Source organism: Labeo rohita, chromosome 18 (assembly GCF_022985175.1).
Source record: "Labeo rohita strain BAU-BD-2019 chromosome 18, IGBB_LRoh.1.0, whole genome shotgun sequence".
Classification (NCBI taxonomy): Eukaryota; Metazoa; Chordata; class Actinopteri; order Cypriniformes; family Cyprinidae; genus Labeo; species Labeo rohita.
Window position 1 is genome coordinate 3,503,016 of NC_066886.1, and position 288,358 is coordinate 3,791,373.

Here is a 288,358-nt window from a genome sequence, read left to right on the forward strand (position 1 = left end):
GAATTACACCTGGAAGTCTCCCATTCAAAATTACAAATGGCCGCGCCCGCTCTAACGTCCGTCAAAATAAGGTGAATAACATGGTAGATATGTATATCTATTTATATTTATGGACAGCACAGCTCGGAAACCTCTAAACGATTCACCACGCGAGCGAGTGTTGTCCAAATGATTCGTGAACTGATTCAAACCACTGTGCTAACACAACATAGAAAGGAACCGACTCAAAAGATTCTTTCATTCGCAAATCGGAATTCGACGAGTGAAGTGTCGCCTTTGTGATTACGTGACTGTTTTGATGTGGGAACGCTCTACATTTGTAGCAAGTGTTACCATTAAACGTGTAAGTTCAATATGTCTTTTGTTTTCAGTTAATGCACTTGTTTGGAAACACAGGTCATTCGTTCAGTGTTTTCAGTCCTTAAATGTGGTAAAGTGTCAAAACAGATTGACTAATGCATTGTACATTTTAACACAAAGCTTATAACAAGCTAAAGGCTTTCTAATAGCATTTCAAGATCAGTTTAAGTGCTACAGGAACATCAAATAATATATAATTTCAGTTCATTCTCTGAAAAAAAAACCATACTTGAAGTAGTGTTTCTTTAAGGGTTATTAGTTGCACATAAAAGTGCAGGGGAAAATTGTAGTTGTCTTTGGCACAAGAGAATAGCAGTGATGGGGCAGCTCTTAGAGTTGTGATTATGGCTAAATCAGGCCATCAACCTGAATGTTATTTTGTTTGTTTACTTTACATTTACCTTTCATGTTATTTGATGTATGCATCTTTCAAAACAGTCCAATTGGATTACCTAGCTTTTAGGCTTCGTAATTAAAACATATTTTTCTCTCACAGGCCAAAATAATGGAGGTGCCTCCTTGTAGTGCGTCTTAGCCTTTAGATTCAAGCACACACTGAAGGATTTGATGCACATGAGCTTGTTTTCATATTATGACTTCTCTTAATACTACAGTAATTTCTCCATCCTCAGCTTGCTATAGACTGATCTCATGTTGCTTTATTAATAGCCTTAATTTTAGAAATACACACTGTCCCTGTCGCCTGAACCCTGGGACCCTGATGCTTTGATTCGGAGCCAAGTTACAAGTTCAGTTGCACTGTGTTCTCATACAACCAGGCCTTGTCCCTGGAGCCGTCCATGGAGATAATTAGAGCGCTGCCTCAATGGCACTTGCTGCCTATTTAATATATTTGAAGAAATGTTTAATAAAATATTTAGCCCATTAATGACGGAAGTGTAAAACCATGCAAAATTTATTATTGATGTTTTAGCCAATGTAAGTTTCAAGATGCTCTTAAATAGCAGGACTAGATTATTTAATACTATCAAATGCTCACTTGTTCAATGTTTTTAGTTCCGTCAAGTTAATTAGACAAAAAAAAAAATATTTGTCGACATACACTATTCTATATTCCTAAGATATTTGTTGTCTTCTGAAACACTTTTGAGCTTGCTGGATTTCAGTCTCAATGTTAAAGAGATCTCATTTGTGTTTTTTCTTTCCTGTGAGTTGATTTAGTCACAATAATTTGATATTGTTATAACAACCGCAGTGTGTGTTCATGTTCATGTGTATAATCACAGGCATTTGAGTGTCTGTCTGGCTCTGCAGTTTTGGATTTTGAGGGCGATTTAAATGTTTTGTGTTCAAGCTTGTTGAACCTAAAGTAACAGGAACTCCTTCAGGACAGGATGAATGAATGACAGCATGGGGCCTGTAATGATGGCTGCTGGAGAAACGCTCCTGCTGGGAATGGTGGACTGGTGTGATTACTATTGAGCTTCCAGCCGTGACCCTAGAGACATGCTACGTTTGGGTGTCGATTTCAGCTCTATCTGGCCTACAGAGCATTTGCCTCATCCTGCTTCTGTCTTAGAGAGATTCTGCGGTGAGTCTGAACACTACTGTGCATTTTAACCACCACAGTCTTTTCAATACACCAGCAACAAGTATCATTTTTCTGTGCAAAAGATTCAGTCACATGACTTTTTGATGCACATTAGTAACCTTCCGTCATACTTTATGCACTTATTAATACCAAGTAAAACAACTTTAACCATCTAAAGTGAATATATACATTTTTACGGCATTTTCAAGCATTTTTCGATGCTTTTACTCTAAATTTGGCAAAACGATTTACAAAGTCCCAATCTGTACTTCCGCTGTCATTTACTATAATATCTAACAGAAGGCCTATATAGGCCATTCTACAGAATTGGTACAAACTGATGTCCAACAACCAAAAAACACATTTAAAAAGCATGTAAGTATTCAAATCTTAAATGTTTATTAAAGGAGAAGTTCACTTCTAGGACAAAAATTTAAAGATAATTTACTGACCCCCTTGTCATCCAAGATGTTCATGTCTTTCTGTCTTCAGACATGAAGAAATTGTTTCTTGAGGAAAACATTCCAGAATTTCTATCCATATATTGGACTTCAATGGTGCCCCCAAGTTTGAACTTCCAAAATGCAGTTTAGATGCAGCTTAAATGGCTCTAAATGACCCCAGCTGAGGATAAAGGGTCTTATATAGCCAAATGATAGGTCATTTTCGAAACAAATTGACAATTTATATACTTTTTTTTTAACCTTAAACTCTCGTCTAGTCTAGGTCTGCGTGAATGTTTTTTTTTTTTTTTTTTTTTTCCGGGTCAGTACAGTTAGGTTATGTCGAAAAACTCCCATCTTAGTACACAGACTACGCTTGCGCATCGCAGAGACGAGACAAGATTAGCATTTGAGGTTAAAAAGAATAATAAATTATGGATTTATTTAGAAAATTACAGTGCATTCAAACAGGGCTGCATTTCCCAAAAGTATCAAAAGAATGCATTAATGCTTTTAGGAATGGCTGCCCAGAACAATGCTTATCAGAGGACAGAAAAGACACATTTTATGTGTACAACAGCCTGTCACTGGCAGACCCTTATAAAATAAGCACTTTCAACTACAGGTTTTGTAGCTACCGCTACAGTAAACATATTTATCCATGTGTATTTTTTTTTTTTTTAAATAAATACAATTTAAGTTGCAATTAAGGCATATTAAATATTAAAATGCATTTCCAATATACACTTAAGGGTGTACCATTATATATTTTACTCTTAGTAATTTAATAAAAGCAAAAATTTAAAAGTTAAGTTTAGAAGTATCGTATCGGTATCGATGATACTGGCCTTAAAAGTATCGGTATCATATCAAAAACAAAATAAGTGGTATCGCCCATTCCTACTTTGAAGCTCCATTTAAACACATCATCTTTGAAATCAGTGTGATCAACTTTTTGCCTTTTACAAGAGAAATTGGATTCAAAATACAAAATACAACAAATCTCATAAATTACGTTTGAAATATTTTTAAAAATGGAATTTACTTCTGAAAAATTTTTAATAAAATGGCAAAAAAAAAAAAATTACAATCTAGATGTAATCAAAATCTTAATAGCTTAATATAGCCCTTCTAATTAAATTATTATTGTGTTTTGGTAATGACGAATTTGGGGAGAGGACAAATATTACTAACCTCACAATTACTAGAAATGTGTTCTTTGGATATTATATAATTTGCATACATACAACTTTTTTGGAAAAAGACACATTCTTTCCAACTCTGACTTTGGACCAGTTTTGTAGAATGGCCTGTATATGTTATTTCAAAAACATTTTATTTCATCATTTACTTTCATTAGAAAGGAGTAAGATGAATGTTCTGGTTAAAGATTCGGCATGACATGAGGATGAGTAAACGAGTTTCCGTGCTTGAACTATGTAAGATCCTTATTTTTTTAGTGATGAGTTCTTTGTAGGACTTCTGACTCATTTTTCTGAAATGAACCAAATCTGTCCCTTCCTGAGCACAATGTTCTTGAAGAAGGGACGACATACACTTAAACAATCTGTTATTTCACTGAATTGCCAAAAAAAGCTATGAGGGTTCAGTCGTAACTTTTGGAAGAATAAGTTGCGATACTGCGTCAGTGCAACATAAAATCAGTGCGTTTTATTTGCTTGAACACGGTGGGAATAGATGAGACTATTGTTTAAATAGCTGGGGACATATATATTTTTTTAAGAAATTTGTACTTTTAATTCAGCAAGGATGCATTAAATTGAACAAATGTGACAGTCAAGATGTATAATGTTACAAATAATAATAAAAAAAAACATTAATGATAATCAGAAATAACAGCAAATCAGCATATTAGAATGATTTCTGAACACTAAAAACTGGAAAAATGATGCTGACAAGTCAGCTTTTTTTATGAGATGAATAAATTACATTTAAAATATATTCAAATAGAAAAGAGCTATTTTAAATTCTAATAATATTTCACAATATTGCTGTTTTTATTGTATCATTAATCAAATAAATGCAGCCTTGGTGAGCAGACGAAACTTCTTTCAAAAACACGGAAGAAAATCTTACCGACCCCAAACTTTTTAACAGCAGTTTATGCCATGATGCCGAATGATTACCGTATTCATACGCCATGGAATGAACTTCAAAGAATGTCCAAATTACATTTTAATAATTTTTAAAATAATAATATGCTATGGTATTTACTTGCTTCTCCAATACTTCAAAGAACACAGTTGTACATGGTACTATTCCTAAGTGTGTGAAATCAAAGACCTCGAAGTTGTCTCCCCTCAGAAGTTTTCCAGAAAGTTCTCATTTTTCTCAAAGTTCTCCCTTTTTCTTTTCCCTCAATCTTGATGTATTGGCTGAATTTGTCCATTTTTTCCTTTTAGACAGGAACAAACTGGCGCTGTCTGGAATTACTGATGCTCCAGCCCCTGTGATGACAGCAAGCGATTGAAGAGAATATGGAACAGGAGACAGATAAATCATATGACACAGCGGCCATTTTAAATGACAAACATTCTGACCCCCAAGTGTCCTTTTGGTCAGTTTAATACTCACCCATTTCCCTCGGCTCATCGCTCACACACAAACGGATGTCATACTGCAGTACAGATCAACCTCCAGACTCTAGGCTTCCTAACATAAGCCAAAATACACAATAGTTGTCGTGATGTAAGCTTCACATTTAAGCATTATGCTTTACATTTAATGCATTCAAAGTATGCATTTTATCAGTTCTTGCTTTCCCTGGGAATTGAACCCATGACCTTGGTGTTGCCAGCACCAGCTCTACTGTTTAAGCAACAAGACTTAGTAGAATTTAAAAAGTCTTTCATGCTCACCAAAGCTGCATTTATTTAATCAAAAATGCAGTTAAAAAAGTGAAATATTGTTACACTTTAAAATAACTTATTTCTATTTAAATAAATGTTAAAATGATTTTTTTCTTGTAAGTCAAAGCTGAATTTTCAACATCATTACTCTCGTCTTCATTCTGATATGCTAATTTGATGCTCTAGAATAATTTCTTATTATTAGCATTTATCAGTGTTTCCATTGTTTCATATTTTTGTGGAAATACAGTTTTATACAGTTTTTTTCAGGATCTTTGATAAATAGAAAGAACATCAATTATTTGAAAAAGAAAAAGAAAAATTCTGTAGCATTACAAATGTCTTGACTGTCACATTTGATCAATTTAATGCACCCTTGCCTAAATTTCTGAAAAATATGTCATACTGACCCCAGCATTTTAAACAATAGTTTCATCCATTGCCACCGTATTTAAAAAAAATGAAATGCATTGATTTTATGTTGCACTGATGCAGTATTACAACTTTTTTTCCCCTAAAGCTATGACTGAACCCTCATCGTGTTTTTTGTTTTTTCTCAGCGACAGGACAATTTTGGTAATTCAGTGAATAATAACACTTAAGTGCTTAGGTGTATGTTGTCTCTTCTTTCTAGAACATTGTGCTCAGGAAGGGACAGATTTGGTTCAGTTCAGAAAAATGAGTCAGGCGTCCTACAAAGAGCTCATCACTAAATAAAAATAAGTAACCCACGTAGTTCAAGCACAGAAACTCATTTACTCATCCCCATGTCATACCGAATCTTTAACTAGAACATTCATCCAACTCCTTTACAATAAAAGTGAATGATGAAATAAAATGTTTTTGAAAATATATGGCTAGTTTGCTGCTCAAGAAACATTTCTTGTTATTATCAGTGTTGAAAACAGTTGCGCTGCTTGTTGTGGACACTGTGATATGCGACTCTGGACCACAAAACAAGTCATAAGTTGCATGGGTGTATTTGTAGCAATAGCCAAAAATACATTGTATGGGTCAAAATTATTGATTTTTCTTTTATGCCAAAAATCATTAGGATATTAAGTAAAGATGATGTTCCATGAAGATATTTTGTACATTTCCTACCATAAATAAATCAAAAATTAATTTTTAATTGGTAATATGCATTGCTAAGAACTTCATTTGGACAACTTTAAAGGCAATTTTCTCTAGATTTTTTTGCAACCTTAGATTTCAGATTTCCAAATAGTTGTTTCAAAGAAATTGACCCTTATGACTGGTTTTGTGGTCCAGGGTCACATACTTTTTTTCAGGATTTTGATGAACAGAAAGCTCAAAACAACATTTATCTGAATAGAAATCTTTAGTAACATAAATGCCTTTACTGTCACTTTTGATCAGTTTAATGCATCCTGCCTGAATAGAAGTATTAATTCTTTTAAAACCCAAAAAATGGCATATTTTTGTATTTGCAATCAGATTAAACTAAATTCTTGCATTCTGCGTGAATTGAACCCAAGCACAGATTTTACTGTTTTAGCTACAAGGTAGGGTTTAAAACTTGTTTAAAACCAACTGTTTGCCTCTCTATTGACTTCTTACAACTAGTTTTTGTGTTGTTCAACAAACGTTTCCATCAGAAGGATGAATAAAGCCTAAAAGCTACATTGTTGCAAAAAACATTGTTCACCGATGTCAGTTTTCCCCCTGAACGTTTGTTTTTGTTTTGCTGTGGCGTAATTACAGAGGTAGATGTTTTATACCCCGTTTTTGGTCTGTTTTTTCTCCTAGATTTCACTGTGTTTAAAGGAAGCTGTTTTTGGCAGTGTTACAGGGGCCCATCTTGAGCAGTTATGCCTGACTGCGGCTCTGCTGGAGACATCGGAGGGGTCTTTTCAGCTCTCGGAGCTGCCGGAGGATCAAGCAGGTGTGCGTGCGAGGCGTTTCATTATTTTTCCGAGCCTTCATCTGCGTTGCTCGCGTGTGTTATCATTGTTTATCTTCTGCATTGTTTGTGTGCACGCTTTCCAGCTTCTCATTAGCCAACTGTCGCAGGCGGTTCTGATGTCGGTCCAGTCGCCGCCGGTGTTCACGACGGGGTCGTGGCGGGCGATCCCGCGTCCTCGTTTGCATCGAATGGAACGTCGAAACTCTCCGTAGGGCAGGTGCTGCTTTCTCTCTCCGCCTCGTCTGCTGTTTCTCGCCTTTCTGTCCTCCCATCTGCCACATTAACGCACCAGGGTTTGTCACTCCCTGATATTTTTAAGACGGCAGTGAAAAGTGCAATAATGAGTTCATCTCTTTTTTTGGTTGCAATTTAATGATGACTCATTTCTTCACCAGGACTACAGCGGTCGTATTTAAACAAACCATTCGTGGTTTAAATAACCTTTCCAGCCAATCGCAGTTATTGCGACTGTATTTTGGATAGGCTACACACTTTCATTAACTTCCATTTGCACCCCAGACAGAGTTCCAGCAATTGGCTGATAAACTCGGGGGCATTCGTTTTAGACATGGCTACTCGGTCTAATTTGCAGCTCCCTGTCAACATAATTTCGCTGTGCCCTAATCTAACCTCTTTTGTCTTGGACGATTGCCTTCCATGCTGCAAATACTAGCACGAACTTGCTGAGGAAACCTTTTGTCCCTTCCTCTGTGACCCCGGACCCTCATTAGCATGATGGGCTCTGTCTTAGCTGCTGATTATAAAGTCATTTTACGGTCACATGACACTGCGACTGCAAAGAAAATGAGGGGATTTGTGGATTGTGTGAGACTTTAATAGCTGAAGGAATAGTTCATGATGTTCCAAAATCTGTATTTGAGGTATATTTTTTTTAAAGGAGAAGTTCACTTCCAGAACAAAAATGTACAGATAATTTACTCACCCCCTTGTCATCCAAGATGTTCATGTCTTTCTATCTTCAGTTGATAAGAAATTGTTTCTTGAGGAAAACATTTCAGAAATGTTCTCCGTATAGTGGACTTCAATGGTGCCCCCAAGTTTGAACTTCCAAAGTGCAGCTTTAAATGGCTCTAAATGATCCCAGCCAAATAAGAAGGGTCTTATCTAGCTAATTTTGAAGTTGGAGAAGAAAACGAGATGGGAGTTTTTCAACATACTCTAACTGTATTGACCATATTGACCCGGAAAAAAACACAGTTCACACAGACCTAGACAAGACAAGCATTTGAGGTTAAAAAGTAAATCAATTGTCGATTTGTTTTGAAAATGGCAGATCATTTTGCTAGATAAGACCCTTCTTCCTCGGCTGGGATTGTTTAGAACCATTTGAAGCTGCATTTAAACTACATTTTGGAAGTCCAAACTTGGGGGCACCATTGAAGTTCATTATATGGAGATAATTCCTGAAATGTTTTTAAAGAAACATAATTTTCTTATCAACTAAAGAAAGAAAGACATGAACATCTTTGATGACAAGGGGGTGAGTATATTATCTGTAAATTTTTGTTCTGGAAGTGAACTTCTCCTTTAAGGAAAATTCACTAAAGCTTCATTTATTTGATTAAAAATACATTAAAAAAAAAAAAAAAAAAAAAAAAAAAAAATTACTTTGTTTTCTGTATTAAAGGAGAAGTTCACTTCCAAAACAAAGGTTCACATATAATGTACTCACCCCCTTGTCATCCAAAATGTCCATGTCTTCCTTTCTTCAGTCGTAAAGAAATTGTTTTTTGAGTTGTATATATAATGGACTGATATGGTGCCCCGATTTTGAACTTCCAAAATGCAGTTTAAATGCGGCTTCAAATGATCCCAAATGGGGTTGTAAACGAGTCCAGTCGAGGAAGAAGGGTCTTATCTAGCAAAACGATCAGTTATTTTCATTTAAAAAAAATACGATTTCAATGCTTTTAAATCTCAATTGCTCGTCTTGCCTTTCTCTCCCTAAACTCTGTGTATTCTGGCTCAAGACAGTTAGGGTATGTTGAAAAACTCCAATTGTATTTTCTCCTTCAACTTCCAAAATTATTTCAAAATCATCCTACATCGCTGCAGAAGTACTGACCCCGTCTTTGCAAAGTGAACATGCAAAAAAGATCAAACACCCTTAACAAAAAATGTAAAACAGCGATATAGGATTATTTTGAAGTTGAGATGGGATGGGAGAACATGAGATGGGAGTTTTTCGACATACCGTAACTGGCATGAACCCGGAACAAAAACAGAGGTCGGGAAGAGCAGGACAAGATGAGCGTTTGACATTAAAAAGTATATAAATTGTATTATTTTTATTAAAATAACCGATCGTTACACTAGATAAGACCCTTCTTTCTCAGCTGGGATTGTTTACAACCGCATTTGGGATCGTTTGAAGCCACATTTAAACTGCATTTTGAAAGCTGAAAAATGACTGAAGAAGGAAAGACATGAACATCTTGGACTTCTCCTTTAATATATTTTAAAATGTAATTTATTCCTGTGACGCAAAGCTGAATTTTCAGCATCATTACTACAGTCTTCAATGTCACATGGTGCTTCAGAAATCATTCTATGCGTCATCCTTTTTTTCATAAGAACAGCATTTATAAGTGTTTTGTAACATTATAAATGTCTTCGCTGTCACTTTTGATCAATGCATTCTTTTTGAATAGAAGTATTAATTTCTTTCAAAAACATAAAATCTTACTGGCCTCAAACTTTTGAACCGTAGCGTATTTGCATTCAGAATAAATATTTTTCACAAAAGTATTCTCCTTTTGTGTTCAACAGAATAAATAACACCACATGGGTTTGATTGACTTGAGGGTGAACAAAAATGACAGAATCTTTATTTTCAGGTGAACTATTCCTTTAATTGGAATTTTTCTCTTTAGTGATCAATAAAGTACATCTTTCTTTTCATCTGTGGCTTTTCTGTCACAGCGATGAAAAGAATAGACGGATATTAGCTATATGTTTCTGCAGAGCAAAGCTTTCCGGTTCACTCTCTATGGGAGGTGAATGGCACACTTGTGTGGTATTGAAAGTTACGCAAGCAATAAGACTTTCAAAATGTTGGGAAAGGCTCAATTTTATGCAAATGAGAGGTGAAAAATGCTAGGTTGAGCCAGTCACTGTCTGTCTTAAATTATGCTGGAGATTTTATGGTGCATTCGGTTTTAAATCACATACATATTGAGGCTTTCATTATGCCTGGGTTAACAAAAGTATGGTAAATTGACATTGTATGCTTTGGGGATTCAGAACTGAAAAGATATGAACCATAGCAGACAACAGCAGTGTTTTGCAGATTCCAGATTGTTATTTAAAAGATTGAAGTGGCTTACTTGGTTACTAGTCATTTACCAGATGCTTTTCATGTGAGGCAGCTCACAGTTCACTAATTGTAGGGCCGGTCCCTCTGGGCCAACCTGAGGTTAAGTACTTTCCTCAAAGGCACTATGATTGTGATCTCAGCAACTTTGTAATTCTGGCTCACCTTACTGGAATTAAACAGACAACCTTTGTGTTAGCAGCTCAGATCGCTCACTATTAAGCTGCCACATATATTCATGGAGGCTGGAAATAAACACCTCCTGCATAATTGGCTTGCCCTTTTAATTCGCCACAGCGATTATTCAAAAATGTCTGACTTGAATTCAGGGTTTGTCATTTGGTGTGGTATAAATATTGCATGAAGAAAATATCTCAAGGTACTGTTCAAATTAAAGGTTACCGTGTGCTATGACGGGACGCACTATAGCTGGTTTTGTTTAGGATGGGATTAGAATTACAATGCAGAAAGTTTTTACACCTTGCATGACTTTGCATATTTTTCATAACTTTCGTGAATGTTGAAATCTTCTTTAAAGAAAAAAAAACAAAAAAACATCACATTGCTTTTTTTTAATGCCCAGCATGAATGCAAGGAAATGCCAGGAGATAAATAAATAAATAAATACAAATATTATTCTGTGCATGTCAATATAAAATAGCAAAACTCAGGTATTCTGTTTGAGAATCTGTACACAGCTGAACAAAAGTTTATGAACAAAAGCTGTGGCCTTGACTGCACTTATTGTGTTCCTCATATAGATCAGCAATAGAGCTCAATGGCTCCATTCTGGAAGTAAAAACGCCATTCAGAATGTCCAAAGCAAAATTGATTTTTAGCATATTGATTTTTAACACATAAACTTTCAAGACAGACCAGCCATAGCTCAGAGGTTGATAAATAGTGATATATGCTCATGCAGATGCTATAAGTCATTTCAACTTTAAGTTTTTATTTCATTTTTGTGCAACAGAGAAAATTTGCAGTGAGTTTTTACACTGCCAAGGCAAATGTCTGGCTGGTTAGCATGACTCACTTAGCCCTTGTTAGCTCACAATTTGTTGTGTTTGCTGAAAAATTAAAACCCTCAGACCATCCAAGTTAATGGATGAGTTTGTTTCCTCATCAGATTTGGAGAAACGCAGCATTGCATCACTTGCTCACCAATGGACCCAGTGAATGGGTGCCGTCAGAAAAAAAGCTGATAAAAACATTACAATAATCCACAAGTAATTCACATCACTTCAGTCCATTAGAATATTATAAAGTGATGCCGTCTTTTTTGGCCAAAACACTATAATAAAAGTCCATAATCTGTAATATTGCATTCTCCAGTGAAAAAGTCATGTCTGAATCAGTTCACAACAAATATGTAGGTGGATTTTGATGTGAGAGGACAACAGGAGATGGACTTTATCACTGGAGGAAGCACTATTATGCGTTATTATGGATTACCATTTTGTTTTTTTTTTGTATGTAAAGTTGAATGCTGTGATTGATGGACTGGAGTGGTGTGGATTGCTTGTGGATTATTGTGATGTTTTTATCAGCTGTTTGGACTCTCATTCTGACGGCACCCATTCACTGCATAGGGGTGAGCAAGTGATGCAGCGCTAAATTTCCCTTAATCTGTTCCCATGAAGAAACTAATTCATCTACATCTTGGATGGCCTGAGGGTATGTAAATTTCAAGCAAATTTAAACTTTTTGGTGAACTGTTCCTTTAAATTTGACCTTTTTCAAACTCGGGGCACCATTTAAGTCCATTATATGGAGAAAAATGCTGAAATGTTTTCCTAAAAAACATAATTTCTTTTTGACTGAAGAAAGAAAGACATGAACATCTTGGAGACAAGGGGGTGAGTACATTATCTGTAAATTTTTGTTCTGGAAGTGGACTTCTCCTTTAAGAGAAAGCACCTCCACAGTGCATTCTCAACATAAGAGAAAGACACAGTCATTTCTGCTTGCTGCAATAAATTGCTATTTTTCTGCACTAAAGTTAATTTTGCCAAGATATTTTCAGAGATGATAGACAAGATGTTATAGAATATTTCATGAAAACCTAATTTTCACAAAAAATTGACATTTAACCTGTTTTTCGAATTTCCTGAAAACGTACCAGCACAACATCAGACGGGTTTTCCCAGATCGCATCACAAATTTCCTGATAATTTACTCCACCCCGTGTCATCCAAGATGTTCTTTCTTTCTTCAGTCGAAAAGAAATTAGTTTTTTTTTAACCACAAATGCTCGTCTTGTACTAGCTCAACTTCATACGTAATCATGTTGAACGGTCGTGCACCGTTAGTTCTTCATCTGTGTACTCTGGTTCAAAAAGGTAGGGTAGGGCGAAAAACTCATTTACCCCTCCTACTTCAAAATCGTCTGACATTGTTTTTTTTTACCTTTTTTTTGTAAAAGGCGTTTGACTTTCTTTGCACGTTCGCCTTGTAAACACTGTGTTGGTACTAACGTGACTTTGTAATGTGTAATGTCAAACTAGTGCAAGACAAACATTTGTGGTTAAAGAGTATATAAATTTATTTTCTTTTTTTAGAAAATGACTCATTGTTTTGCTAGATAAGACCCTTATTCCTCCGCTGGGATCGTGTAGAGCCCTTTGAAGCTGCAATTTGGACCGTCAATACACTGATCCCCATTGAAGTCCACTATATGGAGAAAAATCCTGGAATGTTTTCCTCAAAAACCTTAATTTCTTTTCGACAGAAGAAAGGCAGACGTGAACATCTTGGATGACATGGGGTGAGTAAGTTATCAGGAAATTTTTATTCTGGAAGTGAACTAATCCTTTAAACGTGATTGTGAATTGGGACTTCAGTCGCTTGATTGAGAGCTGTGCAATCTGACCCTTTTCTGCCTTATACATTTTTTTTGTACTGTAATGCTGCAGAAAAAGTGAGCGCTCTCTGTTGAGCTTTATAAACTGTGCAGTCTGAACCCAATTTGGTCATTTGATCTTTTGCGACTAACTCTGAACGCATGGTCAGTCCTACTATCAAAGACTTGCGTTTTTAATTCCCGGGTCCCGTCAGAGAGCTTCCACCCACTCAGAAACACTGCTAATGTGTCAAATTAGCTTCTGTAGCATGAACTCTTTTGAAAACAGCACTTGGCTAGACTGACATTTCCAGTAAATATCATCCGGCTGACATTACAAATTCATGAAACTGCTTTTCAAATCTGCTACGGAATATAACTACACACTATCCAAATGCACTACTCTTGTTCTGATTTCATTTACCTGCTCTATTATTAATCTTAATTGCCCGACTGGCCTCTTAAGTATTTAGCACTCAACACCTGATTTGAATAATTTACAGAACACAAGTCATAACCGGAGAGCACCAGCTAAGATGTAGGTATGTAAAGACTTTTAACCTTTAACAGCGAGGGCCTGGAGAACAGATTGGTTATTACTTTTTCAGCTTGTACATACAAGGACGTTACAATAAATAAGGAAAGAAAAGGAAGAGTCAAATATGTATGGGAAAAATATGTATGGAAAATCCATTTGAAACCTTAAAATAATCCTCATGACAAAATCTTATATTAACTCTTGTTCAACTTTGGGGTTAGTAGGATTTTTATTTTTTTATTTTTAATTGATCTTATTCAGCAAGGATGCATTATGCATTTGTAATGTTACAAAAGATTTATATTTCAAATGTTTTATTTTAAACAACATATTAGAATGATTTCTGAAGGATCATGTGACACTGAGGACTGAAGTAATGATGCTAAAAATTTAGCTTTGCATCACAGAAATAAATTACATTTAGATATTATCAAAATATATAAATGTATTAATCAAAATATATTCAAATTCCTTAAAATGTCACAATTACTACTGTTTTTACTGTTTTTTTCCAAATAAATGCATCATTGGTGAGCAAAAGAATCATCTTTCAAAAACATCTAAAACCCTAAACTTGTGAATAATAGTACGTATTATTATAAAATGTATATGTGGAAAAAATGACATATTTTTTGCAAAGAGTGCTCCATTAACCAATGTATTATAATAAAATATAAAATATTTGTATACATTTTTAAAAAGAGTTTGTATAACAAATATTTGTATAAATTTTGTATATTTTTCAAAAAGTATTTAATTAATTTATTTATTTGTATGTTACTTGGAATATCTATATCTATATATATATATATATATATATATATGTATATCTGAATACACAGCTAATTCTTAAGTAAAATAGTAACTGACAGGTTTTTACTGATAGATTTTTTTATTATTATTTTAATTTTTTATTTAATTTATTTTAATTCATTTTAATTCCTTATTTACTTGCAAAAAATATATGAAATATTTTTTTAAAAAAATCTGAATACACAGCTAATTTTTAAGCAAAATAGCAATTGACAGGTTTTTTTGATTGATTTTTATTTTTTATTTTGTTTCAATTTATTTTATTTTATTTTATTTTATTTATTGTAATTCCTCATTTACTTGCAAAAATGCAGAAATTTTATTTTTAATTTCTTATTTACTTAATAAATAAGATAAATAAAATATTTTTAAAAAATCTGAATTCACAGCTAATTAATAAGCAAAATTATTAATTTTGCAGCATTCATTTTGCAGCTTGTTCAGGTTAGTAGGCAGTACATCTGTCAATGAAGTTATGAATTATCGTACACATATTAAGAGGTCTTTTATATTTTATTGTTTTATTTAATTGATGGTTTACTTGCAGAAATAAATAAATAATAATTGAAAAAAACAGAATACACAGCTAATTAAGCAAAACAGCATCAATTTTGTAGCTTGTTCAGGTTAGTAGACAGCACATCCGTCAATGCAGTTATGAGTTAGCGTACACATATTAAAAGGTCTTTTTTTTACTACAGTACATGACTTAAACCTGGAACTGAACATCACTCTCAGCATGAGTCCGGCTCACAGGAGGAGGAAATAAGATGTGACACCAATATAACTGACAAAACAGATGCACGCTCCATAATGCACCAGCAGGACACGGAAACTGCCGTTGCTTTTGTTTCCTAAGGCGTTAAGAAAAGCTTTAAATAACTCATTTGGACATATGGACGACATCACTGCTTTACTTGAGATGCTTTATGCATATTCCACATTGCATTACACAGGTGCAGCACAATACGAAATAAATAAAGAAAGCTTCCTCTTGTCACTTATTTTATTTTATTTTTTTTCCCTCTTGTTGTTGTTTCTTTATGTTAGCCAGGCCTGTGTCTCTGCCCACCTGTCTTCTGTGGGCACAGATTGGGGCAGCAGACGTCCATGCGGGTATTTAGATTTGTGCACAAAGCCTGGTGAACAGGAAGTTGGAGGGACTTGCATCAGGGCCCATCTGCTCTCTACAGCTGGCTGCATGACAGCTGGAAATTGATTCTAGTGAGATTGGTACCTGTGTCTCAGACTCAGCACTGCATACAGCCTGACCAGTGCATTAATGCAATTAATTTAGCCGGCAGTCTAAAAGCCAAAGATGGAGAGCGAGAAAGAGAGATGCCAATAAAGTCATGTCATCAACACTATCATACCATCAACAGTAATGCTGATACAGCTCTTTGAGTGGAGAGAGACACAAAGACTATACCTTTTGGCTTTTCTTTTTTTAATAACGTTCATGAATCTTGTTAAAAAAAAAATATATATATATATATATATATATATATATATAATGTATTTTATTGAATTGTATTGTGTTGTATTTTTATAGAATTTGTTCTTTTTTATTTTATTGCCTTTATTATATTTTATTTGACTTTATTGTATTTTATTATATTTTTTTTGTATGAATTTTTATTTTTTTAATGTGTTTTTTAATTATTATTATTATTATTATTATTATTATTATTTTATTTTGTTTTGTTTTATTTTATTTTATTTTGTCTGCCAGACTATAAAGTCCTATATTTTAATGTAGGTTAAAGACTTCTGTTGAAGGCCCTGTTCCTTTTTTTTCATGTTTAATTTATTTTTATATTATTTATATTTGTATTTTATTGTATTGTATTGTGTTGAATTTTTATTGAATTTTCTTTTTCATTTTACTGTCTTTTTTATTATATTTTATTTTACTTTATTGTATTTTATTGTATTTTTTGTATAAAATTTATTTTTTATTATTTTTTTTATTTATTTATTTATTTTTTTTTTTTTTTTGTTTTGTTTTGTCTTATTTTATTTTGTCTGCCAGACTATAAAGTCCTGTATTTTAATGTAGGTTAAAGACTCCTGTTGAAGGTCAGACCTGAGCCCCCTAATATACATACATATAATATATATACTAATAATAATATAATATATAATATATACATATAATAAAAAAAAAAAAATCAGTATATGCCATTTGCTATTTTATGCACTTAATAATAATCACATATTTTAAACATGTAATATTTTATTTTATGTGTCTGTGCATACATGTTTTTTAACAAGCTTGTAACCACATAAATTAGGGATGACTGAAATATATAATTTTTTCACCTTATTACTGTTTGTATCCCTGTTTAGAATCATATGTCGCATTTCCTTATCTGATTTCATGAAGTTCTGAGTTATTGTTTAGAAATTATAGGCTTTTGGATATACTTTTGGCATAAAATCGTGAGTTTTAATCTATGCTATAGGCCTAAAATACCTCAGCGATGCTGCAAATCAACTCCAATATTATGCTGGCGCTTTTTTAGTTGGCCAAACACCACGTTTTCTAGACCAAATCTACGAATTACTTTTCATTTGTTCACATTACTGTCTGCACTACTGTGCTTTCACGGCTCATGCACTGCACTGGCTAAACAAATGTGCCGTTTTGTCATGCCAATAAGGCAGAGTAAATGAAGTACACTTGAGAGAGACTAAAATGTATTCTCTCTTCCTGTTCCTCCCAGACATGAGCACATCCTCTCAGACTGAGCTGCTCTGATTCAAGCAGAGAGATGGTACAGGATTGATTAGACTCCAGAGAGAGAGAGAGAGAGAGAGAGAGAGCGAGCGAGGTTTGATGTGTGAGGATGTGAGTGAGGCTCTCAGCAGGCCGGGGACGAGCTGAGTGCTGACAGTCAGGAGTCTGCAGGCGGACGGATGCTGAATCAGCTCTCCTCACCTGACCACAGAGACACTGAGTCTGACACCGCCAGCCAACGGCCCATAAAGACGTGCAGTGTGTTCACAAACAACATTACAATAGGACTTTAGCTGAACAATGGGCTGCGGAAGAACCAAAAGAGGAACACCTGAGTACTCGGAAATGACAGCAATGATCGATCGTGAGAAATGCAACTTGATTTCACCCTTGAGCATTATAGATGCAATAAAAAAAGTCATTAGCATTGACAAAATAAATAATTCAATAAATGTAACTTACTGCACTCTAAAAAAACAACCCAACTTGGGTTATTTGCAACCCTGGGTGAATATTGGACAGAACACATGCTGTGTTATTTTGACCCAGCTGGTTGGGTTAAATATTTTTGCTAGGTTATTTTATTTAAGTCAACTGTTGTTTAAAAAATTATTATATTGCTGGCTTAAAATGGACTGGAACTTAAAGGAGAAGTCCACTTCCAGAACAAAAATTGACAGATAATGTACTCATCCCTTGTCATCCAAGATGTTCATGTCTTTTTTTCTTCAGCGTAAAGAAATTTTGTTTTTTGAGTTAAACATTTCAGCATTTTTCTCCATATAATGGACTGATATGGTGCCCCGATTTTGAACTTCCAAAATGCAGTTTAAATGTGGCTTCAAACGATCACAAATGCGGTTGTAAACGATCCCAGCCAAAGAAGAAGGGTCTTATCTAGTGAAACGATCGGTTATTTTCATTAAAAAAAAGCAATTTAAATACTTTTTATTCTCAAACACTCATCTTGTCTTGCTCTCCCTGAACTCTGTGTATTCTGGCTCAAGACAGTTAGGGTATGTTGAAAAAATCCACTCGTATTGTCTCCCTCAACTTCAAAAATAATTTCAAAATCATCCTACATCACTGCAGAAGTACTGACCCCGTCTTTGCAAAGTGAACATACAAAGAAGATCAAACACCCTTAAGAAAAAAGGTAAAACAGCGATATAAGACGACTTTAAAGTTGAGGGAGAACATGAGCTGGGATTTTTTTTTAGACATACCCTAACTGTCATTAACTGGAAAAAAAAAAAAAAACAGTTCAGGCAGAGCAAAACGAGACGAGCGTTTGACATTAAGAAGTATATAAATTGTATTATTATTATTTTTTTTTTTTTTAAATAACTGATCGTTACACTAGATAAGACCCTTCTTTCTCGGCTGGAATCGTTTACAACCACATTTGGGATCGTTTGAAAAACAAAAAAACATAATTTTTTTATGAAGAAAGACATGAACATCTTGGATGACAAGGGATGAGTACATTATCTGTCAATTTTTGTTCTGGAAGTGGACTTCTCCTTTAAGTCATTTCATTTAATTTTTGACTGTACTGAACCATAAAAATACAAAATGTTTGCAGATATTTATGAAAGTTCTCATTTTATCCAAAAAGCAATGGCAGTTATTTTACTTTGAAATGTGTCTTTGATGTTGGAATGTCTGTTTTTGTTTTAGTCTGTGACTCCGCCCACTAGTAGTTTGACTCCACGGGTTGCCAGTTGGCAGAAAATACAGCGTACTGCAGCCATGGAAGCCAGCAAACAAACTGTGTTAGAAATCACAGATCTACCAGACCTAAAAAGCTTCAGCATCCACATAAAAAACTCTATGACCAGAGGTAAATTAAAAGGATAGATCAACTTAGTGTAAAAATCGTCACTGTCTTCAATATGGCAACCCTTGTGAGTATCGCGTCTATTTCAGTCATGCAAGTACAGCTGCTGTCTCTTTGTAAGAGGAAACAAAAAAATATCCATAGCTGTTCACCAAGCTTCCGGTTATATTTCATATTTGAAATCACCCATTAAATATGACAACAACTGTGAACACAAAACTGAAAACTGGGCATTGAATACATGCGTTTTGAGTCGGACAAAACGCACAGTATGAACGTGTAAACAGGTGTAAATTTTGAAAACGCAAGATTTTGACGTGCCTTTATCATAACAAAACTGGGCATCGAATCACAGTCTTTTCACCTGTTTGGACACTTCAAACAGACATTTCTGTAGCAAGAAGGTGGGACTGTATAATGCGTGTTGCACTTTCTCCTATTCATAAATAATATGACTGCACCATCTTTAAAGTCTTTGGCAATACCAAATATTACACAGCCTTTTATTATCTGTTAATGCAAATTGGATCATACTTTGATGAAATAAAACCATTTAAAACACTTTGAAACATGGTTTATCAGCGAGGAGTAATTCTTTATTGAATAAATCTTTCCGCTTTACTGAAGCAAAAGATAAAAAGCTCCCCAATAGCCTAATGTTTTATCATTTAAGGCAAGACTAGAACCATTATTTTTCAGGTAGTGGTCAATTTTGAGATTTTGGGCTATTTGGCTTCTATATCATTTCTTCTTTCAGAATAGTGGAAAGAAAATGTCTTTTATTACACTTGATCTCATGCACTAAGGCAGAAATCTCCATCCAAAACATTTTATTCCTTAAAATATGATTGATTGGTTTTCTGGCAATTGATAGTATGATTTCTTAAATAATATTAAATAGAACTATTCAAAATCCTCTTTGTAAAAAACTTTAATATGTCAACGAAATGTAAAAATAATTTTAAACCTGCCTTTGTCCTTTGTCCTTTTTTCTTTCTGTTCTGGAAATGCATGCAAATTAGGACACATTTTAACCAGATAATGCCTCATTTGCATATTTAAACATGACATTTCAAACTCGCAATGCAAAACAATTGTCTTAATGTACTGATTAATCAACTGGGGAAAGTATGGTAATATCTATTAGTTAAAAGTTTAACCTTTCTCACCTGCCTAAAAGAGAGATAGACACAGAAAAAAAAACACTAATTTTGACAAGTCACCATCTTTAATTCCACAACCAGAAACGACCATGGACACAGTAAGCAGGGAAAAAAAAAAAAAAACAATGAATAACGAGGCTCGATAAACCCTCCTTTTATGTCGTTGTATTTGTTCACGGTCGTGAGATGCTTGTTAAAATCTTAACAGCATCATCAGGATCCAGGAGTCTGAAAGAAGAATGAGAGCCTAGAAGCAGAACGTGTGTAATCAGGGTTCTGGTGGCACGAGGGGCCCGAGGGGCCCGGACTCAATCAGGACTGAGCCTGATGGACTATCGAGAGGACACAGTGAGCAATCTCATCTTGTCATCTACTGAAGAGTGAAGACACCTTCTCTGGACTGCACAAGAACACACTGTAAACTCTCTGTAACATGCACACACACACTTATACACTAGAGATCATATACTTTTGTTGATTCAATTGCTATTTTTATATTTTTTTATAATTATAATTATTTTATTATTTTTATAATTGGAATCGGTTTGATTTGGACTGATTGTTTTCATATTTTTTAATGTACTAAAGAAATATACTAGGGCCGTCAAATGATGAATTGCGATTAATCGCATACAAAATAAAAGTTTGAGTTTGCCTAATATATGTGTGTGTACTGTGTGTAATTATTATGTATATGTTTAAGAAATATTTAGAAGTAAATATATTTATTATAATTTTTATATAATTTATATTTTATATAAATACAAATATTTTGCACATAAATAACATATTTTTTATATATTTCTAAAAATATATATATTAATTTGTGTGTATTTATATATACATAATAATTGCACACACATATATTAGGCAAACTCAAACCTTTATTTAGTATGCGATTAATCACGATTAATCGTTTGACAGCCCTAAAATATACATGTTTTTACTTACAACTTTACATGTAATAATATAGAAAAGCAAAACAACTTAATTAATAAATAAAAACAAACAAATAATTTAATTAATAAATAAAAAATAATAAGTAGTGCACTATAAATTGTCATTCTATTTTTTAATCTATTTTATTCTACGTTTTTTTTTTTTTTTTTTTTTTTTTTTTTTTTTTAATCATTGGCATTATCGGCCTGAATTATAAACTATATAAAATGTTTACCACACACAGAAAATAAAATAAAATCAAAATAGTGCACTGTATCACTGTATTAGGTTTTTAAGTGTAAAGGTTTTGAAGTGTCAGGTTCATGTCTTTTATTTTGAAATTTATTTTGGAGTATCACCTTGTCTTGTGAGATCTCATTTCATGGATTTTATTCATTGGATTCAATGAAAAATGCTTCCCTCTTGTCCACTATATGGAGGTAAGAAGTCAAGTCTGAATGCATTGTGTGCGTCACATCCTATCCACTAACTAATGCCCTTTCCCTGACGTCTTTAGGTGCATCTTGTTGTCAGGTGATCTTGTTGCAGTGTTTACTCTTGTGTATTTACATCGTGCATGTTTGCCTTTGTGTTTATCATGTACTTTCCAGCCCAGCGTTGTTGTTTAAAGTCACAGTGAAGTCGCTATCTAGAGTTCTTATAGTCAGGCCTCGACTATCTGCTCAAGTCCTGCTTTGTTTTGTATGTGATTGGAAGAGAAGCCAGAGGGAGACTGAGAAAATGACAGAGATAAATTGAATGTATAGAGGCGAAGGAATACTAAAAGAGATTCTGACAGAGAGCGATAGAGATTTGGGGAGCCACAGTTTCTTATCAGTAAAGGTCACTCGAGCAATTACTCGACATATTGATGAACGCACCCTATCAGAAGGCATGTGTTCTGCGGACTGAAGGTCTGTTGTTATTTTTCATGGGAATACATGCCTGGAAGTCTTGCTCTGTGTCTTTTTTTGAAGCATATGGCGAATTCAAGGTCTTTCAGGTGTTTACTGTAATAATTGGAGCTCGTTTTCATGGCCTACTTGTAAAGTGAATTCACTGGGGTCAGACAGAGGACGAACTCAAGCTGCAAGTATTGATCACGCTGGTGTTAAAATGTTAATCGGAGAAACAGCAATTACATATTGAAGGCCGATTATAGGGCAAAACTGCATGTAAACTTAATACTAGTGGTGCTGAAGTTCTGCCTGTAAAGACGATAGATAGACCTTTATTATATTAAATGAATAAATACTTTTTAACATTTTGCACTAGAAAAAGTGCATTGGACTTTTTTTTAATTTAATTTCTAACATTTTTTTTTATTATTATTTATTATTTTATTTATTTTATTTATTAATTTGATTTAAAAAAATTTTAAAAAACCATTTTAAAGTTACGTTTTTAGTCTAAACCAAACACTTGTTAGCTGGTTTCCTTGTTAGACCTTGCTACTAAATAAAAAAAAAAAGGCTTTGAGCATAAAAACAGTAAGCTTTAATTTGTTGTTGTTGTTCCAAAAAAATATTTAAAAGTTTTCTGTTTAATTTAATTCCATTTTTGTTTTGTTTTTTTCTGAGCAAAAAATAAATATCATACATTTTTCCCTAATTTACAGAAGACACTAAAATGTCATTCAGTGTAACAATCTTGTCAGGCATACTTACAACAAAAATCAATTTATGACATATTAAAAGACTAGGGCTGTCAAACGATTAATCGCGATTAATCGCATACAAAATAAAAGTTTGAGTTTGTCTAATATATGTGTGTGTACTGTGTGGAATTATTATGTTTATATAAATACACACAAACTAATGTGTATATTTAAGAGAAATATGTTTTTATGTACAAAATATTTTTATTTATAGATAATATAAATTATATAAAAATTATAATAAATACATATACTTGTAAATATTTCTTAAATATATACATGAATGTGTTTGTATTTATATATACATAATAATTACACACAGTACACACACATAAATTAGGCAAACTCAAACTTTTATTTTGTATGCGATTAATCATGATTAATCATTTGACAGCCCTATAAAAGACAAATTATTTTTAACCCGAAATACAAATTAGTGAAATTTCTGCATTTAGCACATTTGTCAGTATGATTTTTTTACTCATTTAAAACTCATTTAAAACACAATAAAAAAAAAAGGTATATATATTTTAATATGTACAGGTCAGAACAAGCATGTTGTTTGAATTTTTACATAAATATTGTGTTACGCTGAATTACAATGTTACATTATTTCAACCAAAATTTTGACATTTTATTCTCCTAAGTCTTATTTGAAACCTTAAAAGCAGACACTTTACTTACATTGAATGTGCTTTCTATGGACATAAAATCACGTTTGTAAATTTCTTTTGATGTGGACATCTTAACTTAAATATTTTATTATGATTTATTGGTTATTAAAGGTTATTAATTTTGCCTCTATCTACATTAAAGTTTAGGGTGTTTAATGTTTTAAAAAGAAGTCTCTTATACTCACCAAGGCTGCATTATTTGATAAAAAAAAAAATAAAAAAATACAGTAAAATCAGTATACATATTAGTAAATTTTATTATTAATTTAAAAAACTCTTTTCTTTTCGAATATATTTTAAAATTTAAGTTATTCCTGTGAACAAAGCTGAATTTTTAGCATCATTACTCCAGTTTTTAGTGTCACATGATCCTTCAGAAATCATTTTAATATGCTGCTCTAATATTTGCTGCTCAAGAAACATTTCATATTTTTATCCATGTTGAAAACAGTTGTGCTGCTTCTTATTTAATTTAAATTTATTTTATTTTATTTTATTTTATTTTATTTTATTTTTTTATTTTGTTTTGTTTTGTTTTGTTTTGTTTTGTTTTGTTTTGTTTTGATTTGTTTTGTTTTGTTTTATTTTATTCGGACTAGATTTTTTTGTAACAAGTCTTTTTTAATTAAATTAATGCAACTTTTCTGAATAAAAGTGTTTTTTTCTTTACGCTTTAACTTCTTACTGACCTCAAACTTTTGAATGGCAGTGTATGTACGTACACACATTTGTTGTGTAACAGTGTACTCTCTTTCTCTTTCTAGCTGTAAAACTTGTAAGAATCCGATCGTTCACCCTGAAAGTCTTTTAGAGTTCACTTCTGAACTTTCTCATTTAGCAGATCGATCAGTCGCTGAGGACTCAGTCCGGCAGTAATGAATACCCACTGCTTATTTCTCTTTCTCTCGCCGCTGATTTCAGCGTCCTGCTGAGAAACACTTGCCTAGCTGGAAAGATGAACACACACCCACACACACACACACGCGATTTACAAATATGCAGTTCAGTAGATTAATATTTTAGCATGCACTATGGTTTTACGTGGCCATCATTTGCTGCATACCCTGGTAAGAATCATGTATCTCAAATTGCCTTATTGTTATTTTTATTAAGTACACTTAGCATGTATGTTAATGTAGATGTCATCCAAATCATCAGATATAACTCCAGTTTGGATTTCATGCTATTTAAAACTTTAAAACTCGATTTTATTTTTGAAAGGCATGTCAATCAAGAGAGTCTTTAGGATCTTTTTTTTCCCCCTCATGGTTTCCCTGGCAACACAGAGTTTCTAACCGAGAGCTTGAGTTTTTTCCTCATTTCCTCACATCTTTTTTCTCAATGGTAATCTGTCAGGTGAAAGATGCAGATTTTCTGACAGGCAGATGCCCCGGGAGGAGGCCACAGGAATGAATGAGGGGAAATTGATTTGTTCAGACGGCCCGTGAGGCAGAGCGGGTAGAAGGATCTGTACTCGCTTACACTGATTGATTTCTAGGGAGATGACCAGGTCCTGTTCCCCTCCTCACCTGATGGCCCGAGTGAGAGGATAACAAAACGTCCCTCAATCTATTTCGCCCCCCTTCTGATAAATTGAATTGTTACGCATGAATAATCTTTCCGGTACATGGAGCCGAGTTACTCTCAGTGCATTAAAGACCAGAAGCCTTGCCACATTCTCCGTGAGTGATGGAATAAAAATCCCCATCTTCATTTTTATTTGCATGAGGCTTTACAAACATGAGCACATGATGCAATCTTCAATAAATCTGGAGAAAAATACAAATGAACATGTTAGAAAAATAGACAGCGTCATAAAGTTTGCAAATTCCTGATTTCTTTCAAGACAACGTGAAATTGATTTTTATGCATGAAAATACTTTCTTGTGTGTGCATATATATAAACGTCCCAGGCCGTATTGGGCGCGCTTCATCAGTGTGCATTATTCTAAAGAAAAATATGTTTGTTTTGATCATATTTCATCAAAATGTAGTACGTTTGGGCTCTGAAATTACTTTTCTTTCCTGCTGACATATCCAAGACCATGCAGCTGTGGAATAGTAATATGATAGTCTAACTTTTCAGGATCCAATCGAGTCGCGCCCTGCGTTGTTTCACTGCTGAGTTTCCTGATTAATTCGGAAATAAGGCACATCATGAAAGTTGAAGGTGAAATGTATCATTTTACACTGCCGTTGGTCGAACAAACAGATCCTGCCTTAATTCATCGCATCCTGTTTCATGTTGTTTGAAGTGACTGGTTTTTCATTTACTGACATTGAGTCTGCAGATAGATAGATAGATAGATAGATAGGTATATTATAGCACAGCCTTGTATCTTAGTGTATGCTAAATAAATAAAAGATGTATAGATGGATGGATGAATGGATAGATAATGAAATTTAAAAAATTTTCAGATCCACTGAATCAAGATACTCAATGAAATAAGTGTAGTGACGTGTTAAATATAGGGTAAATGTGAAAACATTTATTAGAATTGCATATAATTTAACAAATTAATGTGTTAATATAGTATGGCTATATGCAATGAAATAACATTCATGCTTAGCATTAACATAATATGTGACCCTGGACCACAAAACCAGTAATAAGGGTCCATTTTTTGAAACTGAGATTTATACATCATCTGAAACCTAGAATAAATAAGGTTGGATAGGACAATAATGGCTGAGATACAACTATTTGAAAATCTGGAATCTGAGGGTGCAAAAAAAGTTGGCCTTTAAAGTTGTCCAAATTAAGTTCTTAGCAATGCATATTACTAATCAAAAATTAAGTTTTGATATATTTATTGTAAGAAGGCCACAAAATATCTTAATGGAACATGATCTTTAGGTAATATCCTAGTGATTTTTAAATCATTAATAGAAAATAGAACATTTTGACCCATACAATGTATTTTTGTCTATTTCTACAAATATACCCATGATACTTAAGACCAGGGCCACATATATAGGGACTTAAACTGTTTACTTGAAAGATTTTTTGTTATACTGGTTGAAAGCCTCTTCAAATCCCGATAACAATTAATAATTAAATAAATAAAGTGGTCTAAATTTAAAAATATAAAAATATATCTTGTACGGACGGTTTAGGACAGAATGTCGGTCCGAATGCAATGATACACTGTTCTACCTGCCTGTCAACTAACGTATTTGCATACCTCTGTGCAGCCAGCCAATAGCGAGAGTTTAGGGCGGGGCTACTCTAGCAAGCTGAGCCAGAGAATGTTTAGCCGGTGAGCAAAAACAAATTCAGATTCTGTTACGGAAATGTTAGCCAAAATGGGAAGAACCTTGCCAAAAAATACGCAGAGGCAGACCTCAGGGCAAAACATAGTCTATAGTCTACATTGTTCGTTTTTACAAGAATGTTTTGACGCAATGTTTGGATTTCAGTCGGTGCGACAAACTTGTTAAAAGTGTTACCAATATGTTGGACTTTTTTATTGTAAGTAGCTTGCTTTTATCTGTTGCCTTCACTTTTATAGAGCTGTTAAAGCTGTGTTCATGATATTTGACGGAGGCACGACGCAAAAACGTTTGAAAATATGTTTTATTTCTGTAGTACCGCTAGCTGACACTAGTAGCGCTGTAACTGCCTATTCTAGCTTTTTAAGATAGATAGATAGGTAGATAGATAGATAGGCAGGCAAACTGTTTGTATGAGGTATTAGTTCATTATGGTTGTATGTTGATATATTATAACAGTATTGTGCTATTAAGAAACATACACATCAAAAGTAGGACAGTACTCTCTGGTGTCTATAAGTGCTAAAGTGCTCTAGAAGGAGATCTTGTTCTCAAGGTGATTAAACAGTTTCCATATAATCCACAATGTCAAATGCAGCTCTCAGGTGTGGGATTGTGGGAACTGAAAGACGATTCCTGCTTTCAGTATCATGAGCTCTGATGAGACTTCTAGTCATTCAAGATAAACACTTAAAGAGCTCTGTTTCTGAAGTTTTGCTTTTCTGTGTCGCATTTGCTATCACTCAAGGTAGAGTGAACATAAACCCATATCTTACTCTATTACTCTTATGGTGAAATGCTTTTATAACAAGGTTAAGTGCACTCTGTGAGTTCATTCGCTGTTAGAGTGGAGCTAAAGCTCGGCCTCACTCCGTTCACATGTCTCTGCAGCAGAGGGTGAGCCGCGGGTTGGCCCGTCGCTCTCTGCAATTTCATAGCGATACCACCGCCAAGCTCGCCTTTTGGATGGCACGGCCCATCGAAGACTTTGCCAAGTCATTTATTAAACATGGCAGGAGCCTATCACTGGCCCACTTTGCTTGCGCTCTCTTCCTGCCATGTGCGGAAAGCTCTGACGCCCCTTCTCCCCGGCTGGGTGAGCAGGCATCCTGTATTCTCAACAAATCCTCTTGCTTTTTCCAAACGCTAATACGCTGAGACTACAAAAGCAAACAAGTGACTTAAATAATTCATTGTGCTTTGCTAGATATACATAAGGGATAAGGTGCCGTCAGCCAGTCATTATTGCAGAATAAACCCAGACAGAGCGATCAGAACCAGACATGAAGCTGATTACACGACTACTTAGCAAATAAATAAATAAATGGATATAAAATATTGATTTAAGTTGAAATTTTTCCATTATATGAGAAGGAAGAGAGTGCACAGGCATTTCTAACTCTGTGTGTATTTACATTTGCGTATATTTATATATATATCAATAATTATTCATATATTAACACATTTAATTGTTTAATTGTTTTTACATTTATACATTTTAAGGATAATATAAGTACATTTATATTTGAGTATGAAAAAATTTAATTTAAATTTAAAAATATGTTAAAAACTACCTCTTCCTCTGAGGTTTTCCATTCATCCTTCCGCCCATCCATCTATCCACCTCCGAAGTTATTATCCTCCATCCATGTCCGAGTTTATCCTTGAGGTTTTCATCCATACATCCATCCGTCTATCTGCCCATAAATGTGCTCATCCATTTACCTATCTTTAAGGTTTTCCATCCTTCTGTCCATCCATCCATCCACCTTTGAGGTTTTCATCCATCCATCCTTGAGGTTCATCCACACATTCATACATCCACCAATCCACCTTTGAGGTTTCTATCCATCCATCCATTCATCCACCTGCCTGTCCATCCATCCATCTGCTCACCCATTTATCCATCCACCAACCTATCCATCCATCAGCCCATCCATCCTCGAGGTTTTTCATCCATCCACCCATTAATACATCCACCCATCCACCTTTGAGGTTTCCATCCATCCGTCCGTTCATCTATCTACCCATCCATCTTTAAGGTTTTCCACTCATCCATCTATCTTTGAGGTTTTCATTAATTTTCATTCACCCATTTATACATCCATCCACCTATTCATACATCCACCCATCGACCTCTGAGGTTGTCCATCCGTCCATCCATCCGCCTGTCCGCCCATCCATTTGCCCACCCATCCATCCACCTTTGAGGTTTTCATCCATCCATCCATACTTGAGGTTTTTCATCCATCCATCCACCCATTCAAACATCCATCTAGCCGCCCACCCACCCATCCTTTAAAGGTTTTCATCCATCTATCATACATCCACTCATACATCCACCCATCCATGTTTGAGGTTTCTTTCCATCCATCCGTCTGTCCGTCTGCCCATCTGTCTATCCATCTACCTTTAAAGGTTTTCATTTATACATCCATCCATCCATCCACCCATTCATCTACCCATCCACCATTTATATATCCATCCATTCACCTCTGAGGTTGTCTGTCCATCCGTCTGCCCATCCATTCGCCCACCCATCCACCTCAGAGGTTTCCAACCACCCATTCGCCCATGCTTCTTCCTATCCATCCGTCCACCCATCTGTCCATCCATCCATCTTTAAGGTTTTCCATCCATTCATCCACCAATCCACCTCTGACGTTTTCATTCAACTATCTTTCCATCCATCCTTGAAGTTTTTCATCCATCCACCCATTCATACATCCACCCATCCACCTCTGATGTTTTTTCATCCCTCCGTCCTCTTTACTCACCTCAGAGGTTTTCCGTAAAGACAGATAAAATGCAAGGAATGCAAAAGGCTGATTCAGAGTGTTTTCTGTTCTGTGTAATTACCTGAAGCAGTGTTAACTAATTACAGACACGTTCAGATGGAAAAACACAAATAAGAGATGTGTGCAAAGGCAGGTAAATGTAAATTGGTCAGATTGAGAATGCACAATGGCCTATAATTAGTTGTTATTGGGGTTGATAGGCAAATTTCGGATGAAAGAAACTGCAACGTCAGGCCCTCGACAGACGCAAATAAATGGCTGTAAATTCGAACGTTTTCAGCATAATGGGTAAAGCAGGAGCGAACAAGTAGAACTAATGCCTGGAGTTATAACTGAATCCACGTCTGTGAGGCGAGTGAATAGGTTTTTAATTTAAGATCACAGCAGTGCCACTTGAGAACTGAAGAACATTTCTCAAAGACGTCTCTTCAGGCAGAGCTGTGCTAATTGAATAGGACGAGATGTAAAAGTTTGTGGCAGTTCATGACAGGGTCACAATTTGGCAGTGAAGTAGCCTGCTCTTTTCATTGAGGTAAACATCCACAGAACGCCAAACTCACCGTGTCCTCAAGGATTCTGGGCTGTTTCAATCCTACGCTTGAGTCATGATGTTGTTTACCACAGATTTGTCCTTCAGTCGTACAGTATTGCACTTATAATGAAAGTCTACAAGGCAAGTTTTTTTGGATTAACACTGACATATATTGTTCAGTGAAAACAATAAATGTTTTTACTTGAGCTGTGAAGCGAAATTTTCCTTTTACAACTTCTGGTTGTGTGATACCAAAGTAATTTCTAAAGACCATTGTTTTTTTTGTGCTGACTCCAAGCTAAATTAACTGTTTTGTTTTTTTTTTTTTTTTTTTTTTTGAGAGAGAGAGAGAGAGAGAGAGAGAGAGAGAGAGAGATTGGATATAACTTTGCTCAGACAGGGTTGGAAAGTGATTCTATCTCTTTAAGAGGTTGTGGACCAGCCAGTGCTAGCAGATACCTTTCTTCTTGGTTTTACATGTACATTTTTCATGCAAATGAATATTTGTACAAATATTTGTAAGGCTTCCATTGTACTGTAAATATTTTCCTGAAGAATGAGTCTAAATTTTTGTCTTTGGTAAATGTTAACAAGTCCAAAATCTTAAAGATGACCTATTTTAATTTAGTGCAAAATTATAACTCAAACACAAGGAAGTTTAATAAAGCATTTTTCATGCATATTTAATACAGTTCAAGTGCTTAACAAAGCAAAATAAAAGACCAAGGGAAAAACATTAACAATTTAAAAAAAAATAATCCATAAATATTAATAAGGAGAGATGTTAGTGAAAGTTTAATTAATTTAATTAAGAATAAATTAAAAAATAAGTTTTTATTTACTTTTTTTATGATGTTGAAAGAAAAGCTGAAAAGAAAAGCAAATTCTTTTACAAAATAAGCATCTATTTTTCATGCATATTAGTGCTTTACAAAGCAAAATCAACAGACCAAAAAAAAAAAAAACTTGAGTCATTTAAAATTCTATCATAGATATAAATAAGAAAAGACAATATGTTAGTGAAAAAAAAGCAAGCATAACATACAAAAGAAGTTTTTGTGATTTTTGTTCACTTTTTTATGGTCGAAGGAAAGAAAACCCATTTATTAAGTGCAATAAAAACTTGAAATGCATTTTTTTTAAAAATACAAAATAAGCATATATTTTTTTCATGCATATTTTATACTATTCGGTGCTTTACAAAGCAAAATAAACAGACAAAAAAAGTCATTTAAAAATTCTATCATAAATATAAATATGGAAAGACAATGTTAGTAAAAGTTTAATTTAAAAAATAAATAAAAAGCAAGCTTATATAGGCTACAAAAGAAGTTTCATTGTGTGACTCTTTTTTTGTTTATTTTTTATGATCCAGGAAACAAAACAAATGCATAAAGTGCAATAAAAACTGCAAATTTCTTCCAAAATGGAGTCCAACTCTTCACGTAATGAAAAAGTTGTGGCCTTTAAATGAGAAATCCAATAAGCGACTCACTGACTCTTTCCAATCCGGTGATTTTTACTGTGGAAGGGTTCAATTTGTGAACTGATGCATAAGATAATCTTTGTTTCCTGTGAAAATTGCCTTTTTGTGATCCCAAAGTCTATCCTGTAATCTGCGGCTCTTACAGAAACAGTGATTCAGATACCGCAGCCTGTAAGTGACAGATGTGCTCTCACAGTTTATGAAGGATCTGATGGAATATGTGCGACTGTATTTGCCGGATACTCGAGTGGTTTTGGCTGATGGCTGAGAACTCTGGGGTTTAATACGTGTCTGACTCAAGGGTCATTTCACTCAGGGCGTCTTGACTGCCTATCTGTGAAAGAGGCGCTCTGGACTTCAAGGCATAAAAGCCCCTCGTAAAGGTCATCGCAGAGGCAGAGTCACGGGCCCATGAGGCAGCAGACGGCATGTAGTGGCATGCTTTTTTTTTTATATATATATAAAACTAATGCGTCGCTGCTGAGTTATATATAATGCTTTTCCAAACCTATATGCTATTTTGCTTTGCTTTTCTTTGCATACGCTTTGTTCTGTGGAGCAGAAAATTACATTTTATGGTGCTTTTGTATTTTTTGGAGCTTGATGGATGAACAAATAAATAAATGGACATGAAATATTGATTAGGTTTTTCTTATTTTCTTGTAGAAATAATTTTATAATATAGAAAGCTGCAGAGTTCTGTAACTAACTTGCCTTTTGTTATTAGTTTTTATTGTTTATTTTATGTTTATTATTTAATTTCATATTTTTTTATAATTTACTGCAGTACAAATAGTTTCATTTATTTATTTATTCACACAAACACACACACACACATATATATATATATATATATATATATATATATATAATGTTGTTGCATGGAAAAGCGCTGCACAAGGAACCTTGAACCTCTTTTTGTGTTCCACTGAAGAAAATAACATCACATGTGTTTGGAATTACATCATTTTGTGCACAAACACTCTAAAGAATAACAGACTGGCAGAAGATTTGTTAGTGAATCCTACCACAATATGTAGATGCAATGATTCATATATATATACTACAGGACACATAGATAGAAAAAGATTTATTTGACATTGTAAAACAAATTATTTTTGTATGTGGTGCTTTAGGGCATAATAGAGATGGAAATGACAGATTTGCTTCAAGTTGATGCGATACGGCCTTATTTTTTTCCACTACGTTTCGCAGTTAAAATAAAAAGTGGGTCAGCCTGCTATCGGAAATGAGAAACATTTGTCATTTACCTGTCAGAAAGGAAAAATCATGAATGCATACAGCACCGCACAAGTTCAGCTTTGCGCTTACACTTTTTGTTGATGCGAAGTTCATTCCCTACCAAATCGAGACGGCATGTCACAAATCGCAGTTGGCTTAATCTAATTAGGTGCTAAAATCAAAGCGGTCACCTTTATGTACACCTGTACTGGAGGGAATGCTGAGTGAATTAGCATTCACACTCATTCCGGGAAGGACGTGAGGCCTCAAAAGTGTCAGATCTTGCATTTTAATTCTAGCAAAAACAGCTCATCAGGAAATCCATTAAGAGAAGCCTCTCCATGTCAAGTCAGTCGGGTGTCATGCACTTTCCAGCCAGACAAAATAGCGCCGGATCGCTCTCCCAGCGGTTAATTCCAAAGCCTAACATCAGTAAAAAACACTCTTTTTGCTCCTCTATAATTACACAAATAGACTTGATTGCATTTGACCAACAACATTTCCCGCTGCTTACTGTTAATATAGGTTAAAAGCGTCTTTTAATGCATTATTGTTGCATTATAAATTTGTTTTCAAAAAAGACGGCCATTTAGACAGCAGCTTCTATTGTTAGAAGTGTATTCTATCTCTCTTGAAACTCACCCAAGCAAAGCCCAACAGTGAGCACCCACTTTTTCAGTGGCCTTGGTTACTGTAGTGTTTTTCCCATTTATTTTCTCCATTGGGATTTTTCTCTATAGGGAGTTTTGAGCCTTGAGTCAAACCAACCAGCTCTTAGAAACTTTTAAACTTTGATATGAAACAAAAACATGTAAGATAGGAGCAAACAAGTGCAAGATGGTGCATTTAAAGTTCTTTATAAACTGCAATAATTTAACAATACATTATGAAACTTTGTATGTATATTCTGAGTGGAAATCTGCTAAGGGGTAATAATGGAATATCAGATTTTAAGTGTTTTTTCACTATTATTTATCAGGATTCCAAATTAAAAATAATATTTAAAAAATATTATTATTATAATATTTTGTTATAAGAGATAAAAAAACAAAACAAAAAAAACAACTTGATTTTCAAAATTAAACATTTAATAATTCATTTAATAATTTTGTACTTTTCAGTCCTGAGTTAAATCTATTTTTTGGTCTGTTTCACCTGTTAAAAAAAAGAGTAAAAAAAAAAGCGTAAATTTTCTTTTTTTAAAAAAAAAAAAAAAAATTTCCAGCCATTGTTAATAAAATGTAAACAAAATTAATAGTAGCTATTAAGATGTATGTTGTTTTGAATTGGCCAAAAAAAAAAAAAAAAAGATAAATATGATTTTAAAAAATGGTTCAAATAAAATATTGTGTTATAAGAGACAATAAAAACAAACAAACAAAAAATGGATTTTCAAAACTACACATCTAATAATTAATTTAATAATTTTTTACTTTTCAGTCCTGAGTTAAGTTATTTTTTTGGGCCATTTTACCTGTAAAACAGACAAACGAAAACAAAAAAAAAAACCTCTGCTGTTTTTTCCAGCCCTTGTTAATAAAATTTAAATTAACAAAATTAAAAATTAATAGTAATTTAATAGTAATACTAGCTATTAAGATTGATGTGGTTTTGAATTGGCCAAAAAAGGTAAATATGATAAAACAAACAAACAAACAAACAAAAATACAAACAAACAAAAAAAAAAACAATGGGTTTAAATAAAATATTTTATTATAAGACAAAATAAAAACAAAAATTGAACTCAAATTTTAAAACTAAACATTTAATAATTTATTTACTAATTTTGTACTTTTCAATCCTGAATTAAATCTAAATTTTGGCCCATTTTACCCATTAAAAAAAATAAAAACTGCTTAATAGTTGACATGATTTTTTTTTTAAATAAAATATTTTGTTAGAAAACACACAAAAAAAATGAACTTGATTGTCAATCATTTAATAATTCATTTAATAATTTTGTACTTTTCAATCCTGAGTTAAATATTTATTTTTGGCCCATTTATATATATATATACATTTATATATACTATCACTATATATATATATATATATATATATATATATATATATATATATATATATATATATATTGTGTGTGTGTTTTCGTTTATTAATTTTTAACATTCAATCTTACAAACTGACATCATTTGCAATGCAAATTGGGCATTAATTTCTATGCCAATTTCTCTAATTGTTAGATTTTTTTGGAATATCAATTGGTAGTGAAGTTTGCCTACAAACATTTGTATTATTTGGTGTTTATTTTTAAATATGAAGTCAAATCAGTGACTTTTGGCTTCTGCTGAAGCACATACCATTGCTTAGCAATTTCAGAGCTTATGCAGGTCTACCTTGAAAGGTTCAGTTATTTTTAAAAACCTTTTTTCTCTTTAGAGAAAATGAATGGAATATTACCTCTGAAACCCAACTGTGCTCCATTTCTCTGTATTTGTTATGTAAACAAAAGACTATTAACCCAGGGAAAGAATTACTTTTCTTAGAATAATGAGGTGTAAGTCTACTTACTAATTTACTGAACCTTTGCTTTAAGTTACTTGTGCTATAAGAAGACCCTTTCAGTGTCAGTAAATTGTTAATGATAAGTGAGATGCTCTCCAAACAGATTATATATAGAACTGAAAAAAATGGATTCCAAGAAAGATACGTAATTCCTTCACTTAAAACCATGATTTAATTGAATATTGAAAATTAGAATCTTGTAAGTGATAATGAGTGGCGAAAAAGTTCATTTGATCTTTACTGAAAAGGCCTTTCCATTTTAAAATACATTTAAATAAATGCTTTTTTGAAATGTTTGAAAAGTATATTTCCTTCTGTAATCTGTCAAAATGTTTTCAAGATTTCACATCATAAAACCAGATTAAATCCATTTATTTCTCATAGCCAGTGGATTTAGAATCCATCACAGTTGTTTGTAATCCATCATTTAGATGTAGCTCTTTTCAGGCCACGTGTGTCTAATTCAGTTTGCAGTGACGGTGGGCTTTTATGAACAGAAGGGACGGAGCCAGTGTCTGGTCCGGCGTCCCCGGTGGCTCCCATCAGCAGATGTGTTTGTCATCACGCTGAAATGTAGCCTGATGTTACATAAACTTCCAGAAATCTGTCTGCTCTGTGAACTAACAGGTTGCCTTAACTAACCTGTTAAATTTCACATAATGCATGAAAATGTGCATGAAAAGATGAGAGAAGAGAGAAAAGAAGACCTGGAGGTCATATCATCTCTCTTTCCTACTCTCTCTCTTTTTTTTTTTTTTAAACCAGTGAAAAGTTTTATTTTTTTTTTTTTTTATGTTTGAAAGGCTGCATTTATTTGGTAAAAACACTGGGAGTAATATTGTGAAATATTTAGCAATTTTAAATATTTAACTTCTATTATAATATATTTTAAAATGTAATTTATTCTTGTGATGCAAAGCTGAATTTTCAGCATCATTACGCCAGTCTTCAGTGTCACATGATCCTTCAGAAATTATTCTAATATGCTGATTTGCTGCGAAAGAAACATTTCTGATTATTATCATAAACATATGAAGAGTTTATTTGCAAAAACAGATAACTCTCAAATCATGTTTTTTCATTGTGCATTCCAATTAATCTCAATCAAACTGCAGTTGAGTAATTTTAAGTAAAAGTAACAAAAACAAATACAGCTAAAACAATAAAACACAATAAAAAAGGCTAACATAATAAAAAAAAACATGATTTGTGAACATTAAAAAAATTGAGTTATCTGTTATTGCAAATAAACTTTTCAAATATTCATGTTATTATGCAAATATATGTTTTTTGCTGATTAATATTTTGTAGAAAACCATGATGCACTACCATTTAAAAAATAATAATAAAAAAAATAATAATAATAATAATAATAATTTATTATAATTATTGTTTTTTATTTATTATTATTTTGATCTATTTACTTAGTTATTATAAATAAAATTTAAAAAAAAAAAAAAATCTAAAAAATTTATAAATTTATATATTTTCTGAATTCTGAAAAAAATATCATGGTTTCCACAAAAATAATAAGCAGCAAAAACTATTTTCAACAAAATACTATTAATAAAAGGGTGCCAATAATACATTTGTGACCGTGGACCACAAAACCAGTCTCAAGTAGTACAGGTATACATTACATTATATGGGTCAAAATAATTAATTTTTCTTTTTATGCCAAAAATCATTAGGATATTAATTAAAGATCATGTTCCATGAAGATATTTTGTACGTTTACCACTGTAAATATATCAAAACTTAATTTCTGATTAGTAATATGCATTGTTAAGAACTTCATTTGGACAACTTTAAAGGCGATTTTCTCAATATTTAGATTTTTTTGCACCTCTCGATCAAATATTGTCCTGTCCTAACAAACCATACATCAATTGAAAGCTTATTTTTTAAGCTTTCAGATTATGTATAGATCTCTATTTTGAAAAATTGACCCTTTTGACTGGTTTTGTGTTCCTGGGTCACATTTTAGTATTTGAGCACAAAATCGGTGTATTAGAATGATGACTAAATGGAGACTTTTGTGAACAAAGATTTTTGCTATCATATTTTCTTCAGAGTAAAAGATTCTGTGCATCCTCTCTCAAGTATCAGAAGAGATCTCAATAACATCTCTTAAATTTGTTATAGATCTGATGAGAAGGAACTCAGACATTTCTCATTCAGTTCTCCAAGAATAAATGATCTGAGCTGCATGGCCCACATTTGGCCCATGTCCTAAATAACTTTAGGAGAAAATCTATAAATGCTACACTGTGAATTTCATGAAGTCTTCGAGAGAGCAGTCTCTGAGCAATGACATTTTCCTCTGGGCAGGAAATATTTCACGTCCATTATACGTCTGTAAGTACAGACATGTAGCCTTTGTTTGTCACAGGCTGTTTTAATACCTGAATCCACATACTAAAATGATACCTTAGCCCGAGTCTAATAAAAGCGGAGCCTCTTGCGCACCGCTAGCCTCTAATCACAAACATGTATTTTCCAGTTCCTCGATCAACCTGTTGCTCTTGGCAACTGCGTGCCGTCAGTGTCATTCAGACCCTGTTTATTTAGCATGTCAATCACACTGTAATTATGCGGAGGGGGAACCTCTTGTCAAGCGCTGCCTCGCGCATGCCGTCGCTGACAAAGAGAGTGTAATTAAAATCATTATCCGCTAATGACTTCTTTCATTCTTCTTCAAAACCAGGTTCCATTACCACATGCCTTCTCTCTCCGCATTTACAATGTGACATTTATACCATATAATTAGTGGTACTTCTGCGTTCGGCAGAGTTAAGAGATAATGCTTGCTGAATTTGAGCAAATGTGGAGGTGCTAGACTTCGTTCGGTGTTATTCGAAAGCAGGTATTTACCCTGAGACATAAAAAAATCCAAAAGTTCCACTTTAGACAATATCTTAAAAAAAATGCATGTGTTTTTTGTTGAGTATCATATTTGATCATCATGCTTTTATGGCTCACATAGTGAGAATGTTTGGAAATACAGCTCAATTTTATTTAGAGGCCCAAGATGAACAAAAATGCATTTTGGTGCTTTTGCTGATATTTATATGACGAAGAGGTGATGAAATTCTGATTGCAATGTAAATCAATGAGTATTATAACATTATAACATCCATTATCACTCTGTATCTCCCAATAATATGTGTTAGCAAGATGATACGAATGCTTAGTTTTATGATAAAAGCTCTTTAGTTTCAAGCAGTGCAGTATAATAATGGCTGAGAGATGAACAAGAAAATGTTCTCTAAAAGCCTTATGATCATATTTGATGTACTCTAGAGTGTTTTTTTTTTTTTTTTTTTTTAAAATGGTGGATGTATAATAAAATAAACCTAAGTTACTTCAGTAAATGTTCATCTTGAACTATTGCAATATAAAAGTTCTTCTCATGTTTAATGTATTAAAATCAGTAAATATTTAATAGCAAAAATGAAAACATGTGAACCACAGCCTGAAATGTACAATTTTGTATTAAGTGTAACAGCAGTGCATGTTGTTTTTATGGCGGTAAAAAAAAAGGCTTTTGAATGGATAATAAACTTCAGTGATTTCGTCTCACTGTCATATAAATTGTCATATAAATAATTATATTGCTATTTTCCTCACATGATTTTTTTATTTTAGTTTTTAATTTAATTTAATTTAATTTAATTTAATTTAATTTAATTTAATTTAATTTAATTTAATTTAATTTTTTTATTTTATTTTATTTTATTTTATTTTATTTATTTTATTTTATTTTATTTTAGACATAACATTGACAAGGATGATTTTTCAAAGTGGTCTTGACTGTATTTTGGCATGGATGAGACAATGAAACATAAGTTTTTCATAACTTGTACTAGAAAAAAATATTGTATTTACATATCTACAGTGCTGTTTAAACGTTTGGGATCAGTAAGATTTTTAATGTTTTAAAAGAAGTCAAAAATACAGAAAAAAACAATAATGTTGTAATATAATATTACAATTTAAAACACTGGTGTTCTATTTGAATATACATTAAATTTAATTTATTCCTGTGATCAAAGCCGAATTTTCATCAGCTATTACTCCAGTTTTTAGTGTCACATGATCCTTCAGAAATTATTCTAATATGTTAATTTATTATCGGTGTTTAAAAACACTGTGTTGTTTAATATTTTTTGGAACCTGTGATACTTTTTTCAGGATATTTTAATAAATAAAAAGTAAAAAAAACTAAATAAATAAATAAAAAATTCTTAAAATAGAAATCATTGTATACCTATGTATCAACATACACAACCATTCAAAAGTTTGAGGTCAGTACATTAAAACAAAAACAAAAAAAAAGATAAATAAATAATACTTTTATTTAACAAGGATGCGATAAATTGATATAAAGTGATATTAACTTATAATATTAGAAAAACATTTGCTATTTTGAATAAATGCTGTACTTTTTAACTTTTTATTCATCAAAGAATCCTGAAAAAGTATCACAGATTCCAAAAAAATATTAAGTAGCACAACTGTTTCCGACATTGATGATAAAAATAATAAATCAGCATATTAGAATGATTTCTGAAGGATCATGTGACACTGGACGAATGGCTGATATAAATTCAGCTTTGCATTAAAGGAATAAATTATATTTTAAAGAGTATTAAAATAGAAAACCATTATTTTAAATTGCAATAATATTTCATGATATTACAGTTATTTTTCTGTATTTTTTATCAAATAATTGCAGCCTTGGTGAGCCTAAGAGGCTTATTTAAAAAACATTAAAACTCTTACTGATCCCAGACATTTGAACGGCAGTGTATTTGTATTATTAATTGTTTTGGACAGCCAAAAGTATCTAATAGATAAATTGAGTAACTGACTCTCTAATGTAGAGCAAAACAGCTGATGCGATGTCAAAATGTTATCTGTTTTTAAAAGGAAAACTTTCTAGATCAACTAATTACGTTTTGCAGAGTATAAAGAACTCGCTTCATCAAAACAGTTTGCCATCAACGTGGTCATCAAAGCAAACATGTGTTCTTGCGCCCAGATTTTGAGGCGATAAACTCCAGTATGATGACTAGTGAGGGCTTTAATGTGAGTGGACAGGTGTGGGAAAGAGGGATTGTGGGATATCAAGGTGAGTGCAGGGGCTTATGGGATAATTGGACCTTTTGTTGATGGAGTATGGCAGGTGGCATGGCCATCTGCTGATGGCTGGTAGTGGTGTGGAGCAGGCAAGGGTGTCGAAACGTCCCAGCGGACGTGATGCTGAGAGTTCCTCTCCATCACTCACGGCTCAGTGCACAGCAGGTGAGAATCAGATGGTGTGGTGTGGTGAGGTGAAGGCAGGGAAACGCTCCATCACAGACCAGCTGATGAGCAGCTCTGATGGAACAACGCTCGAGATGCAGGGCCAAAGGAAATTATCAGGATCATTCCTGTGCTCCTTTTTTTTTTTTTTTAATAAAATGCTTTTATTCAGCATTAAGCAGCAAATCAGAGTATTAGAATGATTTCTGAAGGATCATGTGACTGAAGACTGGAGTAATGATGCTGAAAATGCAGTTTTGCATTGCAGGAATAAATTATATTTTTAAAATATATTAACATATAAGCAGTTATTTTATATTGTAATAATATTATTGTTTTTTTTTCTGTATTAGTGTGTTATTTGTTAATTTAAGAAATGTGAGAATTTCTTTTAGTTTTTAATAGTGGGAGAAAAAACATGCGCTCACAGAAATACTGAAAATCTTTACAATCCACCTGTTTGTTTATTTAACTGTGATAAGTAAACTATCATATGAGCTGCATTTTTAAATAATGCAAATTTAATAGTTTATACACCACTAGTCAGAAGTTTCTGAACAGTAAGATTTTTTATATTTTTTTTAAAGAAGTCTTTTCTGCTCACCATGCCTGCATTTATTTGATTCAAAGTACAGCAAAAACAGTACAATTTTGAAATATTTTTACTATTTAAAATAACTGCTTTCTATTTGAATATATATTAAAATGTAATTTATTTCTGTGATTTCAAAGCTGAATTTTTAGCATCGTTACTCCAGTCACATGATGATTCAGAAATCATTCTAATATTCTGATTTGCTGTAAAAAAAAAAACATTTATTTTTATGTTAAAAACAGCTGAGTAGAATTTTTTTTTCAGGTTTCTTTGATGAATAGAAATTTCAGAAGAACTGCATTTATCTGAAATAGAAATCTTTTGTAACATTATAAATGCCTTTATCGTCACTTTTGATCAATTTAAAAGCATCCTTGCTAAATTAATTTTTTATTAATTAAAAATAAAAAATAAAAAAAAATAAATGAAAAACAATTAATAAGCATTCATTTTTATCATTTCTTTTCCCAAAAACAAACCCAAAAAAATTATACTGACTCCAAGCTTTTGAATGGTATAGTTTATAATGTTACAAAAGCTTTTTATTTCAGATAAATGCTCATCTTTGGATCTTTCTATTCATCAAAGAATTCTGCAAAAAAATTACTCAACTCAGTTACGTAAATACTGATGATAATAATAAAAATGTTTCTTGGATCATCTGACTCTGAAGACTGGAGTAATGATGCTGAAAATTCAGCTTTGATCAGGAATAAATTACATTTTAAAATATATTCAAATAGCAGCTATATAAATGGTGAATTAAAATAATATTTCACAATATTACTGCTTTTGCTGTATTTTGGGTCAAATGAATGCACACTTGGTAAGCAGAAGAGAATTCCAAAAAAAAAAAAAAAACATTAAAAATCTTTTGACTGGTAGTGTACCATATATATGAGGACAAGCACATTTAATTAGCACATGTACATGTGTAAACATTATGGCCAGTCTCTGTGTTGTGCAAAACCGTGGTTAATATGTGCAGTGTAGTAGCACTATAAGACATTTCTCATATTTATCACCACATCAAACCACACACACACAGAGCTGGTCTAAATTTTGCTTCTCTGCAAGGCCTGTTTCATTGTATTGGTTCTCCTGAGGGAGAGCTGGTGGCTGCGGTGGAGCTTTGCTAAAAGCTGTGGAATAACAGAGCGCTGTGCACATGCTGCGAGGACAGAGGAAATGACTCGGGCCCCGGAGAGCTGTTTAAAGTTTTACGATCACCATGTGGTAAAAGTTCTCCAGTCCTAGCAGAGGCAGACGGCTGACTGAAGAGTGAGGAAGCATTCCCAAACCAAGCCATGCAGGACAGGTGCTTGGGCCAGACATGACTCACAACCTGATTTATTTTCTGATGAAAATGCAAGTGGTGCTTATAAAGTTGCTGCCAACTTTTTAGAATGGTGTGGGTGGTTGCCAGTGCATTGCTATGAGAGTTTCTGAGTGTTTCAAAGAGGTCCTATTGTGCTTTTTTACTTTTTTTTAGCTTTAGTTAATGTTGCTGTTCGAGTGTAAAAAAAAATCTGCAAAGTTACAAAGCTCAAAGTCCACTCCCAAGGGGATATATTCTCTTTAACAGAAAACACTTTTCAAGAACTACAGCAAATGGCTCTTCAGACGACAGCACAAGCACACTCTTTCTGGGCTCAATTAAAGGGCACCTATACTGCCCCTTTTTACAAGATGTAATATTGGTCTTGGGTGTCCCCGGACTGTGTCTGTGAAATTTCATCTTAAAATACCCCATAGATCATTTATTATAACATGTGGAAAAAGTCATTTTTGGGGCAGGTCTAACAAAAGAACCATTTGGTGTGTATCACTTTAAATGCAAAACATACAACCAAACACAACACACTGTGGGCTGAAGCTATGGCAATACAGGACTGTCAATCAGCCGCTGTGGGTGGGGCCTAAGCAATGTGATGTCACATTGCTTTGTGAATCAAAACCGCATTCCTAGTGAGACTAGGATTAAAAAAATAAGGAATGAGTGGATTTTTATCATTGTAAGGTGGTTGATCACACACTGCCAACACACAATTATGTCCACACACCATGTAAAAGTGGATTTTGCATAATAGGTGCCCTTGAAAAAATTCCTGCCCATGAAATAGACAAAAAAAGGGCGAGATCTGGTTGAGCTGCACTAGAGACCATATATTGTGTCCCAAAGTATGCACTATACAGTATGTACATTGTTCACAATGTTCTTTTGCACTATGTAGTATCCGTGTAGTGTATGAATTTTATAAGATTATTGTCATCCCTACGCTTCGTAATTAAAGCTGCAACTGTTGAGTGCATTGCTTACGATGTACTACGATGTACTTCGGGTACTGCGTATGTACTACATTTGAATTTGAACTTACTTTGCGACTGTTAAAAAACTGAATGAAATTCAAACACACTAAGTCTGCCATGTTGTTACTGTCACGTGACCTACTGGTGTCAGTTGTGTTGCTTCACTGCTAACCATAAATCCTCTCCCATGGCCATATTAGATAGTAAGGGGCTATTCACATTAGGGGTGAAAATCTTTCAGTACCTCACAATTCGATTCATATCGATTCTTAGGGTCAGGATTCGATTAAAAAATCAGTTCACGATTTTTAGATTTTTAATGACGATTCACTTTTTTTCATCAAATTTTTTTGTGCAAACTGGACATCAAACGCTACAGTATTTTGATACAAAAGCACACCAGTCTATAGTATAGGTAAGAAATCAGTGTTTCCTGTGAACCTAAATCAAAAATATTTTACACTTCTCAGTAGGGATGCTTCCAAATCCGAATACCGTGTTTGGAAAAGAAATTATGTGCTACAGAATCCCTAAAGAGGATAAATACGAGATAAGAGGGAAAACATATTTCAGTGCTTTCTCTCGCAATTATATTGTTGGGTAATTATACTGTATATAAATTGTGGGTATCAGGGAGCCGTTATTAATATGCTCGCTTTTTACTTTCACTTTCGAGATCTGCGACGGCACGTACTGTGTATAACTATGGAGCGGCAGTACTTGCCACATATTGTACAAGATTAGATGTTTGTCAGTGGAGCTCAGGATCTGCAAATCATTCGCCATCGTCCTATCAGTCATCTTTCCTTACTCTGTTTATATGGTAAGTGAAATGTTATGTATTGTAATGTAACAGGCTACTGCTAGCAAGCGGCTAACCTTGTCCCTTTAGTGGCTCTATAAAACACGTTGTTCGTTTTCAGGCACATCCCTAACTCCCATAATAACAAAATATTTAATACATATAATATTTTTCCAAACACTTGCCCTCTAAAAATGGGGCAGAATGTATTTGATTTTCCATTGCTGATGATGTTTTGTTCTGACAACATCATGTTGTTGTTGTTATTATTATTATTATTATTATATTAACTAGAAAATCAATTTTTGAAATTCGTGAACCGATGCAGATCACTAGAAGGCTGAATGCCGATTCATATGTGATTCTTTGTTTTTCCTCCACTCCAAATTCACGTTGCATCTAAAAACATGTGGAAAATGCTATCTGTCTCACATTTTTTTGTTTGTTTTTTATGTGGTTGCTTACTGGCCAGCTCAAGACCCAAAAGTAAAGTCTGTATAATGGTCTCTATATGGTTCAAGTCTCTTCTTTAGTGAATAAAACCGTCTTGTATATCATATCATTCAGCAATCTAAAGTCTTAACTTATAGTCTGCTTAATCATTTCTATCTGTTGACAGGTGAATTGTGTGAATATGTGAAGTTTAATACTTAGGGTTAGTGGTTTGTTGTCACTTGCCTTTCCACTAACAAGGCAGTGGAGAACAGATGCAGCTCCACAGTTGGCTGAGAATAACAAAACAACACACTGTCACAGCAGAACGACTGTTATGAGAAAGGAAGTGGAAAAAATATGGTGTGTCCTCAGCTTAAACTCGTCGTCAGGTTCAGTGAGCGCCGCGCTGTCACTAACAAAGAGTGAGATAGATGTGCCCAAATAAATACCCCAAACTCACATAGCAGGGAGAGGTAAAAAAGCGAAAGAGAGAAACTGCTTTTGAATTTCAACAGAATGGCTGCGAAGATTACCTGTCCTTTCTTGGCTATATCTTCTTTTTATTGTGTGCTGACAGTGAAGCTGCATTCAGACGCACGAAGTGTTTGCATGCTCAGCAGGGAATATCTGTAAGGGTATGTTGTCACTTGACTAAATTTGTTAATTCATATGTCCATTCATATATACTTGTATACATATTTTCAGCTCAAAAGTGTTTTCAGCAGTGGTGCATGAGTATAAAACCAGAATGTACACCAGATATATGATAATGAAATAATAACCAGAAAATAATAACTTTTATACTAAAAGTTATTATTACTAATTATTATTATTATTATTTTATTTTATTTTATTTTTTTTATTGTTGTTGTTGTTGTTGTATTCAAGTATATATGTAAGTATTAATTTGATGATAATAATAATTATAATAAAATTATAAAAATATTTTTGTCAAAAAATGTTTATTATTATTATTATTATTATTATTATTATTATTGAGTATTCATATATAAACAACTACTACTATTGTTATTATTGTTGTTTTTGTATTCAAGTATATATGGATTTAAAATTGTGAAATTTAAAATTTTACGTTTTTAACTGTTTTCATTTTTAAAATAATCATAATAAATGATGATAAACACTAAACAACAAGAATATGTTAATACTCCATTACTATTATTGGAGTATTAACATATAAACAACAACTATTTTTATTAATGTTGTTTTTAAATGAATACCATGTATATGTGGATGTAAAATTAATGATAATAATAATAATAATAATTGTTTTTGTTGTTATTATTATTTCTTCTTATATTAAAAAAAATATATATATATATATATATATATATATATATATATATATGGACATTAATATAAACAACAGTAGCTAATGTTGGAGCTGGTGTTGCTATTATTATTTTAATAAATTTAGAAGTCATAATAAAATTATTAGTACTATGGTCATTGTTTTTATTGTTTACTTTATAGTTTATATCTGTATTAAAATTAGTACTTCAATATATACTTGAATACAATAACAGCAACAACAACATTAATAATAATAATAACAGCAATAGTGATGATGATGATGATGATGATGATGATTAGTATTATTATTACCTTGTAATACCTCATATACCTTGTGGTTGGTAATATGAAAATGTGACTTAATTTACAGTACGACTCTACGAATTATTTTAACTCATGGTTGCACCTTCTGGTTTTACGCTGCTGAATAAACTCCTATGGTGTGTAAAGTAAATGAAACGGCCAAAACAAATGATCTTTTGTAGCACTGAAATGGCGTTAAATGTCCCTTGTCAAATGAACTGCCTTTTGTTTTTAACTTTACTGTTATAATTGAGTGATTAGATACAGCCTAAGCGTCTATGGAGATGTTTCTCTGGAGAACTGGGCAAAGATCGATGCAATGCTGGTTGGCATGAAGTCGTGACCTCTGCATGACCCTGTCACAGAGTAGATCAGACCCATTAATGCATATAAGACAGTTGTCCAATACAGTTGCTTGCAAACTTGACCTCTCCCCCGAGTGTTTATTCTGTAAATGAAATATACCATTTTGGTTCAGTACATCTTTTAGTAGGTGTTTCTCTGACATTTCTAAACCCTTCGCTCCTGGATTATTCAGCTCATTCAGTCTGTCAGCCAGCAGCTTTACCGGACGGACAGTGTTTTGATAACCAGACATAAGTGCGTGTTGCTGTGACAGTTGTTATTTCCAGCCGTGACATTTTGTTCTTGTAAAGAGTGAACAGGGGCAAATATAACTGCCATACAAAATGTATGAAAAGCGATTTAAAAACCGGTTTACCTTGAGGGATAAAGCCGAGTGAATTTTTTCACAAGCGCTCCTGAGGGAGATGACAGTCAGCGCGAGCAAACGGCAGCTAAATACAGACGCGCTTACTCTGTTTGAGTATGCTCAAATCTGTTTCGTTTAGTCTGGTTGCTCTGATTTTTTCCTCTGTCGCTCTCTAAGCAGTAGTTGACCTCTAATGGAGAAAGATCTTGTGCCGTCTGTGATAGTTTTATCATTAGAGAGGTACAAGTGGCCTACAATCAAAGACAGTTTAAGGAGAAAATGTGCCCTATAATAGTATACTGTATTTTTCAAAAATATTATTACAGTTTTAATAACTGTTTTCTATTTGAATATACTTTAAAATGCAATTTATTCCTGTAATGCAAAGCTGAAATTTCAGCCTCAAAAACCACAGGCTTGGCAACACTGATTTTAACATTTCTTTTGAGAGAAATTACCGTCATATCATATACACAGAAATGTAAAGTTATTCACGGCAACCCGTCAAAATAAATGTTCGGTTTAACTTAAAGACGTATTACTATTGTTTAGTATTGTTTATTATTATTAAGCAATAATCACATAATAATTTTTTCATGTTTTAAGTTTATTAGTAACTTTCTTTGCCAATTTTTTTTATTTCATTAAAAGATAAATTAAATTAATATTTTATGCCGTCATTTGATAACCAGAAAAATTTAAATACAAAATTTCTGAGGGGAGGAAAAAAAGCAATTCATAGGGCTATTGTAGAAATAAACTTTAATAAATTAAGTTGTTTTTATGCATTCACATAATTAGACATGCTTAAACAGAATTTGGTTACAATAAAACAGAATGTGAGAAAAACAAAACATTTTATAGGGCCCCTAAACATGTAATTGATGTTAAATTAAATGAATTTCATAATTTAAATTAAAGACACTTTATAATTGATCTAATTAATTGGATTTAGCTTTTCGATTAATAACATGTAGGGATGTCACAATACTCAATATAATATCAAACCGTTCGGTACGACATCCACGGTTCAATACGCGCTTGTGAATTGCATTTTTTCGGTTTTGCATTTAAATAATTTCCTTGTTTTATTTCTCTCGAAATTTGCTATGTGTGCCCGTGATTTCACATGCTGAGATGAGGAAATGCCTTCCATTTATATTTGCAAAAGCAACACTTGCAGAGCATCTTTCATTCTAATGAAATGCAATGATAAGCCTTTCTAAACCTGTTGTCCAACAAAAGAGCACATTATAACTTATGTTTACTTCACAGCATCAGTCGAGTGTTTGAAATAACTTCCTTTTGTGATCTGATGTGGATTCTTATCATAGAATGAGGCAGACAGTATATTGTATACTGTATGTCAATTAGCAGTGGCTTACAAATATACTTAATCACTATGAAAATACCCGAGATGGCTTGAAGAACACAGATAAACCATATATTATTGCAGATGAGTGTTTATTGTCCTTACATTTCATCATTCAAAACGTTTAACAGTATATCTTTTTTTTATTCAGTTACAGCAATAGCGATGCCTTTATCCATATTAGAGATTGCCTGGCTGGAACGTCGTCAGTGTTATCTCTTTGACGCATATGTGGATTTTCTGCACGAGGGCGCCCTCTGGCATCCAGTATGAATTAGCTAAGTGTTGCTAGCAAGCTTTACTATGTTTGTAGCATGCTGCATGTTAAGTTTGGGGCAGATTAGACACTGTATGCTTGAGTTACAGCAATTTCCTTCTTCTTTGTATTAATAGCATGCTTTAGCTCTTAGCTAAGTGGTGCTAGCATGTTTCTAGCATGTTGCTTGCCTATTTAACAATTGTTGAAACTTTTTAATATGTTGGTACGAGTCCATAACAGTATTAAACATGTCACTTCCTGTTCCCAGCAGGTGGCGCTATGACTATAACCGAATATGGACATGGACATGTGTTGGGGACATGACTGATATTAAACGTGTGAAGTTAGCATCACAAAGGCCTTATGATAACACTCAGCAAATTTGAAGAAAATTGGACTGTAGGAGGAGTTCGTTAAAGTATGAGGCCTGAAAATGGCAAAAACTGCACAAAAATCATACAGGAAATTCAATATAACGGACTTCCTGTTAGGTTTCGGATGTTGTGCCAGGAGACTTTTTTGTAGGTATTGGTGTCTTACATGTGTGTACCGAGTTTCGTACATGTACGTGAAATGTAGCTCGAGGCGCACTCTGTTGAAATTTTATAGGTGGCGCGATAGCATGTTGTCACATCCACTTCTAAAACCCATATCAGATGTAAATTTTCGCCAGGTCTGACGCGTGTGCAAAGTTTTGTGAGTTTTCAAGCATGTTTAGGCCCTCAAAAATGCAATTAACTTTGGAGAAGAAGACAAAGAAGAATAAACGGAGCAATTCCAATAGGGTCGCACTGCAGTGCTCAGGCCCTAAAAAACACACTGAGGTGGCAAGCTATCAGAACCGAACCAAAAACCATGGTTAAAAACCGAGGTACGTATCGAACCGTGGACTAACTGTATTGTTGCATCCCTAATAACATTTAATTTAACCATTAAAAAAATCCATAAAAAGTCAAATGGATTTCATAGGGCCCTAGGTTGAGTGAATGATACAATGACTCAAACATATAGTCCTTTGTTTCGTTCCTGAATGAATGATTTAAGTGAATGCTTCAAATGACTTACTCATACTGAAAGTCACTTGTCGTCACCTACTGGTGGAACGATGTAACTTGCGGAAAAACTCAAGTTATAAAATCCCACCACTAATAGATCAGTAGATTTTGAGCGATGTGTGTTTTTTTTTTTCAGCTGGAAAATTGAGCTGAAATCCACAATTCTGCTTCACATAGACATGGTAATGGTAAGCATTCAGTAACTTAGTAACATGTGAGTTAGCACAACTGATAGCACACACACACGTGATGTTGTAAAACCCTGTGTGTCCCCTAGTGTGCGAATCTCCAGAAAACCATTAAACTGTTGATGAAAGGCTGACCACATGGATGCTGACAGTGCTTTGGATGACTGTGTTCGCTCTGTGTCCTGGTGGGTTTAAATGGAAGCCCCTCGGTTACTGCACAAAGACATACAGTGCAGAGCTGTTGCTTTCAGTGTTTTTGAGGAAACACTTATTCACTGAAAGTGTTGGTAAAGCTGTTTATTTGAAGTTTGTCTCTTGTGGGCTTGTAAAGAAGCTTCAATAGGTTGGTTAGTACCTCTGAAGAGGTTTTGAAAATGTCATTTGTCTCAAAAGTAAAAGAAAAAGTCTATTTATTTAATTAAAACAGTTATAATTTTAATTATTTATAATCATGAAATATTTATTTATTATAATTTCTATATATAATTGATATAAATCAAAATTTATATAACTTTTTTTTTTTTCAGGATGCCGCAATACTCAATTCTTATTAATTCTTAATATAAGTCCAAAGAAAATAAGTTCTGGTATAAAACAAAGTTCTGTTCTTGATTTTCTTACTTTGAGTCTGTAAAGCGCTGGCATCTTGACCTGGTTTGACAGGCGTGGGGTGTGACGGCTCACACTAGTCACGATCCCTCTGGAAACAAAAGGAATATGCAATGATCTGCCATATGAACAGCACAGAAGGAAAGGGAGAGACGTGGAACTTATTTTGTATTCTTCTAGTGTTTCTCTCAACCATTTGCACATGTATCACTATTCCTTGATTTTCTGTTCTCCTGTGCTAGAGAGCTGCACCAGCATTAAAATGAATCATAAACTCAAAACCCAAAGTTAGACTTAAAAAAAAAAAAAAACTGACCTGAACCTCACTCCAAACTACACTAAATTCAATATTAATAATTAATAATAATTTTGGAATTGCAAAATAACTTTATATAATATATATATATATATATATTTATATTGTATATAACATTATTTAAAAATATTGCATTATTGTATTCACATTATTATAATTAATATTAACATAATTAATATAACTAATAGTTTATAATATAATATCAATATACTAATAATGTACATTTTTCTACTACAAATATTTAAAATGTAATTTTTTTTTCACTGCCAGCTGGCAGTTCATTTTATATTTTATACATTACAAATATGCAATTAATATTGTAATATACAACTTCTTATGTTTACTTTATTATTTTTTTTTTATAATTTAATAGTAAAATCAATTGGTATTAATAATGTGATTCATTTAATGTTGCTTTAATTATATTATACTTGTATTATTGTTGTTATAATTATTTATCATTTATTATTATTATTATTATTATTATTATTATTATTATTATTGTCAATATTTAAAAAAACGATAATAATAATAATAATAATAATAATAATGTTTGTTTTTTTTTAAATTTTGCAATTTTAAAAATAATGCACTTCACATTCAGACCACAAAACATTAGAAAAAGTAGTGGATTAAAATTACAATAATTTTTAAAATTAATTTAATAGTAAAATTTATGGATATTAATAATGTGAATTATTTAATGTTGCTTTAATTATATAATTTATTATTATTGTTATAAGTATTTATTATTATTATCAATGATGATGATGATGATGATGATGATAATAATAATAATAATAATAATAATAATAATAATTTTTATTTTATTTTGCAATTTCAAAAATAATGCACTTCAAAATCAGACCACAAAGCATTTAGAATTTATAGTGGATTAAAATTTCTATGTATATATTTTTTAATTTACAATGAAAGCAAAGAGCAACTAATTGCACTTTTATATAGATTTTTCCTCTCACTCTTTATATTTCCTTTGTAAAACATTACTATAAATATCTAAAAACATTTTTTGCACTGCCAACTGTTTTATTTTATACAATTAAAATATGCAATTAATATTATAATATACAATTTCTTATGTCTACTTTAATATTTGAATAATTTATTAGTAAAATAAATAAAATTTCAATTATATTATAATTGTATTATTATTAATATTATCAATAGTTAAATTGTATCAATAGTAATACAATTTTATTTTATTTAGCAATTTCAGAAATCATGGACTTCACATTCGGACCACAAAGCATTAGAAAAACTTATAGTGGATTAAACTTACAATTAAAATGTTTTTTTTTTTTTTTTTTTTTAAATTTACAGTGAAAGCAAACAATGTGCATTAATATAGTTTTTTCTCTCACTCTTTATTTTTCCTTGAGCACTAGGTTTTTATTTATTTAATTTAGTTTAGTTTAGTTTTTTGTGTGTATGCTGCAGGTGGTGACTGTTCTACCACATTCGTAAATAAAAAGGTAAATTGTAAAAATATAACAATAAATTGGAGATAGAAAAGAATCCTGCTCGACACTTACCGAGTTGTTTGTGGTGTGTGATTCCTTCACCCCGACAGTCCCACGGCGAACGGCACAGCCTCCCGCCACAGCATGCTGGGAGTCGTAATTATAATGTCTAAATTCAATGATCCCGCTCACCGTACCTTCTCCCCAATCCCATTTCCTGTATAATTTCAAGTTTGCTTTGTCAGTTTGCCAATAAGCGACATGTTGGGGCCGTTACCCCAGGTGCTTTTTTGAAAAGCTGTCGGCGGTGTTTTTCTTCGCTAGCTGTGTTCATTTCATTTTACACATCTGAAGCTGTCAGCCTCGGCGCATGGTTGGGACGGCGGCATCGGCTGGCTATTGTTTCTGGTGTTGTAAGTTTGAATTTATTCACTTTGGTGTGTGCCCGCACCGAGATGTGACATTTCACCGCTGTGTTTTTAGACAGTTCATCCCTCATTGCCAAGTCTGGAGCCTAGAAAGGCAAAAAATGTGTTGTGATCAGAATTCGGGCTTCCAGCTTAATTCAGATGCATTTGCTGAAGGGAAGAACGCAGCGCCTGCGGGGCAGAAAATGAATGGTGTTAAAGTTAAAGTGAGTTAGGTGTTAGGGTTTGCTTCTGTGTTAATGCAGCACCAGAGTTGCCAAAATCTTTTCCATTGTCGTGAAACTGGTATCTTTTATTAAACAGATAACACGGTTTGTGTGGCATCTAAATGATTTATGCAATACAGTGCTTGTCAAAACTTTGGAAACAATACGATTTTTAACTGTTTTTAATAAAGTCTCTTATGCTCACCATGCATTTATGTGCTCAAAAATACAGAAAAAACAGTATGTGTAATACTATTGCAATTTATCAGCATATTCAAATGATTTCTCAAGGATCATGTGACACTGAAGACTGGAGTAATGATGCTGAAAATTCAGCTTTTCATCACAGGAATAAATTACATTTTAACATATATTCAAATAGAAAACACTTATTTTAAATTGTAATAATATTTCACATTTTTACAGTTTTTACTGTATATGTGATCAAATCATTAAAAGTCATAATTATTTCCAAACATTTGATAAGTGCTGTACTATTGTTTAGATTTTTGAATGGCAAACAATGGAATTCCACAGAAGATTTTAAAAGTGTATTTTTGTTTAATTTATTAAATATGAATTACATACCGAACAAAGTTTGAATCTATTCTCTCATTTAAATAAATACACTACTATGCAAAAGTTTGGACATTAATACTTTCATTTAGCACTTTAAATTGATTAAAAGTAGAGTAAAGACATCTATAATGTCTAATTATACTTTTACAAACAATCCTGAATATAGAAGGATGATGTCAACATTAATAATAAGCAGAGATCTTTATAGAGTAGCAAATCATTGAATGATTTCTGAAGGATCAATGTGACACTAAAGACTGGAGTAATGATGCTGAAAATGTAGCTTTGACTCGCAGAAAAAAATTATATTTTAAAATATATTCAAATAGAAAACATTTATTTTAGATTGTAATAATATTTTACATTTTTTTATTTTTAATGTATTTTGATGAAATAAATGCAATATCTATCTATCTATCTATCTATCTATCTATATATGAAGAGTTCATTTGCAAGAATAGATAACTTAAAAAAAAAAAAAAAAAAAAAAATCATTTTTTGTTTTTTTTTGTTTTTTGTTTTTCATTTTTTTTTTTTTAAATTCTGCATTCAAAGTAATTTCAATCAAACTGCAGTTGGGTTGTTTTGGTTAAGAGGTTTTATGAAAATTAATAAAAACAGAGTTATTTGTTGTTTTTGCATATATATAACTAAACAATACAATAAAAACTTGCTTTATGAAGATTAATAAAAACAAATTCTTGCAAATGAACTCTTCATATATATATATATATGAATTTATAATTTTAACTTAATTTAATTGATTCATTCCATCATTTATTATTATTATTATTTATTTTTTCATTTTATGTCCTAAATTATTTTTTTTCATGAATCTTTTCAGAAATTCAGCACAACTCATTTACCTTTTGAAGTCATATGATAATTTTGTGTGAGGTACAGATCGAAACGTACAGTATTTGCTGAAAATCTTCCTGTCTGCTATTGATGTCATTTACACTCCTTTTTTCCATTTAAGTAAGACACGTTTTGTCATATTTGATTGAACTGAATGGGATTTGAAAGCTGCGGTGAAGGAGCAAATAATGGTTTAAGTATTAGCCATTTCTCACACAAAAGCTTCAGTAGACTTGGAATAAAGTGCACAAGCCAAATGGACTGCAGTTATCGTGTTTTTTGGAGTCTAACAGCCCCGATCCCTATTATGTGGACATTCGGCAGTATTTTTCCTTTTGTGCTTCGTCCAGCTATTTTTGAACACAAGAACATGTGTGAACGTCCAAATCAGCCTATTTGTACTCGACAGACGACTCTACAACTTGTCCATTATGATTTTCAGAGCGAGTAAATGATGTCTAGGTGTTCGTTTTTGGATGAACTTCCAGCTGAAATAGTGTCGTTTGAGATTAAATGGTTGCAGAAAGTTAATGCAATGATTTTCTCACCAAAAACATTTCAGTAGTGGCTGCTTTGCTTTGTTCAGATGTGCTCATGCACCGCACCGCACTCATACACACACAATTAGGCCTATATCAGACTGTGGTCTGTTGCTGAACGTGGTAATAACTGGATTTCGACCAAGTTCTGGATCAGGATATGACAAGTGTTCAACAGTTAATTAGACTGGAGAGCAGAGCTGGAGCTCGCTGCTCATTTTTTGGCCTCCTCCTTGACCCGTGTAATGTAATATCAACACTGTTCTTCGGGGCTTTCTCTCCGTGACCTAAAGCTCTCCAGACAGTGTGACTGACTCGTGATTCATCAGCTCTGTTCCAACACCTAGCCAAGGCATCGTAGGTTTGCTCCTAATGTGAAGGCCGATGCGAACAGCAGCTAAATTATGCTGTTTTTTAGAGATGCCTCATTTCAGCCCAAATCTGCAGCAACACCACCAGTATCCTTTGCGAATAAATCAGTCCCAGAATGCTGTGCATCAAGGTCAGTATGAAGTTTTCATAACAGGTATGGCAGAAATAGTAAGAGTTTGAGTTTTCTAGTATGCTAATCCAAATCTATCCAGCAACAGCAACATGGATTGTACATATATATATATATATATATATATATATATACACACACACACACACACACATATATATATATATATATATATATATTTTTTTTTTTTTTTTTCTTTCAGGAAATAGTAATTAAATGAAATATTTGTGTGTACAATGTATTTTTGTACTACTCATTCCTGAAAAGCTGACATGGGAACCATATTCCATTCAACCATTCAAACCATAAAAAATATGTATAAATAAATAAATATAAAAAATATATTAATTAATTAATTAAAAAAATAAGTTTAACAATATTTTGTGCCTATTTGATGCATAAATACACTAAATATAGATAAAAAAAGAAATTGTTTTGTAATGAAATATAAATAATTATCATTTATTTTATTGCAAATATAAATGTTATCATAAATGTACATTTATTACATTATTTTAATTAAAAATATGATTGGCTTGAATTAAACTATTATTATTTTTATTATTATTACTACTACTACTACAAATAAAAAAACTACAAAATGTGAGAAAAAAACAAACAAATAAATTAAAAAAGGACTATAAATATTTTTGCCTATTTAATGCATAAATACACTAAATATAATAATTTAAACATCATTATTAAATTGTTTTCTAATTAAATAGAAATAATTATAATTTATTTAATTACAAATATAAGTGTATATAAATATGTAAATATGTATATAAGTATGCAAATATAAGTATAATTATTAATTATAATTACAAATATTGGGTTAAATTAAACTGTTATTATTAGTATTAGTAGTAATAGTAGTATAATTACAAATAAAAAAACTACACAATGTAAAATGTAAAAACAAATAAATACATAAAATTAAATAAAAAAATTAAAAGTTTAATTATATAAATATTTTTTGCCTATTTGATGCATAAATACACTAAATATAGATTTTTGAACATCATTTTTAAATTTTGTAATTAAATAATTAATTAAATAATTATCATTGATTACAAATATAAATGTTATCATAAATATACATTTATTACATTATTATAATGAAAATATTATTGGATTAAATATTATTATTACTATTATGATTATTATTATTATTACAAATATACAAATAAAAACACGTACTATGACATCAGCTGTTAAGCCTGACATCAGAAATCATAAAACAAAATATAAACTGTACAAAATATGTAAAAAAAAAAAAAAAAAAAAAGAATGTAAATGTTTTTGCAAATTTGATGCATAAATACATGAAATGTAGATTTTTAAATATTTTTATTTACTTTGTATTATTAAATATAAATGATTATTACATTTATTTTTTTACCATTGGATTATAAGCATAAATTATTATAAATAAAATATGTATATAAACAATCCATTATTCTACCAAAGCAGCAAAGATTTCCCAGCAAAAATGCATGTGCATCGCGACACAGAGTTGGACATTTTGGAAATTATATTAAAAAGTCCTACTTCCTGGAGAGCGTGGATAATCCATGATAATCCATGATGTGGTCATTAGCATGATATTTTTACCAGCCATACGTCATTTGTGGTCAGATATTCAAAAGCTTTGAATTAGGTTGTTGACATGCTTACATTATAAGTGTAAGCATTTAATTCGTTATTTACGATGTTCCATTTCTACTTCAGCTTTAGTTTTCTAGGCAGTAGACAGCTAAAACTTGCTTTGGAACAGACCTTTACACCACATGCGGTGCACACTGATGCTTTGTTGTCTTTCTTTTCTAATCTCCTTTATCTATGCAGTTGGCAATGCTTCAGCTGTAAGTTTCTTCGTTAACCTCATTACCAGCAGTGTCCATCAATCATGTGTTTTGTTTGGCTAAAAGCTGTGAGCTGTTGCTGCTAAGATTTACCTCATGTGAAGCAGTCAATACCACTGCTCTCTGTCAAGTGTGCACTAGATGAAAGTGCAGCGAAAGAAACCGTGTACACGCATTGCCTCGAACAGATTGACGCACGCTCGTATCGATTGCAGTGTTGCAAAGATACCATGTTTTACCCAGGTTTTGCCTGCGTTCACCAGAGACTTCATGAAAGAACTTTTACCTTTTACTTCACATCACGTTTGCATGTGCTACATCAAAATCCACTCGTGCCGCTAGTAAATAACCTTGAATGTTTCAAAACCATTCGTATTAAATGTCTCTTCTCATTTCACTTTCAAATAAGTCTTTCCTTCAACTTCCGTCTCTTCGTTTTTCATCCCTGTCTATAAATAGAATTTTTTTTCATCCATTTGTTTCTGGTAAACTGCCTAGCGGTTAATTTTCAGCAGCGATTAGTTCCACTCAGGTTCAGGTCAAGCGCCGTCTAAAGTGGAGCACGGTTTCTCTGGGGTTCAAGAGTTGTGTGTGAGCCGCGATGGAAGCTTCATAACGAAATGCTATTGTCATGCTGCCTGTCTCTTATTTGGAGCGCAGAAAGTAAGTCAACAGAGTCAAACTAAAGGCGTCAGACTCACAAACGTGAGCGCTTTGTCTGTACTAAAATGGCTTTTAGGGCTGGTAGATCTGCACCTGTGTCCTTGATCTGCTTTTTGATCTTTGTAAGCATCAGAAAGTATATTCAAAATAAGCTTAGAGTTAGTGGTGTTCAGTCTTTATCATTTGCTGAGGTACGCTGAGGTATTACTAATTCAGCAAGATGTCATTTGTCTTTGTAGATCTTCATAACATAATGTTTACTTGCTTATATAGACAGAAATTATGTTTTCTGAGGAAAACATTTCAGGATTTTTCTCCATATAATGGACTTCTATGGTACCCCGATTTTAAACTTCCAAAATGCAGTTTAAATGTATTTAAATACAATTTAAATACTTTTTAACCTCATACGCTTGTCTTGGCTTGCACTCGTTGAACTTGTGTATTCTGGCTCAAGACAGTATAGGGTATGTCCAAAAACTCGCTTAACAGTTAAATGCAACCTTACTTAATGCAGCCTTAAATTTCTTTCTTTCAAAAGTGTACGCTGAATATTCTGTAGTGGATCGTTTAGATCAATATTATAAAAAAATAATATTTTATATCATATCATGTATCATGTATGAAATAAATACATAAATATTTTGTATTTTTATCTATTTTATATATATTTTTTAATTATTATACATACACAGTCAAAAGTTTCTAATATACAAAAAAGATTTCTAATATTTTTTAAATAAGGTAAGTACAGCAAAAACAGTAAAATTTTGAAATATTTTTACTATTTAAATGTAATTTATTCCTTTGATTTTAAAGCTTAATTTTTAGCATCATTACTCCAGTCACATGATCCTTCAGAAATCATTCTAATATTCTGATTTGCTGCTCAAAAACACATTATTATTATTGTTTAAAACAGCTGAGTTGATTTTTTTTCAGGATTCTTTGATGAATAGAAAGTTCAGAAGAACAGCATACATCTGAAATAGAAATCTTTTGTGACGTAATAAATATCTTTATCATCACTTTTGATGAATTTAAAGCATCGTTGCTAAATAAAAGCCTTCATTTTTATCATTTCTTTCTTTAAAAACAAAAAAAAGCTTATTCTGACTTATTCATGCTTTTGAATGGTATAGTGTATAATGTTACAAAAGCTTTTTATTTCAGATAAATGCTGATTTTTGGATCTTTCTATTTATCAAAGAATCCTGAAAAGAATGTACTCAGCTGTTTTAAATATTCATAATAATAATAATAATAATAATAATAATAATAATAAATGTTTCTTGAACAGCAAATCAGCATATTAGAATGATTTCTGAAGGATCATATGACACTGAAAACTGAAGTAATGATGCTGAAAATTCAGCTTTGACCACAGAAATAAATTACATTTTAAATATATTCAAATAGAAAACACTTATTTTAAGTGACAAAAAAATCTTTCACAATATACTGCTTTTGCTGTATTTTTGGTGAGCAGAAAAGTTCTTTAAAAAACATTAAAAATCTTACTGTTCAAAAACTTTGGACAGGTAGTGTATATCAAATTATGTTTGAGCTATGACTCTTGGTAATTTATGCATGAATGAAATGTGAAGATTAGCCACAGACCTTATTTTTCCTTTATATGTAATTTGTCGTGTCATGACAAATGCCTCGCCACTGCATCCAGGTTATTTTGAGCCTGTCATTTGAGCTGTAAATGTCAAGTGATTAATCAATTTAGAGCCGCAGGAAATGACATCATGACAGCAACTATTGACTGATGACATCAAAAGAGCGTGCTCCGTCTGGAGTTGTTTGCTAGTGCCTATCCTGAGCATTTCAGGCTTACAAAAAACGGTACAACATCTAGTCTAAGTCTAAATTCTGCCGTCAATGTAGAAAGATGGTTTTTTTGGTCTAGTTCTCAACTAGCAGGGCTAAGTGGGTCATGATAACCAGGTGAACTTTGACCCCTTGTTCAAAATGCTCAGCGTTTTCAGAAAATGTAAAACCACAATCATTTCGGAGGAGAAATAATAACAGGCCGGGTCGATATAATGCAGTAATCATAGCTCTGGGGATTCAGAAATCTCACAGGAGAGGAGAGGTCGAGAGGATCTCTGCTTTCGAATAAGCCAACATTAACCGTTCAGAAAAGCAAACGAAGGGGAGAAGAAAATAAAAACCTGCTTTGGTTTGAAGTTGCCTGACGAGTGCACAATCTTCTTAAACTAAGTCGGCACCTAGACGCGAACCGAAAAAGCGCGATGTCAGGGCCGCCGTAATAAACAGCGCTTTGAAATCAGCCGTGTCAAAGAGCGGAGCGATGGAGTCGCAGAACACACAGGAAAAGATCCCGGTGCGCTGACTTCTCCTTCATTTCCTTTTTAGTGTGGCGGCTCGGCCCTGGAGGAGTAATTACTTTAAGGAAGCTAATAAAGAATAGATTAGACTGCAACTTTGAAGAACTCATTTCAAATGGTGCGTAAGAGAGAATAGGCCGTCGAAAGGCGATATGCGCATGAGCCCGGGGAAAGAGACAAAGACGGACACAGAGAGAAAGAAGCATGTGCTGAATGGGTTCTGATTCGGAAACGCTGAAAAAGGTTAATTAGATTTGTTTTTTGTTTTTGATTTTTTTTTTTAATCCAGCTGAGATGTCTTTAAGCACTGTAAACAATGGATTCATCATCCAAATGGATTAGCTAGCTTCATGTGAGGAAGCCATTTGCCACTTTTTGCTAATTGATTTGACTCTCGTTTGTTCTGTGCTCTGCTATTCGAAGCAATCACTTAGTAAACAGAGATGGCGACCTCTAATAATTCTCATCTCAGGATAAAAAGAAACATTGGTTGTTTTTAATACGGTGCGAAGTAAACATTTCCTTTGATAGCATTTTGATTCGATTACAGTTTGTTGCTCAATTACCGTTCCTTACTTTGGTTATAATATAAGAAAATAATATAACATTTCTGGTGGTTTCTGTATAATACGACAACGTTTTTCATTTAAACAATAATATATCAAATAAATATAAATATTTAAAATGTAATAAATGCAATGCAGTTGTGAAACTTGAACATTGTTATTTAATTTGCTTATTTCCATATGATTCATCATTATGTTTAAAAGTGCAGATTGGTTTGACAATCAATCAAAAATAACTGCTGCTATATTAGATTGTTGTATAAATCATTTTGCTGAAGTATGGTCTGCTTTTATTGATATATTTTGTCAGCTAGATTTTATTCTAGCTGACTAGATTCTTAGTCCTTCTACACTTGGTGTATCTGCTGTATTTGTATGTAATTTAATATAATATAATATAATATAATATATATATATATATATATATATATATATATATATATATTTTTTTTTTTTTTTTTCTGCTTTTATTTATTTATTTATTTTTTATTTATAATTTTTTTTGTTATGTAAATGAAGTTACCTTCCTGAGTAACCTGGTCAAACTAAATGAATACCTTTTTTTTGTTTTTTGTAATTTAATTTAATATTTAATTTATTGTCTTGTTTTATTTTGGGGTGTCTAATATATTTCTTCGTCCTTTTACAATATAGTATATAATATAATATTATAATATAACCTTTTTATATTAATACTATATTTACTGTAGTTTCAAAAATATGGATTATATATATATATATATATATATATATATATAGATATATGCTGAAGTGTTGACCTCCTCAGACTATTTTGTTTTATTTTATTTTATTTTATTTATTTATTTATTTTATTTTGGTGTGTCTTATGAACTTCTACACTTGTTTTATCTGCAATGCAATAATATAACATTATGTACAACATTTTTAATTAAAACAAATAATAAATGAAATACATAAATATAGTATCTGATTATTATGAATAAAATACCTGGTGCAATGTAAAATTGAAAGTAAATTAAAAAAAAAAAATGCAAAAGCCACAAATGTAACTGGAACGTAACAGTTTATATTATAATGGAGATCTGTTGACAAAAACAATTCAGTATATGTGTATTATTAGCGTAATTATTTATTTGCTGCACTGAATTTTTATTCAATGCACATTTTTGTGTTGTATGCAAGGTTGTGCCACAGCAATTTGAGTAGAAAAGCAATTTACAGTGATGCACAAAAAAGAAATTACATCAAACAAACTGGCAAAACACTCAAATAGCAGATATTTTTAGAGACATATTGCAGGTTGGTATATATTTGGATTGCTAACTGGCATTTGGGTCAAGGACTCTGACAAATATCTGCTGTTTTCTCAAGGGTCAGCATTCACTTTTGTAGTCGAATGAAGTTGGGAATGAAGATTTTAAGCTTTAAAATGAGCTTTGAAGGTCATACCTGAACCTCAAAGGGTTAAAAGTATAGTTAAAAATATCAAATCTCTTTTACAAATGAGTGTTGCTAACGCAATGAAGCGTCAGATGCTGGTGTCTGTCTGAAAAAGCATGGATTCTGGATTAATCTTTGAGCATTCTGCCTCACCCTCTGGCAAAAAGTAAATAAATCATGCGAAATTACAGAAGCACTGTGCATTCGGAAGGAATTGAGTGGAATTGAGAGTGACGCCCTGGATTTTTAAAGCCCCTCGCCATGTCCTGCGGGTGCAGACGAGTCCCTCAAAGTCATACGAGCAGAATTCTCATTTTCCAAAATGTTTCTCTCTGGATCCGTCTCGCTTTGTGTTTTGTGCCGCTCACTCAAATTGCTGCACTGCTGCTGCTTTGTTCATCACATTCAAAGCTGCCAACACTCTGTCAACAGAGTGCCAAATAAAACTATGAAACAATCCACAATAGCTGAAACGGATCGGCAGGCCACCCACAACGGCTTTGTGTTCGCATTGCCTGAAGCCGTTTTACAGCTAATAAGTTTATGTATATTTAGAGAGACAGACTTTGACAAATGCTGACGTGCATTTCGATTAAGGTCCAAATTCTGAGCATCGCAGATGTGGTTATGAAGCAATGTTATATTGTTGTAAAGATCTGCTTCAAACTTTTCCCAAAACAAAATAAAATAAAATAAAAAAATACTGTTTTATTTATTTTTTAAACATGAACTTGGTGTCAGCATTCATCATCTGACATCTGAATATTTTTGTGCATGTCCACACAGTCATTGATTGTTTATTGATAGTCTGTAGCTTGTCTTCCAGCTCTGTTCAGTGCAGTTTTCTTCAGTCAGTTGACTTTGACATTGATTTTGTACTTCTGTGTTGACAACTATGTATGGATGAATGTCACTATCTTGGCCTTTACCTTCTTGGCAAGACAGTCAGGTTTTGGGCTGAAATATTGAAGTAGCTGACACTTGGTGGAATTCATTATGCCATAGATCTTAACAACAGCCTCTGGACTGCTAACAGCAAAACAGGCCAACGGCATCAACAATCCACCTCCATATTTTAAAGCACAAAATTAAGTACGACTGGCGAGAATCTGAGTGGTGTTTGCACTTTAAACTCAACAACATGATGCGAGAGTGTATAAGTATGCTATATCTATAGTTGTTTTATTTAATAAAAGTTCAACAGTTTGTTTAAACATTTTGTCATTTTTGTAAATAAGTCACTCTTCGCTGTGAGTTTGATTGACAAGCGATATGACCCATCATAATGCCAATCTGCCATTTTGTCTGGCAAACAGTCTAGACAGGAGAGTAGATTTACATCAGTGGACTTGTACTTGAAAAACATAGTGTGTATTGATATGCTTCTGTGGTTGAAACAAAAATATTGCGATCTTGATTAAAACACCCATGCAATCTAAATGACAATGATTCATCTTTATCTATTAAACCTTTAATTAAAGGGGTCATCGGATGCCCATTTTCCAGAAGTTGATATGATTCTTTATGGTCTTAATGAAAAGTCTATAATATACTTTGGTTAAAAATTCTCAGTGGTTTTGTAAAACAACACCCTTTTTACCTTGTCAAAATGAGCTCTGCAAAAATCATCCAATTCTGAGGGATTGTTCCTTTAAATGCAAATGAGCTGTGCTCGCCCCACCCCTCTCTTCTCTCTGTGGAGTGACGAGCCTGTTTACTTTAGCCGTATTTTGCCACGAAACTTGCTAACTAGCACGTTATTAGGAAAGGTGATTGCAGAAATTCATAAAAAAAACACTTATACTCACTTCTGCTGTAGGTGAAGCTGGATCACGAATAATTTGCGCGAACTTAGACGCATTTATGTAGATTGGGAGGCGCATTCCCTTCACAAACAAATGTAATCCACTGCATCTTCAGCGGCTCAAATGTCGGGAGTAAATGACGACCACTATGTTCATTATTACATCCAGAAACACAACACCTCAATCGCTCAATCAGAGATATTCTTGTCTAACTTACATCCCTGCTCCGGCATCGAAACAATGGAGGTGGGACTGTTACAGCTGATCTTAGGTAAGACACTCATGTCAATCAACTATCGTGGGAGCGGCCTCTGTAGGTGTGACGCCACAACGACAGGCATCTGAGAATGGCTCGATTTGAAAAAAGGGATATTATTTTTACAGATTAATTAAAAATCACTGCATGTATTTTATCATTATAGGGCAGATTTGTACATACACTGCCAACACACATTAATGTTCAAACAACATGAAAAAGTGAACTTTCCATCTGATGACCCCTTTAACCAAGGATGCTTTTAAATCCTGTATTACTGCCTTTTTTAAAAGGATTCATTAGAACAAATTAGCATTGATTTAACCCACGATTCCAAAAACTTTAAAAAGCCACAGCAGATAATGTGGTGATTATTTGATGTGTGGATGATTAGTCATGTCTAGTGTGAAGTTACTACATAGAGGCTTGGACACAGAGCAGAGCTTCAGCCGCGAGCAGAGGTGTGTGTGTGTGCGTGTGTGTGACACGGGTGTAGATGGATGGGAGAGGGGAGGATGAAATTATAAGGGTAAATGTCACACCTGCCTATCACGTCACTGCTGCTCCGTGTGACACGTCGGGTGGGCAGTGTGGCATTTACACTCCTGCGCACACTCACACACATGTATGAGCTGTTACACATGGATCACACACAGGCTTTATTTAAGATCACCTGGGAGCTATAATGACGTGTTATTGTCATGAGTGAGTTTAATTATCCTGCTAGGATAAGAGAAGGGCAACATGTAGCAGTCAGATGAAGGTGAATTAGAAAATGGTCATGAACTGCTTTGCACTTTTAAGGTGTTTTTTTTATTATTATTAATTTATATATGTATTCTATAATTTTCTTAATGCACCGCTTTTTATCAGGGTGGTCAGCAATCTTTAGATTAAAGCATAATGATGAATATAGAATAATTTACGTTATTGAGCTCCTACTGTAGTTGTGATGTCAATACCATAATGATGTTGACTCATTTATTCAGCTCAGTTTCAATAAATGGTCTGTTTTCAGTGGAGCTTTGCATCGTGAATGTGTTTTGTTGAACCGTGAACACATTATTTTTACCCCAAAATAGGAAGAAAAGAAGAAAATATGCCAATAAGTTGTTTTTTTGTTACATCATTTTGTTATGACATTTAATGCTGTTTATGTGGTATTGAAAGGCCATTTTCTGGCCTTTTTATTTTTATTTTAATTATTAATTTATGTATTTCTTTATTTATTTTTGAGGTAGATAAATAGGGATTTAGGTAGGTAGGCAATTTTTTAGGTTTTTCATATTTGTCAATGTGAAATCATGGGTGAAGCTGTTAATTGCATAATTAAGCCTGTTTGTTGGATAAGTAAGAGTTTTTGCACTGTTGCTATTTTAATGATAATTAAGCACATTACTTTTGTACTGTTGAGGGCTTTTGGCAATTCTTAATAAAGAATAAACAAATACTTTAGATGCAACTAGATAGTTTAGAAATATTATTATGTATGTATTTATTTACTTTTTTATTTTAGACACATTTTTGCTTACTAACATAGGCTTAACTTTTTATACACACAGTTTGGGATCAGTAAGATTTGTATTGTTTTTTTAAAGAAGTCAATTCTGCTCACCAAGGCTGTGCATATTTGATTAAAAATACAGTAATATTGTGAAATATTTTTTTGCAATTTAAAATAGTGATTTTCTATTTTAACATACTTTAAAATATTATTTATTCCTGTGATACAAAGCTGAATTTTTAGCACCGTTACTCAAATAGTCAATGTCAGAAGATTCAACAGATATCGATGTAATATGCTAATTTATAATCAGTTTTGGAAACTGTTGTGCTGCTTAATTTTTTATTTATTTATTTATTTTGGATTCTGTGATGCCTCTTTTAGGATTCAGAAAAAAGAACAGCATTTATTTAAAAAAGAATAACAATGTAACAATGTAAGTCTTTACTATCACTTTTTTAAAAATTTAACATCTTTGCTAAGTAAAAATATAAATTTACTTCAAAAAAAGAAAGAAAAAAAAAAATTACAGACCCCAAAATTTTGAACAGTGGTGTATATTGTTACATTTATATTGTAATATATTTTATTCCTTAAATAATCCTGGAAAAAAAATAAAAAATAAAATAAAATAATGTTTTTTAAATCTTATTTTTTAAGATTTTTAATGTTTTTAAAGCAGCTCATCAAGGCTGCATTTGATTGATATTTGATTAAAAATACAGAGAATAATATATATATATATATATATATATATGTATATATATATATATATAACATATAAAATTCAGTTTTGCATCACAGGAATACATTTTATTTTTAAATAAATGTAAATAGAAAACCATTGTTTTTAAATGTTTTTTCTCTGTATTTTTAATCAAATATCAATCAAATGCAGCCTTGATGAGCTGCTTTAAAAACATTAAAAATCTTACATATGTATTTCATTTTATCTTATCTTTGACATTGACATGCTCTTGACAGACCATGGATATTCAGCCGAATTTACAGTTGTGTGTGTGTGCATATTTATTTTTTTGCTGCAGATGAGATTGATATCTGTGTAATTTTCCCTCAGAATGTCAGAATGCAATCTATCCTGCTATTGTTGCTTTGCGATGTGCATTGACTGATTTAAAGCATCAGTCTAAATGCACCTTTTCTTTGCTAACTGACAGGACTTCAGAGCAGAGCTGTTGTGCACGAACTCATTTCACCAGTGACGCATGCTTCCTGTTTCATGTTTTATTAGTCTATTTATTCTTTGGACATGCATTTAAATTTGTCTGACGCATATATTTGTCACTTTTGTTTTCGTCAGTAAAGCCTTTGTTTTTTCTTATGCACTTCTACAGTCATCAATAACCCAGTTACTAATTAGGTGACATTGGTTATTTTAATATTTAGTAATATCAATTCGACTGCCTTCTCTATTGTCTTCTGCTTTATAGGTGAACCGAATTAGTTTCATAACTGATGAACACTGTCATTGAACTGAATTGAATCAACATTGTATTGACTTGATCTGTGTTTATTCGATGGAAAATACCGAAAAAAAACTGTAATATTGTGAAATATTATTGCAATTTAAAATAGTGATTTTCTATTTTAATAGAATTTAAAAAGAACAGTATTTATTTAAAATAGAATAATGACACTTTTGTCTTCTGTAGAGCTGCTTTATAGCTGAATCAAATTAGTTTCATAATTAATAAACATCGGCACAGTCATTGAACTGAACTGAATCAACGTTGTATTGATTTGAGCTGTTTATTTGATTAAAATACAGAAAAAAACTCTAATATTATGACATATTATTGCTGTTTAAAATTGTGATTTTCTATTTTAATATACTTTAAAATAGAATTTATTTTTGTGATGCAGTGCTGAATTTTCAGCAACATTTCTCCAGTTACATGATCCTTCAGAAATCATTCTGATATGCTGATTTATTATCAATGTTGGAAACACTTGTGCTGCTTAATATTTTTTTGGAACCTGTGACACTTTTTCAGGATTCTTTGATGAATAAAACATTAAAAAGAACAGCATTTATTTAAAATAAAATAATGACACTTTTGTTTTCTGTAGAGCTGCTTTATAGCTATTATTAATAAACATCAGCACAGTCATTGAACTGAACTGACTCAACCTTGAGTTGAATAATGACACTATAGTCTTTTCTAGAATTTAACTATTTTATAATTGAATGAATTTTGCACTATTATTGAACTAAAGTGAATCAAAACTGAACAGAATTGAGCTGAAAAATAACACTTGTTTTCTAACTAATAACTAATGAACTTTGCGACATTCATACTGTTATTGAATGAAATTAAATCAACATTGATCTAAACTGAGCTGAATAATGGCACTAATGTCTTTTTACAGCTGATATTTAATTAGTTTATAATTGAAGAGCTTTGCAGCATTAATATTGATGTTATTTTCTTGTTTATTACTGTGAAGCTGCTTTGAAACAATCTGTATGGTATAAAGTGCAGTTTAAGTACATGTAAGTTGATTAATTTCCTAGTCGTTTAGCTCTGGATGTTTGCACACTTATAAAAACTCTTAGCATTATTACTATTCTGAGGTTATGATTTGTGACTCATATCAACAGTATAACCCAAAATGCATGATTTTCTGATTTTTTTTCCTCTCACATTTCCTCTAAATCGTCTAGGGCTGAAATGATTCCTCGAGTAACTCAAAAAAAATTTGCCTTGAGGCTTCGTTTAGTCCATTTATTGTAACTACACACTGAACACTGTGTTTCCCCACGGACTATTATTACTGACGCACAAACCAATAAATGCTGGACATATTTATAACCGTAAATTAATGGTGGTTAATAATGATGTCCCTAAGTTAGCTATGTTATGTTAAAGACTAAGTGCCATTTATGTTGATTGTCTCATTCTCTGTCTGTGACACAGAAAGTTAGTGAATATCAAACGAAGAGTGCCTCAGCATAATTACTAATGTGATACTGATTTTATGCAACAGTTCATCAATAAACAAGAAGTTAATATTAAGAGACTTACATTTTAGACAGCATATTGCCTGTTTTCGCCAACAAATAACCATTCCAAACACAGACACAGCACTGTTTTGCGTCTTTGAGCAACACAGCGGTGTTTCATTCTTGAATATATATATATATATATATATATATATATATATATGTATGTATATAATTTTTATTCATTTATTATGATTGTATTATTTTGATTACATTATTTTTTATTAATTTATTATTATTTTTATTAAGTAATGTGAAATTTATTTTTGTATATATATATATATATATATATATATATATAATTATTATTTTTTTGTTGTTGTTGTTGTTTATATATTTGCATTTTGAAAGTAATGCATTAAATGGGTTTAGTTTTCATGGTTATTAATGTATCTATTTCAGCAATAAAAATGTTCATTTTTTTAAAAAAGGGATCAAATTAGTTGTTTATTTTAAGAAGCCCATCTTATTTTCTCTTGTATATTTAGTATTGCTCTTTAATAAAAAAAAAATATTTCTTATCCGATTACTCAATCAGTCGATAGAATAATCGGTAGAATACTCGATTAGTAAAATAATCGATAGCCACAGCCCTAAAATCGTCTCAATTTCTCAAACAGCGTTCAGTGTTGTTACTCAAAATCTCAATAAGAACATTAAATTCGTCCAAGTCGAACTTATCTATGCAATCCACATTAACTGTGCTGTTGTCTCATTTGTGTCTTTTCCTATTTCTCCTAAGGAAGTTCAGAAGAAGCACCTAAGGCAAAGTTGATACTTAAATGAATCATAGCAGAGAAGTTGATGAAGTCTCGCAGGCTATGACAGAGCAACCTTTACGCAATAAAAATTTCCTCTCGGGTAAATGCCAGCTGCTGGTATAGTAAATTCATGAGTGTTTCCCTTTGTTAATACCTATTATAGCTTTATGAAATGCTTTAATTTCATGCACTGAGGGGAATTCTGTTTACAATTCTTTCCTCTGACTCCTTGAACTACTGACAATAGCACATGTGTAACTGCTTTAACTTATTAACTAAATTGTTTACAGTATGCCTTTCAGCACTTGTGCTGGAGCTTTCAGTTTGAAAATGATTGTGTGTCATCAAGGCATAAAGTCACTAATCCTCTTAAATTTGTCTGCGAAGGATCCACAGTCAATTTCTCCACTTTTCTCGCAAATAGTCTCTGTCTTGAGTTTAGGAGGACGTGATGAGTAACAAACACCCCTGCTCCGCAGTCTACGCACTTTCTCTGGCGTGAAAAGATTAGTTAATTTCACTTCATAGAAAACAAATATAGAGCATTTATCATGCAAGAGTGCTGATGCGCTTTCACAGGCGTATTGCTTTCCTTAATGAGCTCCAGTCACTACGGTTCCTGCGTTTCCCCGGTGTGTTTCCTCCTGCGTTGGGCCTCGTACAGGCCTCCCGCAGATGAGTTTGGAAACGAGGACAGCTGGAAAATCAGCAGATGTGTCTGGAAATACCATCAGCATTGTTGCAAATCAAGACTAAACTCGATAGGCATGACCATAACTGTCTTTATTAAGGTGGTTTTTAATTTTTTTTGTAACAAATCTAGCCACCAATTAAGAGACACTCTCACAGATGAGACATTTAGACCGATCAGGATGTTATTTTCTGTTTTTACCTTTTAAGCTATAATTTATAATTACTCTAAACCTGACACATGTCATAACCCATCGACAAAATATTATATTGTAAGATATATATATATATATATTAGGGTTGGAGCCGAACCCGAATACGGTATTCGGAAAGGCACAAATAGCGTGCTTTTTACAAATACTTATTTCGAACAAATACTTAAAAAAAAAAATATTTGTATTCGGGAACAAGAAAAACTTTATATCAAAAAGCTGCGTTTCCTCATGAGACCGCAGTGCATGCCCACATGAGTGAGTGAGTGACAATCAGGAGTCGGAGGGGTTGGGGGCAGGGCTCGAAATTGCGACCGTATTGGTCGCATATGCTCCCAAAATTTAATCTGCGCGACCTCAAAATATATTCGGAAGCATTTGTGCGAGTGCAAGAAAGTATTGTGGTGCGACTTGTTTTTATTTCTTTACAAAACTTTCGCTAGCCTAATACTGCCCAGAATGCTGTGAGCTGATACAGTGACAGTTTCGCCGTTCTCTCCAACATTACATAACTAACTAAACTTGATCTTTACATTCTTAACTTTAATGCAGAATTTAGATATTAGTCGTCAATCACTCCCTGTCACTGACACTGCGCTCCGCTGAAACTCGGAACCGGAGCCGTTTTTTCTCTCTTAACCAACCTCTGTTCCAGATTTGCACAAACTACATTGCAATTAGGGGTGTGTGATATGACGATTTTTGATTGTGGAGAATTAAAATGTCTCCACAATCTGCTTTTGAAGAAATATACTATATTTTGTGCTACAGCGCACGTTCTGGCATACATTCACATCAAATGATAACTCCACTCACGCAGGGGCGTAATTTCCACTGGGGACACACTTTTCAAAATCCCGTTTGTGTCCCACCACTTTTAAATAGTTTTGTTAAATTAATGTCTTGTATTGTGGAATGGACGCTCAGCACCGCAGAGAGTTTAGCGCCATCGTTAAAACGAAACCGAAAGTAAAACGCGCGCGCGCATTCAAAAGCAATTTTAATACCCCACGTTTAGAGAGCGACTCCCCAGTTCACCTTAGCATAGCTTCCCGTCACTCATTAACTTAGTTGAAACTCCTCACATGGATTTGGGCAACCAAATAGAAAAGAGTGTGGCTGCTGCTGAGCCATCTCTTGGTCCTCCATCAGCCAAAAAAAGTGTGTAGAAGTGTAACGCAAAAAAAATGGATTTTTACGCCTATATATTTTGAATTTTACTCGAATACAAATACAAATACAAATACTTTTCCCCCTCAACAAATACAAATACAGATACAAATACCGGCTGCTTTGCACACCCCTAATATATATATATATATATATATATATATATATATATATATATATATATATATATGTATATATAAAAAACACACACACACACACACACACACACACACACACACATATATATATATATAAATATATATATATATATATATATATATATATATATATATATATATATATATATATATGTATGTGTGTATATTGCTATTAATGTATTTACATTAATATATTTTGCTCTCCCTGAGTTATGCACATATAAAAATTAAAAAGGAAAATAAAAGAAATAAAAAGTTTTTCAATTTTTCCCTTTTTTCCAATATTTTATTTTTTTCATATTTATTTATTAGATTTTAAAATATATTTAAATTAATATACATATATATATTATACATTTTATTTGCTTATATTTTCTCAAATATATTTGTCCATTTGTAATATATATCTTAATAATTCTGTTGTGTCCAAAATGTGTTTTGTGCACTTTGCATTTACCCAACATTGCTAAGTTGGTTAAAAGCATATATTTTTTCTGTGTGTGTGTGTGTGTGTGTGTTTAATTGTTTTTCCACCTTTTATAAATATTTTCTTTGTCCCCCTTTATTTATTTATTTATTTTAGTCGCAATAACATATTAGATTTCTATAGCTTTTTAAAATAAATTTTTATTAATAGATTTTTGATACATTTTTGTTGCATATATTTCCTCAAATACATTTTACACGTTTTTAATATGTCTGAATAAGTCTATATTGCCCATATTTGTTTAAAAATACATTTTGCATTTACCCAACTTTGGAAAGTATTTTTTAATATATATTTAGTATTTTTATATGAAGACTTAAAATTAATATATCTTTTTCTTAATATTTCAATATTCTATATTAATTCATTTTTATTTTTATGTATGTATATAAATGCAGCTTCAAAGGGCTCTAAATGATCCCAGCCGATCCCATTTTACCGACTTGGACCTTTAAGTCTCGTTCAGCAAAATGAGCGAATCTTTTTTTCGAGTCATTTCATTAATTTTAGCAAAAACAGCATCACGTGACAGCCCCATAAGATGAACAAATGACTCGAAAAACCCGAAGACTCGAAACAGGTGAACTAATTCCAGTACAGAATCTAATAGGATGTTGCGTATGTGCGACTGAACGAATTACTCCTCGAGACCACTCGTTCTTCACGAGTCACTTTAAAGATTCGTTCGAGAATGACCCATGGAAGTGCATCCCAGAGCCTGTGCTACGCGAGCTTTTGTGCTTAAAAAATAAGTATACAAATGTTTATTTTTCAAAAAAAAATGACCGATCGTTTCGCTAGGTAAGACCCTTCTTCCTTGGCTGGGGTCATTTAGAGCCCTTTGAAGCTGCATTTAAACTACGTTTTGGACGCTCAAATTCGGGGGCACAATTGAAGTTCATTACATGCAGAAAAATCCTGAAATGCTTTCCTCAAAAACCATATTTTCTTTACGACTGAAGACAGAAAGACATGAACATCTTGGATGACAAGGGGGTGAGTACATTATTTGTAAATTGTTGTTCTGGAAGTGGACTTCTCCTTTAATGCAAATTCATACTTTCATTAATTCTCTGCATGTGCACAGTGTCATTGTGCCAGATGACAGGAGATTTTCACAAGTACATGACATTGAAAGGTCTACTTCAAGTCAGTATCTCAATTGCACAGTTCTTCCAAGAAGAGCCGTCTGCAAACACAATTAAAACTGTTTAATTATCTACCTCGGTGCGGCTCGATTGAATTTGCATGAGCTGAATTGAGAACCGGGAGGATGTTTTCATATGGGGTCCCTTGTGCTGATGACCACAGGTTAGAGAAACAAAAAAAGAACAAAAGTGGACTTCAGTTTATTCGTATAGAGAAATTTTGGACTGAATTATGCAATACTAAAACACCTGCTACATAATTTCCTGTTCTCAGAGAAAGGCTCTTTGGCAGTGCATAAAAATTTCATGCCACATGCTGAGAGACATTACATTTTGATGTATTAAAAAGTAGCCTGTTGCTTATTCTTCAAGCTTTGTCCCATATGAACTTGAAGTTTCAATGAACAGCATGATTTTTTACTGTGGTCAGTTTATTAGATATTATTAGATATTAAATGAATAGCAACATTTCATAGCATGTTCTTTTAAATTAAATGTTCGGTTAATTTAAAATTGTTATATTAATAATGATAAAGTGGAAGAGGGACCTTGTGTCACTTTTTATATGTGACCTGGCAATGTTTGCATTAAAACTATCCAAACACACAAACCTCCATTGGCATATATTTGAAAAAACTGAAAGTTCTAAAAGAATGGCTTTATGTGTTACATTCATACAGCATTTAATGCTGTAGTGGAAAAATAAATAATATGTTCTTTTAAATAAATAAATAAAATTATTTTGGTAAGTAGTACAGTTTAAGCTGTTTACAGTTAGATTTTACAGCATTATGTAATATTGAATTTTGCATTTTGCAAGTTTAATTAATAATTTTTAATTGACTTTTTTTATTTATTTAAAAGCTTAATGCAACATAAATAAATTTAAGAAAAAAAAAATATTTTTACATTTATTTTTTGTTTCTTTTTTATTATTATTACTGTTGTTATTATTATTATTTACATTTTTATTCCAATATAAATATATATATATATTCTTACATTTATTTATTTTTTGTTACATAATATTGAATTTTTTTTATAATTTATAATTATTTAGTTGCCTTGTGGCATTATTTTCATGATGATTAAGCACAAGATACGCTGGAATGCACTTTTTTTTCTTTTTTTTTTTTTTGTTTACTTCATTTAAATGTTAAGTGCAATATAAATAAATATAGGAAAATCAATAGTTTTCAAATAAACATTTTTTATATTTATTTATTAATTATTATTATCATTATTATTATTAAAAATAATGAATATCACTTCTGTAAAGCACTAGGAATAAAAATACACCTAATTTGCACATAAATGTAGTGTTTCTAGATACACTTTAAATGTTACATTTATTACATTTATACAGCATTTAATTCAGCAGTGCAAAAATACATAATATATTATTTTAAATAACTAAAATTATTTTTAGTATTTCAGCATTATATAATATTGAATTTTGCATTTTAAAAGTTTATTATTAAAATTAGTCATTTTGAATTTGCATTTTTTAATTATTTAAATGCTTAATGCAATATAAATAAATATAAGGAAAAAAAAAGAAAAAACTATTTCTATATTTTTTACATTTTTTTTCTTTTATTATTATTATTACTATTGTTATCATTATTATTATTATTATTACATTTTTAATTTTTTATTTATTTATTTACATTTTTTTCCAATATATGGGGGAAAATATATATATATATATGATTGTCATGCACAGTGCTTCATATAGTTCTTTCCCTCATTATGTCTTGTATCTTTGTCTTTTTGTCTGATTTTCACTTTCACTGTTATTTTTTTGGATGTATATCAAAGATTGTAATGTTGCGATTCACCTCGTACCTGTTGTTTTGGTTCTTGGCTTATGACACTTTAAAAAAGACTTTTTAAAAATTCCCTATGGGTAAAATTTAATGCAAATATACTTTTTTATGGAAAAGTGGGCACTAATGCACTCTGTGAAGGGTCAGTTGGCCTATTAGTTCATATAGATGACACAGATTTCTTGCGTGTCCTGTCTTGTCTTCGCTCTGCGGCGTAATGGTTTCCCAATTATTCCAGTATATGTAACTAGAAGCAGCTGCACTACTTTGTCAGTTGTGTTCCAGGCAGTAAAAGTTGAGCGTGTGATAGACTGTCATAATGTCATGTAAATATGCGCTCGTTCGATCCTGTTTGCGCTCCAGGGTCAAACCCAATGATTTAGTCCATAAAGTGGCCCAGAGTCAGATTTACATGTTGATCTTCCAGTCGAGCAGCTCCAGTGACGGATGCAGTGATGTTGTGGAGAGCGGACGGCTCCCAGTGGAGTCCAATTACGCCAAACATCCTGCAGCGCCGCCCCCAGTGAGGCCAGTTTGAGTCTGATAACACAGTTGGCCTACTTGATTGCTTTGCTTGAGCATTTGGAGTCGGCTCGGGCCGATTCTGCCCCCTCAGCACATTACACTGTAGAAAAGTAGAAAAAGCGCCTGCGTTTGCTCTAGCAGCTGTACTCCCTGAAAGACCTGAGTCTGTTCTCAAAGTACGTCCTGATCTGGCCTTTCTGGACGGCGCAGCTGCTTCGTCTGTCCCGTTCAGGTCGGCCGTGTCCAGGTGCTCGCGATACTCGCACCGAGATGTTCTCGCTCCGAAATTATGCGTCTCAGAGGTTTACTGCCGTCCCAGATATCACTGGCTCCTTTTGTCTCGCAGATTTTTAGATGTTCTGCAACCCGGAGCTCCGTGTACTTCTGCTCTGTGTTCATGGCCGATACAGAGCATGACTATATTCACACGATAGCACTTGTCCTTGTGTTTTATTGGTTAAATAAAGCAATAAGCCACTCAAAGCTGTGCATTACTATAGTAAATGGTTGAGAGGCACAAAGCAAAGTGTAGATGTTCATGATGCTGTATTTTTTTTTTTTTTTTTTTATTTTATTTATTTGTTTTTTTTTGCTGAGAAGTATGGTATAAGCTTTATTTTAAAATTAAAATGTTTAATGTTTGTTCATGACTTCATGTAAATATAATTTTGTTAAAAAAAAAAAAAAAAAAAATACAAACCACAGTCAGTTGATTTTTACATGTTCAACTTAATGTTTATTGATTGAATTTTAACATGTAAAATTAAATAAAGTTATAATTATATAGTTATGGCATTATTTTCATGATATTTAAGCACAAGATATTCTTAAAATTATTTTTTTTTATTTATATTTTTAATACAATATAAATAAATATAGGAAAAAATGAATAAAGATATTTTTTTTTTTTATTATATTATTATTAAATTTTAAAAATGTGACTTTTTTATTATAATTAATCACAAGATACACTAAACTGGAATTTCTTTAGTCTACTTTTTTATTTATTTGTATGTTTAATGCAGTATAGATATAGGGGAAAAAAAAAAAAAATGTTTTTATTATTATTATTATTATTATTATTATTATTATTTTATATTAAAAGTAATTGTTTTCTTATTAAAAAAAAATAGTGTGGCTTATCATGATTTTTAAGCACAATTTTAATGATAATTCATTTTATTAAGATATACTGAATTGCAGTTTTTTAATTAGCATTTTTTAAAATCTATTTACATGTTTAATGCAATATAAATAAATATAGGGGAAATTAATAATTTCTGTATTTTTTTTCTTTTTCATTATTATTATTATTATTATTATTATTATTATTATTATTATTATTGTTATATAGTACATATTATTATTACTACTATTATTATTTTATTTTTATTATTAAAAATAATGTGGCATTAAGCACAGGATATACTGAATTGCAGTTTTTTAATTAGCATTTTTTTAAATCTATTTACATGTTTAATGCAATATAAATAAATATAGGGGAAATTAATAATTTCTGTATTTTTTTTTCTTTTTCATTATTATTATTATTATTATTATTATTATTATTATTATTATTATTATTATATAGTAAATATTATTATTACTACTATTATTATTTTATTTTTGTTATTAAAAATAATGTGGCATTAAGCACAGGATATACTGAAATGCAGTTTTTCTAATTAGCTTATTTATTTATTTATTTATATGTTAAATGCAATATAAATAAATATAGGGAAATATATGTATATATTTTGTTAGATTTTATTTGATCTTTTTCATTATTATTATTATTAATATTATTATTTTATAATAAAATACTATTATTATTTACATTTTTATTATAAAAAATTATGTGACATTATTTTCATGACAATAAAGAGCAAGATATACTGAAATGCAATTTTGTTTAGATTACAGTTTTTAAAATGCATATGTTTAATCCAATATAAACAATTATAGAGGAAAATTGATGAAGACATTCATATATATTTTATATTTCATTTTTATTGATTTTTTCATTATTATTATTGTTGTTTTTTTATTTTTTTTTTTTTTTTTTTTATTTTTTTTTTTTTGATCTTGGGGGGAAATATGCCCTGGACCTGTTCTTGACTGGTTTTGTGAGATTTATCCCTTTAGGTGTTTTTGATAACAGCGAGATGACATTGCAGGTTTGTAGATAGCATGTGTCTTATCTACCATTAACACATAACAGTTGTTTCCTGCTTCGAGGATCCATGTTTTGGTACGTGTGACATATTTCTCTCCCTCGCTCTCTTTCTTCCTCTTTATAGGAGTCAGTGGAGAGAATCTGCCATCTAGCCTGAAACACAAATCCTTCTTGTCTGTACATTAATCTGGAGTGTGTGTCTGTGCGCACTTACATCCTCACATACCTTGTCATATAAGAGACACAGGCCTCGTTTCATGTGGAATGGAGGTTTCTTTGTTGTGACAGGACCCTTTCTCAGTTTGTGCTTCTGTTTTGTATCACACACTTTATCCAGACCCACAAGGCTTTGCGGAAATCAATAGTGGAGTCCCACCGGTGCTGACCAGCCACCCAGAAAAAAAAAGCACATTCATACAGTGTGAATCACAGATAGCACACGGCCGCCTGTGAAACAGCTCAAAGTTGAGCAACCTCCTGCCTTCAATTCACAAACACACACAAAAACATAATCATACGTACAGACACAGTTTCCAAACACAAAACATGTCTGGGTCATGATTTTTCCCCAAAAATCTGAATAAAACTATAAAATTCAATCGCATATTTAGTGTGTGTTTTTTAAACAAAGAAATGCATTTTTAATTTATGCAATCAAAATTTTATTTATTATTAAAAAAAAAAAAAAATCTGGACCACATTTCTCCTCTAAAATCAGGAGAAAAAAAAAATAATAGTAATAATAATTACGAAAATTCAAAAAAATAAAAAATAAAATTGATTTACCCTCTTGATTTGACACTTTTTCTATTTTTTTCACACAATATATAAAATAAAATAAAATAAAATAAAATAAAATAAAATAAAATAAAATAAAATAAAATAAAATAAAATAAATCACAAACAGACCCAGAATCTTTTGGTAACAACAAAAATAATTTTTATTTAATATTAAATTAAATAGATAGCACGACCATTGTAGTGTTTTTTTTGTTTGTTTGTTTTTTTTTGTTGTTGTTGTTTGTTTGTTTTTTTACTTTAAACCACAAAGTAACAAAATTTTCTCATTTATTTTTTTACTTAATTACTAAAAAAAATGTATTTATTTAAAAGTCTAATCAACTACACATAGAAATGGACAAAAACATTTTCCCCTAAAATCAGAAATAATAATAATAATAATAATAATAATAATAATAAATTATGAATAATAATTAATTATTAATAATAGCTTTAGTGTTTGTTTGTTTTTTTCTTTTTACTTTTTTTTTCTTTACTTTAAACAATGAAACAACAAAATTACTTTGTCATTTATGTTTCACTTATTAAATCAAAATATTTTTTTATTTAATTTGATCAATAAAAATACATGTAAACATTTCTCTCCTAAAATCTGAAAAAAAGAAAATAATAATAATAATAATATATAATGAAAATGTGAAAAAATAAAATTGATTTACATTTAGACATTTTTGTAATTGTTTGTGGTTTAAACAAAAAAAATATTTTGTTAGTATAGATATAATCATTTTTTACATTTATTTTTAATTATAAAATACATGTAAAAACATATCTGGGTCACATTTCTCTCATAAAAAATTAAATCAAATCAAATCAGACCCTTTATCAGACATAAAATAATGTACGCATTTTTAATTAATGTTTTATTTTATTTATTTAATTATTTTTAAATGCTAAATGTACAGTAGATGTTAAAATGACTTGACATATTTTATTTTTATCACAACCAATTTGTTATTGATTTTGTGTGTGTTTGTGAAATCCATTTTTTTCCCCTAAAATTCTGTTTATATTCTGTTTAAATGGATTTTAATTATCCAAAAAGTATGTCTAATTAATTGAAATTGTGAAACTTATACAAGTTAACAGCAGTTTATTAAAAGTTGAACAAAAATGACATTTAGGGCCCTGTGGTTTTATTTATTCTGTTTTGTTTTTCCCCAAATTCCTCTGTTTTATTTTTTCTTCATTCCATTTTAATGCTTTAATTAAGTCTGAATAATCAAAACGCATGTCTAATCAACTAAAAAGCTTATTTGCAACTTTAAATAGCTTGTTGTAAGACTTTTTGTGAAACAATCCCTGTCCTTCAGCCAACAACTCAACAAAACACACAAGACAATCAGAGCGTTTATTCCCGTGCCACTCCATTTCTTCTTCCTCCCAACATCCTAATAGTGATTCCAAATAGGAAAATGATGTTGTTTAAACTTGCTTCACTTGTTTAGGCGAGTGATATATCTCGTCGGCACTCGCAGACTGTGAAAATGAATGTGATTCCAAGGAAAATGAGTTACACAGTTGTTATTCCACATAGCTGTGAGTAGCCGACAGTCTTTAGTGTGGCTTGTTGCGTTGTTGATTGATTTCTTTAACCTTTTCAGAGGCTCGTTACAAGCGGCGTCTAATCGTATTCACCCTCGTAGACTTGGCTCACGATCGCAGTTCGGCATTCTAATCACATCTGCAGGCCATTGTTGATGACTCTCTTCAATCTGAGAATTACCACCAAGCATCGTTCATCATCATATCCTACAGTAGTTACGCTGGCTTTACAGCACATCAGTGGATGCTAGTTAGTAGCATTTTGAGGTTATTTTTTTAATGATTGATCGCATGCAGTTAACAAAACGTTAAATAAAAGAGAAAGATAACTTTTTAAAGGAAATAGTTGCAAAGTGTTGCATTTTGTTTTTCGGGTACTGCATTCTGGAAACTGTTTTTTTTTTTTTTTTTTTTTTTTTTAAACACTAAAAATACTTATGAAAATGTAAAAAACATGAAAATGTAGAAAAACATGGCTAAATTTCTCTCCTAAAATAAAAAAGACACTCAGACACTCTTAGTAATATTTTGGTTTAAATAAAAAAAGTATTACAGTATATATATATATATATATATATACATACATGAAAAAGGTGTCAGGCGTCATCTTCCTTCCATAAAATAAAAAATAAGATAATAAATATTTTATTTTATTAAAAAATAAATTTAATTCATTTCAGTTAATTTAAAATCACAAACATACCCTTTTAATAATCTTTTGGTATAAACAACAAAATAGTTTTTATTTAATATTTAATTAAATGGATAGCATGACCCTTTTAGTTGTTTTTTTTTTTTAATACTTTAAATAATGAAATAACAAAACTATTTTTTCATGTATTTTTAATTTATTCAATTAAAATGTTTTTCATTTGTTTATTTTTAACTTTTAAAAAAACATGTAAAAATAGGCAAAAAAAAAACATATCTAGACCAAATGTCTCCCCTAAAATGAGAAGAAATAATAATAATAATAATAATAATAATAATAATAATAATAATAATAATAATAATAAAATGAAAATTAAAAATTTATTATTTACACTCAGACACTTAAATGTAAAAAATACTATATATTACTATATATATATATATATATTATTTTTTCATTATTTTATTTATCCAGTCAAAATGTTTTTCATTTATTCATTTTTAACAATAAAAATACATTTAAAACTAGACATAAAATAAAATAAAATAAAATAAAATAAAATAAAATAAAATAAAATAAAATAAACATATCTAGACCACATATCACCCCTAAAATCAGGAATAATAACAATAATAATAACAATGAAAACTAAAAAAATAATTAATTAATTAATTATTTACACTTAGACACTTACATGTAAAACATACTACATCATTTTTTATATTTATTTTTAACAATTATAAAAATACATTTTCAAACATGTCTGGGTCACATTTCTCCCATTTAAAAAAAATAAATAAAATAAAATAAAATAAAATAAAAAATATGAAATAAAAAAATGTATAATCCATTTTAATAATCTTTTGGTATGAACAGCAAACTTTTTTTATTTAATATTTAAATAAATAGATAGCATGACTTTTTAGTGATTTTTGTTTTTTTTTTAATTTATTTAAACAAAGAAATAATTTAAGGATTTTTTTTATTAATATTGTATTTATTCAGTTGAAATATTTTCATTTATTTATTTTTAACAATAAAATACATTTAAAAATGGATAAAATAAAATAAAATAAAATAAAAAACATATCTGGACCACATATCACCCCTAAAATCAGGAATAATAATAATAATAATGATAATGAAAATTACTCAACTACATGCTGGAAAATGCGTATGCCACACTGTGCAGTTTTCTTCAAAGTAGTCTCTGTGCCATCATTACGCGCTAAAAGAGTCTTAAATTCTCATCCTTCTCCTCTGTCCTCCATCTGTTCATCCTGTCGCAGCTCTTTGGGCTTATTACTAGGTTACTGTAATTACCTCCCATCTTCCCCCCTGATGGGTAACTTAAGGCCTGCTGATGTTTGATGGAAGACTAATGGCAGGAAAGAGAAATGGAGGGAAGACAGATGAAAGTAAGACAGATTAGTATTTATGAAATTAGCTATAGATGAAATTAGAAACACTTAGATCAGAACCAGAGCAGAGTGAGATGAGGAGAGTCAGTCAATACGACTCAGTAATGTTAAAATAAGTTAATTATTTTTTTAAATATGCTTGGGTTGTAATTTAAATAAGTATTTTTATAAAATGATATGGTAGGCTTGTACATATGTTTCAGTCAAGCTTAGACACTTAGACACAAATTTATTCATTAGAAGTTGATTATTTATATGTCTGCAAGTGAAAAGTCAAAAGAAAGATTTAAAGTTGTAAATGAGGATGCAAACTTTGCAATTTTAATTTAATTATGTTAAATAAATTGATTTATTGATTTATATATTTTCATTATTTCATTTATTTTATTTATATATTATTTATTTTTTCATTCATTACTTCATTCATTGTTTGGTATTTTTAGTGTTTAATCAATTAATACCACCAAAAAATATATATATTTTAATGATAACTTGATTATTTATACAACTGCAAGCAAAAAATGGAAAGAGAGCATAAAAGTTGTTTTCAGTGGTTTTTGTTTAATTTTACTGTTATTTTAAATTTATTTATTTACTTATTATTATTCATTCATTCATTCATTTATACATTTACTTATTAATTTGGTATTTTTAAACATTTGAAATGTTGATATTACCCTACAGATGTCTGTAATTGAATTAAACATGATGGAATATTCCCAAGAAATTAAATTAAATTAAATTAAATTATATTAAATTATATTAAATTAAATTAAATTAAATTAAATTAAATTAAATTAAATTAAATTAAATTAATATATTTTTTTTTAATTTCTCTTTTTTTTTTAGAAGGTAGTGCAAAACCCAAGGCATGCATGAAATGAATGAATGAATAAATATACAAACTTTTACACCTATATAAAAAGTGATTTTTCAAAGATGTTCTACTTCAGAATTTATGTTTAATTCAAAGATTCACTTGAGGATTCTTTGTAATTTAAGAAATTTACTAGCAATTTCTGAGTCAAATTATTTCTACACTTAAGAAATAATTAGTGTAGTTGTGACATTCTGCTAAAAAAGGCACTAACTAAAATCATTTCCATTAAGAAATGATAATTAAATATTTTATCCACTATATTGAAGCACATACGGCATAGTTGGAATTATCTTCTGTTTTTTTTGGTTTTTGCCTCTGGTCATTTCTCATGGTGCTGTAAGGAGCTGCTGGATGTTTATCAGCCTCTTATCACTTCTTGAAAAAAAGTCTGGCCGCGGCTCCCAGAAACTGGAGCTTTGTAGCGCGTTCAATTTTACAACAAGTGTCCAAGCAATCCTCCTGAGTATCATGCACGCTCTGATAAAATGCCGGCCGATCGGTGTCTGGGTTCGCTCCGTGCTGCAGAAACAGGGCTGATAGGAGCTCTCTCACTCTGATAATTAGCGCTCGCGCTCGTCCTCTCTACCACATTAGAGACGTGCCCCTGAGAGCAGCTAGTCCTTGTCACTCTCTCAGGGCTTAGTGATGATAATTATCACTTGTCCCAGGCAGGGCAGCTCTTGTTAATGTAGCTGTGGTCTTCACTGGTGCAGTGCTAACTAGGCCTGGTCTGCTCAGCCACCCAGCAAAATATAATTAGGCCGAATTCTCCTCCGAGTCGGAGACTTTCCTGCTCTGTTGGTATGCGTTTGGCTCATTTTATCCCCATCTTCCCTATTCCTTTACAGCTTGTCGGTCCATCCGTTGCTCTGTATCAGGCGACAAGATATTCTAAGATAATTAAAAGTCATAGGAATGAAAATCCCAACTGAAATAGAAAATGATCCGGTTTACTTTATTACTGCATGTTTCTGATCTTATTATGAATGGTTTATTACTATTCCAAAGGGAACTTACTCTTCCTTTGTTTTGTCCCAGCTGACATCACTATTAAATATATGCAATAATGCATTGTTTTAGTTCTGATATTTGATGTCCTCTTTCCATAATCCAAACCTTTAAGTTTGTTATTCATTAAATGTTTAACTTGTAAATTAGATTATGCAGGTAAAACAACAGTTTAGATTGACTTTTATAGCTCAAATGTTTCTCCCAGAAAGCAATATTTTTTGTTTTGTTTGTTTTCATCACCCGTAATGAACCTTTGAGAAACATTTGAGATTTGTTGATTAATACAGTCACTTTAGCGAAATTCCATTGCCAAAAAAGGTCCATTAGTCTTTCAGTAGTGTAGCGATGAATGAAGCAGGTCTCACACACACATAATTTTCAAACCAAGTAGTTTTCTGTTAGTCACTGCGGTCAATTCAAGCAGCCAACTTGATCTCAATGCAAAATATGCTTGGAGAAGTCTTTTGTGTTCAAGGGAAATTCCCAATTGTGCAGATTCCTATTGAGATTACTCTAATCGACTGTGAAAATTGGCTGAACAATGATAAATGTGATGAGTGGGTTTTCTCATTAGCCTTCCACCTCATTTCTGCTCATGAACTGGTTTAAATATCTATGTCAGACTCTTATTGGTTGATGTTTTTGATTGGCATATGAGGCAGCCAATTATTGGCTCAGACAGTGAGGTTCTCAAGTAAAGACTGGTACATCTTTGTTCGTCTCAATTTATAAGCACAACCTCATCAGTCCTGAAGCTACATACTCAGTGTGATCTTTGTCTGGTCAAGATGCTCTCTCATTTTCTTTTCTGTTTAAGATTTTGTTTAATTAGCAATGTCAGACTCTTATTGGTTGATGTTTTTGATTGGTGTACAAGGCAGCCAGTCGTTGGCTCAGACAGTGAGGTTCTCAAATAACGACTGTTACATCTTTGTTCGTCTCCATTTACAAGCAGATCGCCATCAGTCCTGAGGCTACAGACTCAATGTGAGTTTTGTCTAGTTGAGACACTCTTATTTTCAAATCAAGTAGTTTTTAGTGGTCATCATGGCAAATTCCCAGTGGCGTGGATTCTTATTGAAATTCCTCTACCTTTGACCACAAAAATTGGCAGAACAATTGTAAATGTGATTGCAATTTTTCAGTAAAGTCATGATCAGTGCTTCTCATTAGCCTTCCACCTTTTTCTGCTCATGAACTGGTTTAAATATCTATGTCAGACTCTTATTGGTTGATGTTTCTGACTGGCATATGAGGCAGCCAATCATTGCCTCAGACAGGTGGGATTCTCAAGTAACGATTGTTACATCTTTGTTCATCTCCATTTACAATCAGTCCTTAGGCTACAGACTCAAAATAATGTTTGTCTTGTTGAGATGCTCTCACGTTTTCAAACCAAGTAGATTTCTGTTGGTCAACACAGCAAAATCAAGTGGCCAACTTGAACCTGATGCAAAAAAATAGGCGCGGGGAAATCTTTCGCCCTCAGTCTTGGAGTTTCCTGTTGATAGGACTCTATTTCACCCATGAAATTTGTTAAATGTGATCAGATCTTTACAGTAATGCCATGAGCCGGTCTTCTCATTAGCCTTCTACCTTTTTCTGCTCAAAATCTGGTTTAAATAGCTATATCAGACTCTTATTCGTTGACGTACTTGATTGTCATACAAGGCAGCCAATCATAGCTTTCTGTTGATCAACACAGCAAATTCAAGTGACTTGACCCTGATCCAAAATACAGTTAAGGGTCAAAAGTTTACACCTTGCAGAATCTGCAAAATGTTAATTATTTTACCAAAATAAGAGGGATCATACAAAATGCATGCTATTGTTTATTTAGTACTGACCTGAATAAGTCATTTCACATAAAATACATTCACATATAGTCCACAAGAGAAAAAGATAGTTGAATTTATAAAAATGACCCTGTTCAAAAGTTTACATACTCTTGGTTCTTATTGCTGTGTTGTTACCTGAATGATCCACAGCTGTGTTTTGTTTAGTGATAGTTGTTCATGAGTCCCTTTTTCGTCCTTAAAAGTTAAACTGCCTGCTGTTCTTCAGAAAAATCCTTCAGGTCCCACAAATTCTTTGGTTTTTCAGCATTTTTTTAATGTATTTGATCCATTTCCAATAACTGTATGATTTTGAGATCCATCTTTTTACACTGAGGACAACTGAGGGACTCATATGCAACATTACAGAAGATTCAAACACTCACTAATGCTCCAGAAGGAAACACAATGCATTATGAGCCGCGGAGTGAAAACTTTTTGAATTTGAAGATCAGGTTAAATTGGACTTATATTGTCTTCTGTAAGAAACATGTAACTATCTTCTATAGCTTCTGAAGGGCAGTACTGAATGAAAAAGAATATGATATTTAGGCAAAATAAGAAAAATGTACACATCTTCATTCTGTTCAAAAGTTTTCACCCCCGCCTTTAAATGCATTGTTTTTTCTTCTGGAGCATCACAGAGCATTTGAACCTTCTGTAATAGTTGCATATGAGTCCCTCAGTTGTGCTTAGTGTGAAAAGATGGATCTCAAAATCATACAGTCATTGTTGGAAAGGGTTCAAATACACAAAAATGCTGAAAAACCAAAGAATTTGTGGGACCTGAAAGAATTTTCTGATGAACAGCAGGCAGTTTAACTGTTAAGGATAAACAAGGGGCTCGTGAATAACTATCACTGAACAAAAAACAGCTGTGGATTATTCAGGTAACATCACAGTATCAAGTGTATGTAAACTTTTGAACAGGGTAATTTTTATAAATTCAACTAATGTTTTCTCTTGTGGACTATATGAAATATCGTATTCAAGTCAGTACTAAATAAAAAATAACATGCATTTTGTATGATCCCTCTTACTTTGATAAAATAATTCTGACACTGTACGTGTGGGGAAATCTTTTGCCCTTAGTCTTAGAAATTCCTGTCGATATGACTCTGTTTCAACTATGAAAATTGATAAATGTGATCTCACCTTTACAGTAATGTCATAAGCAGGTCTTCTCATTAGCTTTCCACCTTTTTCTGCTCATGACCTGATTTATTAAACAATATCAGATTCTTGTTGGTTGACTTTTTTGATTGGCGTACAAGCGGGCCAATCGTTGGCTCAGACGGTGAGTTTTTCAAGTAGCTACCATTACATCTTTTTTGTAACTCGTCAGTCCTGAGGCTACAGACTCAATGTGATGTTTGTCTGGTCGAGATGCTCTCTCATCCACGTAGGGAGTGGGACCCCCATAGTAAAGTCTGTTGCTGTAGGCTGTTTGCATTGCTTTACGCAAGACTGGGTAATGCCATATTGTCATAATGCTCAGTGCTTCCCAGCACGCACAAACCCACCACGCGTGCATCGTCGTACGTGTCCCCACATCTGCAAGCGCGGTTTTATAACCCTCGACCCTGCAGAGACGTCTCAATCACCTCCGCATGTGTCCCGCTTCATTCATAACAGCTGGAGAGAGGTAAATTAGTACCGTGAGCTGTTTGATTTGGCATTCGAGAGATTAGGCTCGGAGGACGCGCGGATCCCCTCCGCTGGGGTGTGATTCACTGTGGCAGGTATTTGCATGGCGATGATGCTCATCATTTATCCCTGTTGGGTGATGGGTAATACATCTCACTGGCATCCCGTTGGCACTCTCCAGCTCCTACCGCGGTCATCTGTTTGGCCTCTACTCAAACGCTTATGTGTGTGTGGTGTTTCAAGGTGGTCCCACCAGGCATGTTCATCACCTTGAGGAGAGCAGAGGCGTATCTGCCCAGCGTTCGGTGCCAGTTGTTCTCTGGTGGGTTTCCAAGAACCCACAGCCAGGCTAATTCTGCTCGAGTGTCTCTCCAAGTCCTGGACGCAAAGCGAGCTGGACCGTCCTTGAATCACAGAGACACAAAAGCAATGAAACAAGATCCTCATGCATGCAACTCAAACCTGGATACAGAGCATTGGGTTGAGGTCAAGAAGCTTGGTTTAATTAAAATTATTTGGTTTTTCAATCACGGTGAGCGTATGTTGCTGTTTAGCATTAATGTTTACCTATTAAAACTTGTTTTTTATTTGTATTCATGATTTTCTCCTCCTTTTGTGAAATCACTGTAAGGGATGGTGCAAGTTTTTCGTAATTTAGAGGAGACGAGCAGCAATGAGACATGCATTATGCCATAATAGGCATATAATTTTTTCATGATCAAAGGTTTTTATTGCTTTTCACACACAGGAACTTTCACTTAGAATGAACCAGAGTAGGGGACATCAGGCATTTAATTGCATGCATTCATATAAAATTTACTTTGATTTTTATTCATCAAAGCATCCTGGAAAAAAAAAAAAACGTATTACAGTTTCCATGAAAATATTAGGCAGCAAAACTGTTTTCAAGAAATGTTTCTTGAGCAGCAAATCAGCATATTAGAATGCTTTCTGAAGGATCATGTGACACTGAAGACTGGAGTAATGGTGCTGAAAATTCAGCTTTGATTCACAGAAATAAATTACATTTCAAAATATTTTAAAAGTTCTTTTAAATTCTAATAATATTTAATAATTTTTCTGTTTTTACGGCAAATAAATACAGCCTTTGTGAGCAAAAGAAACGTCTTTCAAAAGCAAATCCTACCAAGCCTGAACTTGCAAATATTGTGCATTTAATATTTAGTATTTTAGGAAAGCTATAAATCTTTTATGATTTCATGCACATTTTGTCATGCATCAAGTTTTTCTTTGTTGATGCAAAACTATTAAATGAGTTTACACTGAATTAACTTCAGATGAAGATCAGAAATGCTGTGTATATATGAATTTTTTTATTTATTTATTTTTTTTTTTACATATATATATACCCTTGGCTCATATGAACCAAGAGTTGCATGGACCACTTTTTTAAACATGTTTTCATTTTTTTGAATCTTGAAAGTTTCACCATTAATTGTAAATGCATATACAAGCACAACCAGTACATTATTAACATTTCTCTTGCACTATTTATAAATTGTTCAAATGCTAGAAGCCACTGTCTGACTGTCATTACATAAAATGATCTAGTTATTGTTGTCTAATTTGTCTAATTTGTTCTCTGGCATTATGCAATGTTAATCAAGTGGGTTTTTAATTAGGTTTATTCATATCAAATCATTTGCAAGACATCTTGCTTGAAAGTTTAATAAAATATAGTAATGTTATTTTAATTTTATTTAATATATACAAAATATTCTATTTAAACAATACATTTGAATAATTTGTAAATAATAAAATAAAGAATATAATACATCTGAAAATTATTTTTGTATATGATTATATATAAATCTTTATTATAAATCAGTTTTTGATATGAAATATATTGCAAAACTTATATTTTTTGTTTTAAATATCATTATTACATGCATATTTCATGCAAATTTGTGTAAAATGTTTTGCTGAAGTTTACACTGAACTAACTTGACTAAGATCAGAAAAATAGGCCTGGAATAGGACTAAAATAGTCTAATTATACATCATCAGTAGAGTTCACTTCCACAAGTTTAACTGAATTGCTTTCACAGATTGTGAACAACATGATTCACATCCCGGGTGTCAAAAAAGACCTTTTGAACCAAACTCTGACTACAAATGGACAATGAAGCTTTAGTCTAAAGCCCTGAGAGAGGTCAAAATGTCCGTCTAATTTGGTGTGCGGATGTTCATTGTTCTTATTTAACTTTCCTTTTCTTAATCAGGTGGTCATTCAATTTAATCTTGCTCAAGCTGGGTCAAAATGTCCTGTTGCTTTTAATTTTCAGCTCTCAGTTTTTTAAGTTTTCAAGCCTTCTCTAAGAACTTTGGCAGACAATCAATACCTCCATGGGAACCAAAGCAGCCCTCAAAATCAAACAGGTGATTGAATTTCGCAGCAATGTACTCTCTACCCATGAATTAATTGGCACAATCGACTTTTAAGATAAGACGCCATTTAGTTCAAATAATACCTAATGTGCTTCTGTAGCTCAGCTGATGAACATAACATTGAAGCAACGCCAAAGTCACCTACAAATACCAAAGTAAATGTGCTGTCAGTCGCTTTGGATCTGTTCAATGCATTCAAAGCATCCTGACAAAAAGGATGCTTTAAATGATTCTCGAGCAGCAAATTAGCATATTGGAAAGATTTTGGAAAAATCATGTGACACTGAAGACTGGAGTAATGATGCTGAAAATTCAGCTTTGATCACAGGAATAAATTACTTTCTAATATATATTTAAACAGAAAACAGGCCTGTTAAATTATAATAATATTTAGCAATTTTTCTGTCTTTTTAATCAAATAAATGCAGACTTGGTGAGCATAAGATACCCTAAAAATTCAAATATTTGTGCATTTAAAATGTACTATTTTTATGCAATGTTAATCAAGACTTGTTGTTTTTTTTAAATTAAATAAATTATGATTCGTATTTTTAATTTATTTATTTAAATATTTTTAGGACTATTTGTATCAAATCATCTCGAAGCCATCTTGCTTTAAAATTCATTATTTTTTAATTTTAATAAAATGCAACAATGCTTATTTAATTAAAAAATGAATGCTTTGAATGTTTCTTGAGCAGCAAAGCAGTATATTAGAATGATTTCTGAAGGATCATGTGACACTGAAGACTGGAGTAATGATGCTGAAAATTCAGCTTTGCATCACAGGAATAAATTACTTTCTAATATATATTCAAATAGAAAACAGTCCTGTTAAATTGTAGTAATATTTAGCAATTTTTCTGTATTTTTAGTCAAATAAATGCAGACTTGGTGAGCATAAGATACCATTTAGTGCATTTAAGATGTACTATTTTTTATGTTTTTTATTATTATTAAATAAATTATGATGATGATGATGATTATTACTATTAAATTAATTATTTAAATAGATTTAGAACTATTTGTATCAAATAATTTGGAAGCCATCTTGCTTTAAAGTTTATTATTTTAGTACATTTTTATTATTTTAATAAAATGTAACAATGCTCTTTTAATTAAAAAAAAAAAAAAACTGGATGCTTTGAATGTTTCTTGAGTAGCAAATCAGCATGAAATCATGAGAATTTCTAAAGGATCATGTGACACTGAAGACTGGAGTAATGATGCTGAAAATTCAGCTTTGCATCACAAGAGTAAATTACTTTTTAAAATGTATTCAAATAGAAAAGTGTTCTGTTAAACTGTAATAATATTTGACCATCTTAATAAAAAAAATGTAATCTTGATGGGCATAAGAGACTCTAAACATTCAAATACTTCTGTATTTAAGATGTACTATTTAACAAAACAGTTTTTCATGCATATTGTTTTGTGTAAAGTTTTATCAGCACCAAAGTCATCTACCGATACTGATGTAAACGCACCGCTATGCATTTATGTCAATATAATGTGATTTAAGTCTGGAGATTAAGGCTAGCAACTTCTGAGATGAGACTTTGTGAACATGTTCACCTCTGCTGAAAGACAAACAAATGACAATATATGATGTAAAAGCTAAAGCTGTCATGTATTCTTGGAAAAGTTCTCAGATTTGAGATCTGTCTGCGGTTCTATTTCTGAAATCATGACAGCAGCCCCTTAACCCGCCTCCCCTCTGAGACGCTGGCCATTAATGTGTAATGCGTGTGAGTTAGTTTGAAGCATGTCACTATAGACATCAAAGTGATGAATTCTGCTACTCATTAGCCAGTCCAAGCTAACACGGTATCAGTACTTGTCTTAAAGTGTGTCCGGTGCTGTGAGTGAGTGGATATAGTGAGATGCTTAGCATGAACCAGTGGCCTTATTTTATAGAAAATAATAAAAAATGCATTTCTGGTATGACAGTGAACAAACTGAATTACCCTATTGCTGTATATGTATATGTTTTATATATACTCTTGGCTCATATGGAGTTGCATGGACCACTTTAATAATGTGTTTTCATCTTTTTTGAGGCTTGAACGCTTTGGTTTACCATTAATTGTAAATGCATAGACAAGAACAACCAGTACTTTATTAAAATTTATCCTTTAGTGTTCCACAGAGGAAAAATTCTCAGTTTATAAATGTTTTAAATGCTGTCTGACTGACTTTCTGACTGTTATTACAAAACGCAATCTAATGTGTTGTTATCTAATTTGTTCTCTGGTATTATGCAATGTTAATCAAGAGTTTTGTGATCAAGAGTGATTATTATTATTTTTAAATAAATTATTTAAATTGATTTAGGACTATTTATATTAAATCCATTTGGAAGCCAATTTGCTTTAAAGTTTATTATTTTAAATGTAATTTAACTTTTGTTATTTTAATAAAATGCAATGATGTTTTATTTATTTATTTATTTATTTATATGTATATTGAAAGTAAAAAATGTAATATAATATAAAAATAAAATGTAATGTATGTTTTTTAACTATATATATATATATATATATATATATATATATTATTTTATATTATATTTGTAATTATTTTATTACATTTAATTATATTATGATATTATATTTATATTTAATATTATATTAATATTATTTTTTATTTTAATAAATAGACTTATGACTGTTTGTTTTAAATCATTTGCAAGCCATCTTGCTTTAAAGTGTATTATTTTCACTTTTATTATTTTAATAAAATGTACTAATGTGTTTTGAATTATAAAATAATTTTTAAAATAAATTATCTAAATAGATTTAGGTCTATTTGCATCAAAAAATTTGGTAGCCATGTTTGCATCTTGCTAAAGTTTCTTATTGTAATAAAAAAAAAAAAAAAAAAAATATATATATATATATATATATATATATATATATATATTATAATTTCTATATTATATATAATTTTAATATAAATTATTTTATATTATATTTTTAATTATTTTATTATATTTCATTATTTTATGATATTATCCATCTTGCTTTAAAGTGTATTATTTTCACTTTTATTATTTTAATAAAATGTAATAATGTTTTTTGAATTATATATATAATTTTAAAATAATGTATTATTTAAATAAATTATCTAAATTGGTTTATGTCTGTTTGTTTCAAATAATTTGGAATTCATGTTGATTGCCTCTTGCTGAAGTTTGTTGTTTTCACTTTTATTATTTTTATTAAACAATAATGTTTTTTAATGATCTCTCTCTCTCTCTCTCTTTCTCTTATTATATTATATTTTTTAATAAATTATTAAAATGGATTTGTATCTATTCATATCAAATCATTTGCAAGCCATCTTACTTTAAAGTTTTTAAACAACACATTTTTAATATTTTTAATAATAAAAAATTAATACATTTATGTTATTTTAATTATTGTTCAATATATATGATTATATACCAATCATTATTTTAAATCAGTGTTTGAAATGACGTGTAGATCAATCCTTATATTTCTTGTTTGAAATAACATTCAGAAATATTTTACCATTGCAGCGTCAGGCTTACTTTCTCCTGTTTTTTATTTTAAGTTTTGGGAATTTTGTTTATTTTGAGCAACCAGGCGTTGAGCTTCAGGCCAGCCGGGGCTTGAAAACAGTGTGAAATTAGGCATGACCGAACTGGTTATTTCCTTCATTTCTTTAGTACTGTATCTGCCAAAGCCTTGATGGACAGCTCGCGCTCATAAACCAATAATGTCTGGTGGGTACCAGCATTTGAGCCGTGTGATTCAGCTCAGGTAAGCAGAGGAAGCTCTGCAGTTGTGTACTTTTTTCATTAACTTTGATATATATCTGTCTATCATACACACACACAGACACACACTGTTTTGAGAGTTTTATTGTTTAGGTTTGCCCGTGACCTGGGGGAAACTGAAAGAGTAGCTTCCTGTCACTCAAAAAATAAGCAACAAGTAATAAAGCAACCAAAAAAAGTAAAGAGAGTGCTTCACACCGCTGGCAAGTCCATCCTCCATTGGATGAATGACCTTCTGTCCCTGTACATCACCTAGGTCATCACTCACAAGCAAACAGCTCTCTGCCATTGGCTGAAGTACAAACTCGTATAGGTGTCCAAGAATGAAGACAAAGTGCTCTTAATGAAAGTGTGCAGGAATGGGATTTATTTATCAGTGGTGTTGTAGCCTAGCGGTTAAAGATCAGGCCTGGTAACTGAAAGACTGACACCTCAAAGCAACCAAAAGTTATCTATGAACTACCAATTACTGACCCGTGTGGAGCAGGTCACTACTGAGAGACCGTTCATGTGACTTAAAGAGATACTTCACCCAAAAATGAAAAGTCTGTAAGACCTTCGTTCAGCTTTGGAGCACAAAATGATGAAATTCGAGGGCTTTCTGACCACACGCATGCGTGGTACTCTCGTGAACGCACGGCGAAGACTGGCAGAAGACAAAACTCGTTAAGTAAAGTCAATATTTTTATTTTCTTTGCTCAAAAAAAGTATTGAAGCCTTAATCTCACATGGACTTTTTTAACAATAAAATACAATTAAGTTGAATTACTAAAATGACTAAAAATTTTTATAAAAATAAATTAAAGCTAAATAGATATATTTCAACAAATAATTTTAAAAAATAATAAAAATTACAAAAAATGTAAAATATAAAATATATAACTTTTGGATACGTTGAATTGCTAAAATAAATCAAATGTGAATTAAAAAAATTAAAGCCAAATAGATAAATAAAATATACAAAAAAAATAAACAATAAAAATGACAAAAAATGTAAATAGATATATTACAAAAAAAAAAAAAAAAAAAAAAAAAAAAAATCAAAAATTTGAAATAAGTTTGTTGAATCGCTAAAATAACTAAAAATAATTAATTAATCATTTATGCACTAAATACAAATAAAAAAGTAAATTAGAAATAACTGAAATAAGTTTAAGATGAATCACTAAAATAACTCGAATGTAAATAAAAGTAAATTAAAGCCAAATAGCTTTAAAAAAAATGTAAATGGATATATTTCCAAAAAAATGTAAATTAAAAAATAATAAAAAAATAACAAAAATAAATCTAAATTTGTAAATTTGAAATAACCTAAATAAGTTTAAGTTGAATCATTTAAAAATAAATTAAAGCTGAATAGATTAACAAAAAATAATTTAAAAATAATAAAAATGACAAACATGTAAATATATATATATTTCCAAAAAAAGATACAAAAAAATGTAAATTTAAAATAAGTTTAAGTTGAATCACTAAAATAACTAAAAATATATTAAAACTAAATAGAAATATTTCCAAAAAGTATTTAAAAAATAAAAATAAAAATTACAAAAAATCTACATTTATGTATTTGAAATAACTAAAATAAGTTTAAGTTAAATCACTAAAATAACTCACATTTAAATACAATTATTTAAAGCTAAATAGATTAAAAGAAAACAATTTAAAAATAATAAAAATGACAAACATGTAAAAATATATATTTCCAAAAGAAATTTAAATTTAAAATAAGTTTAAGTTGAATCACTAAAATAACTAAAAATACATTAAAACTAAATAGAAATATTTCCAAAAAGTATATAAAAAAAAAAATAATAATTACGAAAAAAAAAAAAAAAAAAAAAAAACATTTGTATATTTACATATAACTAAAATAAGTTTAAGTTGAATCACTAAAATAACTCAAATTTAAATAAAATTATTTAAAGCTAAATAGATTTTTTTAAATTATTTAAATAAAATTAAAAAATGACAAACATGTAAATGGATATATTTCCAAAAAAAAAAAAAAAAAAGAGAATTTAAAATAAGTTTAAGTTGAATGACTAAAATAACTAAAAATAACTAAAAATTAAATAAAATTAAATTAAAGCTAAACAGATATATTTCCAAAAATAATACAAATGACAGCACATAACAAAATCACATTCTTAAAAAGTACTTAAAAATTAATTGCTTAAAAACGTTACATTTAAGGCAGCAACTAAGTTTTTAAATGAAAATAGGCAGAAATTTTTGACAGTGTATATAAATAATACTAAAATAACACTGTCAACGTCAAACCTGGTATGACACATCTTTTGGTGTTGCATTTGGATTGAATACAATTTAAGAGCTGTGGTGAAAGGCAAACTTGTCAAGTGAATAAGCTGACATTATTTTGACATTTTCCTTGCAGAAAGCTACCGTAAGGCTTTAGAAGACTCAGCATATAGTGCTGTATGGGCATATGGGCCTTTACATTTTTTAAACTTAACCATCTCCATTACAAAAATGAGCACTATGTATATTCTACAGTATATTCTCTCTTCACCTGAAGCAATAAAATCATACAGACTTTGAATGAAAAGATGCCATGTTCTCAATTTGTGCATCATTAAAGCTGCATAATGAAGTTTATTAGCTGCTGTCAGGTGGCAAATAAAGACTTTATTGTAATTAACAAAAGGGGTTTGTTAGAAAACAAGCCAGTTCATTGAAATCCTTGGGTCAGAGGTTGTTGTAGGGACTCCACAAAGAAGTTTCTCGTCATGTAGTTGTGAAAGTGGCACGTGAGTCAGTCTCGCATGTTCCTCTTTAAGGTCCAGGTCGAGGTCATTGTGAAAACTTTTATTGCAGTTGAGGTTGATTAGCTCTGACAGACTTTTTCCATGACTAGTCCTTTACTGCTATTTCTCAGCCACGTAGGTTTATTTTGGTGCCGTTCATGACCCTGTAGTGTCAAACACGTGGGCGCTGAATCCGTGCTGAGGATAGATGCTCAAGCTAAAGTCTGAAGGCTTTCCTCGTCCATTGTGTCTCTTTTCTGTGCTCAATGTGTATTTGAGCTATAGAATATGTTGTATTATATCCCCAGAAGGAAGCAAATATATCTATCAGACTTTCTTTTATAGACGCGTCATGCACAGAATTGCATTAAAATCACAGTCACACAGTGCGAGTGTTGATTTTATTTTGATTCTCAGCTGCATATCTAGGACATGGTCCATAAATGAGGATCCGGATGCATGTTCCAGCATGTTCCCTGCTGCGCACGACCTCATCTCATACATATTTTGCCACACATCTGGAACTGTGCACAGGGGTTAGGGGGTGGAAGATATTGAAATGCAAAATGCAAGTTGGTATCTTTGTGAGAGCGGATGAGATCAGAGTCAAATGAGGGCACGAGAGCGAATGAGGTATATTGATTATGACGGACTGTCACATGTCTGTTGAATCCATCATGGAGGCTCTTACTGAGTTAGACAATGAATTTTATACTGTTAGAGACAAACATGCACTTTTAACTTTGAGGGAAATTAAATTAAGGGGTCATCGGATGCCCATTTTCCACAAGTTGATTTGATTCTTAAGTCTATAATGTACTTTGGATAAAAATTCTCAATGGTTGTGTAAAACAACACCCTTTTTACCTTGTCAAAATGAGCTCTGCAAAAATCATTCCATTCTGATGGATTGTTCCTTTAAATGCAAATGAGCACTGCTCGCCCCGCCCCTCTCTTCTCTCTGTGGAGTGACGAGCATGCTTACTTTAGCCGTTTTTAGCGCATTTCGCTGCAAAACTTGCTAATTAGCACGTTATTAGGAAAGGTGATTGCAGAGATTCATAAAAAAAACCCCTTATACTCACTTCTGCTGTAAGTGAAGCTGGATCACATGATTTGTGCAAACATAGACGCATTTATGTAGATCCGGAGGCGCATTCCCTTCACAAACAAACGTAATCCACTGCATCTTCAACGGCTCAGATGTCGGGAGTAAATGACAACCACTATGTTCATAGTGCTCAATCTGAGATATTTTTGTCTAGTTACATCCCTGCTCCAGCATCGAAACAATGGAGGTCGGACTGTTACAGCTGATTTAGGGCGGGTCTGAGGTAAGACGCTCATGTCAATCAACTATCGTGGCAGCGGCCTCCGTTCGTGTTTAAAAAAGGGATATTATTTTAACGGATTAATTAAAAAACACTGCATGGATTTTTATCATTATAGGGTAGATGTGTACATACACTGCCAACACACATTAATATTTAAAAAAACATGTAAAAGTGAGCTTTGCATCCGATGACCCCTTTAAAAAATAAATAAATAAATAAATTACACTTTAAAAGTCACTAGTTTGTCCAAAACATACATAAACATAATATTACAAATCTAAATCACTATTTGTTCTGTGCTGGAAATTACATTTTGAGCATTTCTGCAATGATGACTCCTTTGTCCAAAGCTATTCTAAAATAAGACAAAGTAAATGTAATATTTTCATTTTTTTCCCCATACTTGGCTTCACTTCTAATCAAGCTGTCAAAATATTCTGTTCAGAAGTGATATTGTTGGTTGTGGTGGTAATTAAATGTTACATTTTAATTAAACTATATTTTGACTGAAAAAAATATTTATTTATTTGATTGATTTTTTTTTTCTACAGTAAATATCACAATGATTTATAATGATTTAATTCTTAATTTTAGCCATCATATTAAAAAATAAAAATAAATAAATTATACAAAAATACAATTACAATTAAAGACATATATTGAGAAAAGGGTATTTTATAATTAAACAAAATTTATATATTTTTTTTTTGATGCTACAAGTTTAAGTAAAGGATTAATTGACTTCCAGAATAAACATTTCATGGTAATTTACTCAACCCATGTCGTCCAAGATGTCTGTCTTTCTTCAGTAAAAAAAAAAAAAAAAAAAAAAAAAAAAGGTTTTTGAGGAAAACATTCAAGGATTTTTTTCCATATATTACACTTCAATGGGAGCCAATGGTTTGAAGGTCCAAATTACAGTTTCAGTGCAGCTTCAAAGGACTCTACCTGGTTTGTGGTTAAGAAGTATATAAATTTTAGAAAATGACCATTCGTTTCACTAGATAAGACCCTTATTCCTCGACTGGGATCATGTAGAGCCCTTTGTAGCTGCGCTGAAACTGTAATTTGGACCTTCAACCCATTGGCCATTATCAGCTTAATTTCTTTCCAAGTAAAAAAAGAAAGACATTAACATTTTAGATGACATGGGGGTAGTAAATTATCGGGAAATTATTCTTATTCTTTAACCAGGTAACCCATTGAATTTGTAGTCCCAAACAGGGCTGGAAGGCTGTGAACAAATGTCTTTCTGTTTCTCTAAACTTCTTTATTAACTCATCTTGTCCCTCCCTCGCTGTTATTGTGTTCATTATATAGGTCTGGTAAAGCGGAGCTGTAATTTCACAGCTGAGAGAACGAGGTTACAGAAGCTCCTGTCATTAGTTCAATACAATATGTGAAGCATGACTCTCTTCTACTGTGTGTTTTGGTCAGGACATTGAACAACAACAAGACTCAGAAGAGTAGTTTTCAGGTGTCTCATTCCAGGATCTGAATTTCCAGTTCACACTAAAACACTGAACAATCCTAGTAGATACAGGCCACAGTTCACCTTGTATCAACCAATGCATTTTTGGGTGCGTCCTGTAATGAGTAATCGCTCTGTTTCTTCTGAACTCAGTGTCCAATCATCATGAAACTTAGTATGCATGAGCAAAAAGACATTTAAAAGAGATGCACCAAATGTTGTTAAATTCCCTCAAAAGGGGGCGCTATAATTAAACTATCCTCAGCCGTTTGACTAAGAAAGTTAAAATTCACCTGTACTGAGGAAACCATGGGCATTTTGTCTATGTTATTATCAGTTTTGTCTCTTTGTTATGTTATAGCAGTCTGGAGGAATTGTTGATGCAGTGCATGCGCTTTGATCTGAGGGCCAATTTACAGCTGTCTGATTGAATGTCGCTTCCATGTTTCTCAGTGTATATGTTTTTATTTCAAACCGACAGGCAATCAAATCACTCTCGCCGTCGGGTTGTCCTTCCTTTACAAGCCTGAACAAAGCCCAACAGAAGGACGGACGGACGGCACATAAACACGCTCTGATTTTTGCGAGACAAGGTGAGCAAGTTCATTTATAAAAGAGCGAACACAAAACAAACCGTAAAGCACTCGTGAAAAAACAAAGGCCAGGCATGTCAATCAGGTATTTCTTACACAGCTCATGCAAGATTTATCTAAAACTACAAGATTTAGCCCGGTGAAGTGTGGATTCGTATCTTATTTTTTGTGGTGGTGATGTTGTTTTTCAATCTAGTTTACATAATGGTCTTGCTGGAGGAGAGAGAAAAAATCAGAAGACATGAATGGCAAAAACACTTTAGGGCAGAAATTGAGAATTTTCAGCTGATTTGCACACTCGGAAAAGCATTTGTATTCAGCTGGAAAAGACATCTTGACTCGTCATAAATATTAAACACTCTCAATTGGCGAATGCTGATAGATTCTCCCGCTCATCATTACCTGTATTGCATAAACCTCACTCAGGCAAACAATTTGAATTATAAGTATGATGAGGCCGAATAGACCATCTAATTGGACTACTTTGGAGCCAAATCCAGCTCTTAACGTGGGATTCCGAGAGTATCTGCATAAATTAAGGATAAGCTCTGGACACAGACCCTTATCTACTTAATTCTAAGGGATAACCTGAATTTATAATTCTTCCAACTCAGGGGCCAATACGTTGAGCGAGCGAAACCGTCGATGGCGGCGAGAGAGAGCGAGGGCCGCTGTGCAGAGCTGGTTTAATCTCACGGCTCCTTGGCCAGAGGTAGAGAGGTCAGCACGACTGGTGTTTTCCCTACGTAAGACAGGGAAATAGATGTGAACGTGCAAAGAGAGACGTAAACAGTTAGGACGGGTCGGTGCCGCTGAGCTGACATTGGGTTTTGCTTGAATAAATGCAGTTTGTTTCTTTATAACGGAATTTTATCCAGTGGGATTTAATCGGACGCCGTAAAGTACATTTAACTAATACACTATGAAGGCTGTGTAGTTTTCAAAGTGCTGGCAAAATATCACATCCATAGCTTTGATGTTACAAATTATGGGTCTCACCAAAAGCTATTTAACACTTGCTGCAAAGCGGCAACCCTGAGAGACAAATAAACAGCTGAAGGAGGAAAGAAAAAAAACTGTTTGGAAAAGACCTAGAGATTTGCTTTTGAATGATTCCTTATTTGTATTCATTTTTGTATAAATGAATGTGTGGAATTTTAAATGGTGTTCAGAGCTTTTTCCAGGTTGAAATCACCACTGATGTCCAATAAAATTGACTGTGTATTTGTTTTATGAGCATGCAAAAGCATTTTTTGTATGCATTTGTAAATTTCAGCAAGCATTTGTGAGAAAAACTGTTTAATCTATGTTGCGATAGGACTTATTAGTTTGTGAAACACTCATTTTTTGAGATGAGATAGATGAGATAAGCATTTTTTTGAGATACAGACAGGTATATTGATATATAAATGCATTGCACATGGTGAATTTCAATATTAGCATGTCTAAATTTAAAATCTCAATAGTACAGCTGTTAATTTACAGATTTCAGGTTGAAACCACCATTAAAAAATACATTCAAAATTCAAACATGCATTCACACAAATTTTTCTTTTTTCACATACACTTTCACTTAAATACTATACACTTTAAGTTAAAGAAATAAAACTGACTGTGTTTTTTTGTTTTGGGAGCTTACAAAGCATTTTGTTGCATGCATTTGTGAATTTCAGTGAGCATTTGTGAGAAACTGAAATCTCTTGTGATATGACCTATTCTTTTGTGAAACTCATTTTTTGAGATGCAGACAGATGTATAGATACATAAATGTGTTGCATGTGGTAGAGTTTAATTTTTGCATGTCTAATCGAAAATTTTAATTTTAATTTAGTTAAAGCTGTTAATTTATAAATTTTAGGGCTTTTTGGGTTGAAATCAATAATGATTTCCAATAAAACGAACTGTGAGTATTTGTTTTGTAAGCACGCAAAAGCATTTTGTTGCATGCATGTGTGAATTTCAGTGAGCATTTGTGAGAGAAAGTGTAATCTCTTGTGATATGACCTGTTAGTTTGTGAAACACTCATTTTTTGAGATTCAGACAGGTATATCGATACATATTTAAATCCGTTGCACACTGTGAAGTTTAATATTAGCACGTCTAATTAAAAATCTTAGTAAAGATGTTAATTTTTAGATGTCAGTTTGAAATCCCCAGTGAGAACAGCCTCAAAAATCATTAAGAATGCAAACATGCATTCACACAAAAGTTTTTCCTCTTTTTTCACATATATCTTCAGTGCAGAGTACAAATGCAAACAGCTTGGTGTTCATGTGTGCATTAAGTTAAAGACATAAAACTGTATTTGTTTTGTGAGAATACAAAAGCCTTTTTTTGCATGCATTTGTAAATTTCAGTGAGCATGCATGAGAGAAACTGAAATCTCTTGTGATATGACCTGTTAGTTTGTGAAACACTCATTCTTTGAGATGCAGACAGATATATAGATATAAATGTGTTGCATGTGATGGAGTTTAATTTTTGCATGTCTAATTGAAAACATTAATAGTACAGCTATTAATTTATGGATTTCACGTTGAAATCCCCAGTGAGAGCAGCTTTAAAAGTCATTGAGAATGCAAAAATGCATTTACACAAATGTTTTCCCCTTTTTTTCACATATTTTCAATGCAGAGTACAAATGCAAACAGCTTGGTGTTTATTTGTGCATTAAGTTAAAGAAATAAAATTGACTGTGTATTTGTTTTGTGAGCATACAAATAATTTTGTTCCATGCATTTGTGAGAGAAACTGAAATCTCTTATGATATGACCTGTTTGTGAAACACTCATTTTTGACATGCGTATAGATAAGTATAGATATATAAATGTGTTGCATATGGTGGAGTTTAATATTTTGATGTCTAACTGAAAATATCAAGAGTAAATCCGTTCATTTATAGATTTTTCATGTTGAAATCACCAGTGAGATTTCAACAACGTTGTTGTGGAAAACGTTCGCACATATATTTCCCTCTTTTTACACATGCAGGGTACAAATGCAAACAGCTCTGCGTTTATTTGTGCATTAAATTACAGAAATAAAATGGACTGTGTGTATTTGTTTTGTGGGCATGCAAAACGGTGTATAATATATTTCAGCATTTTGCCGCATGCATTTGTGAGGGAAACTGTTCAATCCATTAAAGCAAAATAAAGGCCACTACAGCACAGTCGTTTTATTCTCTCCCCTCGCCGCAGTGTGCCTTAACTACTTTTTTGTGCATTTTCTAAAACAGTGGTAAGAACTGACCTTTGTTAAAATGAGAGGTTTCATAACACTTTAAGAGAGAGAATTAACCATCGCCCATAAAAATGGTGCCGTGACCCGAACGGCACATCTCATCTGCGTTGCGTGAAAACAGACGCACAGAAAAAGCACATTAAGAGCGATATAAAGGCCTGTAATAGGAAAAGAAAGCGAGTAGAGCCACATAAGACTGTTAAAACATTAACAACCCCCTGGAATCAAAGTCACCTTAGTAAAAGTGTTCTAGTCTGCCTGGGCTACATCAGGGGAATGCATAAACACGCAGGAGGACGGAGAGAGACGGAGAGAGACTGAGTATTTATTACGAAAATAAATCATTTTAACACTTAGGCCACCCACTGCCTGAGACTGTGGGTAATGAGTCCTGAGCCGTGAGTGAGAAAGAGCGAGCGATCCAGCGGCTAATTCCCTATTTAAAGCCGAGGCTTGCAGCCGTGTGAAGTGGAGCTCTAATGAAGGTGGATTGTGAAGGGGGTTTGTTTCGGTTCAGACCAGAGTGAAAAATGCCGCTTGTTTGCATGACCGGCGAGAGCGCCGAGTCTGTTTCGCTGTCGCATCTGAATGAGAGATGTGTTTGGGTGAATCTCACGTAACCTGTTAACAACACGTCCAGTCCTTGTTGTATTTTCTCTGTATGTTTCACTGTGAAATCAGAAGACAAAATAGGAAATTATGTTGTTATGAAAGTTATTTAAATGACAGTTCAAGTAGAATGTGAATATTTGTTTTTTTTATTTCAACCCAGTAATAATAAATGAACAAACAAACAATGTGAAATGAATGAGTAAAAGAAAACATGAATTTATACACCATTCTAGTATTTGTTTTACATTTATTGTTGTTTAAATGTGTTGCATTTTTTAATGTTAATTTATGGCATTAAGAATATTTGTACAGTCGTTTTTATTATATGAAAGTATGCAAATCATCACACCTGAGAATAATGAGAACATTCAATGCACAGAAATAATAGTAATACTGGAATGAAATGTGCTTGAAAGTAAAATAACAGTTATATAATAATAATATAATTTCTACACAAGATCAAATAAATAAATAAATAAATATTATTTACATAATTGTTTTTACGTTTTTTTATTTACATTGTCTAAAAACATTTTCATTTTTTATTATATGAAAGTGTGCACATTGCCACTAAAAGTAATGAGAAGAAAGTAAAACATACATAGTAATAAGAATTTTGTATAGAAATGGAAATTTTCAATTTCAATGCATAAGCAATAAATAAATAAATAAACAGTTGTACTACCTTTTATTTCTGGAATTTGGGCAGAAAAAAAAACTGTTTTATTTACATAATTTTATTTATATAATTTATTTACACATTTTTTTACACAAGCTCAAATAAATAAGTATTTGCACATCATACCAGTATTTACATCATTTTATTTACATAATTTATTTATATTCTGTATTTACATCATTTAAAAGAACATGTAAATTGTTTTATTATATGAAAGTTTGCAAATTGCCACTACATCCAGTGCATTACAGTAATAAGAATTTTGTATGGAAATGGAAATTTTCAATTTCAATGCATAAATAAATAATAAATAAATAAATAAATGTAATTGTTGTACTATCTTTCATTTACGCATTTTGGACAGGAAAAAAAAACTTTTTTTTTTTTTTTTTTTTTTACATAATTGTTTTTACACTTTTTTTATTTACATTGTCTAAAAACATTTTCATTTTTTTATTATGTGAAAGTATGCAAATTGCCACTAAAAGTAATGAGAATAAAGTAAAACATCCAATGCATCACAGTAATAAGAATTTTGTATAGAAATGGAAATTTTCAATTTCAGTGCATAAGAACTAGTTGTACTACCTTTTATTTCTGGAATTTGGGCAGAAAAAAAACTATTTTATTTACATAATTTAAAAAATATATTTATTTTTTATTGTATTTATATTTTTTTATTTATACACAAGCTCTAATAAATAAATAAAAATTTGCACATCATACCAGTATTTACATCATTTTATTTACATAATTTATTTACATTCTGTAAAAAAAAAAAAAAAAAAAAAAAACATTAAATTGGATGCAAATAAATAAATAAATAATTGTACTATTTTTAATTTATGGCATTTTGGGCAGATAAAAAACTTTTTATTTACATAATTTCATTTGCACAATATATTTACACTTTTTATTTACATCATTTAAACACATTAACATTTTTATAATATGAAAGTATGCAAATTGCCACTAAAAGTAATGAAAATAAAGTAAAACATCCAATGCATTACAGTAATAAGGATTTTGGAGAGAACATAAGTGAAGTAATAAAACATAAAAATAATGTCACATTGCAAAAAAAAAAAAAAAAAAAAAAAAAAAAAACGTATTTTTTATAAAAACATACCTCAGTTTCTCCACTGAAAAAAAAAAAAAAAAATTGCTAGTAAATTTTATAAACAGTTACAAAGAATAGACAAAATTTTGATGTGGAAAAACCAAAACAGCATTTTTGTAAAGTGTACTCTAATTACTCCATTTTTTATTTTTATCTTTTACCATGTTACGCATAATACTATCAGTGTTCCTTCCCCTAAGTTTTGAATGAACTTTTTGTCACATTGTATCATGTTAGCATGCTTACTGCAGGTCATGTGCAGGTTACATTATGGAAATGGCATTGAAAATGATCGGACTACATTGCTTTTGTAGACTTACTGTATTTCTCTGCCCTTCAGACACTTGATAATATCATAGAAGAACTGAGGCTTTACTGGATTCTCAGAAGCGAGGTTAAAAGCCTCCGAAAGCCGCGACCCTGTTTCTCTGAGCACCCAGAACCGAGCGTGCGTTTCTGCTGAGCTCAGAGCCGCAGTTCTCTGGGAGAGTGGCGAACACATCAGGGAATAGTAGATGGCTTGTGTAGCTGACAGTTTTCTCGAAGGAAGCCTTTGAAGTCTCTCATTTGTATGTCAAAGAGCACAGCGCTCAATTGTTTCTAGTTTTGGGAATGCCTTCTCCTCCTCCTGACTTTAGAAATCGCTTCTGATTTCCAACATAAAATATTTAAAGGGTCGACAAGATTGACTTTTTTGTTCTTGCACGTTACCAGGCCCGCCGAACGTTTTCATCTTCACTGTCTTGTTAACGTCAACTTTTTACTTTCTGTAAAGTTTGTGTACCGTGCTTTGTATCTGAATCAGACTGTACTTTTAGAAGCGATATAGGTTTTTTTAAAAAAGAAACACATCTTACATTTACTGATTTTCAATATTAGGCACAGAAGTAAAAATGCCATTCATATTCTCCTTAGGGAAAATGATTTTTGATGGTAACTTAAAAGACAGACCTACTGTAAGCTCTGAGGTTCTTATTCGATGGTATATGCTTTTGATTAGTTTGCATTATTTGAACTTATGGTTTAATTAATCATGATTAACAGTGGAATCCTTGTGAAAAACTACATTACCCATGATGCTGTACAGAAAATTCCACCAATCAGAGAGTTGCAGTGAACAGAGCTCCGCCCATATATTTTGCAGTAAACTTAAAATGTATAGTGTACAAACAACAGCTTTAATAAGATAGTTTTCTATTTCTCCATCATTTTTAATTTGGTCATACTGTTTGCAATGGCTCATGGGATTGTAGTTCTTTCCCTCATCAAAGCTGTTTAGTACACAGTCAATTTTAAGTTTATAATTGTATGATACAAGTTGTAGCTGGTTAATGGCTTTTAATGCTTTAAAATAGTTTTTTAATACTTCGGGAGCAAGAGTCCCTGAAAATTGGAAGGACACTAATGCACTCTGTTGTTTATTTCCATTATTATTAACAACTCATATAACTATTTATTGAACATTTTTGATGAATGACACCATTGCAAGTGATTTAGGTTTTATTTTAGCTATTAAACCTTAAAAACTAGGAATCGTTTATAGATACGAGAAAGGCCGAGCCTCGAAGCCTGTTTCTAATGGTGACCACCTTTGAAGACCCTCACATTTGCATAATGACAATTTTGGATTGCTATTTATTTATTAATTTATTTCATATTTGCACATTTAAACCTTGTTAATGCATCCCATCATTTATGGCAGATTGAAACGTAACCCTAATTTGATTTCGGCTCAACTTCTCATGGTTCTCATCCCTGTCATATCTTTCCCCTCTTATTGTGCTACAAAGAGTAATTTTTATCACTGGGGGAAAAAAAAAAATAAAAAAAAGGTTGCCACTGTCGCCTGGCAACCCGAAAGCATTCTGATGCATCTGGAAGTGAAGACGGGTGGAAGTGATCGGACCTTCAATGCTCACACTCCAGAGGAATGAAATTTAGAATAGCGTTGTAGAGTTGGATTTTAAATTGGAATTACAGAAGAATTTCATTAGCCTGACACAATACATAAATTATCACATCATTAATTTGGAATAATTATGCCTCCGAATTCCCTGATGTTGGAGACTAATTTTATCCTCAACTAATTGGACATATTTCTCTAAGTTTAATTCTGTCAAAACGATTAACCATTAGCCATTGAGACATTGTCGTACTGATGTTTTGTAATATTAACATTTATAGAAATAAATATAGGCATAAAAAAATATTATATATTATATATAATTCATTATATAATAAATTAAGTAAAAAGAGCATTTTGCAATTTATTAAATGTATTAATACATTTAATATAATATAATATTTTTATTATATTTATTAAAGATTTATTTCATTTTTTTTTTAAAATGTATTTGAATTTAATTACAAATATTACATGAATCTGCTTATATTTCTATAAATTTTTCATGCATTGCATGTTGAGTGTTAAACATGCCAGTATAATAAGGGGTAATTCATAATCATATGATAAATGAAAAAAAAAAAAAAAAAAAAAAAAAAAACATTAATTATTACATTAAACACAACATTTACAGCATGGAAGCCTGTTTCTGCCACAGAATAAAAATAAATAAATAAAAAGTTAATAGCGACTTATTTTTTTTTTTTTATATCTCACAATTTTTTTTCAGGATTCTGAATTTACATCTTGCAAATCATTTTTTTCTGCCACAAAATTAAATAATAATAATAATAATAATTTTATAATAATTTTATAAGATAATGGCACCATTTTAACTCACATTCTAATTTTATTTCTTAGAACTCTGGGTTCTAAGGTTACTGCAACTTTGTAACCCACAGTTCTAACTTTATTCTATAGAACTTTAAGTTTAAATCTTGCAATTTATAATTTTCTTGCCACATAATAAAAATAAAAAAGATAATTGCAACTTTTTAACTCTCAATTCTAACTTCATTCCTTAGAACTCTGGGTTTAAATTTTGCCATTTATATTTTTCCCACCATGAAATAAAAATAACAAAAAGATAATTTGTCGCCTTAGAATGATAAGGTTCTATCTGTATTCTGAGCTCTTTTGAGATATTGAGCTTCAAAGTTTTTGCGTTTCATTGACGTCTGTAGATAGAACCATTTCTGTTTTCTAAAAAAAAGGCTCAAAATGTACACGGCTTACAAAAAAAAAAAACATCACATAATGTAAATAAGTTGTCACCAAATAAGAATATGTGAATAACTTAGTTTTGACAAAAATGTCAGATAGGACCTTATAATTCAAGGTGACAAATTGCAACTTTTTAACTCACAATTATAATTTTATTCCTTAGAACTCTGGGTTTAAATGTGGCAATTATTTTTTTTTCCCGCCATGGAATAAAAGTAGAAAAGATAATTGCAACTTTTTAACTCATACTGTAATTGTAACTTTCTTCCTTAGAAATCCGGGTTTAAACCTTGCAATTCATATTTTTCCCCCCACTGAATAAAATTAAAAGTAGATCATCGCAACTTTTTAGCTCACAATTCTATCTTTATTCCCTAGAACTCTGGGTTTAAACCTTGTAATTTGTATTTTTTCTACCATGGAATAAAAAAAAGATAATTGCAACTTTTTAACTCAAAATTCTGACTTTATTCCTTAGAACTCTGGGTTTAAATCTTGCAATTAATATTCTTCCCTCAATGGAATAAAAATAAATAAAAACATAATTGCAACTTTTGAACTCACAATTCTAACTTTATTCCTTAGAACTCCTGGTTTAAATCTCACAATTTATATTTTTCCCGCCACGGAATAAAAATAAAAAAGATAATTGCTTTTTAACTTTTTAACTCACTTTCTCACTTTCTGTTTATATTTCTGAATCCTGTTTGCAGCTTCAGTTGAAATTCAGGGTTTAAAATCAACATAAAATCGAAATTCTACTTAATTTCTTAATGTTCCTGAATGATTCATCAGTGCGTGTTATTCCAAACATCTTTGCTATTCAGTACATGCAATAACGTCTCCTTTCAGGATGCCGTTACCACCTGGCTCTATTCTGAATTCCCAATGGTCACTAATGAAGTCCCTCCCTCACTGAATAGCCTATTTCACTCCACTCCAGTGACGTATAGACATGTACATATGTTTTAGCATCTAATGCACAGCAGCTCTGGGAGATTCAGCAGCCGCCAACAGCAGGTGTCCAATTCAGCCACAATGACTGAAATAAGCAGCAGCGAAGAGCAGACAGGGAAGGAATGGAAGATGAGAAGCTATTCCATTCTCTCAAGTCTGCCATGGGTCTGAATGTCTTTTTCAATCAGCCCTCACGCCTCATAAAATATCAGCACCTCCAGGGAGTACTTCAGGGAAAAAAAGAGCGCCATAGACAGAGCTGAAAGGAAAGAGGAACAGAGACGTGGAAGTACGTCGACCTCTTTCAAGTTATTTTCCATGTTGTTGGAAAGGTGACTCACAATAAGTTGCATGCGATGGACTTCTAGCATCCGCTCGAGTTCATTTCAGGTGCAGGATGTTGAAATGGTGTGGAATTTTCGCAGCACTTGTGTCACTCAGTGTGATTTCAGTATCGTTAAGATACTGTAAAGGTCTTTTCACACCAAGGGCTATAACAATAAAGATAGAGTTTTAAAAATCAATAACATTTAGTTAAACTAAATGAAAATGATAATTGTGGTAGCTGAAATAAAAATAAATTTAAGATTTTTAAAATATTTTGTTATTTCACTTAACATTTCAAGTATTACATTTCTTTGTGGCTTTATAATCATTGTTCATGGTGTGAACAGGCCTTTATAGTTTGTATTAATATACACATAATATTTATATAATATTAAGATTTTTTTAATATATTTTATATTTTTTTTTCCTTCTTAAAATATATATATATATATATATATATATATATATATATATGTGTATATATATATATATTATTATTTAATTAATCTCCAACATTTAAAAATAAATAAATAGAATGACAAAAAGTTGAAGAATCAAATATTCACTACTATTCAAAAGCTTGGGGTCACAAAGTTATTTATTTATTCATTCGGAAAGGTATATTTCATAGATATGTCAGAAAGGAAGCATTAAATAGAACAAAAGTGACAACAAAGATACTTAAAATTTTACTTCTGTTTTAAATGATGTGCTATAATGTTCTTTTGAGCTTAATCCTGAATCCTGAAAAAAAAAAAGTTTTCACAAAAACATGAAATAGCACAACTTTTTGCAACATTTATAATAATCAGAAATGTTTCTTGAACAGCAAATCAGCATATTAGAATGATTTCTGAAGAATAACATGGCACTGAAGACTAGAGTAATGATGTTGAAAATTCAGCTTTGATCAAAGAAATGAATTGCATTTTAAATATATAATCAAATAGAAAACAGTTACTTTAAATCATAATAACATTTTAAAATATTACTCTTTCAAACATATAAGAAAACCTTACCAACCCCAACCTTCTGAACAGTAAATATCTGCACAAAAATTTCACACGGTTTCCCAAAACCCAAGTCCTTGCACACAACAAACACACGGTCCATGGGAATCAGCATGTGGAGCGTTTCTTTTTGTTGTGTTGTTGTTAATGTCATACATGGAGGCGTCTCTGCGGAGTTTGACCTCAACTTTTATCTCCGCACACGCAAAGGTCCCGGACTAGCCTTCCCGAGCCTCTTCAGATCCCCTATTAGCGATTCCCTTGTGTGGTGAAGAGCGGCCGACAGCATTCATATTTAATCGCTACAGATCAATTATTAAACTCTGGGATCTTATCCCCCTTCTCTGGTGTGAAACATCTAATAGGATGGGACATATCCCCTGACTCCTTCTCTCTCCTCCTCCTTTCTTTAACCTCCCCCGCCCAAACGCTCCTCCGTGGAGGAAATTGGATGTGGAGCGGCAGTGGCGCTCTGTAGGATTACTACCGCAGGGCTTCCTTTGTGTTTCGGGCCCTGGAGCGAGGAAACCTGACCTGTGAGTCTAAACAAGCCCATTTGCTCGGAATGAAAGTGTGGTTAGCGTGGAACGAAATCTCTTCCTGTACTCGTAGTGATGGAGGATAATAGTGAATAAGGAGACGCTCCCAAACTGAATGAGAAAACTGGAAAAGACCAAAAAAAATTGTGATGCTTGAAACATAAATAGAGTTCTTTAGCAGAGTGTGTATTATGTGCTCTGGAAAATGTTTATTTATTTATTTATTTTAGTATTTTATTTTTTAATGTTTAAATGTTGAGAGGTAAATATAAAAATATATATGTAAAAAAACATCAATATTTTTTCTCTCAGCAACAGCTTCTCTCCTAAGCTGACTGACTTTACATTCACGCTCTGTGCGTATGAACATTACATGCAAATTCAGTTATGCATAGGCATTGTAAACCTCACACATGGTTAACTAAGGTGAAGAATAACTTTCCTCAAGTTCTGGTGTACTGTGTTATAATTCACAAAACTTTTTGGATGCAATTCTATGCAAAGTTTTACACAGGATCTGCAAATCCCAGGACATTTCACAAGTAAATATTACTTCTTATTGTAGGTTCATCCATATGTGAGTGAGCGTGTTTAAATAACCAGTTACACCAAATTAGTAAACAGTTGTGAAAGGTTCCATGTTTAAAAAAGGTAATTACACCATGATTTGCAGAATTCTGATTAAATGTTAATTATTGTTTAGCAGAAGAAATACAGAGAAATACTTGCATGGGGCCTCACAAACAATTTATATTTTCCTTATTTCTCACCATTTCTTTGCCTTTGAACATTTTTAAACTCACAGCAGCTTTAATCTTTAATAGAGTGCCATTATCAGTGTTTACTTTTATTGCGTGTATGTACGTACACAATACAATGGTAGTTTCAGCACAAGCACTTCAAACCACATTTTTCTGGCGTAAATGAGTCTTTTCTGAGTCCCGCGGTTGATTTAAAGTGCTGGTTGTTTGTAATATCGTCACCTGCATACACACACATCTGTCTGTCGCTGTTTTCTATGTTGAAGTGGGATAATGGATCTTTTATGGGAAACGTGATGTATATGATGTATGTTATGTGCCGCTGGTATACTAATCTCATTTGGCATATGAATATGTGTTTCTGCGTAACAGAGAGAGTTCTGCGTAATTACATATGTTCCCCATGGCACGAATCTTCACGCACGACAGTGTCATCAGCAAACGTGATTGGAATTTCGCTTCAGGCACTTCCAGCCACGAAAAAAATCATATTATAACTCAAACTCCCAATGTTTACCATCCATTTCCACACTGGTTATTTAAAAGCAATAATTAGCTACTGATCCTCCAGTCTGTGTCCAGGTAAGTATTTGAATTTCAGCGAGTTTGTGCCGGGAATACAGATGCACTTAATGTGACAGGACTTCATTGATTCTGCAGGGCTTTAATAATGGCCGATCAACTGCGCTTTATACAGCTGCCGGTTCCTGGAATATCCTAGCTGGCATTATTATTATGAAATAATAATGATGACAGCAGAGCAGCATGGGGTATTTGGCCTTTAAAGGAACAGTTCAGCCAAAAAATAAAATTTGCTGAAAATTCACTCACCCTCATGCCATCCAAGATGTAGATGAGTTTGTTTCTTCATCAGATTTGGAGAAACGTAGCATTGCATCACTTGCTCACCAAAAGATCCATTGTGGTGAATGGGTGCCGTCAGAATGAGAGTCCAAACAGCTGATAAAAACATCAAAATAATCAACAAATAATCCAAATCACTCCAGTTCATCAATTAACATCTTGAGAAGAAAAAAGCAAATCCATCATTAAGGTGTTTTAACTTTAAACCATCACTTTTGGCCAAAATATGAGTGAAAAAGTCCATCCTCTGTTGTTCTTTCACATGCAAATCCACCCACGTATTTGTTCATAACTGTTTTGGATTGTCTTAGCTTGTAAACGGTGCTTGATCTGTGCATATTTCTCTCCTGATTCAGACAAAACTACTTTTTCATTGTAGAAAGTGTTATTATGGACTCGTGTTTCAGCTGGAAGCAATGGTTTGAGGTTAAAAATGTTATCATGATGGATTTGTTTCTTAGAAACATGCCGTTTTTCATTTCACAAGGGCTACAGTTACTTGTGGATTATTGTGATCAGCTGTTGGGACTCTTATTCTGACGGCACCCATTCACATCCTTTGGTGAGCAAGTGATGTAATGCTACATTTCTCCAAATCTGATGAAGAAATAAACTCATCTACATCTTGGATGGCCTGAGGGTAAATGTGCATTTCAGCTAAAGTTCACTTTTGGTTGATTATTCCTTTAAAACTATCCAGTTTGCATGATGTCTCACTGCCTTTATGCTACATCGGATGCATTTGAAGCTTGTATTGTTGTTCAAGCTGCCTGTCAGACCAGAAAATCTGATACTCAGGTGTGCTAAATAATAGTGCATGGAAACTTAAAGACTGAATGAAAGTTATTTCACTTGCAATAGGACTCTATTCACAAAAAACACAGGTGTTGTTAAAAGTCAATGGTGTACAGTTCCACAATTGTGCACAGCTTTGTTAAACTTAAATCTTCAACCCCGCCACACAAATCAGAGACAATGCAGCTCGAACAAAAACGAAAGAAGAAAAGAGCAGCTAATGACTTGAGAGTGTGTTTGAACAGAGATTGTTGTAAGACTGCTTGGTGTTAAATTACATTATTGCCAGGCGAACAGCCGTCCACTTATATTGCTACCATATCTTCCATTCTTACAGAGCTCTACAATAGAGCTGATTTCTGTTTGAAAGGTTATGATCTTATTTCTGGCTCCAGCGGAGGACAATTGTCTGTAAAATTGAGCTGGCGAAGAGAGTCGGCCAGTCGGTTTCTGTCAGTCTGTCAGTCGAAATAATAGTTTGATCGTCAAATGCTGAAACTCTCAGACTCCGCTGCAATTATGTTTTTATTCTTCTGATATTTTATGCATTACAACTTTTTATGTAAATAATAACTTTTATTATGAATTCCAAAAATGTATTTTCATAAGACCAGCAATTCCCTACATACTTCTAACCTCTCAGGATTACAAACAAACCTCTTAGCTTATTTTAATCATCTTGAAAATGTGCACGAAAACTGCAAATTTGCCAATTAGTCCGTACGGCAGACCAAATGATTTCCCTAATCAGCCTGTAAACAATGCTGTTCTGTAACACAGGGTTTACTAAAAACCTCTGAACATTCAGCTCATTCTGCATTTCCAGTAAGGTACATTTTGCACTTTGGCTTGTCTTGTGTCTTTAAGATATCCTCCACAACCTTTTACAGCGGCAGTGTATCAGACCTATAGCACTGCCCACAAAACACTTTATACACTTTAATATAGTGACTTTCTAGCATCTTGCAGAACTAAATTGCACTTATAGGACACTAGGATGATCTGTAATATTTAGTAATATTGTTGATTTAACCGCTCTGACACTATTGAGAGCAAAATCTGAACTGAATGTACCAACCATAGCAGCTTAGTTCATGAATATTAATTAGGTTATGTAACATTTTCTGAGAAAATTAGCTGAAAGTTTACTTGGTCCTGAAGTAAAGTCCTAAAGCTTTATATATATATATATATATATATATATATATATATGTATATGTACAATAAATTTTGCCAAATAAACATTGACTTAACTAAAATAAAATAAGAAAAAAAAAAAAAAAAAACTTTATTTTTATTATTTTGGCGGCTTCTTCTTCTGAGTTTCCTCTCAGAGCTTTCAAGCTACAATCACCAAACTTCAGACTGGTCTGATTTGGGTTGCTATATTATTATTAATCCAGACTATCTAAATCACCTAAAATCCCAAAGATTTTCATTGAGGGGGTGAAAACTAATGGTGTATTTACTGTAAGTTGTCTATTGCTATAGCGAAGTTTAACAACTCCCTACTGAAAAAAAAGAAAGAAGGTAAAACCAGCCTAGGCTGGTTGGCTGGTCTCCCAGGCTGCATTTAAAGTGGTTTTGGACATTTTTTTGGAGACCTGCTAAAAGACCAACCAAGCTTAAACAGCTGTTTTCAGCTTTTTTTTTTTTTTTTTTTTTTTTTTGATAAATTAACTGGTTTTAGGTAGTTTTTAGCTGCTAAATGGTCTGGATTTAAATATGCTAGTTTTAACTGTTCTTTTGTTTACCTGATTTTAACTGATTTTTAGTTGTTGTTGTTTTTTTGTTTTTTTCTTTTCTTTTATTGAACCAGCTGGGTTTAAGCTTTTTTTTTTTTTTTTATTTATTTATTTTTTTTTTTTTACTAAATCAGCTGGTTTTACTTGGTTTTGACTGGATTGTTTTCATTCATGTTAACAATGTGAAGTCATTAAAAACATGTTGCTAAAAACATGTTAGCAACATGCTAATCATGTTAGAAACTTGTTAATCATGCAAAAAATGCTAGCAACATGGTAACCATGTTAAGAACATGCTAGCAATATGCTCGAAATTTGTTAGCAAAATGGCAGTCATGCTAACCCTGGTGAAAAAAAACAGCATATGCTGGTAGGTATGTTTTGATGCTGGTTTAAGCTGGTCATGTTGCTGGTCAAGGACCAGCATAAACCACCATCAAAACATACCTACCAGCATATGCTGTTTTTTTTTCACCAGGGAAATATGCTAACAACATGATAATCAGGTTAGAAACATGTTAGCAACATGTTAGTCATGCTAAAAACATGTTAGCAACATGCTAATCATGTTAGAAACATGTTAATCGTGCACAAAAATGCTAGCAACATGGTAACCATGTTAAGAACGTGTTAGCAATATGCTAGAAAATTGTTAGCAACATGGCTGTCATGGTAAATATGCCAACAACATGATAATCGGGCTAGAAACATATTAGCAACATGTTAACAACATGGTAAACATGTTAACAACATGCTAGCAACATGCTAATTAAGCTAAAAACATGTTAGCAACATGCTAATCATGTTAGAAACTTGTTAATCATGCAAAAAATGCTAGCAACATGGTAACCATGTTAAGAACATGTTAGCAATATGCTAGAAAATTGTTAGCAACATGGTAGTCATGCTAAATATGCTAATAACATGATAATCAGGCTAGAGACATGTTAGCAACATATTAGCAACATGTTAACAACATGGTAAACATGTTAACAACATGCTAGCAACATGCTAATTAAGCTAAAAACATGTTAGCAACATGGTAAACATGTTAACAACATGCTAGCAACATGCTAATTAAGCTAAAAACATGTTAGCAACATGCTAATCACGTTAGAAACTTGTTAATCATGCAAAAATGCTAGCAACATGGTAACCATGTTAAGAACATGTTAGCAATATGCTAGAAAATTGTTAGCAACATGGTAGTCATGCTAAATATGCTAATAACATGATAATCAGGCTAGAAACATGTAAGCAACATGTTAACAACATGGTAAACATGTTAATAACATCCTAACAACGTGCTAATAATGCTAAAAACATGTTAGCAACATGGTAATAATGATAAAAGTTAGCAATATGCTCGCAAACATGCTAATCATGCTAAACACATGTTAGAAACATACCAGAAACATGTTAATCATGCTAAACACATGCTAACATGTAAGCAACATGATAATCATGCTATATGTGCTATATGTGTAGTCAAGTATATGTGCTATCTGGGATGTTAATAGAAACATGTTAGCAACATGTTAACAACGTGTTAAATGCTAAAACATGTTAGCAACATGTTAATCATGTTAGAAACATGTTAATCATGCAAAAAATGCTGGCAAGCACGTTAAGAACATGCTAGCAATATGCTAGAAAATTGTTAACAAAATGAGTCATGTTAAATATGCTAACAACATGACCTAATCAGGCTAGAAACATGTTAGCAACATGTTAATCATGCTAAAACATGCTAGCAACATGCTAATCATACTAAAAACATGTTACCAACATGCTAATCTCGTTATAAACATGTTAATCATGCAAAAAATGCTAGCAACATTGGAACATGTTAGTAATATGGTTGAAAATTGTTAGCAACATGGCTGTCATGGTAAACATGCTAACAACATGATAATCAGGCTAGAAACATGTTAGCAACATGCTAATCATGCTAAAAACATGTTAGCAACATGCTAATCATGTTAGAAACATGTTAATCATACATTCGGAAACTAATAAATGGCAATTAATAAAGACTACATGTTTAATACAAAAAAAAAAAAATACAAACTTTAAAATTAAAATCTTCAACCCCGCCACACAAATCAGAGACAATGCAGCTCGAACAAAAACGAAAGAAGAAAAGAGCAGCTAATGACTTGAGAGTGTGTTTGAACAGAGATTGTTGCAAGACTGCTTGGTGTTAAATTACATTATTGCCAGGCGAACAGCCGTCCACTTATATTGCTACCATATCTTCCATTCTTACAGAGGGTTTAAGCTTTTTTTTATTTATTTATTTATTTTTTTTTTTTACTAAATCAGCTGGTTTTACTTGGTTTTGACTGGATTGTTTTCATTCATGTTAACAATGTGAAGTCATTAAAAACATGTTGCTAAAAACATGTTAGCAACATGCTAATCACGTTAGAAACTTGTTAATCATGCAAAAAATGCTAGCAACATGGTAACCATGTTAAGAACATGCTAGCAATATGCTCGAAATTTGTTAGCAAAATGGCAGTCATGCTAACCCTGGTGAAAAAAAAACAGCATATGCTGGTAGGGATGTTTTGATGCTGGTTTAAGCTGGTCATGTTGCTGGTCAAGGACCAGCATAAACCACCATCAAAACATACCTACCAGCATATGCTGTTTTTTTTCACCAGGGAAATATGCTAACAACATGATAATCAGGTTAGAAACATGTTAGCAACATGTTAGTCATGCTAAAAACATGTTAGCAACATGCTAATCATGTTAGAAACATGTTAATCGTGCACAAAAATGCTAGCAACATGGTAACCATGTTAAGAACGTGTTAGCAATATGCTAGAAAATTGTTAGCAACATGGCTGTCATGGTAAATATGCCAACAACATGATAATCGGGCTAGAAACATATTAGCAACATGTTAACAACATGGTAAACATGTTAACAACATGCTAGCAACATGCTAATTAAGCTAAAAACATGTTAGCAACATGCTAATCATGTTAGAAACTTGTTAATCATGCAAAAAATGCTAGCAACATGGTAACCATGTTAAGAACATGTTAGCAATATGCTAGAAAATTGTTAGCAACATGGTAGTCATGCTAAATATGCTAATCACATGATAATCAGGCTAGAGACATGTTAGCAACATATTAGCAACATGTTAACAACATGGTAAACATGTTAACAACATGCTAGCAACATGCTAATTAAGCTAAAAACATGTTAGCAACATGGTAAACATGTTAACAACATGCTAGCAACATGCTAATTAAGCTAAAAACATGTTAGCAACATGCTAATCACGTTAGAAACTTGTTAATCATGCAAAAAATGCTAGCAACATGGTAACCATGTTAAGAACATGTTAGCAATATGCTAGAAAATTGTTAGCAACATGGTAGTCATGCTAAATATGCTAATAACATGATAATCAGGCTAGAAACATGTAAGCAACATGTTAACAACATGGTAAACATGTTAATAACATCCTAACAACGTGCTAATAATGCTAAAAACATGTTAGCAACATGGTAATAATGATAAAACATGTTAGCAATATGCTCGCAAACATGCTAATCATGCTAAACACATGTTAGAAACATACCAGAAACATGTTAATCATGCTAAACACATGCTAACATGTAAGCAACATGATAATCATGCTATATGTGCTATATGTGTAGTCAAGTATATGTGCTATCTGGGATGTTAATAGAAACATGTTAGCAACATGTTAACAACGTGTTAAATGCTAAAACATGTTAGCAACATGCTAATCATGTTAGAAACATGTTAATCATGCAAAAATGCTGGCAAGCACGTTAAGAACATGCTAGCAATATGCTAGAAAATTGTTAACAAAATGAGTCATGTTAAATATGCTAACAACATGACCTAATCAGGCTAGAAACATGTTAGCAACATGTTAATCATGCTAAAACATGCTAGCAACATGTTAATCATACTAAAAACATGTTACCAACATGCTAATCTCGTTATAAACATGTTAATCATGCAAAAAATGCTAGCAACATTGGAACATGTTAGTAATATGGTTGAAAATTGTTAGCAACATGGCTGTCATGGTAAACATGCTAACAACATGATAATCAGGCTAGAAACATGTTAGCAACATGCTAATCATGCTAAAAACATGTTAGCAACATGCTAATCATGTTAGAAACATGTTAATCATACATTCGGAAACTAATAAATGGCAATTAATAAAGACTACATGTTTAATACAAAAAAAAAAAATACAAACTTTAAAATTAAAGAACAGAAAATATAAAAATATTAATATTAGCTAAAACTAATAGTATATGATACTGAACGTTTTACCAGTGATACTAACACAGGCTGTCAGTCGATTTTAAATTAATAAGATCAATTACATGATACGCTGATTATAACACAGAACATAATTAACTGGATTAATTTATTGCATTTTTAAAAAAAAAAATGAAATCACACAAAGTTAATATGTTAAACTGACAGCTTTAATTATTTCACACTAAATTAAGTACGGGAGATGAATTGTCTAAAAGCGCCATTAATATGCTCCTGGACATTGGCCTGTATACCACTTGAAATGTAGGTTTTGGGCCTTCGAGCTAACATAAAAACCCTCAGTCCACATGACAGACCCTTTGAAATTTCATTCTGCTTAATGGGAGGGTCAGTTTAATGTCAGTGAACATATAAAGTGCTCAAATCATTAAAAGCAACTGACCTGTTTCATGTTTAAATGAACGATCCTCTCACGCGCGGCCCGTCGCACATCTGAATTTCAATTATCGTTTAACACGTCTCTTGATTACATGATTGATATGACAGCCATAAGGTGCAAAGTCATTTCAGGTCAGGCTGATGCTTAACCAGCGATTGCAGAATCTTTCAGGTTTTTTCTTCGTTGTGCAAGTCACATTTAGCCCTCTCACACAAAGCACATCATCTGTGGTGCCTCGGCACGTCTCGCGTTGATTTACGAGCACATCCCAGACCTCTTTAATGTCACAGTAATGTGTCTTTTCGCTTCACAGCTCCTTTATACTCAACACAGCCACTATCAACCCTTCATGACATTTCTGAGTCTCTAACTGACTGCCTGCTGCTCCTGACGCGCTTACGCTCACAAACACGCACGTCTGTACCAAATTATTGCTCGTATTTGATGAAGAGTGCAAAAGCGTTGATGACATTTACAAATGTCATACGGTGATATCTTTACAGTAACAAAAATAGATATGCCGCATCCACGTGATGCAAGTCTTCAAACAGACACTCTTTTAACCCTGGTTAACCGAGAGTTAATCTGTCAATGTATCCGTCGACCTAATGGCTCGAACTGTCTATTCCTCATAACCAAAAAATCGAATCATACACTCAGTCAAATGGAAATTACTGTAATGTACGAAGAAGACCTACGATTGAACTCTTTCATATGTAAATTTCACTGTAGTCATCATTCTTGCAGAATGCATTGCATTACACTCTCATGAGCATCTATCATAATCATCTGACATATTCATTTTCATTGAGCGCGTGCTCATGCGTGTGCATTTGTCTATGCATGTGTGCGTTCGGGATCAGTAGCATTTCCTTCTCACCGAAGCTTCTCATTAATGTTTATTTATGTACATTTTTTTTATATATCACAAAGTGTTGGCTAAAATATGGATATGTATTGCCACATGAGTGATATATTCTTCCTTCAAAATCTTCCACTTTCTTTGTCAAAGCAAATGGTGTCTTTTTTGAAGGAAGTAAATTAGCTCAATTATTTAACTGAGCTTTTGTTGTCTTGCCGTTTTATAGACTTTTTAATAATCATCATTGTAAGAGCCAAGTCCTTTCAGCATGTTCCTGGCCTTGGTAAAGTTAAGAAAAATCAAATAAAATCAAAAGACATTTATCATGAACCAGAGAATATAACAGCTGAGTCAGTGTTTCCTATAGAATTGTGTTTTTTACACTATGAAAATATTCATTCATTCAAACTTGCAGCTTAGTAAGTGCGTCAAATGTTGATTAAGTAACCTGTCTGATTGATTCAATTCAATGAATGATATGGCAAACTGAATAACACTGAGAACTTTCAAACAATTTATTAAAAGAATCGACTGATAAGTATAATTCACAATCACTGGTTACCCTTCATGTTTCTATTGACAAATATAAAACAAACCAGTCAAAAGTAATTTGCTCAGCTTACGACGTCTCGCTGTGTCTTTTTGATTCACTAAAGAACCGGTTCTAAGAGTCATTTGTTTGTAAATCGAGCTAAATTTGACTCTCTGAGGTTTTGATTCATTAAAAGAATTGGTTCTTTATGCCAGCTTGTGAATCCAGCCTCAAGGTTTACAATGTGTGATTTTGATTCACTAAAAAGAATCAGCTGTTAAGACTCATTTGTTCGTGAATCAGCTTACGAAGTCTCGCTGTGATTTTCTGATTCACTAAAGAACTGGTCTAAGAGTCATTTGTTTGTAAATCGAGCTAATCTTGACTCTCTGTGGTTTTGATTCACTAAAAAAAGAACTGGCTCTTTGTGCCAGCTCGTGAATCTGTCCACAGTGTTCACGATGAGTGATTTTGATTCACTTAAAAGAATCGGCTAAGACTCATTTGTTCACAAATAAGTTTACGGCATTGTCTTTTTGATTCACTAAAGAATCGGTTCTAAGAGTCATTTGTTTGTAAATCGAGCTAAAACTGGTCTCTCTGTGGTTTTGATTCACTAAAAAAGAACTGGCTCTTTGTGCCAGCTTGTGAATCCGGCCCCAATGTTCACGATGTGTGATTTTGATTCACTTAAAAGAATCAACTGAGAAGACTCATCAGCTTACGGCGGTCTCGCTGTGTCTTTTTGATTCACTAAAGAACCGGCTTGGAAATTGGGTTACATTGGTCTTTCTGTGGTTTTGATTCACTCTTTGAGTCATTGTGAATTGCGTGTGTTCTCATGGTATGTTTTGAAATCCTGATTTGGGACGGAGCGGAGTCTCGGTTTATGTTTTTGATTCACTATAAGGAAGCGGCTCGAAAGAGTCGTTTGTTTGTGAATCGCACGTCACTGGTCGTGGTGTATGTTAGCCAGCCAGGCCTGTGATTTTTTTCACTAGTAACCCGCGAGGACACATTCAATACAGACTGCAAACTTACATTCAAAAATATGGTAAAATATGTTTAATCTTCTGTGGGGAACACTGACTTCTGAACGGGTGAGTCACATTTGAAGTGGTTTTAAAATGGTAGCATTAGCTTAGGTTACTGTATACCGTGCGCTACCCACGGTCTGTAGATAAGCACCCTAAAAAATCTGCTGTGTTGTGCAACTTCTAAAGACCCAAAAGGCTTTGTTTTGCTTTCCCAAGGTGAGATATGCCAAGTAACAATTTATTTGTCTCTACAGGGAATATGTCCAAGTCAGAAAGCTTGCTTTACTTGGAGTCTATAGCAGGTACCTGTTTATGAGCACTATCTGCATTGTGAAAAATACAAGTGAATGTTAATTGCACAGTAGGCCTTCATTGTTATATTTTTGTCCCATCTGGAAGCTCTGAATGATGATTGGTCAGGACTTTGCAACAAATGACCGCTAATTGAAATGGTGATTCGCATGACAGTTTAGAAATTAACAGCACATCTGTTATTCAATCACCCATTGAGTGCTCTGAGCAGCAATTAGCAGTCGTAATATTAATTTTAGCATTCATAATCTTGTTTTTTATCTGCTGTAAAGATTGTCCTATGTCTAATCGATGATCTTCCTTAATAAATTGTACTGTTTTGGAAAGCAGCTGTTAAAAAATGCAGACACCAAGTTAAAAAATATAGATCTGAGTGCACATTGATAAGTGGCCATTGTGCTTCCCTACGTACGCGACGTCAGCAGGCATGATATTGAAAACCGATCTCACCGGCATGTGACTCATTTTTCCTCTCCAAAATTCAGCCTCACACGCTCTGCGTGTCATTATCAAACGTGGGCAAAAATACAAATGGCAGCGACAAAAGGAAACCAGAAGATTGCTAATAGCACAGCACCACCTTGGGGTAGATGGTGAATCAGAGCACAGATTTAGGCACCGGTTTCTAACTCCTTGTTCATATCTTGAAAGAACGCCAGCCTCCCATGAGCCTGACTGTTCTCCGGCGCCAGTCTGTTCTCCCGGCACTGCGCTTTTGTCTAGCCCACGAGGCTTGCGCGTCTCTTTCTGTGCATAAACCAGTATGTGTGGTATGAGAAGAGAGCAATCACTCATCCGTCCGGAGGGAAATGTGAAATGGTGCTTGGGTTTGCTCAATGCAGGCAGGTATTAAAGGCAGACCCGGAGCCCCGGTCCCCTGAGCGATGATCTGCTCGGTCCTTCGGTATCCCACAATGCCCATGGGCTTGATAAAGCCCCTGTCCAATGTCAGCGTGCGCAATCTCACTCACAGATGAGTGTTATCTCCCCAGGGTCCCGTCACGTAATCTGTGTGAGCTATAAATGTGTTTGTGTTTTTCAGCAAAAGGTCTTGAACTACATTCTGTAATTTCCAGCATAGCAGCGGAGATAGATTTGAGATTTAGAGGAGATTTAGTCTGTGCTTCCTTTTGCTATTTCTAAACACGCACAAAAAGAGGGCAAGGAGCAACTATTATTTACCTGAAAAAAGTTATAAGTACAGGCAGGCACCTGTATGACCGTCACATTTTAACAATATATAATAATAATAAATACATACGCACGACCAGTCAGAAGTTTAGAATAATTACGTCTCCTATGCTCACCAAGGCTGTATTTATTTGACCAAAAATACCATAAAAAACAGTAATATTGTGAAATATTATTGCAATTTAAAGTAACCATTATATATTTGAATATATTTTAAAATAACATTTATTTCTGCATCATTACTCCAGTTTTCAGTGTCACATGATCCTTCAGAAATCATTCTGATTTGATGCTATTTATGATCAATTATTGGTGTTCAGTTATTATTAATGGTTATAATTATTATCAACATTGATAACAGGGTTTTTTTTAATCAATTTAGTGCATGTTTGCTAAATAAAAGTATACATATCCAAACTTTTTAATGATAGTGTATCATGGTTTCCACAAAAATGTTAAGCAGTACAACTGTTTTCAATTCTGATAATAATTTCTTGGGCAAAAATATTTATGAGATGTGAAAAACACTTAATTATTCCAAAGTTTTGACTGGTATTAGTTGTAGCAGTGATAGTAAATTTAATGAACAAGTTATTTATACATTAAATAATTATGTCACAAATATTTGTAGCAGTAGCCATGGGTCAAAATTAAAGATTTCTATTTTATGCCAAAAATCATTAGGATATTAAGTAAAGATCATGTTCGATGAAGATATTTTGTAAATTTCCTACCATAAATATATCAAAACTTAATTTTTGATTAGTAATATGCATTGCTTAGAACTTAATTTGCACAACGTTAAAGGCGATTTTCTCAAAATTTACACTTTTTTGCAACCTTAGATTCCAGATTATAACAAATCATACATCAATGGAAAGCTTATTTATTATGATGTATAAATTGACTGGTTTTGTGGTCCAGGGTCATATATTTCTACCATCACACGCCCGGCCCTATAGAGTCTTTAATCTGAACTTTGTCTGTTTGTTTTGCTTTCCAAGGTGAGATTCAAAGGTGAGACTTTCTTGTTGTAGACCAGCCAACACTTTCAAACAACCTCCCTTGGGTGAGAAAGAAAAATGAGTCCCCAACAATGGGATTCCCATCAGCTACAGGCGAGTAATTTGAGGAAATGTCATTATCAGACAACATAGGATGGCGCCCAACAGCGTGTGTCCCTATAAAGTAGCGTTCTAGAATGCTGCCACCTTGGTAAACTGTTGGTGATAAGTGCAGTACAATCGTCGCTTGATACGGACCATGAGAGCTTGGCTCATAACTGATGGAGAAATCTCTATTAAACTTAACGAAGGGAGCCAAACATCTGGGCATCATGTTTTAATTGACAGTTTGGTGCACGCGTTGGATGCGGCAACAGATTGTCCAATTTTTTCCTTTATCGCCCTCTCACACATGTTCTTATTCTGTCATGGAGACAGCTACGTTAATCTTAAAGGACTTAAGAATAATCATTGCCTAAAATAGAAGCGATTGTTTACTTCAGGTGCTAGTCTGTTAGGTGAGACCGCACAGTCTTTGGCAGTGTGATGTAGTTGCTAGATTTTAAACTCAGAAAGTCATTATTAGCATAATAAATCATGTTATGTAATATAATATAGAACTGACTCATTCTATAATTTAGGGAATATTTTATACAGCTGAGGTCAAAAAGTTCACATACACCTTGCAGAATCTGCAAAATGCTAATTATTGTACCAAAATAAGAGGGATCTTATTGCATATTATTTTTTTTTTATTTAGTACTGACCTGAATAATATATTTAACATACTGTAAAAGACGTTTACATATAGATTTTTAGTTTAGTGATAGTTGTTCATGAGTCCCTTGTTTGTCCTGAGCAGTTAAACCCTTTCCAACAATGACTGTATGATTGTAAGATCCATCTTTTCACACTCAGGACAACTGAGGGACTCATATGCAACTATTACAGAAGGTTCAAATGCTCACTGATGCTCCAGAAGGAAAAAAAAAAAACATGCATCATTGAAGATCAGGGTAGATTTAACTTATTTTGTCTTCTGGGAAACAAGTATCTTCTGTAGCTTCTGAAGGGCAGTACTAAATAATAATAATAATAATAATAATAATAATAATAAAAGATATTTGGGTAAAATAAGAAAAATTTACACATCTTTATTTTGTTCAAAAGTTTTCACCCCCTGTTTCTTAATGCATCATGTTTCCTTCTGGAGCATCAGTAAGAGTTTGAATCTTCTGTAACAGTTGCATATGAGTCCCTCAGTTGTCCTCAGTGTGAAACGATGGATTTCAAAATCATGCAGTCATTTTTTGGAAAGGGTTCAAATACACAAAATTGCTGAAAAGCCAAAGAATTTGTGGAACCTGAAGGATTTTTCTGAAGAATAGCGTGAAGTTTAACTGTTGAGGACAAACAAGGGACTCATGAACAACTATCTCACACACACACACACACATGTTTGTTTTTGTGAATTGTGGGGACTTTCCATAGACTTCTATAGTTTTTATACTGACAAAACGGTATTGTCTATCCCCTAACCCAACCCTAAACCTACCCTTTACAGAAAACATGTTTGCATCGTTACACTTTCAGATAAACATCATTTACTATTTTTAATAAATTTTTAATGGTTCCCACAATGTCAAAAATTTCAGGTTTTACTATCCTTGTGGGGACATTTGGTCGCCACAATGAAGCAAGAACAAGTACACACACACACACACACACAAAACAGCTGTGGATCATTCAGGTAACAACACAGTATTAAGAATCAAGTGTATGTAAACTTTTGAACAGGGCCATTTTTATAAACTCATCTATTATTTTCTTTTGTGGTCTATTTGTAAACGTCTTTTATTTGAAATATCTTATTCAGGTCAGTGCTAAATACAAAATAACATGCATTTTGTATGATTCCTCTTATTTTGGTAAAACAATTCACATTTTGCAGATTCTGCAAGGTGTATGTAAACGTTTGACTTCAACTGTATCAGGAAAAAAGTATAAACATGCTTTCTTAATAAAACAACTACTGGTTGCAGTTGATATATTTTATCTGCTAGTTGCCAAGTTTAATAATTAAACATCATTTTGATATTACACGGAAAAAGATTAAGTTATGGACAAACTGTATGGGTTGACATATAACATAGTTGACAGTTTTACCATTTCGACTCATAATTTCCATGGCAGGGCTTGTTTGGCCAACCACTGTTGTTTTCTTGACCAGGTTAACCTCAAAGCTTAATATTTATTTGAATTAAAGTCATAAAATATTGCAAACCATAACAACATACCCAATGTAGCTGACAGGCAATTAATAAACTCTTTGATGAAAGTTCATTGGAGATCAAGTATAGAAAAAAAAATGAAGTGGACATTTTCCATAATGTGTTCAAAATGTTTGGCATTTTCTTATTTGAAAGAATATTAAAATTAAACTCACCCTCTTTCTAAGGTATTTAAGGTATTTAAATACATTTACTGTAGATAATCTTGACTTTAACATTTTTTATTCATTATTTTAAACTCAAGGCTGAAACTGTAGTTCAAGGGTTATAAAATCAATTTTAAGCAAACCTGAAAATAGAGTGTACAAATTATATTTGTGATTATTACAGCATGCATTCTGTTATTTGATATAAGAAAATTGTTAGAAAAAATATGATTATCATCATTGGACATAAAGTGTACCCTAAATTACAAAATCACCAAAGTATTCTGCTATTTTAACATTTTAAGATAGTTAAAATGTCCTATTATCATTGAGGAAAATTTCATCAGAAAATTGTGTGACAAAGGAGAACGAAAATATCCCGAGATGAATTAATGTTGACTCTTTCGCTTCATGTGAAGTTACTGTTGAGCATTACTAATTATAATTTCATTTTCCCCCATCTCTGCCCCATGTGGCATTCAGATTTATTTCGAAAGAGCATTTGCATCTCAGAGCACTGCTCATGCAAAATAATCTAAAAAACATCAAGCAAGCAGAGCCTTTGTGTGACTGAAAGACACATTTTCTCGTCGATTAATCTACAGACTTCATTGTGTCCAGACCACTGCGGTTCAAAGCTAAGCATTTTGATTCCAGGCACGAATAAACAGCAAAGTTAAGTAAAGTTATCCTTTTGATCCAAAACTAGAAGTGTTATGCTTTATCATTCACAGATGGGGATTAGAAGGCATTTGGTGTTTTTCCACGGGATTAGCACAAGCGTTTACTCGTAATGGCTGCTTCTGCTCTTGCATTTGCTGTGTTCGTTTACGCTAATATCCGAAGAGGCTGGTCCTGACTGAGGAAGGTCACTTTCAGCAGAGTTTGTGTCCCGCAGGTTCTTATAGGTTATACCTTGCAGCAATGTTTGCACAATCTGGCTAGGTATGGGAGTTTGTTGGTTTTCCATTTCTGCTGAAATTGTCAGAGCTGGGTGGAGAAATGGGGAAAGATTGCGTTCTTAATTTGTGTACAGTAAGGCCGTAAGGGTCAAAAAGTAAGTTTTGTTTCTTCTAAGTTCTTTGTGCAGACTAGAACAGCCTGTACTCCTTTCTAGCAGGTTTTGCTTGTACTTTCTTGTCTCTCTGGGAAGGTTACATTTGCTGAGTCTTAACATTGTCAGGATGTATTTCTTAGCGTTGGGTTGCTCTTGGTGTCAGCTGTTCTGTTCTTTGTATTCTCTCAGTTTGAAGCAATAGTTTTCTCCAAAATCAAAGCATTTAAAGGTAAAGCAGGCGATTTTGGACAGCAAGCTAGGTTTGAAAGCATAACATCCCACCATCCTTCCAAATCACTCTCCAAAGCCATACCTCCTTTAAAACACATGAACAGGCAGCCTATCATAGCCCTTGGAGATTTTATGGTCCTATGCCTTCCACAAACAATATAAATTAGTGATGACTGCTTTTGAAACACTGCTTCATGAAGCTTCAAAAGTGCTTCAGATCGCTTATCAACACGATTTTTGTAAAGGATGCTTTGTTATGTCATAACTGTTTTGAAACGTTTCGAAATTTCAGTGGTTTGCCATTGGGGGCAATCTCGGTGAACCCGTGAATCATGCCAGTTCATTAAGATCTCTTAGTGGCAAACCATTGAACCAGCGTCTATAGTTTTTACCTGATGTCAGATCAGTTTAATCAATGTAGACATTTTGAACGAGACATTTGTGTAATTAAAGGGATGAGTATAGTTAATAGTCTCTTATTGACCTGTTTATACCAGCTCTCCATAAACAAACAAAACAAGCCCTGCAAATGAATAATAATAATAATAAATAAATAAAAACCACACAGACTCTTCATATTTAATGGTATTTTATGATTTTAATTGCATTTGACATGTTATACTTTCAATAAAACATTTGCAATGCATTTGTAGATGTTTTTATAAAATGTTTTATGCATGTTTTGGTCTAAGTTTTTGTTGCATTTAAACACTTTTGACCAGCAGGCGTCACTAGCATGTGGTGTTTCGAGCGATTCGAAACAGCGAATCATTTTGCAGAGCAAAAAATTATTCTTTTTATTTATGCTAAATAGAGTGGCGTCAAGTGTTGCCGAACTAAATTGTGGATCTGTTGCGTCGCGCCACTGGTGTTGCTCGCAGCAGAAGTTGAAAACGTTTCAATTTTTCAAGCACCAATGCAGGCGTCAGCCAATTAGATCACCTTATCCAAATACCCTAATGAGACGCTAGCCAATCCCAATCATGCAACACCAGAAAAATAATGTGATTGGACAGTTGCGTCATCACCAAGCTTCAGACATGCCCTCTGTCAAGCATCAACGTTAAGGCGTCAGTGTTAACGCTTCTCATTTATTTTGAATGGGTGACGTCATTCGTTCCCAAACTGAATTGTGGATTTGTTGCAATGTGCCGGTGATGTTACTCACGTCAGAAGTTGAAAAATTTTCAACTTTTTCCAGCACTAACATTGGCGTCAGCCAATCAGATCGCCTTATGCAAAAACCCTAGTACAGACACTATAGCCATTCCCATTTATGCAACACCAGAAAAGTAATGTGATTGGACAGTTGCATCATCACCAAGCTTCAGACGCCCTTTGTCAAGTGTCGACATTACAGCTTCTGTGTTAATGCTTCTCATTTACTTCGAATGGGTGACACAGTGCGCTCCCGAACTGAATTGTAGATTTGTTGCGATGCGCCACTGGCGTTGCTCACGGCAGAAGTCAGAAAACGTTCAACTTTTGAAGCGCCAACATTGGCGTCAGCCAATCAGATCACCTTAGGCAAATAGCTTAGCACAGACGCTAGCCAATCGCTTTCATGCAACATCAAAAATGTAATGTGATTGGGTGTTGTCACTATAATGGTCGCATCAGCACCAAGCTTTAGATACACCCTCCATCAAGCGCAGACGCCGACCAAAGCATGTGATATGTATTTTAGAAATATTTTATGGTACAGAATAAATCTCCATCCACTTTGGAAAAGTTTAAAAAAGAGGTCAAATTTTAATCAGCCTTATTTTGTTCCAATTTTGTTCTTCTGTGGAAGATATTGTCGTAGAAGATAAATGTCTTAGTGTACAACAGAAGCCTATGCTAACCAAAATTAGCATTTTAGGTGAATTATCCCTTTAATATTATGCAAAATAAGAAGAAAGAAAATATTAGAGGGTTGGAACAGACATTAATTTGGAACTATTCCCATTTTGCGTTCTTGTTTGCCCACTTTTACTGTTGTTTCAATCCAGTCTCTTAATCATTTCCCTGTCTTTAGAATAATACTCAGTCTAATTGGGTTTCTATTCTGGTACTTCTCGAAAGATAACCGTGAATGCCCTGACATTTTACATTTTTATGCATTTGGCAGATGCTTTTATCCAATGCAACTTGCACTGCATTCAGAATATACATTTTATGAGTTAATACATTTGCTGTTTTAGCTACAGGATGCTGATATCCTAATGAGAAGGCTTTTGCATGTATTTTGGTTGGCTTTATCTAAGGCCAGTGCTTAAGCTTATGTGAATACAGACTTTAATAGACACTTCTTGGATTTTTTTTTTGTCATAATTCCATTTTTATGATGCTTTTTACTTCCTACTTACAGTATGAAGTGTATTTTTGCAAATCCTACTCCATTGGAGATTGTTTTGTGTACACTAGACCTCACATCTATAAACCACAATGTGCTGTGCAACAAATTCTGGGTTTTTCAGCCAGGTTTGCATTGGGAGGTCAATTTGATTCTCTTTATGAATTCAAGAAGACTCTTCTGTAACCTTGTTGAATTTTGCACTAGTGCTTATGTTTAAACTAAGCTTGATATGGTTTTCAGTATATATTCTACGGGTGTAATTTAAAACGCAATTCGCCGTCTTCACATCCAGGTTGTTATTTGCTGCTTTTTAAGGTTAACTCGGACGGCTCACATCTGATAGAAGATGTGCAGGAGGTCAAGATGCTGGAAATCAGCAATCTTCTTGAGAATCTAGTAGAGTCAGATCGACTGCTGAATAAGTGTTCTTCGCCAGTTCTCTCAGCCACCCTCCCTTTCCTCGTTCTCTTTTCAGTGCCAGGTAGCTCATGGCACCGCATGACGCTGTGTGAGCTCCATCTGTTTGGCGCATGGCTGGTGACAAACTGCGAGAGAGGAGGCCTAGTCAGTCGCTGTGGGTTGCACTGCGGTGGAACCAATCGGCACCTTCCCACACGGCCCAAAGAGAAAGCCCCCCGGGAAACCCTTCAACACGCCCAGCCCACAACCCAACACACAGTTTGTGCTCTGCAAAATGTAGAGCCAACTTTTACAACCCTGACTTCACCAACCAAAAAATGAGGGCAGCACAAAATGAAATCCTGAAGGACCAGAAAGATATATATTCAAGAAACAACTCAAAATTTGCTGATGCTGATTTCTACTCTTTGTTGCAGTCCTCGTTCGAAAGTAAATTTGGATAAAAGTGTCTGCTAAATGCATAAATATAAATAAATAATGACTTAAATTTTGGTCTATAACCAAATAAAGTTATAAATGGCTTGTGGAAATACACAAGTTCTGTGACTTTGTGGACTATTTATATGGTGCTTTTTATTTTATTTTATTTTATTTCTCCAAAACTCTGGAATGCACTACCTACTCATTAGATAAGCTCAGCCTTTTAATTTATTTAAATTGTATTCTAAGACAAATTCTGTGATTTTGTGGTCTGTTTATATAATGCTTTTATTTATTTATTTATTTATTTATTTATTTATTTATTTTTTTGTGGAGTATTTATGTGGGTTTTTTATTTTATTTTTTTTATTTTTTCCAAAACTCTGGAATGCACTACTTACGCATATTAGATAAGCTCAGTCTCTTAATTTATTTAAATTGTATCTCAAGACAAATTCTGTTTTTTTATTATTATTTTTATTATTATTATTAGCACTGATTTTTTTATTTATGTATTTATTTGTGGAGTATTTATGTGGGGTTTTTTATTTTATTTTATTTTATTTTTTCCAAAACTCTGAAATGCACTACTTACACATATTAGATAAGCTCAGTCCCTTAATTTATTTAAATTGTATCTCAAGACAAATTCTGTGGATTTGTGGTCTATTTATTCAATTTAATCTTATTTTATTTTATTATTTTATTTTAATTTAATTTTTTAAAATTATTATTAATTTCTCCAAAACTCTATAATGCACTATCTTCTCATATCAGATAAGCTCTTAATTTATTTATTTATTTTTTTTTTTTTTTTTCATTTAGATGCTTCTTTAAAGGTGCTATGTAAAATTATCAAAGTTATTATCTTTTTTCATGTCCTGTTTGAGTTTGCATGATCCCTATGACATACTGAATGAGTAATTGCCGCATTAAGATTCTTTAAAAGTTCCTTTTTGTTCGACAGAAAAAAAAATCAAACTTGAGTTTGAAAGGACACGAGGGTGAATAAATAGACATCATTTTCATTCTGTACGAACTGTTCCTTCAAACTCTGAATTAGATCCATTGTTGCAGTTCTGATCTTGTCATTTGTGCCTAGGCTTAGTCAGTTTCTGTATCTAATGACCAAAAACCCTTCACAACAGCTCAGTTACTAAGAGAAAGCCTACTGTCCTACTGTCACCTCTACTTTTGACAACAAAAGACGACATTAGCTCAATCTCTGTTGAGTTTTCCCTTCTCTTTGTGTCGTGTCTGACTGACTTAAAGCAGTTTAAGCTTAATAAGTAATTATGTTGTCAAAACAGGCCTTTTTTCTTGAACTGCACTGTTTCTGTCTACTTTTTTTCTTCTAAACTCATCATTTTGGCTATTAGCATAATTCTTATTACTCCAAACACGCACATATCCTTGCATTGTTCTCATTACAGAGCCGGAGCCCTTTTAATGTGTGAGATCACCGCTCTGATGTGTGGAGAAACAATTAGCTGTGATCCGCTCCAGTCTCCATTCAGTAATGGGCATGTGGATTTGATTGGCAGAGTAAAAGCAGGAATAATGTGTTCGGAGAGGAAATGAGTAAACATGAGAGGACGGTGACGGAGGGAAGACAAGGAGGTGTAGACCAAGTGTCTGGGCAAATGGAGTCAAGCTGCGATGACGCTTTTTATAAATGGTTTGCCATTAGAGTGTAACATCTTGATTACTGTTTTTTCCTTTCATCAGTTTTAGCTCAAAATGAAAGTTTAGTTGAGTTTATTTATACAAGCTGAAGCTCAGTGTTGGTCACTGAACCTTGCCGCTCAGGACAATGCTGCATCCACCAACTGTGATTTAAATTTCACGAACCATTTCTTATACAGCACGCTGACCTTTCACAACACCATTTATGACATTTACTTGATGTACAATCATAGATTTTATTGTACATTGTTCTCCGGTTCATCATCAGCAGCCTGTGTAGAAACTCTTTATTGCTAGTTCTGTATTCTGTGTGTGTGTGTGTGGTCTTTAGTGGTGCGCAGGAAAACGGCATTAATGCAACTCTACTTTGCACATCATGCTAATCAATGCTAAGTTGCTGATTTTTTTTTTTTTTATTGATTTTTTTTAAACACATCCAAGGTTGCTTCTGTCATTCTGTCGATCATTCTATCTATCGTTCTGTCTGTTGTTCTATCATCTGTCTGTCTGTCTGTCTGTCTATATATTGTTCTATCATTCTATCGATCATTCTGTCGATGACTATATCGTTTTATCTATCGTTCGGTCTCTTTTAGATCTATCTCATCTATCTATTTTAAATAGATCTATCGTTTTATCTATCATTCTGTCATTCTGTAATTCTATCATTCTAGCTCTTTTAGATCTATTTATCGTTGTCGTTCTATTGTTCTAATCTCTCTATCTACCTATCTGTCTGTCTGTCTATCTATCTATCTATCTATCTATCTATCTATCATTCTGTCGTTCTATCATTCTATTGATCTATTGTTCTATCGTTCTATCTATCGTTCTGTCATTCTGTCATTCATTCTGTCTATTTCATTCTATCGTTCTGTCTATTGTTCAATCTATCATTCTATCTATCGTTCTATCATTCTGTCGTTCTATTGTTCTATCGTTCTATCTATCGTTCTGTTGTTCTATCTATCTATCATTCTATCGTTCTGTCTGTTGTTCTTTCATTCTATCATTCTACCTATTGTTCTATCATTCTATCATTCTATCTATCGCTCTCTCATTCTATTGTTCTATCATTCTATCGTTCTATCTATCGCTTTATCTGACGTTCTGTCTATCGTTCTGTCATTCTGTCTATCCTATTGTTTGATCTATCTTTCATTTTATCATTCTACCTATTGTTCTATCATTCTATCTATCACTCTCTCATTCTATTGTTCTATCATTCTATCGTTCTATCTATCGCTCTATCTGACGTTCTATCTTTATCATTTCTGACTCTTTACTTATTTCACTGTTATTGTTTTTTTTTTGTTTTTTTTTAAGTATTCTGATTTTTATGTAGTCACATATGACTATGCTAAATTAATTTGATCCATTTAGATGTTTTACTTAAACAGCTTATTAAAATTTGAAGCACTTTAGAGAAAAAGTAGAAAAATCATTTACATTGAACCTTGCGACTGACTTACTGATTTTTGTTTTGTATTTCACTTATTATATTTATTTCATTTATTTATTATAGACTGTTTTGTTTATTTAATTTATTATGTATATTTATAATTTATTTGATTGATTACTTTTTTATTTGAACAGTCATTGCAAGGAAACAACTGCAAGAAAATAAAAAATCTATTGATACTTTATTTTTGTGCATGGTTCACTGTTTATGATGTTTTTAATTATATAATTATGCTTTACTTACATTCACAGAGAAAACTAACTTTCACAATCCATTCGGGGCTAAATTATGATTTCTTTTACCTTGACACTGAACATTCAGCAGTGTTTCAGAGTAGTGCAGAAAATACACTCAACATACTCAAAAATTTATACCGTTTGACAGATTTTTACCTCACCCACCCCAAATCCTAGGTAAGAAAACATGAGCAAAACATCATAGCCTTCAGCAACTGTGACTGTGAGTTATTGTAATGTGTGAAGAGGTAGATTAGTCCACTGTTTAACAAAACCATGGCAACAGCCTGCAAATAGCCCTCACGCTGATCCGTCGATTGACTTGCTAAGTTCAGCATGTGGTGGGAAAATGAAGTGTGTTACACACACCACCCTGCCAACCCGCTTCACCCCTGCCAGAACAATCTAAGAGCTCGGTTCCCCCGAGTTCATTTTCCTGGAGGCATTTTCGTCTCAGCGAGGTGGATGTCGGCAGGTGAAACAATCAGCGGTTGGTGGATGGACAGGATTTAAATGAGATGACAAAGCAATTCTTCACTTCCTTGCTGCAAGCTGTCTAAATAAGTGGAGTCGGAGTTGCTACCCATCTGAAAAATGACACATCTGAGAGGAGGGTCAAAAGTCAGTGTTATCTTAAAAAATGAGCATGTTATGTCTGTAATCGGATAAACATAAACATATTTTTAAGTGTAGCAGGATTGCAAGGGAAAAATATCTTGGAGCAAAGGTTAAGCTGTTATTTTTTTGATGAAACATAAATGCAAATATTGCTTAAATGTATATGTATATATTCTTTTTTTTACATATGTTGTGCATTATAAACATCTGCATTTGACAAATTTGAGATGCATGTTAATTCTGGGTGTAAATTTCAATCGGTCTTGACAGATCACTTGTGATCATATAACTGTAGACGAATGTAAACAGGGCAAATTAGACCAATAACTTATATTAATAAAAGTAACTAAGGTCATTGTTGATTTCTTGTAAACAACAGAGAAATACTGAACACCACTCCAAAGCACCAGCTGGGAAAGCCACCTGTTTCAAAACATGTTTTCTTTTTAAATCTGCATCCAGTTAGTTATTTTAGAACGTGTTATGCCTCAGTGAGTACTATGTTGAGAACTTTACAGCAACATAAATAATACAAAATGCTTAGAAAAGATCTCGCACAAGATTGGCAAAGGCTCACGCTTCTCACACCTTTTGTTTTTGGCAGGTTGGCACCTTGGTGATGCGTAGGACAACCAGTATGGCACAGTAATTGGCTGCGCGTCGTGACATCGACTCGGCTGCCGCCCAAAGAGAAAGCCAGAACACCCACATGATTTCTCGAATCAAACACAGAGCACTGTGGAGATCGGCTGAGGATTATTTCATTAAAGCCATAATCCCTTCCGAAGCGTCTAGGAGGTCAGTTCCGTGAGCGTGTCCACTGTTATCATTTTTGCATGCATTTCAGTGTCGGTTGTGTCCGCTGAAAACATTAGTATACCAATCCAGGCTCACTGAAAATACGTGGGGGGTGGGGGTAATTAAAGGAATAGTTCACCCTAAAATGCAAAAAACCTGTCATTAATTACTCACCCCCATGTTGTTCCAAACCTCTAAGACCTTCATTTCATCTTCAGAACACAAATTAAGATATGTTTGATGAAATCCGAAAGCGTTCTGATTCTCCGTAGTCAGCAACGCAACTGACACATTCAAGGCCCAGAAAATTAGTAAAGACATTTTTAAAATAGTCCATGTGACATTAGTGATTCAACCTTAATTTTAAAAAGCTGCGAAAATATTAACCTTTTTTCGGACGTGCCGTGATACGCATAACAACCAACATAATAAAATGCTACAGTCACGCTTAACTTTAACTTTTAAGTTTCAGAGAAAATTAAACATGCTATTTAGCACCAGACATGGGAGATTTCTCTTGAAAACTGCAGTGAAACATGCTACAAACAGTGTAATATTTCGCAACCACTGCATGCGTCGTAGTACTCTTGTAAACACTCAGCGTAGACTGAAAGGAAATTGTTGCATAAAATCGTTATTTTTGTTTTCTTTGTGCACAAAAACTATTTTTGGGTCCCTATTGGAATTGCTCCGTTTATTATTTACGTTTGTTGTTGTACATATCACGGCACATCCGGAAAAAGTTTCATGCTCTGTCCATTTGAAATGAACATACTATTTATGGCACACCCTACCCTAAAACTAATCAACAGTGTTAACTAAAGCAAACATGAGTTCAAAATGCATTACATGAAACAAAACATGCCATTTTAGCTTGCTTTTGCAAATGTTTAAGCCCTTTTATTATGATTCACACAAGTACCGGGTGCGCTACCAAGCAAGTTTACCACATCAGAAAACCATACATATGAAGCCAACTATGTGATGCAAACATCAAAATGCATTGGTTTACACATCATGCACTAAAGTAAAAGTGTTCTGAGATCATAATAAACACATGTGCAAGAAACCATGCAAAAGAAGTCCTTATTAATCAATAATTAGCTGCCTAATCATAATTTGTGTGAATTACAGTGAATTGTACGTATAGGTACATTTTTTTTAAGAAATGTGGGAAGAGTCTGGGTTCCGTTACTATATAATTGTCTTGCAAAATTGTCTTGCATTTTGTGAACTTAACATCATCAAGCTTTCAGGATATTGTGCTTTATATTATTATCTGACCCTGAGGTCTTTAGCAATACTGTGCCTTTAGTGAGTAATTACAATCTCGTATCCTGTCTAAACACAATCACAGGAACATATATGTATTTCATATAAGTTATTGATTCTGCAAGAATTGCTGTTTTATATTGGTTAGAAATACATACTCCTCCAGGGAAAAAATATACACTTTTTAGGGGTGAATGCACTGAAAATCAATTGCAGGACTTATTTGTACATGCTGCCTGCATTGTTTAAGTGCCCAATGCACTAAAATTAGGAAATGGAGCAAATTTATTTACAAATTCAGCACTGAAACTCTTCTTCATCTTACAGGTCATTACTGAGTTCTAGGTTGTGTTGCTATGTTGCGACTTTACTGGGACCGTAATGCATGAGTCAATCTGCATTTCAGCCTGTAGAATAGTCTCTTTAAAATGCCAAAAGTGCAGCGTACGTCTGGACGTGTGCCCGGTTATAATGCTGTCCTCTATCATTTGATCATCAGCAGAATTACTGCTGCCATGATCAATAGGAAATTTGCACAAACATCTCTTTTAAACAATTTTTGTTTACTGACTGATTTATGTAGGTGGAATTACTGCAATGCTAATTGGAAAAATACTGTGTGTGTTTTTCTAATAAGGCACAATTTACAATGGGACAGAAAAGTGGTAAGTAAATTGGATACTGGTTTTTTGCTGAAATGATGCATGCAAAAGTGCCTTGAAATGGTTTATGCATTTTTGCCTCTGTGTCAGATATTTGTTGAAAACTGATTTCTGACTTTATTGCATTGTTTTCAGCTTTGTTTATTGATCTTGTACTCTGTCGTGCAGATAAATGGTGATCAATGATTTGCAGTCTTGACATTCGCAGATGTATTACAGATGCTACATATCCTTAACATTTCAGCATCCAGTAAATATATAAATAATAAATAAATGTGTGATTATATCAATTATATGTAATATTTAGAATATTAGAATGATTTCAGAAGGATCATGTGACACTGGAGTAATGATGCTGAAAATTTTGATTTTTTTTTTTTTTTTTTTTTTTGATCACAAATAAATTACATTTAAATGTTTATTTTAAATTGTAATAATATTTCACAATATTACTGTTTTACTGTATTTTTAATCAAATAAATGCAGCCTTGTCGAGCATAAGAGACATCCTTAAAAAAATAAAATAAAATAAAAAATCATAATTATTACAAACTTAGTATCAATTTATATACATTTTTTTTTAATGAACAATGTAAAAAAAATTGAGTCAGCTTAAAATAATTTGTTAGCTGGCCTTAAAATTTTAAGTTTAGTCAACTTGAAATGTTAAGTTGTACTAAGTGACAACTTAGGAATTTGAATTGATTCAATGTAAAATTTTAAGGTAGCTGGGTAACAAGCCTAGTTTTTAAATTTAATAAAGCAATTTTTATGTTTAGTCAAATCAAATATCTAAGTTGTAACTTAGTACAACTTAACATCACAATGTTGACTAAAAAAAGTTTTTTTTGAGTTGACTGAACCTAAAATTTTAAGGCAGCAGGGTAACATATTACATCATATATATATACACTACCGTTCAAAAGTTTGGGGTCAGTAAGACTTGTAATAGTCTTTAAAGAAGTCTCTTATGCTCATCAATGCTGCATTTATTTGATTAAAAATATAGAAAAAAAAACAGTAATATTGCAAAATGTTTTTACAATATAAAATAATGTTTTTTTATTTTAACATACTTTAAAATAGAATTTATTCCTGTGATGAAATGCTGAATTTTTATCAGCTGTTACTCCCAGTCTTAAGTGTCACATGATCCTTCAGAAATCATTCTAATATGCAGATTTATTATTAGAATGATCAATGTTGGATAATATCAACAGTTGTGCTGCCAAATATTTTTTGGAACCTGTGATGTTTTTTTTTTTTTCAGGATTCTTTCATGAATAACAAGTTTAAAAAGTACAGTGTTTATTCAAAATATAAATATTTTATAACAATGTAAATTATTTATTATTAACTTTTAATAAACTTTTAATTATTGACTTAATACATCCTTGGTGAATAAAAGTATTAATTTATTAAAAAAAAAAAAAAAAAGAAACAATAAAAATGTACTGACCCCAAACTTTTGAACGGTAGTGTGTGTATGTGTATATATATATATATATATATATATTTTTTTTTTTTTTTTTTTTTTTTTTTTTTTTGCTGGTGTATGCCTCTTTATGTCTGCATAGTACATTACATGTACCTGATATTGTATCACATTGTGATTTATTTTGTGTCATAGAATAATGATATTATCCAATATAATTGCAGCAATACATACAAGTAGCATCAATAGAAACAGACAAGCTTTTGACTCTCATTTCTGTCATGCTGCAGTGTTATGAAAGCAATAAACCACTGGAAGCCATGTACTATGATTTTACGTGTTGAAACTAATAAAGTCCAGTTTGTCAAAGAGAAAAAAAAAACAATCTGACATGGTGCACAGGATGTAGGAAGAGTTTTTTTTTTTTTTTTTTTTTTGAGAGTAAATGATTGTGAGCTTTTTTCTTAAGGAGTTGATACCTGAAGGAAAGCTGGGCGGCAGCTGAAATCAGCACATCTGAGGTCATGTCATGGCAGCTAATGACTGAGACAGGTGGGATCAGCTCAACAGACTTCAGGATGACGCAAAAGCAGCTCACGGATTGATTCGGTTGAAAAATACAGATCGCAGATCGACAGCACAGACCGGATGTCACGGACTACATCTGCAGCCCTCTGTAGCCAAGTCTTACTGACAGAAGTTTGCATAAATGCTGTGATTTAGACTGGAAGTGAATGGAAACTATCCAACTATCCATAACTATCCATGTTCAATTAATTTTCCATAGGAGATTTCACTGGGTTTTATGGAATTAAAAATAGAGCAAGACATGCAAGGAACTCACACTTTGTTATGTGTACTTTGTGCTGTTGTCATTTTTTGTCACTTTTTATGTTTCTGTTTAGCTTTCATTTATTTGTAATTTATTATTTTTCAGTACTTCAGTAATTTTTGTCCTTAAACATATATATTTTTTTCAGTTAGTTATCAAGGCAAAATGTCACCTTGCTGACATTTATGGTTTTTATTTATTTTTATTTATTTATTTAGTTGAATTTTCCTCCCAATATTTTTTTAATTTATTTATTTTTGTTTTTTAGTACTTCAGTAATTTCAGTACTTAAACATTTGTTTTTAGATGCACAAAATCAGTTTAACAATTCACAAAATCTAACCAAATTAAATTAATTAAATATCAAACTAAATTATAGCACATTCATTTGTGGTCATTTTTGTTCAGGTACCCTAAAAATCAAAAGACAGAAATGCGATATAATTAATAGACATCACTTTTAAAATATATTTTGGCAGTACTTCATGTAATGCCTATTTATTTTATTTTATTTTTCAGTAATTTTAGTACTTAAACATTTTATTTCAGTTAGTTACAAAGGCAAAATGTTACATTTTTAGGGTTTTTAATAATTTTAATTTTTTAGTTAAAATTTCCTCCCAATATTTATTTTATTTTATTTCATTTATTTTATTTTTATGTTCAGTACTTCAGTAATTTTAGTACTTAAACATTTTATTTCAGTTAGTTACCAAGACAAAACACATTTTTAGGGTCACCTTTTTTGGGTATTTATTTATTTATTTATTTTTATTGTTGTTGAATTTTCATCCCAATGTTTATTTTATGTTATTCTTTAATTTGTTTTGTTTTATTTTTAGTCTTCTTTCAGTTAACAAAAGAATTGTAATAGTTTTAGTATTTAGCTTTTAGTCAACAAACACAACACTGGCTGAGTTTCCGAAAGTGTTAAATTGACATTGGATGCATACTTTTTCTAGCTGTGATCATCCATAAATATAATACCTTTATTGACTATACTAAAAACAATCATAGACCATACTGGGGAAACCAACACCCTTTGATATATTAGGTAGTACTGTTCAACTTTTATGCAAACAGGATCCGGTTTCATTCTTTTGTTGTTTTACTGTTTTGAAATGCAAGAGCATGTCCAAGGTAAACTTGCTTGTGTGAGGTGTCTGTTCATGCATTTATGTACTATATCAACTAAACTACATCTAGGATCCAACATAAAGGCTGGGATTGTGAGGATCCGTCAGCAGCTCAGGTTCAGACTCATGAGACGACCGCTGACACATCATGATTACACACCTGATTCTCCCATAAATCCAGTTTGATGTCTTTCCTGCACTGTGACTGCTCTTCCCATGTGTCCAAAACCTAAAAAATGAAGCCTACACCATGAAAATGTTTACGGTTTGGGGTTTAGAATGTCTTACATTCCGAATCGGAATGTTACAAAACTTGTAAAGTTTTGGTACTTGCTTTGTGAACATACACAAAAATGTTTTTAATTTAAATGAATTGTACAATAATTTAATGTATTCTTTTCTTTTTTATTGTTGTTGTTGTTTGGTTTGGTTTTTATTGTGTAATGCAAAACTAATAAAAATACTTAATATAAATATATTATAATATAAAAATACCCCCCACACACACGCACACACAAAAAAATGTAAATTAAATTAAATTAAAATCATGGACATGACTTGTACTGTTTGCAATCAAAAAAGGCATTACTGAAAGCTAATTTTTTGAGATGTCTTCCTTAAATTTGATAACTATTTAAGATTTATGATTTAGATTTTCTCAGTTTTACAGTAAAACATGTTTTGAAAAATATGTTTTTCATCATAGATATTCCATAAATACAATTTAGTACCATAAAATCTTGTAAAAAAAAAAAAAAATATTTTAAAAAGAAAATAACTAAATTAAATTAAACATTCATTTCATTGTAATAAACATAAAAATGTAGTCATTTTTGCTGAGTTACCCTGAAAATCAAAAGAAATGAGAAATAATGAATGAATTAATTTAGGATCAGTTATGCTGTATTTAAATTGTATTTATACAATTTATATATTTATATTATATCAATATTATATTTAAAATGTATTTTGGCAGTATTTTATGTAATGCTTGTTTATTTTGATTTGAAAATAAAAAAATAATAAATAAAAAAAATATATAATAATATATAATAAAACACTATTAAAAAAGTCCACATTCAGATGCACTGAGAGGTAAAATGCACTTAATTATCATTAAAATAATATCAGAAAAATGGAAAAAAAAACCTTAATGGTCCCAAACTAGGCTTTATTTTCTTTATCCAAATTATAATTGCTTATTTGATTTAATTAATTGCTTAATTGCCTGTTCTTTCCTTTTGAAACTGGAGTCAATATGACCTGGACATGTTTCTGTGAGATTCAGCCGTGTTTTTCTCTCTGCGGGTCATTGTCTCATCGCGTTCAGCTCTCTATACCAACAGATGGTCTCCTTAGGATCGAAAATGGATCTTCTCCAGCGGTTCTCTGTTTTCCATCCTGCTCGCATCAACAAGGTCAAAGCAAGCAAATCGTTTTCCCTCACTAATACATATCGGAGCATATTGTTTAAATGGCTAATAAAAATATCAAGAAAACACTTCAACATGCAATATAACTCAATTGCCCTCCAATGCTGTTTCTCAGCAATGTGAAGATTTTCTTGAATAAAGGAATAGGCAAATGCTGAAATTAAACTATTACTATATAATAAAATTGTTTACAAGAACTCAGCCATTCCACATCTTGATACATTTCCTAGCAGCCCTATTCTCTAATATATGCAATACAAATAAAAATCACAGCATTTCAATATCAGACACCATGCAGAGGCAAACCAATGTAAAATTATGACTATATGAACTAACATCTCTTCCGTCTTTTTCATTTACATCAGCTTTGGAAAGAATTTAGGACGAAATACCCATGAAAACTCAAGTTGATGCTGATGTTAAACTTTTAATGGTTGCTCAAAGCATTAACAGAGTTTAAATGCAAGAACGTAATTAATAAACAGAATATGCATGCAGTCAATAACTCAAATATCTGCATTTTACAATAGCACACAGCACGGGCAAGCAATGTCAAGGTTATTGATTTTGTTCCAAGTGCATGAACTTATAAAACGCGTGACCTGGTTGCAATGTACTGTGTTATTTTGGAAAGTGTCTGCCACATGCATAAATATAAATGCTTATCAAAAATATCCAAACAGTGCTCAAATCCTGCACATATACTGTACAGTTGAGGTCAAAAGTTTCATACACCTTGCAGAATCTGCAAAATGTAGTACTGACCTGAATAAGATATTTCACATAAAAGATGTTTACATGTAGTCCTTGAGAGAAAATAATAGTTGAATTTATAAAAATGACCCTGTTCAAAAGTTATTGATACTTAATACTGTGTTGTTACCTGAATGATCCACAGCTGCATTTTTTGTTTAGTGATAGTTGTTTATGAGTCCCTTGTTTGTCCTCCAGGTCCCCCAAATTGTTTGTTTTTTTCAGCATTTTGTGTATTTGAACCCTTTCCAGCAATGACTGTATGATTTTGAGATCCATCTTTTCACACTGAGGACAAATGAGGGACTCATATGCAACTATTACAGAAGGTTCAAACACTCGTTGATGCTTCAGAAGGAAACATGATGCATTAAGAGCTGGGGGTGAAAAGTTTTGAATTTGAAGATCAGGGTAAATTTCACTTTTTTTGTCTTCTGGGAAACATGTAAGTATCTTCTGTAGTCTCTGAAGGGCAGTACTAAATGAAAAAAATATGATATTTAGGGAAAATAAGAAAAATGTACACATCTTCATTGTGTTCAAAAGTTTTCACCCCCCGGCTCTTAATGCATCGTTTTTCGTTCTGAAGCATCAGTGAGTGTTTGAGCCTTCGGTAATAGTTGCATATGAGTCCCTCAGTTGTCCTCAGTGTAAAAAGGTGGATCTCAAAATCATACAGACATTCCTGGAAAGGGTTGGAATACACAGAAATGCTGAAAAACCAAAGAATTTGTGGGACCTGAAGGATTTTTCTGAAGAACAGCAGACAGTTTAACTGTTTAGGACAAACAAGGGATTCGTGAATAACTATCACTGAACAAAAAACAGCTGTGGATCATTTAGGTTACATCACAGTATTAAGAATGAAGTGTATGTAAACTTTTAAACAGGGTAATTTTTATAAATTCAGCCGTAATTTTCTCTTGTGGACTATATGTAAACATCTTTTATGTGAAATATCTTATTCAGGTCAGTACTAAATAAGAAATAACATAACGTTTTATATGATTGCTCTTATTTTGGTAAAATACTGAACATTTTGTGGATTCTGCAAGGTGTATGTGAACTTTTGACTTCAACTGCAGTTATGGACTTTTTCAGTTTTCATCTGTTGGACTAAGTACATCTGGCGAATGTTGATCATGAGGGACCCTGAGCGTATATAAAAGAATTTTAATGAAAATGTAATTGCATCATTTGCTCAGCAATGCATCCTCTGCAGTGAATGGGTGCCGTCAGAGTGAGAGTCCAAACAGCTGATAAAAACATCACAATAATCCACAAGTAATCCACACCACTCCAATCCATCAATTAACATCTTGTGAAGCGAAAGCTTCATGTTTTTAAGAAACAAATCCATTATTAAGACATTTCTTAACATCCATAATCTATAATATTGCTGCCTCCAGTGAAGAAGTTGCCTCATCGAAAACAGGAGAGAAATATCAAGCAGTGTTTAAAAGTGAAAACAATCCAAAACAGATCTAAACAAATATGTGGGTGGATTTTGATGTGAGAGGACAACAGGAGATGTACTGGAAGAAGCGTTATGAATTTCAGACTCTGATATTTTGGTTTTAAAGTAAAAAATGCCTTAATGGTGAATTTGTTTTCTGCAAAAACAGAGCTTTTCACTTTACAACATGTTAAATGGTGGACTGGAGTGGTGTAGATTAATTGTGGATTATTGTGGTGTTTTTATCAGCTGTTTGGACTCTCATTCTGACGGCACCCATTCACTGCAATGAATCTGTTGACGATCAAATGACGTAATGCTAGATTCCTCTAAATCTGTTCTGATGAAGAAACACACTCATTTACATCTTGGATAGCCTGAGGGTGTGTACACCTTGAGCAAATGTTCATTTTTAGGTGAACTATTCCTTTAAGGTGCCTTTAAACATCAAACCTTGAGTCTGTGGCCAGAATAGAAGATTTTCTAAAAATGACATTTCTCCGAAGTTCTGACAGGAATGATTTAGAAGACCAAACTGAATATTTAAGAGCTCAATAAAACCTTCATTCTGCGGTAACATGTCTGATTCATCAAAGTCTTTCAAGGGTTGAGTGACATTTGCCAGAGCTCCATTTAACATCATAAAGCGTTTTGCTTTAATGTCGCACTCATTTTCCTATCTCACATTTTTCTCTCTCTCTCACACACACACGCTTCCTGTCTCGACCTGTTTGATGCAATCTCAAATGCTTCAGTGTAATTTGCCCCTCAATTATTTCGTCCCTCTTTTTTTAGTGGAGGTTGTTAGTGCGTGTGTACAGTTAGAAAAAGACCCTGTCAAATAAATAAGTGAGATGCTTCGGATAGATGAGTCTAATCAGAAGACGTTATCCACAAATGCTAATGGCATACAGAGTTAATGAACAGTACTTTACTTAAGACCTGTAACTCGAGTCATTTTGCTGCATCAGAGGACCAATCTCATTTAACTTAAATTGGTTATTCCTTTAATCAGCGTTGAAGCCACTCGATATGTGTGTCCGTGTGGTGCTAATGTAGACTGGCGTTTCATCCGTCTTCATGCGTGGACGATTTATTAATCTCTGTTTGTTTATGTGGTAATATGTAACTCAGGATGCCGCAGCATGTTTGACCATACAGTTTTTTCTTACATGCATTATTTTTACTCTCTAACTGTTTAATAAATCATGTAACTCAAAATTTGCAAATACATTTTATGTGATTTTTTTTAAGGCTATTTCTGCCTGCTGGATGCTAAAATGGGCAAAAACATCAGACAGACTTGCACTGAAGGAGTAATATAAACCTTGCTTTATGAGTCTGGTTATGATGAATTATAAAAAGTTTGGGCTCAGGAAGGTTTTTAACATGTTTTCAAAAAAGTCTTTTATGTTCTCAGGGCTGAATGTATTTAGCAAAACTAATAATAGTGTGAAATATTTTTACAATTTAAAATAACTGTTTATATATATATATATATATAGATATATATATATATATATATATATATATATATAGATATGTCTTTAATGCAAAGCTGATTTTTTTGCCAAACACCTCAAAAGTTTACATCTGATATGGGTTTCAGAAGTGGGTGTGGCAAAGTGGCCCAGTAGCGCCACCTATAAAATTTCAACGAAGTGTCCCTCGAGCTGTGTTTCACATACATGTATGAAATTTGGTAGACACATGTAACACACCAGTGCGTACAAAAAAGTCCCTCGGTATGAAGTCCAAAACCCAACAGGAAGTTTGTTATTTTGAATTTTCTCTGCAAGTTTTGTGCTGTTTTTGCCATTTTCAGGCATTGTATTTAAACAAATTCCTCCTAGAGATTTAAACAGATCAGCACCAAATTTGGTCAGTCTAATCTAAAGCCCTTTGTGACATTAAATTGTGAAGATCTTGACTTTTCATTGAAGGGTGTTTCGGCACCCATTCAAAATTCACGTTTAATAAGAGTCCTGTCCTGAAAACATGCCCATCACCATATTCACTTATAGTCATACCTGCTGGAAACAGGAAGTGATGTGTTTTACCCTGCAGCAAACTCTTCCTAGAGATTTAATAACAACAACATTATATTTGGTCACTCTAATCTAACGGCCTTTGTGATGTTAAATTGCGAAGATCTAGAGTTTTCTTTAAAGGGCGTGTCCGTGGCGGCCTGACAAAGTTCAATGTTTTCGCCATGGAAAAAGTTGTTGTAACTCAGCCATGCAATGTCCAATCTGCCCCAAATATCACACATTCTATAATGATGCGTTCACACCAGACATGAATGAAGCATTAAGCGCGAGTGATTTACGTTAAGTCAATGCAAAGACGCGATAGACATCCTGCGGCGCAATTTGCACAAATTGAGCGTTTTGGGCACTTGACGCACGTAACGCATGATTCGCGTGAGTTGAAAAATCTGAACTTTGGCAAATATTCGCACTGCGTTAACTAATCAGGAGCTTTCTCTAGTAGTGATGTGATTACGGCGTAGCGAGCAGAGGACAAAATCATCGTCGCTGTATGTGGATACCCGAAGCTGTACAATACATCTTCATACTTTTATAGAAACAGGAATAAAAAGGATCTTGCTTGCAAGAAAGTGTGTGAGGAGGTCAGACAATCTGGTAAGTTGTAAAAAATGATCTTTACTCAATTTGAGCTATATGTATACATATTGAGACTACAATCAGAGTCTACGCTGTTTTTCAGCCTTCCATAGCACATAAAGCGCAGCTACCCTCTCAACAAAATCCATGTCAGCCATTTCGCAACGAGACTGGAGCCGCCTGGCAGAAGCGCCTCCCATGACGCTAATTTGCGTCTGTTGTGAAGTGAATTTCACGAGCGAATGAAGCAAGTAAACTCAAAATGTTCAAGCGTCCAACTACGCGCGATTAGCGCGATTTATTTGCGCAATTTGTGTCTGGTGTGGACGCACCTTAAGAGTCTTGGCCTGAACACATCTAAAGACCAATATTCCATTATAATCATAGCGCCACCTGCTGGCAACAATAAATGACTTGTTTTACACTAACTTAAACATGCAATGCCCTATCTGCACCAAACTTCACATTTAATAAGAGTCCTGGCCTGAGGACATCTAAAGGCCAATATTCAGGTATAACCATAGCGCCACCTGTTGGTGACAGGATATGTCACGCTTTACACTAACTCAAACATACCATGTTCAATCTGACACAGCGCCTGGCAGCAGGAAGTTTGGCACATATAATTGACATATTCCTCCTATATTTACCACTTTAAATGCACATTGCCCACCATTCACTGTTTTCCTAAAATCACCAGGTGGCAGTGAGCTCAGATGCTGCTTGAAAAAGCTGTTTATTAATATATTTCGGCTAATGTTGGTGACGGTAAAACAGTTAAAGTGCTGATAATACTGGAATGTAGCGCCGCTGGAAAAGGCTCTCAGCCAATCAGATTTGAGAACCAGAACAAAATGTTGCAAAAATGTATTTGTTCTAAGGGGTTGTTGAATGCTTGAATCTGATTGGCTGACAAATGTTCTAAGGTGTGCAGTTATTTTCAGGGAAATTCATGGCTAAAGTAGTTCCAGGCAAGTCTTGGCCGCATTACATGTCCATATCACTTTTGACTTCAAATGACTTCAGTTAAGTAAGTTCCTTACAGCTTGCAACAGCAAAATAACCAAATCCCACAATGACACTGACTAGTAAAACATAAAAATATTATTTCCATGTTTTTGCCACAAAGTTACATTTTATTATAACAATATATCAAATCAGAAATAAGTTAAATACACTTCTTTCAAAATGTGTTACTTTATGACTTTTCACAGTTATTTTAGAGGCCACCAAATCAGACAAGGCAGCATTAGAGGTTACCAAAATTTGTTACCCCCTCTATTTCAGACAGAATAGCTTAAATATTGTCCAAATTCACTGTGGTGATGTCTAGACACCCTTTATACCCTTGAAAGCATTTTGGTCTGATATGAACAGCTGCAGATGTACAGTACAGCAAGGTCACCAAATCCGACAAGACAAAACACTGCTTACTGAAATCCTGCCTGTAATGTGGGTGTTTATTAATATACTTTGGCTAATGTGATTCTAGCATTACCAGCTACCTATAAGAATGCAGTGCTCTTAGCTTTAACGTGTTTACTATGTTTAAATCCATTGTGCTGTAAATGCTGATTTCTCCCTCTAAATAAGTGCAGAAAATGCCTTAAAAAAGCAGGAAATTATCATTTAAATTCTGAACTGAGAAAATTTGGTGCTGGCTTTTTTTTTAGTCCAAATTAAAGCTAAGCAGGTGATGGGAATCTAATTTTAAACACATGCAAATGCTTTCACGTCTCTTCCGACACCTTCCTTTGTAACTACTCATCATGTCCTTCCGCATTTCACCTCACATGGACTGACCCCAGAGTTTTGGCAGTGTGTGTTGACAGAACGACTGTATGATAGCTGGGCTCTGGGCTGTCGTCCAGAGGTATTCTCTTATTAATTAAAGTGGCTGGTGGCCCTGCCTTCACCCCAACACACACACACACACTCTCACACACCTTCCACCCTGTGTGAACAACTGTACACCGCTGTTCCCACAGGCTACAGGACACTGACCTAAACGGGGTTGCGAGGGGTTGTTTTTTATGTGAAGCAGTAAATTCTGTCATCTGAAACAGGACGTATCACAAGCTGAATCTAATTTGATGAAATAGCTTGCTGAATGTGCACTAGATGATTTATGGCTCTGGAATAATGCAGTGTTCTATGCTTAAAAGGGAGCTAGCATACATTTTTGCTTTAGTAATGTCTTCCTGACGCCCACTTATTAAGATTTTTGCACCAAAAATTGTCAATTTAGTTTGATCATTTTAATTTTCAGGACAGGGATACAAGCCAGGCCGACAAACTTAATCCTGGAGCTTTTGTTATTCTTCCAAAAGGACATTCAGAGGCAAAGATACGAATGAGAATTTGGGGGAAGGGATTTGACAGTTCTGCTTCCAAATTTCAATTTCTAATTTGCTTTAATAAAAAAGTAATTGATTAATAAGACCAAAGGTTGCCTGTTTAATATAACCAAAATTAATTATACCTCAGGTAACACTATCTACATAAGAGTGGGTGGCAAATTCCCTAAGGACTGGCCAAGATAATGCTGTTCATGAGCGCTGAAAAACTTCAAGTCGGCTTGAGAAAGCCAGACCATAAAGTTTGAAAAAAGTTTTAAAAGTTTTAAAAAGTTTTAAAAGATTGGTGGTTTTCAGTCTGAGATAGACTGAAGTTTAAAGTACTTTTAAAGCTTAAAGCTTTAATGTTTTGAAGGCTAATCAGATAGACAGATAGACAGATAGATAGATAGATAGATAGATAGATAGATGATAGAGATTTTGTTAGATGATGGATAGATATGTTGTTAACATGTTGCTAGCATGTTTCTAGCATGATTAGCAAGTTACTAGAATTTTGCTAGCATGGATTCTAGCATGTTACTTGCCTGATTAGCATTTTGCTAGCATGTTTCTAGCATGATTAGCAAGTTGTTAGCATGTTTCTAGCATGATTAGCAAGTTGCTAACATGGCTCTAGCATGATTGGCAAGTTGTTAGCATTTTTCTAGCATGATTAGCATGTTTCTAGCATGATTAGCATGTTACTAGCATGATTAGCATGTTACTAGCATGTTGCTAGTCTGTTTTTAGCATGACTAGCATGTTGCTAGCATGTTTCTAACATGATTAGCAAGTTGTTAGGCATAGATAGATGGATAGATAGATATGTTGTTAACATGTTGCTAGCATGTTTCTGACATGTTTAGCAAGTTGCCAGCTTGTTTCTAGCATGATTAGCAAGTTGCTAGCATGATTCTAGCATGTTAAGCATGTTACTTGCCTGATTAGCATTTTGCTAGCATGTTTCTAGCATGATTAGGAAGTTGTTAACAGTTTTGTAGCATGATTAGCAAGTTGCTAACATGTTTCTAGCATGATTAGCAAGTAGTTAGCATTTTTTAGCATGATTAACAAGTTGCTAACATGGCTCTAGCATGATTAGCAAGTTGTTAGCATTTTTCTAGCATGATTAGCATGTTTCTAACATGATTCAAGTTGCTAGCATGATTCTCTTTGCTAGGCATAGATAGACAGATAGATAGATAGATAGATTTTGTTAAATGATGGATAGATACCATGTTGTTAACAAGTTGCTAGTGTGTGTCTAGCATGATTAACATGTTGCTAGCATGATTAGCATGTTTCTAGCATGATTAGCATGTTACTAGCATGTTGCTAGTCTGTTTTTAGCATGACTAGGATGTTGCTAGCATGGTTCTAACATGATTAGCAAGTTGTTAGGCATAGATGGATAGATAGATATGTTGTTAACATGTTGCCAGCATGTTTCTAGCATGATTAGCAAGTTACTAGAATGTAGCTAGCATGGATTCTAGCATGTTAAGCATGTTACTAGCCTGATTAGCATTTTGCTAGCATGTTTCTAGCATGATTAACAAGTTGCTAGCATGATTCTAGCATGTTAAGCATGTTACTTGCCTGATTAGCATTTTGCTAGCATGTTTCTAGCATGATTAGGAAGTTGTTAACAGTTTTGTAGCATGATTAGCAAGTTGCTAACATGTTTCTAGCATGATTAGCAAGTTGTTAGCATTTTTTAGCATGATTAGCATGTTTCTAACATGATTCAAGTTGCTAGCATGATTCTAGTTGCTAGGCATAGATAGATAGATAGATTTTGTTAAATGATGGATAGATACCATGTTGTTAACAAGTTGCTAGTATGTGTCTAGCATGATTAACATGTTGCTAGCATGATTCGCATGTTTCTAGCATGATTAGCATGTTACTAGCATGTTGCTAGTCTGTTTTTAGCATGACTAGCATGTTGCTAGGCATAGATAGATGGATAGATAGATTTTGTTATATGATGGATAGATAGATATGTTGCTAGCATTTTTCTAGCATGATTAGCAAGTTGCCAGCATGTTTCTAGCATGATTAGGATGTTACTAGCCTGATTAGCATTTTGCTAGCATGTTTCTAGCATTATTAGCAAGTTGCTAACATGTTTCTAGCATGATTAACAAGTTACTGGGATGTTGCTAGTCTGTTTCTAGCATGATTAGCAAGTTACTAGCATGTTGCTAGCTTGATTCTAGCATGATTAGGATGTTACTAGCCTGATTAGCATTTTGCTAGCATGTTTCTAGCATGATTAGCAAGTTGTTAACATTTTTCTAGGATGATTAGCAAATTGCTAGCATGTTTCTAGCATGATTAGCAAGTTACTAGCATGTTGCTAGCTTGATTCTAGCATGATTAGGATGTTACTAGCCTGATTAGCATTTTGCTAGCATGTTTCTAGCATTATTAGTAAGTTACTAACATGTTTCTAGCATGATTAACAAGTTACTGGGATGTTGCTAGTCTGTTTCTAGCATGATTAGCACGACTGACTTTCTCAAGCCAACTTAATTACAGTAGGTTTGGTCTTACACCATTGTCGCTCACTGAGACAAATGCTGTCAGTATAGATCCCACAACAGGTGGAGTGATACAAACGGTGAAACGGTTAGAGTGCTGATAATACTGAAATATATCACCGCTGGAAAAGGCTCTCAGTCAATCAGATTTGAGAACCAGTACAAACTGTTGCAAAAATGTATTTGTACTGTGGGGCTGTTGAATGCTTGAATCTGATTGGCTGACGAATGTTCTAAGGTGTGCAGTAATTTTCATTTTCATTCAGAATGTTCATTTTTGGGTGAACTATCCCTTTAACATACACGTTTTACTGTCAAATTTGATGTTTACTAAATGTTTGTGAATCCTTAGGAGAGTGTTTTGCAAGGTCTGTTTTATGTGCAAAAACATAGCCGAAATTTGCCCCACTGATGTATAAACTGCTCTCTTTTCCTCTGTATTTTAGGAAGCATTTTGGTCTGATATGAACAGTTGCAGATGTACAGTAGGGTTACCAAATCTGTCAAGGCAGCATTAGAGGTCAGCGAAATCTGTTACCCTCTTCTATTTCACAAAAAGTGGCTTTAATGTTACCCAGATTCACTCTGGTGATATCTGAACTTCATTCGTCTGTATTGTGTATGCAGAATCACCAAAGCTGACAAGGAATCATAACAGGTTACTAAATTTGGTGACCTCACTATATGTGTGCAACTGCAGCACTTTATATATTTATTCTCCATTATGGCATTTCCCCTAGATCGCTCTGTGTCAAATTGCTCATGTTCAGAGGATGCTGAATGACGTCCATGTGAGTCAGACAGGTTGCAAGTGCATCAAAACAGATGATTTATTCTATTAGCTAAAGAAAAATACACTACAAACATACAGTGATATGTGAAAGCACTGTATCCTCTCTCTCTATATGACTAACAACTGGATGCATGGCAAAAAAACAGATCTATCTGTCGTATATTTATTTCATCCTCAGAGGCAGGAAATTTCCTCTCTGAATTCCCATCTGGTATCTATAAAGAAAGCCGTCGGGCCGCATTGGGCTTGTATCTTTCAGGATCAGGCGAATGAGTTTTCTTGCCACGGGCTTCCACAGACAATTGTTGAAGTGTCTGAATAATCCATTTGCCCTAATATCAGATAAACTGAGGACAATCAGTCACTCCCTCAGATGCAATCTCCATAATACTTCAGCAGAAGGAGGGGCTGATTATTTGTGTTGCTTCTGATCATCGCTGACTCCAAAACCGGCGACCAACCTGGCATCCGTATTACAGATAGCAGCGATAACATAGACGGGATAAAAGGCTTTCTGTCACCGCCGTGCAAATAGTTGGAGACGATACGGCGCATCGCCTACTTCATCCAAAAAGCAATTACACCCACTTGTGCAGAACAGGTGGTTCAGAATACGGGGCTCTCGGGGTTGAAATATGAAACCGGTTATGAAAGTGAATTCATTTACATGCTGTATATGTTTAGTAATTATCACGTATCTGTTTAATAGTGTTTATTACAGTAAGTCAAGCATCTGTATTGCTGCTGTTTGTGTAACTCATTCCACGTTGTTTGTGTTACAGATGTTAATGACAGAGGTGTGTAATGTGTACTGTATAAGAATATTATCAAGCCTGTATTATCAAGCCTTATACAGGCTCTTTTGAGTAAGTAATCATTTAGCAAACACTCAGTTTATTTATCATACTGTACACCAAAGTTAAAGTCAAAGTTTGGGGTCAGTATGATTTTTTCTTTTTCTTTTATTTTTTATATATATATATATATATATATATAGATAGATAGATAGATAGATAGATAGATAGATATAATGTTAAAAATAAACTAATCTTTTTACATTTTTTATTTATTTTATTTTTTTATTAGTTTTAGTTAACTGTAATAACCTAGCTGTTATTATAGTTGTCGGCTTTGCTAATACAGATATAAATTACATTTTAAAATATATTTAAATAGAAATAAGTTATTTTAAGTCAAAATCTGTTAAGGGACAATTAAATGTTTTTCTTTTTTTAATTTTTGGCTTTAAGAAATGTTGGTTTGCAGCTTTAAAAATGAAAAATGAAGGGTTTTAATTTTAGTTTAAATTCACTTCGTTATTATAGTTGTTGGCTTTGCTAATACAAGAATAAATTACATTTTAAAATATATTCAAATCGACATCAGTTATTTTAGAAAAGATACATTTTTATTTCTTTTATTTTTTATTTCAGTTCATTTTTATTTTATCTCAAATAATGTTTTTTTTTTTTGTTTGTTTGTTTGTTTTTTGTTTTTTTCTTCTTCAGTTTTGGTTTTAATTAATTGTGGAATAAATTAGGAATAAATTACATTTTAAAATGTTTTCAAATTGAAATCAGTTATTTTAGAGTCAAAATCTGGGCAAGTAAATGTAACAAACTGTGTAAAAATCTATAATCTTTTATTGGAAAATATAACCAAAATATACCATAAACCTACAAAAATGCACATCCTTTTGTAGTAGTGAAAAATCACTATTTTTTTCCCCATATTTATGGTTTTGGATCAAATAAATGTAGCCTTGGTGAGCACGGACTCCTGTTGAAAACATTATAAAATCTTACTCACTCCAAACTTTTGGCCTGTAGTGTATCTCCATCTGTTTGCTTATTTTAATTGAGAAACACTCAGATAAGCTCAAATGGCTGTAGGCTTTTGTGTGTCTTATTTGACTTTGTCTTAATCAAAAGTGTTTTTTTTTTTTTTTTTTTTTTTTTTTGGCAAGAAGATTCCAAGAAAGAAGTCTTTAGATGTGATGTGCAGCCTGACACCTGTCAGATCCTCTTGAGCAAATTCAGGCCTGATAAAGAATCCAACCAAATGCAAAGCTTTGGAGGAGACTTCTGTACAGAGGTACTTAGCAAATCACTCGAGAGCTCCACGGACACGCTATAGAGCTAAAACTTTTCTCCCAAACACTGAAAATGTAAGGGTAAAGAGGCCGATCCCACTGAGCGTGTGGACTGGGTATTTTCCTTTTGATGTGAAGAACTGGGACAGCAATGCAGAAGCGGCCCAGATGTAGTGTGTGTGTGCATGCTTGAGAAAATGCAAGTTGGCATAACTGTGTTTGAGTACGAGCGAAAGCGGCTCGAGAGATTCCTTTATTTGGGTTGAGCTGAAGCATATCAAAAACGAATATCAAACCCCTTTTGCTCAAGTCAGGGGAGACAAAGACAGTCAGCGAAATTATCATTGGCACTTTAAATGAGTTTTCGGTCCAGTGTGTGAAACACAAAGACCCATGTGTTTTCTAACTAATGTTAAAGTTGGCATTGCTTTGTTTTAAGATACTGGAGGTATTTTTTGATTTCATGTTTGGTTCACACTCTACTCAACTTTTGTATATGAATGGAAATGCTTGTAATTATGCATTCTTGAATACATGCATTTTGAAATGTGCAAATGCACAAATCACATGCATATTATATGCAGCAGCAGTAATGAGTAGGATGCCGTTCTGCAAATCTAATAGTGTAATTTTATTATATTGTAATGTAAAATTTATCTATTATAATTTTGGTCACACTTTATTTTAAGGTCCAATTAACAATTTGCTATTAACAAACCATTAACTACAGCTTTTGTCTCGATAAATTAATACAATTGGATTAATATTTTACATTGTTTTATATTTTATGTTCATTTTATTTAATGTTTTAGTAATTTTGCTGTTTTTGTCATTTTTATTTTTATTAAATATATATAATTTAATATTTAATATATCATTTATAAAAAGCAACTATTTAATAGTGAGAATTGGTTTCTATACTAAAGTGTATTAATATTTGTTTTTTTCATTTTTAATTAATATTTTAATTAATATAATTTTACATTTTATACATGCATATTTTTATTTTTAAACTTAGTCTCTTAGTAATTTTGTTGTGTTTTTGTCATTGTGTTATTTTAGTATATATTATAGTATTATATTATTTTAGTATCTGTTATAGTTTTTATTAATCTTTTATTAATATTAATAATTTGATTATTATTTGACATTGTTTTATTTAAATATTTTCTGTTTTAATTTAGTTAATGTTTTAGTAATTTTTCTGTTTTTGTCATTTTTATTTTTTATTAAATATATATAATTTAATATTTAATTTATAATTTATAAAACACAACTATTTAATAGTGAGAATTGGTTCCTATAATAAAGTGTTACCATACTTTGTATTAATATTATTATTTTTTTTATTTTATATTTTCATTTTTAAACTTGTCTCTAATTTTGTTGTGTTTTTGTCATTTATTAATATTTTATTTTTTAAATTAATATTTAGTTTTATATAATTTTAGTTTATTTGATATTTTATTTTCATTTTTTGAACTAGTTTTTTTTAGTAATTTTGTTGTGTTTTTGTCATTTTGACTAATATATAATAATAATAATAATATTAATAATAATGAAAAATATGTAATTTATAATTTATTTAATTTGTATTTGTAGTTTATTATTACAGAATTTTAATGATAATTAAAATTAAATGATTAAATGACAATTAAATAATTAAATGATAATTCTAGCTGAAATGAAGTGGATTTTTTTTAGGTTATTTTTTTTCTAAGTAACAAAAGTTTAGCTAGTATTATTTTAGTATATATTTACAGTATTATATTATTTTAGCATATATTATATATTTTCTGTTTTAATTTCAGTGATTTAGTAATTTTGCTCTTTATGACATTATATATATATATATATATATATATATATTACAGTTTTATATATATAGTTTTGTTATATAAATAATTTTTAAAAATATATATAGTATATATTTTAGTAATTTTTTTTAAGGTTTTTTTTTTTGTATATTATTTCATTTAAAGTTTATTTATTTTATTTTTAAGACTTATTTAAGTCTGTAGCGATGCCAAATATCTGTAGTCTCTTCAGTGAAGTATTTGACGGTCCAGCGCAGGTGTTAATACACAAAAGCACTGTAATTTACATTTATTTAGCGTCTCGTACAGGCCGGCGTTTCAGTGTGTTCTGGGCTCAGAGCTGCTGGTGGGCTCTTTGTATCATGCAGCTGTGAGGAATGGCAGATGAAGCCGTCTCTCTGACAGTTTGGCAGGACCGTATGTAGAAGTGGTTGTTTTTCATTGTGTTCCTGTCAGAGTCCCGCCCTCCTACACAGAACCTATACATCACACTCCCACCATGAGCCACAGATCTCACGGCCGGCTGATGAACGCCTTCATGTGCCTCGCTTTAAAGCCAATACTGACGTACTGCTGAGGAACCTGACTAGCTGCACATCATCTGCTCTCAGTTTCCTACAACAAAGAACTTCAGCTTGAGCTGAACATTTATATACAATGTATTTCTGAAGTAGAAAACATCCACAGAGAAGGTTGTGATATTTAGTCAAACTAAATACAAGTATATGAAAGTCACGTTAACATTTTTTTCATTTATCACTAACTTTGCTGCTTTTCCCATGAGTTTTATGTATAGATGTCATTTTTTACCTTTATCCCAGAAATTCAGTCTTTAAGTGTAAACCAATAATAATCAACTTAAATACTTATTTTGCAAAAATAATTTAATTTAGAGAAATTTAAAATCATTTCCATCACAAGCAACAATTAAGAAAATTTAGTCAGCTTAGTCATATTGATGTCATATTTTGAGGAAAAATTGTCAGTTCATTTTTTACTACATTTATTATTGTACTTTTTATTAATCAATTTTTATGTTTAGTATTATTACATATTATTTCATATTTAATTTATTAATATTATTCTACACTTATCTGCATATTCTGCATTATAGTACATTTATTATTCATTCATCTTATTTATTACATTTATAACAGCTTTAACAAAAAAGTGTGTATATATATAAAATTAATAATACATTTTCACAATGAATCTACAAATTAATGTGCTTTTTATGGTTTTTGTTTTAGTGTTATCTCTGTTTGTATTGTAGTATTGTTTTTATTATTATTTTGAATTAGTTTTTATTTTTATATTTTCAATTTTTTTACATTTTTTTAAATTAACGTGTTATTATTATTTTTTATTTTTATATATATGTATATATATATATTATTCTTAAAAATATATAATATTTATTTTTTAATTATTTTTATTAATTCATTTAATGTTTCAATTTTCATTTGTAATTTTTCAAGATCAAGCAAAACTAAATAAAACAAAAAATGTATATATATTTGTATTTTTCAATATATATATATATATATATATATATATATATATATATATATATATATATATAATATTAAATAAATTATTATAATTATTTAATAATATTTTATATTTTATATATATATATATATATATATATATATGGACCAATCATATTATAAAGTAATAATACATTTCCGCATTAATTCTCCAAATTAAAGTAGAAAAAAGGAGAAAACATTAAGACTGTATATTTTAAATAATTGTTGTTGTTGTTGTTGTTTTGTTCGTTTTTTGTCAGTAAGTTTTGTGCAATCTTTTAACCATTTAATAGACTTTATTTTAAAATATTTAATATTTTAATGTAAGAGGTTATTTATGGATGGAAATTATAAATAATTAAACAAATAAATAAATAAATAAAATATTGCATACAAAAATGCAGGCTGTGCAATATTATGTAGCGATAAAAAATAAACTCAACTAGGGTAATGAAATCTGACAATTAGTATAAAAGCAATTAATTTAAATTTAGCAATTTAAATATTTATAGTATAAAAGCATATTAAACTATACAATCTAAATATTATTCTTAATCTAATAAATCTTAAATATTAATTAGTCATGTATTTATTTTTTACATATTCACTCATAAAAGTTTTTGTCCCCTTAGAAACATTTACAAATTTATACATTTTATTATATATATATATATATAAAATGAACATATAGAAAGTTTTAAATATGAAATTTAACATGTCTTGAGTAAATATGGAGACTACTGACTTACTATGAAAATCGACCTTCTTGACACACATTATATATGGGATGCGAACGCTGGAGTGTTATGGTTATGAATAGCATCTGACCCATGAATCCCTCTCTCTAGGCCACACTGTGTGAGACAGGAAGTCAGCTGTCATACAGCTAGCGGCGTGATGGATTGCTCTGTAGATTGTTCTTACCCTTTCTGAAGGCGTCTTTGAGATCCAAACGGCTCGGAGAGTCTTTTTAGAGGCCGAGCGTTGCGATGTGACCCCTCACTGTACATCTAATGCGACCAGTATTTTGACCTTGGAAATAGTGACATAAAAGCTGCGTTTGACAGAAAGACTGAGGCGTGCGCTCCAGCCTAAATGATCTGGGGCCACGAGGACGGCCTGTAAATTATTAATAAACTTTATCTCCCCCGAACTCCCTGGCGGAGGCTTATTGAAATGCGCTGACCGTAACAAAAGGAAACTAGCCAACTCAGGCTGTCAGCGACTTGAAGTTCAATATTAAGCAAAGTTTGATTAACTCTATAGGACGGTCAGAATATTAAAAAGGCGAAAAGATAAAATTGCAACGGAAGAACCTGTAGATTGTTGTTCGTGCACCACAACCGTGTGTCATTTTAATTCCTGTAGCTTCATTTGTAGAGCGTAAAGCACTAGAAATTAGCATGAAATTCTTGAAAATAGCCTGGAATGCTACGATTTGAGGCTTTAACCTCCTCAACGACAGAAGGTCTGGGTGGACAGGATCGTAACAAGGCCATCACGGCCTTTCTGAGATGGGATCGTTTCATAGGCTTATGCATTTTTGATCATGATCTAAGAGTAATTGGATTAACTAAAGTGTCATTTGTGTTGCAGTGAAGGTTGGACCCGGACAAATCCACTCGAGACCTCATTAGGCCTGTCTGTGCTCCTCTTTACTTTGTGTTCGACATGAAACGCATGAGTTCTTCAGCCTTCTGAGAACAAATGAATATGGAAATTGTTTTAAAAAAGGAGAAGGGAAAAGAAGGATTGAGTGAAGATTCATTTTAGCCTCTGTCATGGACCAACCTTCATCTGTGCATTTTATATTTGCTGAAGAAATATATATATATAGAGAGAGAGAGATGCAGGATTGTGCATATGTTGAGAAAAGAAACCAAAAGTAACATTTATAATTTAGATATTTATAGTATAAAAGCATAAAATCTAGTAAAAATAAATCTTAAATATGAATAAATCCATTGCTATTATAATATATATATATATATATATATATATGCTAATGCACCCCATAATATTTTTCATCCCTTAATTAAGTCATAATACATTTATTACAAATTTTATTAATATTATTAATTTAAAAACTTACATTTTTGTTAATTTTATTATTTATTTATTACCTTGCGTGTTTTTGTAATATTAAGATTTTTTAATTATAGATTATAAATTATTATAGAATTATATTATTTTCATAGAAATATATATATATGAACCAATATTATTTTTTATTTACGTATAAATAAATTAATTGCAGTATTTACTAAATTAATTATTATTTATTATACTATTTATTATAAAAAAATATTATAATATTATTTTATTAGTAACACATTTTCAATAATATTGTTATAGTTTTTCCATTTTATTTAAATTATTTGAAAAGTAAAAAAAAGTAAAATAAATTTTATTTATATATATATATATATATATATATATTAATATTCATATATATATATATTAATAATATTATAGATTTTAATCTATTTAATATAGAAAGATATATATTAATTATTTAATAGAAAGAGAAATAGATAGTAATACAAATACACATTTTCATTTTTTATTATTCATTTTTATTATTAATTAATTTTCTATATTAGTATTATTATAGTTTTTAATCAGTTTAATGTAGAGATATATTCATTATTTAGACAGAGAGAAATATTAATACAAATACACATTTTCATTGTTTATTTTTCATTTTTATTACTAATTAATTTTTAATATTAATAGTATTATACACACAAACATATATATATATATATATATATATATATATATACACAAGTATATATAAATGTATATATAAATCTATCTATCTATATAAATATATATATTTATATATATATACATACATACAAGCATGTAAATGGCTTTAGTTTAGTGATATGCTGTTTACCCTAATTTTTCCATTCCAATCTGAATTAGCTGAGAGATTGGGTCTGAGTTTGAGAGATGCGCATCCTTCCACCTGCACACACGCAAACACACAAACAGCGTCTCATTAGCATGTTCTTTGTTGCTCTTGACGTGTCAGTGAGTGTCTGAGCACCTGAAACGATCCATCAATCGCTGCTCTCCACTGATCTTGCTGTAAGACCCTGTCAGCCACAGATATAAAGCACTGAGCATGCTAACTAGCTCTGAATGGAATCACACGCATCCCACAATTTCTCAGCGAGCCGCTGCCTGACAGATACAATGCTCCAATCCTCCTTTTTGCCACCTGTCACTTTCCCTTCCATCGTTCCTAATCGTTGGACTGAACTGTGATTGGTTGCACCCAGGACGTAGAGTGATACAGGTGGATGGATTCTCAGATAGTTTGCAGGTCGTTCTAGTCTCACTCACACATGGATATTTGAAGAGAAGCTCAATGTGCTGTATGCCAACAGCTGGGTACACAACTTTTTTTATTTTTTGTTATATATAATACAACAATAATTGAGTTATTTGCCATTTCTTTGCAGTTGTATGTGAAATTTATTAGTAATTTCTGAGTGAGTTTCTACACCACATTTTCTGTGTATGTTTTTTTTTTTTTTTTTAACTTCATGACAAAATGAGTCATTTTATTCAGCAAGGACACAATACATTGTTCAGAAATGACAGTAGTTGTTAATTTATCATGTTACAAAATATGTTTATATTTAAATAATGCTGTTCTTTTGAATTTGCTATTTATCACAGAATTATGCAAAAAGTATTATGGTTTCCACAAAGCAGTTAACATATACAATAATATTTACTCTCACAGGAATAAAGTGACTTTTTCCTCAGAATTGCAACTTTTTTCTCAGAATTGCAACTTTTTTTTTTTCTTGGAATTGCAACTTTTTTTTAGAATTGTGACTTCTTCCTCAGAGTTGCAACTTCATTTCTCAGAATTGCGACTTTTTCTCAGAATTGCGACTTTCTCAGAATTACAATTTTTTTCGGAACTGTGACTTTTTCCTCAGAATTGCAACTTTTTTTTTTTCTTGGAATTGTGACTCAACTTTTTTTCAGAACTGTGACTTTTTCCTTAGAATTGAACTATAATCAGAATTGCAACCTTTTTTCCCCTCATAATTGTGACTTTATTACTTTGTCTTGCCATTCTGACTTTATAACACGCAATTGTAAGTTAAGTATTCTGAGATGTAAACTCACAATTCTGAGAAATCAGTTTTTTTGCCCTTCAGAACGGGACTTTCTAACTCGCAATTGCGAGTTTATATCTCACAATTCTAAGAAAAGTCATGATTTCATGAAAAAATTCAGAATGGCGAGATATAAACTCACATTTATGAGAAAAGTCCAAATTGCACCTTTTAACAAGTTTTTATCTTGCAATTCTGACTTTATAACTCACAACTGCGAGTTTATATTTTACAAACTCGCAATTCTGAATTGCGTGATACAATTCTGAGAGAAAAAGTCTGAATTGTGAGATAAGAAGTCACAATAACTTTTTGTCAGTGGCGGAAACGGGCTTCCATTGTTTCTGCCACAGAATTAAAAACAAATAAATACATAAAAATAAAAAAGTCTTACTCATCTCATAATTCATACTTTTTTTCTTGCAGTTCTGAGGAAAAACTTCAGAAATATGAGATATAAACTTGCAATTACAAGAATAAATAAAATATCAGAATTGTGAGATAAAATGTTGCAATTTACCCTATTTTTATTTTTTTATTCTGTAGCAGAAAAAGTACGATGCAAATTCAGAATTTTGAGATAAAAAGAAAAGCTTGTAGCTTACGATTTTGACTTTTTCCCTTATAATTATGAATTTATATCACAGTTATGAGTTAATTTCTTAAAGTTCTAATTTTCACATTTTACAGTTTTGAGGTCCACATCATGAGATATAAACTCAGAACTCATAGAAAATAAATGTAGTTTTATTTATATAATTATTTGTATAATAATTATTGTTGTTGTTATTAATGATGACTGTTGCATACAATACTACTAATTAGACTAAAGTGTGCATTAAACATATAAATGCATTAAGTTCTGCTCACAGCCCCATTGGTCATTTAGTGGTTTTGGATCCGTCATGCGGCTGTAGAGGCGTCTGGCTTTAACGTTCTGCAAAGACGAGCTCATGGAGAGTTGTGATGCCCATCACATCTTCCACTTTCTCCTCCATGTTCAGTGGCCGTCTCAAGGCACAGAAAAAGCTGAATAACAACGAATCGGCTGTGAAGAAAACATCGCTCTCAGCCATTCAACATCTTAATTGTGAATAATTCAATGCTCAATGGTTGTGTGGAGGGGTTTCGGCTTTTCTTAGGAGGTGAAAGCTGCAGGAAAACTGTGTGATCATTTTATTCATGTGATGAAATACACGCTCTTCAGCGAGACGAGAGGGAACGGGGAAGGACTGTCTGTAAATATCAAACTGGTGACACGCGTCATGTGCTGAGCTATTACTAAAGAAAGCAGAAGCATTACAATTCAAAAACTCTTCATGCATAATCCATTTTACGCCAGTAATATAACATATTTCAGAGTTTCGTATCTGATTGGATGGGTGTTTCCACATGAAGTTCATCTGAAACATTTGAAGGATTTTTGTGTTTGCCAAATCTCTCTCTGAGCAGCTGTGATTTTAAATAGATGCGTTTGGTTTCTGGGCACTGAAGCATCTTCAGCTGACAGTATGGAGAGGTCAAGTTCGCCTCTGGTCCAATTTTGTGAAATCGCTTTGACAGCACAGAGCTCTTTTGCTAAAAACAGCATTCGTTTGGTTGGAATTTTAATGTCATGCATTTTCAGCTTTGTCAAAGAACATTAACTACACATAAAGAAAACGACACGTCTGCTGGAGTCCACAGCGAACACCTGATGGCTTTTACTCTGTTGTGTTTTACAGCAGCTTGTAAAACACACACTGTAAATTTCTGTTGTTGGTCATAACATGATAAACTTGTAATTTGTGGTGTGTTATACTGGCACTTGTAAATACTACAGCTGCGTCTTTTGGACTACAGAGATGTGTTTGATGTGTTTTCTATATTAGATATCAGATCTTTGGATGTTTCACATTCCTTGTGGAAACTTATCAAGTGATTTTAAAGCATGTATAAACAATGTTCAAAAGTTTGGGGTTGGCAAGATATTTCTATCTTTGATATTTTTTTTAGAAGCCTCTTTTGCTCAACGAGGCTGCATTTATTTGATACAGTAAAAATTGTAATATTGTGAAATATTATTACAGTTTTAAACTATTTTCTATTTGAATACATGTTAAAATGTAATTTATTCTTATGATGCAAAGCTGAATTTTCAGCATCATTACTCCAGTCTTCAGTGTCACAAGATCCTTCAGAAATCACTTTAATATTATAATATTTGCTGCTCAAGAAACATTTCTTATCGTCAATTTTGAAAACAGTTGTACTGCTTAATATTTTTTGTGGAAAGTGTGATACTTTAAGGATTCTTTAAATAGAAATTCACAATTTTTTGTAACATTTTTTTCCCCTTTACCATCACTTTTGATCAATTTAGTGTGAAATCCCGTTTTTGCCACTGAATAAAAGTGTGAGAAAAAGTCTGAATTGCGAGAAAGTCAGAAAAGCAAGTTATAAACTTGCAACTGTGATTTAAAAAAAGTGTCAGATTTGTAAGAAAAAAGTCAGAATTGTGAGGGAAAATTGCAGTTGCAAGAAAAAAAATCTAAATTGCGAGTTTCGAGAAAAAGTAAGATTTAAGAAGAAAAGTCATAATTACAAGAAAGTCAGTCAGAACTGAGATGAAAAAAGAGAAAATTGCAGTCGTGAGGAAACAAAAAAAAAAGGACAGAACTGCGAGGAAAAAAGTCAGAATTGCGACTTTGTATATCGCAATTGTGATTTAAAAGTCAATTTAAGTTGTAAATTTATAACTCACAGTTCTGACTTTATAACTCGCAATTGCAAGTTTATATCACACAATTCATAGAAAAAAGTCAGAACTGCATGAAAAAAGGCAGTTGTGAGTCGCAATTCCGAGAAAAAAGTCAGAATTGTCATTTTATATAATCACAGTTATGATTTTATAACTTGTGAGTTTGTTTCACACAATTCTGAGGAAAACAAAAGTCATAATTGCAAACTGCAAGGAAAAAGTCAGAATTGCGAGATTACAAACTTGCAATTGCAAGAAAAAAAGTCAGAATTGCGAAATTATATCTCACAATTCTGACTTTATAACTCACAATTGCAAGTTTATATCACGATTCAGAGAAAAAGTCAGACTTGCAAGAAAAAAGTCAGAACTGCATGAAAAAATGTCAGCTGTGAGATACAAAGTCGCAATTCTGAGAAAAAAGTCAGAATTGTCAATTTATATATCACATCTGATTTTATAACTTGTGAGTTTGTATCACACAATTTTGAGCAAAAAAAAGTCAGAATTGCAAACTGCAAGGAAAAAGTCAGAATTGCGAATTTCACAGTTCTGACTTTATAACTCACAATTGCAAGTTTATATCACAATTCAGAGAAAAAGTCAGTTGCGAGATACAAACTTGCATTTGTGAGAAAAAAGTCAGTTTAAATTGCGAAATTATATCTCGCAGTTCTGACTGAAGAATTTTCAGAACTTTCATAATTGCAAGAAAAAAAAGTCAGTTGCAAGATACAAACTCGCAGTTGCAGGAAAAAATTCAGAATTGCAAATTTTGAGAAAAAAAGTCAAATGTGTAAGATACAAACTCGTAATTGCAAGAAAAAAGTGAGAATTGCAAATTTATATCTCAGTTCTGACTTCATAACTCAAAATTGCAAGTTTACATCACAATTCAGAGAAAAAAGTCAGAATTGCAAGAAAAAAGTCAGTTGCGAGATACAAACTTGCAGTTGAGAAAAAATTAAGAATTGCGAGAAAAAAATTCAGAATTGCGAATTTATATCTCACAGTTCTGACTTATAACTTGCAGTTGAGAGACTCACTTGTGAGATAAAAAGTCACAATAACTTTTTCCTTTTTTTAAATTAGTGCGGAAATGGGCTCCAATAATTTAGTGTATCTCTGCTGAATAAAAATACTAAAATAAATTAATCTTACTGACTTCAACCTATTGAACAGTAATGATTCTTCATCTTTTCACATCATTCGCAGTGCATTAGTATAAAAATGTTAAATACACACACACACACACAAGATAATTCATCTTTAGCAGGACAGTGAAGTCTCTGGACTAATGGGCTTATGTTCTGGAGTAGTGCATTCAATCGAACATCTGTATAATGACTTAAAAATTGCTGTTCACAAATGGTCTCCGTCCAAATTGATGAAGCAAGAGCAGTTTTGCCAAGAAGAATGGGACAAAATCCAGTTTGTGAAACACACTTAGGAAATCTCAGCTGTAATTGCTGCTGCTAACTATAATAAATGTTGCAGCTTTATATTGAATTTAGTCAAACTTTTTGCACCCTTTTACCTTTGTATGTCGTATACTTATAAGGAGGACTACTCATTTTAGGTGATGGTGTGAAGATGCTGAAGATAGATTGATTCACAGTATGCATTTATATTTGATATTAACTATCTTGTAGAGATGGATCAAATCAAACCCTGTCAAACTCATAGTCAATAATCTTTCAGATCTTAATTAAATCTCTTATATTAAAACTGCAGTGACCCATAAAGCAGTCCATTTAAATTAAAAGCTAAAACTGTTTTTTATCATCAGATGTCATAGAATTTCATGACATGCATAATTAAAAGACAGATTACATAAAAAGTTTGTAGAAATCTCTTGGTGCCCCTGACTTTAAACAGACATGACACACCTGGCCATAAAACCGATGCGCTTGTGAAATACAAACGATAAACTGTCTGTTTTAGGTTTTAAAGAAGAAACAAATGTGCTTTATGCAAATAGATGTGATGAATATGAATTGACTTTAATGTACGTCAGTTCTCCATACTTTTTAAAAGGAGCAACTGAAATATTTAGGGATTTTAAAGCTTGTTTGGCAAAACAGGAATGGAAAAAAATCATGCTTTGATAAATATATACACTGCTCAAAACTGTAAACGCAACACTTTTGTTTTTGCCCCCATTTTTCATGAGCTGAACTCAAAGATCTAAGACTTTTTTTTATGTACGCAAAAGGCCTATTTCTCTCAAATATTGTTCACAAATCTGTCTAAATCTGTGTTAGTGAGCACTTCTTCTTCGTCGAGATAATATCAAGATGCTGATTAGACAGCATGATTATTGCACAGGTGTGCCTTAGGCTGGCCACAATAAAAGGCCACCCTAAAATGTGCAGTTTTACTGTATTGGGGGGATCGGGGGGTCACAAAACCAGTCAGTATCTGGTGTGACCACCATTTGCCTTACGCAGTGCAACACATCTCCTTGGCATAGACTTGATCAGGTTGTTGATTGTGGCCTGTGGAATGTTGGTCCACTCCTCTTCAATGGACGTGCGAAGTTGCTGGATATTGGAAGGAACTGGAACACGCTGTCGTATACACCGATCCAGAGCGTCCCAAAAATTCTCAATGGGTGACATGTCCGGTGAGTATGCTGGCCATGCAAGAACTGGCATGTTTTCAGCTTCCAGGAATTGTGTAGATCCTTGCAACATGGGGGCATGCATTATCAGGCTGCAACATGAGGTGATGGTCATGCATGAATGGCACAACAATGGGCCTCAGGATCTCGTCACGGTATCTCTGTGCATTCAAAATGCCATCAATAAAATGCACCTGTGTTCGTTGTCCATAACATATGCCTGCCCATACCATAACCCCACCGCCACCATGGGCCACTCAATCCACAACGTTGACATCAGCAAACCGCTCACCCACACGACGCCATACATGCTGTATATATATAAAGGAAATTATGAGATACTAAGTCACAATTATGAGATAAAAAATTATATCAAAACATCTGAATTATGAGATTCTAAGTCATAATTAAGATAAAAAGTTGAAGATGAGATCAAATCTAAATTATGAGATACTATTGAAATTCTAAATTATGAGTCGAAAGTAGTCAATTGTGACAAAGTCTTTGTGTAATAATTATGATTTACCAAAGGATGATTTTCAGATTGTTTTTGTCAAAATGAGCTTAGTGGCATCAGATCTTTGAAAGATGTCAAATTTTTTGGTCAGAAAATGTTGTTTAATATCTGCTTTTGGCTCAATGAAGAACCTGTAACAATAATGGAACCGTTTTTCAATTCCATAAAATGTTGGACAAAAGGCTCTTTAGATTATTAAAATGTTCTTCACACTTACAAAAAAAATGGTTCTTTTAAGAACTGACCACTGAAAGGGTCTTTGGAGAAACTAAATGGTTCTTCTATGGCATCACTGAAACCCTCTTTGTTTTTTAAGAGTTTATTGGAGACGTTAATCTCCCCTGGCTAGACATTAAGGTCTTGACAACATGCTACTATCAGGGTGATGGTTTGAGAAGGGCAGAGTGGACAGCACAATGTTGGGCACTCGACACCTGTTCGTCACACCCTCCGTTAGCCCTCTCCATCTGTCACTTCTGGGTTCAGTGTTTTGTCACACAAGTTCCACAAGCTCCTCTGGAGGTGGCACACTGTGAAGTTTCCCAGTCCCAGGGCGCCCTGGAGCTGCGGAGGAGACTTGATCTCTGATCAGAGCCGAAGCCCGAGTCGCTCGCTAGCTCGCTTTTGTCACATCCTGTCAAGCCTCGGCAAGCTTTGTGTGAACTTCCTTCATGCGCCCGTGCGTGAAAAGAAAGGGGTCCTATTTTGGAATTTGACGATACTGTGCGTGTTAAAGAGCGAGGAAGAGCGAGCGTGGGCGTTCGTGAGATCCTAAAATTGTTCAGGAATCGGCTGCCGTTGCCTTCGTACCCTATGAGATAATGAGAGGGGGGAACTAGAAAGGGAGCAGGGGTGGAGAGAGAAAAGAGAGAGCAAAACTTTGATGATGAGGAGAGAGTTGCGTACAGGCTGGGGGGAAAAAAAGAGAAAAGTGAAAGACATGACTCGGGGGAGGAGGGAGGAGATGAAAGGAGATGTGCCCGGTGGTCAGATGATGCAATTTAACAACAGTCATATGGCATTTTCTGCTGCCTGCCTAAAATACACCAGGTAAACAGATACAATCAAACTGTCCGAAAATCAATTACTTCAGTGGGATTGCTCTTGCCCAAAGACATGCTTTAGATGTCTAGAGGTCCCGGAAGGAGCAGGAGGACCCTTTTTAGACTGATATCCTGCCAGGGGTGACCTTTCTCACAAAGGCCACTTCCACTGATGTGCAAATCACGGATCTGAAGTGGCGATGAAGCCCAGATGATTTTATTTACATGGAAATCATTTCATCTCTTCAAACTTCAAAACTAATTTTCATCCCTAATGTGAATTTAATTAACTCGACAGATAGATAAATAGATGGTTGGGTCATATTTCACCTCCGAAAGAAAAAAAGAATTGTAATATTTTGTAAAAAAAAAAACAAAATAATAATAATAAAATAAATAAAACAAAATAAATAAAATCATTTAATAAAATAATTTAATTAATTTAATTAGTTAGTTATGCAATCACAAATATTTTCATTATTGTAATGTAATTATTGCAATGCAACACAAATTCTAGATTTTTAAAACTAAAAAAGTTGTAATTATAAAAACTTTCATTACTGTAGTGTAATTATTGAACTGCAACATACACCACATTATATCACATTATTTAAAAAATTAATATATATATACACATATACATTTTTAATATATATATCAAATTATATACATTTTCTTATAATTTATATAATCTTGACATATACACAATTTGTATTATTTTTTTATTATAATATACATTTTATATATATGTTTTTATTATATATAAAATAATGAGTACACTAGTATTTTTTATTATACATGTTCTTGTTTATTTATGTTTAATACAACACTAAGTTGCCCAAAGTATTTCACAATAGAATAAAATACGAAAAAAATACTATATATATATATATATATAAAATGTGTTTATATATTTTTAAATTATATACAAACACAAAATGTGTTTATATATTTTTAAATTATATACAAACACATTTTTTAAATAATTTATATTTTTAACAGTTATTTAATAGATATTAACATTAACATATATTTACATTAACACCTATATATATATATATATATATAGATAGATAGATATAGATAGATAGATATATAAACTTTTTATTTTTCATTACTCCCATTCAATAGCTATTATTAGTTTTTATTATTTATTATTTATTATTTATATTAGTATAAAAAGTAAAAATGTGTGTATATGTACATGATGAATTTTGCAACAACAGCTGCCATTATTGAACTAATCTAAGCTGAATAATGACACTCAATAAAAACTCAAATTGATTTTGTCTCATGATGAAGTTTGACAAATAAATAAATATATATTTTTCTGTTTATTACTGTAAAGCTGCTTTAAAACAATCTGTACTGTATAAACCACTTTATAAATAAATGTGACTTTGAATAGTGCATAAAACAATACATAAGCATTTAATAATATAAATAACTGAATATATATATAATCTAAAATGTAACGTTACTACATTTGACCGTATACAGACAGCAGAGATACCAGACAGCACCAGACAAAGCTTGAATGCATTAGCGGTATCCGTAAAAGAAAGAAAACTCATTACTCCTTACTGATGTAACAGCGAAGAATAATCTGCGGTTGGGCACAGCAGGAAGAGCAGGAGACGACGTTTTATTTTCTAATGGCAGCAGGGAAGGTAAATGTCTAGCTGTGCTTCTTTGAACACTATGGTAGAATAAATGAGGGTTTAAAGGAGCTCCAATATTACAGAAAGGAATTGGCCATTATGAAACGATTTTTCCACAGTTCTCTACTCTCCCAATGAGTCTGATGGCTTTGATCTTCCCGATCCGACGCGCACAGGCCTGGAATCACCTGAGATGGTGTTGATCCCTCCTGCTGTTCAAATGGACTATATATAGATGGACTGCACCAGCAGCAAAACCACCGTCACATCAAAAATCTACTGTAAATTTTAAGGCGTTTCCAACGTTTTAGTTCGACTATTTAGTACAGCATCAGTTTCATGCTGGTGATTACACTCTGTAAACAAATGAGACCAATGCTAACAGTCACAGCTGGTACATTTTCCTAAATCAACTTGAAATGGCTCTAATTTTGCCATCAAATGAATAAATTACAATTGGAAAGAAATGAAAGGAGAAGACAGTTATTTTAGAAATATTATTTCACATTATGACTTGTTTGATTTTTTGTTACTGTATTTTTATCTATCTTGAAATATTTAAAAATTATAATGTAATATATTATTATATATTATATATAAACTATTAAAATAATATGTAACATTAAGACATTATATAGATATACACATACATACATATATATGATTTATAATATGATATAATAAATACAAATAATTTATAATATGTAATGTAAAAATTATATACAGAGGTTAAAAATTAATATTATTGTAGTAAATTGGGACAAATTTCTTTTAAAACTAAAAATCTGTCTAATTTGAAATATGCAAAAATGATTATATATTATTTTAAAAATGTAATAAAATATAGTATATTTAAGAAAAATTATACACAGAGGTTAATTTACTTTTTAGTATATTGGAAAATTGTTCATCTAAAACTTTGATTTAAAAATAGTTATACATTATTTATATATATATATATTATATATATATTTATATTCATATATGTAATCTAAAATTAAATCTATCTAATTTGAAATATTTAAAAATATTTATATAATTTTAAAAACTGTACTATTAAAAATATAAAATATAGTATATTTAAGTATATTTAAAAATAGTATATAAAAAGTTTATATATATATATATATATATATATATATATATATATATTTAATGTAAAATTTAATGTAAAAATTATGAATTACATACAGAGGTTATTACTTTTTTTGTATATTGAGGAAAAACATTTTTTTTTAAAACCATCATATGTGAAATATTTAAAAATAGTTGTACATTAAAAAAATTAATATAACAATATTAAAGCAATATGTAATATAATATAATATAATACAATATAATATAATATAATATGCTTGTATGGGTATTTTTTATTTATGTTTTTTTTTTAATGATTATGACGTGTCCAAAGGTTAAATATTGCATCAAACAGTTGATATTGTTATATTTGTATACTGTTATATAATTGCATATACAAAATCAGTGTCTTTTCTATAACAGCACACCACACATGCAGTACATACACATTAGGCTCCAAAAAAAAAAAAAAAAATTGGATTATTTCTTATATTAATCTTGCAATGTTTAGCCTTAAGTTTGGACTCAACTTTTGCAAGTGTAATGAGATGTGTTGTGTGAAGTGTTACCGTGATATCTGATACAGTCTTGTAGCCTCACAATCTTCCCGCTGTCAGTAAGGAAGGTCATGAACTCGGAGACACTGAGCTTGTTTCCCAGTTGCATCGGCAGGCTGGCGTTGAAGGCAGTGGAGGAGTCAAAGATCACAAGTCGAAGTGTGGAGCAAGCTTGTCTGCTGCTTCGTGATCAGCGGCTAGAGAGCAAATGGCCTGTATAGTCTCCGGGGAGCGAGGCGCTCCGTCATTGACACCGGGACCATGCAGGGAGTCTTCCAGAGGTAAGACACCTTCATCATCCTCAGAGACAGAGAAAACAAGTAATGAAGAACCCCACAGAGTGGCTGGCACATGTCCTGAGGGCTTCCTGTGGCCTCCATCAAGGCCCTGGGCTTGATTTGTGCAGAGTTTCCTCCGCTCTCTCCTCACCTCATCAACACAGATCATCTTGAGGAGGGCTGGAGACGGCAGAATGATGTCAGAAGAAGGTGGAAAGGTACCTGAGATGTTTTCATGAAAACAAAAATATATTGTTCAACATATATATAATAATAATCATATATAATCTATATAATATACTATTTTTCCTTAAACTGAGTTAGATGAAAATGTTTTTTTTAATAATTATAAAAATAAAATATGCTAAAGTAGTTGTATTTACTTGACATGACTCAGTATAGTCATATTTCACCTCAATATATAATTCATAAATTACAGACTACAGATTATAAATTATAGACCAAGTTTATATATTTATTATATAATGTATATAATAAATATTTGTGAAATATTAAAATGAAATAGATTTATTAGAATTTTTTTGTAATTTTCACATTAATTTTAAAGTAATTTTGTTGTGTGTTTTTGTCATTTTAATTTTTACATCTATAGTTTTTCCCCATTTGTATTTATTTGCAGTACTTTATTTAGTTTTAGTTTTTACTTCAAGTTAAACTAAAATAATAAAAAAGTATTTTTATAAATAGATAGATTGATTATTTTAGATTAAATATGTCTCAGTATACTTGTATATATAAATGTAGTCATATCTAACCTCTGTATATAATTCATAAATTTTACAATAAATATTATAAATTACAGTTATTTTCTAAAACTATATATATATATATACATTATTTTAATAATATATCATTATTTTTAATATTTATATTTGATAGAAATTGAAAATCAAGTCATATTGTGAAATATTAATTTAAAATGAACTATTTAATTTATTACATTTCTAAAATCTATACAAAAATTATTTTAGTATATTTTTAAATAAATAAAAACATGCTAAAATACTTTTCTTGTTTGGGCGACATATGACTCTGTATAGGCATATTTCACCTCTATATATAATGCATAAATTGTAAAATATATTATCAATTCTAGATTAAAATAAAATTAGATAAAAATAATTTAAAAATTATAAAAATGTAATATGTATATAATTTTAGATATTATATTTTCTACATTATTATTATTGTTAAAAAATTAGATAAAATATAATTTATATAAAAATTATTAAATTTATTTTAGACATTTTAAACAGATAGATGGACATTTTTAAAACATGTCAAATATTAGCATTTACTTTTTTTCCTATGGCAGCAAAGTACTGTCACTTTCAATCAATTTAATGCATTAAAATGTTAATTTCTTACAAAAAAAATAAATAAATAAATAAACTATTTTAACAATTAACTAAATATTATATTTAGTCACTAAAGTCAATTTTACTCACATTTTATGCTCGATGTATATTCATTTAGAATTTTTCTGATTGCACTTCAGTACATGGCACCAGCTTGTGAAACTCTACTACAGCTAATATGTAGCTTAACAGCAAGTGCTTGTACTTTTAGGGCACAAACCTTACTTTAACTTCAATAGAGAGCTCAGCATTAACTCCAGTGAACTAGGACCTTTCCCACAGAGGCCAATTTCTCCTCAGCGCTGTCTATTGTTCCACTCTACCGTCCCTGAAATTATCTGTCCTCGCTGTCTCCCCCATGGAAAGTCCTGCAGTGAACAGCGGAGCATGTCCGCGGCAATTAGCGGCTGGCAAAGTGCTACTTTTGTGCTTAGATTAACTGTAATTTCCAAATAATGACACGCATTTACAGCATTCTGCACGCAGCAGTGAAAGGGCTGACAATGCCTGTGAGAAGTTCATTTGATAGTTCAACAAGAGCCATGATGGGACCCTCAGAAAAAGAAAGCAATAGGGCAATACGAACTCAAGAGGAAGTGAGTGAAAAAGAGGCAGATGTGGAATGAAATTTCCACAACTGCTTTAGGCCACATTTATTTAATCCAAAAAATATACATGATACACCTATATATGATTTAGTACATATGTTAAGGATTGAAATAGAGATTTTGGACATGACATACATTTAAAGTGAGGGGTTTATACATAGAGTTAGGGGTTATTTTGAGATTTATAGGAATATAGAGAGTATATGCCTATATATGCTACTGTTCAAGAGATTGGGGTCTGTAAAATTTTTTGGAATGCTTAAATATATGTTAAAATGTAATTTATTCCTGTGATGCACAGCTGAACTGCCTTTAGTGTCACATGATCCTTCATTAATCATTCTAATATGCTGATTTGCTGCTTGAGAAGAATTTCTAATTCCAAAGCTCAAAATTTATGTTGTATTTATTGCCACTTTTGATCAATTTATTGCATCCTTGTTGAATAAAAGTGTTCATTTCTTTAAAAAACGCATACTGGACTTCGTTTTGGACTTATATACACTTATATATATTTATGCTTATATACACATATTGGACTTGCATGAGTGTGTGTGTATTGAATATTATAATTTTAATCTCGTTGCATAAACAGTATGTATTTTTCTTGTAAAAAGTATAAAAGTATAAAAATAATAAAAGTTTTAAAAACGTAATAATTTAAAATTAATTTTTTTTTTTTTTTTAATAAAGCTACATTGTATGAAAAGTATGAAAGCCTGTTTCTGCCACTGTTTCTGACTTTTTTTCTCTGAATTGTGAGATTAACTTTTTAAACTTTTTTCTTGCAAATTGTGTATCTCGTGATTCTGACTTTTGATAAAAACAAATTGCAATTTTGACTTTTTTCCTCGCAACTGCAAGTTTGTATCCCACAATTCTGACTTTTTTTTCTTGCAATTCTGACTTTTATCTCATAATTCTGACTTTTTCATCACATTTTTGATTATTCTCCATTTTTTTTTTTCAGATATAAAGTCAGAATTGTTGATTATTCTCCACTTTTTTTTTTTTAAGAACAATTTTGACATCTTTCCAGCAATTTGTGTATCCCACAATTTTGACTTTTTTCTTGTGAGTTTCTGTCTTGCAGTTTTTCTATCTTAAAAAGTTCTTTTTTTTTTTTCTCAGAATTGCATCAGACTTTTTCTTGCAATTCTGAATTTTTATTTTACACAATTCTTTTTTTTCTCAGAAATGTTAGATATAAACTCGCAATCGTGAGTTATAAAGTCTGAAGGGGGAAAAAAATATGTTCTCAGAATTGCAAGTTTATATCTCAGTTCTGACTTTTTCTCCCAAAACTGCGAGTTTATATCTCGAAATTGACTTTTTCCTCGCAATTCTTTATTTTTTTATACAATTCTGACATTTTTTTTTCAGAAATGTCAGATATAAACTCGCAATCATGACTTTTAAAGTCCAATTTTGAAGGGGGAAAAGGCTGATTCTGTTCTCAGAATTGCAAGTTTATATCTCGATTCTGACTTAACTTTTGTGTTAGCAATGTGTAAACTCTGATAAAAAAAAGTCACAATTGCGAGATATAAACTCGCAATTCTGAGAAAAAAAGTCACAAATGTGAGGTTATATCTTTTTATATATATATATATATATATATATATACACACACTTTTAAGAATTGCACGTTTATGTCTCATAATTCTGAGGAAAACAAAGATGAATATAATTTCATCATTCTAGGAGACAGTATACCATTCCTGCCCAAGAAGTTAAGAAACACCCACATACAAACAGAGCAAAAGAGAATCAGACGGAAAGAAAGTAAAGCTCAGAACAGTAGCGGCCTGTCAGCTAAAGACGACTGCATTTGCATTAACATGCCTTCATGGCGCTGGCGGGGGGCGGTCGCTAATGGAAAGCCTTCAAGGTGGCATTTTGGCTACCCACTCCTTGCCATCCTTCAGTGGTCATAAGATTCGCGTTGACAGGCTATTAGACGACGGATCGGCTCGGCTCGGAGCGAGGGGGAGGACGGCTTATGAGATGTAAAGATGCCGTAGGGAATGATTGTTTATGGAGGACTGACCTTCTTAACCTCTGCGCCCTCCTCGTATCAGTAGCAAGAAATTATCTTCTTTTTATTAATTAAGAGGCGTGACATGCTCTGCTGGAATGGAGGATCACAGTCATGCTGATATATTTAATATCTGATGTTATCATCTTTGACTTTAGATGCCATCAACAGCAATAAAGCAATGCAAACGCAGCATGTAAATAATTGTAATTGGTACTTCACAGGGCATGATGGGATATGTTATCATCACTGAAGGGCACTGCTGCCAGCTGCCCACTGTCCTGTCAACATATATCGCACACTGGTTTATAGCGCTGGCTAAGAAACATGTTCATAAATGATTGCGTATAGGGCTTTAAACAGTGACATAATCAAGACTGATGCTTTCTGGGATGCAGATTTTGCCGCCACAGGCCTGGACCACATGACACTTTGAAGGCAGATTTAAAGATGCATCGTCAACACATGGATGTTGCTCTTGGCATGCTGTATCATTAAAACCAAGTGCAAATTACACTAGAATGTGTATTTTGCTTGAAAGTATTCAATTTAAAAAGTGTTAGTAAAGACATTTGTGTTACAAATTATTTTGATTTTAAATAAATGCTGTTTTTTGTACTTTTCTAAATTTAGGACTTAAAACATATTAAAATGTATTTAAAATATTATGGAAGCTTATTTCCACCACTGAATAAAATTTGAAAAATGTAACTGCGATCATCTCACAATTCTTGAGTTTAAATCTCACAAATGTAACTTTTTTTATTACTATATTTTTAAAATCTGAAATGTGAAATCTAAACTAAAAAAAAATAAAATAAATTAAAAAAAAGTCAGAATTGTGAGCCTTGTTTGGTTGCTGTGATGATGTGGTACATGAATTTATGACATAAAATATATAAAAATATGTTAAAATATTATGGAAGCTTATGTCCACCACTGAATAAAAGTTTGAAAAATGTAATTGCGACCATCTCACAAAACTTTTTTTTGGAATATTGAGCAGATCTTGGTATTTTTCTTGCAGTTCTGACTCTCTTCCTCAGAATTCTTGAGTTTAAATCTCACAAATCTAACTTTTTTATTAATATTTTTTAAATTTGAAATGTGAAAAATAAACTAAAAATTTAAAAAATAAATAAATAAAAAGGTCAGAATTGTGAGATTAAAAAACAAAATTCCATGGCAAAATAGAAAAGTTATTTTAAATTGTAATCACATTCCACTCAATGTATTTCTGATCAAATAAATGCAACCTTAATGAACATTCCTATTTCTACATTCATCTGGGCTTAGCTGAGCTTGTTTGGGTGCCGTGATGATGTGTTACATGAGTAGATGTTGTCTGGACACATTAACGTTTACACTATAAATGCAACGTGGCTATATGCATCCCTAAACACTCTCCAAGACACACTTTCACGCTGCATATCACTAAAATACCAGGAGCAAATGTGCTGAAGCCTGTTCTCAACCATGGCTAGTCAACATCGATATCTGGGAGAAGTTAGTGGACGTACAGAGGAATGAAGAGCGCAAATGAAGGCCGACATGTAGGCAGTAAGCTGGCGAACGGAGTGGCTCGTGTGTCAATCAAAACAGCTGTTATCTCAGCAGGTGTGCACGTATGCATTAAAACACGCTTCATAACTCTTCACGTTTGAGGAACCCTTCACGACTTCTCATCTCAGAGTTTTTAAACAGCCGTGATCACTAGCAGGTTTCCGGCTACGGAGTGGATGATGTTCTGTAAACAGCGAGTTGCTGTAATTTTGACTTAATTCAATGGCAATTCATTCCAGGGTTTCATCAAACATCACAAGAAGCGGCAAAACGAAAGGGGGAAAAAAATAAGCGTGCAGAGACGCCGGTGCTGCTCTCCCTGTAATTACAGCTATTGATGAAAGGCAAAAAGCACTTACGTGTAATTACGAATCTTTTGGAAGCCCAACAGCTGTTGTCACGATGATGCCTGAGCGATAAAGAAAGGGAATGAAATATGGAAAGGAACGAACCATCACAATGATGAGTTATATCATACAGCTATTGTGTTTCACTAAAAAAAAAAAAAAAAAAAAAAAAAAAAAATCTTGCATTCTTGAATATCTGCAAAGAACAAAAAAATACTTGTGTTTTTGGTCCATAAAACTTTGTTTAAAATAAAATAAAATAAAATAAAATAAAATAAAATAAAATAAAATAAAATAAAATAAAATAAAATAAAATAAAATAAAATAAAATAAAATAAAAGTGTTCTTCCAACCTGGTCCATAAAACTCACTTTAAAATCTGGTAAAATAAAATAAAATAAAATAATAAATGTGTTTTTCCAACCTGGGCTGTGTTTCCTAAAAGCATCGTAAGCTTAAGTACATCATAAACCCATTGAAACCAATGGTTTAAATAAAATAAAATAAAATAAAATAAAATAAAATAAAAGTATTCTTCCAACCTGGTCCATACAATTTAATTTAAAATCTGGTCCATTAAATACAGTGTAAAGTACAATAAAATAAAATATAAAAATAACATATGCAGGTATAGAATTCATGTGTTAAATATAATTGAAAAAAAAAAAGAAAATAAATAAATATTAAAAAAATGAACAAAATATTGTAAGATTCTGCACTAATCACTAATCAAATTAGCAAAATTTTATAGCAAATGTTAGATTTTAATGTCTTCTAATGTTTCTAGAAAAAGCCTATATGTTGTGCGTATGATCGCAAATTTACTGGTAATTCATACAAAAAAAAAATAAATAAATATTTGACATTACACAGAGATTATATAAATATCAACTTCTAAAAATATCAAATTCTACTGATAAATTCAGATTAAGCATCCTGTTCACTACAATATCATTTCAGACTGAGATTTCTGTGATTAAACTATTTTGATTTACCTTAGATAAATGAATAAAATGGTCAAATCAATAAAATAAGAACTAAAAATATGCTATAAACAGAATTAAATTAAACTACAAATTAATAGTAAGAACTTATAAACAATTTTTACTTGAAATAAAATACACTTTAACCAAAATAAAACAAAAAAGTATTTTATTTGAGTTAGTTGACAAGGCAAAACTCCTCATTTTCAATAAGTTTAAACTGAAATAAAATCGATATAGACAGAGAAAACTAATAAAAAAAAAAAAAAACTATGTCAGTGGCAATAGATTCACTGCTGGTTCAGATTTGTATTTCTCAATGTTAAGGAGGATTATCATTTTGGCTGTAACATTAATATTGCAAAATAATTTTGCATACTTCTGTACTTTTTCAATAATTGCTCATAAAAATAAATTCAAATGTAGCCTTTATTGACTTTATGCCTCTTTAAATATTCAGAACTGTTCAGCCCACTCAGCCACATCTAGAGAGAAACCTACCTGCTCTTTAAAAGTCACGACCATTTTCCTCACTCATGTTCACAGCCATGTGTTTGGGCTTCAGGTTTTGCGTATGTATTTCTTGTCAGGAACTCATAACTGCACAGGTGAATGACAGGTGACATTGAATCAGTACGGCCTGTACATTACTGCTCATGCTGTCGCATTTACTTTCATTTCACTCTTCTTCCTCACCTCATTTTATTCTGTTCTTCCTTCCTCCATGTGTCCCTCTCCTGGGTCTGCGTGCTGTGCATCCGAGTCCTTGTTTGCCCGCTTTGATTAAGATGGAAATCAATCACCGTGCACTGGAGGATAATACAACCAAAGAATGTTATATAAGGGCCATCGTTTGCATTAAATCTCTCTAGTTTGGATACATTCAACATATTTCCTACCTGACAGCTTTCCACTATATTCATGGCTCATGTCAGTTTCAACAGTTTCAAAAAAGTGCAAAGCTCACAGACACATTGTAAAAAAAAGATGACTTGCTGATCAGATGATATTTCCAGTGCACTGTCAGTGTTGTAGATTGTTGCTATGTGGTTGCTAGGATGTTTTGGGTTTTAGAATTCTAGGAGTGACTTTAAACACTAATTAACATGAATCAGTTAACATTAATGCAATTATAATGGAAGTCGGTGGGTCTTAAAGAGTACAATTTAAGTATCATTGATATACTATTAGAGTTTTTGTTCATATTTTGAATTGAATAATATTTTTATATTTTCTGTTTTCACGTTAATTTTATTTCAATGTTTACATTTTGTGTTTTTGTCATTTTTATTTGTTTTTATTTTTCTTCCCCTAAAAGTCAATAGTTTTCATTCATCTTAGTTATATATTTGATCAATTTCAATTTTAGTCAATTTTAGTTTTTTTGTTTTTGTTTTCGTTGGTTATTTTTGTTCCTCTAAATGTATATACACTTTTTATTAATTTTAGTTACATTTTCTGTTTTCACTTTAATTTTACTCACATTTTTAAATTGTGTTGTGTTTTTGTCATTTTTGTTTTTCTTTTTTAAATGTCTACATAAGTTTAATTAATTTTTAGTTATATTTTCTGTTTTCACTTTGTTAGCTTTTTCACTTTGTTTTTTGTTTTTTGTTTTGTTTTGTTTTTTTTGGTAATTTTTCTTCCCCTAAATGTCTATAATGTTTGTTTTTTGTGTTTTTGGTCATTGTTCTTCCCCTAAATGTATATATACTTTTCATTAATTGTAGTTATATGTTCTGTTTTCAATTTAATTTTACTTTTTTTTGTGTGTGTGTGTGTGTGTGTGTGTGTGTGTTTGTTTGTTTTTCAGGTTTTATTAATTTCTTTGTTTTTATGTACTTTTTATTAATTTATGTTTTTTGCTTTCACTTTAAATTTAGCTATATTTTCTGTTTTCACTTTGTTAGCTTTTTGTTTTATTTTATTTTTTTTTTTTGTCACTTTTCTTTCCCTAAATGTATATTTTCAGTAGTTTTAGTTACATTTTATGTATTCACTTTAATTTTACTTACATTTTTCCGTTTTATTTTGTTGTGTGTTTTTGTTTGTCATTAGTTTTTTTTCTTTTTTAAATATCTATGCATTTTTCTTCATTTTTCTTTTTCATTTTTCTTCCTCTAAATGTCAACACAGTTTTCATTCATTGTAGTTATATTTTTTTAATTTTGTTGTGTGTTTCTTATTTTTATGCTTTTGTTTTTTTAAATATCTATACAGTTTCCATATATTTTTATTTATTAGTTTTAATGTAGTTTTAGTTACATTAAATTAAACTAAATGAAAATAAGAAATGTAGCTGAAATAAGTTTAAGGTTGATTTATATTTTACTTCATTTCAGTTATGTTTATTTCAGGTAACAAATCATTTATTTATTAATTTATTTATGTTTTCAATAGGAAAGTTTATGCAAGTTAAATAAATATATGTGTTAAAATGCGTCTAATATGATAAAAATATCCAGTATTTAATGTAAAATATTCAGTAAAAGTGATAATGACGGTAACTTCTGCATCATACGTATTATAAAAAAATGCTAATAACTTACATTACAAATTTCAAGCCACTAAACCAGTTTATCCATCTACATTTCTCATCGATAAAAGGATCATTTATATAACTTCACCAATTAAAATAAAGACTAAAGCAGCTCATTTCTGCTCTTAACTGATGTAACAACCTAAATGACCTTCTTTTAATAGATGTGCCTGTACTCTCAGTTAGCATTTTGTTCATTATTACCACGGCATAATCTACATTTATATTTAGCAGACACTCCTGTCCTGTTTAATCTATATACAGCTTTGAGTTAAATTCAATAAAACAGGGTAAGGAACAGTCAAGAGACTTGGAAAAAAATAGCTGAAAGAGGAATTAGCGTTGTGACAGATTGAGAACACAAAGCGCTTACATACAACTATCCATAGGATTGGAGCTGTGTACTTTGGAGGTATCAGAGGAAAACTGCATTGTTATCCTAACAAACGTCGTTTCCAAAGACAAAGTAGAAATGCACACACAGCTGAACATTCACCGGAGATTACGAACACTGTTCTGGGACTGGCTGCCGCGCACACGGACCGCTTTCCCTGTCATCTCTTTCCAAAATCACGTCCAAGAGTCTGCAGAGGCTGTGAATTTTACACTACACGTTTGCTTGTCATTTATCTCTTTGATCGTAAATCCAAGCTTAAATCAGAAAGGACAGGACGGAAATAAATGCACATGATAGCTATGGAAACGCAAAAGCAGGGAGGGTATTTTGTGCAAGGTTGTGTTTTGTTGTCTCATGCAGACTGCACTGCTGTTGAAGGCCTGAGCTCTGATCAGCTCCTCCCATTGATTGGTGATCAATGAGTTCAGGACTGATGGATCTACAGGGAGGATCTGAGAGTCCTGCGGATCCGGACTGTCAGAGTGACTCCTGCATCCTCCATCTCATCCTAATGTGGAGATGCAGAGGCATTCTCCTTGAACAAGGCAGTCAACAGAGACAGTACTTTTATAGTACTTATAGTTATAGGTTATCGTGATAGGTTTCTGTATTTAAACATTTCTTATTTTCATTTAATTTAACTAAATTACATTACTAAAAGTACTAAAGGTAAATAACCTAAAACAAATAAAATATATATTTGTATAGAATAAAAAAAAAAAAATCCAATTTAAAATATTAACAAAAATTATTATAGTATATAAATGATACTATCTATCATTATCTTTATTTTAGGGTTATTACTGTTAACTAAAACACACACACAAAAAAATAAAATAAATAAAATAATGTATTTTATTTCAGCTAGTTGCCAAGGTGAAATTTCTTATTTTTTAGTTTAATTTTAAGTACTAAAAAACTAAAACTAAACAAACTACAACAAAAAAGCATAAAAATAGACATAAAATGAATAAAAACTGCCATAACACACAACTAAATGACTTAAACTTTACCTACAATTAAAATAAAAAAAAAAAAATGCAAAAAAGAAATAATTAAATATTTTTTGTATATTATATATTAAAAAAAATAAAAAATACAAAAACTAAAAAAGTAAAAAATACAAAAAAATTAAAACAGCAAAAAAGATTTTTTTAAATATTATATATACAAAAGTTCAAATAAATACATTAATAATAATAATAATAATAATAATAATAATAATAATAATAAACTTAAATGCATTGTATTTCAAATAGTTGCCAAGGCAGCATTTCTTTTAGTTTAACTTTTCTAAATATTAAAAAAAAAACTGCAAGAACACACAACAAAATTACTTAAACTTTAACTTTAATTAAAGTTGAAAATAAAATGTAAAAACAAGGTTATCAAAAAATATATAAATGCATTTTATTTCAACCAGCTGCCAAGCCAGCTTTTCTTATTTGTATTTAGTTTAACTTTAAGTACTAAAAAACTGCAAAAGCTCACAACAAAATTACTTAAACTTTAACTACAATTAAAGAGAAAAATAAAACGTAAAAAAAAAATAATAATAATATAAAAAAACACAAGAAAATAAAAAAGAAAATTTCTAAATTAAATAAAATAATAAAAAATACATGCATTGTATGTAACTTACTAAAAACTAAAACCAAACAAACTACAACAAAATGTTATAATAAATAATATAAAAATATATAGACATAAAAATAAATAAATATAAATTACAAAAACACAAAACTACTTAATATTTAAGTACAATTAAAGTGAATAATAAAAAAATACTTAAACTTTAACTACAATTAAAGTGAAAAATAAAATGTAAAAAAAAGAAAAGAAAAAAGAAAAATTCTAAATATTACATTAAAAAAGGAATTAAAAACATTTTTAAATGCATTTTATTTCAACTAGTTGCCAAAGCAGCATTTCTTACTTTTATTTAGTTCAACTTTTATAAATATTATATATACATAAATATATATAAAAATGTTATTAAAATACTAGTTGCCAATGCAGCATTTTTTGTTTTTATTCAGTTTAACTTACTAAAAGCTAAAACCAAACAAACTATAACAAAATGTTATAATAAATAATATAAAAATAAATAAAAATGCATTGCAAAAACTACTTAATCTTTTACTACAATTAAAGTAAATAATAAAATGTAAACATAACATAAAAAAATAATAAATATTAATTAAATAGTATGACACTATCATCTAATTTCACTGTTACTGTTTTATTTAAATTATGCTGATATTTACTCACATTCACAGCTCAGCTAAATTAAAATCTATCTATATATATCACACACACAGAGTTATACATTATGCATTACGTATGCAAATCATATGCAAATAGCATTACATCTTTACCAGATGGGCAGTTCTATCAAACTGATGTCTGAATGAATTCAGAGAAGATCTGCTGAGGAATCATGCCAACTTCATCAGACTGTGAATGCTCAGAACCACATCGTTTATAGAATATGCATTAAAATTAATCTAAGTATGACACCTATTATTAGAAGATGAATTAAATAAGTAGCATCGCTGCACTAAATCATGATTAGTATTGCATTGCTCACAACTGTAGCATTATTTTACTATAAAATCACTTTGTGCATATTTTAAAAACGTCCTGAGTTTGGACTACGGTCAATATGAGTGCATTTTCGGACACGACGACTTGTTGTGTGCTTTCATCTGATGGATTTGGGGGCAGCACACTGCTTTATGATGACTTTCAAACATTAATCTCCCGAAATCCTTTTGCAATAGCTTTAAATTAGGTTTTAACCCCACAGGCGTTCCCCATATGACGGCTGTGCTTTCAGAAAGTTTGACTTTCGGCGTGAAGCGAGGTCATCGCAGAGGTCGGCGCTTCAGAGGAACGCCTGTATATTTTGAAAATGTTCCATTTGGAGTCATTGCTTTTAAAAGACGCCCTGTTTGAAGCCATTGCCTTTCAAACACAGTTCAAGCTATTGTTCTCGGGATGGATTTATTCACTTTTAGAGATACAGTGGAACATTTATTCTCTGCAGGTTATCGAGCGGCCCATTTTGACAAACGCATTAAAATCAGTTCACGTCGCATTGGACCCAGTTAATCTTTTCATTACCTTCATTCCTGTTAAATAAGTCTATTTTCTCCCCACTAATAGTGTATTTTCATTTGCTAAGTGTCTCACTTGCTGAACTTTATTGAATTTAAGAGGAACGGCTTCATTTCTGACTTTGTGAGTTGATATTTTAAAGCGGCCTGTTGGGAAGCCGGCAGAACGAAGCTGTGGACTTACAATCAACCGGTCACTTCGTTTTCTTCTCATTTGACCAGTAAGATTAATTTGTCGTTTTAATAAAAACGGGCATGTTTAATTACACCGGCTGATTAGAAAAGATTACTGTTTGCGTGAATTCACAAAACCTGTCGAGAACATACCCGGTCGTATTTCTTCCTTAAATTAAAACATTATATTTTGCATGAAGAAAAATAAAGATTCGTATTATTATAATGCAAAAAAATAACTATATATTATTTAAATGTAAAATATTTATGCATTATGGCTGTATTAGTTGCAATACACTTATTTCACGCTTAAAAAATGATGCATTAGGCATGTTTCTCACATTCATTTTATATTTTGCATAAAGAAAATTATAGCTATTTTTAAGACCATTTTATTTTCATTCTTTTTTCTGTTCTTTACATGACAATTAAACAATTTCCATTACTATAATGCTAAAAAACAATAAATGATATATTATTTAAATGTAAAATATTTATGCATTATGGCAATATTTGTTGCAACGCAATTAATTCATGCTTAAAAAAATAATGCATTAGGCCTGTTTCTCACATTCATTTTATATTTTGCATAAAAAAATTAAAGCTTTTTTAAGACCATTTAATATTTTTTCATTCATTCTTCTATTATTTTCATGACAGGTAAGCACAATTCTTATTACTATACTGCAAAAAATAATGATATATTATGTAAATGTTAAATATTTGTGCGTTATGGCAATATTTATTGCAATGCAATTAATTCATGCTTTGAAAAATGCTATATTAGGTCTGTTTCTCACAATCCTTTTATATTTTGCATAAAAAATTAAAGCTATTTTTAAGACCATTTCACATATTTATATTATTTTGTTGACAGTTAAGCTCATTTTTTTTACTTGTAATGCAAAAAATGATATATTATTTAAATTAAAAATATTTATGCATCATGGCAATATTTGTTGCAATGCATTAAAAAGCTATTTTAGGCCTGTTTCTCACATTCATTTAATATTTTGCATAAAGAAAATTATAGCTATTTAATTCATGCTTAAATTGCTTTTTATTTTATTTTAACAAACATTAACAGATTGAAGCTAATGAGAATCACCACTGAGGAAAATAAAATGAAATAAAATAATTGAAAAATCAAAATAAATCAATAAAAAGCTCAAGCTAAATCTTCTTAATTTTCAGTTAGCTTAATTTTCATGATAACATGTCACAATGCAATTTTTTTTTAGTAGTAATTTTAGTGAACTAGAGAGCGTTTTCATGCAATTTACATGTTTATAAATGCATGTACTCCTCCGATGTTTAGCATTCTCCAAAAAAGTGCACATATATCAATTTCAGCACATAAATGACATGCGCCCTATAGAGGTCAGCTGGGACTTTTTTTTGTCTACGAGGCTTGTTTAGATGAGCTGCATGAAAGCTCCCTTGTCCTTAAGCATCTGTCCTTGAGAATAAACTCAAACCCTTGAATTTCCTCATCTGTATGTGCGCCTACCTTGGACGTGCATATGCTTCTGTGTTTAATTCATCCTCCAAAGTGACAGTAATTGCTTGACTCATGTTTGTCTGGCCAAGCACAAATTCCAGCAGTGACCAGGCATCTGTCACATCATATCTGTGAAAGCCAGAGTAAAAAATGAAAGCAGGACACTGGGTGCTCAGAGCTCACTAATTGGGATCGAGGAACATCTTGTTGAACCTCTAAGGAACAAGAACATGTGCTTTATTCCCTCACCTCGTGCACGTGGAAGCAGTGGAGGATGTATTATGGGGTCGTTCTTCCAAAACACTCCACACAGCTGAAATAAAGAGAGAGAGACAAGAAATTTAAAAATGCATTTGAGAGAAAATATGAAAGAACATTTAATCTCCCCAGAGTTGATGGGCAGTCATATGTCTCTCAATTACATCACTTCCTGGTGTTTCTGACACACGAGGAGCTCAAAAACCCATGAAATAACCCAATTTGCAACAGACAAATGAAGTACTCATGTTATAAGAATTATACACTGCATTGGCTGCAACAGCTGGAGAACCGAAATACTGCTGTATCTTATTATAAATAATATATATATATTAACTAGTTAAACATTATTTTTGGGCCGTTAAGCTGATAATCGATGTAAAATCTGATCACAAATGAGATTCTGTGCCTATAAGAGTAAAATAATGTCCTGTTTTGTTTTCTTGCAGGTATAAGTTAATATTTTAAAGCAGAAAAGGTTTGCATGTAAATTTCAGTAGTGCATAATGCATCATATCATAAACAAGATGAACGATTATCAATGCATGAATCAAACTCACTTTAAATGTCAAATATCCGACATGGATTTCTCGTATACAACCCTGCAGGGGGGAAACAGAAGAAAATCAGTTCACGTCACGTTGGGCCCAGTTTGCATTTTAAATTCATACTAATATATAATTAATGAAATAATAAATTAATAATAATTTATTTTATTTATTTATTTTTTTTTTTTTTTTTTTTTTTTTTGCATTTTAAATTAATTCAATAATTAAATTAAATAATAAAAATAATAATTATTTAATTAAAAAAATATTTAGCAAAATAATTATTTTAAATAAATAAGTTCATGTCACATTGGACCCATTTGTTGTAATTTTTTGCATGTAAAATTAATTAAATAATTAAATAAAATAATAAAAATAACAATTATTTAATTAAAAAAATATTTAGCAAAATAATTAATTTAAATAAATCAGTTTATGTAACATTGGTCCCAGTTTTTGTAATTTTTGGCATTTAAAATTAATTAAATAATTAAATTAAAAAATAATAATTATTTAATAAAAAAAATATTTAGCAAAATAATTCATTTAAATAAATCAGTTCATGTCAAATTGGACCCATGTTTTGCATTTGAAATAAATAAATTAATTAAATAATTACAAATAATAATTATTTAATAAAATTAAAAATTCAGTAAAATAATTAATTAAAAAATAAATTAAAATCTATTTAAAACACAAGAAAATACGTTCATGTCATATTGGACAAAGTTCCAGTAATTTTTTGCATTTTAAATTAAATAATTAAAAATAATCATTATATAATAAAAATAATAATAATAATTTAGTAAAATAATTATTTTAAATAAATAAATGTAAAAACAAACAAATAAATAAAAGTGTATTTTCATTAGCTGGTGTTTAATTGGAGCAGCTTTTTGTCAAAGAATGGTGGTCACCATTCCAGCTCATTTTCTGGATCACTGCCCTTTTAAGCCAATAAAAATGGAAAAATATGCATTTGGCTGGTAAGACTGATCGGTCGGTAATGCTTTTGATTAAACAAGGAGCTTTGATTTGATGCATTTTTTAGACTCTAAACAAAAAAGATTAATCAAGGTCACTTGGAATACTGGCGATTTCTGACTCTGTTTTCCAAACATAATTTTTTTTTCATTAACAAATCAAATTGCTTGAATTTGAACTTCTGCATCTTGCCGACACTTGACTACAGAATCGCAATCTTAATCTACAATATATTTATTTAAATACCTGCACTTTTGCACATGACACAGTCCTCCCTGCCATAAATGTGCACATACTATTCTGACTTTAATACCCTATTGTGCATTACTTTAATGTCACGTCTTGTTGTTTCCATATTTCTTGTGCAGATGTTGCAATAAAACTCATCCTGACTCTGATTCTAATGCATCACAGAATCAAACCGTTCTGACATTTCAAATGTACAAACACTGAAAAATCTCACATATAAAGCCAAACCCTGATGCTCCCGCTGCTGATGTGGAAGAACAAGTTTTTCACGGCATAAATATGTGGATCAAGGGCAGAATCAGTGCGATTTATGGAAGTTGGTCCAGAAACTGACAGTTCAGCAGTGGTCTGCTGTGCACTGTCAATCTGCTGGACAAAGTAGAATTGGGGGAGAAAAAAAAAAGAAAGAAAGAAAGAAAGAAAGAAAGAAAGAGAGCACTGAGATCAACATTTAATTCACAAGTTCAGAATTATGCATAATTGCATGATTTATTCTCTTTTGCCATCTTTTATCTATTTTATCTATTTACCTCATTTTATTTTATTTTCACAAATTTTGTCATTTTTTTCTTTGCAATTTGTTCAAGCACTGTACTTCTCAAAACTAAGGTTTTTATTTAATTTATTTTTATTTAATTTAAATACAAACCCCTTTTGCACAGAAAACACATTAACATAGCTTTTCAAAAAGCAAAGATTCTCAATTTTGATATATATTCTGCATCATTTTTTTATTTTTGTTTTGCTCATTTTAATTTTAGTTCACATTTTAGTAATTTGTTTTGTCATTTTTTAATATTTCTTAATTTTTTTAATATTTCTATTTAGCTTCAATTTATTGCAGTTTTAGTCATTTAATACTTCAGTTTTATTTTCAGCTTCATTTTAATTAGCTGCCAAGGCAACATTGTTAAGTTTATGATTTTCATTTATTATTTATATTTCATTTCAGCTTTGTTTCATTTTTTTATTTTAATATTTATATTTCAATATTTATATAAAAATACTTTTTCCATCTAATATTTATATTTTAATTTATTTTTGAAATATTTATTTTTAAAAGTTTTAATTTTTTAAGTTAAAGTTTTCACCTAATATTTATATATTATTTTAGCTTTATTTCAATTGTTTTAATATTTATTTTAAAAATACTTTATTTCAGTTATTTAAAGATGTTTTTCATTTAATATTTATATTTTATTTCAATTTATTTTTGAAATATTTATTCTAAATATATTTTAAATAACTATTTTAATTAACAACAAAAACAAAAGACGGCAATATATTTAAGTTTAATTTTTTAAATGTAAGTTTTCATCTAATATTTATATTTTATTTCAGCTTTATTTCGTTATTTTTGAAGTAAAAATATTTTATTTCAACTATTTTAGTTAACAAAAACAAAAGGCAACTTTAAGTTTCTCATCTATATTTTATTTATATAATTATTTATTTAAATTTTTTTCTTTTCAACTATTTTTATTAACAACAAGAAAAGGCAGCAATATTTAAAAAGTAATTTTTTCATCTAAAATTGATATTTTATTTCAGGTTTTTTTTTTTTTTTTATATTTTTTTAAAAATATTTTACAACAAAAGGCTGCATTAATTTTTTTTAAGTTTAATTTTTTAAGTTTGTTTAAGTTTTAATCTAACATATTTTATTTCAGTTTTTAATATATTTATTTCAAAAATTATTTATTTTAAATATTTCAATTAATTTTCATTTTGGGGTGAATTGTCCCTTTAAGGCTGATTAGAAGAGTTGAAACAAGCCTGGAATCCACATCATAGTGTTATTTTGTTTCACTAACACCTCTTTGCACATACACAGATTCATATACACATTATCTTGGCCTCATGAAGCAGGTTTGGGACTGCTGGGAATGTCTTGTGTTCTCCCTCCTCGCCTAGGCTCACTCTAAGGGCTGAACTTATCTAATGATCGCTCCCCGGGCAGTAATATTAGACCTGTCTGTGAGCGCAGGGATTCGTTTCGGAAAGGTCAAGTTTTGCATTTCCCGCCCCTCCGCCGTCGCCGGGGCATGCGAGTCTCGCGTCGTGGTAGGATTGCATAATTACGCGGCGGCGCCGGTGTCACCGGCGAAGACACCTCTCTCAGATACGTCCTATCTGCCTCACACAGGAAGTGGCTGGGGTTAAGCAGCTAAAGACTTCTTGTCCCAAACTCCAAGATTAATTGACTGTGGAAGGGCCGAGATAAAGAAGCACATTAAGACTAAAGAAATCTTCCCGTATCCAGATCCGCTCCAGGTTTTAAGTGCTATTTTAAAGTCTGTTTGAAAGCTGTCAAACTCTGAGGCATAAATGAATTCAAAATTCTTCGTTTCAAAACATGCTGTCGTTCAACCTCAATGTCTTTTATTTAATAGAATCTCATTAAAGTGTAATCATTCTTTGCTCTGTTTCTCTTCAGATTCAAAACACACATATATATAAAGAGAATACCCACGGTCAAGGGCAGTTTTTTCTCTTTGGAGTTATGGATGATGGGCAAAACATAAGCGATCATGACAAGACGAGGCGAGAGAATCGCGTAGTTCAGCTTTGATCAGCACTATAGATATTCTCTCCATTTCTTTTCTTATATCACCATGATATCTTATGATCTCAATGCACAACTTCAAGACAGCAACGTGCACATGATGTTGAAAGACTCTCCATACAAGCGTACATCATTAACTTTGCCAAGTTTATCATTTAGCCCAAAGGAAGACTGTATTTGGTCACTTGTATGAATAATAAAATAAATGCAGGATAATATAGACAATGTTAGACATTTTTTTTTTTTTTTTTTTTTTTTTTTTTTTTTATAAAGAAACTAATATTTTTATTCAGTAAAGATGTATTATATTGAAACAAAAATGACTAAAGACTTTTATAATCTATCAAATTTCATCAAAGATTCCTGGGGAAAAAAGTATTATGATTCTGAGTACTGGAGTAATGATGCCCAAAATTCTGCCAATATAAAATATAAATTTAATTAATAAAATATAAAATATATTCAAATCTATAGTCAAATACAAAACCGTTGTTTTTAGTTGTAATATTTCACAGTATTTCTTTGGAGGTGCATTTTAATTTTTTATTATACTTAATTTTTTAATTGTTTTTTTTTTTTTTTTTTTTTTAATGTTTGTACTTTAACTTATTTCATTTCAATTAGCTTCTTTTACATTTAGGATTTTCTTCTAATATTTATATCTATATTTTATTTAAGCTTTACTTCAATTATTTATTAACTGAAATAAAGATGAAATAAACTAAAAATATTAGATAAAAATGTTAAACTTAAAAAAAATTTGAACTAATTTACAAATTCTAATTCCAATTCTATTCTTTTAAAAAGATTTTAAATATTTTTTGTGGTCATTGTAATTTGAATTATATTTACTTTTTTGTATTTTTTTTATATTTTTTTCTAATTCGCTTTGAATTATTATTATTATTATTATAAAAATAAAAATAAACAAAAAATATTATTTTTATTTTAGAATTTAACTAATTTCAATTAGCTGGAAATTCTAATTTTTGTGTTTTTATGTGCTTTATTCCAAATATTTTAATTAATAATTGAAATAAAGCTGAAATAAAATATAAATATTTTATGGAAATGTTAAATTATTATTATTATTATTATTATTATTATTAAATGCAGCTTTGGTGAGCATAAGACACTTAAAACCTTACCGATAGCAGATGTCTGAACAGTTTCTTTTCTCTTTTTTTACATTTATTTTGTCTTATTTTATTTTATTTTTTTGTGATCATTTTAACTTATTTATTTATATTTCTTTTTTGTTTGTTTGTTTTTTTGCAACCATTTTTTTCTAAATAGCTTTAAATTATTTTTTGTTGGTTTCAGACATTTTTGTACTTTACCTTATTTAATTTCAATGTAATTTTTTCTAATTGTTATGTGAAAGATTTTCAATTGTAAGATTTTAATTCATTCTTGATAAAGCTGAAATAAAATATAAAGATTAGATGATAACTTAAAACTAATTAATAATTAATTATTATTATTTATTTTTTTTATTATTATTCTTAAGGTTTAATAAGTAGACTGCAGATAAGAATAATTTTGGTTAGCTCTTTTCAAAGCATATTTGCTAACACTGGATTTTAATGAATATGTAAAATTATATATATATATATATATATATATATATATATATATATATATATAAATTATTATTATTTTCAACATCAATATCAGTATAATTTTATATATCAGTAATAAATAATCATCACTCACCCCCATGTTGTTCCAAACCCACAAAAGAAAATCACACAAATATACGTAATTTGTATTCATGCACTTCTACAATATGCAAACAGATTACAACATCATTTGAAAATGCATTTCAAACATAAGTATAATATTTTAACATTTTGTGTATGCATGTTTAGTTACAACTGTTTGTACCTAAAGCTATTAAAAGGGCCTTAAGGGATCTCAAAGCACACAAGGGTTCAGCATAATACACGGCACCGTTGCATAACAGACATCTCTTTGCCTATTACAGATGAGATGCAAACACATGACTCCCAGGAGAGTGAAACAAAGATCTCAATTATCTGTCAAATGTCATCTGCGCCGCTGCACAGCAGTGTACTTCAGGGAACGGTGCTCTTTAAAAGACAGATTTAACACATGGATTTAAATGCAGAGGCAGGATCATTGCGAGCACTCAGAGTATATTGGTTAATGCTCGACTTTATGAAGACGAATGTGGAAATGATATCCAGAGTTTGTTTAATGTGATGTCGATCCGTAAGTGTGTATCTCAGCTCATTAACAGAATAGGGGAGAGGCCAAATCCTCTTATACCAACATGTGCAAAGATTTATTCAAATACGGAGAGGGAGAGCTCTTAAGTATGAGATAGCAGAACTGAGGAGAGCTTTTTTACCCTCCATTAAATTACATCTGTGGTCACATCCAGGAGTTTATTTTCCTGTTTACAATGTAAGAATAGGCCGTGGAATGATTTACCTTGATGGTGGGAACACTGTGTAGATGTATATCCCAACCTGCGTTGAATATCTCAGAAACATGTCACAGTGAGGAAATAAAAACGGTTGTAAATCTTTTTCATGTTGACTTTAGGTGGCCAGACAATCTGTAAAACATGTAAAACAGACAATTACCAAACAAACATGAATATTCATATTTATTCACAGCAGGATCCCATTCCCTCACAGATGGTATCTAGACCCCAAACACTTGTGGGGTCTATGGGACTGTGGGACTGTTTGTCTCAAAACAAAATGCAAAAAATAAATAAACAAATAATAGACAAAACTTTTTGTTAAATTATTGTAAAAAAAGGGGAAAAAAAATCTTTTATCTACAATATTGATTCATATTTTGCAATAAACATGAAATTATATTATATTGTTAGAACACATTTTTAAATTTTAAAAGGACTTTAATTTCTTACATTGTATGTTTTGAGTGTTTCTATAACAAATATACATTCATTTTTTGCACTAAACATTATATTATATATAATTAATCATATATTTTTATATTCTTATATAAATTTCTGACATTGTATGTATTTGAGTGTGTCTGCAATAAATATACATTAATATTTTACAATAAACATTATATTGTGTTATATTATAAATGTATAAAAACAGTTTTATATATTTTTTATATAATTCTAAAAAAAAAGTCTGATATTTCTTACGTTGTATATATTGTTTCTACAATAAATAAATATATTTTTTTCAATAAACATGGTATTATATATTGTTAGATCATATATTTTTAGATTTTTTTATATAAGGTAACAATTATATTTATTATATTGTATATATTGAGTGTGTCTACTATAAATTTAATATTTATACATGGTTAGAACATAGTTTTATGGGTTTTTAATATAATTATAAAAAGTCTGATATTTTGCAGTATATATATATTTATTGCATATTTATATTTATATATATTGTTAGAACATATTTTTATATTTTTTATACAAGGTAAAAAAAAAAACTATTATATTTCTTATATTGTATATTTTGAGTGAGTCTACAATAAATATACATTAATATTTTACAATAAACATTATATTATAAATGTTACATGTATACATGGTTAGACCATAGCTTTATATTTTTAATATAATTATAAAAAAGTCAGATATTTCTTACATTGTACATATTGTTTCTACAATAAATATACATTCATATTTTGCAATAAACATTATATTATATATTGTTAGAACATATATTTTTATATTTTTTATGTAAGGTAAAAACACTCATTTCTTACATTGTATACTGAATGTTTCTACAATATACATTAATATTTTGCAATAAACATTAATGTTGTTATATTAAATTATATATTGTTAGACGTTTAAAAATAAATATTATATAAATGTATATATTGCTGAATCATATACTGTTTATTTTTTTATTTTAATAATTTAAAATATTTTTAATAAGTTAAATACTTATATTGTGTGTACAATAAATACATATTAATAGTTAGCAAAAAAACATTATATATTGTTAAAACTTATATTTTTTTATATATTTTTAAGACTTAGATTTCTTACACTGTATACTGAGTGTCCTATATAGATTGAATTATGTATAACAATATAACATAATATAATAATATATGAATAATAATATAATAAATACTATATTGTTATAATGTATAAATAATATATAAATAAAAATAATATAATAATATAATACAATATAATAATATAATAAATACTATATTGTTATAATGTAAGTTTTTTTTTTTATTTACATAAAGACTGACTATAAATTAAAACAAAAATATATATTTTAAATTAAGTATAAGGTTTTTTTTAATTATTATTCTTTTTTTTTTTTAATGCACAAAATTTTTTTACATAGACCTAATTGCCTGTGATTTTCTGAAATCATCAAGAGGATATTAAAAAAATCCAGGCATTTCAGCTTCGGAATACAGCACTACACAAAATCATTAAGATACAACGTTTAAAAAAAAAATCCTCAAGTCTTGGCAACCTCAAGTCTTACTGCGAGACCCCATGACCTGAACGAGAACAGAGCAGTACGCCGGCTTGAATTGCTCGATATCCAAGCGCCGTCTGACCCCGGGACGCTGTCAGATAAATGAATGCCATACTGAGCCAGTTTAGGACCGAAATCACCACAGTGTCTGTGTGTTCAGGCTCCATCACACAAAAGCTGATCAATGGCGAGTCATTTGGAGGTCTGACTGTGATGTGTATTTACTGTGGATTGAACATTTGTCTCTGTTACCTGTGCTTGTTTAACAACAGGAAATTCCACAAGATGGCAATTTATCAGCGGCTGAGCAAGCATTAGCCGTACAGCTAAAGGTGACACTGCCTTATTAATTACCGAGACTAATGAGTCATTCAAATGTTAAAAGAAGCAAGAGGTCAAAGGTTAAGAGCCTATAGTCTTTGTCCTCCAAACTGCAGGAAAACTGAGTGAAATTAACATAAACTCTCAATAACTGCAGTCTGTAAGAACACAGCATGAGCTAAACAAGGCAATTAGGATTATGAAAATAGTGTTTCTGTCAGCATTAGTTAGCATGTGTGGTAGCATTTAATGCTATTTCCATTTAAAACACAATTACACTTTATAATGTTATTCATGCTTACATACAAAAATTGTAAATAATACTAATACCCCATGGTGCATGATTATTCAGTACCGTATCATGGTTAATTTTAATATTAATGCTGTACCATTTTTGTAAATCCAGTTTCTCATTCACATGGAAAATATCCATTGACATCTAATGTTTTATACAGGGAATATGATATTTTTGTTCTCTGCCCCTAAACCTAACCCTCAAAAAAACATTTTTTATAGGACATTATTTAGTACATGCCTGAATATAAAAATACATTTAAAAAAGAACAAAAAATTACACAAGCAAATAAATACATTTCTGTTAACACAAATAATAATCCAGGGTTTCTGCAAGTTATAAGAATATAAACGTAAGAAATTTTAAAGACCTTTTTAAGACCAGTTCAAGAAAAACAAATGAATGTATACTGAAGCATGTTTAGGTAACTAGCATTGGAAAACAACAAAAATACTGACAAAGATACTAATTTTTGTGCAATACATGCAATATTTAATGCTATTAGTTCATGAATTTAAGACTTTCTGCTTCAAGACTTTTTAAGGCTTCAAATTGAAGAGGCAAATTACTTTCTATATATAAATTTTATTTTACATAATTTTAGTTTAGAAAAAATAGCTCAACTTTTCTCAAATCAAGTTGGAAAGCACTGGAAATCGAAACAAAAATGCTGAGGTAGATATTCATAGTGCATGCAACATTTAATGTCATGACTTTATTATTTAATTTTTTTAAGGCTTTAATATATATATATATATATAATTTTACTGAAAAAAATATATATATATATATATATATATATATATATATATATATTTTTTTTTTTTTTTTTAAGACAAACTCACAACTCAAACTTTAATTTCTCAAAAACAAGTCTTCATATCTTCATGTTGCATCTAGCTAAATGTATCTTGATTTAAGTATGTATATTTAATTTGCATTGCAAAAGTCAAAAATACTACTCGTTTTTACAGTGCATGCAAAATTTTATGCTATAACTTTATGAATGTAAGACTTTTTAAGGCTTTAAATTGTGGTAGGGATACATTAAGAATTTTTATTTATCATTTTATATATGTTTACTACATAATTTTACTGAGAAAAAACAGCTCAGCTATTCTTAAAAATTGAAAAAAGTGAATTTATGGTATAAAAAAAAGGACAAGTATCTACTCAAGTCAAATGAACTTAATTCAAAGGAAAAACAAGTTCTCATATATTTCAGATATTTGTTCTTTCTTAAGACAGACTCACTCAACTCAAACTTCAGTTGGACTTTATATCTTCATTTTGCATCTCAAGTACATGTGTCTTGATGTAAGTATGTTTAGTTAATTTGCACTGCAAAACAAGACAAAAATAAAGAGGAAGATATTCATTTTTACAGTGCACACAACATTTAATGCCACAACTTCATGAATTTAAGACGTTCTGCTCCAATTTAAGGCTTCAATTTGCGGAACACCAAATTAAGACTTTTTAAGAGCCACATTACCTGTAATGTCATATGACAAAGACTTTTGAAAAACTATGTTTTTGTGTATGTTTACAATGACGTTTTGGCCATCCAGTTTCAGATTTTAGCTAAACACACGGTCTGAACATAGTGCTTTTGATATGGAGGGGGGCATGTGACATATTTCTTAGGATTAAATGTTTTATTTGTTGCACATTTTAACATGTAAAGATCGAAGAGGCCTACCTTTACCACGAAAGGCCAGTTCTCATTATCCAAGCGTGGTCAGCGGAAAAGGAAAGTCACTGCAGAGGAAGAGCAAGTTATTACATTCTGATTAAAGATCACCAAGATAAAACATGCACAATAAGAGCAGAACCATGCAATAGGAAAGTGCATTTTGATTTGATGCCGACTCCACGTGAAGCTCAGCACACATCTACAGACTTTGGGGTGAAAAACAGACAAATAAATAAATAAAAGCCAGCCAAACCGTTTCAGATGAAACCCTTCACACTGGGGTGTGACGTTTGCTTTGAGGTATTAATGGCTTCTTTCACATATTCGCAGTCTAATCCGGGCTGTGGGAATGGAGGAAACGCATTTCCATAGAATTGCACTAGCAGGCAAAATTGCATAAATGCAAGTTGGTGAAAAAGCCTTTTTCATCACTCTGCGGGATTAAATCTCCCAGCTAAGCCCAGATCAAATATTGGATTGTTCGGGCTGGCTCAAGGTGAGATGGGAATGAATGGGAAAATATAAATATATGCATATCCTTCCTCCAAATGGGTCTCAAATCGATTTGATTGGATATCTTTGTGTTCTTGTTTCTCATTGCTGAAATGTTTTGCTCGCAGCTCTCCGACATGCATCTAGATGTTTTATTTTGGCTTGTTTGCAGCGTGCGTTTTATATTAAATATTAAATCAATCACACTGAAGTATGTCATTTTTTGTCTCAACAAAATCATCTTGTCCCTCCACTCATTTTCTACAGGCTCAAAAACCTCTGTATGTTATATTATTATATTATATTATATTATATTATAGAAAGATTAACAGAACTAAAAATACAATTAAAATGGTTTCAATTATTTGCAAAACCTACTTAAAATTAAAAATAAAATATAAAATAATTTAAAATATTAAATTACAAGATATTAAATACACATTATACAAAAGTATTATAAAAAAATTATATCTATTATTATTATTAAATAAATTATATGAAAAATTTACATATTTCATTTTTTTTAAATTATAACATTAAAACATTTTATACATATTTTAATCTCTGCATATTTTACATTTTAAGTATTTTATTATAAAAATAATAACTACTACTAAAATACTATTAGCAATTATATTATTATTATTATTATTATTATTATTATTAATAATAATAATAATAAAGCAAACTTAAAAAATCTATATTTAATAAAAGATTATTTAAAAAAATAATAATAATACATTTTATTATAGAAAGACTTACAGAACTGAACATCAACTGAACATCGTTTTAATTATTTGCAAAAAAAATCTATTTTAAAATATTAAAGTACAAAAGTATTATAAAATCTATTATTATATTATATTATATAAATTATATGAAAAATTATAACTAATTAATTATTAATTATTAATTTAATTAATGATTAATGAAATTATTTAAATTATTTTTATTGATTTAAAATTCTAACATTAAAACGTACATTTTACACATATTTTAACCTTTGCAATGTTTTATTTTTAAAGTATTTTATTATACAAATATTGAACTACTACTGAAAATACTATTAGTAATAATAATAATGATAATAATAAAACAAACTAAAAATAATCTAAGAATATATAATAAAAATGTATTTAAAATGTACATAGTAAAATATAAAAAGTATAAACAATATAAAAATATAAAATGATATTATATTATGTAGAATATCAATGTGTACTTATTTTAGACGGAAATCTATTTAGCACACTTAGCACACATATATGTGTCTGTGTGTGTGTGTGTTTTAAGAAACAAAAGGCTAAACATTTAAATAGACTCAAACCATTTTACTGAAAAGCTGGAAGTTGTGATGGAGTGTTTGAGTCGTACGTTATTAAGGAGAACTGACAGAAAAAGAATAGAGAAAGCAAGAGAAATTGAGAGAGGCCACGATAAGTGCACAGACCACTTTGATGAATATAATTGAAAAACTGTTCAGTGACTTTGACAGATTTACACTAAAAACGAAACAAATACACTGCCCTGATTTATTTCCTCTCTTCAAAAGCAACTTGTTTCACTAAATGATCTTTTGTTAGAGAAACTTCATGACGATATGACGGTAATGTCTGCGCAGTGAAACTTTTAATGCCCTTAATAAATGATGTGTTTGATTCAATAGGCCACTTTAGAGATTACGGTGTGAGGATCCTCAGCAAATCTGATTGGGGTTATTCAGTTATTCAGTCACAGCCTTTCAACATGATGATTTCAAATTAAATACGTGATTCAAATTAACCAGCGTTTGTTCTGCACATGGCTACACTATAATTGGTTTATGAAGCATTCCTCATCACTGCTATTATAAGGTATTATTCGACCATGATAACATCATCTCCTTTCATTACAATCATAATCATTTATTGGACATTTTTGCAAATTACTGTATTTAATATGCACAGCAAAATACTTTATTCCAAATTCATGGGAAATTACAAGATGCAAAACTTGAGATGAAAAACCCAAAATTAAAACTATTATTAGTTTATTTTTAAAATGTACAGCAAAATACTTTCTTCTAAAATCATAAAGAAATACAAGATGAAACCTGGTGAACCCAGTATGTAAAAAATAATCGACTGCATATTTATTGTACAGCAAATACTTTCTTTTAAAATCGGACATTACAAAATTTACAACTCGATATCCAGTTTATTATTATTATTATTTTACTTTAATTCTGTGTTTTCAATTTTTGTAATTTCTCGAGTTAAGAAGAAAGTTTTTTGCCGTAAATAAATAAATAAATTCCACGTTTCACACCTTGAGTTGTACATTTTGTAATTACCTATGCATTTAGAAGAAAATATTTTGTTGTACATTTTATACATTTTAAAAATAGAATAACAATATAAATATAAATATATTGAGTTTATTATTATTATATTTCAGTGTTTTTATTATTGTAATTTTTTTAGTTCTGTAATTTCTAGTAAAATTTAAAAGACAGTTTTTTTTTGTTTGTTTTTTTGTTTTTTACAGTAAATTAAATAATAATATAAATAAGTAAATAAATAAATAAATTCCACATTAATTTTTTTCTTTTTTTTTTAGTAATTTCCTATGAATGTGTTTGGCAGTATATTTTAAAAAATAAAATAAAAATATACAAATATCAAATAATATGAAAAAATATACAAATAAATACAAATTATTATTTACTATTATTATTTTTTTTTTTTTTAATTCTGTGTTTTCAGTATTGTTATTCCTCTTGAGTACAGAAGAAAGTTTTGTTTTGCTATAAATTAAACAATAATAATAATATTGACAATGATAAATAAATAAATAAATACTTTTTAAAAATAAAATAAAAGTAAAAATACAAAAATGTCCAGTTTATTTTATTTTTAAAAAGTACAGCAAAATACTTTCTTCTAAATGCATAGGAAATTACAAAATGTACAACTCAAGATGTAAAACCTAGAATTTAATAATGTTAAATTGGAATTTATTTATTTATTTATTATGATTCAAATCAATCAATAAATTCCACTTTACCTAAATATATATATTTAGATTATGTACAGCACAATACTTTCTTCTAAATGCATATAAAATTACAAGATGTAAAACCAAGATTGTAAAAAATGAACTAGTTTACCAAAACCAAATGTTAATGTCAAATCCATTACTTTAACGTTTCGTTTCAAGATTAATCAAAATAGATAAAACTACTTTCTGTTCAATAAATTTAAAAATCCTGTTAAATGATTTCTGTATTCTGTCCTGAGGGTAGGACACAACCAAATCCTAAATCCTAAATAAATAAAACCACCATCATCTTGTGTTTTCCCTAGGTGAAAGTCAGAGATGCTGCATAGCAGATTTTCCAAATGTAAACTACTGAACTGTAACAAACTGCAGGGTTGAGTTGTTAGAGAAGCGATGTGGGATTCAATGGCAGGATGTGCCTCTGTATACAAATAAGGAACTTAAGGTTACCAAACCGCTAAGACTGGCATCAAATGTCATGCCATACATAAATGTCATACCTGTATATTATTAATGAGTGTTTTAAAAGAAGCCGTGGACTCCCTGCAGTGTTTCTAACAAGTTAACTTGTTATAAAGAATGAAGTTTTTATGCTATTAGCCAAACTAGGGATGTGCAGAACTAAATATGTAAAAACTAGTTGAATTGGTTTCTTTTAATGAAGTCTGGTTTAATTAAGCTTGTGTAGACCCACCATTATAAATCTGCTTAATCACAGCACCAAATTTTGCACAGGCTCAGAAGCTAATTTAGCAAGAGAATTCTCTTGGGAATATTGGATGTTTTTTTTTGTTTGTTTGTTTTTTTTGTGGTTTTATAATTACGAGCAGTTGCAACATTTAACATTCACATTTGAAGCGTGAATGAGTAATTTATGTTGTAGAACAAAATGCTTACTTGACGTCTCTAAAGTTAACTACAGTTTACTCCAATATAGAAACTGCTTTTCTAAAAACCCATTAGGCATTTCCACAGGGAACTCGTAGCTCAAAAATGATTCTCTTCTGCTTTAGTCCATTTTAGGACTACAAACTGAATAACTTCAGGATATATATATATATATATTAAAGTTATGTTTAAAAACACACTAAATAGATATGAAAATAAATTAAAATAATAATGACAGTAAAGACATTAATATAAACAAAATAAATAAAAATATAATAAATAATATTTTTATTATAGGAATGTTAACAGAACTTAACATTATTCAAGATGTTTTATTAACTTGTAAAATTGTATTTAAAGTTTTAAAAAATTAAAACACCAAAATATAAATTTTATATATTTATTCATTTGTTTTACTTTATTTTAAAATATTAAAACTTACGAAGAAACAGAAAACAAAAAATACAACACAATAAGAATTGCATATGCATATTTTAATTTGTTTTAATAACTTGTAAAATTGTATTTAAAATTTCAAAAAAACTAAAATATCACAATTTATATTTTATGTATTTAATACATTTTTAATTTATTTTAAAATATTAAAACTTACAAAGAAACAGAAAACTAATAATACAACAAAATAAGAATTGTATGCATATTTTAATTTGTTTTAATAACTAGTAAATTGTGTTTAAAATGTAAAAAACTGATACATCAAAATACAAATTTGTATACATATATTTAATACATTTTTACGTTATTTTTAAATATTAAAGCTTACAGAGACAAAAAACTAAAAATATAACTATATAATTTTTAAATATTTAAAAATTATTTAAGTATTTAAATATTTTATTATACAAACTTATTTTAAAAATAAATTAACTTTATTTAAAATCATTAAAGCTTAAACAAAAATAACTAAATTAACCAAAAATATAACATGAATAATAAATGATTTAATATTTTATTATGTCTTTCCATTCAATTCATACTTCATTATACAATAACCATTAACCAAATTTTTTATATATTTCTCATCTTTATTTTTTATATTTATAATTTTAGAAACATTAACAGAAATGAACATCAAAACAAATAAAAAATTAAACTGTAGTAACATATTATAGTTTTTATTTTTTCATATTTTAAGTATTTTATCATAGAAACTTATTTTAAAATAAATAATAAATATATATATATATATATGCAAAAGTCATTATATACCATGCAAAAGCATTTACTTAGTTTTTATATTCATGATTATAGAAACATTAACAGAAATGAGCATTAATAACATAAAATAATAATAAAAATCGCCAAATCTCCACAGGCGCACGTGAAATGTCTGTCATTGTCCCGTTCGACTTCCTGCGGACAGTCGACTCTCTTCAGTAGAGGAGGTGCATGCAGACACATCAAGATGGCTGAACGGCATGCGACCGCATCTCCTGTTGAGAGAGATAATGAACCACTGTCAAGCTAATAAGAGTTCAGGGCGAGAAGAGAACTACAGACGAGGACTGGAGCTGTAATCTGACTGTGAGTGTATGTGTTTGAGAGCCACACGCAGGAGAAAGAGAGCCCATGCTGCTTTAAAAGAGGGATGAATGAGTTCAAGCCCATGTTAGATGACTTAAAGACACAGAGACAGAAGCTTCGGGGCTCCCTTAGCGCTGTATAAACACGACAAGCTTCTCCACTTCATAATTAATATAGTGGCAGGATAACTTATTTTAATGTGTCCTCTGATGTATACACGTAAAAGGAAATCTATGGACATCCAGTGCTGGGGAAGATGCTTTGAAACCACAGCTTGCTGAGCTGCAAGCTTCTCGTAATTTCAAGTAAGTCAAGTGCAATCAAGTTACTACCTTTAAAAAGTACTTAACTATTTTTTAGACCATATCTTTAAAAGAACACTAATACAATTAGCTGATAAAATAAAGGGACTCATTTAGACACATTTTTACTTAAAGATAACTAACTAAAAAAAAAAAAAAAAAAAAAAAAAAAAAAAAAAAACCTATATTTTTTTATATTAAAAAAAACACAATAAAAACTCTAAAAATGTGAAATATTATTACAATTTAAAATAACTGTTTTCTATTTAAATATATTGTAAAATGCAATTTATTCTTGTGATCAAAGCTGAATTTTCAGCATCATTCCTTCAGAAATCATTCTAATATGCTGATTTGCTGTTCAAAAAACATTTCTTATCATCATCAATGTTGAAAACAGCTGTGCTTATTAATATTTTTGTGGACGCTGATATTCATAATGACTATATATATGAAGGGTCTATGGATAAATGGCCTGTAAAAAAAAAACAGCACAACACCACAGAAAACTATTATATTTTTGACAGGTAAAATATTAAGTATTAACCTGTTCTAACAAGTATTTAGTATTTATGTTAATTAATATGTATTTATTTATTTACTTACTGATTATACAACTTTTTAAAAAGCAACACTTGTCAATTGCGCAACAACTAAATGTCTCAAAAACAACCATAATAATAACAATAATAATATTTTTGTAGTTATTGTTGTGTCACAAAACAAAATACAAATTTCAAATTGCATTAATAAGAATAAAATAAAATAAAGGGTCTCATTTAGAGTGATAGTAACATACATTTTTACTAAAGGTAATTAAACTAGGAAAGAATCTCTTACGCTCAGCAAAGCTATATTTATTTGATCAAAAAATGCAGTAAAAACTATAATAACATGAAATATTGCTACATTTTAAACTAAGTTTCTAAAAGTTTTCATTCTTATATGCTGATTTGCTGCTTAAGAAACATTTCCAATTAATATGAATGTGAAAAACAGTTACTAATAAACAATTATCAATATTTTTGTGGACACCGATATTAATAATGCCTTTTTATTGAGTCTTTAAAATGGTCTACTGATAAATGGCCTGTAAAGGTCTTTAAAGAGCAGCACAACACCACAGAAAATCATATTAATATTACTTATAATTACTAATTAATTAATTGTTATTTATTTACTTATCGGTTATGCAACTTTTTAAAGACAATAATTGTCAAGTGTGCAACTTGTAGACATTTTAAACATATAAGTGACCCAAAACAAACATGATGATAATTATAATTATTATTATTATTTTGTAGTTATTACTGTGTCAAAAAAATGGCATGAATAATGATCTAAGAATATATAAATAACAAAAAGCAGACTTTTTTTGTAGCTACTGTGTCAAAAAATATATATAAATAAATATTCAATAATTGCCACAATTGACATTTACAAATAATTTGCATCTCACTGATCCTGAAAAATCAACATTGTGTCATCTCTAATTTGTTTTCATAACTTCAAGTTCAACATCACAGTCTCATCATTTTAGCACTGCGGTCAAGAAAGCACGATAAAGGCTGTTTTCCCCATGAGCTCACAATGTTGGGCTTGTCACCGCTTATTCTGACAAACTACAGATGCTGTATCCAGAGTATTCTCACTGGCTACAGAGGCTGGTGAAGACAGCACAGTCCATCACCAGCCATGAGCTTACAGCATCAGAGACGTCTATTCAGATTGATGTAGTAGGAAGGCCAGATCCATCTGAAACACCCATCCTAACAATCACCAACATCATCCGCCTTCTCCTTTAGCATCTGCTGCAGAAGTGACCAAACAAAGATCAGCAGGCAATTAAACAACTTAACTCATCATCACTTTGCAAAAACTCACTTCTTCAATGTTTATATGCAACAGTATGATGCTTGTTTACAATGTTCTTAAGAACACTGAAAAACCTAAAACAATTACTTTAAACTGCAATAATATCTCACAACATTCCTGTTTTTATTGTATTTTGATCAAATACATGTAGCCTTGGTGAGAATGAGAGACTTTTTTCATATATGTTAAAAAAAATCTTACCAACCCCAAATGATTATACAGATTAACTCATCCTCACTTTCCAAAAACAGTCTTCGTCAATGTTTGTTCAATGTTAACGTTACGATGCTCGTTTTCAATACTCATATCGCTTATGGTTTCTAATAGTTACCTTTCAGAGGGGCTACTTTTATGTTTAGTCATTATAAAACATGACATTTTATTACCTTGAAATATCAGTTTGATGAAACACTGACTTCTAGTAAGGCGAATAGCTTTTGTTTCTTTCCAAACGTCCGTTTAGTGAGCGGGTACGAAATACCGCGAAAATGGCGGATCGCTTTACGGCATCAATGTACGTATAGAGCGAACTACTGTAATTACAACAGTAAATTCCACTCATTTAACTGCAGGGGGCTTCAAAGTTGCAAAAATACACAAAACTACATACTTTTTTTTAATCGCTTTATTAAACCTTCAAATAACAACCAGGCATTGCCATCTTTCCATTGTTAAATACATTAACAATAAATCCAAGCAGCATATAATAAACAAAATTTAAAAAAAATAAATAAATAAATGCTGTAAAACAAGGAGAAACTTTAACAAATCTACATTTGTGTATATAAGTCTTGGCTACAATTAACATATTATTGCACAGAAATTCAATCTCTTTGTTTTGCATCAAATTTGGACACCAAATTTAACAATGTGATAGTCAAAGGCAAGTATTACCTTTTTTGTCTATAACCAAAATTACATACAGCCAATTTAAAGTGCCTGGTCATACCTTTTAATTATTACTTTGTTATTTCATTACTTACGTTTAAACCTTCATTATTAGCCTCACAGAATGGCTGCTGTACATCTGACATCTGTACACTTTGACTTACAGACTTTTTTTATATACAGTTTAATTTATAGCTTGAATAAAGTCATTTACATGAACGATTCACGAGTTTGATTATTGCTTCAGCCTCTTTAGGCCTTATGCCTACATGCAATAATGTGCCACTACTGTTCATAATTTTCAGGATCAGTAATTTTTTTTTAATGCTTTTATTTAGCAAGTATGCTGTCAAAAGTGACAGTAAAGATATTTATAATGTTACAGGTTTTTATTTAAACAAAAATATTTTCTATTAAACTTTCTTGTTCAGTTTTCAACAATGATAAGAATGGATAAGAATAAGAAATGCTTCTTATTAGCATATTAGAATAATTTCTGAAGGATCATGGGACACTGAAGACTGGAGTAATGATGCTGAAAATTCAGCTTTGCATCAGAGAAATATATTATATTTTAAAATATATTTGCATAAAAAACTATTCTGTTAAAGTGTAATAATTTTTCAAAATTTTACAGTTTTTACTGTATTCTGATCAAATAAAATGCAGCTTTGGTGAGGATAAGAAAACTTCTTTTAGAAATATATATTTTTTTAAATCCCCAAATGTGACCCTGCACCACAAAACCATTCATAAAGGTTATTTTTTTTTTTTTTAAATTGAGGGCTATACGTCATCTGAAGCTTTCGATAGGACAATATTTGGCCAGGAAAAAAATACTTAAAAATCTGAAATCTGAGGGTGCAAAAAAAGAATAAATAAATAAATAAATAAATAAATAAATAAATAAATAAATATTGAGAAAATCGATTTTAAACTTGTGCAAATAAAGTTGCATATAATGCATATTTCTAATCGAAAATTAAGTTTTGATATATTTACGGTAGGAAATTTACAAAATATCTTCGTGGAACATGATTTTTACTTAATATCCTAATGATTTTTGGCATAAAAGAAAAATCGATCATTTTGACCCATACAATGTATTTTTGGCTATTGCTACAAACATAACCATGCTACTTAAGACTGGTTTGTGGTCCAGGGTCTCAAATTATTAAACGGCATATAAAACGCAATGCAGCATTACTTGTTGGAAAAAGTTGTTTGTTTTTAGATACTCTTATAGTGTTTGAACTACACACTTAGTTTGCATTTTATCTGGATCTCAGAAGTTTTACCAAACATCCCAAAGCTGACCTGGAAGTTTTAAACACATAAATTACAAAAAGCCTGATAGCACAGCAAAGCCCAACCAACACAAAGCATGCTAAGCATTTGCAGGACCGCAGTGATTGATGGCCGTTCCGTCGCATTCATTTCCATATATTTCCCCACTCTGTGATTTGACTGACCAGCACATGTTAATGGTCTACTGGACCGTTGGTTTGGCCGCCCACTCATGTACTGACAGGCTTCCAATGCACCACTGGCAGAAATCAAGGCCATGGTCACCCCCCAACAAATGAGCATTGGCACATGTATCTGCAGTGAAACACAGAGGTGTTTGGCTTATGTCAATAAATGCAGCGAGAGTAAAGCCCCGTGCATAGAGCTGAAGGTTAGACACACCATTATCTCAACCGCGCTGTCTTCAATCACATAGTAATGAGTACGAGACGCTCTTCACACACTCTTGTTGTTGCATAAATTGGCATTGCAATTGAAAGGACTGCATGATTCAGTTTTAAACAGACTGTTATGCATTAATCCAGTGACTCAAATGCATGCAAAGATGACGGATGTATGAATTACACACACGGGAGACTATATAATAAATACATTAATGCTTGGAATTAATAGGATTAACATTTTTATGTGCTTTTATGTGCTCAATGAAGAATGGAAACAAAATATGTTTTTTAACAGGTTTGATAATGTAATTTAAATAGCTCTTTAATGCCAAATTAACTATGAATTTGCATTGAAGTGGTGCTATTATGCTTTTTCACTTTTTGAACTTTAGTCAGTGTGTGGTGTGTATCTTTGGGCATAAAAAAAGCAAAAGATAAATAATTATTTATTATAATAAAAATGTTTGTAAGAAAAATATCCATACTTAAAACATAAGAATCACTTTAATCTAGCCAGGCTGGGAGAAATTTATTGTAATAATGTAAATTATGTTAAAAATAATGTGTTTTTTCGAACAACCAAGCATGACAGCATGTTCTAGTACACCCCCAAAACAATATCAAGACTTTGCAAAAGAGCATAATAGGACCCCTTTAAATAAAACTGACATTACTTAAACATTTTACATATATATATATTTTGTATAATATATTATTAAATAAAAATTTGTATTATCATTTTAAATTACATAAAATATATATAAATATTTTTATTTATTACCTAAACATTTTACTCAATTTTTTTATTATAATAATAAATAATAGTAAAATAAATAAAATTATATTTTCTTATATTTTACTACTTCTAGTTTATATATACAGTTTTATCTATTTTATTTTGTGGTCGGGTTAATAAAAAATATAATTAAATATACAGCAGACCTTTTGAACGTATGAAGTTATATACTGTGAATGTAATATTTGTAGTGTTGTGATCATAGCTCCCTCATGTATTCATTATAATTCATAGTTTCATATGCAGCATATTATGACTGATGGGTTATGTGTGTTTTGGGAAAATGCAACCCGATGTTTACGCTGCTTTAAAATAAATGATATCTTTGTTTTGTGCTGTGTTTTTATAGATATGAAACATCCCTGGTCTCGGATGGAGTTGTTTTTGTGCTTTATGTTCTGTATATGTGTTTGAGGATATAACTTGTTAACAGTAATTTGCTTCTAATGTGTTATTTCTCACAGGAGCTCTTAGATTCTCTGTGAGAAAGACGAGGCGAGTTAATGACAGAACACTAAAGCTCCTCCACACAACAGACCATGCGAGCGATGCTGAGACCGACTGGGTTTCTGGGGAATCGCACTTCATTTATAATCCCAGACTCAATCATTCAGCTCCCATACACACTGTGTTCAGATGAATTATTGCGTTCTGTTTGTAATTACTATAGAGAATAAAACAGAATGCGAAAACCGACTGTCACTGAACAAACAAACAAGTTACTGTATTGCGTTATTTACTGGTTAGATATTATGGTTCTAGCTAGATATTTATCTGCAATACAGCAGCTGTAATGATGTCTATACAAACCCTGCATTTCTGCAACTGAAATAAATCATAATAGGCAAATGATGGAACTGATTTGGAGTTTAAAAAGGTATTCTGAATTCAGTTCAATTCTATATATCTACAATAACACCAACAGTTAATTAATTAAGTTGGCTTGAGAAATGCTATTTAATGCTATATAAAAGCTTCTTCTTCTTCTGAGACTAAATTTGAAAATATATCTCCTCTTCTCAAGCTACAACCACCAAACTCAGGTCAGACCTTTAGACTGGTCTGACTCAGGTTGCTATATCTTTTCTAACTGATCCAACTTACGGTTTTCAAAAACCAGACTATCAAAACCACCCAAAATCCCATAGACTTTTATTGAGGGGGTGAAAACTTTTATACAACGAGCCTTATGGTGTATTTAAGCTGTCTTTTGATATACCAAAGCTTAACAACTCACTACTGAAAAAAAAACAAAAAAAAAAACAGCTAAAACCAGCCTAAGCTGATTGGCTGGTTTTAAAGTGGTTTTGGCCACTCTCTAAGCTGGTCAGTCTGGCAACATGCTGAAAAAAAGATTTAATTATGCTAAAAACATGCTAGCAACATGCTAATCATTCTAAAAACATGCTAACAACATGCTAGCAACATGCTAATATGTTAAAACATGCTAGCAACATGCTAATTGTGGTAAAACATGCTAGCAACATGCTAACATGTTAATCAAATTTAAAAACATGTTAGCAACATGCTAATCATGCTTTAAAACGTGATAAAAATATGGTAAAAAACATGCTAGCAACATGCTAATCGTGATAACACATGCTAACAATGCTAGCAACATGCTAATCATGCTAACAACATGCAAATTGTGGTAAAACATGCTAGCAAACATGCAAACAACATGTTAATCATGTTTAAACATGCTATCAATATGCTGATCATGTTTAAAAACATGTTAACAACATGTTAATTGTGGTAAAAACATGTTAGTAACATACTAACAACATGCTAATCATGCAAGAAACAGGCTAGCAACATGCTAATTGCAGTAAAAATATGAGATCATGTTAATCATGTTAACAACAAGCTAAAACCATGCTAGCAACATGCTATTTGTGGTAAAACTATGTTACCAACATGCTAACATGTTAATCATGCTAAAACCATGCTGACAACATGCTAATTGTGTTAAAACATGTTAGCAACACGAAAACAATATACTAATCGTGTTTAAAAACATGGTAGCAACATGCTAATCATGCTAACAACATGCTAATTGTATTAAAACATGCAATAAAATGTTAATTTTGGTCAATTTTGCTAAATTATATTAAGCTAATTATGGTAAAACATCTTAACAACATGTTTATCATGTTAGAATCATGTTAACTACATGCTAATCATGTTAAAAACATGCTGGCAACATGTTCCTAACATGTTAAAACATACTAGAAACATGCTAACAACATGCTAATCGCATTAAAACATGTTAAAAACGTGTTAAAAACATGTTAATCATGCTAATAGTGTGGTAACAACAAGCTAATCATGCTAACAACATTGTTATTCACATGCTAATCTTGCTAAAAAGATGTAAATCATGCTAGAAACAATTTAGCAACATGCTAATCATACTGCTAGGAACATGTTTGCAACACCTCGCTAATCTAAGCTTTTACAAATTTTCACACTAGGCTTTCTCAAGTCGACTTCAAAGTTTGTTCTCAAACTTTACTCATCTAGTTAACTTTTACTATTAATTATTGGAAGAATTGTCAATTTTTTTTAAAGAAATAGTTCACTCCAAAATTAAAATTTGCTGAAACTTTACTCTCCCTCAGGCCATCCAAGATGTAGCTGAGTTTGTTACTTTATCAGAACAGATTTGGGGAAATGTAGCATTACATCACTTGCTCACCAAATGACCCTTTGCAGTGAATGGGTACCGTCAAAATGAGAGTCCAAACAGCTGATAAAACAAAACACAGTAAGCCACAAATAATCCACACCAGTCCAATTAACATCTTGAGAAGCAAAAACCTGTGTTTGTAAGAAACAAATCCATCATTATGACATTTTAACTTCAAACCATTGCTTCCAGCTAAAATACAAGTCCATAATATTGCTTTCTCCATTTAAAAAAGTTGATGTTTAAAAAGCGATGGTTTAAAGTTAAAACATCCTAATTTGTTTCTAACAAACATGCAGCTTTTGGCTTCACAAGTGGTTAATTGATGGACAGGAGTGGTGTGGATAATTGTGATGTTTTTATCAGCTGTTTGGACTCTCATTCTGAAGACATTGTAAGACATAACACACTTACTTGTGTAGACCTGGTTATCCTGAGACTCCTGTTGAAGCGTCTAGATGAAGAAAGCAATCACAAGCAGCTTTATCGTGAGCAGAGAACAGCACACACACTGAAAGACAGAATTTAAGTCTGACCTTTGACTGTCTTCCGCGCTCCAACAAAGGTAGTAAATCAACCTCTTCTTTCAGCTCCAAAATCTGTGCAACCGTCGTGATGAGAGGAGCTCCATCCTCCTGCTTTGTCCAATGAGACGTTAAATGCTGCTGTTAACGTGATGGACGCTCATCAACACAGACTGGCGGCTGGTGAGAGCTGTAACAGATGTGAGGGGTTATGAGGTGAGTAAAACATAATCTGGACTTCTGTCTGAAATGCTTTTCAAGCTGGAAGTAGTGAAAAAGTGGAGTAGTCCAGGATGGGCCAAAAACTGAGGCTAGTCATCCTCATTACACAGACACTCTCACTAAATATTATTAATGGGCCATTGCTGAGAGTCACGCATCATGAGCGCGCCGCTGCCAACATTCTGACACGCATAAACACTGAATCACATTTTCCCATCTTCACCACAGTCAAACCAGTCAAAATCTGTTGCATCAGTTGCTTAATTTATTGAAAAAGTTTAAGGGTGTAATTTAATTTGGATTTTTGGTGTGTCTGCCGCCTTATTTGGTCTAAAATCATCAGCTTTTTCTGTGCACTGCTGACTGTTGATTTTGGACTTTGCAGATATACTGCAAACAAGAAATGTGCGTGAACATTTTTTATTTATCACAGGGAAAGAATGATAGACACAAAAAATACACAACTTTTTTTATGTAAAAAAACAAAAAAAACATTAAAACTGCAGAAGCCTTCTGTATTTAATGGTCATATCACATTCTTTTTATATTTTAAATATTAAAATGTATATTTTAAATGTATTTTCTAACTGATAAAAAATATTCATATTCATGCAGGCCTTGATTAAAAAACATGCAATAAGATGAACAAAGATTGTCAGCAAGTAATATCCTTTCTTTCCCATCCACTTACGATGTTCATATTTTAAATATAGTTTTAACTCTTTATTATCTGATATAACAATATTTATATTCATATTTTCCGCAGGTCTTGATTTAAAAAAAATAAAATTAACAGTAAAAAAGCAAGCACTATTTACAGATCTAAATTATATTTATATCAATATATTTCATGTAGGCCTTGATTAAAAAAGCATGCAATAAACTGAACAACAAAATTCATATTTACAGAAATCATATTATATTCTGTTTCTTTGCCACCCACTTATGTTTTTAAATATTGTTTTTTTTTTTTTAAATATGAATGTTTTATCTGATATAATTTTATATTTATATTCATATTTTCTGCAGGCCTTGATTTAAAAAGACAAAAAAAAATCAAAATGCAATAAAATAAACAACAAAAAAGTAAGCACTATTCAGAGATCTAAATTATATTCATATTAATATATTTCCTGCAGGCCTTGATTAAAAAAACATGCAATAAAATAAACAAAAAATTGGCAGCAGTCATATTTACAGAAAGCATATTATATTCTATTTCTTTGCCGCCCACTTAGGTTCATATTTTAAATATTGCATTTTAAAAATCAGCGTTTTATCAGATATAATACAGGCCTTGAAAAAAAAAACATGCAGTAAAATAAACAACAAAGACCAAGCACTATTTACAAATCTAAATTCTATTTATATTAATATATTTCCTGTAGGCCTTGTTTTAAAAAAAAAAAAAAATCCTTGCCACCTACTTATGTTCATATTTTAAATGTTTTTTTGTTTTTTTTTTAATCTGTGTTTCATCAGATATAATATCATATTAATATTTTATGCAGGCCTTTAACTAAAAAAAAGTTCAGCATGTTCTGTTTTTTTTTTTTGTTTGTTTGTTTGTTTGTTTGTTTGTTTGTTTGTTTTAAAAAACATGAAATAAAATTACCAAAAAACCAAATTGTCAGCAACTCATATTTACAGGAATAATATATTCTATTCTATTTCTTTGCCACCCACTTATGTTCATATTTGAATATGTTTTTTTTTTTAAAAGTGAACAAAATAAACAACAAAAAGCAAGCACTATTTACAGATTATAATTTATATTCAAATTATATTTATATTAATATATTTCCTGCAGGACTTGATTTTTTTTAAAAAATGCAATAAAAAAATAAAACTAAATTATTAGCAAGTCACTTATGTTCATATTTTATTATTATTTTTTTATATCATATTAATATTTTCTGCAGGCCTTTATCTTAAAAAAAGCAATAAAATAAACAACAAAAAGCAAGCACTCTTTACAGATATAAATTATATTTATATTAATATGTTTCCTGCAGGCCTTGATTTTAAAAAAATGCAATAAAAAATAAATAAAATTGTCAGCAAGCAATATTCACAGGGGTCATACTGTATTATTTTTTGATGCACAAATTTAATATATATAGTTAAACATATTTATGTAATAAAAATCTTTATTTTACTGGACAGAATCATTTTTAATTCATATTTTTCTGCAGGCCTTAATAATCATTTTTTAAAAAGCAGTAAAAATATGTATGCATGTATGTATGTTCCTTTTGCTTTGTTTTACTGCTTGTTTTTTATACCATATATATGCGCATACATGCAATATTTATTGCCATTAATTTCATTTTTGGACCCCATATTTTGTATGTGAAGTCTACAGGAGTGCACAATGTTCTCAGTTGAACTTCAATGACCTGAAGTTACACAGAACTTGCAGTGTTTTGCATGTCCACAAAGGTCTGGTCTTTCAAGAGCAAGTAAATGCATGCCCTGCAATGGATGTGAACCTGGTAAAGTTCTTTAATGGCACTTGTAATGACTTTCTCCCCAGGTTTTGTCATGAAATCATTACTTAGACCTAGAAAAACTTTTAATTTATTCAAAACATTTCAGTCTCTGAGGGATGTAAGAGCGAGCTCATTCTGAAGGCACCCTGGGGAACCAACAGGTCCATGTTTTACCATGAATAAGAGGCTTTGCTAGCACAGCTTTCTTTTCTGTCAGACTCTGTGACACCTTTGAATGTGCTTAGCTAAAATAAAAGAAAAAATATGCCTAAATATGTTTCACGAGAAGAATGAATGTTTCACTGAAATCAGTTATCCACGTAACCACATATGCACTTTTGACAGCTGTTTTGGCACATTTACACTCAATAAAACTGTTAAGTAAAGCCTTAAATCATGAATTTATCTGACGATTGGAGATACAATGTTTTTTCATTGATAATGATTTTCAAACAGGTTTCTCGCACACATCCGCTGCCTCCCATTGGTCAGCCAAATGGATAGCCCCGCCCCTAACTCACGCCATTGGTTGAGCCAGAGCTGTTCTCTAAGCCTCATAAAACACCGAAGACGACGCTTTCACAAAACCAATCTATAGTTGTCTCAACACATCAAACTGTGATAGGAGAAACTATTTTTACATCGAAAAATGACACTTCAGCTTTAAGCCACGCAGCAAAGGGCAAAGACGATTTCGCCCTTCAGTCAACCCAATAACAACAGATAACCGTAAAATGTCTGGAGCAACCAGAGAGAGCCTCTAAAAGAAGATACGCATATCTGCGAAGCCAATGATAGGAAAGCGTAGAATCTCAAGAAGTCAAAAAGGGAAGAAAGTATCTGAGAGAGCGAAAGTCTAAGCTGAGGCCAGTTCCTGTCATCATCAGCCTCAGGTAAGGGGCTTTTTCCAGGAGACAGAAGGATAAAGAGATTAGAAGTAATTACATTCAGGGAAACGCACCGAGCGAAAATGAACAAGTTTGGAGTCGAAGCTCTTAACCAGCGAAAGTTCAGCGAGCCGGGAAAAGTAAAAAGCAACAGAAGGTTGAGAAAAGGGTCATTAATAACTTCTGTCTGAAATGTACGGTGTACTTTTAAACCTCAAATGGATGTTTCCATATGATATAACAGATATTTAACAGGTCCAACGTTATCTAAGGTGATTTGAAAGGACTTTAAGAGGAAAAATTGTGCAGTACTCAAGAATAATTAAACTGAACAGCAAAAACACATTTTCTGATTTTATTTTACTATTATTTTTATAGTTGCCTCTTAAATGATTTAAAAAATTCAGTAATACTTCAATTCCAAAAAGTAGATTACTATTTGGTACTGTACATTCAAATTACGCTAGAATTATATTTTAATGAGGTAAATAAATAAATAAATAATTTGTCAAATTTTGTTAGAATTATATTTTTAATAAGGTAAATAAATAAATAAATATATTTTTAAATAAATAAAATATTTAAAAGTACTCACCAATAATTTAAACTAAACAACAAATTTTTTCCTGATTTTATTTTATAGTATTTTTTAAATACATTTTCTGTTTAATGGCCGAAATTCAGTAATGCACTGTAAAACATTTTTATAAATTACCTGTAAATTAACTTACCAAAAGCAATACATGCAATATTACAAAAAAATTAATTAAGAATGAACATTAATAACTTAATTCCAAACAGTAGATTACTATTTGGTACAGTATAATCAAATTTTGTTAGAATTATATTTTTAATTAGGTAAATAAATAAATAAATATTGTGTTATAAATGTTTTGTAAAAAATTTTGTTAGAATTATATCTTAAATAAATAAATAAATAAATAAATAAATAAATGAATGAATGAATGAATGAATGAATGAATGAATGAACATTAATATTTTAATTCCAAAAAGTACATTACTGTTAGGTACAGTAGGCACAGTACTTTCAAATTTAGTTAAAATGATAAATAAAGAATGACCTTAAAAAGTTTAATTTATTTTTTTTTTAAATAAATAAATATAAATAAATATAAATAAATAAATATTTTGTCAATTTTTGTTAGAATTATGTTTTAATGAGGCCAATAAATAAACATTTTTTTTTAAATAAATAAAATAATTACATTACAATGTATAATGTGCACTTGAGTCATTTAAAATAATCTATTCATGTAATGTTATATATCAGGTATCAGTTAAACTGGTCTAAAATAGTCAACTTGGTGTATTTGACTGTGTTGTCAATAAAATGAAAAGAAATAAAAACCGTTTTAACTTTTCTCCATACAAAAAAAAAATATATATTCATATTAAAAAAAAAAAATTAAAAAAAAAAGTGTGGCCTGCTAATTTCTCACTAGATATGAACGGGCATGAACATGGCAAGGTCTTCTCGCTAAGCAGTATGAGGGTAATGTAATTTGCTATTGTTTAACCTCGCACCGCCAGGTCTCTTGTTTTAATGGAGTCTCAGATTAGTTTCCTCTAACACATGTAATTGGATAAGTGATGAAACATATTACTCCTATCCAACCACTAAACCACAAAGACACGTCAACTTTTTTTCTTTTCTCCTTCTCTCACCATTACAGTTTCCATCTCTGGATCTGCATGTAGCTGCAGTGGCAAACATCTTTTTCAGAAAATGATTCAAAATTTGCAAGTCGTGTACTATAGGGATACAATGCCAATTTGATAAGGCTATTCATATATATCTATATATATAATGTTTTTCTCAGACTTTTTATAATCAACTTTTATCATTTTGCTTAACATTTATGGGACATGTGTCTTGCTGCCTTAGAATCTGGCCCAAAAAAAGTCTCCTACCTTGCACAACAGACTGGTGTGCACCTTAAAGCGCTGTCTATGTAGGCGGCTCAGTAGGTTTTGGAACAGAGCTACTGAGAAGGCAGCTATGGTTGGTATGGAAACAGATGGCATTCCTCTTCCCCTCTCTGCAAAAGGTCAAAGGTCAGCCTGTCAGCCTGAGAAGCAAAGGTGAGGGTCTCTTACTTGTTCATCACTAAACCTGCTGAACAGATTGTGCTGCGGTGATCTATGCAGTCTTTACCATGAGAAGCATCTTATTTTGCTGTGAGAGGCTTTGAAAGGATGCTTTGAGAAATTATTGGCACGGTTCTCACCTCCTGCTCCGACAAAACTGGAAATGAGCGTTCCAGCACACGTCAAGTGAGGCCGTGCATTCTAATTTTAGACATGAATGAAGAAAAAAAAAATGAATTAGATGGATGACTGTCAGTTGTAATGCAGAAAGAGAGTGAATCATCATAGTGTTGAGTCTGGATAAGCAATTATGATGAACAGATCGACAAAACAATGAGACTGAAACAATACTGAATATAAATATCATGACAGATCTGACTGGATGGATTTAATGAAGAAGGAAATACAGAAGAAGGAATTGTGTGTGTATGTGTGAAAGAGAGAGCCATAGTATTACTATGGGATAGATAGATAGATAGATATTTAGATAGATGTTCAAAAACACAACAGTACCATGGTACATCTCCAAAAGCCACAGTACTACTATGGCACCATTAAATAAAATTATTTAAAACATAACAGAAAAGCATGTAAAATGTCCAAGAAGAAGAAGAAGAAGAAGAAAAAAAGCATGTGTCCAGAAGTCATAGTATTACTACAGCATGCATAAATAAATAAATAAATAAATAAATAAACAAATAAGTAAATAAATGCCATGGTATTACTATGCTACCAATTTATTTTAAAAATTTATTTTATAAATTTAATCACTTACTGTACTTAGTACATGTTCACAAACACAATATTAACATGTTACATCTCCAAAAGCCACAGTATTTTAAATAAAATAATTTAAAACAACAGAAAACGATGTAAAATGTAAAAAAATAAATAAATAAATAAAAAAATAAAAAAGATTTACCATGGTACACTACAGGTATTACTACAGCACAAACAAACAAATAAATACCATGGTATTACTATGGTACCATTACATAAATAAATAAATAAATAAATATTTATTTAAATTTACTTACTGTACTTAGTATTAGTATACAGTATTACCATGGTACATCTCCAAAAGCCACAATATTACTATGTTACTATTAAATAAAACAAATTAAAAACATAACAGAAAAGTAAAATGTCCAAAAAAAAAATAATAATAATAAGGTTTTACCATGGTATATGTCCAAAAGTCACAGTATTACTACTGCATAAATAAATAAGGAAATAAAGAAATGTACTTACTGTACTTACATGTTCAAAAATAAAATATTACCATGATACATCTCTAAAAGCCACAGTAATACTATGGTACCATTAAATAAAATCAATTAAAACATAATAAAAAAAGCATGTAAAATGTCAAAAAAAAAAAAAGAAAAAGAAAAGAAAACTGTTTTACCATGGTATATGTCCAAAAGTCTACTTTTACAGTATTACTACAGCATAAATAAATAAATAAATAAATGCCATGGTATTAATGTGGTACCATTAAATACATAAATACGTTTACTTTACTTAGTACATGTTCACACAATTTTGCTTCAGAAGGAAAAACGATGCATTATAACCACTGGGGGGTGAAAACTTTTGAACATAATGAAGATGTGTACATTTTTCTTATTTTGCACAAAAATAACATATTCTTTTCATTTAGTACTGCCCTTCAGAAGCTACGTTCATGTTTCCCAGAAGACAAAATAAGTTCAAATTTAACCTGAGCCTCAATTCCAAAAGTTTTCAGGGTACATCTAAAAAATAAAAAATAAAAAAAAGTTTTACATGGTATGTGTGTCCATACTATCACTATGACATCATTAAATAAATAAATACATTTACTGACTTACATGCTCAAAAGCCATGGTATTACTATGATACCAATCAAACATTCAATCAATCAATCAAACCAAATCACCAAAAAAGCACATTATTATCCATATATTAAAACATAAAAATAAACATGATACATGTCCAAAAACCATGATATTACTATGGTACCAAATAAATAAATAAATAAATTACTCCTAAACCAGATATACAGTGGGTACGGAAAGTATTCAGACCCCCTTAAATTTCTCACTCTTTGTTATATTGCAGCCATTTGCTAAAATCATTTAAGTTCATTTTTTTTCCTCATTAATGTACACACAGCACCCCATATTGACAGAAAAACACAGAATTGTTGACATCTTTGCAGATTTATTAAAAAAGAAAAACTGAAATATCACATGGTCCTAAGTATTCAGACCCTTTGCTGTGACACTCATATATTTAACTCGGGTGCTGTCCATTTCTTCTGATCATCCTTGAGATGGTTCTACACCTTCATTTGAGTCCAGCTGTGTTTGATTATACTGATTGGACTTGATTAGGAAAGCCACACACCTGTCTATATAAGACCTTACAGCTCACAGTGCATGTCAGAGCAAATGAGAATCATGAGGTCAAAGGAACTGCCTGAAGAGCTCAGAGACAGAATTGTGGCAAGGCACAGATCTGCCCAAGGTTACAAAAAAATTTCTGCTGCACTTAAGGTTCCTAAGAGCACAGTGGCCTCAACAATCCTTAAATGGAAGACGTTTGGGACGACCAGAACCCTTCCTAGAGCTGGCCGTCCGGCCAAACTGAGCTATCGGGGGAGAAGACCCTTGGTGAGAAAGGTAAAGAAGAACCCAAAGATCACTCTGGCTGAGCCCAAGAGATGCAGTCGGGAGATGGGAGAAAGTTGTAGAAAGTCAGCCATCACTGCAGCCCTCCACCAGTCGGGGCTTTATGGCAGAGTGGCCCGACGGAAGCCTCTCCTCAGTGCAAGACACATGAAAGTCCACCTGAAGGACTCCAAGATGGTGAGAAATAAGATTCTCTGGTCTGATGAGACCAAGATAGAGCTTTTTGGCCTTAATTCTAAGCGGTATGTGTGGAGAAAACCAGGCACTGCTCATCACCCGTCCAATACAGTCCCAACAGTGAAGCATGGTGGTGGCAGCATCATGCTGTGGGGGTGTTTTTCAACTGCAGGGACAGGACGACTGGTTGCAATCGAGGAAAAGATGAATGCGGCCAAGTACAGGGATATCCTGGACGAAAACCTTCTCCAGAGTGCTCAGGACCTCAGACTGGGCCGAAGGTTTACCTTCCAACAAGACAATGACCCTAAGCACACAGCTAAAATAACGAAGGAGTGGCTTCACAACAACTCCGTGACTGTTCTTGAAATTCCAGCCAGAGCCCTGACTTAAACCCAATTGAGCATCTCTGGAGAGACCTAAAAATGGCTGTCCACCAACATTTACCATCCAACCTGACAGAACTGGAGAGGATCTGCAAGGAGGAATGGCAGAGGATCCCCAAATCCAGGTGTGAAAAACTTGTTGCATCTTTCCCAAAAAGACTCATGGCTGTATTAGGTCAAAAGGGTGCTTCTACTAAATACTGAGCAAAGGGTCTGAATACTTAGGACCATGTGATATTTCAGTTTTTCTTTTTTAATAAATCTGCAAAAATGTCAACAATTCTGTGTTTTTCTGTCAATATGGGGTGCTGTGTGTACATTAATGAGGAAAAAAATGAACTTAAATGATTTTAGCAAATGGCTGCAATATAACAAAGAGTGAACAATTTAAGGGGGTCTGAATACTTTCCGTACCCACTGTATGTTTAAAAAAAAACAGTATTATAATGGTACCATTTCAAATAAAATAAAATCACAGTGCGTTTAGAAAAACTTTGTTAGTGCACACTTTTTTAAAGAAAGAAAAGATGACGTGCAGGAAAGCGCAGCAGGTTTAGATGTTGAGGATCTAAAAGCCACTTCTTTGTGTGATGTGGTGAGAAAGCAAAGTGTCAGAGACACCCGGATACTGAGTGTCCTTCCACACTGACTAACTCTCTAAAGCTGTGGTGGATTTCACCTGCTCAGCAGAGGACAAAACACAGCTCTGTACGTCATCTCAACTCCACTGCCGTCTATTCCCAGAAAGAAGAGCAGCCAAGGTCTCTTACTTTGTGGTTTTTGTGTTTCTTCAAAGTTTTAAGTCTTGACAATCACTACAAAACACAATAGCATGTGTGCTAATATGAGAACTGTGTCATCAAATACTCACCCTCATGTCATTCCTATCTCGTATGGATTTAATTTATTCTGTGGGGCACAAAAGGAGACAGACAGTCAGACATGATGTTCACAAGGCTCCTTTCTATGCAATGAAAGCATACGGTACAGCAACTGTTAAGCTCAGAGATGAAGGAATCTACACAATGACTCTGTGTTAAAAAAGACAAAGGAGAAATGTAAGTCACTGTTCATTGAAAACCATGTCCTTTGCTGTAGCTCAAATCTAATTTGCATGTTATAATATACTGCATGAATATGCATAACGCTATTGATGTCAATAATGACTGACACCATTGGCTTGTCACATGATTGATGAAAATGCAAGTTTCAATATGTGAACAGTTAAACTGCCTGCTTTTCTTCAGAAAAATCCTTTTGCTCCCACGAATTCTTAGGTTTTTCAGCATTTCTGCATATTTGAACCCTTTCTAACAATGACTGTATGATTTTTACAGAAGGTTCAAACACTCACTGATGCTTCAGGAGGAAAAAACAATGCATTATGACCCCCGGGGGGGGTGAAAACGTTTGAACATAATGAAGATGTGTACATTTTTCTTATTTTGCGTAAAAATAACCTTTTTTTTTCATTTAGTACTGCCCTTCAGAAGCTACGTTCATGTTTCCCAGAAGACAAAATAAGTTCAAATTTACCCTGAGCCTCAAATTCCAAAAGTTTTCACCCCCTGGCTCTTAAAGGCGTCCTATTATGCTCTTTTATGAAGTCTTGATTTTGTTTTGGGGGTGTACTAGAACACGCTTTCATGCTTGGTGGTTCAAAAAACGCATTATTTTTAACATAATTTACATTATTGTGCTATATCTCCCCCAGCCTGGCACATAAGTCTCGATTAGTTCCAGGATTAATGAAGGCCTGCCTTCACCTGGTTAGCTGTCCCACTGCGTTGTGATTGGTGAAAAGCTTAGACGGTGTTTCAGTACTGCCACGCCCCTTGTCAAAGCAGCAAATTCCATGTACAACTGTTAGTGCAAGCTAGATTAAAGTGATTCTTACGTTTTAAATATGGATATTTTTCTTACAAAAACACATCAATTCGCTACAGGAGGCCTGGCCTAAAGCTTGGGCGTGCCAGGATAAATTTTAATATAACTCCGACTGCATTCATCTAAAAGAAGGAAGTCATATACACCTAGGATGCATGGAGGGTGAGTAAATAATATGCTATACAGTAGTGTTGGGTCATCAGCCTGCGAGATTGCAGAAACATGATATTATCATGCTAATGTATTTAATTATTTACATACTTAGTTTCATTGCTTGAAACCAGCTCCAGCATAAGGCTAAAAGCAGCCTAACATTATCAAAAAACATCATCCCTGATTAGCCTAGCCTGTTCTAGTGCAAGTTTATGCATTTTAAAAAACACTCACATTATAAGTGAAGCTACGAAGCGGCCTCTCTAGTCAATGCTTGTTTTTACACCTGCCGCACTGCAGTACGTTAAAAGCGGTTCTCCATGCTGCATCGCTAAAGTTAGGCTAATCCCCCACCTCATCCCTACCCTCCCTCCAACAATTCAAATTTCCATGGGTGGGATTTAATTTAATGATATTCTAATTGACCGTGTTGTTACATCATTGCATGCGGAAAACAAACATTGTAGTCCAAAGGAGCCGTTCATTGTAGTTCTTGAAAAGGGATTTTTTAAAAACGAAACATCTCCTTTTGGAGTGGACTTTGAGATTTGTAACTTTGTAGATCTCTTTTATGTCCAAAGATACACACCACACACTGACTAAAGTTCAAAAAAAGCATAATAGCACCACTTTAATGCATCGTTTTTCCTTCTGAAGCATCAGTGAGTGCTTGAACCTTCTGTAATAGTTGCATTTGAGTCCCTCAGTTGTCCTCAGTTTGAAAAGATGGATCTTAAAAACATACAGTCATTGTCGGAAAGGGTTCAAATTCACAAAAATGCTGAAAAAGCGAAGAATTTGTGGGACCTGAAGGATTTCTCTGAAGAACAGCAGGGAGTTTCACTGTTCAGGACCAACATGGGACTCATGAACAACTATCACTAAACAAAAAAAAACACAGCTGTGGATCATTCAGGTAACAACACAGTATTAAGAATCAAGTGTATGTAAACTTTTGAACAGAGTCATTTTTATAAATTCAACTATTTTCTTCTCTTATGGTCTACATGTAAACATCTTTTATGTGAAAGATCTTATTCAGGTCAGTACTAAATAAAAAATAACATGCATTTTGTATGATCCCTCTTATTTTGGTAAAATAATTAACATTTTGCAGATTCTGCGAGGTGTATGTAAACTTTTGACCTCACACATACACATATCTGGTATGTATATATTTTACATTTATTTATTTATAATATACAACTTTTAGTAAAGTAGATGCATTTATGATCCATCTACATAAACATTTCCTCTAAAATAAGGGATGTTTGTTTATGCCCTCTTGGTGTTTTGTAGTAGTGTAGCGTCATTTTGAGGTGCTTTATTGGTATAAACAATAGTGATTTGTCAGTAAAAGCGTTTACAACTTGGCTGCATACAGTACGTGCAAAACAAAATACAGAAATGAAGGAAATTAGGAAATCATCATGTGCAGCTAAATTGCAATTTAACCACGGCATTATAAAATAGCATACTGTAAATGACTAAGGGCGGCTCTTAAACGAGAGCACACGGCCGACAGATGATCCCGAATCCTTGGCAGGAGATCTGACCTCATCTCGCTGAAGCTCCACTTCACTCGAGTGTGAGCAAATGCATTATTCAGCCACACGGCGAGATATCATAGTGTCCGGAAAGATCAGGTGCGTTCCCGAGTCACCGGATGTCTTCACGTGTGTGAAACTGTCGGAGTGCACACTGTACATCGAGAAGAACGACTCTCAGCATCAGAGAAGCGTCTAAAGGAGGTTAGCGTGGTTCGCTGGGAGAGGAAGATCTAGCCTCCGCACAATGCACTCTGGGACTGCATATCCCTTGCTGCACGGCACAGTTAAACCGCTCTTTGAACGTGTTTGAAAGAGTATCAGGACAGAGATTCGGCACAATACTATTTCTTTCCTTTTACACTCACTACACCGCCGATGTCTGAATGGAATTATGTCAGATAATAATAAGGGAGCGCTTTAAAAAATGAGGCTTTATTCAAACAATACCAGAATGAGAGGAGGACGGTTCAGGCTATTTATTGGAAACTAAATTAAGTTCTAAACGAAAGTTCAAAGCTCGTTCATCTTATCTAGTAAATCAAATCTGAACACCTTATTCTTCAATGCAGAAGTAAACCTGTGGGTGAGACTTCAACATTAACGAGAATAACAATGTGCAGTAAACCTTAAAACTGTTTGCACTACAAATCACTGTTTTCATAATTAAGACAATACATTCCAATAACACGGTAAGGCGCCAATTTGCAATATCAAGCAGCAAAACGAGGTGTTTTGTACAGCTAAAAATAGCTGGACGAGGATGAGAGCTGAAGCCAGACACATAAAATTTATGGCAAAAATATGTGGATATGAGTGACTAACGTCCAGGCCTCCTCCTTATGTGTCACACTTATTCAAACAGTCATTAACTACTTTAAATTAAATAGTCCAGTGGAAAGTTAATGACAGATAACCTGTTTTTACCTATGTTTAATGACATTATATTTGCAAATATAGCAAAGTGCTAATTAGATAACTACAGAAAAATGTGAGTACGTACCTGTGCAAAATTCGCCATCATGTGGATTAAGTGTTGTGGATTGTTGCCAGGGCAATTTAGATTTTAAAATATTTAAATATGCAACGAATCAAATTCTACACTACCAATCAAATCTCTGGGGGTCAGTATGATTGATTGATTTATGTTTTTATTTCAAGGAATTCATATATTTATTTACAAATGTTTTTTTTTTTTTTTTTTTTTTTTTTTTTTTTAAGTAAATGGTACATTTAAAAATAATAATAATAAAAATAAAATAAAGACATTTTTCACCAAAAGTGAAAAAAATCTTCTTCTTTTTTTTTTTGGAGATATTAATAGATTGATTGGTACCATAGTAGTACCATGACTTTTTTGTAAGTAAGTAAATCAATCAATATATCTATCTATTCATTTCATTCATTTATTATTATAGTAATACCATGACATTCAGGCATATACCATGATAAACTGTTTTTTTTTTTTTTTGACATTTTACATGCTTTTTTATTGTTTTAAACTAATTTATTTATTTAATGTTACCATAGTAATACTGTGGCTTTTGAAAATGTACTATGGTAATACTGGGTTTTTGAACATGAAAATTATACACTACCATTCATATTTTTGGGGGTCAATACGATGTATTTACTTATTCATTTATTTCATTAATTTATGTTTTTATTTAAAGAAATTAATATATTTATTCAGCAAAACTGCATTAAATTTAAGAAATTAGTACTTTTTTTTTTTTTTTTAGCTAGGGCACATGAAAATGACCATAAGTAAAATAAATATTGATATTATTAAAAGAATTGACTGGTATTATTATTATTTTATTTTTTATTTTATTATTATTATTATTATTATTATTATTTATTTTTTTATTTTTTTTACATTTTTCATGTATTTGTATTATGTTTATTATTATGTATATTATGTATATTATTATGTACTAATTAACTTATTTAATGGTACTAATGTGGCTTCTGAAGGTTTCATTCATTAATTTTTATTATTTATTTATTTATTTATTTAAAGAAATAAACATATTTATTCAGCAAAACAGCATACCATTTTAGAAATTAGTACTTTTTTTTAGCAAGGGCACATGAAAATGACCAAAAGTGGAAAAAAAAAAAAATTACAAAACAAAAAAATTGTCATTTAAAAAAAAAAAAAACAGTATCATGACATCACCAAATCAGCTGCTGAAAAACAGCTGTCATCACAGAAAAAAAAAATCTAATAGAAAACAGTTTTTTTTTTTAATAGAAAATGTTACATTTCTCTACAAATTTACAAAACATCTCAATACAGTTTGTCTGTATTTTTGATTAAATAAATGCATAACATTAAACATAAAGGTGCTTTAAAAGGTTCTTCACAGCGATGCCATAGAAAAAACATTTCTTGTTCCACAAAGAACTATTTAGTCAAACGTTCTTTAAAAAACAATCTCTTTCTTACCTTTTTATAATCTGAACAACCTTCTTTCGCCACAAAGAACCTTTTGTTTCTTCAGATGTTGAAGGTTCATGGAACCATTTAAATAAAAAAGATTCTTCTATGGCATCATGAAGCTCCTTTATTTTTAAGAGTGTATATAAGGATAGAATTGAATCTGGAGTTCTTTAAATTAAAAATTGTTTTATTTCTCATCAGTAAAGTCATGCACACAAACAATGTGACAAGAAAACAGCTAAAACACTGTCAATGTTGCTAGAAATTTAGGTTAGTATTGTTGCTACATTTAGTTAGCTACTCTAATAATGTGTCCGGTGTCGTGGAAAAGACCCCCATCAAATGTGAGATGAAAAGCAAACAGCGGAAAATAGAAAATGAATGTGTTAAGAGATTGAGCAACTTCATGGAGTGGTGTGGTCGAGGGCTTTGTGAACGTGTCACCGTGCGTGCCTGACAGAGCCAGTCAAGAAGGTCTTGACAGAAAAGAAATGAATGAATTTTAAAGGAGCGTCGGGGTGAAAGTGTAATAGAAAAGTACTATAAATACCCACCGGCATCTGGCCACTGTAAGACGACCCGCGTCCCAAAGGCCCAGACCGGCCGAGGTGTCCATTATGCAATTTATCAGCCAGAGACCCGCCGCGCCGCTTGTCCTTCGCTGATGCTTCCGACTCTTATGAGCTCTGACATCAGCTCTGATCTCTTATGCACAGGATTCATCAAGGTTGTCCCGAATGGGATTTTCATGTAAAACACCTGTTGTAAATCACAAGCACGTACGAATGGATGTGAAAATCTTGGTTTGATAGTTAAGTGCAATATTTCAAGGTGCACTTGAAGTGGAAGGTGCAAAAATGTGTATTCACTATTAACTAGCATGCATATTACTACCATATTGGTAGTTCATTAGCACATATTAATGCATGACCATATTCCAACTCTAGCCAATACCTAAACATAACTAAAAGGCACTCTTTTGTACCTTATTTCCTGTATCTAAATGGTACATATTAGTTAAAGATACAGCCCTACTAAGTTTTTGTACCTATTTGCAATACCTTTTGTACCTTTTTGCACCTTACTGATATATTAGAGTTAAAAGGTTTCTACAGAGAGGATTTTGGACATCTGTTTTTTTCAGAAATGACTGAGAACAGCCAGGAAATAAATTGCAATACTTTTAGGAATAAAATGTTATACAAATCAGGCGTTTGATATATGAACAAACCCTTTTGTAAAATCCTTCAGAATATAGACAGGAATAAATATGGAAAGTTTGCTGTTTCTGAAGTAGAGAAGAAAAACTCATTTTGAGAAAACGGCCTTGAAAGATGTTTTGTAATCGAAATCCGCAAATGCAGACAGCTAAAGTGTAATAAAATGAACACTTAAATGTGTATTTTAAAAGTTTTCTTTCCACTAGGCTGAAAGAAAACTAGTTAGGGAAGCAAAATAGCCCAAAATCTCAATATTGACCTGGAACAACAATTTTGGCTGAAGTGTGTTGACTTACAGAAGATCTGACAAAAGATTAAACTTAAAGGCAACAAATATATTTAGACGCACATGCTTTTAGTATATTTTTTTATTTCATATCAATATAAAAATAGCAATTTTATGTTATATTATTAAAAAAAATTATTTGATTTTTACAAATACACACATTTACTAGCATTTTGTGTGTGTGTGTGCTTGTTTTTTTTAACTTCACATTTTTATTTTTATTTATTTTTTATTTTATTTTATAAATTCATAAATATTCATTTACTGGTGTGTTTTTTTATTTATTTGGGTTTCATAATTTTATTTTATTTTATAAATAGACTCATTTACTGGTGTGTTTTTTATTTATTTGGATTTCAATATTTTATTTTATTTTGTTTTTACAAATGCACAAATTTACTAGTGTTTTTTACATTTATTTTCAGCCTCACATTTTTATTTTATTTTTTATATTTTATTTTATAAATGGACTCATTTACTGGTGTATTTTTTTATTTGGATTTTTTTTTTCTTTCTTTTTTTTCATTTATTTTATTTTTAAAAATACACACATTTACTAGTGTTTTTTTTTACATTTATTTTCAGCTTCACATTTTTATTTTATTTTATAAATGGACTCATTCACTGGTGTGTTTTTTATTTATTTGGGTTTAATTATTTTATTTTATTTTATTTTATTTTATTAATAGACTTATTTACTGGTTTTTTTTTTTTAATTATTTGGGTTTCAATATTTTTTTTTATTTTATTGTAATTTATTTTATAATTAGACTCATTTACTGGTCTGTGTGTGTGTTTTATTTATTTGGGTTTCATTATTTCTTTTCTTTATTTTATTTTATAAAAAGACTCATTTACTGGTGTGCTTTTTATTTACTTGGGTTTCATTATTTTATTTTACTTTATTTCATTTTATTTTATTTTTATTTTATTTTAAAAATGGACTCATTTACTGGTGCTTTTATTATTTATTTGGGTTTCACAATTTTTTATTTTTATAAATGGACTATTTAATGGTATTTTTATGATGCATTTGGGTTTTACTATTTTTGTTTTTTTCTAAATTGACTCATTTACCAGTCTTTTTATCATGTATGTGGGTTTCAGTATTTTTATTTTATAAATAGACTTAAGAAATAGCATGTCTGTCAAATATTTTCAACAAATGGCGCAAAAAGCTTTCTAACTTATAACTTAAAAAATAAAATGGTTATATTGCATTTTTAATCCATTCATTTTTATTTAAACTGACGCACCATTTGACAGTCGAATGAGTCTAGAGCAGATACAGGATATCTAAACACAGAAAATGTTCAATTTACATACATATTTAACTGCGTAATGTCCATCGTATATACTGCACAAATGGTAAATATTCATTAATTCAACGAATCAATTATTTATTACTTTGATCAGTATGATATTACAATGTTTCTGCTGCTTCACTTTCTTTCCCGTGCATCAGAAAGCAATAAAACTCATCTAGAGAAATATCATTACACTATACTAGTGATTTTATTAACGGATTGATGATTTATTAACATGTCTTTGGGAGTTTTCCACAGAGGCAGTTTCAGCTTTGAAGAGCCCTGAACACGACTTACAAAGCCTTGACTTTTCATTCCGGCTTCCCGCATAACACCGGCAGCAATCAGAAAACCACATCTGCCCAAATCATGTTGTGAAAGACAAATTTCTTTTAGTATAACATCATGTTTTTAGATTACCTCTGATGGCTGGCAGTAACTTCAGCTCTCCCTATTTCAGACGACGGGGTTTTTTGAAGGAAATCTCTGTTAGGACGCATGAGTAGTGTGATGGGAGAACAGTATGTGCATAAACACTCAGAAGATAAAACAGCCCAATGATAAGAGAGGAAGTTGAGCCGCCCGTCTCGCTCGCTCGCGCAACATTTCTGTCTTTATTGCTAGAAGTAATGGAGACAGGCGGATAAGCTTGCACTGATGGATTCCAAATTAGATGGAGAAAGATTTTTTAAATGGATGTTAACAGCATATTGGTGACATTAACAGGCCCGTCTCCTTCAATGGAGCCTCCATCGCCCTTTGACTAATGGCTTTTATACTGGAAGTTTCACAAAACAGTTGGGAGGACACTCTTTGGGTTTGTTTATCAATCTAGTGAAATATTTATAGAGCTTATCCGAGAAATGAATCCAGGTTACTGACAAAGAAATAGATCACAGAGGACTTGTTACAGGAGAGCAACCTTGAAAAGTTACAGTAAAGTACTGTGAATTAGTTATTTTAAATGCATGAAAAATATAAAGGACAACTTTACTCCTTAATGCTATAGTTGACCTAAAAAAATAAAAAATGTGTCATCATTTACTCACTTTTATGCCATTCCAAAGTTTTCTTTTCCATGCAGAACACAAAAGATGATGAAATTCAATGCAGTCTGAAAACGGCATAGCATAGGTAGCATCAAAATAATCCACAATAGATCAATTCAGTCAAACAATTTTATAATGTAGATTTTGAAACATAAAATAAACTGAAAAATAAATTAATTAAAATTTAGACTTTGAAAAATGAAAGAAAAGAAATATGAAAAGGGCATAAACGTAGCATTAAAATATATTAAATAAAAAAATAAAATAAAATCAGAATAGGACATAAAAGCAGCATTAAAAAATTTTACTTTGAAAAAATAAATAAAATGAAATATAGGAATTAATTAATTAATAAATAAATAAATAAATAAACAAATAAATTAGTTGATATCAGAACATCATGGTTCCTATAGTTAGACAAATTTAAAATTTAGACTTTGAAAAATAAAATAAAATAAATATGAAAAGGGCATAAAAGTAGCATTAAAAAAAATAAATAAATAAGTTGACATCAGAACATCATGGGTCCTACAGTCAGACAAATTTAAAATTTAGACTTTGAAAAAAAAAACTAAACTAAACTAAAATAAAATAAAATAAAATGAAAAGGGCATAAAAGTAGTATTAAAATATTTGAAAAAAGAACAAATTTAATAAATAAATACATAAAGTTGATATCAGAACATCATGGTTCGTACAGTCAGATAATTTTTTTTTAATTTAGACTTTGAAGAAAAATAAAATAAAATAAAAAATAAAATAAAATCAGAAAAGGACATAAAAGCAGCATTAAAAATATATTAAATAATTTACACTTTGAAAAATAAAATAAAATAAAATGAAACATAGGAATGAATTAATGAATAAATAAATAAATTAGTTGATATCAGAACATCACGGTTCCTACAGTCAGACAAATTTAAAATGTAGACTTTGAGTAAATAATAAAATACAATAATATAAAACAAAATAAAAAAAAAGAAATAAAATAAAATCAGAAAAATACATAAAAGCAGCATTAAAAATATATTTAAAAAATAAATGAAATGAACTGAAATAAAATAAAATAGAAAAGGGCATAAAGGTAGAATTAAATCTACAAATGGCTAAAGATTAATTCACGAGTTCACCCTTACATCTAATCTGGTTGAGTAAACAGTAAGCATATTTTGGCGTGCTGTCCTGGGGGAGGGCTCCGAGCCCGGAACATGGCCCGAACCCAGAGAACTCCCCCCATCCCAGGTATAGGATGAGGATAGATTAAGAGTGAGGAGTTGGGGTGGAGGGGGGATGCCAAAAAACAGTCGAATGACGGAGGTAAGATGGCTGTGTGCATGTACATATAACTTGTGCTAGTTTGGATGATTAGCTAGACGAGTTGCACCTGAGCCAAATTAGTTGATTATCTGATCATGCTCCTCCCGAACTTTGTTATCAAACATCATATGTTTAAAAATTATTGCTATAAATCATCACCGTGTATATATTATTGTATATGATGTTGAAGAAAATTTGTTGTAGATTTTTCCACACATTCATTTCACAGGCGCTGCAACTGCTGAAGTCGTGACGAATCTAAGGAGTCTAATTGGTGTTTTGTCTCGCCCAGTGCAATTGTCTCATTTCCTGTCAGGCTGATGAATGATTGGATGATTGATTCTCCAGCGTGATGCGGCGCACGGACACGCGGCTGATTAGACACCAGAGGGATCACGCTACACGGCAGCAGGGGCTGATCTTTAAGAAACGCGGCACCTGAAGATTGTAATCAGAGACGACGGCTCTCACACAGCGGCCCGCGTGTCGCTGCCACCAATCAGATACTTGTCAGGGCAGATTTATTAAATCACAATGTCCTTAACTACTTCTGATTGAAAATGAAGAGAAAGAAAATAAAATCGGATCATCAGTGATATTTTAAGGATTTTTTTTTAACACACTGATGATCATCAAGCTTAGAATTAAGATTTCTAAAAGCCTCTCATGCTGCATTTATTTGATCAAAAATACAGAAAGAACAGTAAAATTTTGAAATATTATTACAATTTAAAATAACCTATTTCTATTTGAACATATTTTAAAATGTGATTTATTTATGTGATGCAAATTTAAAATAACAGCATTTATTTGAAATTTATTTTATTTTTATTAAATATTATAAATGTCTTTACCGTCACTGTCACTTTTAATCAATTTAATGCATCCTTGTTAAATAAAAGCGTATATATATATATATATATATATATACACATATATATATATATATATATATACACACACACTAAAATTGAAAGTAGCTTTTGTTTTAAATTGCAATAATATTTCATAATATTCCTGTTTTTACTGTATTTTTATCAAGTAAATGCAGCCTTTGTGGGCATAAGGGACCTTAAAAATATCAATAACATTATACTTGTTAAATAAAAGCATTAATTAATAATAAATAAACACATCAATATTTTAAGAATTATATTATTTATTTTTGTTATTATTTACTGTCACTTTCGATCAATTTAATGCATCCTTAAATAAAAGCATTAATTTATAATAAATAAATAAATAAATTAATTAATTAATTAATGAACACTAGCATTGAAAGTAACTTTTGTTTTAAGTTGCAATAATATTTTATAATATTCCTGTTTTTACTGTATTTTTTATCAAGTAAATGCAGGCTTTGTGGGCATAAGGGACCTTAAAAATATATATATATAAAAAAACAAAAAAACAAACAAACAAACAAAAAAAAAAACATTATAATAAATAAATAAATAAATTAAATATTATAAATGTATTTACTGTCACTTTTGATCAACTGAATCCATCCTTGTTAAATAATTTCATTAATTTATAATAAATAAATATACACTAACATTGAAAGTAGGTTTTATTTTAAATTGCAACAATAATTTTATAATGTTCCTGTTTTTACTGTATTTTTTATCAAGTAAAAGCAGCCTTTGTGGGCATAAGGGTTCTTAAAAATATCAAAAACATTATTGTTGTTAAATAAAAGCATTAATTTATAGTAAATAAATAAATAAATAATTTTAATTAAATATAAAAAATGCATTTACTGTCAATTTTGATCAATTTAATGCATCCTTGTTAAATAGCATTAATTTATTTAAAAAAATTGCAACAATATTTAATAGTATTCTTTTTTTAACTGAAAGTATATGCAGCCTTTGTGAGCATAAGGGATATTAAGAATATCAAAAACATTTAAAAAAAAAAAAATAAATAATAAAATAATTATTCCAACCTTTTCATTAATCCATACTAAAATGTAGACATTTTGACCATTGTCACATTTTACACTGACAAATTTAAGCAAAATTACCCCAAATCTCTTTCGCCTCTTAAATGAATAAATAAAATAAACGAACATGTTTTTGTCACTTTCACTCTTAGACTTATTTTGTCTGTTTTCTAGCTCCACGCGCCGTCCTTTTACAAAAGTCTGGCAGGCTGCCGTCGTAACTGGATTGTCACAGAGGGTTGAAATAACACAAACAAACAAACCAACCGACGCACCAGCAAAATGTACAATGAGCAATCAATGGCTTGAGAATGAGCATGTAATATGAATTAAAACCTCTCTGCCTGGATTAATGCAACATTCTGCACAGGAGAACAAGGGAAACATTCTATAGTCCCGACTGGAAAAGCCGATTAAACAGAGTTTAAACAAACTGAAGTGGTTTGCAAAAAACAACAAAAAGAGCAAGAGGAAAAAAAAGTGTGGGAAGAATATCCACAAGCGGACAACGCAGAAAAACGCATGATGGGTAAAGTGAGAAATGGTGGTCCGTTGTGAGTTCTGACTCATGCTTGAACATACAAGACGTGACAGAACGAGGAGCCTGTTGAGTTAATTGAGCGAGGCCTCTATAATTCCCAACACACACACACACACTTAAATCCCGCCAGACTGAGTTTGACATGGAAAGTATAAGCACGTCAAGTCCTGTGAAGCATGACTGACACTAGGAATCAGACACACACTTCATGTCTCCATATCTCATCAAGCGTTATTAAAGTAAAGCCATCCATTCAGTCACTTCAGTGAATAGACGACTAAAAGAGCAAACAAAAACAACAGTCACATCACAAGGAAATAAATGAGGAGATGAAACACACTTGGAGGAGGTTTAATTAAGATCTGAGCCTTGTCTTCAGCCGGAGCTACTGGAAAACAAATGTAATGGCACATTTTTAATACATTAGAGGAGGCATAATTCCCATGTAGTTTATTGACAATTGTTAGATATTTTTTGATACTGATATTATTTACTATCTAACATAATATAAACATTGTATAAGTAATGATTTTGGCACCTGACCTTCCTGACTGTATATCCAAAAGTTTTTATTATTATTATTATTTTTTTTTTATTAAATGTTTTTATTTTTTAATTTAATTTTAATTCCCCAAAAACAGCAGAATATAAACTATGTTTAATTAATTTAATTTAATTAAACTTTTTACTCATTATTTTTATTTTTAGACAATACCTTATTATTTTTTATATATAACCTCCCCCTTTTTCTTCTTTATTTTCTTCTGTTTTGTGGTAATTCTCAGTGCTACATTTATTAAAATTAGTAAATCAATTAATTAATTAAATTTTATTTTATTTTATTTTTTTTTTAAACATTTGATACAACATCTACATAATTTATTTAAGAAAATAATAAATATTTAAAAATGTAATAAATTCTGTTGATTTATATTTAATTCAATGTAATGTTTTACTCTTTATTTATTTATTTATTTTTTTGTTCTTTTCATACTATACATACTATACATATATATATATAAAATTTGTAAACTTATTTATTTTGATTTGATTTTTTTTTTTTTTTTTTTTTTTGACATTTGACATTTCTACATAATTTATTTAAACCAGTATTTATGTCCTAAATTTTGGTGAATTTAATTTAATTTAATTTAATTTTTTATTCAGTCTTTATTTTTATTTATTTATTTTTTTTTTTTTTTCATTTTAATACAAAACCTTTTTTTTTCTACATAACCTCCCCGTTCATCTTTTTTTTTGGTGGTAATTCATAGTGCTGAATTTATTAAAATGTGTACATTTATTTATTTATTTTTATTCAATTTCATTTTACTTTATTGTATTTATTTATTTATTATTTATTTATTAATTTACATTAGATGCATCTACATAATTTTAATTTGAACCTATAACAGGTTTGCAAACACTGTAAACCAACTGAAAATAAATATCCAATATAAGTTCACAAATGCATACATATATAGATTAAAAAACAGCTCATATACTGTATGTCCCATATTAATCATATGCTAAACCTTAACCTACAAAATTAGACCTCCAGAGCTTGAGTGAAGATTAAGCCTCTTTTCAGGACTTATTTTGTGTGCTTTAACTCCTAATGACTAGCTTGGGCCAACTAATGACCAAATTTGACATGTTTCCAAACACCACTACTAGTATTATTTTTCAGAAGGGCTGCATTTATATTTTGAAGCAGATAACTTGTGTTCAGAAGCAGGTATTATTCAGTGTCATGTCAAAACCAAAACACTACAGACAGTAAGACAGACGGAGAGAGACGTAAGAGCAGCATAATCACACCACTTAACACAGTTATGGGAAGAGAGCAAAAAAAAAAAAAAAAAAAAAAAGAAAAATCAATCTTGAGATACGAGTGGTTCAGAAGTCATTTTGAAATATGTATTCCACTTGCAAAGAAGGCTTTTGAATTAAACAGGGCTGGATTGAATGCAAACGCTCCTGATGTATATTTCATGAGAGTACAGTGAATGCTGGTTTGTATATCGTCAGTGTTCAGATAAGATAACGCTCGCTGACTCCATGTGCGATAGTACTTCTGTCATCTACCAGAGTCTGGAAAACACAAGGCTGCTTTTGTAGGAGAAAAGGGCGAGATAAGGGCAAAAGAGGGTTTTTTAATTAAACATATTCTAGGTTGGGTGACCTGCTATGGATGACAAAATGTCAAAAGTCATCTCAAGTGCTCCAACAATCACCAACCTCATTTATAAAAGATTTCTGAGAAATCGCTCACAATAATATTCTTCCTGTGTGACACATAAACTACATTCAATCAAAGCAGAAACTATTTACTTTCCTAACACACGTCTCCCATTGTGCAGGATTCATTCAAAGTCTTGAAAATCAACTGAAATCAATCGCTCTTTCATAAAAAAAAAATAAATAAAAAAAAATTGGTTAACTAAAAGTTACTATACCATGCACAGTGTAAAATGTAAAACTTTTACATGTAAGATTGTGTAATAATGCTTTAAAATATTGTAATTAATGTACAACTATTAATTGCTGTATAATAACAATTAAAAAGTTTTTTGTTTATTTTTATTTTTATCATTGTCAATAGGCCATTTTATCATACAGTTTGGATTTTAATGTATTAAAATTATATAAATTGATGAAAATAAAAGTTAAAATACAGCAATATGGCACAAATATGCCATTCTGAAAGACCTAAAACATTGTCACATTGTGAAACATTTTCAAACATTGTCAATAAAATAAAATAAAATAAAATATTAGGTTCACATTTCGGATTTATATATTTATTATAAATATTCATTTATTATATTTGAATTGCATATAAAATTCCCATCAATTTGGATACATATTTAACATTAACTAATAATCTAAACATGATGCTATTTAATAATAAAATAAAATAGAATAGAATAAAAAACAGTGAATTTCTGGCAACCACAGTTTAAGATTTTTTTCACCACATACATTTAAGAGGATATTTTTTTTTTACATTTAGTAAAAAATATTACAGTTTTATAATTTTATGTTACAGTTTGTATTTTAATGTATTAACATTTTTTTCCATGTAAATTTAACAGGATAATTTTTACATTAAGTAACAATAATATCAAACAAGAATAGATGTGAAAAATAAATATTAAAATTGATAGATGTGAAAAAACGGTAATAGGTAAGATTTCTGCATTATTGCCACATTAACTAATTTGCATCCGTTTGATTTTATTTAAATAATCATATTTTCAAAATGAATTTTAAATTAAATTAAATTAAAATTGAGATGCATGCCAAAAAAAAAAAAAAAAAAAAAAACATAAATAAATTATTAAATAATAATCGTAGTAGTAATAATAATAATAACAATAATAATAATTTTAAAAATTGCTTATTTTATTTATAAAATAAAATAAAATAACATTTCCATCGATTTGAATACACTGATTAAAATTGCCTAATAATCTGAATATGATGCCTTCAGCCTCCACAACCCAGTCAAAAAAGTCCTGAAAAGTGTGTACCATTGGTGTTTGAGGTGTAAACTCACATTCAGATGTGACTCTATTCTGTTTCACATGGAAAATATGCCACATTATTAAAGTGATAACGGATTGCGACTGCATTTCATGTTGACTTTAACAGGATAGTTTAGAGCATACATTTTAAGGCACATTGCTTCTCTTGATGGGTGATAAAAGAGCCGCAGTAAAAATCATGAAATCGAAGTCCCGTAAAATCACAAGTATGTTAATGGGATTTCACTTACACACACAGACAGAAGAAATCCACAGTGTTTTATAGTCAGACAGCACTGAAATACGCACTGGTGCTCTTCATCTCTTGTTAAAGTCAGAGAGACGTCTTACTGTCTGACCACTAACCACCATCGCCAATATAAACTAGACACGGATAACCCTCATAAACACTTCCACACGACTCACTGACTTAACCGTGGTCTTCATAAAGATCAATACTATGTTACAATGGCGGGTAATGTCGCCTCGTGTGACCCTGAAAAGATACTGAGGTAAGTTAACAACTTCTTGGTATGCTTGAAAGCTATACAATAAATAAAAAAACACATTAAAATAAATAAATGCAAACATATGTAACAAATATAAATGCTGTTAGTATTATAGTACTATTATTAAAGATACAATTTGTTTTTATTAGTATTTTGAAACTATTTTATTTTTATAATTATAGTTCAAGTTTTAGTAATTTTGTTGTTTTTTCTTCATTTTTAGTAGTTTTTGTGAGTGTACACTGTGTGTGTGTGTATATATATATACAAATATATATGCACATACACACACTGTAAATGTCTATAAAGCTTTAATACATTTTTATTTCAGTTTTAGTTAATCAAGTTCTTCAAATTAAATGAGAAAACTTTTTTAGTTTTCAACTAGCTAAATGTTGTTTTTTAGGTTTTTTTTATTAATATTTTTTTTTATTCAAATTATGAAAAATATATATATATATAGTTTATAATATAGTTAATAGCTTATTATAGTTATTTTATTTTATTTTTATTTTACATTTATGTGTGACTTCAAACATCTGGTCTAAAGTGTCCCATGATCTTTCAGTAATCATTTCAATATAAATAAAAATAAAAAATAAATAAAAATAAATAAATAAATGCAAACAAATGAAACATAAAAATGCTGTTACTAATAATAATAAAATACTAATAATATATAGTAATACTAATAATATTATTAAAGAAACAATTATAGTTATTATTACTATTTTAAATAAGCTTTTATTTTGTAATATTATTTTATATTTTTTATTACACTGTGTGTGTGTGTCTATGTACATATATATATATATATATATATATATATATATACACACTGGATATGTCTATAAAGATTTTATACATTTTTATTTCAGTTTTAGTTTATTTTAGTAAATGAAGATCTTTAAATTAAAATTAAATTTTAGTTATTTTACCATTGCAACTGGCAGAAATGAAGATGTTTTAGATTTTATTTTAATTTATTAATTTTTCTGTTATTTTCTGTTAACATTTATTTTTTAATTATTTTATTTTTTCATTAAATTATGAAAAAAAGTTTTCATTTTAGTTTATAGTTTCTTATACAGTTAGTTTATTAAAGTTATTTTAGCTTATGTGTATTTTATTTTATTTTACATTTCAATGTAACTATTCAAAAGTTTTAGCTCAGCAAGATTTTTAATGAGGTCTCATATCTATTTATTTAATTTTATTTGTTTAGTAATTTTTATTTAATGAGGTCTCTAATGAGGCTGCATTAATTTGGACAAAAATGCAGTAAAAACTGTAAAATGTAAAATATTATTACAATTTAAAAGAAGTATTTCATATTTGAATACATTTGAAAATGTACTTTAAAATTTAATTTGTTACTGATTTTTCAGCAGCATTTATTCCAATCTACAGTGTCCCATGATCCTTCAGAAATCATTCTAATATGCTGATTTGCTGCTCTTTTGTAATATTCATGTATGTATGTATATATATATGTATGTTAGGTGGAAAGAGCGGCTGTCTAATTTAGTGGTAAAGTCTGGCAGAAGATAGGAAGATGGCTAACACCACTCAAAGCAGCTGGAAACATTGGCTTACATCTTAGCTACATGGGAATTTTTCAGATTCTGGAATGCATCTTCATGTTTCTGCTTTTGGGCCTGACCGCTCTGGCGCTGAAGTCTGGGGCAAGACTCCATCACTATCCTGCCAAGACACGATCAAACCTGCTGCTAGGGACAAAAGCTCTGTCTAATTGTCCTTTGTTTCTTTCGCGCTCAGTCGCGACCTAATGACGCTCCGTCTCGGACACACACGAAAACTCAGTGTCAGAGAGTTACCGGAACTGACAGTCCCTCACCTCAGGGAGATGCTGGCGATGCTGTAACTGCTATAAATGACGGTCCCGTTGAAGTATTGTGCTGCGTAAGGCCTGTTACTGCCACGACCTCAACCGCCGTTCGCTGAAAGGTTGCCGCTTCATAAGTGCCAAATTCCCTTAGAGGATCAGAGGGCAAATGAAAGAGGTGAATAGCACATTAAACTGTCTGCTCTAATAAAAAAAACTGAAGGAGCAATAGAACATCTTGACTTTATTTGCCTCTCTGTTCAACACTCTTGCACAACTTAAAGCACTCATGCTATCTTCTTCAGTTGAACTGAGTATACAAACTTGATAATACATATCAGCTTTTCTGTATGAAAAAATATTAGAGAAATGTCAGATTTTCACATGCAGTATAAACAGTATTTTTTATTTAAACTACCATTCAAACGTTTGAGGTTAGCAGTATTTATTTATATATATATTAAAATATTTATTTAATTATTTATGCATTTATTTTCAAATTCATTTCTATTATTTATTTAATTCTTTAAAACGACTAATTTTATTCAGGAAGGCCACATTCAATTGTTCAAGAGTGACATTTCCACATAAATATTAAGCAGCACAAGTGTGTTCAATATTGATAAAAATAAGAAATGTTTCTTGAGCAGCAAATTTGCATATTAGAATGATTTCTGAAAAATCATGTGACACTGAAGACTGGAGTGATGATGCTGAAAATTCAGCTTTGCATCACAAAAATAAATTATATTTTAAATTATATTCACATAAAGAACAGTTCTTTTAAATTGTAACAACTGTTTTACAATTTTACAGTTTTTATTGTATTTTTGATCATATAAATGCAGCCTTGGTAAGCTGAAGCAGACTTCTTTCAAAAATTCTACATTTATTTATTTATTTATTTTTATTATTCATTTATTTTTATGTATTTATTGAAAGAAAATCATACTTTTATTCAGGAAGGGTGCATTAAATTGTTCAAGAGTGACAGTAAAGACATTTATAGTGCTGTAAAATATTTCTATTTCAAATAAATGCTGTTATTTTTTATTTTCTATTTTTTTTTAAATCCTGAAAAAAACATGTACCTAGGTTTCCAACACAAATATTAATCAGCACAGGTGTGTTCAACATTGATAATAATCAGAAATGTTTCATGAGCAACAATGATTTCTGAAGTATCGTGTGACACTGAAGACTGGAGGAATGATGCTGAAAATTCAGCTTTGCATCACAGAAATAAATTAAAACATAAAATATATTTGCATGGAAAATGGTTCTATTAAACTGTAATAATTTTTCAAAATTTTACAGTTTTTACGGTATTTTTGATCATAGAAATGCAGCCTTGGTGAGCATAAGTAGACTTCTTTCAACAAATGTACAAAAAAAAAAAAGATTCACATTTTTGTACATATTAATTTCATATGAAGTGAAAACGAGGTTAATTTTGAAATTACCCTTTAAAAAAATAAATAAAATATGGCGGCATCATATTGTGCTGATTCAGGCCCAAAAGAAGCTAAATCTCTCTCTCTGAGCTTGTACAAGCAGCCGACCTCCTTCTGAGCTTTTTATAGCTGTATCAAGGGGTGCAGAAGAGGAGCAAAGGTTTGTCATCGTCAACTTTCTGACGGTGCAATTTGACTTGATGTATCTTTCCTGTCTACAGTAGTAACAGACAGCTTTTTTCTTTCTTGTATCACTCATTGGATTTACACAACCTCTTCTGACACTTCAGGGAGTATTTGACTCCCAAGAGTTATCCTTAGTTCTACACCAAATAATTCTTAAAGGAATAGTTCTTAAGGAATAAAACCCAAAAATGAAAATTTGCTAAACATGTACTCAACCTCAGTCCATCCAAGATGTAGATGAGTTTGTTTCTTCATCAGAACAGATTCAGAGAAATTTAGCATCACTTGCTCACCAATGGAAGTGAATGGGTGCTGTCAGAATGAGGGCCCAAACAGCTGATAAAAACATCACAATAATCCACAATTAATCCACACCACTCCAGTCCATCAATTAACATCTTGTAAAGCCAAAAGCTCTCTGTTCGTAAGAAACAAATCCATCATTCTAAAGCTTATAACTGTTGCTGCTTCTAGCTAAAATACGAGTCCTTCATCTATAATATTGCTTTCTGTACCGATATAAGTCGCTTGGTCTGAAACAGAAGAGAAATATGCACAATTTAAGCACATTTTACAAGCAAAAACAGTCCAAAACTTAAAAAACAAACATGTAGGTGGATTTTGTTGTGAGAGGACAACAGGACATTGAATTTATTATTGATTATGGACTGGTATTTTGGGTAGAAAATACACTTTAAAGTTAAAAACATCTTAAAAATGCTGTCTTACAAATATCCAGCTTTTCTCTTCTTAAGACTGGAGTGGTGTCAGGGTGTTCTTAAGACTTAATTGATGGACTGGAGTGGTGTCAGGGTTTGTACAGATACTGTAAAATAAAATTCTAGAACTTTCAAGCACTTTTGAAGCACTACTTTTTTGATTTTCAAGGACTTTAATCAGAGATCTCACTTATCAAACAATGTCTTCTCTTTCAAATTCTAAAAAAAAAAAAAAAAAGATAAATAATAATATACTAATAAAAATTGCAAAAATAAGTATTAAAAAGTATACTACACTTGATTAACCATGTTTAATTTTTTAAGGTATTTGTATACTTGTGTGTATTTTTTGTACTGCCTTAACGGTTTTATGTTTTCTACGGTTTCTGAAAAAAAAAAAAAAAAATGAAAAAGATTCAAAATCCAATGATTCGCGAGTCCAAAGTTCTGATCTAAAGCAAAAGATTTGCGAACCCGCTCAGAATTTGCGATCTAAATCAAACGATTCATAAACCCACTCCGAATTTCCGAGCATAATCAAATGATTTGCGATCCACGCTCCGAAGTTCCAATCTAAAGCAAAAGATTTGCAAAAACTCGCTCCAAATTTCCCATCTAAATCAAATGATTTGCAATCCGCACTCCGAAGTTCCATTTGAAAGCAATTGATTCACGAACTTGCTCCAAATTTCCCATCTAAATCAAATGATTCGTGATCCACAGTCTGAAGTTCTGATCTAAAGCAAAAGATTTGTGAACCCACTACGAATTTCCGATCTAAATCAAATGATTCACGATCCACGCTCCGAAGTTCCAATCTAAAGCAAAAGATTCACAAACTCGGTCCAAATTTCCCATCTAAATCAAATGATTCACGATCCACGCTCTGTAGTTCCAATCTTAAGCAAAAGATTAGCAAAAACTCAATCCAAATTTCCCATCTAAATCAAAAGACTCACAATCCATGCTCTGAAATTTCAATCTGAATAATAATTCGTAAGCCATTATTTCCGATCAGGACTCGGAGTGCAAATCTCAAATCATTTGACTTTAACTGAAACTTTGTATCGCAAATCATTTGATTTAGATCGAGACTTCAAATCATGTTTCGCAAATCATTTGATTTGAATCATTTAATTCATAAAATTATTCACAAACCCGTTCAGATCTAAATGATTCGTGACCCACGGCTCTGAAGTTCCGATCTGACTCAAATGATTCATGATCCGGATTCCAAAGTTCCGATCTAAAGCAAAAGATTCACGAATCTGCTCCAAATTTCCCATCTAAATCAAAGGATTCACAATCCACGCTCTGAAGTTTCAATTCAAATAATAATTCGCAAACCATCATTTTAGATCAGGACTCGGAGCGCAAATCGCAAACCATTTGATTTAGATCGAGACTTCAAATCATGTTTCGCAAATCATTTGTTTTGAATCATTCAATTTGTGAAATGATTCACAAATCTAATGATCTGTGATACGCGCTCCGAAGTCCAGAGCTGAAACAAATGATTGGCAATACACAAACTACCAAACTAAATCAAATGATTTACGATGCGACTGGAGCACTTCCAAACAGTGAATCATTTTGCAACACAATGGTTTAACCGATTTGGAGTTTCGAAAAGCTTTCACCCATCATTACATGCTTTTTAAAATCATTACAAGCAATGTTGAAATTCAAAAAAGGAATGGCTCTTTTAATTTAATCTAGTGAATTACTTGAAATGAATGATCAAACTCACAAGTTTGAATCAATCGGAGCGGTTCCAGCGTAAATGACTCAATTGAATCAGTTCATCTGTTCCTCTTTTTGCATCATCAGCCACATTTACATGACACTGTCAGTACTACTACTTGCGCATTTTGATCGTTTCTGAGATTAACAAAAATAAGCAAAAAGATGAATTGAAAAGATATGTGCTTATTGACAAAGTTAGACACCTTGTCTTTCAATAATTCAACCACTTTTCAAGTACCTCTTCAGGAATATTGTTATTTTTTAGGGTTTTCCAGACATTAAATTTCAAAGAGTCAAATTCAAGTTCTTCAAGCACTTTACACACCTTCTATGAACCCTGGGTGTGGATTACTTGTGGATTATTGTGATGTTTTTATCAGCTGTTTGGACTCTCATTCTGACGGCACCCATTCACTGCAGAGGATCCACTGGTGAGCAAGTAATGCTAAATCCGGAAAAAAAAAAAAAGAAGAAATTCGTGAAAATATATGATTATGTATTGCGTGTCTTAAACATTTTTTGCCATTAGGGCTGAGATCAGTGTAGTGTGACTTTAAGAAATCTACACCATACGTTCAAAGTCATCTGCTTCCTTTCTAAGAAAATATAGGTTTTTCTTAGCGTGCGTAAAGACTATTATCCATGCTTGCCATGCCTTTTCTTTCTCCTTTTCATCTTACATCATTTTAAAGACACCATCATCATCTCCCGTATATGTGTTTAGGAGCAGAGAGACTCATTACCATGTTCTTTTCTTCCTCTGAGTTTGGTTTTGTTCCTCACGGTGTGTTGACATCTCCTGCCACATACTTTGCTTGCAAAACATCAGTAGAGTCCTTGTAAGACCTGGCAACCAATTTAGTTCCCTGTCACTCAAATATCATCAGCACACTTCGGTTTATATGCTTGTAATGTGACGCGTAATACGACAGTCACCTGTAGCTCGATTTCCCTGTCACTCTTTGATCACATGAATATTTTCTTCTTCTTTTCCACCTTCTCTTTATGCATTCCTGTTTTATAATCTCACAGGCACCTTGTGCTGCAGCTAAAGCAACGGTAATTGGCACAAAATATCCCTTTTATGATTAATGAAGCTCCAGGAGCTATCTGTTCTGCCATCGTGTTAAACACTGCACCATACTGCGCAGAGAAAATAAAAGAGAAAGAGAAAGGCAATGCAGTATACACTGCCAGCATATGGAGAACAAAGAAATCTAGATTTAGAAAACCATGCTATATGCTGCGGGTGATGAAAAAACACTGATATTCCTCCTGAAAAAAATCCAGCTGGTCTAACAGGTCTCCTGGTCTTACTAAACTGGTTTTCCAGCCTGACTAGTGTCCAAAAACACACTAAAACCAGCAAACAGATCTACTTGACTAGTCTGGGGCAGAAGGGGGGCAGTTTACAATGGTTTAAACTGGTTTTTGGCTTGGTATGTGGTTGATAGGCTGTTTCTAGCTTAAATCTGACGTCTAGATCAGAGTTGTTATTGTTAACGAAAAAATTGTTTATTAAAATTTACATTCACCATTTGAAATAAAGCTGAAATACAATAAAATACAAATACTGGATGGAAAACTGTTGAAAGCTAAAGTACTAAAATTAAAAGTTAAAATTAAAGCTTATTTAATGAATTATTTATATATAACTAATTTTTGTTTTATTATATATATTTGTATATTTTTATGTTCTATGTGCACACACACACACATATACATAATAAAAAATTAAAGCTATACAGAAATGAAAAAATATATATAAAAAATGACAAAAGCACACAATTAAATCAAATAATTAATTTTATATAATTATTTTTTTCTTTTATTATATAGATTTTATATACTTTGTGTGTAAGAAATATAAAAACAATATTTATATCAAAAAACATAAAAAAAAAAAAATATTAAAAGACCTGAACATAATAAAATTGCAAAAATAAAATCAATTTAAAATATTAAAAGTACAAACGTATTATATTGTAAAAATTCTATCTATTATTGTTGTTATTGTTAACAAAAAAAATGGTTTATTAAAAATAATTTTCACCTATTAAAATAAAGCTGAAATAAAAAAATAAAACACAAATATTGGATGGAAAACTGTTGAAAGCTAAAGTACTAGAACAATAAAGCTTATTAAATTAATTAATTATATATAATAATTTTTGTTTATATATATATATATATATATATATATATATAATTAATTAAAGCTATACAGAAATAAAAATAATGATAAAAATGACAAAAACACATAATTAAATCAAATAGTTAATCAATTTTATTTTATTGGTTTTGTTGTGTGTAATAAACAAATATATATTTATATATATATAAAAAATATTAACAGAACTGAACCTATCATTAAAATTGGAAAACTAAAATTATTTAAAATATTAAAAGTACAAAAGTATTATACTGTAATATATATATATATATATATATATATATATATATATATATATTACATCATATAAATTATATCAAAACATACATTTTATATATTTGATATATTTAACACATCGTATACATATATTAATCTTTGAATATTTTATTATTTATTTTATTGTAGTATTTTATTATAAAGATATTAACAAATACTAAAAATACTATTAGTAATTAGAATAATAATAATTTGATGAACTAAAATAATAATCTATAATAATATATAATAAAATGTATTTACAAAAGTATCACACACAAAAAAAAGGTAATAAAAAACCGACAAAGACATAAAAACAACAAAAGTACATAATAAAATAAAACTGAAACTAAAATAAATACTGGATGGAAAACTTAAATATTTCAGTTTCCATTGAAATCTAAAATACTAAAATTAATAATATTTATTAAATTAATTAATTAATTAATTTATACAATAAATGTGTATGCTTTTATATAATCTGTGTATACACTGTGTGTGTGTGTGTATATATATATATATATATAAACAAATTGAACAATATTAACAAACTGAAGCTTAAATAATAGTAGCATAAAAATTAAATCAGCACATTTAAAATTATGCTTACTCAAAATATAATAAATATAAAATACACTATATTTAATAATAAAAAAGTATATAAATAATAATATGTAAATAAAATACTGCTCTAGATGTAGTTGGAGTCTCTTGAACGTCAAGTCTACAGTACCTCAGGTTTCTCAAACACACTCATAACACACCTCTCATCATGAAGTCATATGATTTGAGATATCAATCATGTCTGCAGCACAAATAAATGTAATATTTAGTGTCCGGGGTTTGTTCAAATCCCAATCCCTAAATATAAGCAACAGCGGCGCTCGCTCAGGCAAAAGCAATTTCCCTCAACTATAAGTATCCGGAATAGCTATTTTCCAGGTTGCCGTTGAGATTGTTTATTAGGCTATATTTATTTCATGAACATAAATAGTGATTTCTATTCAACCTCACTGAATGTATACAGGGAACGTTGTAGCCATGCAAACGAGTCTTCTTCAGGTTTACATATGTAGTATAGAGATCCACTGGGATCCGCGCCCGTACTGCAGGGTTTGACGTATGGAGTGTGTGTTTCTCGTGTCAGGACTCAAGGGTGCATTTCCTCACTGTAATAGGCTCTAGGACTATCCTGGACTATGTCATGCCTACCTTACACACCGGCCAGTGGCTCCCAGCTGAATATAATATTAGAGATATCCATCACAGACTCCAGTCATTCCACCGCACTGCCTGTAGAAATGAAAAAATCTCATGAAGAAACGTTCAGGTCAAAATAAGATATCATATTTCATCCTAAAGAACATCTTAAAGAAACCATGAAATAGAAATTGGACTTTTGTGGCTATTCAGTCCATGTCCGTTAGCTTTTGACAACATGTAACACTCAAAATTCTGGTTTTAAAAGAAAATGTATCTGTCAATAAATTTGTCATTATTACATATCATATTTAATATATGATTTATATTATATATTACACATTTATTTTTTGTTAGTGTCATTGAGATACTTTTAGATTTTATAGTATTAATAGTATTATTTGATTCAGTTTTTTAATTTTTATATTTTCCATTTTCATTTTAATTTGTCAACTTTTTTGTCATTTTTTTTATATCCGTGTATATATTTTTATTTGTTATTTTAACTTTGATATATGTCTACATGTCTATATATTTGGAACTCTCATTTCAGTTTTAGTTATTTAGTACATCAACTTAAACTAAATTATAATGAGCAGATTTTATTTTATTACTGTTAATGTTTATTTTATTTAAGTACCAAAAATGTTTTTTTAAATTATTAGTTTCAGTTTTAGTTAACTTCCATAACTTATTTATAAAAAAAAAAAAAACAAGAACAACTAATACAAAATAATAGAATAATTATAATTAAATGATAAAATTAAATACAACATTATAATATATAACAATATAAATTACATAATTTAATAATAATATATAATAATAATAATAGTAATAGTAGCAGTACTGTAAAATAAAATATTGTTATTATTATTATTATTATTATTATTATAGATTAAATATTAAATAAGAAAATTACGTTCATGTTTAAATGTAAAATAGAATAAATTATATAATAATTATTTAAATTTACAGTAAAAGTAATACATTATATAATTTAATGATAATCATAATAAGTGTTGTAAAATAAAATCATTAAGATTATTATTATAGATTATTAAAATAAGATATATTATATTATAATATTAAATAAAATATGTAATATAATATTTTTGACAGTAAAACTGTAATATATTGAATAATATAATAATAATAATAATAATAAAGTGTATTGTAAAATGAAATTTTTTTTTTATAATGATTATTTATAGATTTAATATTAAGTAAAATCAGAAACATTACTTTCATGTTCCATTGTAAAACAAAATAAAATATGTGATATAATTATTTTAATTTACAGCAAAATTGTAATATATAATTTAATAATTATAATAAATATATTGTAAAAAAAATAAATTTATTATAATGATTATTATAGATTTAACAATAAATAAAACAAGAAATATTACTTTTATAATGCTTCATTGTAAAATAAACTAAAATTTGATATAATTATTATTTTATTTTACAGTAATACTGTTTTATAATAATAATAATAATAATAATAATAATAGAACAATTCATAATAGTATATTCATTTCAGTTTAATTATAATAATACAAATTCTATACTTTTATAATAAAATTATATATGGACATTCTTTTCTTGACAGAATTTTTTTTTTTTTTTCCTTGATGCAAAAGGTTCAAAACTAAAGTTGAAAGAAGTGGAAAAAGTCAAACTTTCACACAATGGAAAGCAAAATGACAGAAAGCTTGTGTTTTGTGTGATTAATAAGTGTCTCTTGTTCTCTTCATTAGTCTCCTTTGCTGTTTCCCAACCTATTCCTCTTCCCTCAGCGTGTCAGCTTTATTATTTGTGTCTATTGTTTGCGGCCAGTGTAATTCCTCTTTCTGTCTTTCGATTTCATTGGCTTCCACATACACTAAAATCTTGCACCGTGTCGCTCAGTAAATTGGTCTAAACAGCTAATATCTCCCCCTTCTATTCTTTGGTGATCCTCCTTTGTTTCTCCATCTTTTCCTCCCTCTGAGCACCTGGTGGTTTCACAGTAGTTGCTGTGGCTTTATCCCGCACCCCTCATTTATCACTCCGGCTCTCCGGCTCTCCTGCCTCTTTTCTCTCCTTCAAATGTGGAGCTCATCCCCTCCACACACATTTATCTTCGCTTTTTACAGCGTTTCTCCTTTAACACAATCCATCAGCTCGCAGGACGTTTTTTTACGTAACATTCACGACCCCCGTTGCATGACGAAGGGCCGCGTGTACGTCATTAAGCATCTGTGAGCTTGCGCATGTCATGTTTTTTCATAATCTCCAGCGGAGCGGCGACACGTTCGCTGCTTAACCATTATGTGCACCTGCTGCTGGGAAATAAACTCCGGTCACTCCTCTAATGCTGGGCTTTTCACGTCGATTTTATTTATTTGTGAGGACAAATAAAGCTAATCCCAGATTAAACAGAACAAAATGTTGCTCTTTTGATGTGGGTGTGATTTAAGGAGAATTTAAGAGAAGAGAAATGAAATTAGAAAAACTAGATGTGTATTCGCTGAAAGAAAACAGCAGCATTTTAAAGGAATCAAAAGCATTAAAGGTTCAACGTAAATTCAGGTTTACAACTTCCAGTGACGCTTATTATAATATTATATGATATAACAATTATATTTATAATTATATAACATTACATAATAGTATATAATTTGCATATATATTACAATATAATTAATTACATTAAAAAACAACAATTTAAAAATCACAAAAATATTTATTCTCATAAAAAAGCTCATGATGATTGTCATTTTTCATATTACACATTATTTTATATAAATATTTACTTATATATTTTGAACCTTCATATGTCTATATGTGTCTATATATTTAGAAAGTTTATTTCAGTTTCAGCTTTAGTTATTTAGTACACCCACTTAAACTAAATTAAAATGATTGGAAATGTTGACTGAAAATGTTTTTTTTTTTTTTTTTTTTTTTTAATTCACTATAACAACTTTTTTATTTATAAAACATAAAAAAGAACAAAAATATAAGAACAATTAATAACAATAATATAATAGTTCTAACAGTTAAAATTATAGTTACATAATAAAAATAGTATTATATATTCTATATTATTTATTATTAATAATAATATCATCATCAATAATAATAATTGGATTGTAAAATAAAACAATTACTGTACATATATTATGATGACATCATCACTGTTGGTTAAAATGTGAATGCTGAACATTCTATCAATGTAACTTTCTTACAATTTAAAGAAGAAATCCACTTCCAAAACAAAGATTCACATATAATGTACTCACCCCCTTGTCATCCAAGATATTCATGTCTTTCTTTTGTCATTCGTAAAGAAATTAAGTTTTTCGAGGAAAACTTTTCAGCATTTTTCTCCATATAATGGACTGATATGGCGCCCCGATTTTGAACTTTTAAAATGCAGTTTAAATGCGGCTTCAAACGCATATGAGTCCATTATATGGAGAAAAATGTTGAAAAGAATTTCTCAAAAAACAATCCCTTTACGACTGAAGAAAGAAAGACATGAACATCTTGGATGACAAGGGGGTGAGTAAAGTTTGTAAATTGTTCTGGAATTGGACTTCTCCCTTAAGCAAGGAATAACTGACAACGGGCTGTTGAATTCTTAGAAAATAATGCACACCCGAGATCCGTTTCGCCTCATGGGCGTATCACCTCCGGTGTGCATTATTTTCTAAGAATTCAAGTCAATTATTCGGTTTATACTACGGTTACCAACCTCAAGACATCGATCAGATGATATATTTCAAGGCATTCGTCCGGTTTTTGTCCTTAAACGCTATTGTTGCTAAATCCAAAACGTCATTTTAGACCTAGTAACGACTCTTGAGCCGCTAGCAGACAGACGGAAACAGAGCGTGAGAGAGCGAGATTAAGCTTGTGAGAAACAGAGTATGTGCTTTCTGTACATAATAAAACGTAACTTTGTGGCAAAAACATAAAAATAGTCTGGTTTTTATCATATTATTTACTGTATTTATTTGTTTTGTCAGTTTCGTTGTGCGTTTTAGTTATTTTGCTGTTTTAGGCTGTAAGGACCTTTGAAATAACTGAAATCATGTGGCGAAGTGATATAGACATGCGGTCAAGACCTGCCTGTAAAATAATGCACACCTTAGAACGTTCGTCAGCCAATCAGATTCAAGCATTCAACGCCCCCGTAGTATAAACCAAAAATAAATTGCACATCTAAAATTACATACAAAACCATCTACAGTCTATACATTATAACGTTCAGACTAAATTAACTGCACCAGTGTAATAGTTATAAATAGCTTAGAATGAACTCAAACCAGAATGTTGAGGAATATTAATAAAGACGCATGAAAGACCATGAAAAGAAACAATGCAAGCTACAAAAGTAAGAAATGCTCTCAAAACTCTCTTTTCAGAGATCTCTACCTACGATGGGCTAATTTCCCATGATGCATTGCAGCCAATCCCCGCAGACCACGGTGCAGCACTGACACCTGCAGGATAGGTACTATGTCAAAAAACAGCCTCTTTCTCCCTCCCTCTCTCTGTCTTTCCCAAAAGGACAAGTACACAGTGTGATCCAGGGCACAGTGGGTCGCCTTTCTTCCTAATTAATATGCGCAGCAAGGATGAGCTGGCAGAATCCAATCAACACTGAAAGAGAGCAAAGAGAGAGAGGGAGCTTGAACGCACGCGTGCACACAAATACATACAATCACTTACATGCACAAACCAAATTGATTTTCTCAGGAAGATCTCGGCAAGCCAGCCATTAACTGCGCATATGCATATATGGAAATGTGATTGGCGGTGTGATTGTATTTTAGTGCACGCAGCATCACTGAGCTTCTCACTAGAGTGTTAATGTTGCCATGGTTATCTCTGTGAGTGACAGATCTCCGAGCCCCTCCTTCTTGAGGTGACACTCTAGGTGTCTTCAAGACCTCTTGTCAGTCTCTGTGTCTGGCTTATACATCTCATTGCAAGCAAGTTATAGGTAAAGTTATAGCTGCATTTTTTTCCAGAAGGTACTTTCTTTCTTTCTTTCTTTCTTTCTTTCTTTCTTTTTTAATGAAAATGAAAACTTTCTCATTTAATAAAATGTTTGCTTATTAAAGTATAGCCAACCGTATATTGATAATACACTCAGTTGCGACTGGTCTCTAATTACATTTAATTCAAAAATAATAATAAAATACAATAGCAAAAATATATTTAAAAATGAAAAATAAAATACAAATTTAAATTAAATTCAAAATCAAATTAAATTTTCTAAATGTTCTTATCTAAAGACAGCAAAGATGTCATAATGTGAGTTGGGCTATACATTTAATGGCACTTAAGTTATAGTTGAAACAAAATTTAGCCTAATATAAGCATAATATTTATAATATCTTTAAAACATAAAACTAAAAAAAGTTTTAAAGTAAATTAAAATGTAAAAATAAAATAAACTATTTAAAATGAAATAAAATAAAATAAAATAAAAAGTGTGCATCTATTTACCATTTCTATAGTCCAGTCCTCATTTATTAAAATTTTAGCTGGTCAAAATTTAGCCAACTGTGGTGGCAGCATAATATTTATAATATATAAAACTAAAAAAGTAAATAAAAAAGTGAATAAATAAATAAATAAATAAACAATTAAAATTATAAAATTAAATTAAATTAAATAATAAAATAAAAATACAATATGTGAATCTACTTACCCTTTTTCTAAAGCCCCGTAAAAAAAAAAAACTCTGAAATTTCTCTCATTTATTAAAATGTTGGCTGGTCAAAATTTAGCCAACTGTGGTGGCAGCATAATATTTAATATCTTTAATATATAAAACTAAAAAAGTCAAATAAAATATAATAAGTGAATCTACTTACCTTTTTTCTAAAGTCCAGGGAAAAAAAATATAAAATCTTCTCATTAAAATGTTGGCTGGTCAAAACTGTGGTGACAGTATAATTGCAATTGTCTCTAATTTAATTGAATAATTAAATTAAATTAAATTAAACTTATAATTAAAAAGCTTTTATTAAATAAAAAAAAATACAAATTAATTACATCAATCTACTTACCCAATGACCGCTGCATTTAAACAGCAAAGATGCTTCATTGTGAGTCAATAATTGTGCAAAGCTGAAGGAAAACAAGTTGCACGCTGAGTGTGATGACAGTGGCAAGACAAGGTCGCTCTGACTTAACATTTCCTTCATGCAAAACCTAAAATTACCTAAAACTCTTTCACTGCTTTGCAAATACTGCTATTTCCTTCAGGAAATGCAAATCTAGTGTTGCACTTCCATATTAACGAAGCAAATGCAATATTGTTATGCACACTATCATTCTGGTCGTATTTACAAAAAGGCATTGATCTGTTTTCCGCAAGGTTACGGGTGTATAGATTGGGCTTTTACCAGCTGTTTTACAGTACAGTGCTGGACAATTGGCACAGCCCAAAAACTCAGCTTGTAAACAATTCTCATAAAATCAAGTGGGTTTACAGCACATACGCTGGCATGAATTTACACAGCAGGTACCCTGTTTAATTAAGCAGTAAACGTTTCTTGCATATATCAGTTCAGCATTTTGCAAGGCAGTGCAACAGGTTTGGCAAGCATTCTGATTGATCTGTTACACAAAGAAAAGGCACACAGCAATGAAAAAGACTCCTTGGGGGATGGAAAATTAACACACTTTGTTCAATAATCGTTTACCGCAGAGCACAGAACAGTTCTGACCTTTGCTTGCATGCACAGTCGACTTATGCTCGGGTGTATGAGAGATATATTAGCAATCTCAGCAGATGTTTATGGGAATTATTTGGAAGAGACCTGTCAGATGCATCAAGGATTCAAAGAGAATGGTGGTTGCCAAAGTGAGAAAACTCATGCAAAAAACTCTGTTTAAAAAAAAAAAAAAAGTACTGTTTTACTCATTTTCATCATGCAAGATTATTGTGGCTTTAGTGTCACAATATGCTTAGCAGCTTTACTGTATGTGTAGACAGAAGCCTAAGGTTTAGGAAGAGAGATATTAAAGGGGGATGTGTAGGTGTAGCTGTGCTGTAATTGGATCCATAAATCAGGGTGGAGCTCTTTCAATTGGCTTAATTCAATGCTTAGATCTCTTAATTTCATAGAGTGCCTAAGGATAGAGAACAGCCGGGTGTCAAATGTCAAGTTGAATGCGATGTGTTTGATCGATAGATCACTTTATGAGGAGCCAAGGGATGGGATGAGCGTTGTATATGCGAATTGGTGTGTGCGTAATGCTGAAAGAAAGTTTTACCAACAGAGAGTTTAGTCAATTACACACTATAAACTTTTAGGAGCGACAGCCGCGTTTAAATAAGGCTCCACAATGATCATTTTGTGCGTGTATGGAACAGAACTCACTCTCAAAATTGCATTAACTGGCATTATTGTAAGCATAATGTTCTGGTGTCTCACTCCTTTGGTATCCGCTATTTTTGACAAGTATTACACTGACAAAAGACTTGTTATGTTCTGTGATTTTAACTAAACCATCGTTGACAGAGCCACTATTGTGTTTTGTTTATGTTTGGAAGGTTACTTTAGAGCATGCGTCTCTTTAAGGGTTGCCATGTCCTCTATTTTTAAGCATCTTTGGTAATGTTGTTTGGCTCAGCTCATCCAGTTTATGTAGTTAATAAAGTAGGCAGGTACAGGTTGCAATAATTTGGAATGTGTGTAAATTGAATTGTAAGTTTATTATTTCTTAGCAAGATATGGCAAGACTAATAAGTCAAGATTTATCTCGTTCCCTCAATTTCTAGCATACCTGAAATTTTCAGGAGTTTGTTTTGCTCTATTGTGTTTTTCTTGGGTCAAACTGACCTCAGTCATAGCCAGAGTTATTGTACTAGGTACCAATCATATTTCTAAAAGAGTTATCTGTCTACTTGAATAGTATTATATATAGTATAAAATCAAGGAAAAATAATAAATAAATGTCTGTTTTTTTTGTTTTGTTTTTTTTTTTTTTTTTTTTTTTTACACAAACAGCAACAGCAAAAATTTTGACCCTATTTAAAATATATATATTTTTAAATAAATTTAATTTAAATTTAAATTACTTGAATCTACTTACCCAATGTATTTGTTGGGGTGGTTTTCCTAGCAAGATCTGGCAACACTAATGATGCAAGATTTACCGCGTTCCCTTGATTTCTTTCACAGTGCATACAAAAATAAAAGAAACAACTCTGATAAAAATGTAAATATTTAACAACTAGTTGTTTAGTTCATTTCCTTATAAACATGCCTAGAATTTCTGTAAATGTGGTTGTCACTACCTGAATTTTTCAGGAGTTAATTTGTTTGTACATTGAATTTGTCAATCCACATACACACTTAAACTCAATTCAGTACACACACATTTCTGTAATTTACTATTGACAACTGCATTCTACAACTGAATTAACTCCCTAAAAATTCAGGTAATGACAACTGCATTTAAAGAAATTTAACACAGAACCGACCTTGACAGCTAGCTATTAATAATGCTTCAAATCACATATCAGCATTGCGGTGCAAAAAAAAATAAAATAAAAAAAACACAGAGAACAAGGTACATCTTGACTCATTACTGTTGCCAGATCTTGCTATAAAAACCATCAAATAAGAACAAGCCCATAATTAAGTTAAATCCAAATGCTTTATTTTAGAAATAAGCCACATCCCAAAAAATAAAGTCTTGCACCTGCCTACTTTATTAACTTCATAAGCTGGATCGCTTTATGAGCCAAGCCCAAACCCAAACCCAAAGATGCTCACACTGTGAAAGCAACCTTCCAAACTTAAACAAAACATGACAGCTCTGTCAATGGTGGTTTAATTAAAAGCGTCGAACATAACAAGTCTTTGGTTGCTGTAATATTACTTTGCTCAAAATTAGTAAATGCTATAGTTACAACAGTGTCAGTCATTGCAATTTCCAGAATGAGTTCTGATCTGTACACACACAAACCTGGAATATAGGCATTCACTTCTGTATTTAAATGCAGTTGTTGTGCCTGAAACTTTAGAGTGTGTACTTGGCCTGAGTGTATAGAAGAGTATCAAGCACTAAAAGGTGAACTGACAACTGAATTTAGCTGCAGTGTGCACGTGGCTAATATAACTTGAAGAAATGTAAAACTGTCACTTATTAGTTGACATTATCGTCAACACTTACATTCTGTGGAAATGTAATGTAATATCTGAGGTGATCAAGACCACAATTTTTTACATTTTTTTAATACTATACACAATCCTAATCAAAATCCTGTAGACAGAGCTTCTCTTTTAGAAATCTGTATCTGTGTATCTGAAATCTGTGAAGTCTATAATGACACTGCTTATGTCTGAGGTCAGTTTGACCAAAGAAAAATAGTGAAAAACACAATAAAGCAAAGAAAAAAGTAAATAATCGAGAGACTGAGCACTTGAAGATGTCAAATGCTTTTAGACCTCGGTTCTCTGAGGCCTCAAACATAAGTAATTGACATTTTTCATTGAGGAAGGCTGACGCAACTTATCACGGAATTTAGCTTTTAGAGAAAAAAAGATCATGAAGCATCATACTTAAATGTTAAGTATGTTTTCTGAGCTAGCAAAAGGGCCTTGGGGTCTCTGAAATTCCACTGAGAACATGAGGTTAAGATGGTTGAGTGAAAAAAAAAATGACATTAAAGGACAGTAGGAATGAAAAACTGAAAGAAATAATGAGAACCAGAGAGAGAGGGCATGCAATAAAAAGTAAAAGATAAACGGAGGGTTGCTGTCAGTTACAAAGCAAGTGGTTAGTTGCTGTGGAGGCTCTGATTGTCTCTGTAGAGTTTGTATTCTCCCAAAACTCATTAAAACGGATCAAGACCCTACAACATTCTCATGCCCACCCCACACTTTATCATCTACTGCTCCCCAGTAACAGGGTTAGTACTGTATAGTAAAACAACTACTGATATCATGATAACATATCATGAAAATCTGACTTTTCCGTGTTTAAAGGAGAAGTCCACTTCCAGAACTAACATTTACAGATAATGTACTCACCCCCTTGTCGTCCAAGATGTTCATGTCTTTCTTTCTTAAGTTGTAAAGAAATTGTTTTTTGAGGAAAACATTTCAGGATTTCTCTCCAAATAGTGGACTTCTATGGTGTAAAAACAAGAAAATGTTTTTTTGAGAGTATCTCAGCAGCGCCTAGTTTGCATTTAAAGAGACATGCATGAAAACGTTTCAGCTTCCACTCAAAATAAGCATTTTCAAAATGATATAATAAATAATCTGTAGGTTATTTTAAGCTGAAACTTCACATGCACATTCGGGAGACACCTGAGACTTATATTACATCTTGTAAAAAAGAGGCATGATAGGTCTCCTTTAAAATAAACCTGAAAACAGTCCTTGAAAAAGTGTAATAAATGTATTTTTCAATGAAAATTCAAAAATGTATTTTCATAGTCACTGAGCTATCCTCACTTGACTTTTTAAGATGTATTTAAACAATTGCTTTGCTGTAAATAACTAAGAAAACATTCTGTTGTTTTCTTAACAGATTCCTTAATTATTATCCATGCACTGGAATTGCAACTAACAAAACTGTTTATCATACTGTAATGAACTAAAACAGTGTAATTTTAATGTAAGCTGGAAAATAGTATTAAAATCAAATCTAATCAAAAATGCAAAACTATAACAGCCTTGCCTTTTACACAGCGAGATGAAGAGAGGCAGGTATTTTTGAGGACTTTCACTGATTTGAGGCTATGCAGAGCACAGATTCTCAGTCTCTATTCTGCAGTCATCAGCAGAAGTTATTCGTGTGCTGTGTCATTCATAATTCTCTCTGCCACAACCGGTAGCTAGATTAGCATCATCGTCACCTCCATACCAAAGCAATGGGGAAATTCATCGATCAAGTCTCTGCTGTACGACTGTTGTCAGCATGAATGTCTATGAAACCTGTTGCATATAATGTAATGTTAGTATGTTACTGCCTGAATTAAGGAACAGTTCACCCAAAAATGAAAATTTGCTGAAAATGTACTCACCCTCAGGCCATCCCAGAGTTTGTTTCTTCACCAGATTCATCTGCAGTGAATGGCTGCCGTCAGAATGAGAGTCCAAACAGCTGATAAAAACATCACAATAATCCACAAGTGATCCACACCACTCCAGTCTATCAGTTAATGACTTTAAATATATTCGTTTAGAACTGTACTGCATTGAAAATGCCTTAATGTTTAAACATTTGTTTTTTTAACATGCTGATGGACTGGAGTCATGTGGATTACTTGTGGATTATTGTGATGTTTTTATCAGCTGTTTGGACTCTCATTCTGATGGCACCCATTTACTGCAGAGGATCCATTGGTGAGCAAAAGCAATGCTAAATTAAAGCTGCAAAGAGAGTTGAAAGGGCCCTCGCACCTGGGCTCACCACCACCCAGTGGCTTTAGGAAAACACAGCTAACGGTGGGTAATATACATTTAAAGTGATAAATTGTGCCAAACTTCTTGCTACCAGCTAGTGGTGCTATGACTATAACTGGATATTGGCATGTAGATGTATTCAGGCCAGCACTTTTATCAAACACATGAAGTTTGGGGCAGATTAAAGATGGTATGTTTGAGTTAGTGCAAAGCATGACATGTCCTGTTGCCAGCAGGTGGCGCTATGATTATAACAGAATATTGGCCTTAAGGTGTCTTCAGACCAGGACTCTTACCAAACATGTGAAGTTTGGGGCAGATTGAACATTGCATGTTTAAGATGGTGTAAAACAAGACATTTCTTGTTGCCAGCAGGTGGCGCTATGATTGCAACAAAAAATTGGCCTTTAGATGTGTTCAGGCCAGGACTGAACATTGTATGGCTGAGTTATAACAGCTTCTATTCCCATGGCGAAACATCGAACTTTGTCAGGCCGCCATGGACACGCCCTTTAACAAAAACTCTAAATCTTCTCAATTTAACATTGCAAAGGCCTTTAGAGTAGACTGACCAAATATAATGTTGATGTCATTAACTTTCTAGGAGTTTGTTAGAGCGTAAAACATGCCACTTCCTGTTTCCAGCAGGTGGCGCTATGACTATAACTGAATATGGGCATGAGCATGTGTTCAGGACAGGACACTTATCAAACATGTGAATTTTGACGCAGATCGGACATTGTGTGCCTGAATTATAACAACTTCCTTTTTCATGGTGAAACATCAAAGTTTGTCACACGGACACGCTCTTCAACGAAAACTCAAAATCTTCGCAATTTAACGTCACAATGGGCTTTAGATTAGACTAACCTACTTTGGTATTGATCTGTTTAAATCTCTAGGAGGAGTTTGTTTAAATACAACACCTGAAAACAGCAAAAACGGAACAAAGCTTGCCAAGAAACTGTAAAATAACAGGCTTCCTGTTGGGTTTCAGACTTTGTAAATGGGACTTTTTTGTAGGTACTGGTGTGTTACGTGTGTCTACCGAATTTATGTGAAACATAGCTCGAGGGGCACTTTGTTGAAATTTTATAGGTGGCGCTATCAAGCCATTTTGCCACACTCACTTCTGAAATCCATATCAGATGTACATTTTCACCACTTTTGGCGCGTGCCTAAAGTTTCATGAGTTTTAGTTTAGTTTTTGAGTTTAGGCCCTCAAATGTGATTAATTTTGGAGAAGAAGAATCTGTGCAATTTCAATTCCGTCTGTGCTCGGGCTCTAATAAATAAACAAACTCATCTAAATCTTGGACAGCTTGAGAGTGAGTAAAAACAGATGATGACAGAATTTACATTTCTGGGTAAACTGTCCCTTTAAGCAGGAACGTGGCACTTTTACCAGTTTTTAAAGCCATTAATGCTCCATTAAGTGCTTTCTCCTTTTCTTAACATGATTTTTCTCCTCCTCGCTCTTTTTTTTCTTTCTCTCCCTCATTTGCTCACCCTCTTTTTGGCTCACTTTGATGAAGCCTCATCAAGGCTGAAAACGATTCGTCTTTCTAAATTAGATTAAGCACACTTCACCATGCACACTTCATACGAGACGTGCCCTTTTCCCGGCAGCACGCGTCGGAGAAGGAACACAGTTAACAGGAGAGAGTTTTAAGTGCTATGCGTCAGATCAAAAAGCGGCAGGAAGTGTGATTAAGCCCAGCAGGAAGCAGCAGGCATAGATCATGCGAACGCTGTCCTTTCCTGTGCTCACACAGGCATGTGTGCATTAATGGCTTCGGGTTGAATTCAGACGCCCGGCAGAAAGGGCACACATGTAAACGCATATCTTCTCCAGCCTAAGCGAAAGATCCATCAGATGCACAATGGATTTCTCAGCGTCTTTGCCCTTTCTGTGTTCGAGAGGATGGAAGAGGTGAGAGATGGATGGAGGAAGAATAATGATAAAGTAGAAATGAACTTGTGGAGGAAGCTCTTCAAACATGCTGGAGAATAATGCGTCTGAGTGAATCTCACAAAAACGCATCCAGCTCATATTTCACCCAGGAGTCAAAGAAAAGAAAGGTTTGTTTTAAGATTTTTAGTACCGTGACATTATTTAAAAGAAAATCATGCACATCAACTACTATGTTCACTGCTGATTTTTTATGTTTTTTAAAGACGTCTCTTATGCTCATCAAGGCTGCATTTATTTGATCAAAAATCCAGAAAAAAACAATAATATTGTGAAATATTTTTTCAATGTAAAATAAATGTTTTTTATGCAAATATATTTTAAAATGTAATTTATTCCTGTGATACAAAGCTGAATTTTCAGCATCATTACTCCAGTCTTCAGTGTCACATGATCCTTCAGAAATCATTCTAATATGCTGATTTATTAATATTGTTAAAAGTTAAAGTTAAAAAGAACAGCACATATTTAAAACAGACATCTTTTGTAACAATATTAACTATACCACTTAAAAGCTTGTGGTCAGTAAAATTAAAATTGTAAAATTATTGTTTCTTTTTCTGAAAGAAATTAATATTTTTATTCACCAAGGATGTGTTAAATTGACAAAAAAAGTGATAGCAAAGACTTAAATTGTTAGAAAAGATTTCTATTTTGAATAAATGTTATTCTTTTTAACTTTTTATTCAGCAAAGAATCCTGAAATCCAACACTGATAATAAATATAATACATATTAGAATGATTTCTGAAGGATCATGTGACACTGAAGACTGTAGTATTGGCTGATGAAAATTCAGCTTTGCATCACAGGAATAAATTATATTTTAAAATATATTAAAATAGAAAAACATTATTTTAAACGGCAATAATATTTCACAATATTACTGTTTTTTCTGTATTTTTGACCAAGCAATTGCAGCCTTGATGAGCATAAGAGACTTCTTTAAAAATATTACAAGCCTTACTGATCCCAAACTGACATTTAAATAATCATTCGATACAATGCAATTATTGTGCACATACATGTTTTTACATTGTGCTTATATTTTAAAAAGTACCTGCATGTGATTACATTTTTAATTAATTTCTGTAATTACATTTATAGTTACACTGTTGACCCATCCCTTAAAGCTGCCCATACCACCAAATAGCAGCAAGTGTTATGCAATATAATACGAGCACAATAAGCACAGTGTACTTATTTTTTTAATGTAAGTACATACTAATTAAGGCCACCTAATATAAAGTGGGACCAAAGTGATTAGTTACTATCTATAATTACATATGCAATAGTGTAATTAGGTTACTGTACTAATTACACTATTTTAACATATTGCATTTAATACGACTAATTACTTTCTAAATCCCACATCAGCCTCGACCATTTGAATAATACAAGTATAGACATGAAACTGCTCTTTTCATTCTTTCAAAAATGTATATACAGTTGCAGAAATTATTCTTGAACTGACCATTATTTAAAGAGAGAAGGTTACATTTAAAACAAATTTATACTTTAAATGTTACATTCTGATGTTAAATCCACTATCAATTTATATAGTATTGCTCTATAGTCTATAGTATTTTAATGCAATTTCATCAGAAGTAGCTGTAATTAAATGTTAATTATTTTACCAAAATAAGAGGGATCATACAAAATGCATGTTGTTTTTTTATTTAGTACTGACCAGAATAAGATCTCTCACATAAAATACATTTACATATAGTCCACAGGAGAAAATAATTTTGGGATGAGATTTTGCCATTTGAGCAAATGGGAACTTGGAAAATATATGTCTCGTAGTTACACAGACTGTTTAATGCTGCTCAAAGATGGCATAAATGCATTTATACAGCAATTTTAACTTTAATACTTGGGGCTGAGGTGGGTCTAAGCAGGCATAATTTATTTAGGCTTTTATGTGGCATTGTATCTGTACACTGAATTTTAAACATGCTCTATTATCACCAAATCTTGGCCTCATTGATCTGAGAATATATACTTCATTTTTGGAGTAAAAAACATTATTTGTGGATAATTGAGCAATATTTATTCAAAAACTGGGTCTATGATAAATCACTTCCCAAAATGGATACAAAACCTGTGCTAACTGAAAGAAAACAAGATGACAGAAAGCAATATTTAAAGCAGCATTTGGTAATAATATGTGACATTTATAAGCTATTTTTGTAGACCAGTGGATATAATGGATGGAAAATGTATTGTAGATAATGGATAAAGAAAAAAAAAAATTAGGAAAAAGAAATCTCCAGGTCAAAATGACTACTCAACACAAGGGCTGTTGAAGTCGAAAGTTTACATACACCTTGCAGAATCTGCAAAATGTTAATTATTTTACCAAAATAAGAGCGATCATACAAAATGCATGTTGTTTTTTATTTAGTACTGACCTGAATAAGATCTTTCACATAAAAAATATTTACATATAGTCCACAAGAGAAAATAGTTGAATTTATAAAAATGACCCTGTTCAAAAATCTACTTACAATTATTTCTTAAAACCCTTTCCAACAATGACTGTATGATTGTGAGATCCATCTTTTCACACTGAGGACAACTGATTGGACTCATATGCAACTATTACATAACGTTCAATCGCTCACTGATGCACCAGAAGGAAAAACAACACATTAAGAGCCAGGGGGGTGAAAACATTTGAACAGAATGAAGATTAGTACATTTTTCTTATTTTGCCTAAATATCATATTTTTTTTTCATTTAGTACTGACTTTCAGAAGCTACAGAAAACACTTGCATGTTTCCCAGAAGACAAAATAAGTTAAATTTTCCCTGATCTTCACATTTGATATCATACAATCATTGGAAAGGGTTCAAATACACAAAAATGCTGCAAAAACAAAGAATTTGTGGGACCTGAAGGATTTTTCTGAAGAACAGCAGGCAGTTTAACTGTTCAGGAGAAACAAGGGACTCATGAACAACTATCACTAAACAAAAACACACAGCTGTGGATCATTCAGGTAACAACACAGTATTCAGAATCAAGTGTATGTAAACTTTTAAACAGGGTCATTTTTATAAATTCAACTATTATTACTCTTGTGGACTATATGGAAACGTCTTATATGTGAAATATCTTATTCAGCTCAGTACTAAATAAAAAATAACGTATATAAACATAGTAAGATTAAATTTCTATATCAGAATAGTATGGTTTTATTCATTTCATATGCAATTTTTTAGTCCTCAACACTTGCCTGTGCTGTCATACACACAAACGAAAATCATTTACTCACGCTTTTGTGATTTCAAACGGATATGACTGGAATAATATCTAGAGCTGTCAAGCTCTAAAAGGGACAAATAAGTTCTATAAATATCTCTTTTTTGGGGTATGACCAGGTCATGTTTTGACAGGTTTATAGGGGGGAAAAAGCACAAACACACAGTCCTTTTTCAGTGCTGTAGAAAGCATATGAGCTCCTGGAAAGAGAGACTTTGGGTAAGAAGGTAATACAAAGAGACTGCAGCATCCATCATCCTCAGGTGAGCAGCTAGCGAGATGGAGAGAGAGGGAAAAAGAAGAGACTAGAATAAAGCCACAAAAGCCCAGCAGGACCCTCAGCTCACACGCTTCTCAAATACCCGTGCTTTTATCTTTTCAGTTTAGCTGTGGAGCTTACCATGGGAGAGTCGCTTCCATGGCTCCATTTTTTACTGTCATTCCATCGGCACTCAATGGCTCACTTCTGCTTCTCTCTGGGGCTCGGAGGACATGTGTTCATCATGTTGGACCTCCTCTCAGTCCCAGGGACCTAAAGGTGAGGAAACAAATGACAAAAACATAAAACCCATCACTCGACTATTTGTTGTTACTATTTTTTTTTTTTTACTTCTGCTTCGGTGGTCTGCAGAGTTTTCTGCCTGTGGATGAAGTTTAGTTTGATGGGTCTCAGTGCAAGAAAACTCGAACCTCAAGTATAACTTGCTTTTTGAACACAAACTGCTCCAGCTACACTTTACAGCTTCGCATTTGCATAATTAATAGCAGTAATCTTTCATGATCTTAGACCGAAGAGGTGCTGGACGGTCCACTGATATATTGAAATGAAAAAGATGCATATTTGCATACTGAAATTTTGCATATGCATATTTTTTAGGGCTGTCAAATGTGTTAACTTTGCAAAAAAAAATATATATATTTATTGTGAAAAACACATTATAAGTTCATTTAAATTAAAGTTTCTACATTTAACACTACTCTAATAGAGGGCTGAAAAAAGATTTGCATAATAGAAAGTAAATATTTTCCAATTAATTATAACTCATTATCCAATAAAACAGTTTTAAAAATTAATTTATTCGTGTGATGCAAAGTTGAATTTTTAGCAACATTCCACTCCATCAGAAATCTTTCAAAAATTATTTTAATACTGATTTGGTTATTATTAAACCTTTTTTAAAATTATCATTAATGCTATTAGCGGCTATGCTTATTAAAAAAAAAAAAAAGAAAAAGAAAAAAAGAAAAAAAAACTTTTTTCATTAATAAAACTATAATAGTATCTCAGTGATACCATAATAACACTGCGTATTTAAATATTACTGAAATATTATTACAAATTATAATAAAGTTTTCCATTTAAATAACATTTTCTATTTGAATATGTTTTATTTTTTAAATTTAATTTTGCATCATTTAATTTAATTTTTCATCAATTTTCATCAATTACATTTTTAGCATCATTACCCCAGTTTTCAGTGTCACATCAGAAATCCTTCAAAGATTAATTTAATACAGATTTGGTCCTTATTAAAGTTTTTTTTTTTTTTTTTTTTTTACAGAACTGATTAATGTTGATTAATTATCAGTTATGCTTCTTTATATTTTCATGGAAACCGTAATACATTTTTTCAGGATTTTTTGATGATTTTTTTGATGAATAAAAAGCTCATTAAATGGAAATCTTTTGTAACATTATTAATTTATTTACTGCCATTTTTCATCGCTTTATTCCCTTTGATGAATAAAAGTATTAATTTCTTTAAAAAAAATTATATATATATCATACTTTTTTACAATTAATTAATATTATTAATATTATTTTAGTTTTATTTTTTTTTTTTTATTTATTTATTTATTTATTCATGTCCTCAAACAGCACAAACAGTTGTTTGGTACATGACAGATACAATAACTACTTACATTTTTTTATGAATGGTGTCCCTTGCAAAATATTTTTTGGGGTATATGGTAGAAAAACATTTCAAAAAATAATAAAATGAAATAAAAACCCTACCTTAGACAAACAAGTGAAGCAAATCGACAATATTACAAAGGCACTCAACACCAGTGAATCTCTTGAATCTGTATTTTCGACAGAATCACCGGCTTGAATCCCAACTGTGACATGTGACCTTCCTGTGATGTGGCCGCAACATGGGAGTCTCTCTCCTCATTGGTAATGGCACGCTTGTGTGGATCCTATTAGCTCCAGCAGTAAATCAATTTGAGTGTGAATCCGGGGAGAGAACAGCAGCCGAGTGAAGGGGAGGACGCCGGCGCGCATGTTTATGTGGTTGCGGATGCAGATAAGACAGCGGGCAGCGTTTCAAACTCTGTGTGTGTGAAGAGGCTGAGAGCTCAATGTGTTTGGAAGGTGAATACAGCTCACCCTCTCTGGCAGAGCGAATTACCTCCGCAGCATGTGTCCAATGGGTACGTGGAGTGTGTGGAGCACTTCTGGCTCATGGAGACCCGTTGCTCAGAGGTCGCTCGTTCGGAGATCCGGACCTGTAATGGAGTTCTTGCTTATGGTGAACTTTGCAGCTTGCTCTCTGATCTACAACAGGAAAAATAAGAATACAGATTAGATTGGACAAGCAAAAGTCACCTTGGTGATGTTAAGAGTGCTGTGATTGGTTGCTAGTTGGATGATAATATCTTCAGAATGGTTTTAAACCTCGCCGTGTACTAACTAGGAAATTCTGGGTAGTAAAAGCGGCCATATTTTAGTCTCTATTATAGTCTAGACTCAAGAAATCTTCAGAGTAAATATACAGACTTTTTACTCATTTTACTGGTTGCCAGGTTTGTCCAAATCCCTCTTGGCACCATACATAAGGCTGTGAAATTAATAATGCTATAAAATAATAATTATTCTGACAGGGTTATTATAGTTAACTAAAACAAACAAACAAAAAAAAATCTTGAAATAAAATAAATGTTACCTAAAATTAAATAATAATTAAAAAATTAAAAGGAAAATATTTCCAATATTTCTATCTTTCACTTATATACTAAAAAGCTAAAAATTAAAATTAAATTACAAAACCTATATAGACATTACTAAAACTTCAAAATTAAAAAGAAAATCATATAAAAAATAAACACTCAAAATATTAATAAAACTATAATGGTATCTTGAGGATACCAAAATAACACAAATTCATAAATTATAATATTTATTAATATTTTGTTTTTGTTTAAATTGTAGAAATTACATTAGGCTTGAAAATATGATTGAAAAAACATTAAAATAATTATTTCTTAAAAGGAAAAAAAAAACATTAACTGAAGTAAAATTAAATAAATTAAAAATAAAAATTAATTAATTTAAAAAAAAAATATTGCAGCCAGTTGCCAACATTACTCATTTTAGTTTAACTTCATATATTAACAGAGCTAAAACTGAAATGATATTAACAAAAACTATGTAGACAAACAAAAACAATGTAATAAAATAAAAACAATTAAAATAAAAAAATAATAAAAACAATGAAATTAATGAAATGACAAGCATAATGTAATTTTTTAAAATTATTTAAATGAAAACAAAAAATGCAAAAAAAGCTATATTACAAAATATATATATCTATATCTACAGGGGTTGGACAGTGAAACTGAAACACCTGGGTTTAGACCACAATTAGTATGCCGTTTGGCCTCCTTTTGCAGCCAATACAGCATTTTTTCATCTTGGGAATGACAAATACAAGTCCTGCACAGTAGCCAGAAGGATTTTGAGCCATTCCTTTCGCAGAACAGTGGCCAGGTCACTATGTGATGTTGGTGTATGAAAACATTTCCTGACTCGCTCCTCCAAAACACCCCAAAGTGGCTCAATAATATTCAGATCTGGTGACTGTGCAGGCCATGGGAGATGTTTAACTTTACTTTCATGTTCATCAAATCACTCTTGTCACCAGTCTTGCTGTGTGTATTGGTGCATTATCATCCTAATACACAGCACCACCTTCAGGGTACAATGTTTGAGCTATTGGGTGCACATAGTCAACCTTCACACTCTGCTCTTATTGGTGGAATGTGCGATCAGTAAAGACTGGCCACCAGGCTGCATAAATATAGCCATGAAACCTCCAACACTATATTGGCCAGTGTTTCAGTTTCATTGTCCAACCCCTGTATATCTATATCTATCTATCTATCTATCTATCTATCTATCTCTATCTATCTATCTATCTATCTATATATATATATATATATATATATATAGCTTCTTTGCATTTTTTTATTTTTCATTTAAATATTTTTTTAGTTAGTTGTGAAGGCATCTAATGTGTTTTTTGTTTTTTTTTGTTTTTTGTAAGGGGGAAAAAAGTTCAATTTAAGTTTAATTTTAATCAGTTACATTTTATTTAAGTTTTATTTAAATTACCAAAAATCTTTTTAAAAAATCGGTTAATCTCATTAACCCATAAAAGATTTACTTGAGATATTAAAGAGATCTTAGTTGTGATTTTTCTTTCTCTCTCTCACTGAACTCAAAACACATTGATACTACCCATAGAAATGCGCATCTATTTCTATCATACAGTCTTTTTCCTCACAGGAACAGCACTTTGTAACCTTAAACAATCGATGCACTGTCTTTTACACATCAAAACATCTTCTCTGCTTCTTTCCGTCTCTCTCCCGAGATCTCTCTTATACTTTCATCATTTTTTTCTATGTTCCTCCAGTGCTCAGCTGTGTCCCCTTGTGTCACATAAACGTCTTTCCTCTGAGCTCATTTCACCCCTGACCGCGAGCAGATATCTTCATACGAGTTTGGCCACTTTTTGCTTCTGTATGGAGTTCCCCATAACCCCTCGCTGTTGTGCCGTACATGGGAGGCACATTTAGCCAGCTTAGGCGGGGAGTCCAGCACACAGCCTGACTGGTTGTTAGGGACTGTAATGAGAAATGCCAGCGTTCACCAGGAAGACAGAGTGCAGCTGCTTGTGCTTGTGAGGTTGGTCTGTTACGACCCAGTTTATGGAGATCCAGCTGGTGGCAGCTTAGTCACACCACCACAGAGGGGCTTCCTGGTGCCACCGTACACATTTATTACACTCGCAGCATTACAACATAATAAAAAAAAAAAAGGGGACACAATGCACTGCAAGCATAAGACGTTACTTCTCTGGTCTTTTAAATGCAAAGGTCAACATGAAACTGCAATTCCAAACCATTTTATTCCATAATGTGATGTATTTCAGAGCAAAACATGTACGATGGTTGATTGTATCTATTGGACAATCAATTAGATCTTGAAAAGTAAGTGTATTGTGAACAGAGTCGGATATTTGGATGGGAAAGGGTTGAAAATAAAAATAAATTTTCTTTGTAAATAGGACTCATTTTTATTTAATCTTTTTTAAAAAAAAAAAAAAAAACACTAAACTTTTGTATACAGTATATGCCAAAAAAGTTTGGTGTCACTGAGAGAAAAAAAAATAAATAAATAAAATAAAATAAAATAAAATAAAATAGAGAAACCCAAAGTAAATAACAAACAGTAAGTAAATGAGTCTATTTATAAAATATAATAAATATAATAAAAAAAATTAAATTAAATTAAATTAAATTAAATTAAATTAAATTAAATAAATAATAAAAACACTGGTAAATGAGTCCATTTATATAATAAAATAAATGAGTCTATTTAAAATAAAATAAAATAAAAATTGTGAAAATAAAATTGTGAAAACCAAACACATAAAAACACTGGTAAATGAGTCAATTTATAAAAAAGAAAATAAAAATAAAAATAAAAATAGTGAAACCCAAATAAATAAATAAATAAAAACAGGCCAGTAAATTAGTCTATTTAAAATAAAATAAAATTAAATTAAATTAGTGAAACTCAAAACAAATTAAAAAACACACCAGTAATTTAGTCTATTTAAAATAAAATAAAGCAATAAAATAACAAATAAAATAAAATAAATAATAAAAACACTGGTAAATGAGTCCATTTATATAACAAAATAAATGAGTCTATTTAAAATAAAATAAAATAAAATAAAAATTGATAAAATAAAATTGTTAAAACCAAACACATAAAAACACTGGTAAATGAGTCCATTTATACAATAAAAGAAAATAAAAATAAAAATAGTGAAACTCAAACAAATAAAAAAACACACCAGTAATTTAGTCTATTTAAAATAAAATAAAATAAAATAACATAAATAATAAAAACACTGGTAAATGAGTCCATTTATATAACACAATAAATGAGTCTATTTAAAATAAAATAAAATAAAATAAAATAAAATAAAATAGTGAAACCCAAATAAATACAAAAAAACATCAGTAAAAAGCACCAGTAAATTAGTCAATTTATGAAATAAAATAAAATCATATAATAAAACCCAAATAAATAAAAACAAACTAGTAAATGAGTCTATTTATAAAATAAAATAACAGAGAAAATACAATAAAATAAATAATAGATAAAATAGTGAAGCTGACAATACAAACAATAGTAAATGTATCGGTATATAGTAAATGCATTTGTAAAATTTCAATAATATAAAATAAAATGACCATTTTTTTATTGATATAACATTAAAATAAACTAATTAAAGTATGGGTGTCTAAATATAGTTGTTGCCTTTAGGTTGAATCTTTTGTCAGATTTTTTTGTTATTAAAACATTAAGTACTGAGCTCCATCTCCAATAATGGAGAAAGCAACATCCAGCAATGGAGACAACATTCAACCTTCAGATCCAGCAGGGCATGTTCAATTACAGAAAGTCCTTCAAACCAGACAGTGAGTGTACAAGAACAAGAACAAGGGGATTATGGGAAGACACAGTGACATTAAAGGTCAAAAGCCCACTGTGGGGACAAAGAAAGAGAAACACAGTGAGTGTGTGTGACATGAGTTAGTGTTTTAAGAGTGGACTGTTATCTGTCTATAAGAAGTCTTATAATAATATATAACCAATGTCCAGGGGTTTGGGACTAACTTGAAGTCAAAATGCAATCAAAACCGACCCTGCTTATCTTCATACACACACCTAAGCGCAATTCGTAAGTGCACAAATAATTTCCTAGCAAAATGTAATAACTGTTTCCACTTCAGAAATTACTATTTGGATATCAGTAAACACATGCAGTAGGCCAGAAATAATGTGAATCAATAGCTATATATTTTGTCTTTTTTGGCTGCTGTTGTGGGTAATGTTGTCTTGCTAAAATCAGGGTATTTGTCAATCACTCTTTTTTAAATGGTTCTAATGAATCTATTTATAAAATAAAAAAATAAAATAAAATAAAATAAAATAAAATAAAATAAAATAAAATAAAATAAATGTGTATAAATGTGTAACTATTTATTAAAAAAATAAAACAAAATCATAAAATAAAATTTACTGAGGGATAAAGTAAAATTTAAAAAATAACTAAATAAATAAAGTGCACACCAGTAAATGAGTATTAATAAAATAAAATAAAATAAAATAAAATAAAATAAAATAAAATAAAATAAAATAAAATAAAATAAAATAAAATAAAATAAAATAGGGAAACCCAAAGTATTTTATTTCATATGCAGTTTCTTCTTTGAAACCAGCCTGTAAAATAAACATAGATAAAATAAAATAAACACCAGTAAATGAGCCTATTTTAACAAAATAAAAGAATAAAATTTATTGTGGGATAAAAGAAAACAAAACTTTAAAAAACATATAAATAAATAAATTAAACGCACACTAGTAAATGAGTATTTATAAAACAAAATAAAATAAGGAAACCCAAAGTAAATAAAAAACACTGGTAAACTATATAATAAATATATAAATATATACAATTATATTAAATAAATATACATTTATTTATTATATAAATATAATAAAAATAAAATAAAATAAATATAATAAAATTAAAGAGTATAATAAAGTAAAATAAAATAAACAAAAAATGCAACTTAACGTATAGGAATGAAATAAAAAATAAAACTTTAAAAATAAAATAAAATAAAATAAAATAAAATAAAATAAAATAAAATAAAAATACTCACCAAATATAATAAAATAATATATTTTATTTCATATACAGTTCCTTCTTGAAACCAGTCTGTTAAAATAAAATAAAATAAAATAAAAAAAATTTATTTAATATTTTAATATTTTAAATGCAGTTCCTTCACAAATGCAGTTTGGAAAACCTTGATGTAATATAATTAGTTGCACTTCATGTTGTTAACAGCATTGAAAGATAATCTCAAAAGTAATCTAAAAGTAATGAAAAAGCATTCAGACTATTCTATAATATGAGCTTTAAATGCCATTTTGACTGTAACTCTGTTCATCAATGGAAACAAACTCCTGTGCTAAAGTTGCAATGCCGTCACCCAAACCGAAATCCTGACTGTTTTAGTGCCAAATACACGCTGCTCTGAAGTCATTTCTACAGCTGTGAGCAATTCAAAGACATTTCCCTTCTAAACAGCTTTAACTCAGTTTCAAAGTAGCTTCAATACTCAACACTGTTCATCTCAGATAACAGGACTCTGACACACGCACACACACAGAAGCGCATGCCATCGACGCTCCATCTGCGTCATTCCCTTCCAGCGAAAGTTTCCTCATTCTGCCTTTTTAAAGTCTCCTTTCACAGAGTGGCCTTTGGAGGTGGCAAAAACCCATTTGTTTAGGATCTAATCTATTTTGCCGCTCGCGGAAAACAAAGGAATCATTAGAAGACTTTTCCGAACGCGGAAGCGTTTGTTTCCCAAGCATTCTGTAATTCGATTCAACTCCTCAAATAGAGCATGTAATTCATTTAGGGGGAAAACATTGTCCGATCGCAATGGTAAGCCGGTGTGGCGGCGCTTTTGCGTAAACAGAGACGAAACGGCAGCTTCGCCCGGATCACAGTATTCTCTAATCCGCTCTCGCTCATCCACGCGGGATAATTACCAGGCTGAAAGGGACTTCTCTCTACGTTATTTTAAATAATGAGCCACACAATGGCTCAGGGAGAAGCTTTTCTGCAGAGAAACAGCCCAGATATGCCTGCTGAGGTTTCATAAGCAGATGAGAACAGCAGCGCGTCTGATCACTGAGAGCCATTACATGACAAACGAGGCTTTACTACTCTTCAGAAGGAGCTCATGTGTGGGAGGACGGGTTCACGGCAACACAAACACACTACTGCGCTTTAATAGCCTTAAATGTGTACTATGGCTGTAAGTCGAGCGTCGCGCCTATTAATACTTATATTTGGGGTTATGGATTTGAGCAAACACTTCACACGAAGTATTAACCTTCAGTGGCTGTTTACAGTTTGGAAGCAATAATAATATCGAATTCAACTGATGCATGGATACAGATGCACTACTGCTTGAATAATACATGGTTTCCACAAAATGTTAAGCAACACAATAGATTTTAACACTGATAATGATTGAAAATGTTTCTTGAGCGAAATCAGCATCTTAAAATGATTTCTGACTGATCATGTGACACACAACTGGAGTAATGATGCTGAAAATTCAGCTTTGCATCACAGAAATAAATTATATTTTAAAATATATTCAAATAGAAAGTAGTTACTTTAAATTGTAATGATATTTCACAATATTCCTGTTTTTACTGTATTTTTGATCACATAAATGCAGCCCTAACTGTCAAAAGGTGTAGAAACTATTTTTACTTAGAAATTACTAGTAAATTTCACAAATAATTACAAAATGGCAAGTAACGCCTTGCATTAATCATGCAATTTTGAAGTAGACTGAAATTGTATTTCCTCAAAAACTGTTTTATTTCCTCATTTTATAGGAAAATACTAATACTAGTTTTATTTAAATATTTATTCAGTAATAAAATAATAATTATTATTATTAAAATATTTTTTTTTTTGATAGGAAAATGATAATACTAGTTTTTTTTTTTTTTTTTTTTTTTTTTTTTTTTATATTTAGTAGTAGTAGTAGTAGTAATAGTAGTAGTAGTAATAATAATAATAATAATAATAAGTGTGGGAATTTAGATGAATCAAACCGCATTGACAATCAACATAATAATAATAATAATAATAATAATAATAATAATAATAATAATAATAATAATAATGATAATAATTGACATTTTTTAAATGCTACTTTTTATTTTATAGCAAAATACTAATATTAGTATGTTTTTAATATTTATTTAGTAATAATAATAATAATAATAATAATAATAATATGTGTGGGAATTCAGATTAATAAAATAGCACTGAAGATCAATGTAATAATAATAATAAATTACATTTTTTTAAATGCTTTTTTATTTTATAGCAAATTGCTAATACTTATTTAGTAATATTTATTTAGTAATTATAATAGTAATAATATGTGTGGGAATTTAGATGAAACAGCATTGACAATCAATATAATAATAATAATAATAATAATATTTTTTTAAGTCCCAGACAGTTACAATGAAAAAAGGACTAAAATTTTTTAGAAGGAAAAAAAATAACAGAAAAAAAATAAATGCATGTAAAATACAGTTAAAGTTGTTGTAATATTTCAAATTATAACTGTTTTTATTGTATTGAAAAAATTATGTAGAAAATAATTTTACTCAGAAATTACTATTAAATTTCACTATAAAACGACAAAAAAAGGCAATTAACACATTGAATTAAACATTTTGAAGTATACTGAAATTGTATTTTCTTGTAAAACATATTCCATATAATATCTGTTTATTTGTTTTATTTGCAATTTTAAAAAAAAAATCTTTTTTTTTTTTTTAACAGAAAAACAATATTGCTCATTATGAAATTAGATCAATTGAAATGGGCACCAATGTAAACAAACAAGCAAACAAACAAACAAATAAATAAATAATGTTAATGTATGAATCCAGGTAAAATAATGGAATCTGCACTTAAAATTTAGTTTTATTTATTTACTTTTTTCTTATTTTCTTAATGTTTGCATTAGATGTTTTTTTATTCATCTTCTATTTTTATTATGATATGTAATCATAACTGTTTTTTTTTTTTATTAATAAAAAAGGTTTAATAAAAACATAGTTTAAAAAAAGCCCAAACTTGGAACACTAGACTTCATATCATCTATTTTACATTTTGATTGTGTTTTATCCAATCAGAATTCAGAGTCCGAACTGTCCGTTTCACTTTTTTAATCTTTAAAAGAAGGCTCGGAGCAATCAGCGACAAACTAAGCCGCATGTAGCCGAGAAAGGCCGATTTAATTTGCGAGGTGCTTAAGAGGGCCGAACTCTGGAGACACAAGGGCCCTTTTGAGCAGGCAGGGCGGCGCGTCTGGTGCCTGGCCACTATCATCCCTGCAATTACAACACATGCAACACGGCTCAGAGCAACTAATCCAGCCTTAATCTGCATCTCACCCCTCAGGGAGAGACAGCTGCCGTTATCAGCCCGCCACTCGCCTCTCCAGACTCTAAAAACAACTTCAAAAGGACATGGACGTAATAAACTTGCTCTTGCTCTAATACGGAGTGTCCCAAACTGTTCATCCTTCAAAGAGATGATTACTGATGACTCCTGTTCTGTCATACTTCACTTCAAGCCTGTATGTGCATTAAAAAGGTATGGAAGATGCTTTTCAATAAGCACTGGATGCATTACACTGTATCTTACACAGGTATTTACAACCTGACAGGTGTAATAAATCATACTGTTTTAGTTAAATTCAGATAAAAGGGGGTGATGATATCCTGTACACTTCATTAATCTACAGTACATATTATTATTATTATTATTATTATTATTATTATTATTATTATTATTATTATTTTATTTATTTATTTATTTTTTTTATGTTTCTTAAATGTTTTTTTTTTTATTTTATAATGAAATACTAGTACAATTGTTTATTTTAATATTTATTTAGTAATAATAATTATTGCTGTTGTTGTTGCTGTTATTTTACATTACTTAAATGCAATTTTTTTCCTTTTATAGTGAAATACTAATACTAGTTTTTATTTTAATATTTATTTGTTAATAATAATAATTTAATAATAATAACAATGACTATTATTATTATTATTATTATTATTATTATTATTTTACATTTTTAAATGTTATTTATTTATTTTTCATTATAGAGTGAAATACTAATACCAATACATATATAAAATTATTTTGTATTTGGAAGCAATAGTACAAGTAATAATAATAATAATAATTATTATTATTATTATTATTATTATCATTATTATCATTATTATTATTATTATTGTTGTTGTTGCCTTACATTTCTTAAATGTTTTTTTTTTTATATATATAGTGATATTAATACTAGTACTAGTTAGTTTTTTTTATATTTATTTAGTAGTAGTAATAATAATAATAATAATAATAGTAATAATAATCACCATTATCATCATCATAATTAATTTTAATAAATTATAAATTATATCATAAAATATAATAATAATAATAATAATAATAATATTATTATTATTATTATTATTATTATTTTACATTTCTTAAATACTCTTTTTTTCATTTTATAGTGAAATACTAATACTAATACATATATTATTATTACAGATTATTTTGTAATTCGTAGCAATAGTAGAAGTAATAATAATAATAATAATAATAATAATTTTTATTATTATTATTGTTGTTGTTGTTGCTCTTGTCTCACATTTCTTAAATGCTTTTTTCATTTTATAGTGATATTAACACTAATACTATTTTTTTTATTGTATTTTATTATTTTTATTAATAATAATAAAATATTATGAATTATGATACAATGAAGAAAGGAACAGGAATAAACCTCTTTTAAAATCCATTTTTAAGAAATGAAATGCATGCAAAATACACTATTGTTTGGGATCAGTGTGATTTGTTTGTTGATTGGTTTATTAAAATTAATTAAAGGATGCATTTAATTGACCAAAAGTGACAGTAAATACTTTTATGTCACAAAGGATTTCTGTTTTAAGTAAACTCAGCTTTGCCATTACAGAAATAACATTTTAAAATATTTTGAAATAGAAAAGTAATTTAAAATTGTAATTTTTCACAATGTTTCTGATCAAATAAATACAGCCATGGTAGCATAAAACATTTTTTTTTTTTTCAATTTATTATAAATTTTATTATTATTTTTATTTATTTATTTATTTATTTATTTATTTATTTATTTATTTATTTATTGTAGTATAAGCACAAGCTAAATCCACCTCATATAAAAGAAGTGACAATCCTGTACATCCTGTACCTATTTCATTTACCTCATGTACATCTTGTAAAGCTGCATTTACATGATGAAGCACAGATGGTATCCCTCAAAAGCGAGCCGGTTCTGGTCAGGAAAGAACAGTGGAAGTTTCCTTAGACTTTAATCCTCTGAATCTCAAACATGGATTTATACATGTGAAAAAAGCGGCTCTACATTTGCAGTGACATTGGCCTGACGCACAGAGCACCGTCTGAATCACTCACCCGCGCTCAGAGGAGCTTTAAGCATGACATCCCGCCGCGTTTCAACACCATGTTCTGTGTTCCCTTCATTTCTGCTCTTTTGGCTTCTTGCATTACACATGACAATAAAGACATGGATTTCTGGAAGAGAGAAAAATCACAAAAGAGACCTCAGTTGCTTTTCTGAAAATACATCAACCGTGTCTCAAACTGTGCATCTGTGCAAAGTTTTAAGCTATAAATATACCAACGTCAGATGATTAAACATCTGCAATGGTTACATAAAAACCAAATAGTAAATAGGTTGCACAATTAAATGAAATAAAACTAAAATTGCACTTTGTTCTTCTACACGTGAACAGCCCATTTTTGTTTTTAGCATCTCAGAGCAATTCAGTTTACAGGAAACGCTGCTCCACACAAACTCATTTTCCCAAAACTGTCATGAGACTCACTTATAAACCAGTTGTCATAAAAAGAAGCTTCAAGGCCTCCTGCAGTTTTCTGACAGCTTGATGGTTTAATGTTTGAAAATCAAGAAATCATGACAGCCATAAATATTAGCACTGTAAGTTTACAGTTGTACTGTAAAACAACATTATTATTAGGTATTATACATATAAAATGTTATTAATCAATACAGTAAAATATTACTACTATGATTATGATTATTATTATTATTATTATTACTACTACTACTACTACATTTCTTCAAAATTATTTTTTTTCATTTTGTAGCATTGTTTTAATTCTATTTTAAATACTGTGGTCAAATACTATGTAAATGCTACTTTAAATACTTATATTAATATTATTGTTTTACCATAACATTAATGTTTTAAAATTGTAGTAGTAGTAATAATAATAATAATTATAATACATTTCTTAAGAACTATTTTTTCCATTTCATAGCGAAATACTACAATATTATTTTAATATTTTTAGTAATAATTGTATATTATATATCAACATAATAATAATAGTACATTTAAACAATTATAATACATTTCTTAAATTTTTTTTTTTTTCATTTTATAGTGGAATACTCCAACATTATTGTTATATTTTATTTAGCAACTTGTAAATTATATATCAATATAATAATGATAATAATTATAATGATAGAAATAATAATAATAAAAAATGTAAACAACTATATTTCTTTAATACTATTTTTTCCATTTTGTAGTAAAATACAATATTATTTTTATATTTTATTTTATATAAATTGTATATTATATATCAAAATAATAATAATAATAATAATAATAATAATAGTAGTAGTAGCAGTAGTAGCAATACGTTTAAACACTTTTTTAAATTTTTATAGTGAAATACTTATTTTATTTAGTAATAATTGTAAATTATATCAGTATAATAATAATAATTATAATTATAATAATAAATGTAAAGAATTATAATAAATGTTTTAAATAAAACTTTTTCAATTTTATAGTGAATACAACATTATTTTTTATACATTTTATTTAGTAATAGCTGTAAATTACATATCAATACAATTTATACACACACGGAAATATGTAAAAAAAAAACACATTTTAAATACACTACAGCAATTGTTAGATAGACAGACAGTTAGACAGTTAGACAGATAGACAGATAGATAGATAGATAGATAGATAGATAGATAGATAGATAGATAGATAGATAGATAGATAGATAACTTCTCTAATGACAGCCCAATAAATGTATAACTGACCTTCATCTGCATATACAGTGATATTGAGTATGGAACAGAGGCTGCAAGAAACTGATTAATTAGCGAGACGAGGATCAACTCTGACCCTGAAAAACTTGACTAGTGCCTGTTAAATTGAAGCTCGCAGGTGGGCTTAAGCCCAGTGTATTTCTTCTTTATGTACAGCTACCATGCGAGACTCTCTAATTTGCCTGTAAAGCCACACGACCTCTTTGTGTGTTGCTTCTTTGCAGTATGGATCCCATGGTGGGTCGATTCTAAGAATTCTGGGAAAAACCACGCGACCTCAGAGATTACAAAGAGCACACACCGAGTGAGGCGAAAGGGAGCGAACGGAAATCAGCAGAACGCTAGTTAACAAGCTTGTTCTCCATTAGGAAATTAGAGCGAATTTATTTTCTTCTCCTCGGATCCCGGCGGGGGATCGCGGCCCTCGCCGTTCACGGACCTGTCTCGCTCATTGTTTTCAAACGCTCTCCGTTCTCCTTTAGGCTTCCTCTGTCATTTCCACTCTCTCCGAGGCACTTTATTAATGAATTGGAAGATTGTTATTTCTGATTCTCACATCCACCTTGAGACAAAAAGGGAATAAGAGCGAGAGAGAACTAGTGAAATAAAGCGGCTTCATTTGCATCAGTGGATCTGAGACGTTCGGTGGGAGCTGAAGTCTAAGTTTGACTGACGTGATACCTCAGGCAAAACCAGGGAAAAAAGCCCCCCGTTCCCTGTGCTTAGAAACACTTGTCATGTGTGCTTATACACACTTTTTAAATGAACACTGAAATGTATATACTACGAGACACTGATAAATGAGGCTTTGAGTGCTATTGGTTTTCTGTTAGAGTGTTAACGGAATATTTTGTTGGTTACTACATTAATGAATTTGTGCCTCCAAAAAAAAAAAGCAAAAATCTGGGTTACAGCGAGGCTTTCAAAAGACATGAGGAAAGTAAATGATGACTGTTTTATTTCTGGATAAACTATACTTTTAAAATGCTTTCTTGATTTAATAGTATAGCCACAATATGTAAACAATGTGCTTTTTAAATAGACGTTATTGTGGAGGAAAAAATCCTTTACTAACCGTTTCTGTGTTTAAAGTTACAGTACATCCAATTTAATTTAAAAGGCGTAGGTAATCACAGTGTGCCGATATACAGCCATATTGCACTGCCACGAGTGTGATATTGTGTTTATACAACAGTTTGACGGCACGACTGTGTAAAAACACATAAGAAACAACAACGAACATTTGTGCAGAGCTACTTCCTTCTGGCCCAATTATTTATTCAAAAACATCACTTTAGAACGAAGGAACAATCTCATATTCACAATAAAACATTAGTTTGAATATCCGCTAAGGAAAGCGATATCTTTATCGTACTATCCTTTCATCATCAGGGTAATTTCTGATGCCAACGCTGCTTAGTGCATTTGTTTGCTGTGTCTTTAGTGTTGTTGAAAGTGAAAATAACTTCCTTGTTTACATCCGTTTCTTTCAATATAAAAATCTTTACTGACAAAATAAGTTATATGTACCCTGATCTTCAAATTCCAAAGGTTTTCACCCACCGCTCTTAATGCGTCGTTTTTCCTTCAGGAGTATCAGTGAGCGTTTGAACCTTCTGTAATAGTTGCATATGAGTCCCTCAGTTGTCCTCAGTGTGAAAAGATGGATCTCAAAATCATACAGTTATTGTTGGAAAGGGTTCAAATACACAAAAATGCTGGAAAGCAAAGAATTTGTGGGACCTGAAGGATTTTTCTGAAGAACAGCAGGCAGTTTAAGGGACTCATGAACAACTATCACTAAACAAAAAAACACATCTGGGGATCATTCAGGTAACAACACAGTATTAAGAATCAAGTGTATTTTTCATAAATAACATGCATTTTGTATGATCCCTCTTATTTTGGTAAAATAATTAACATTTTGCAGATTCTGCAAGGTGCATGTAAACTTTTGACCTCAACTGTATGTATGCATACATGCATGTACATACAACTCACCTGATGTATGATAACTGTTGTGTTTCGGACCAGAAGTTACCCTGAACAGAAAATGTCAAATTCAAATTAAGTAAATGAGCTAACTCTGTTACTATGATACACTTCAGTGTCTATCCAAATGTAAGCAATTGTATGTGTGACAGAACCACACTTTATGCAAGATATGTACAAACACTAATGGGATAGAAATGTGTGAACAGAACTAGCAAAGCAACACTTCATTTTAAAACATTCTGAAATCACACATTTGGTCTTAAGAGTAAGTGCTTCCTGTGATGACCAAATGCACTCCTCGAGCAGATCATAAGCCACTTTGAAATAAAAGCGTCGGCCAAATGACTGGACGTAAGCTGATGGCCTGACCGCGGCTCACAGTTCCAGAGTTTCAGCTGAACGGTTGAATAGTCAGTGTGTGGGCACAGCTCACGCCGGTGCCACTGCGAGGCTGATATTTGCCATCTGTCTCATCAGCAGCCGCAGCATTCAGTGTGTTCAACAGTGCACCGTAATGAGCCTTAATTACACCTAGAGCTGTACGGCGATAGAGGTCACAATCAATGCCTTTACCGATGCCTTAACCAAACGACCGCCTTCCATCAGCCCGAGTTTAACTTGCCCTCGGGAACTTTAAGACAAAACGATCTCATTAAGATTGAGAAAACTTGCAAAAGGAAAGAACTTTTCAAAAGAACGGTGGAGATTGTCGCTGACCTCTTTGAAGTCAACAAATCAAAATACAGTTACTGTACGAAATGACTGTAAAATCCTTTGTTACAGTGTTTGACTGTGAGAGGTTGAGCAAGTGCGGGTTTATTTATGGGTGTTTACACATCCAATAACAACCCACATGAGCATTTTCTCTCTCTTCAGTTTCTCATTTCTTCTATTACTGGTGAAACGGTCACAGCGTTCTCATTTACCAGTAGTAATGAGTTTTAAATTAAATTCTCGTACTGAATAAATAAAACGAAACCAAACAGATACATGAGATCATCACGTTGTGACTAAAAATATGGCAAAATAACAACCGGGTCTATTTGGAGGAAAAACACCAACTGTTTATGTGGCAAAGGCCTAATAGGGCTTGTGTTTGAACCACGGAAATGTTTTAAGCATTAATCTAACAGGAATATCAGACAATTGGGCAATGGGGTAATAAAAAAATTAAATTAAATTAAATTAAATATTGTTATATGTCTAATATATTTTCTTTAATATTTTATTATATATTAAAAAAAAATCCAAATATTTAATTTTTTAAATATTAAAATAAATCTATATTTAAGAATTTTCAAAATTTCATCATTAAAAAAAAATAAAAATAAAAGAAACTAAAAACTGTCATTAACTCTCATTTTGTTCCAAAGCTGTATGATTTCTACAGTGCACACAAAAAAAGATGTTAAGCTCTTTTCCATACGATAAAAGAGAATGAAGGTTCAGATGCTGTTAAGCTTCACTAATGTCAAAAACACATCCGAAAAATGCACATCTATGCAGCTTGTATGCAATATTAAGTCTTCTCAAAGGATAAAATAGTTTTTGTGAGGAAAAGGGGTAACATTTAAGTCATTATTTTCTATACTACCTTCCCCTCCATCTCAGCTTTTGTTTGAATATGCAAAAGTGCATCTGATAAGTTTTGAGAAGATAGTTTCTTGTTTGACTGTCCTTTCAGATAATGGTAAATTTGGACAGTTTGTTTTACTGTGTATATCCTGAAGACAATTCTAAGACAGCAAGCAACTGAGCGTGACATTATCAGCCCGATACTGCCTATACAATCACAAACCACAGTAATGAAAACACCCAAGCACATTACAGTAATCTCACAGTCAACTGCAACATCCTGTTATTTCTCTGTACACACAACAAAAGCTGTTGTTTACGTGTGTGTGGTTATAGGATTCTCATTGTTAACATTGTACAGCTCTGGATGATAATAAGCACCACAAGCGAAGCCATAATGGATTCTTCTGCTCTTATGGCTTTTGGAGGGGTAGAGGTGGGGGGTCCCACAGCTGCCTTTATCTGACAGTCATTTGCACAATTGGGAGGGCAAGAGCTGGTATTGATTCTAGCCTTCAGATGAGAGCGCACATCAGCGGAAAACATCAAGCGGTTGAAGTGCCTATCAGCTGAAACCTGACCCCGAGCACAGTGATAATGACAATAATGACTCATCCTGTACATTCACTTCCTCTCGCTCTTTCTTTGAACATTTCCACTGTGACTATCTACTGTACCACAGTAGATTAGTCGGGCGCAGTCATCACATCGTACTGTATGTGAGATCTGGTCTGATCCATTCATCCATCCATCGTACCTATTCATCCATCCATCATTCAATCATCTATCGTATCTATTCATCCATCATCTATCCATCATCCTTTATTGTATCTATTCATCTGTCCATCCACCCATCCATCCATCTATATCTATTCATC

General features: G+C 31.5%; 3 long non-coding RNA genes across 4 annotated transcripts; 1 reads left to right on the top strand and 2 right to left on the bottom strand.

Annotated features, from left to right (window-relative positions):
* The first annotated feature begins 21,720 nt into the window (after positions 1–21,720).
* On the top strand, positions 21,721–142,009 carry LOC127180645 (uncharacterized). Of its 2 annotated transcripts, XR_007829678.1 has the most exons (4): positions 21,721–21,801; positions 100,393–100,504; positions 137,464–137,657; positions 141,496–142,009. It is a non-coding gene; the product is annotated as an uncharacterized LOC127180645 (long non-coding RNA). The 2 variants fall into 2 exon arrangements; XR_007829677.1 differs by lacking the exons at positions 21,721–21,801; positions 100,393–100,504 and adding an exon at positions 136,714–136,862.
* A 33,138-nt stretch (positions 142,010–175,147) lies between these two features.
* Positions 175,148–192,105, bottom strand: LOC127180644 (uncharacterized). The gene is made up of 8 exons (XR_007829676.1): positions 191,925–192,105; positions 190,490–190,531; positions 189,921–189,984; positions 189,681–189,800; positions 182,638–182,750; positions 182,443–182,541; positions 180,971–181,020; positions 175,148–175,245 (listed from the first exon to the last, which is right to left on the bottom strand). It is a non-coding gene; the product is annotated as an uncharacterized LOC127180644 (long non-coding RNA).
* A 77,046-nt stretch (positions 192,106–269,151) lies between these two features.
* Positions 269,152–282,291, bottom strand: LOC127180646 (uncharacterized). Its single transcript, XR_007829679.1, has 4 exons — positions 282,203–282,291; positions 281,992–282,062; positions 271,160–271,305; positions 269,152–269,277 (listed from the first exon to the last, which is right to left on the bottom strand). It is a non-coding gene; the product is annotated as an uncharacterized LOC127180646 (long non-coding RNA).
* Between the last annotated feature and the right edge of the window lie 6,067 nt (positions 282,292–288,358).